Source organism: Acomys russatus, chromosome 11 (assembly GCF_903995435.1).
Source record: "Acomys russatus chromosome 11, mAcoRus1.1, whole genome shotgun sequence".
NCBI classification, from domain to species: domain Eukaryota; kingdom Metazoa; phylum Chordata; class Mammalia; order Rodentia; family Muridae; genus Acomys; species Acomys russatus.
In genome coordinates, this window is record NC_067147.1 from 11138495 (window position 1) to 11347303 (window position 208809).

Below are 208809 nucleotides of genomic sequence, written 5' to 3' on the forward strand. Positions count from 1 at the left end.
AATGCTGGAATGGTTATCCATCTGTCCCATACATTTTAAATCATGTTTCTTTTGTTTGGAGACAGGACCTCATGTGTTTCAGGCTGCACCCCCTGGCGATGTAGCCAAAGCTGACCCTGAGCTTCTCTTCTGACTGCCTCCTGAATGCCTCCCTCCAGGTTTGTACTAGCCTGGAGACGGAACACCAGGGATTTGTGCAAGCTTAGGGAGGTGCTCTAACATTAAACTGCATCCCTAGTTGTTGGTTAAGTTTTGATCCCATTAATTCACGAAATGATTTGAGCTTCCCAACAGGCAAGCCTCACAGAGATGAACGAGGATCGCTCTGTCTGTTCAGAGAAGAAAAGCCATTAATTCTAGTTTTCTAAGGACAAATACAAAGTCACTGGGCACCGGGGCTGCTGTGAGTCCCGAAGAATCTATTAGAGCGAGGGGCTGCAATAATAAAATTTAAAGGCCAGGGGTCTAGTGAGGGTTTCTAACCTTATGAATAAAGTCATAAAGAGGGTTGATGAGTTGGCATGGCGGATAAAGGAGTTCGCCTGTAAGCCACCAACCCGAGTTTGATGCCTAGGACCACCAACATGGTGGAAGGAGGCAGCTGATTCCAGTGGTCTCTCCACGCAAAAGAAATAATTTTTTTCTTTTACATCTTAGAGGAAAAAAGCATGAGGCCAGGTGTGGAGGCGCATGCCAGAGGCCAGCTGGTCCATGCAGTGAGATCCAGGATAGCCAGGGCTTCACAGAGAAACCCTATCTCGAAGAACAAAAGACAGGAAGAAAAAAAACCAAAATGATGAAAGATCGTCTGCTCCATGTTATCCAGGGTTAGAGAGCCCAAATCTGGTCCACCCAAGTTGTAAGCCCAGGGTTCCACTCGGAAGCGCCAGCCTCTCACAAAGCCTCCCTTTAGAGATCCTTATAGGTCGCTGAAGCCACCATCCACTCTCTGATTGGCCGACGTGGGAAAAAAAAAATAAGAAAATATTTTCCCTCATTGGCTAGAAACCAAATGCCGAGCAATCCCATTGGCGGCGGCGCCCGCGGGCCTTGGTCCGTTCGGAAAGCCGCTAGAGGCGAGGGGGCGGGCCGGGGCGGCCGTTGTCGTGGTTACTCGGAGGCACGTGCGCAGTCCCGGAAGCGGCCGGGGGAAGCTGCTCCGCGCGCGCTGCCGGAGGAAGCGCCACCGGGTCCGCTGCGCTCCGGGTCCGGCTGGGCCATGGAGTCGATGTCTGAGCTCGCGCCCCGCTGCCTCCTGCTTCCCTTGCTGCTGCTGCCGCTGCTGCTCCTACCTGTCCCGAAGCTGGGCCCGAGCCGCGCCCGGGCGGAGGAGACCGACTGGGTGCGATTGCCCAGCAAATGCGAAGGTGAGGGGGCGGGGCCGCGGGGCGTAGCCAGCCCGAGGGGCGGGATGGGGCGGGGCCTGTGGGGAAGGGTCTTGGGTTGGCAGGTCCTGGGGTCTGGGGTCTCAGCGATCCTGCTGTGTGCTTGGCACTGCCAGGTGCTGAGACTCTCGGATAAGCTGGGGATCCGAGCCTTTGGGCCGGCTGAAGCGTAGCTGCTTCTCTAGTCCGGAGGTGGGGGTGAAGGGAAGGCTTCATATAGGAAGCCTGCTGCAAAATTAAGAGTTGGCCTGGAAAAGGAGAGTGCAGGGGAGCCTCCTCCACAGAAACCACAGAAACAGAAGCAAGTGAAGAGGCTCTGCAGGCCAAGAAGCGAAAGGGCGAGTTTGAGGAACCGAAAAGGTCCATATGATTCAAAAGGAACCAGAAACATTCCCCATTGTGTCTTCACTGCAGCCTAATTTGTGGTTTGTGTGTGTGTGTGTGTGTGTGTGTGGTCTTCTTCACTTGGTTCAAATATTTATTAGCAGACAAATTTTTTAAAACTTTTGTAACACCTACAGTTATATGGTGATGCTGTGACTGTGTATGGAGAGAGGAGGTCGCTTTGCAGAAGCATAGAGCCCAGAGGAGATTTAGGTGAAGGAGGGAGTTCCGTTTTTTTTTTTTTTTTTTTTTTTTTTTTTTTCCCCCCCGGCCTCGAACTCAAAGCGATCCGCCTGCCTCTGCCTCCCGAGTGCTGGGATTAAAGGCGTGCGCCACCACGCCCGGCTAGGAGGGAGGTTTTATAAATTGAGAGGACAAGTAACCCTTGAGACACAGAAGTAGAGGCAGAAACCTAGAGACCTGTTGGAAGATCTGAGACACCCCCCCCCCACACACACACGCCTTTTGTCCTGCCCTTCATTTTTTAGTTTTCTTCTTAGACCTTTCCAGTCATCCCCTCCTCCTCCTTCCTAGCTTGAAGCACCCCCAAAGTATTCTGGAAATCCACTTTATGTTAATTCAAAGCTAGATCTGCACAGGCCAGATGTTCCCTAAGCCTGGGAAGGGGGGCGGGTGGCTTGGGACACATAATCCTTCCATTAGAGCAGTTAAAAGTGAGACTGGGGGAGGGGTCATGGCTCAGTGGGTAAAAATGATTGCAGTACAGCCCGACGACCTGAGTTCAGAACCCCAAGACATATGTAAAAAGCCAGGTGCTGCGATGCAATCCCAGCGCTGGGAGGCATGCATGGCACACTTGCTGGCCATCCGTCCAGTCTTGCCAAATTGTCACACTCCAGGTTCAAGTAAGAAACTGTGTCTGGAAAAAAAAAAAAAAGATGAAGAACCATATTAGAAAGCATCTCTAGTCTATATGTGCTTACCCACACAGGCATGCATGAGTGTGCACACATGGGAACACACACCACACTATAAATACACAAGATCTTTTTTTTTGTCTTAGGTGAGGCTGTCATATGTGAGCTAACAAGAAGGGTGCTTGGTAAAGGGGCTCACCAGTGCCAGGGTGCCTCCCTCCATCTTTTGTTTTCTACTTTCCATTTGTTTGTTTATTATTTTTTTGGTTTTTTGGTTGTTTTGTTGTTGTTTTGGGGTTTTTTTGTTTTGTTTTGTTTTGGTTTTTGGTTTTTTGAGACAGGGTTTCTCTGTGTCCTGAACTTGCTTTATAGACAGGCCTCGAATGCACAGCAATCCACCTGCCTCTGCCTCCTGAGTGCTGGGATTAAAGGCATGTGCCACCATGCCTGGCTTATTTATTATTTTTTGAGACAGGGTTTCCCTGTCCTAGACTCTTGTCTGTAGACCAGGCTGGCTTTGAACTCACAGAGATCCGCCTCCCTCTGCCCCCAGAGTGCTGGGATTAAAGGTGTGTGCTACTATGCTGGGCTTCCCTCCGTTTCTTTTTTTTTTTTTTTTTGGTAAACCAGGCTGGCCTTAAACTCACAGTGATCTGCCTGCCTCTGCCTCCCAAGTGCTGGGATTAAAGGCATGCAGCACCACCACCCGGCCCCAGCTCCATTTCTTTTTTTTTTTTTTTTTTTGGTTTTTCAAGACAGGGTTTCTCTGTGTAGCCTTGGCCATCCTGAACTCACTTTGTAGACCAGGCTGGCCTCGAACTCACAGCGATCCGCCTGCCTCTGCCTCCCGAGTGCTGGGATTAAAGGCATGTGCCACCACGCCCAGCTCATTTCTTTTTTTTTTTTTTTTTAAGTATTTATTTATTTATTATGTATACAGTGTTCTGTCTGCATGTAACAACTGCACGCCAGAAGAAGATACCAGATTTCATTATAGATGGTTGTGAGCATATGGTTGCTGGGATTTGAACTCATGACCTTTGGAAGAGCAGCCAGTGCTCTTCACCTCTGAGCCATCTCTCCAGCCCTCCGGCTCTATTTCTTATTCACAGCCCAAGAAGCTCATTTCTTTTCCTTAGGAGCGACCTTATAGACTCAGAATCATAGAGTTGGCGAGCATCTTAGGGATCATCCGAGCCAAAACTCATTTCGCAATCTGTGAAGATTAGTTTACGGAGGATTTTTCAGCCATGAAGTGGTTTGACAAACTTGACCCTTATGTTCTCTTAATACTGTATTTATTTGTGTTCATTAGTATTGCATATTTGTTATTAATTGCTGCCTGTTATCTGGCACACAGAGCCTGCCTTCTGGCTTAGTAGTCTGAGTGGAACAGGCCTCAGCACAAAGGAAGGAGAACCTGCCCAGAAAAATTGGGTGGCTGTCAATGAGGGTCTGGGGTCTGTGCCATGAGTCTCCCCCAGGTCTGGTTCTGAGATGGACTCCCTGGGAGGCAGTGTCTTGAGGAAGTGACGTTTAGAAGAGTAGAAAAGGTTTTAGTTGATGGGTATAAAAGGATATTCGAAAGCACTATTTTCCCCTCGGGAGTACCACGTGCTGAGGCTGGGGCAGAAATGGGCAGCGGAGCCAGAACCGTGATGGCTTTACAAGGAGTGCAGAGCTGGAGTGGGAGGGAGCCCAGCGGTCCAGGATGGAGAGGCATAGAGGTGAGAACCTTGGTGTTTGGGACTCACATCACCAGCTGATAGTTGGGACCTCTGTGTTGCAAGTTCTCCTAGCATCAGTTAATGCACCAGTTACAGAGAATTCCACCAAACCAGCCTCCAGGGGTTGTCTCTCCTCCTCCTCTTCCTCCTCCCCTCTCCCTCTTCTTTCCTCTCTTCCTTTCTCTTCCTCATGGACTCAACAGCAGTCCAGCATGTCCAGGACACCAGACTAGGGCAACACAGAAGACCTCCAAGGACAATGCATAGTCTAAGGACCCCAGTGTGTCTGGGTCTGCCTGGGTGTGCCTGGGATCGTGGCTCTAGTTCAACACTGTCTTGGGGGAGGAAATTTAATATTGTGCCAGGAGGCTGGGTCAGAGAAGCCTCTAGAGGGCATTAAGCACTTTCCCCAGGGCCACGGGCGCATCATGCCCTGAGGGTGGCAGGCTTCGGTGTTAATCATAATACCCATTGCTCTTTCCCACTGAGCTTCTGGACGGGTGGGAGGGGTCTTGGTTTCCGTCTCCCTGTCCCCTGTGCTCAGCACACAGGAGTTGCTTAACTGCTTGCAGAGGGCAGAAAGAGATAAGAAAATACACACAAATGAACACAGGCCTCTCTGGAGCAAATTAACCCGGCAGCCAGAGAGAAGTGCTGGGGAACACATGGGCAGCCATGACAGAGATCTCAGGGACACGTGGAGAGGTTTAGTATGAACTATTAGATGATTCCCATTCATTTCCTGACTACCATAATTGTTTTATGGTTGCACAGCAGTTCGTGTTCACAAGAAGCACGTTATGATGTATAATTGTTTATAATGTGTAATTGTGGACATAGAGTATTAAGTATTAGATACTGCAAGGGAAATCATTAACAGTTGTTGAATAAAACTTTCATTCTATTCTGCCAGTTTAATGTGCATGAATATCTTATTATTTTATTTTAAATTTTTGTTTACATTTATTTGTTGGGTGGCTGGAGAAATGGACTGGCGCAGGTGCTGCAGTGTGCCCATGGACGTCAGATTACAACTTACAGGAGACTCCTCCACTGTGCGTGTCCTGGGGACAGAACTCTGGTCGCTAGGTTTGGCAGTGAGCCCCTGTACCTGCTGAGCCACCTCTCCAGACCATTTATCTTTATTATTTGAAAGATTTCTCCTTTAAATATGTATGTATTTATCTGCAGGACTGTATGGAGATATGTATTATGTGTACACCTCATTCATGCCGTGTTGGCAGAGGCCGGCCAGAAAAGGGCATTGGTTCCCCTGGAGCTAAGACTTTACAGATGGTTGTGAGCTGCTATGTGAGTGCTGGGAACAGAATCCAGGTCCTCTGCAAGAGCAGCAAGTGCTGTTGGCCTCTGAGTCACCTCTCCAGCCACACTAATTGCTTATAACTAATATTTATTTATTTGAAACATCGTCTCATGATTTAGCTCTGGCTGGTATGGAATTTAAGTACGGAAGGCTGGTCTTCCACCCCCGCCACACCCCCCGCCACCCCACCCCCCAGACAAGGTATCCCTGTGTAACCTTGGCTGCCCTGGACTCACTTTGTATACCAGGCTGGCCTCTGCTTCCCACATGCTGCGATTAAAGGTGTGCACTACCACCGCCCGGCAGAAGGCTGGTCTTGAACTCACAGATACATCTGCCTCTGTTTCCTGAGTACTGGGGTTAAAGGAGCACGCCACCATGCTTGGTTATGTTTTGAAATTTCTCTCTGTTGCCTGTGCTACCCAGACTGGCCTTGAATTTACAGGCTCCTGCTTCAGCTTACTAAACAGTTCTGGTAGAATGTCGTGTGTGTGTGTGTGTGTGTGTGTTGGGTACTTGAGGCTGGAAATGGACACGAGATTGTGAGCTCTACTTGTGGCCTGGAACTAACTTCCAAACAGAATACTGTTTTGACCCAGGTGTGGACGGGACACCTGGGTTGGTTTGGCCGAGTGCTGGCCTCCCAGAAGACGCTCTGCACCCAGTGCTGTCCTGCATCTTCCTTCCCCAGTGTGCAAGTATGTTGCAGTGGAGCTGAAGTCAGCTTTTGAGGAAACTGGGAAGACCAAGGAAGTGATCGGCACAGGCTACGGCATTCTGGACCGGAAGGCCTCTGGAGTCAAGTACACCAAGTCGTAAGTGAGCAGGGGCTAGTGGCCGGGCCTGCTTTGGCTTTGTTTTTGGGGGAGGGATTGGGGTGCAAGGGTTGTGGTTCTTACTTTCCCCCATCCAGGCAAACTACAACAAAGATAAGGATTCAGTTTGCCCACTGAGCGTAAAGCCTTTCTCTGTGTCTCATTCCTCCCCCAGAAAAGTGAGGCTGGTGACAGGCAGGAGACCAGACTGAATCCCAACCGCTAGGATCTCTGGGAGTAGTGTAATTTATGTAAAAAATGCTAACATGGGATTACCAGAATTTTGTTTATTAATTAATTAATTAAATGAGACAGGGTCTCTCTTTTTAGTCCTTTCTGTCCTACAACTTCTTCTGTAGACCAGGCTGGCCTTGAACTCAGAGATCCTCCGCCTGCCTCTGCTGGGATTAAAGGTGTGTGTCAGCTGGACTGCCAGATTTTTTTTTTTGCCAGATACAAACACAGAAACAAACCCAGCTCCTGTCATCCCTTCAGTGACATGAGGTGGGCTGGAGGGATGGCTTAGCAGTTAAAAGCACTGATTGTTTTTTTGGGGGGGTCTTAGGATCAATCCCCAGCACCACATAGCCATCTGTCACTCCAGCCCCAGGGGTTCAACGGCCCTTCTCTGCCTTGTTCAGGCACTGCATGCACACACACGTGCACAGGAAAGCATGCAGGTAGAGCACCCTACACATACAAATAAAAGTTAAAAAAGAAATTAAAAAGACATAAGAACCAGTGAAATCATTCAGGTAAAGATGCTTTCCAACAAACCTTGCGCTCACATACAAACACACACACAAATAAAGCATAGCTTTTAAAAAGCAACATGAAGGTGCTGGAGAGATAGCTCAGCCCTTAAGATAGTGGTTGTTAGCTAGGTAGTAGTGGCATACGTCTTTAATCCTAGCACTCAGGAGACAGAGGCAAGAGGATATCTGTGAGTTCAAGGCCAGCCTGCTCTAGTTCTAGGACAGCCAAGGCTACACAAAGAATCCCTGTCTTGAAAAACAGACAAACAAACAAACAAACAACAACAACAACAAAAAGACTTTGGTTTTCAAAGTTCCTAATCCTGTGACCCTTTAATACAGTTCATTGTGTCATGGTGATCATCAACCATAAAATTATTATTTTTTTATTACTTTTTTTTCTTTTTTAGTTTTTCGACACAGGGTTTCTCTGTGTAGCCTTGGCTATCCTGGGCTCACTCTATAGATCAGGCTGGCCTTGAACTCACAGAGACCTGCCTGACTCTGCCCCTCTGAGTGCTGGGATTACAGGCATGCACCATTGTGCCAGGCTCATAAATTATTTTTCTTGCCACTTCGTAACTGTGATTTTGCTACTGTTGTGAATCATAATATAAATACCTGATATGCTGGATATCCGATATGTGATCCCTTAAAAAGGTAGTTCAACCCCCCACAAAGGAGTCCCGACCCACAGAGTGAGAGCCACTGTGTTAGGAACACTTGCTGCTCTTCCAACAGACCCAAATTCAGTTCCCAGCACCCATGTCAGGCTCACAACCACCTATTACTCTAGCTCCACCTAGGCACGCCCGTACACGTGACAAACACACAGACACACACACAAAACACCTAAATTAAAAACAATTTTATTTTAAAATTGACAGCTGGGGGGCTGGAGAGATGGCTCAGAGGTTAAGAGCACTGACTGCTTCCCCAGAGGTCCTGAGTTCAATTCCCAGCAACCACACGGTGGCTCACAACCATCTATAATGTGATTTGATCTGATGCCCTCTTCTGGCCTGCAGGTGTATGTGTAGGCAGAGCATTGTATACATAATACTAAATAAATCTTAAAAAAAAAGAAAAAAAAAAAAAACCCAAAAAACAGCTGGACATGCCAGGCAGTGGTGGCCCATGCCTTTAATTCCAGCACTTGGGTGGCAGAGGCAGGCGGATTGCTGTGAGTTCCAGGCCAGCCTGGTCTACAAAGTGGGTCCAAGACCGCCAACGCTACACAGTGAAACCCTGTCTTGGAAAAACTAAAAAAAAGAAGTTTTGCCGTCAGAATGACAGCAGAATGTCCAGGCATGGTGCGTTCCCATATCCCTTCACTTGGAAAAAGGCAAAGGCAGGGAAATTATTCCAGGCCTGCGGCCTTCTTGGTCTACCAGTGACTTTCACAGTGACAGAACAGAAACCCAAGCAAACAAGATAGATAGGTGCTGAGCATGGCATCTCAAACCTGTCGTCCCAGCAGCTGGGAGGCCAAGGCTGTGCTGTGGTGAGTTTAGAGTCATGTCCTCTGTGGGCGTGGTGCTCAGTGGCAGTACCAACCTGACAGAATCTGAAATCCCCCACGGGAAGGGAAGAGTGAATCTGTGAGAGATTATCTAGATTCAGGCTGGCCTGACCACCAGAGGAGGCTCATTCAGGATTACAGCCATTAATTAGGCGGCAAGACTTCCAAGTAAAAGAGCAAACAGCAAGGTGGGGAGATGACATCAAATCAGGCGCTCACCAACATCCAGCAGAAGCCAGGGCCGATGAGGATGTCAGCTGGAGTTCCCAGGAGAGCGCTCTGCATGGCTAGCCTGCCCATGGCTGGATTTCCGTGAGCTCAGGCCATAGAATGCAGGGACACCTGGAGCGGAGTCTCTGGGCATGCCTAGTGTTTCCCCTCCCCAAATAAGATGAAGTCATGACCCAAGAGGTGCAGACCAATGACTTGAAAAGTGGTTTGCTAGGTGCAGTGGCACTATTTAACTGCACCGTCAAGGAGGCAGAGGTTGGTGGATCTCTGAGTTGAACACCAGGCTGGTCTGCATGGCACGCTCCAGGCCAGCCAGGGCTACATAGTGACACCCTGTCTCTAGAACACAGAAAGAAAGCAGTGGTTACTAGCTGCGAGGTGGCTGTTGGCAAAATACTTGCTATGCAAGCGTGAGGGCTTGATTTTGGTCGCTGGCACCTACATAAAGCCAGGCAGAGTGGTTCTCACCTCTGATCTCACAAGGAGGGCTCGGTGGGAGGGAGCACTGTGGCTTCCTCCTACCTAGTTCCAGTCCAGAAGGTAAGTTGCAGATTCAGAGAGACCCTGGTTCAAAAAAGAGAAAGCGATCAAGGAAGACACCCGATGTTGACCTCGGTCTCCACATGTTATGTATGTATGCACATGTACCTGCACATTTATGCACACACATGAGTTTTTACACACATTTGCCACACATGTATAAAAAAACAGGTGGTTAATACACGGCATGGTGACACATGCTTTTAATCTCAGCACTTGGGAGGCAGAGGCAAGAGGATCTCTGAGTTCGAGGCCAGCCTGGTCTACACAGTGAGGTCCAGGATAACCAGGGCTACACAGAGAAACTCTGTCTCAAAAAACCAATAAGTGGGAAAGATCTGTTCATGATGTCTTTACTAATAGTGATAAGTTAAAAGTCTTACAAAAAGATGGATGTGGCTGTGCGTGGTGGCACACACCTTTAATCCCAGCACTCGGGAGGCAGAGGCAAACGGATCGCTGTGAGTTTGAGGCCAGCCTGGTCTACAAAGTGAGTCCAGGACAGCCAAGGCTAACACAGAGAGACCCTGTCTTGGGAAAAAAAAAAAGGATGCATTTTGCTTCATAGGAAAGAAGTGGGAATAGCAGAGCATGTGTCACCATGCACAATAGCCTGGATTTGAGTCCTAGGACCATAGACTTTTTTTTTTAAAAAGTAGTGGCTGAGGGCTGGAGAGGTGACTCAGAGGTTAAGAACACTATCTGCTCTTCCAGAGGTCCTGAGTTCAATTCCTAGCAACCATATGGTGGCTCACAACCAGTTTATACTGGGATCTGATGCCCTCTTCTGGCCTGCATGTGCAGGCGGAGCACTCATACATAAAATACTCCCCCCGCCCCACTAAAGTAGGAGCTGGAAGGATGGCTCAGAGTTATAAATACTTGCTGCTCTTCTAGAGGACCCGGGGTTCAGTTCCCAACACCCATGTCAAGCAGCTTACAAGCACCTGTAACTCCAACACCAGGAGATCCAGTGTCTTCTACTGGCCTCCTCCAGCACCTGCACATGTATAACGTGTGACATACACACAAAAATAGTTTTGTTTTTTTTTTAAATAGGTATTTTTAAGTAAAAGTAAAGATTGGTTTAGTGTGAGACTCAGTGTAGAGGTCTTGCCTGGCCTGTGCAAGATACCAGGTTTCGTTCCATACACGTGTGCGGACACACAGACCCTCCCCTTAGATCTGTTAAAATGTGTCTCTCTGGTCTGTGTTCCAGCTTTTCAGAGCCCCCAGACCAGATGAGCTGTCCTCTTTCCAGCTCTGCCTTCCCGTTGGTGTGACGTACAGGTGTTGGGCAGCAGGGCTGGACAGACTCCATTGCAGGGGAAGAGAACTTAGTTCCTCTCTGCTGCTGTCTCGCAGGGACTTACGGTTAATTGAAGTCACTGAGACCATCTGCAAGAGGCTGCTGGACTACAGCCTGCACAAGGAGAGGACTGGCAGCAACCGGTTTGCCAAGGTTGGCTTCGTGCTTGTGCCTCATTTCCTCTGAGCCATGCCCTCATGGATCTTAAGTGTGTATGCTGGGGTGTGTGTGTGTGTGTGTGTGTGTGTCTGCTGGGGTGTGTGTGTGTGTGTGTGTGTGTGTGTGTGTGTGTGTGTGTGTGTGTGTGTGGTCGTGCCTGGGGGCCCTCGTCTTCCCTCCCACGAGTTCTTGGATAGCCATTTGTATTTCTTGCTGAGCACTGGCTCTACAGTAACATAAGGTGTATTTATGGTGGCCTGGGCTTGCCCCAGCTTCTAGCTCCACGTCAGACACAGGCAGAAATGCCCCATGCTGGCAGCTTACATGGGATATCAAAACCACTAGGACTGAGCAAGAGTCTCCCAGCAGTGTGTCAGGGGAGATGCCAGCAGACAGACACGATAGCATTAAAATCTCAGTACTTGCCTTTCAGATGGAGGCAGGAAGATCAGGAGGCAGGAGTTCAAGGCTAGCTTCAATTACATAGCCAGTTCGAGGCTGGCCTGGGCTACATGAAAGCCTGTCAGTGCTTCCTGTGAGCCACCCAGAGTCTCTTCTTAGCGCCTGTGTACACAGGTACTTTTCTGGGAGAAGGAGCTGGTTGCAGTAGGCAACCAGCTCTCTGTGTCTTCTGTGCCTGTCACCCACATTTTCCTCCTAAGTTCCCTTCTGTCCGAGGATGTCAGCCATAGCCCCTGGGACCCCTAAGCATTTCAAGCATAAATTTTAGATTTGTCTTTAAAGAAAGCATAGTGGATTTGGTTAGCCAATCCATGATGGCTTTCATAAAAAAAGATCTCAAATTAGTTTCTCCTGCCCAGGTGCAGCGTGACTCACCTGTCCATCCCAGAATTTAGGAGGTAGCATGGCCTGAACTTTGAGGCCAGCCTGGGCTACACAGGAGACAAAGAGCAAAAACAAAAATGCTAGCAAACTATTAGAAACAGTCAAATAGCCAGTAGGGCCCAGGTGGAAAGATGCAGATCTGCCCACTCGGGTGCAAAGGCCGTGTCCCTTGGAGACAGGTATGTGTCTCTCTAGGTGACAACACTAGGCACTAGGCCCAATCCCCTCCACCTTACGGGCCAGGAGCCTCCTAAGGTAGTCAGAGCCTTCCGATCCCTGAACTATACTGCACACCCTCCTCAAAACTGAAACCGGGCATGGTGGCGCACGCCTTTAATCCCAGCACTCGGGAGGCAGAGGCAGGCGAATTGCTGTGAGTTCGAGGCCAGCCTGGTCTACAAAGTGAGTCCAGGATGGCCAAGGCTACACCGAGAAACCCTGTCAAAAAAAAAAAAAAAAAAAAAAAAAGACAGGCAGGTGGAGCTCCCGAGTTTTGGTTTTTGGGGATTTGTTTGTTTGTTTGATTTTTCGAGACAGAGTTTCTCTGTGTAGCCTTGGCTGTTCTGGGCTCACTCTGTAGACCAGGCTGGCCTTGAACTCACAGAGATCCACCTGCCTCTGCCTCCTGAGTGCTGAGATTAAAGGCGTGGGTCACCACTACCCTGGGAGCTCTGAGTTTTTTAATCCAGCCTGATCTACACAGCAAGCTCTAGGCCCAGTGGGGTCACATAGTGATTGTGTCTCCAAAGCAAGGTGCAAAACCTGTGTGTGTGTGTGTGTGTGTGTGTGTGTGAGAGAGAGAGAGAGAGAGAGAGAAAGAGAGAGAGAGAGAGAGAATTATCTCTAGGAAAGGGCCTACGTGGGTAGTGCATTATCTCTGGGGACAGTAGCTACCTAGGAAGCCAGTCCAGTTTTTTCCCAGCATAAAGAGTCCTTTGGGCCTCAGTTGTACTCTGTTCTTAGCAAGGAAGAACCTGAGGCAAGGAGGGGCTTGGGCACAGAGGGTTCCTTAGAGTCATAAACCTGGTTTGAAGTGGAGAGATGGCTCAGCAGTTAAGAGCACTCACTGCTGACCATGTCCCCTGGAGGGGGAGACCTGGTGGCACTCAGAGGAAGGACAGCAGGTTACCAAGAAGAGACTTGATACCCTATGAGCATATACAGGGGGAGGTAATCCCCCCCCAGGAACAGTCATAGGGGAGGGGAATAATGGGAAAATGGGAGGGAGGGAAGAATGGGAGGATACAAGGGATGGGATAACCATTGAGATGTAACAAGAATAAATAAATTAAAAAAAAAAAAAAGAGCGCTCACTGCTCTGTAGAGGAGCCAGGTTTGGTTCCCAGCACCCATGGGAAGTTCACAGACATGGGGCATACCTATGGTGCAAGCGAAACACACACAAAATAAAATAACAAAAACACTCATAACCTTCTTTTACCCAACAAATTTTGAGGCCACCCTGGGCATATAGATAAATCAGTAAGTACAGACACAGGCAGGCCTGAGGCTAGGGAGATGGCGCAGAAGGGAACTGTAAGCTCGGGGTTCGCCTCTCCAGTACCCCATAAAGCAAGATGCAACAGGATGTGCCTGGCCAGATGTGGGCATACACCTTTAGGCCCAGCACTCAGCCAGCCAGGACTTCACAGAGATCCATTTGCCTTTGCCTCTGTCTCTGGAATCCTGGGATTAAAGACATAAGCTGCCATTCCCAGCCTCAAACTGCAATTTGAAAAACAAAACCCTCAAGCATTTTAACATACTACAATCAAAAAATATTTATTGATATTTACAGGATAAAGATAGGGAAGTATTTGAAGTCTCATTTTCCATAATTAAACCATTCTATTTACATATGAGTGTCCAGCCACCAGAGAAGGAGCCAAGGCCATCTTATTTTCTGGGAAAGAAATCTAAGTTCACAAGGCCAGAGACCATACAGGGGTGAGGGCCAGGTCAGGGTGTGTGTGTGTGATCAGAAGTGGGGAAAGGCCAGCCTGGAAGGGCAAGAGGTCAGGGCCAAAGGTGAGAAGCCTTAGCCTCATGGTGTCTCTGACCCAGGTCCTCAAGCACGGGAGGAGGGCGGGAGAAAGGAGAGGTGATGCTGCTGAGGACTGCTTGCCTCTTCCAGGGCATGTCGGAGACCTTCGAGACCCTGCACAACCTGGTCCACAAAGGGGTCAAGGTGGTCATGGACATCCCATATGAACTGTGGAATGAGACCTCTGCTGAGGTGGCCGACCTCAAGAAGCAGGTAAGGGCTCTTCAGCCAGCTGCTTTCAGTGGGGTGGGTAGGACCGGCTTTACACAGAGGAAGGCCACCAAGAGCCAGTCCTTTATTTGTTTATTGGAGATAGGGTCTCACGATGTAGCCCTGGCTTACCTGGAACTCTACTATGTAAACCAGGCCGGGCTCAAACTCACAGAAATACGCCTGCCGTTACTTCAGGAGTGTTGGGGTCAAAAGCATGCCCCACCGCTCCTGGCATCTTTTTACTTTTGTCTCAGTTTCCTCAGGCACGTCATGCCTGCCTGCCTGTTTGCAGGTTATAGCGTTGGAGCCAGGCTCCCTGGGAGAGAGGTGGGTGCCTGGCTCCCCAGTCTCTGGTGCTGTCTTCACAGTGTGACGTGCTGGTGGAAGAGTTTGAAGAGGTGATTGAGGACTGGTACAGGAACCACCAGGAGGAGGACCTGACACAATTCCTCTGCGCCAACCACGTGCTGAAGGGCAAGGACACCAGTGAGTGGGGCAGGAGGAGGAGAGCCAGTGTCTGCACCCCCCCCCTTCCCTCCGGGGAGGTGGGTAGTACAGGACGGGAGAGGAAAGGGCATTTTATCCACAGGGAGCCTCATAAGGTGAGGTCATGGCCCCAGGCACAGGGACAGACCAGAGCCTGGCAGTCACCCTGGGATAACTGAGACATGGAGATGGGTGGATGGCACCCATTGTAATTGTAATTGCTCCTCCCAGTAGCTCCCTCTCAGTGCTGCTTCCCAGCAAGCCAGCCCTGAGGCCTCCCTGCACCTTCCCTCAGGTTGCCTGGCAGAGCGGTGGTCTGGCAAGAAAGGGGACATAGCCTCCCTGGGAGGGAAGAAATCTAAGAAGAAGCGCAGAAGCGGCAAGGGCTCCAGCGGCAGCAGCAAGCAGAGGAAAGAGCTAGGGGGCCTGGAGGGGGGTGCCGACTCTGAAGAGGAAGAAGGTGTGCAGAAGGCATCTCCCCTCCCACACAGCCCCCCTGATGAGCTGTGAGCCCAACTTATGGTCCCTGAATCAAGACCCCTGACCTGAGAGCTAAGCATGGGGCACGGCTCCAGCAAGGGTGCCCTTGTCCCAGCTTCGGGACTCGTACCTTGGCTGTGCCCTCTTCCTTCCCTTGAGTAACAGCAAGGATCTGGGGTTGTGGGAGACCCCACCCTCCAAAGGAAGAAGAGGAGGATGTGCTGTCTTTTTACATAGCCCCCCCCCCCCCACGAGTTCTGGGTCCAACCCAGCATCCCTAAACTGTGACCCCTGACTTGGAAGCAGAAGAGTACGAGGCACATGAGATGATGACTCCTAGCGCCAGACCTCTGGCTTGCCAGTACCCTTTTCACCCAGGATGGACACAGCCCCAAGGAAGGACTTGATGCGGCCGCGTCGGCCGGCCCTGCCTCTTCTCTCCACCGGGCATCCTCTTCGGCTGCGTCCTTGGTCAGGTCGAGAGTCGCAGAACTTCCAGGATGAACTCAGGAAGTGTGGCAGAAGGGGCTAGAGCCACCCCTGCGTCTGTTGAGAGGGCGGCCCCAGCAGCTCCCTGGCTCCATCCACTCCTGAGGACGCCGCCTCGTGCTCTGCCCAGCCCTCCTCCCAGGGCTACCAGAGTAAACACCTTTCGGCCTTTGGGCCTGGGCCCTCTTCAGCCTCCAGAGTGCCCCTCGTTGATCTTTCAGCCTGGGGTTGCGGAGCTAGTATGCTGCCACCCTCATTGGAGGCTCAACCTGCTAGTTACTATGAGGAGCAGGTGCTGGCAGTGCCCAGGGTTGGTTGGGGTTAAGACAGTGGCTCTCAGCCTTCCTAATGCTGTGACCTCTTAACATGGTTCCTCATGTTGTGGTGACCCCCACCATAAAATTATTTTTGTTGCTACTTCATAACTGTACTTTTGCCACTGTTAAGAATTGTAATGTAAATATTTTTGGAGATAGAGGTCTGTCAAAGGGGTCTTGACCCACAGGTTGAGAACTACTGGGTTAAAGGTAGGTGGCACGGGGTGAGGGCGAGCACGGTGACTGACCCTGTCCCTCAGCTGACCCTCCTACAGCAGCTGACCCTGTTTCCCAAGGTCCTTCCACTCCACTCCCTGCTCCGCTCCCTCTGCGCACTGAGTCCTGGGCATCTGGCTGCCCTCCTTCCCGCCTCTCTCTACCCCAGACCTTGCTGCCCATTGTGTAAGTGTTTACAGGACATCACCAGCGTCGGCCCCTGCTGCCGTATTCTGGCCTTGCCTGGTCTTGAACCTTGTCCTGAATTGATCACATTTGGTCCCTTTGCTCTTCCCAGTGGTTGTGCCTGGACATCGAGTCTCCTAACAAGCCCTGGGTAAGCCATATTCTCCCAGGCAAGGAAGAACAGGTGGCCTATTGTTTTTAAATTATCTGTATTACCTGTAGGTCCGGCTAGCAATCAGTCAAGACACAGATACTTGTTATATGTTAGTTAACCTGGGGCAGGGCTGATATCAATCCTCTAAACTACTTTTTATAGTCTCAATCCCATGCCATCTCTTCTAATAACTTTTATCAAGCTACCTCCCATCCATAATCCCATATACTTGTTTGTTTGTTATTTGGGCTGGATTCTCCACCCTGGCGGCCTTCCTCTCCTCACTTCGGGTCTCTTTTCTCCTTGTGGCTCTTTTTCTTCTCAGAATTCTTTTTTTTTTAGCCCCACCTGTCTCCTGCCCTGCCCAGGTGGGATGGCTTTTTATTAAGCAAAAGTTGGGTCACAGAGACAGCAAGCTGTAATTAGCATCAAAATACATCAGACCATCCCCCAATAGTGGTTTCCCCCCTCCCTCTGCCCCTGGGGGGGGGGGGACAGGAGTGCACACACCCCTATCTCTGTCCTGAGCTGGGATGGAGTGTGGGTCAGAGCAAGCTTGGTAGCTGCAGAGTTGACAGCTGTAGAGCATCACTCTGAGCATTAGGACACCTCCAGTGAGTTCTGAGAGAAGACAGTCTTGGCTGATGACCTCCTGGTAGCAAGTAGCGCAGCTGGGGCTCAGACTCCGAGTCCATGGTCCTTCCTCGGTCCTCAGCTGCCAAGGCCCGTTCTTCCATATCTGGCACTCGTAAGTTCATATTGAACTGATGTGGTTTCTTGGCCTTTACCAACCGCCCTTAATTAACTCTTGAAAACACCCAAACGGTTGATCCCAGTGACTTCGGGGGCAGAGGCAGGAAGGTTGCAATTTCAGGCCCTACCTGGGCTTCAGAGCTAGGCCATGGCAGCCTGGGTAACTTAGACCCTGCACCATAGAAAGGGCCGGGGAGATGGGTTGTTGGTAAAGCATGAGAGAACCCTGTGCTGAGTGGGGGTGGGTCAGTGGCAGAGCGCAGGAGGCTCTGGGCCCCAGGGTAAAGGAAGCCAAGAAGCGTTCACCAGGACACCTGCCGCCTTTCTTGAGTTGATTGTGAAGAGGACCTTGGGGTCTCGTGCACAGTGCTCTAGTGTTCAGGCTGCTGGGATGAGACCCCATCCACTGGTTTGGAACCAAGTGTGGAGAGTGAAACAAAGTGCCTCCTTTGGTTGTTGGGGCCTAGAGCAGGCCTTTGGGGCTGTACTGGTTTGGTCTAGTCTCTACATCTCCAAGGCCAATGATCCCTGCCCTGAGGGCCAGGTGGTCCAGGAGATTCCACGGTGGAAGCAGGTCTTGGCCTGGACTTCCTTCTGAGGCAAAGGGCTGGATAGGGAGGGGGCTGGGCTTTGGAGGCAGGAGCTCAGCCTCTGGTCCATTTAGCTTGATGGCAATCTCTGGTTGTCCCTGTCATTAACCCACGGCACTAAAGAGCACATCTTAATCTGTCCCCAGAGCATCATTGATCCTAACAGTAGGATGAAGCAAAGCCCTATCCGTGCCAGGGGTGTTGGCCCCATGACCCAATCCTAGCCTGCTCCAGGCCCCAGGGCAGTGCACTTTGACCTTGTAAGGACTGCTCCCTACCTCCTGAGGACTTGATACTGCACCCTCGCAGCCCCTGCCACCAGCCCACCCCAGCAGGCAGACCTGGCCCAATGTAGATAGGCAGAGGCGGGATTTGGCTGGCCAGGCTGGTCTCCCCACCATTTATAGAAACTTTGAATTTGGGTGTTGCCTCTCCTTTCATAACTTCCTACCCCAGAAGCCTTAGCTGGAGCTGGCATTAAGCTGAGTTCCTCTTACCAGAAACCTTTGCTAAGGAGGAGAGTGGCCTGAAGTGATTACTTAGTGGGTCCCATAAAGACCAACTGGACTGGGACCTAGCAAGCTCCATGCTTTACTGTGTGTGTGTGTGTGTGTGTGTGTGTGTGTGTGTGTGTGTGTGTGTACACGTACACGTGTGCGCAATTTCTGGTTGACAGGTCTCTGGCACAGGCTGCCCTAGAACTTACTAGCCAAGGCTGGCCCTGAACTTGTGAACCAGTTGTGTTACAGGCATGTGCCATGTCCTGCTCTGTGGACCTTAGGTGGAGCCCACACCACTGTGTGCAGTAAAGGAGCAGGACGCTGCTGAAGGCACTGTGTCTGGGGCTCGTCCACAGAACTGACTTGCTAACACTCATGCATCAATGTGGGCCCATCAACTTAACTGTGGAGCTGGGGGGGCAACCCCAAGGTGTCACCATGCCAGCCAGGTGAGTGGTCTCAGCCCTACCGATCTGCCTGTCTTTTTCTTCTTTCTGTTTTGTTTTGTTTTTTTGAGACAAGGTTTCTCTGTATAGCCTTGGCTGTCCTGGACTCTCTTTGTAGACCAGGCTACCCTTGAATTTACAGCGATCCACCTGCTTCTGCTTCCTAAGCAGTGGGATTAAAGGTGTGCACCACCATGCCCAGTGTCCAGGGTACCTTCAAAATATGTGAAATTTCTGTTGCCCCAGCCTTTCAACATGCCCACCATGTCCAGGCTGATTCCTTCTTTTCTTTCTTGATTTTTGAGTTATTTTCACTTTGTTGCACAGGCTGGCCTTGAACTCCTGAGTTCACATGATTTCCTGCCTCAGCTTCTTCATTAGCTAAGAGTATAGGTGTATGCCAGGGGCCCATCATGAGTATGGTGACTCATGCCTTACAGCCCTAGCGTCCATGAAGCTGAGCCAGGACATTTTCTTTCAAAACTAGAAAATACAGTTTTATACACACGTGTGTGTATATACCTATCTCTGCCTCTCTCTCTCTCTCTCTCTCTCTCTCTCTCTCTCTCTCTCTCTCTCTCTCTCTCTCTCTCTCTCTCTCTCTCTCTCTGTGTCTCTCTGTCTCTCTGAGAGAGAGACCAGGACAGCCCAGAGCTACATAATAAGACTGTCTAAAACAGTGGTTCTCAACCTGTGGGTCACAACCCTTTTAGGGTCACATATCAAAATATTGCACATCAGATATTTACAGTATGATTCATAACAGCAAAATTACAGCTATGAAGTAGCAATGGCATGATTTTATGGTTGAGGGTCACCACATAAGGAGCAACTGTATTAAAGTGTCACAGCATTAGGAAAGTTGGGAACCACTGGTCGAAAACAACAGGCCAGCAAGATGACATCAGGTAAAGAACAGCACTTGCTGTCAAGGCGAGGACCTGAGTTCTCACGCGCGCGCGCACACACACACACACACACACACACAATTTTTTGTTGTAAGGTCTCTATATAGCCTTGGTTGTCCAGGAACTTACTCCATAGACCAAACTAACCTTGAACTCCTGGACATCTGCCTGCCTACGCCTCCCTGAGCACTGGGGTTAAAGATGTGTGTTTAGATGGTCAGTGGTGGTGCACGCCTTTAATACCAGCAGTCGGGAGGCAGAGGTAAGTGGATCTTGAGTTCAAGGCCAGCCAGGAGTACACAGAGAAACCCTGTCTTGAAAAGCCAAAAAGGGGGCTGGAGAGATGGCTCACAGGTAAGAGTACTAGCTGCTCTTCCAGAGGTCCTAAGTTCAATTCCCAGCAACTACATGGTGGCTCACAACCATCTATAATGTGATCTGATGCCCTCTTCTGGTGGACAGGCAGACATATAAATCATAAAAAAGAAAAACCAAAAAGGAAGAAAGAAAGAACACTACCACACTTGGCTCTCCCAATGTTAAAACTTAAGTAAATTAAAAGATCACTTAAAGCCGGCGTGGTGGGACACGCCTTTAATCCCAGCACTCGGGAGGCAGAGGCAGGCGGATCGCTGTGAGTTCGAGGCCAGCCTGGTCTACAAAGTGAGTCCAGGATGGCCAAGGCTACACAGAGAAACCCTGTCTCGAAAAACAACAACAACAACAACAAAAATCACTTAAAATGAGAAAGATGAGATTTGAAAAAAGTCTGGAGTTGGTAGATTTAACCCAAGAATATTTTGATAAATGGCATTGAGTTTACTTGAAATTCTCAAATACAATTTCTCCTCTCCTTCCCTCCACAGGGACTGGTGCAGCTCAGGTGGCCTTGAACTGTATGTAGACTAGAATAATCTTGAACTCCTGCTCTTACCCTCTTCAGCGTCCTAGGCATTGGGATTACAGGTGTGCACCATCACACATCAGAGTGTTTTTGAGCCTAGTGTCAGAGACCTGTAGGGTCACTGAGCCCTGAGGCTATGTCACTTGACCCTGGACAGAACCCTTTGAGATTGGCTTTGCTGGAGAGATAGCTCAGCTGGCCGCAGCTAGTGTTGTACATGCCCTTAGTCCAAGCGTTCGGAGGCAGAGGCAGGTGGATCTCTGAATTCAAGGCTAGCCTAGTCAACTGTGTGAGTTCCGAGACTGGGTTATGTGGGGAAACTGGCTCCAAAAACCAAAACCAAAAATACCCCCCACCCCTGACCTCACACTGGCTGCCCCTCTACAGGGTTCAGTATCCCCAGCTCACAACGCTCTGTGATGTCAGTTCCATGGTGCTCTCTGCCCTCTGCTGGTACCAGGCACACATGGAGTGCTGTGACATATATGCTGTTAAAATACCGTCACACAACTGTGGGTGGTGTTCCAGCTCCAGGGCTCTCCCTACATTGGAAAGGGTGAGAGAAAGGAGGGACACCCTTTATTTTCACACTGTAACTAATCTTTGTGAAGGTGGAAGTGTATGGGCAGGTGGGAAGGCGTTTCTCCCCATGGCTCTTTCCTTGCACACATCTTCACCAGCACCTACTTTAGTTCTGCTGAGATCTCGTCCAATCGTACTTGGTAGGGGAGAAGGGTAAGCAGGTGAACCACAGCGACCTTTGAGTTAGGAAGTGATGCCAGCCAGAGCTGGGGCACTGCGCGCCTCCACGCCTGACCCTGACCTTCTCTCCCGCTAGGCACGTCCATGGAAAGCACATGGGAGGCGCCGTATGTTTCCCAGGCTGCCTCCCGACTCTGGAGCACAAACAATCCCCCTGCCTTACTGCACCCAGTTCTTTTTTTTTTTGGTTTTTCGAGACAGGGTTTCTCTGTGTCGCCTTGGCCTTCCTGGACTCACTTTGTAGACCAGGCTGGCCTCGAACTCACAGCGATCCGCCTGCCTCTGCCTCCCGAGTGCTGGGATTAAAGGCGTGTGCCACCATGCCCGGTTTACTGTACCCAGTTTTGAGGAGGGTGTGCAGTATAGTTCACGGATCCGAAGGCTCTGACTACCTTAGGAGGCTCCTGGCCCGTAAGGTGGAGGGGATTGGGCCTAGTGCCTAGTATTGTCACCTAGAGAGACACATACCTGTCTCCAAGGGACACGGCTTTTGCACCCCAGTGGGCAGATCTGCATCTTTCCAAAGACTTCATTGTTGCGACCCAGTGGCCCTCTTCAGTGGGTGTTCTTCGGTGGGTATGTGGACGCTTTACTGTGCTGGGTGTATTTCAAAGGCCTCTTCCCTTCCCCACTTTTAGTGGGCACTCGTTGCTCTACTTTCTGTCAGCTCCTCCCGGCCACCCTGCTGCGTTCTATCTGTCCTATTTTACTATGGGAAAGCCAGGTCCAGGATTACCTGGCTGAGCCATCCCCACTGCGGGGGCAGCCTGGCTCCCAGCCCAGGGCCCAGGGCCCAGCAGGGGCGTGTTCCTGCACTCACCTGCCATTGGCCAGGTGGGGCCGCCCTGCCAGAGGGCTATAAGTGCGGAACTCCAGGCCCGAGAGCCAGGCGCCCGTCAGGATGGTGGACAGCGTGTACCGTACCCGCTCCCTGGGGGTGGCGGCCGAAGGGCTCCCGGACCAGTATGCGGATGGGGAGGCCGCACGTGTGTGGCAGCTGTACATCGGGGACACCCGCAGCCGCACCGCGGAGTACAAGGCGTGGCTGCTTGGGCTGCTCCGGCAGCACGGTTGCCACAGGGTGCTGGACGTGGCCTGTGGCACAGGGTGAGTCCAAACAAGAGCCCAAAGAGGCAGAGGCTCAGACGCAGAGGCTCAGTCGGGACCGCTGCACCACAGGAAGGCCCGTCGGGGCAGCCTTAGAGGGCTGGAGCCTGGCAGGCAGCACTGCAGGTCAGGACTCCCTGCCCATCGGGTACAATGGGCATAGTGAGAGCACCTGCCATACAGTGTGGAGAGGGGATCAAGAAGATTCAGGGCCAGGGGCAAGGGTGTGAGCAGAGAAGGGCTCATTGGACAGAGCAAAAACTGAGTTTTGGGCCAAGCTGGAACCTTGGCTCCAGCGTTGCTCCTGTGATGGCCTCGGGCAGTGTGAACAGCATTTGTGGCACATTTGCACAGCCAAGTGCTGTGCCAGGAGTTCAGGTACATTTTTTTTTTTTTTTGGTTTTGTTTTGGTTGGTTGGTTTTTTTTGGGGGGGGGTTGGGTTTTTTTGAGGGGCGGGTTTCAAAACATAGTCTCTGTGTTAGCCTTGCCTGCCCTGGACTCACTTTGTAGATCAGGCTGGCCTCGAACTCATAGCAATCCGCCTGCCTCTGCCTCCCGAGTGCTGGGATTAAAGGTGTGTGCCACCACGCCATGTGTTTTAAACCATAACAAAACCCCATGAGGTAAGTTATGGTTTTCTCCAACCAGTAATAAGGAAACTCATTCTCAAGAAGTAGAGGGCCCATTTGGTGGGGACGATACAGCAGTCTTCCAACACCCCCACTCAGCACACAGCCCACCCCTCTGAGTGAGCATTCAATGTCCAGGAGCGGTGGCATGCCTCGTTCTCAAATGCACATTTGCGGAGTGCCTGGTTTGTTTTTGTTTGTTTTTAATATTGAGCTGGAGAAATGGTTCAGCCGCTAAGAGCCCACAGCTCTTGCAGAAGACAGATGTTCAGTTCTAGCGCCTGCATCAGGTGGTTCACAGTAGCCTGTAACTCCATTCCAAGGGAAGTCAGCACCCTCTTCTGGCCTTGGAGGGCACTGCACTCACATACACTCACACAGACATAATTTAAAAATTAAAATTAACATTTAAAAAAGTGTTGCTGCCAAGCATGGTAGCACATACCATTAATCCCAGCCCTTGGGGAGGGCTGCATAGATGGATCTCTGTGAGTTCCACTGCTACACTATGAGACCCTCTCTCTTATAAGAAGGGGCTGGAGAGATGGGTGGTGCTCTTACAGAGGAGCCAGGTGTGGTGCTCAACACCCTCCCCTGGCTTCTGTAGACCCAGGCATGCGAATGATGCACAAAATCAGGCAAGACACACAAGACTAATTTTTTGTTTTGTTTTTGTTTCTAGACAGGGTTTCTCTGTGTAGCCCTGACTTCCCTGGACTCCCTTTGTAGACCAGGCTGGCCTTTAACTTTCAGAGATCTGCCTACCTCTGCCTCCCAAATGCTGGGATTAAAGGCAGGTGCCATCAAGCTCTGCTAAAACTTAATTTTTTATTTTTATTTTTTGAGACAGGGTCTCTCTTTGTAGCCCTGGCTGTCCTGGAATTCACTAAGAAAACTAGGCTAAAAACCTTTTTTGCTGTTTGGTGATAAGGAGTATCACCTGAGGTCAGCAGAGACGGCCTGAGACAGGAACTGGAGGAAAGGATTCTGAAAGGCTATGCTTAGGCATGGCGCCTCCCAGGCTCTTTTTGTGTTTTTTTGAGACAGGGTTTCTCTGTGTAGCCTTGGCTGCCCTGGAACTCACAGTGATCAGCCTGCCTCTGCCTCCCGAGTGCTGGGATTAAAGGCGTGTGCCACCATGCCCGGCTCCTCCCAGGCTCTTCTGACTGGTCCTCTCAGGCCCTCATCTCTGACCTCAAACAGAGTGGACTCTATCATGCTGGTGGAAGAGGGCTTCACTGTGACAAGTGTGGATGCCAGTGACAAGATGCTGAAGTACGCTCTCAAGGAGCGCTGGAACCGGAGGAAGGAGCCTGCCTTCGACAAGTGGGGTACGTAGGTCCAGCCAGGCGTCCCTGGGCACACACCACCACGGTCACTCTTCTCTCTGCCCTGAGCTCTCTTATGCAGCATGTGCAGACTCCACTGTCAAGAGACAATACAGTTCCTGCCATCTTCCTAAAGAGGAAGGCTTTGGCACTAGAGGAAGGTTCCAGGTGTCAAGAGTGAGTTTGTTGTGTTCTTGGTGCTTGGGCATGCTAAGTGACACCTGACCACTGAGATATACTGCCAGCATTTTAATGTTTTTCCTACATTGCCTGCTCTGGCTAGGCTAGGTTCAAGTGATTCTCCTGCCTCAGCTTCCTGTTCAGCAGGGGCGAGGGGTGTGCTGCAATCCACCAGGCCCTGCAGAGCTGCTGTCTCTTCTCCCTACAAAGCCCCTAAGTGGAAAGCTGGCTTTCCCAGCTCTCTGCTATTGCACTCTCGGTGTCCCTAATGAGTCCTCACACGTCCCTGGGTGGAGGTGGCTGCTGTTGTGATGGGGCTGATCCCAACCCCTCCCCTGTCCAGTCATTGAAGAAGCCAACTGGTTGACTCTGGACAAGGATGTGCCAGCAGGAGATGGCTTTGATGCTGTCATCTGCCTCGGGAACAGTTTTGCTCACTTGCCAGACTGCAAAGGTAAGCTTGGAGCCTTGGCTCTGGCCTGGAGCTCTGCCACTTCCGCAGATGGCTGGGCGGCTGCTCTGATGAGGCAGACCTGCTTCCTGCCCCTCTTAGTGCTGGCACTTGGGAGGGAGAGTGGTGCTGGAGGCCCAAGCAGATGGTGTCTGTGGCCCTGCCTGGCACTCAGGTGATCAGAGTGAGCACCGGCTGGCGCTACGGAACATTGCAAGCATGGTGCGGCCTGGGGGCCTGCTGGTCATCGACCACCGCAACTACGACCACATCCTCAGCACGGGCTGTGCGCCCCCAGGGAAGAACATTTACTACAAGGTTGGGCTTGCTCCAAGTGGGAGGTGTGAGCTGGGGGAGGGGGGCGGGAGCCCCATGGTGGCTTAGAGAAGCTGATGTCACTGCCTACAGAGTGACCTGACCAAGGACATCACGACATCAGTGCTGGCAGTAAACAACAAAGCCCACATGGTAACCCTGGACTACACCGTGCAGGTGCCAGGCGCTGGCAGAGATGGCTCTCCTGGCTTCAGGTATGGTAATGGTTTGGCAGGAGTGAGGTCACGGTGGTGGGGAGAACTGCGACCAGCTGCCCTCATACTCGTGGGGTCCTGTTGCAGTAAGTTCCGGCTCTCTTACTACCCACACTGTTTGGCGTCCTTCACGGAGTTGCTCCAAGCAGCCTTTGGGGGCAAGTGCCAGCACAGCGTCCTGGGTGACTTCAAGCCTTACAAGCCTGGCCAGGCCTACATTCCCTGCTATTTCATCCACGTGCTCAAGAAGACAGGCTGAAAGTGGCTTTGGCCTCCACAAGCTCCCTGCCCAGGCAGTGGCAGCCTCCGGGGTAGGAGTAATCCACGTACCTACTGTACGACCATCCCCTCCCTATCCCAGATACTGCAGCTGGGTGCAGGGTTGTGGGGTCAGGCAGACAGGGAGTCAACAATACAGTCTGTGCCCTTTTCAACCCCCTGTGCCTTGTGTTTCCTTCAGAAGTAACAGGACCTTATGATGTCTGTCTTTTCCCCTCCCTTAGACCTTACTCCTCCCATAGCCGTGCCCTTTGCACTGCAACCTCTCAACACCAGCAGGGGGGAGCATGTACTTTATTTTCTGTCTCAGAACTGATGCCTCACTCTGACCTTAGGCTGCCAAGCCTACAAGCTACCCGACCTGGCTTTCCTCCTGAGCAGGAGAGCCTCCCACTAGGGCTCAGGAGGGATCTTCTGGAGGGCAGCAGCCATCAGGTGACAGGCAGCAGGTACCTTCAGCCACATGGGCAGCAGACGCAGATGGCAGGCAGCTCCTAGCAGGCTGCAAACTTGCGCTGGATGCGCTTGTATCGGAGCAGCTCCTGCTCACTGACTGAGGGCTGCAGCCGAGCTGCGGCCTGCAACAGGTCCTCCATGGTGAGCAGCAGTGCTGAGCTCCCCAGCTCTAGCCCTGAGGGATGGCAAGGAAGAGTAAGGCCTGAGGCCCGCCCTAGTGGACAGAGGCTTTGCTGTGTCTAGGTAGGACAGAGGCTTTGCTGTGTCTAGGTAGGACAGAGCCCCGGGAGACCTCCTCTGAGAACCAAGGCCGGGGCTACCAAGTGGGCCTACCTTCCTCTAAGGCTTGAACCCTACGTTTGAGGGCAGCTGTCATGGCGTCAGAGCAGAGAGAATAGAGGTCTGCACCAGTCAGCTGGGCCGGGCAGCAATCCAGCACGTTCACCAGGCTCACAGAGGCCTCCAGCTTGAACCTGTGACAGCCGAAGCAATGTGAAAGCCGGCTCCACCCCTTCCCTCAAAAGCCACGCTGACTGGCATGCATGCCTTGACCATCCTAAGGCCCCCAGCCCTTTGACAAAGCATACTTTCGTGTGATGGCACTGAGAACACGCAGCTGGGAGGCCCGGTCCTCGCTTGCCCCAACAAACACCAGCTTGTCGAATCTTTAGAGGTACAAACAGTGAGAAGAGTGTCAGGGCTGCCAGGGATAAAAGGCCAGGGACGTACAGAATAGAGGTCAAGGAACAAGGGGCCTGCTGGGGGACAGAGGTCCAGGACACTCACCTGCCAGGCCGAAGAAGGGCAGGATCCAGGAGGTCTGGTCTGTTGGTGGCTCCAATCACAAACACATCCTGAGTGCTGTGAAGACCGTCCAGCTCAGCCAAGAGCTGAGACACCACTCTGTAGGGGAAGAGGCAAAGGCCAGAGAGTCCTCAGTGTGTCCCCAGGCCACCAGTGCGCTTCTCTCTCTGAAGGCTGCTGCCACAGGGGCCCCACATCCCTCTGCACACCGGCAGCTCTCCTCAAAGTTCCACACCCAAGTCCCTTCTATTTTCCCTTCGATCAGCTCTGAACCAGAAGGTAGGAACGTCTGTCATAGAGCCCTGACCTGTCCATCACACCTCCAGAGTCTCCACTCCGGCCCCGGCTCGGAGCTAAGGAGTCCAGTTCATCAAAGAAGATGATGCAGGGAGCAGCGGCCCTGGCCCTGCCAAACACTGAGAAAGAGGCTTGCAGGGAGCGTTGTCAAGGCAGGGAGAAGGGTAGGGAACAGGCCTGACAGTTCAGCCCAGGCACCAGGCAATCACCCCACTGGGCTGACCATGGGCAACAGCTAGGAAATAAGGTGGCACAAGGCCACTGGAGCTGGGGAAGGCCCGAGATTCCGCCCATCTCTGCTCACTCACCTTCCCGCACGTTCTCCTCACTTTGGCCCACGTACATGTTGATGAGCTCTGGTCCCTTTACACTGAGCGACAGAATAGGTGAGTGAGGCCTGTCAGACAGCTGTAGCCCTGCCCTCCCTTCCCTGTCCTCCCCCACCAGCCTGCTGCAGCTGCCCACCTCCCACATGCCCTCCTAAGCCATGCCAACCTGAGGAAGGTGAGACTGCACTCAGTGGCTACTGCCTTGGCCAGGAGGGTCTTGCCGGTGCCTGGAGGCCCATGGAGCAGAAGGCCGGATCGTCTCAGGCCCAGGCTTAGCAGCTCAGGGTGCTCCAGAGGGAGCTGGATGGTCTCCAGGATCTCCTTCTTTACATCCTGCAGCCCGCCTACATCATGCCAGGACACTGCAGGGATCTGGGAGGCAGAGGAGTGGTCAGGGAGGTGCAAGGGCAGGGTGCTCTTGCCCCCCTTCACAGGACCTGGAGTCTCACCCTGGGTGCTCCCACAGCTTGGGAGTGCGCTGTCTGCAGTTGGTCTAGCGCCTGCCCGAAGTCCTCGGCCAGCAGGGGGAAGCCAGCCGCACACAGCTCCCCCTCATCCTCCTCACTCAAGCTACCGGCCAAACTACAAAGAGAAACATGGCCAGGCTTACAACTGTAATCCCAGCACTTGGGAAGTGGAGGCTAGGGGATTTTTAAAGAGTTCTAGGCCACGCCTTTGCTCCCAGGACTCATGCAGCAGAGGCAGTGCGTATCTATGAGCTCAACACCAGCTTGGTCTACACAGTGCATCCAGGGCAGCCAGCATAGTGAGACTCTGCCTTAAAAAAAAGGCCAGGCCAACCAGGTTATGGGTTAAGATTATCACAAGACAGCATGCAGTAGGAGAAGAGCACCCCACTGCCAGGGTTCCGTTGCCTTCTCCCTGCCTCACCAGCCCCGTCCCCTGTGGTGGCTTCCTCTTACCCTGAGGCTTTGATCCTGGCGCAGGCCGCCCGGCTGGTGTGAGTCAGAAGGGCATAGAGGTCCCCTACCACAAAGCCCTAGAGAATTACACAAAAGGACACATGGGCAGGGCAGGCAGAGCCCATAGCTCTAACTCTACTGGAACAGGGGCTTTGATGCTTTCCAGGCTCACGGGGCAGCAGAAACAAAGTCCTATGTCCCACAAGGAGCCCATGAGCTCCCAGAGTGAAGGAGCCTGTGTAGATGCTCACTGCTCACCGCGCATCGCCGCGCCAGCTCTGACAGGTTCACCTCCTGGCCCAAGGGAAGGTGGGAGGTGAGGGCCTGCAGGACACTGAGCCGCTGCCCCTCGGTCAGCACTGGCACCTCGAGCTCATGAGGAAATGCTGTCTGCACATCAGCAGGCAGGTCCTGGGCACGGCTTGTAGTGGCCACCACCATCAACGGAGGGCAACTGCAGACAGAGTGGAAGAGCATGCCTGGCAGGCAGCTCCTGAGTGTGGTGCGCAGGTATGGGGAGGGTTGGGGTCAGGACTGGGTAGAGATGAGGCCCAGCCAATGGTGGGGCTACCCTAAGAGGGAATCTGTGCTTCACAGGGGAAGCTCACTGAGGACAAAGTGTTTCCTCCAAAATGCTAGACTGCACCCTCCCACCTCTGAATTCAGCCCAGGCAGAGGCAGGTGAGATTTCTGAGAAGCTAGCAGGATGTCAGGAAATGAGGAGTGAGGGGCTGAAAAGGCTCAGAAGGGGGCTTCCCCTTCATAACCCGCCTGCTTTATAAATACCTGCTGAGAGGGTCCTCATCAAGGAGGAGGTGACGCAGAGTGGCCACCACACGGGCATCCTCACCCAGCCCATCGCGATCGTGGCCCAGAAGGTCCACAGCTGTAAGCAACAGGACTGCAGGCCTGCAGCGGCGGGCCCGGGAGAAGGCAGCCTGCAGCTTTGTCTCCACAGCGCCAGTAGTGTCTGCACAGAGGCTGGAGCAGGGCACCTGGGGAAAAGACCAGATGGGTCTGTGAGAACAGGGGTACCGCCAAGGCAGAGAGTGGGAGGAGTTAAAACACGGCTGGAATGTGCCTTGGAATGTGCAACCTTGAAACCCCTCCATCCTCAAAGGACCTCGGAGTAGCTAAGCATCATGGGACTATGTATTAGCCTGGACCACTGCACTGAAGTGTTGGTGCTGCTAGATGGTAGTGAGGGAACAGAGAAAGGCAGACTCTGGGCCGAGGGGAAGGGGTCAGAGTTCTCCCCAGAAGCCCTCACCTTCAGTAAATGGAGCCCAAGACGATTGCATGCGGCAGAGACTGTTGTGGTCTTCCCGCTGCCTGGGGGCCCCCGGAGAAGCACACAGCTGACTCCCGTGAGCAAGGTTCCTCTGTAATTAGAGAATAGATGCTGTACCCCACCCCACTTTCTGTCCAAATGTCATCACAGGGCCCCTTGGATCTCAAAAGCATCCCATCTCTCCTTGTGCCTCCCTAATCCCCATTCAGACAGCGTCCACGCTCTGAGGCCTTGTCAGGCACAAGCTGACCGACCACTGTGCCTTCAGTGCAGCCTAGCTTGATAGGATCACAGGGAGGGATCTGGGTTTGTACTTGGCCACTGTGTCCTCCTGGGATGATCGTGGACTCAGCTGCCTGGGAGTCGGCTTGTATAAGCCAGTGGCTAGGCACCCAGACTAGGTGTCCCGCCTTGGGGTCACTAACTCTGAGTAGACCATTGGAAGTTATTGCCCCTGCTTGGGGCTCTGCAGGGATGCCCTGAGCAAGCCCTTCTCACAGCCTGGATTTGCACCTCGTGGTGTGGTCTTGCTCACCCAGGCTGCAGGTGAGGCTTCAAGACAGCACAGAGCTCATTTACCAAGGCCTCCAGGCCTGGAGGAGACAAGCTGTCCCAAGGAGTGGACCTTCCTGAAGGCAGCAGTGGAACACAACTCAGGGCAGAACCTGCCTGAGAAAGGGAGGAACCAGTCCAGGGTTCTCCAGTGCTCCTCCCCCAGGGCAGGTCTTCTCCCATGCAAGGCCTTACCATGTATAAAGAGGTGTGGGTGCTATCTGCCAGGAAGGCACTGGCTGGCCCTTCTGGGGCTTCCCCGACTGTTTTCTTCACTTTAAAAAACACCTCCCGCCACCTGTAAGAAAGACGACTAATGGACCAAGTCCACACCTGCCCCTCTCCGAGAGCAGGCTCACAGAGGACAAACTTAAGAGCAGCACCCACCCTGAGACTGATGAAGCGGGGTGGGGGACTGGGTAGGGAGGAAATGGGGGGTGCAGTGGGTCCCCATTACAACCTTTAGACAGTCCCAAGAGGGCATTTCTCCAGGCATGTGGCCTAGGCCCCCACCTCAAAAGGTGCACTACAAAGTGAGATGAACAATGCTCTATCCTGGAATTATCTGTGAAGCTTTAAAAAAATAAGTATTTGCCTCACAAATAATGTCTGTCAGATGTACTGGGCCAGAAGGCTGGAGATGATGCTCCAACGTTATAGAGTGTTTTGGCTGACTGTTGAGAAAGCCAACTGTCTCTGTCACTATTTTCACTTTGGAAGCTGCTAACCTGCACTTCCTGTTTATTCAGGTAATTACTTTTATTCCTTCTCAAGTCTCTGATGGGGTTGAGGACCAGATAGTTTAGTTTTACAATCAAGCTTAGTTGTTTAGGGGTTAAGATGTTTTTAGGTCTGGATAGATGTTTTAGGTTGATAGAAATGAGATATGATAGATATTGATTTACATTCAGAATTTTAGACTCACCAAGATAGGAAATATGTTTTCTTCAAGGTTTCTAAATACAAATAGCCAAAATACTATGAATGTAACATTAATATAATTCCTGATTGTTTGTTTCATGGTTCTTCTTGCTGTACGTAGCTTATTTTATGTATGTGTAATAATATGAATGTATATGAAAAAATACAAGTAAATTAAAACATGAAAAATAAATAAATATTTGCTGGACACGTTGGTGCATGCCTATAGTTCCAGCACTGGGGAGGCAGAGGCAGGTGGAGCTCTGTGAGTTCAAGGCCAGCCTGATCCATCTGCCTCTCCCACCCCAAGAGCTGGGTTACAGTTGTGCATAGTTTTTAACCACAGCCACTGCCCAGGCATCTTTGGTTTGTGAAGCAGAGCACAGAGGAGGCTGAAGAGGGTCCATTATTATGTTAGGGATCTACGGAGCTCCCTGGGTTTCCTTTACCAAGGCCAGGCGGCCTCAGCACTTACATCTGCCCTTGGACTCACTTGCCTGCGGTCCCAACCCTGCTCTCCTGAGGAGTTGCTCCTCAAGAGCTGTGCTCCTAGGGCCGGGTCAGCAGCAGTGCAGGAAACGGCCTCCTGCTGTGCCTCGACATAGCCAACTACCTGCTCTCCTCTGAAAGGACCAAGTGTGGGTGGTCTGTAGTTTTTCTTTTCTTTCTTTCTTTTCTTCTCTTTTTCTTTTTTTTGGTTTTTTGAGACAAGGTCAGCAGTTTTTCTACAGCATACTAAATCAAGCCGGGCATGGTGGCGCATGCCTTTAATCCCAGCACTTGGGAGGCAGAGGCAGGCGGATCACTTTGAGTTTGAGGCCAGCCTGGTCTACAAAGCGAGTCCAGGACAGGCAAGGTTAACACAGAGAAACCCTGTCTCAAAAAACCAAAACACAAAACAAAAACAAACAAACAAAAACTACTAAATCAGGGATTGTTGAGTTTTGTTGGTAGAATATTTGTTCAGCATGAAGGACCTGGGGGATCCAAAGCACCACATAGAACTGTGCACACTATAAATCTCAGGACTCAGAAGTTCAGGGCCATCATTCTCATACAGATTTTGAGGTTAGCCTGGGCTACATGAAACATTTTCTCAAAAAACAAGCAAAAAGCAGGGCCAGTGGCCCATACCTTTAATCCCAGCACTCGGGAGGCACAACCAGGCAGATCTTCGAGTTTAAGGCCAGCCTGGTCTACAGAGTGAGTTCCAGGACAGCTAGGGCTACACAGAGAAACCCTGTCTTAGCCACCCCCACATCCCCCCAAAAAAACAAGGAAAAAATAAGCCAAGTCATTCTGGGCACAGTGGTACATGCCTTTGATCTCAGAATTTGAAAGTCAGAGGCAGTTGGGTATCTATAATTTTCAGGACAGCCAGGGCCAGTGAGATACTGTCTCAAAATAAAACAACAACTGGGCTGGAGAGATGGCTCAGAGGTTAAGCACACTGACTGCTCCTCCAGAGGTCCTGAGTTCAATCCCCAGCAACCATATCGTGGCTCACAACCATCTATAATGTGATCTGATGCCCTCTTCTGGCCTGCAGGAGTACATGCAGGCAGAGCACTGTATGCATAATAATAAAAAAAAAATCTTAAAACAACTAAGTAATCTGAGCACTCAGGAGGCTGGGCCAGGAGAACTGCTGCAAGTTCAAGGTCATTTTAGGTTATACAGTGAGTATGAGACCACTCTCAACTACAGAGTAAGAACCCAACTAAAAAATACAACTGGGAGAGATGGCTCAGAGGTTTAAAGTACTGTTTGCCCTTCCAAAGGTCCCGAGTTCAATTCCCAGGAACCACATAGTGGCTCACAACCATCATCTAATGAAATCTGGTGCCCTCTTCTGGTGTACATAATAAATAAATAAATAAGTAAATAAGTAATTAAAGAAAGCACTGCCTGTTCTTCCAAAGGTCCCGAGTTCAATTCCCTGCAACCACATGATGGCTCCCAACCATCCAAGAGGAAATCTGGTGTTCTCTTCTGGCGGGCAGGCACACATACAAGCAGAACATTGTATGCATAATAAATAAGTCTTAAAAAAAAAAAAAAACAACAACAAAAACAGAATACCCCCCACCCACCCACCCACCCCACCAGCTCGTAGGCATTTGTAAAAGAAGAGACAAACGGGCAAGCCAGTCCTGGTTAACACATGCCTTTAATCCCAGCACTCAGGAGGCAGAGGCAGGTGGATCTCTGTGAGTTTGAAGCCAGCCTGGTCTACAAAGGGAGTCCAGGACAGCCAAGGAACAGAGAAGTCGTGTCTCAAAACAAAAAAACCAACCAACCACGAGAGAGAGAGAGAGAGAGAGAGAGAGAGAGAGAGAGAGAGAGAGACAGACAGACAGACAGACAGACAGACAGACAGACAGACACACACACACACACACACAGACACACAGACAGACAGACGGATGGACGCTGGTGAGTACCAGTCTAGGTGTCAGGCCCCTGCGTATGGACTCCGGTTACTATCATCACCTTCACCAGAGCCGTTCTGTCTTAAGATAGGCACCAAGTACCAAGAAGAACCAAGGTCTGGATGTTGATAGAGATGAGGCAGGCATTCCTGGCATGTGTTTCTCTTGGAACAGGACACAGATTGAAGCAGAAAACCTGCAAATGATAGCTGCTCTAATTGTCAATTGTCCTCCCTTAGAGTCCTTGACATTCTTGATGGGTCTCTTTTCTTTAATACATCTTTTTTTTTTTTTTTTTTTTTTTTTTTGAGACAGGTTTCTCTGTGTAGCCCCGGGTGTCCAGGAACTTGCTCTGTAGATAAGGTTGGCCTCGAACTCACAAAGATCTACCACCTGCCTCTGCTTCCTGAGTGGTGGGATTAAAGGAGTACTTCACCACCACTTGGCCCCTTAATAAATGTTTGTTTGTTTTTTGAAGACAGTTTCTGTGTTTAGCCTTGGCTGTCCTGAACTTGCTTTGTAGACCAGACCAGGCTGGCCTCGAACTCACACCGATCTGCCTGCCTCTGCCTCTTGAGTGCTGGAATTAAAGGTGTGTGCCACCAATCTTTCAACTAAACCTAAAAACAACAAAAGTGGGGAACAGCAGCAAGATAGTTTAGCAGGTAAAGGCACTTGCTGCCAAGCCCAATAACCTAAAAAAAATGTTTAAAGATTTATTTTATGTATGAGTACATGTACTCCTGCAGGCCAGAAGAGGGCATCAGATCTCATTATAGATGGCTGTGAGCCACCATGTGGTTGCTGGGAATTGAACTCAGGACCTCTGGAAGAGCAGACAGTGCTCTGAACCTCTGAGCCATCTCTCCAGCCCCAATAACCTAAATTCTATTCCTAGGCCTTGTAAGGTAGAAAGCGAGATCCTCCTCCTCCTCTTTTTCTTTCTTTCTTTCTTTTTTTTATTTTGGTTTTTGGAGACAGGGTTTCTCTGTGCAGCCTTGGCTGTCCTGAACTCTATGTAGACCAGGCTGGCCTCGAACTCACAGAGATCTGCCTGCCTCTGCTGGGATTAAAGTCAAACACCACCAGGCCTGGCAAGATCCTTGAGCGTAATCTTGACCTCCACTAATGAATGTATGAAACCACGCACATGAATCTCACACACATACGCACAAAACAGGAAAGAAGGGAAAAAGTGGTATAGGAAATGAGAAAGCAGTTTAGAGAAGGCAGGAGTACAGTTACATTCTCCTCCCTCACAGAGGCCAAAGTAGTCTCCATGGGCCCCCACCCTCCCCATGTAGTTTCATGAAGCCCAGACTGGCCTTGAATTCACTATGTAGCCAAAGCTGTTCTTGAACTAATGATTTTCCTACCTACACCTCCCTAGTCTTAAAAGTACAGATGTATACCACCTTGCCAGATTATATGTGCTAGGGATTGAACCCAGGGCCTCCAGTCAAGCTAGGCAAGTGCTCTACACTTAGCTGTATCTCCAGCTTTATTAAAGTGTTGTTTGTTCACTTGGAGTGTCCACGTGTGATAGGAATCAAATACAGGGCCCCTTCACAGGCTTCCCCACTTACACCTCAGCCAGGCAGTGATTTGTAACCTGTCTTTGGTTATGTCCATTTGGGCACCAGAACGTGCACCTCTCTCTCTCTAGCAATAACATCCTCTGGTACACAATTATTACACACAAATGCTGGGGAGAAGATGGTGGAACTGCACTCAGGTTATGACTCTAGGCTATAGGTGAGGAGGCAGCGCATACCTGGGCAGTTTCTCCAGGCTTCCTTCGAGGATCTCAACTTGCCCAGTCGTTGGTATGCACAGAACATCCCCTTCCTGGACCACCCTGCAACATATCAGTGTCCTCAGTCAGCTCACAGTGGGAGTCAGGAACATGTGCCTGACACAGCTGGGCCTATTTCCAATAAGACAACCGACAGCTTCCCAAGCAACTTTCTAGGGGACAGCTGAGACTTAGATGGAGCTGGGGAAATGGTGGTGAGAGTAGAAGAGACCAGAGACCAGAGACAGAAGGGCTCCTGGCTCTTTTCACGATTTCTTTGATCCATCCTTCTTTTTTTTTTTTTTTTTTTCTTAGAATGTTCAAATTTACCTCCTGGTCACCCAAGGTTCCCTGGCACAATACTGCCTAAGTCCGCAGCCCTGGGGGACCTGGACCTGAGGTGTGGGCTAAGAGGAAGGGGCAGAGTGAGGCAGCTAACCTGGGTGTACGGAAGTGTTGGTGAAGAATATGGTCATAATTTCCATTAACACTGTAGTGAGGTGAGGACACGATTTCAATGTGTAGTTCTTGAGCAAATGGAGGCCCAGGCAGCGCTGAACAGCTTCCTTTGTCCTCAGGGGCAACGGAGCCTTCCAAATACCTCTAATGGAGAAACAATGGCCACCTTACAGCTCCCACGAGTTGTAAGGCTGCTTGCTCTCTTAGCAGCCAGTACTCACATCTGCCTTTTGTCTTTCCCATGTCAAGGCTAGTGACCTGAGGTAGCCAAACTGCAGGCCTCAACTGTCCTTAAAAAAAAAAAGCTGTCCTAATGTGAACCAAGAAGCCATGCCAATTCTTGACTCTTGATTTCAAAAAGCCACCTGTAGGAGCCGGGCGTGGTGGCGCACACCTTTAATCCCAGCACTCGGGAGGCAGAGGCAGGAGGATCTCTGTGAGTTCGAGGCCAGCCTGGTCTACAAAGTGAATCCAAGACAGTCAAGGCTGTCCAAGGTAGCCAGGAGCTCAAAAACCAAAACCAAACAAACGGAAAAGAAATGGCACTAGGTGGTCATGGGTGAAGACACCGAATCCTGTCTGTGGGATAGAATACAGCTTTGTGGTCCCATTCCATAGCTCAGGCTGACCTGCCACTCAGTGACTTTCCCGCCTCAGCTTCTCAAGTTCTAGGCCTGCAGACGTGAACCACAGCCTGCTTCCCATACGGCTAAACAAAGCTAAAAGGCTGGCTCAGCCTTAGGCACTACCCTGTACCAGCTTTCCTCAGTAGCAAGGAAACCCACACCTGCTGCTCATCACACATGGGCGGCTCATTGGGCTTGTTAGGTCGGTCTGGTTTGGGTGCTGGGCAAGTGCTCTTTCACTGAGCCACACCTAGGTCCATCCCAGTGATGGGCATGCTTTATTTCTAAGTGTGGACACTGGGCACCTAAGCGGGGTTAAATCCACCCCAGAGCTGGTGGTGTTGTAGCCACTTAATTTTAACTAGCTACTGGCTTCCTTTCAAGCCAGCACCAACCTAAACCATACACTTAACATGCTTTAAAACTAAACTGTAGCCGGAGAATAGTGGCGCACACCTTTAATCCCAGCGCTCTGGAGGCAGGTGGATCACTATGAGTCCGAGGCCAGCCTGATCTACAAAGTGAGTCCAGGACAGTCAAGGCTACACAGAGAAACCTCTCTCGAAAAACCAACCAAACAAAACAACAGTGTAGTGTCCCTCCCCAAACACAACTGTACTATTAAAAGGCAGAAACTAAACCACTTCAAGAGCTTCTCTTAACTTTAATAAGATGTATTAATGACCAGTACCAAAGATAACAAAAAGCCCTTTCAAGGAATTTACAATATACGATTGAAGACTAGAGAGAGTATGTAGTCATAAAAATAAGGTAAATTATCCCAACAACGATTCAAAAGGCTAGGGGGGTTAGAAACGATGTCAAAGTCGTGGCTCTAAGGTCATGAAAGGGTTTAGGAAGGAGGTGTGTCCCTTTTAGGTAGACACTGAAGGATGGTAGAACTTTATCAAATAAAGCTGGAACAGGAAGAGAAGGCATGAGCCAAAGGTACCAAGATACCATTCTGGTGTTAGCAACCCAGTTGCTGACTATCGTTAAGCAGGAGTATGCACATCTGATACTTGACAGCGAACCTCACCTTTCACCTGAACACATGAAAGCCGTTCCCATGCACCACTGCGCCATGGAGACACAGTTTAATAATAGGGAACGGGTAAACAAGGCTCAGTGAGACCTTAAGTGCAAAGTCCAAGGTTGTAAGGCACAAGGGGACCTGAATCCCACAGCCCTAGCCTTCCAAATCAGCTGTGAGAGGTGAGAGGGCAGAAGGAAAAGGAAGCATTCCTGACCTGGATTCTGAGCTCTCCCACTTCCAGGGGGTCACAGCCGAGATTAAAAGCCAGAGTGGCAGGCACAAACACCAGTCTGTCAGCGAGTGGCTCTCCCAGCTGCCCAGAGCTGGGTCCCAGTTTTTCGGACAGGTCCCAGAGAGGTTCTAGGACCTGTACTTGAGCCAAATGCGGTTGGGAGGTGTTTGGGAACTCTCCGACCCGGGACACCCACACCCATTCGCCTTGGAAGAGCCCGAGACTTCGGAGACAGCTCCGGCTCACACCCAGTGCATCTCCATTCCCTCCCAGAACTCCTTGGAGTTGCCGGACCGAGTGGGACACAGCAAAGGAAGAGACTAAGGGCGGAGGTGGGGGATGGCTGTGGTCCCTACTCTCCGGGCCCAGTTTGGATAGACCGCGGAGCTCAGTTACTGCCAGCCGCGTCCCTGGGCCCAGCAGCCCTTGCAACGCTGGCCGCGTCTCCAGCACTCGCGAACCGGGCGCGGGCAGGGTCTCCCCGCGGCGCACCAGCAGAGGCCCGACTCGAGGCCCAAGCCCAGGCCCGGGAGACGAACCAAGCAGTGCCCAGCTTAGTGCCGGAGGCCGCCGCACAGGCCGCGCTCGCACTCGCGCCCCGGGGCCCAGCGCCAGGAGCCGCAGCAGCGCGCGGCTCACCAGCAGCTGCGGAGGCCCCGGCCCTCGCTGCTCGCTCTGGGCGCCCGGCCCTTCCAGGCCCGCCACGAGCAGCGCGGGCCCCGCAGGGCTTTCGTTCGCCGGCCGCAGCGCCAGCACCAGCCCCAGCCCCGTCGCAGGCCACGGGCCCCCGGGAGGCAGCAGCACCGCCAACGGCGGTGTCTCTGCCGGGAAGGGTTCTAGGACGCGCAAAACAGCCAGCGCCATGGCGAGATAGAACTGAGATCCTCCACTCCGGAACTACCGACGGGAAAGCTGCAGGGCGCGAGAGGCGTTTCCGCTTCCGGCAGGAAAGTGGGCGGGGTGTTAGTGGCGGAGTCCGCCCATGAGACCGTGAACTGCGCGCGGGCTGGTTTGACCGCATCCTCGTTAAGCGCCGACGCTTGCGCCCTTTGAATCTGCGTGTAGGAGAATTTACCTTTGCGTCTTGGTAGGGGAAATAACGTTCTCAGTCATCATGTTCCGAAACACATACTTAATATTTGAGTATGCCGGGCGGTGGTGGCCCATGCGTTTAATCCCAGCACTCAGGAGGCAGAGGGAGGCAGATCGCTGTGAATTCGAAGCTAGCCTGGTCTACAAAGGGAATCCAGGAGAGCTAAGGCTACACAGAGAAACCCTGTCACGAACCGCCCCCCCCCCCAAAAAAAAAGTGATTGTGAAAAGTGGAAGGAGTCCATTTTTCTGAAGAAATCTTAATTTGTAACGCTCAGCAGTAGGAAGCACTGTAAGAGGGAGTGGTAGGATTATAAAACTGCCGCAGCCATGCTTATGCATATGTAGTTAGGTAGTGACTGAATTACTGCACGTGATTCATGTAGCCCCGTAGTTTGCCACACCTGTCCCAACACACCTGTCACAAAGCCCATGCTCCAGAGCCTTGGGTGCCTTCATGTTCACTGTCTGGCCTTCTGCTCCCGCCAAACTCTAAGACTGAGCAGTTTACCTCTTCCCTCCAACCCGCCGATCTGTCCTTACAATGTTTGGAGACCCATTCTCTATTTCTATGTTAGAGAAAGGAAGGCGACAGAGAAGGACAGAGTTGACGCCTCTGTGGTGGGAACTTAGCCAACAGCTTTGTTGTTACTTAGATTTCATCTTGTCTTCATTACATTCAGTGGTAGGTCACATTTCTTTCTTTCTTTTCTAAAAAAATATTTATTTACTTTTATTTTATGTGCGTTGGTATTTTGCCTGTGTGGATGTGTGTGAGAAGATGCCAGACTCCCTGGAACTGCATGCACGTGAGTCCTCTGGAAAAGCAGTCAGTACTCTTGACTGCTGGGCCCTCTCTCCAGCCAGAATGGGGCTAGCTTGATCCTCTTTCTTCCTTTCTTTCCTTTTTTTTTTTTTTTTTTTTTTTTTTTTTTTTTGTTGTTGTTGTTGTTGTTGTTTTCGAGGCAGGGTTTATCTGCGCAACAGCTCTGGCTGTCCTGGACCCTTGCTCTGTAGACCAGGCTGGCCTCGAACTCACAGAAATCCGACCGCCTCTGTCTCCGGAGTGCTGGCATTAAGGGCGTGAACCACCACCACTCAGCACCTGATTCTTTCTTTCTTTCTTTCTTTCTTTCTTTCTTTCTTTCTTTCTTTCTTAAATTTTATGTGTATTGTTGTTATCCCCATATGTATGTCTGCATAAGGGTGTCAGATCCCCATAGAACAGGAGTTATAGACAATTGTAAGCTGCCATGTGATTGCTGGGAATTGAACCCCAGGACCTCTGGAAGAGCAGCCAGTGCTCTTAGCCACTGAGCCGTCCCTCTAGCCCCCACAAGTCACATTTCTAATGAACAGTTACTGAGTTCTTGTTTAGTTAGATTTAATCAGTGTGCTGCGTGTGGCTGTCACTGTCCTGCTTTCTTCCACCCTTCACAGTTGAACCTTTTGAGATAGCCTTCTATTTTGTATAGTTTACGTTCTTGACAAATCTGAATGTCAGATATCCAAAAGTTGAGTTTTAGGATTGCATGTATTAAGGTATCTTTAGCCCCAGAAAGATGAGAAAATATTTAGATTTCTGATTATAGTGCCTGGAAATACCTTATGTCATAAACCTGCAGTTGGACTGGAGATGTAAGTCAGCTGGTAGAGTGCGTGTCTGGCATGAGTGAGGCCCTGGGTTTGATCTCTAGCACATTATAAAGCCAGGTATGGCCGGGCGTGGTGGTGCACACCTGCAATCCCAACACTCGGGAGGCAGAGGCAGGCGGTTCTTTGTGAGTTTGAGGCCAGCCTGGTCTACAAAGTGAGTCTAGGACAGCAAGGCTACACAAAGAAATGCTGTCTCAGAAAAAGAAGAAGAAGAAGAAGAAAAAGAAGAAGAAGAGACAAGGAGAGGAAAGAAAAGAAAGAAAAAGAAAGAAAAAAAAAAATAAAGCCAGGTGTGGTGGTGCATACACACCTGTCCTCCTAGCACTTGGCAGGTAGAGGCAACAGCTACCTAGGAGACACTGTCTCAATGGAATTGTCCGTTCTCTCTTATTTTATTCTTTTGTTTGTTCATGCATATGTACATTTACAGTCATTTTCATGCACACATGTGGACATTCATGTGGAGGCTATATGTCAAGCTCAGGTTGCATTGTGATAAAACTTTCCCTGGGGAGGCTCAACACACGTTCCCTCACCCCAGATAGGGATCCTACGAGAGAGCAAAGCCCAAGGACCAACTGAATCCAACCCCATGTGCTTCGTCGGGTTCCTAGCTGGAATACAGGTGAGAGGTTACCCATAGGAGCAGAAGTGACCCAAAGACAACCGCATCACCAAAGGCCACCCCAGCATGGGTTCCTGTTCACAGAGCTGGCAACTTGGAACACACTGCACAGCCCGCAGGCAGCTCAACAGGCGGTGTGTCCTTTCCAGGTGCCTCAGTTGGTCTAGAAACCTCTTCTAGGCACCCTGACTGGGTTCTGCTTCTTCCGGGCAGCTGGTCTGGTCTGAAAGTCTCCTTTGCTTCATTTCTCTGAGAGCGACTTGTCAGCTTTTGTTGCTTACTCTTAACAGGAAGAGGCCTAGTGAATCTGATAAGTTTCTGGGACTTCCTGAAGATATTTTAGTTGTTTTACCATTGTGCTTAAGGAGCTTTCTGCCCGATGAAATGTTTTAAATTAGAGGGAAACTTACAAAGCACAGAGGTCTTCTGAAATTGCCCTCCATGTTATTTATTTATTTATTTATTTGAGATAGGGGTTCTCACTGTACCTAGAGCTAACTGATTCAGCTAGACTGGCTGGCCAGCAAACTGGAGGGATCCTTTTGTCTCTACCCTCATCAGTGCAGAGATGACAGATGAGTGACACCACACGCAGCTTTTCAGGAGGATGCTAGGCATGGCCTTGAGTGTTGAGCTCAGGTTCTCACTGCTGTTACAGCAGCACTGATGATGACGATGACTGCACTATTTTACAGCCCTTCCTTTCTGCCATCTTCTCAGTTTCTTGAGGGCTGGTCTTAAACTCACTGTGTAGCCAAGACTGGCTTTAGACTCCTTCTGCTTCTAGCTTGCAAATACTGGAATTATAATTTCTCTACCATGCCTATTTTTTCTTGATTTTTTTTTTAGGACAGGGCTTAGCTATATATCTCTGGATGGCCATGAACTCATGACAGTCCTGTCCCAGGCTCTTGAGTTTGAGAATTATAGACATGGACCATCATGTCTGACTAAATTGGTGCTTACAGACACATATTTCCTGGGGATTGAACCCAGGGCCCCACACATGCTTGGCAAGCACTCTCCCACTGAGCTGCAATCCTAACCCTTCATTTCACATTGCAGAACAGAGTGTAACAGGACCACCCATGGTGGTACTCATCTGTAATCCCAGCACTCTAGAGGGCGAGGAAAGACAATTTCAAGTTCCAGGACAGCCTGAGGTACACAGTAAGACCCTATAGCAAAAACAACAACAACAATAAAAAGGTGCTGGAGACTTGGATTCACGCCGATAAAAAAATCCCAGTTGCAGCATAACTGCGTATCTCTCTGTACCCTGCTTCCCGGAGGAACCAAGGACAGTAGGTCTAGTGAGGATACACGGTCACAGGCAAGCTTATGCCCCAGGACGGGAGTGCCTCTTGAGGCTTTGGGGGTGTGGGCAGGGACATCTGTGGCTCTGCTTCAGTTATACCCATATAGAACAAATATCCATCAACAAATACACTGCTCCCTCTCAGCAGTTCTCCCTGCAAATAACAGCAGAAATGCAGTCCACCGTGTGTTGCCCTCAACTTGTTGCCAGCCATAACGCTAAGTACTATTTCTGTCTGAGAGTCAGCATCCAGCGTTTGCTGTCCTTACCTCATGCTCACTGTTCCGCCCATCATATGCCTCTGCTCCTCCGGCTTCCCTGGCAGAGATCACCAGACACCTCCGAATTGCAAAATCAAGGTGTTACTATTCGGTGTTTATCATAATCTATCTGCCTCTGGCCAGTCATTACTACTTTTGCCTTTAATGATACCTGTTTCCTCTAACCATCTTTCATCATGTATGAAAGTCATCCTGAAAGTCATCCTCAATGCATCCTTTCCCTTATGCCATCTCCCCCGAATCTGGTGACTCACTTAATCCTGTTGGCTGTACATGTCTCCTGAGCCTATCATCTCTTTTTCATTCGTTTTTTTTTAAGTTGTTTATGTGTGTGTCTGTGTGAGTGTATGACATCTGTATGCAGGTGCCCATAGAAGCCAGAAGAGGGTGCCAGACACCCCCTGGATCTGGAGTTACAGGCAGTTGTGAGCAAACTGATGCCGGTGATGAGGACCCAACGAGTCCTCTGGAAGAGCAGGGTACTTTCTTAACCACTGAGCCATGTCTCCTATCTTTCCCATTCTATTTGTAAAAATTCTAAATTATGTGTAAGTGCAGGTTCCTGCAGAGTCTAGAAGACGGTACTGGATCCCCTAGGGCTGGAGTTACAGGCAACAGCGAACCAGCTAATATGGGTGCTTGGGAACTGAATTCAGGTCTTTTAGAAGAGCACCACTGCTTTTAACCGCTCAGCCATCTTTCTAACTCTCATCTTTCCCACTCTTATGGCTACTGCTCTTTGTGTATGAATCATTGGTTATTTAGTTGATTTGTTGTTTGTGCTGTTGGTGGAATCCAATGCCTCTTACATGTGGGGCGAGCAGCTACTGGCTAATTTTTAACTTATTTATTTATCTTTTAATTTATTTATATTTATTTATTTATTATTTTGAGACAAGGTCTCTCTGTGTAGCCTTGGCTGTCCTGGACTTGCTTTGTAGACCAGGCTGTCCTTGAGCTCAAAGCGATTCGCCTGCCTCAGCCTCCCGAGTGCTGGGTTCTGAAGGCATGCACCACCACGCCCGGCTCTAATTTTTAACTTTCAGGTGTGAGAGTTGTTTTTTTGTTGTTGTTATATTTTTGTTTTTGTTTTTTGAGAGAGAGGTTCTTACTATAGTCTAAAGTGGTCTCGAACTGGCTATAGCCAAGGCTGGCCTGGAAACTCCTCTCCTGTCTCCACCTTCCAAGTGCTGGGACTACAAGGGTAGGCCACCACACCCAGCTCCCGCAGGCTTATTTTTGATGGAGCTCCTCCAGTTTCTTAGTGTAGTCTATTGGCTACTAAGGTAACTCTGAGGTTTATGTAATTTATGATATTGTATTTTAATCATCTCTTATACAAGTCTGTGAACCTCATCAGAATGGAAACTACCTGAGGGCAAGAACCCAGTCTTATCCATTAGAACACCAGCTCGGGTGCGGCAGAGGCACAGGTATGGGATAGGTTTTCTGGGACACTGAACGATGAGGCTGCTTTTCCACTTCACTCTCAGGGGCTCAAACGCGCCTGGCTTACCGATCCCAGCACCCTTGCAGGAGGTACAGGGACCCACGTCTTGAAGCTGCAGCAAACCAGGGATTCTCTTTTTATTTCAGTCGGGTTCCCCCTCCGCTCCTCGGCAACTGTGATGATCTAGGACAGACTTGACGACTGCCCAGGAGGACCTTTGGGAGTAGTCTTCTCTACCAATTTCACGTGTGCTATTTGAGCTACTTAAACTCCTGTGAAGAAAGGTGCCCTTTCGTGTTAGTGCCTCTTTCCTCCAGTCCGAACGAGGCAGGGCAGGGGGCAGAGTAGGGGAAAACGTGAGGTCCACTTCTGGAGGGAAGGAGCACAACGCCAAGGACTGAAGAATAGCAGGGGACGACGCACAGGCGACGCCGGAGAACAGCTCTGCCAGCCAAGCTCGGGTTTCCCCATGGCCCCGCCTCCTTCACGAAGCCCGACCCTCTCTAGGGCGGGACCTTCCACTGCGGCCAATTCTGGGAGCCGAACCCTGGCGGTTTGTACTCTTTCTTTCCAATGAGAAAAAAGGGAAGCTGCTCGGCTCCAATGACCAATCCGAGGAGGCGGCGCCTGGTTGTCAGGCAGGTTTGTAAGAGTTCGGGCCAATCGGAGGCACAGCCACGGCTCGGCCCGGGCGCAGCGCGCAGGCGGTGGCGAAGAGACGCCGAGCGGGCCGAGTGCGGCCGAGCAGAGCCGGAGCCGGAGCGGGGCCGCAGGAACCGGGCCGGGTGTGGACCGGCCGCGATGCCCTATAAACTGAAGAAGGATAAGGTGAGCGTGGCCTCTCCCCGGGCGCCTCCGCCGCGAGGCCTGCGCGGAGCTCTGGGAGGGGCCCAAGGCAGGCCCGGGACAGCCTCAGACTGACCCTCTGGTCCGGCCCCCCGCAGCACTCCCGCGGCCAGCTCCTGGGCCGCGCGGCTGGCAGCACCCCCAGCCCGTGCAGCAGCTGGAACAGCTCTCCTTTGCCCGGACGGATTCCCCCCACCTATCCCTCTTCCCTTCCTCTTCCCTCCTACCCCCGGGCCCCTCCAGATCTGCTCCACTCCCAGCTCACTCTCTTGCCTTTTCTCCCCGCCTTCCTCTGTCCCTGATCCCCCACGGGTTTGGGACAGTCCTCATCTAAGACTGCATCTCCCTCCAGTACTCCCCCACCCCGCCCTGCACAGCTCCTTCCCTCCTCTCCTCACCAGCCTAAGGGCGGCCCATCCACAGTTCTGTAGAGTCCCTTCTCCGTCCACGACAAGCCCCTGACCTAGAACCGCTGTGCCTTTCCTCTCCTCCGCCCAAATCTGGCCTAGGCCCCTCCCTCGAGTCTTCCTTTACACACAAACTTGTAAGCCTGGACTGAGCCCTTCCTTCTGTTGATGGAACCCCAGAACGTCGTGCTGGAAGGGAGCTTTGAGCACATGCAATATGGTACCCTGGTGGTACAGATGAGGAGACTGAGGCTGCGTCAGGGGAAGGGACTTGTCCAAGGTCACACATCCTGCTGGAGGCCCGGCTGCAATCTCAGGTCTCCAGATTTGGAGGGCTCTTCTGTGCAAGTGCCTAACTGGCATCTGCTGCTTTCCACGCTCACCCTAGACAGGACACTGTTTCTAGTCTGAACAGGCTCCTCCCCTTATTCCTTAGGATAACCTTTGCATTTCCTTTTTTTCTTTTTTGGCACCAGTGCTAAATTTCTCCCTCTCTTGAGCTATATTAAAGCAGAGATCTGTCCTGTTCAGTTTGGTTTAGTTTTTGCTTTTTTGTTTTTTTGTTTCTCTCTCTTTCCTTTTTTCTTACCCTGCAGTCCTGTTATGCCTGGACATGCACACTTAGTTGTAGTGTCCTTACACAGTCTGTTTCTTTATTACTTGCAATGATAGAGATCAAACAGAGGTTTTTGCATATGCTGAGCAGTGCAGTACCACTGAGCCACACTCCCAGGCCCACAGGCCACTTCCTGATGTTGCCTTCTTTCCCCATCTTCTTTCCTCCATACCACCCTCATCTGTTCCTCATCCCTGCCTTTTCCTACCCTTTGTTTCCTGCCGTTGTTGCTGAGATCTGATTCAGGTGTGGTTCCTCTGAGGCACAGACTTATCCAGGGCTGCTGGGATACCAGTTCTAGCCTGCCCCGGCTTTTCTTCTCTGGCCTGGGATTGTGGTCCACCCTTCTGAAGACCCCAGAGGTGAACTGCATTCATTTTCCCCCCGACTGAGTTGCTTTGCTACCATCTCTGACCTTATCAATCAAACTCTTTATCCTGGGGCTGTTGTGTGTTTGCCATGTGGCTCTGATTACAGGCTGTCACTGTAACTTCTCAGAGTCTGGGCTTGTGATGGTCTCCTAGGTGGTGAGCTGGGCAGAGTGCACTCACCACCCAGGTCCTGTCCATGGGGGGTGGGCTTGCCAGTGTGGTTCAGCCATTCGACTGTGGAGAAGGCACACTCAAGACAGCTAAGCTGGGACCTGAGGGGTGTGGAGTTCAGAGGAAGTGAGATCTCTGACCATCCATGGACCTGGTCCTGTCCCATCCGTAGAGGCCCTTTGCCTACCAGACGCTTGAGAATCAGGGGAGACATTCTTAGGCCTCCTTAGGCCGTGAGCGACTTGGTGGATTGGGGTGCGTGGAAGCACTTGTGAAGCCCTTTTGTGAGCTTTAATCGCCTGCACTGGAATCCTGGCTACGTTTGGCCTCCTTCAGGTTCTGAGGGGGAGAGAGATGACAGTGTGACTGAGGTGTACCAGGATGGAGGCACAAAGACAGGTGGGTGGAGGCTCCTCATTGCTCATCCGTCACCTGTCCCCTTTCTCCTTTATCTCTGCTGATTCCAATCCCCTGTGGAATCTTCCCTGAGCCTTCACTTGGGCCCACTTAGAGACTGTGTGTGGTCAGCCTTGGGTGGGAATGAATTGTGCTCAAGTCTCGGCTTCCTCCTGGAGGTTTGGTATCTCCCTTATACACAGTGTGTGCTTAGTAGGTTGGTGCTGAGTCCGTCTTTGGGAGGATCATCACCCTTCTCTTCTGAGATTGGACCTAGGTCTTTTATTTTCCTGCACGAAGTAGCCCTGCTCCATCCCACTTTCTTGTTCATAGTAATCGTACCATCAACAGTAGGATTTTGTGTGCCTGCACTAAGGGTCCTGTCATTGTTTTTGTTTAGTAGGTGAGGAAAATCAGTCTCAGAGAGACTAGTTGCCCCTTCACCCTCACATAACTAATAAGAGTCCAGCTCAAAACCCAGTTCTGGCTCTAAACCCCAGTGCCTCTCATCGTGTGACAGCTGGGCCGGGCCACAGTGTGTGTGTGTGTGTGTGTGTGTGTGTGTGTGTGTGCGTGCGCGGGCATGCTTCACCTGTTCTTCAGAAGACAGGGAGCAAGGCTCATGGGCCCTGTTCCCCTACACCCACTCACACCCACACACCAAGGCAGCTGAGTCTCTCAGGCACACTCCCTGTCGTGCTGAGTGCCATGAGGTGGGTGGAATGGTACAAGAAAACTGAGCAGCCTATGATCACGTCTAGCGACCAGACTTGAATGAAGACGGGTCAGCTTTGTGGGAGGGCCCATGTCTGTTGTGTGCTGTCAGTCACTTTGCTGTTGTGTCCTGGCTGGCTTTTTTGCACCCCCCCACCCCCTCCCCCACCCCGCCGCCTCTCCACCACTTGCTGTGAGCCAGCCTGGTCAGTACTCAGTGGGAGAGTGCTCAGCCCCAAGAAGCCCTCCTTGTACAGAGGTTTAAGCTGCTTCCCATCCAGAAATGGGGAATGGTTTCCCCTCTCCACCCTCAGAAAGCCTCAACCTCCCCCCCCCCCCCCGCCCCTGCCCCCGTTCCAGCCCACACAGAACTCTCTTTTCCCTGAGATCCGTTTGCCCCCATAGTCACAATCGTTTGATTTAACACTTGTCACTGAAGGGGCTTGGCTGCTGTTGAATTGCAGACTCTCAGAGCTGGAAGTGATTTCCAAGGTCCTCCGATCCAGCTTGCATCTAAGGCTTGAGTCCTTTTGCAGTGCGCCTTAGAGGAGGTCACCCAGCCTTTGCTCAAACTCTGAGGACCAGGAGCTTTCGGCTTCACTGGGCAGCCTGTATCCGTGCAACTACCCCGTGAGAAAATCCACCCTTGTTACAGGCCTCAGTCTGTCCTTTGTGACACCAGCCCATTTCTCTGGGTCCATGGAGATGAGTTGTTTCTTTAGTGCACATGGCAGCCCTTCCTCTGCTGGGTAAGCTTCATCTTGCTCCCCTCCCCTCCTCCTTCTACTCCCTTCTATTGTTAATAGCCCAGTTCCTGCAGCTGTTGCATTTCAGGCTGAGCTTTTGAATACATGGCTAGAATGGGCTGCATTTCCCTTTAAGAAAAGCTAGGGTCTCTTACTGCCCCTTCTACAGGCTCATGCTCATAGCTAAACCAGACCCTCTAGCCTGGCTCCATCAGGGCCAAGCGCTCCACATAGGTCTGTTAACCCGGTGGAAGGTCCCAAGACCTGTAGCTGATGCCACAGCATTGGTTTGTGATGAGCCTGCAGTCTGAGCTGCATCCCCAAGTCTCTTTCACATTCTCCCCATCCTGTCCCTGTGTGGTTGCTTTTGTTTTGGCCCACAGCATGGGAAGAGATGTGGACCAGCCAGGGCTCTGAGCCAGTTGCCAGGTTCCCAAGGGAACCTTTAGATTGGTGCTCACAGTTAGTTAACAATTCAGGGTTTCACCTCCGTCTCTATCCCAGTGTTGTTGCTGGAGGCACTCTTAACATTTTGGGTGGGGCGCCTCCAATATCGTTAGCATCCTCTTAAATGCCAATAGCACCCTCTTGTTTGGGTGCTGCATATGACAACTACACAAATGCCTGAGGCTTTCTGAGTGACCCTGAGGGGTGAGAGGTGATTTTTTTGCTCTGCTCTGGTGTGGAAGCCTTTGGCACCTCTGACCAAGTTGCCCAGAAGCCAGTCTGACCAGCTTGTCCCCTGACACTGTTCCTTCAAGCCATTCATTTCACCTTAGTTCTCTCCTGACTGAGGGCGTCCTTAAGCTGTTCACTAGCCTGGTGAGGAGACACATGAAAGGATATTGTCATGTTTAGAGTTTCTCTGTGTAGCCCCTGCTGTTCAGGAACTCGCTCTTCAGACCAGGCTGGCCTGGAATTGTCCGCTTCTGCCTCTGAAAGGAGTGTGCCACCATGCCCAGCTGATATAGTAGGTTTTCATTGATTCAGTTGGACAGTGCATAGTTAAAATAAAGACCTAGGAGGGGATTGGAGATGCAGCTCAGAGGTAGAGTGCTTGCCTGGCATTGGCAAGGCCCTTGGTTTGAGCCCCAGTTTAAAAAAAAAAATTAAGAGATTCAGGTAAGACCTATCCTTTTTCTTAGCCTCTACTAACCCTAACTCCATCTTCTCCCAGCAGGAACCCCCTAAGCTTGCCAAAGGCACAGCCAAGCCCAGCAGCTCAAGCAAGGATGGCGGAGGGGAGAGTACAGATGAGGTAAGGGATGTCACATGGCCGTGGTTTCAGTATTAGCTGCAGCTCCTTAATGGCTGTGGGGGACAGTCACAAAGCAGAAGGGAGGGATGTTCCTACCGCCGAGAAGGGACAGCAAATCTCAACTGCTCTTGGGCAGGATCTGGCTGCTGTAGAGCAAATAAGTGCTCTAATTCTTTCAAATCCCTTAGACTCCCTGGAAGTTGTTTTCTGCCCGCCACTTTTCAGTGCTAGTGACTCCTTTCTCAGTGGCTAGGGTACAGCCAGCATTGCAGCTCAGGCTTAGCATGCTTAAGGCCTTGGGTTTAATTTTCAGTGTGCATGTATGGACACACACACACGATCACACACACGAATCACATGCATGCACACACACACATACACACATGCGCACATACATATACGCATACACAGAGAGAGAAGGAAGAGAAGATAAGACTTGGTGGGGGGCAGGGGAGGGGAATGTCTTTTTCTTAGGACAAGAAACAACAAACCAGAAAGATGGTGTAGTCTGTTTCTGCATGCCTATGAACTCATCATTTGGGAAGCTGAGTATCACAAATTTGGGCCAGCTTGTGTTATATAGCAAGACCCTGACTCAAATCTCTGTGTGTGTGTGTATGTGTGTGTGTGTGTGTGTAGGGGGATGCTGGAATTTTTGTGGCCATGGCAAAAAGGGGAAAACTCTGCAGGTGCCTCATGGGATGACAAGTCACTTTGGTATGGGTCTGGGCAGGGCAGGGGCTTGGGTGTGGCTGGTGTCCCTGAGTTGGGCAGGGCTGAGTCCACTGCTTTTGGTCTCCCTGTGACCAAAGGACAGTTGTGAACAGAGGTCAGCACGGCTCAGCAATCTAGAGCTGTAAAGCAATAAACAGGCAAACGAGACAGCCAGAGAGTAGAGGGGCTGATGTTCAGGGATGTCCTCCAGCGTCTGGGGCATCTTCAATGGGATGTTCTGTTTGCTGGACAGCCTTGTGAGTGTGTGGGACCCTGTCAGGCTCTCGCTGTCAGGCTCTCTGCTCCCTCCTTCCTGCTCTAAACTGTTCAGGAAGTAGAAATCTTAGTTTCTGACTGGTCTTATGTCTTCTCTGAGAAATGAGATTGACTGACAAGTGTTTGGAGTTAACTGTGGATTTAGATTTCCCAGGCTACTTGTTGCTCCTGTCCCCTTTGAGAAGGTCAACTAACATTTACATTGGTGGCCATTGTTTTAGGACTTGCAAAGAAACCAGAAGAAGTAGGCTAGGTTTCCTGCCCGATTTGTGGGCTCCAGCAGTTAAAACCAACAATGTAAAGATTACTACGGCTGTGGGGAAGGGGCTGCTCCCATAGTACTCTGCACTATCTCTGGACTGGTCCTTATCACTGCATGTTGTAACCGTTTGCTCCTGTCACGGTCTTCCTACCTGACGCGATCTGAGGGGTGGAGCTGCACGGTGTTGTATGGCTTCTGTCTCACACCTATGCACTCACTGTGCACCATAGCAAATGTGGCTGGAACACACCCCTGGGGCTCAGTGTCCATTTCAGAGGTGAGGATGGGACCTACTGGGAAAACAGTTGAGAGTTAGTGACCAATATTAAAAATAACAAGCAGGGTGGAGCACGTCTTTAATCCTAGCACTTGGGAGGCAGAGGCAGGGGGAATCTCTCTGAGGCCAGCCTGGGGAGTTTCAGGACAGCCAGGACTGTTATACAGAGAAACCCTGTCTTGAAAAACAAAACTAGCTGGGGATGGTAGCGCACACCTTTAATCCCAGCACTTGGGAGGCAGAGGCAGGTGGATCGCTGTGAGTTCGAGGCCAGCCTGGTCTTACAAAGTACATCTAGGACAGCCAAGGCTACACAGAGAAACCCTTTCTCGAAAAACCAAAAAACAGAAAAACAAAAGAAAACCACCACCAACAACAAAAAAACCAAAACTAACAAGAACAAAAAGCAAAAAGCAGCAAGAGAGACTCAGAGAGGAAGAAACTCAACAGGTCTTGGTCCCTCTGCCCAACACTCTCCAGTTACCAGGCACGCTGTTATTATCTGCTGAGGGTAGCCTGCCCTCACCACTTACTGTCATCCCCAGTGGTCAGGACGCCTGTGAGTTGCAGTTCTGTCCCCCAGTCCCTTGGTTGCACTTCACAACTGCAGTTAAATAGTTCCTGGTGAAGTCGCCGCTTACCAGTGAGAGAGCTGCAGGAGGACCACACTTGCCTGGCACAGTGTGGGCACCACACATGAATGTGGTGAGTGAAGGGGTGAATGAGAGAGCTCTCAGTCAGTGGGACCATGAAGGCTTGGCGAGGCTGAGGGAGTGCTGAGCCTGACGGCTGGGCTTTCTGCAGGGCGTTCACATAAATGGTCTTTGTCTCGTCCCTCTAGAAAAGGAGGGTGGCAGGTTCCCCCTGGGTTCCGTTTTTATGGGAAGCCTCCCAGGGCTTGTCTGTATGAGGCAGCTGCAGGGATTTTACTTCATGCTTTTCCAGAAGGTACTCATGGAGGGATGACAAGAGATGCTGAGGACATTGGGGGCTGGGTTATGAGGCCATAGGATTGTTCTTGTTATTATTTTAATTTTTATGTGTATGGATGTTTTGCCTACATGTATGTCTGTGTCCTGTGGGCATGCCTGACATCTGTGGCGGTCAGAAGAGAAGGACCCAGATCCGTCAACATGTTACAGGTGGTTATGAGCAGCCACCTGGGTGCTGGGTCTACTGGAACAGCAGCCAGTGCTCCTGACTGCCAGGCTGTCTCTCCAGCCCCAAGGCCAAGGTTTTAAAACATATTCACCAAAGCTCTCCCGTGCCCCTTTTTTCTAGTGTAGACTTTCAAGCTCCTCTGGCCAAACTCACTATGTCAAGCATTTGCCAGAAGTGTTTTTTCAATTAATCCTAACAATTTACTTTGACCAGTTACATTGTATTACTTTTACAAGATAGCCAAAGTAAACTATCATATACCAGGTGGTCCAAGACAGCAGAAATTAATTATATTACAGTTATGGAGGCTAGAAGTCTGAAGTTAGAGTAACATAATAGGCATGGCCTGAGATGTTTTAAATTATTATTAGTATTATTATTATTTTAAAGGTGTGCGCCTCAGCCACCACCACCACCCTATTATTTTTTTTTAAAGGTTTATTTTTTGTAACTATGTATACAGTGCTCTGCCTGCAGGTACACCTGCAAGCCAGAAGAGGGCATCAGATCATGTTTACAGATGGTTGTGAGCCACCATGTGGGTGCTGGGGATTGAACTCAGGACCTCTGGAGGAGCAGTCAGTGCCCTTAACCTCTGAGCCATCTCTCCAGTCCCTTAAATTATTATTTTATTTTAACTCGAGTGTGTGTGTGTGTGCTTGTGCATATCTGTGTGCAGGTACCTGCAGAGGCCAGAGGTATTGTATGCCCAGTAGTAGCCCCTGAGGCTGGAGTTACAAGCTGCTGTGAGATGCTTGACATGGTTTCTGGGAACTGAACTCTGCAAGAGCTTCTGAGACACCTTCCCATTTGGCAAGCTGTGCGGCTGTGCTCACTTTAATCTGGCACTTGGGAAGCAGAGGCAGGCACCATCTCGCTGAGTTCAAGGCCACCTTGGTCTTTATTTTTAAGACTACATCTCCATTTTTTTTTTACTCATTACATTTATTTATTTGTTTACTGTGGGTGAGTGTGTGTGCGCGCGCGCGTGTCGCTGGTGGAGGTCAGGGCACAGCTTGTGGAAGTGGGTTCTCTCCATCCACCATGAAGGACTCAGGGATTGAACTCAGGTCGATAGGCTCAGTGGCAAATGCCCTTTACAAACAATGAACCATCTCATTGGCCTCTTTTATTTAAATGCTGTAAATTTAATGTTTGTGTATGTTTGAGTATATGGCGTGTGAATGTATGCATATATGTGTTTTCACGTGTGGAAGTGCATGAGTGTGTGTGCACATGCATGTAGAAGCCTGAGGCTGACATCAAATGTCCTATTCAGTTGCTATCTTATTTTTGATGGCTTCTTCAATCTGGATACCTTATATACTGAGACCTGTTCTTTCTGAACCTAGAGCTGGCCATTTTGAAACCAGGCTGACCAGGCAGTGTGCTCTAGGGCAGTGGTTCTCAACCTGTGGGTCACCCGCCAATCCTTTCAAGGGGTCATGTCATTTGTATTTATATTACAACTCATAACAGTAGCAACATTAGTTATGAAGTAGCAATGAAGTAATTTTGTTGTTGGGGTCATGGGGGCAACATGAGGAGCTGTGTTAAAGGGTCACAGCATCAGGAGGAGCCACTGTTCTAGGGGCTTTGTCTTTGCTTCCGGTTCCTGGTTACAGGTGTGCTGCCATGCTGCCTGGCTCAGGTCCCTGGTTACAGGTGTGCTGCCATGCCCGCCTGGCTCAGGTGGGCCCTGGCAATCGCCCAGTCCTGTCCTAAGGTTTGAGGCTTGTTCTATTCCTTCCCACCAGCTCGGCAGTCTTTGTCACTCCTCATCTTCTACGTGCGTGTCAGCTCCTCCCTCACACAGCAGTCTCCCTGTGTATCTTTGTCTTTATCTCAATTTCTCTCTTAAAAGGACACCGGTCACTAGGGACATCCTATGTAGTCCAGTGGAAGTTCATTTTCACTTGATTATGTATATCTGTAAAGACCCTATTCCAAGTAAAGCCTCATTCAAAGATTCAGGGTCCACACAAATTTGAGTGGGACATGGTTCAATTAGCTGTCTTAGCCAGGGTTTCCACTGCTGAGATGAAACACCATGACCAAAAGCAAGCTGGGGAGGAAGGGGTTCATTTGGCTTATACTCCAGATCATTGGAGGAAGTCAGGACAGGAACTCAAGCAGGGCAGGAACCTGGAGGCAGGAGCTGATGCAGAGGTCATGGAGGGGTGCTGCTCACTGGCTTGCTCCTCATGGCTTGCTCAGCCTGCTTGCTTATGGAACCTAGGACCAGCAGCCCAGGGATGGAGCCACCCATCATGGGCTGGGCCCTCCACCACTGACCACTAACTGAGAAAATTCCTTACAGCTGGATCTCATGCAGGCGTTTCCTCACCTGAGGCTCCTTCCTCTCTGATGACTCGGACTTGTGTCAGGTTGACACACAAGCAAGCATGTGTTGTACTGGGCACTGACACTTCAGTGCCACTGCATCCCTCCAGGCTCTTTCTCACGCCCATTTTACAGATGAACTGGAGGCTCAGAGTGGCTAGCATTTACTCTGTGGATAAGTGGGCTCAATGACAACTGTCCCTGAGATTCTTCTTTTGTTTTTGTTTTTGTTTTTTGAGACAGAGTTTCTCTGTGTAGCCCTGACTGTCCTGGAACTCACTCTGTAGACTAAGTTGACCTCAAACTCACAGAGATCCACCGGCCTCTGCCTCGCCAGTGCTGGCATTAATTAAAAGCATGTGCCACCATGCCAGGTTCTGTCTCTAAGATTCTAAAAGAGGATCCTAGGGTGGAAGGTGGCTTTGAGGGTCAGGTGAGGCTCACTGTGTCCTGCCTCTGCTGTGTGTCTTCTCTGCTCTGACTGGCAACAATAGACTCTTTAGCACACTGTTGTCCTGCGTTCTCTGCGCAGGGATGGAGGGAGGGAGGGAGGATGAGACAGTCCATTCTCCCCACCTCAGCTCCAAGACCAAAGTTACTATCCTCAAACCTTTGTGGTTTTTATGGTCTCCTTTTTTCGTTCCAGTACTGGGGATTGAACTCAAGGGTGTCACTCAACAAAGCCCGTGCTCTACCAGTGAGCTATATACCCTCAGCCAACTTCTCTACTTCAAGAGTAATTTGAGCTGGGCATGGTGGCCCACAATAATCCCGGCACTCTGTGAGTTAACGGCTAGCATGGTCTATATTGTTAGTTCCAGACCAGCTAGGGCTACAGAGACCCTGTCCCAAACCCAGCCAAACCCACCAAAGTCTATTGTGAGCTAGGAGTGGTTGGTTTAATCGAGGTGAGCTTGTTTATGCCTGGAGTCCCAGTACCTGGAAGGCCAAGGCAGGGTGGCTGCTGTGAGTTCAAGGCCAACCTCTGTACACATCATGTTCCAGGCCAGCTTAGGCTATAGTGTGTGACACTGGTTTTTGTTGTTGTTTATTTTGTTTTGTTTTATTTTGTTTTTTGAGACAGGGTTTCTCTGTGTAACAGCCGTGTCTGTCCTGGACTCGCTTTGTAGACCAGGCTGTCCTCAAACTCACAGAGATCCGCTTGCTTCTGACTTGCAAGTGCTAGCTGTGTGTGACACTGTTTAAAAACAAAATGAAATTAATTTTGGCATCTCCCAAAGTTAAAATCCAAAGTCCACAGCCTTTCTCAGTTGGCTCCATTTTGTTCTTCTAGCGTCTACCCCAGTTATTGTCTCATCGGAAGTCTAGGCTCCTGGAACAGCAAGCTCCTCGCAACAGGCCTCCTCCATGCAGCTCCCTGCTCTGGACTTGCTTCACTTCGTCTGTCTGTCTGTCTGTCTGTCTCTGTCTCTGTCACTTAACTGAGCATTATCATTTAAGAGCTAAATCAAAACTCACCCCTTTAGGGACTGAAGAGATGCATCAGTGGTTAAGAGCCGTGCTGATTGTGCAGAGGACCTGAGTTAGATAGAACCCTAGCACCTATGTTAGGCAGTTCGCAACCACCTGTAGCGCACGCATGCACGTGCACACACATGCAAACACGCCATAATTATTTTTTCACAAGATTTATTTAGTTATTACGTATACACTGTCTATATGTGTGCCCGCACACCAGAAGAGGGCACCAGGTCTCATATGGTTGCTGGGAATTGAATTCAGGACCTCTGGAAGAGTAGACAGTGCTCTTACCCACTGAGCCATCTCCAGCCCCACACCCCATAATTTAAAAATAAATCTTTTTTTTTTAAGCATCCCTTCTTCCAGGGAATTTTTAGCCCACTCCTCTGTTTCCAGAGCCTTTGTGGTCTCCGCTCTGGTATTTCCACTGTACCGTTAGCTGTTCTGTGGCTGCCCCCACCCACCAGCCTCTGAGCTCTTTGAAGGCAAGGGCCATGCCCTAGTCACCTTTTCCTCTTTAATGCTTAGCGGATGTTTAGAGAAGAAAGGAAGGATGGAAAAAATTAAACACGACTAGATGGAGCTTGGATGTGACAATGGGCAAGGACGCCTCTGGTTCTCAGGGTTTAAACTAAAATGGTTTTCATTTATTGCTCAGTTAATTTAGGCTGCAATAGATACAGCATGTAATCTCTGCTTTTGGGTTTCTTTATAAATTACATTTATGTATTTGTTGTGCGTTTGCACAGAGGTCACAGGACAACTTGGCGGGAGTTGATTCCGTCTTTCCACCATTTGGGTGCTGGGGATAGAACTCAGGCTGTCAGTCAGTCCTGGGGTAAGTGCCTGTACCGACCGAGCTGCCCTCCTAGCCCTGGGGGCAAGTGCCTGTACCAACCAAGCTGCCCTCCTAACCCTTTTCATTGTGCTTTGTACAGGGTCTTGCTGTGTAGCCCAGGTTGGCTTGAACTTGCAGTGACACTTCAGTTTTGCCTCCTGAGTGGGGGAGTTATAGGTATAAACCACCATCTGGTTCTCTCTGTGCATTTTGAAATTTTGAGATATGGTCTGGCTGTGTAGCCCAGGCTGGCTTCAAACTCTTGCATAATTAGGAGTAGAGGCATGTACCATTTGCCCAACTTCCTATATATGTAAGAGCCTTGGCTGTCCTGGAACTCTCTTTGTAGACCAGGCTGGCCTCAAACTCACAGAGATCTGCCTGCCTCTGCTGGGATTAAAGGCGTATGCCACCACACCTTGCTCCTACTAATTTTGTGTTCTTTCTGTTAGAATACTACTTTTTAAAAAATTTTATTTACTTTTATTGTATGTGCATTGCTGTTTTGCCTGCATGCAATCTGTGTGAGGGTGTCAGATCTTGGAGTTACAGACAGTTGTGAGCTGCCATGTGGGTGCTGGGAATTGAACCTGGGTCCTCTGGAAGAGCAGTCAGTGCTCTTAACCACTGAGCCATCTCTCCAGTCCCCTAGAATATTTCTTCTTCTTCTTCTTCTTCTTCTTCTTTTTTTTTTTTTTTTTTTTTTTGGTTTTTCGAGACAGGGTTTCTCTATGTAGCCTTGGCTGTCCTGGACTCACTTTGTAGACCAGGCTGGCCTCGAACTCACAGCGATCCGCCTACCTCTGCCTCCCGAGTGCTGGGATTAAAGGCGTGTGCCACCATGCCCGGCTCTAGAATACTTCTTATAGTGGGGCCTGGGGATGGAGCTCAGCTGGCAGAATGCTTTCCTACCATACACAAAGCCCTGGGTTCTATGCCCAGTACCTTATAAACTGGTGTGGTGGTACCCATGCTCCGGAGGTAAATGCAGGGGGTCTGGGTACCTGAAGGCTTCCTAGGTGGGCATAGATTTTGCAGTGGAAGGCACTTGAGTCCTTTGCAGTCTTAAGATTCGACACCACAACGTCCAGTTGGAAGGCAGAATGGCTGAGTTGTCTTCGGTCAGCTCCCTTGTGGTGGCTGCAGTTCTTAGGGGGCTCCTGCATCTCCGACCCACCCTAGGACAGTGGGGACGTTAGAAGAAACTGGAGGATTTGGAATAAATGCTTGAGTGTTTGACACAGCCACACTTTTTTTTTTTTTCCGTGACAGGGTTTCTCTGTGTAGCCTTGGCTGTCCTGGACTCAATTTGTAGACCAGGCTGGCCTCGAACTCACAGAGATCCTACTGCCTCTGCTTCCCTAGTGCTGGGATTACAGGTGTGCACCACCATGCTAGGCTTATACATTGCTTTCTGACAAGCATGTGAAGGAGACACTGGGAGGAGATGCTTCATTGGGTCTTGGTAGTCAAGGACTTTGCTGGAAGGCTGGCTATCGCTCAGATGTGTCCTGTACTCGGGGGTCTGTGGTGGTCCTTGTCCAAGAAGAGCTGGGCTCGGTGCATAAGGACCAGCACACAAGCCTGAGTGCCAGAGCTCCATCCTCGGGTACACACCCTATGCTAGTGAGCCAACAAATGGGAGCAGAGGCAGGATGATGCTTGGAAGCCCACAGGCCATCCAGCCTGGCATGTGCAGCAGTGAACAGGAGACCCTGCCTCAAACAAAATGGATGCTAAGAAGCAACATCCTTGTTCTTATCATGTACACCCATATGTACTGTGACACTCACACATACGGACATGTATCTACACATCCCTCTCCCTCTCCCTACCTCCGGCCCTCCCCCCACCCCCCCACACACAGCAAAAACAAATCAAAACCCTGGAATGACCCAGTGAGATGAAGGAGACGGCCCACTTGTCTACTCTCCAGCCACACCAGCATCCAAGCACTATAGACCTAGTGTGGGAGGGACCCTGAGGCATCAACACTTTGTATTTGTGTATTTGTTTAGGGTTTTTTTTTGGGTTTTTTTGTTTTGTTTTGTTTTGTTGGAGAAAGGGTTCCTTTGTTTATCCCTGGGTGTCCTGGAACTAGCTCTGTAGACCAGGCTGGCCTCAAACACCTCCTGAGTGTTGGGATTGGACATTTTGTTTTCAGTCCATGTAACCTTGTGTTCTCTTGAAACCTTACTTGGACAGTGGTTGAAAAATTATGATCTATCTTTATTTTTGAGACACGGTCTCTCTGTGTAGCTCTGGCTGTCCTGGAACTTGCTATGTACACCACACTGGTCTCAAACGCACAGAGATCCTGACCCTGCCTCTCAGTGCTGGAATTCAAGGTGTACACCACTATAACTGGCTGATCTAGCTAACCTCCCTCTTGTTGACAGAAAATTGAGGTCCTGCTTTCCCTCTTTGGGAGGAGCACCCTCTCTCTCAGTGTGGTCCCGGGTGTGAGGTTTGTCAAGGTGCCGAGTGCCCTGTGTCTTCTGTGTTCCTTACCCTTCTGCTGTGCTGTGGCTGCTGCTATACAGAGCGCGCTCCACAGCAGTGGTCATCACCCTCCTAACACTGTGACTGACACCTGAGTACAGCTTCTCACATGTCACCCCAGCCAGATAATAATAATAATATTATTATTATTATTATTATTATTTTGTTTTTTCAAACAGGGTTTTTCTGTGTAGCCTTGGCTGTCCTGGACTCGCTTTGTAGACCAGGCTGGCTTCGAACTCACAGTGATCTGTCTGCCTCTGCCTCCTGAGTGCTAGGATTAAAGGTGTGCGCCACCACACATATTTTGTTACTACTTCATAACTGTCATTTTGTTACTGTTGTAAAAACCTGGTATGTGACCCCTATGAAAGGGTCATTTGATCCCCAAAGGGGTTGAGACCCCCAGGTCAAGAACCATGCTTTAAGGACTTCCATGGAGACAAGTCAAGAAGGGCCTGTTGGGAGGAGCCTTGGTTCAACCAAACATCCAGGAATGCTTGTTAGATGCCACCACTAGGGGTACCCAGAGGGTTACAAACTAGAGCTCTAGCTTTCCAGAAACGCAACATCTAGTTCAGTGGTTCTCAGCCTGTGGGTTGTGACCCCTTTGGGGTCAAACAGCCCTTTCCCGGGGGTCGCTGAAGAGCATCGGAAAACAGCATTATTTACAGTATGATTCATATCTACCAAATTCACAGCCCTGAGGTAGCAGTGGAATAACTGTATGGCTGGGGTCAGCACAGGAGGAGCTGTGTTAAAGGGCCGCAGCGTCAGGAAGGCTGAGGCCTCTGCCCTAGTTGAAAGGAGTGACAAACACAGACCAAGCATGCCTGCAGCACCACCACTCTGGACGCTGAGGCAAGAGGATCAATTTAAAAGCCCAGAGGGCTTGGTGCAGTGGTGTACACCTTTAATCCAGCAGTGGAGGGCAGAGGCAGGCGGGTCTGAGTTGAAGACCTATGTGGTCTACAGAGCAGTTCCAGGACAGCTAGGGCTACATAAAGAAACCCCATCTGTGGGGGACAGGGGCTAAAAAAAATAGACGAAGCAAGAGGTGTTACTGGGAGTGAGTGGCTACAGAGACAGTGGGACAGACAGGAGGTTGAGGTGAGCAGCCTAGGGCCACAGTGATCAAGTTGCTTTTTGGAAGAGGTGAGATTCCTGAAAGATCTGAGTGGGCTGGCTGCGGGAGGCATTTCTAGGGTGCAGTCCTAGGACCCAGGTGCAGAAAGAACAACGATCGCAGGCGCAGTAGCGGCAAGAGCAGCGGCTCTTTACAAAGCAGTTGCTGTGCGTCAGGTACTGCTTGCTTCATCCTTACTGTGCCCTCTAAGATAGGCGCTGTTGGCAACCTCAGTTCACAGAGGAGGACGCTGAAGCCACGGAAGCTGTGTACTAGCTAGTAAGTGCTAGAACTGGGGACTGAATGCAGACGTGTGTGTGTGTGTGTGTGTGTGTGTGTGTGTGTGTGTGTTTGTCTGTCTGTCTGTCTGTCTGTGTGTTGAAAATACATGTTCAGGTTTTCCAGCAGGCCAGAAGGAGGGCTTCCGCTCCCTTGGATCTACAGGCATTTGTGAGCTGCCTGATGTGGGTGCTAAGATCTGAACGCCAATGCTCTGTATCAGAGGTTAAGAGTAGTAAGTGCTGCTCTGGGGCACAGGAGAGAGGGCTCAGTGGTTAAAAGCATTGGCTCCTCTTCCAGAGGACCCCAGTTTAATTCCCAGAACGCACATGGCAGTTTACCCCTATCTGCAACTCCTGTTCCAGGGATCCGACACCCTCACACAGACATACATGCAGCATAAATGCACAGTTTAAAAAAAAAAAAAAAAAAAAAAAGCAATAAGTACTCCTAACCACTGAGCCATCTCTCTGTGTAGTTTGGTTGGTTTCTTCTTGTTGTTTTAAAACAGAGTCTCACTGTTAGCCAGGTTGACTTGGAACTCATGGCCATCCTTCTGCCTCTCTGCCTCCTAAATACTGGGATTACAGGGACAAGCAAACCTGCTAGGCTTAGTGTATTCTTTGTTTTCGTTTTTCTTTTTCAAGAGAAGGTTTCTCTGTGTAGCCTTGGCTGTCCTGAACTTGCTTTGTAGACCAGGCTTACGTAGAACTCCCAGAGATCCGCCTGCCTCTGCCTCCCGAGTGCTGGGATTAAAGGCGTGCGCCACTACCGCCTGGCTGTATTCTTTGTTTTCAAGAGAGAGTTTCTCTGTGTAACTCTGGCTGTCCTGTCCTGGAACTCACTTTGTAGACAAGGCTGGTCTTAAACTCAGAGATCCACCTGCCTCTGCCTCTGGAGTGCTAGAGTAAAGGCGTGCGCCATCACTGCCCAGCTGTGAGTTTGTTCTTGAACTTTAGGCACTACAGATGAGAGTTTGCTTGTCCTAAGGCGGGGAAGGGTCCACCTGTTCACCAACCACTAACCCCTAGCCTCCTCTCCCCATTCTTCCCTCAAGGCGTAACCCACTCTATCTGTAGGAAGGTACCCGAGGTCCAGGGCACCCTGTATTGTGGCTGGTCACAGTGGGAGTGTATGGTGCCTCCTCTGTCCTCCCTCCTATGTCACCTCAGCCAGACCACCCCTCTAGGGTTGTTTGAAGCAGAGAGCACCAGATGACCAAAGTGGTACTGAACCTCACAGGACCCGCAGGCCTGAGCCAACGCTGTTCCCTTTCCCTCTCATATACCCAGATTGAACACAGGCTTCATGTAATTTATTTCTTATTTGTTTTAATTAATTAATCTTTGCCATACTAGGGATTGAACCTAGGGCTAGGTAGACACTCTACTGTAGAGCTATGTCCCCACCACCTTTGAGTCAGGGTCTCACTCAGTTGCTCAGGGCACCTCCTCTTAGCGGTTTTTTTGTTTTTGTTTTTTGATTTTTGAGACAGGGTTTCTCTGTGTTAGCCTTGGCAGTCCTGGACTCCTTTTGTAGACCAGGCTGGCCTCGAACTCACAGCAATCCACCTGCCTCTGCCTTCTGAGAGCTGGAATGAAAGGTGTGTGCCACCACTGCTGCGCACTCTTAGCCTTCTTACTAGCTGGATTACAGGTGAATGCCACCATGCTCACTCAGTTTAGTGGGGTTTGTTGTTTTAAGTCAGGGTCTTGCTGTGCAGTCCAGGCTGGCTTGGGAACTGTTGATCTTTGTGCTTCTACCTCCCAAATTCTGGAATTAACATAGGGGCATAATACCTAGCTTTCTGTTTTTAAAGATTTATTATTCAGCCAGGATATCAAGCATCATACAGAGAAACACTGTCTCAAAAAACAAAATAAACAAGAAAGATTGATTTTATGTATGTGAGTGTTTTGTCTGCATGAAATTATGTATGTGCACCACAGGTATTCTTGGTGTCTATGGAGGCCGGAAGAGAGCATGAAAGAGTTGCAGGTAGTCGTGAGCCGTCCAGTGTGGGCACAGGGAACCAACCCAGGTCTTCTGTGCGAGAGCAATGCATGCTCAGATCCACTGAGCCATGAGGTCCCAGAGTTTTTGTTCTTGTTTATTTTATTTTTGGTTTTTCGAGACAGGGTTTCTCTGTGTAGCCTTGGCTATCCTGGACTCGCTTTGTAGACCAGGCTGGCCTCAAACTCCCAGAGGTCCACCTGCCTCTGCCTCCTGAGTGCTGGGATTAAAGGTGTGTGCCTCCACGCCTGGCCTTGTTTTTGTTTTTAAATAGGAAACGTACTAAGACTCAAGAATGAATTTCTTTTACTAATTTTTTTTAATTGAAGGGTATAAAACATTCGATAATCCGAGGTGTATTTGATGAATTGTTAGGTGTGTGGCATTCTGGGCTTCCTCCCAGATGTCCTCATGACACAGTGCATTTGCATTGTGGAGAAGGTACCTCCTACACCCTCACGGGCAATTCTTGCACCTAGGCCTGAATTATTTTTCCTATCTTGAGGATTGAATTTGTTCTTGCACATGGTAGACAAGCCCTGATAACGACGTCACTTTTGCCTGCTCATGATGCTTGCATGCAACCCTGCTGCCACTGCATAGGACTACTTGGCATTGCCTTCTGGAGCTTTAACTGGTTATCTCTGTCCCTGGCCTAGCTCCTGGGCGGGGACAGCTCACTACCTCTCTCCAGGCATGGATAGGCTAGGGATGGTAGATGTCAGGGCCAGGGGAGAGGGCATCTCCTGGAGAGCTGGCTCCAACAAATTACTTTTATGCTCAGGCCCAGCCCCAGCCCCAGCCCCAGCCCCAGCCACCGTCATCCAACAAGCGTCCCAGCAACAGCACACCACCCCCCACACAACTCAGCAAGATCAAGTACTCAGGGGGTCCCCAGATTGTCAAGAAAGAACGCCGCCAAAGCTCCTCCCGCTTCAACCTCAGCAAGAATCGGGAGCTCCAAAAGCTTCCTGCCTTGAAAGGTACTCACAGAGGGCCAGGGACGGGTGAGCCGGGCTGGGACTCAGGGGTGTACTATCCGTGTAAGAGGTACAACCGTGACTGGAGTGCCAGGGAGCAGATGGTGTCAGGCCAGAAGGGGAAGCCCAAAGGGGATATGCATGGAGAACAGTGGGGCGTACCTCACTGCTGAGAACCTCCACAGATTCGCCAACCCAGGAACGTGAGGAGCTGTTTATCCAGAAGCTACGGCAGTGCTGTGTCCTCTTTGACTTCGTGTCAGACCCACTCAGTGACCTCAAGTTCAAAGAGGTGAAGCGGGCAGGACTCAATGAGATGGTGGAGTATATCACCCACAGCCGTGATGTCGTCACTGAGGCCATCTACCCCGAGGCTGTCACCATGGTGGGCACGAGGACAGGACGCGGGGGGGGGGGGGGGGTGACCCCTGGAGAAGCCTAGACAGTGCTCTAAGTTGGGCTCGCCCCTCAGTTTTCAGTGAATCTCTTCCGGACGCTGCCTCCTTCATCGAATCCCACAGGAGCTGAGTTTGATCCTGAGGAAGATGAGCCTACCTTGGAAGCTGCCTGGCCACATCTCCAGGTACCAGGGCAAAGGGACAGGATGGGCCTGGCTACAGGAAACAGTGTCACTCAGGCCTGCAGCAATGGGCACCTCCCAGTCCGTGTGTCACGTCTCAAGGATGCTTCTCTTCCTCCACAGCTCGTGTACGAGTTTTTCTTACGTTTCTTGGAGTCTCCAGATTTCCAGCCAAACATAGCCAAGAAGTACATTGACCAGAAGTTTGTACTTTCTGTGAGTGTGCGGCTCCTGCCCTCCCCATGAACTGTAGCCCCACATGCTTTCAAGCTGCTGCCCTTATCCTGATTACACTGGGAGTTCAGCAGAGTCTGCTGTGAGGCTTCCAAAGAAACCTCTCGGGCTAGACCCTGGTGACCCCAGCCAGCGCCGCCTCTGGCTGCTGCCTCATCCCCTGCTCTCTCTAATCTGATTCTAGCTCCTGGACCTATTCGATAGCGAAGACCCTCGAGAGCGGGATTTTCTCAAGACCATTTTGCATCGTATTTATGGCAAGTTTTTGGGGCTCCGGGCTTATATTCGTAGGCAGATCAACCACATCTTCTACAGGTGAGGCAAAGAGCCGTGCTCTGCTGAGGTGGGATGGGGTCAGGAATGTGGGCAGGACTGCAGAACGCGGGAGGGAGTGTGTGTCAAGAGGGGCTTCTTCCCTTAGGTTCATTTACGAGACTGAACATCACAATGGGATTGCTGAGCTCCTGGAGATCCTTGGCAGGTGAGAGTGGGGAGTGCAGATGCCACGGAAGATTGGGGCATGGGCACACTGAGCTTGGATATAAGCCTTTGGTCCTAAAAATGCCCCTTGGCTTCTAGCATCATCAATGGCTTTGCCTTGCCCCTGAAGGAAGAGCACAAGATGTTCCTCATCCGCGTCCTGCTCCCACTTCACAAAGTCAAGTCCCTGAGTGTGTACCACCCTCAGGTGAGCTGCGATCCTTGGAGGAGCCCTTACCTGGGAGACACAGGGGACGGAGGGGTTCCTGCTGCCACAGAGGAGTGGCTGTGGTAAATCCTCTACCCTTCCCCTTCTCTCCTGGGATTGGGTTTGTCTCTGAGAGCTCATGTCCTTCCCGCCCTCACCCTTCTGCAGTTGGCGTACTGTGTGGTCCAGTTCCTGGAGAAGGAGAGCAGCCTCACTGAGCCGGTAATTTCCTTTCTGGGGCCCCAGTCAGCAGTAGTGTTGGCTCATCTGTACCTGTTGGGTTTGTTTCTGTTGTTTGTGGCCTTATACACCTCAGGCAAGAGCTTTAGTCCTCAGCAACACCCCTGGCTCCAGGCTAACTTACTGGGTATAAATCCTCAGCCTAATACAAGTGATAAAGTGGATGCTCAGGAGGCCTGTGTCCTCAAGAGACAGGTCCAAGCCGGAGAAGCCATGTGCCTGGCTGAGGCAGGCAAGGGAAGGTACCAGAAGGGCTTCGCAGAGAGCTAGCAGGGTTAGAGTCTCACCCTCACGTCGTCCTCCCCGCAGGTGATTGTGGGGCTGCTCAAGTTCTGGCCTAAGACCCACAGTCCGAAGGAGGTGATGTTCCTGAACGAGCTGGAGGAGATTCTGGACGTCATTGAGCCCTCCGAGTTCAGCAAAGTGATGGAGCCTCTCTTCCGCCAGCTCGCCAAGTGCGTCTCCAGCCCCCACTTCCAGGTAAGACAGACCCGCTGTCTCCCGGACATGGCGGAGCAGGGAGCGCCCGCTGAACCCCACTTCTCGCCAGGTGGCAGAGCGCGCCCTCTACTACTGGAACAACGAGTACATCATGAGCCTGATCAGTGACAATGCTGCCCGAGTCCTCCCCATCATGTTTCCCGCGCTCTACAGGAACTCCAAAAGCCACTGGAACAAGTAGGGCCCCGGGGCTGCGCTGACGGTGGGACCTGGGCATTCAGGACCTCACGTGGACACTCAGCGAGCAGAGCTGGTGCCCACCAAATATTACTAAGTAGGACCGTGAGGGTTGACTGGCAAGAAAAGGTGCCGAGACACCCTTGCAGTACCTGTAGCAGACCACAGCCTAGGCTGGCGGGAACTGTGTGGTTTGCCTTAAAGGCGAATTAGCATTCAAGCTGTAAAGGCTTTCCTGCCGAAAGCCGACTGTGTGGTGCTGACAGTCCGCCATGTTCCTGGGTAGCCATGGAGCATGAGCCAAGGAAGGTTCTGGCATGTGGGGCCAGTATCTGTAAGGACCACTGAATGCCTCAGGGCATGTCATCTAGTCAGTTAGCTGCTTCTGCAGTGGAGAGGTTTGTGAAAGGGAGCAGTAAATGGGAAAGCTTTTGGCTGGGACACTCAGAACCACACACCTTGGGGTTGGCTGGCACTGACAACAGGCCCTGGCCTCCTGAGCGCCATCTTTCTCTGGTGGCAGGACAATCCATGGACTGATCTACAATGCCCTGAAGCTGTTCATGGAGATGAACCAGAAGTTGTTCGACGACTGCACACAACAGTACAAGGCGGAGAAGCAGAAGTGAGTCATCCCCCTCCCGAGAGGATTGGTCCCTCCTATCTCCAGCTCACCATCCCCAACCCCCATCCAATGTTCCTCCCTCAGGGGCCGGTTCCGAATGAAGGAAAGAGAGGAGATGTGGCAGAAGATTGAGGAGCTGGCCCGGCTCAATCCCCAGGTGAGGCTTTTAGCCACTGCCCTGAATGCAGGCAGTCCCTCTAAAAGCTGTGGAGAGCAAGAATAAGGCCAACAGGCCCACAAAGGGCTCAGACGTGCTGCTCACCGTTTGTCCATACCTTGCCCCCTCAGTACCCTATGTTCCGAGCCCCTCCACCGCTGCCCCCTGTGTACTCCATGGAGACAGAGACCCCCACAGCAGAGGACATCCAACTTCTGAAGAGAACAGTGGAAACAGAGGCTGTGCAGGTGAGAGGGCACTGGAGGCAAAGGTCAGGTGGGGACAGCAGTGACAGGGCTGGAAGTGAGAGGCGACAGCCAGCAGAACCAGAGGAGGAAACTGAATGTCTTGGGAACTGGGCACCATTCCAGGCCTTGCCTCTGTCTGTCCCCAGATGCTGAAGGACATCAAGAAGGAGAAAGTGCTGCTCCGGAGGAAGTCAGAGCTGCCACAGGACGTGTACACCATCAAGGCACTAGAGGCACACAAACGGGCAGAAGACTTCCTAACTGCCAGCCAGGAGGCTCTCTGACCACTCACCTTCTCGCAGGGTCACAGCCCACCCAGCCCTGGGGCAGCCCGGCCCTCCATCCTCTGCTCCTTATGGCTGACCCGGGGCAAAACAGCACCTCTCTGGCTACTCTAAAGGACGCAGGCACCAGAAGCAGGGATGCCCAGCGTGCTCCCTCTTCTCCCCTAGACGTGTTCATGCCTCCCTGTGGCTAGTACAGACAGGCTGAGCACTGAGTGCTCAGTGCTTAGACAACCTGGGGGTGCCTGTCCCCCTGCTCCTAACCCCACAGCTACCTGAAACTGTTCTGAGAAACACACAGGAACCCGTTGCTCCTCTCGTCTCCCTGCAGGGTCAAGCAGGAAACTGTCCCTAAAGTTATGTCAAACTCCACTGGCCCCTGGAGTGAAGAGCTGGAGGACAGTGACCCCAGCAGCACAAATAGGCCCCTAGACCTAGCATCATGCAGGCAGGGGGTGGTGGTGTGTGAATTCCTTTTATCCTCCGCCTAACCAAGACAGCACAGAGGTAAAGAGGGAAGTATGTTATGGACGCTAGGTGAATATAGGGCCCAGTGGACTGAGGTGGGGAGAATAAACCATCTACCCTGCCCCACTTTGGCAAGCAGCAGTCCTGGGATCACACATTTGGAAGGGACCACCCTGCGGCTGACTGCTTTCCTTTGTGCTGTGGGTTCCCAAAGCTATAAAGAAGGAAGCAGGAGCAGTGCCCCAAGCATGGCTCCCTGCAACGCCTATTTATTTCCTTGTTCATGCTGATGCTGGGCAGGCCCTCACCTGTACCCTTTGGGCACTCAGAAAAGCAAAGGACTGGGGAGGCTGGACCAGGTTTCAGGGGCACAGGCAATGCGGCTTTTGGCTGTGTACATAGGGTGCTTTATTCTCCACAGAGTGATCCATGCTAAGGTGGGTTGGGCTTGGGCCAATGTCCCCATATGTACAGAACTGAATAAAGTGGGTCTCTGAGAGGTCTGGTCTGCCTTGATGTGAGGGGACACGGGAAGACGATGTTAGAACCAGAGTTGTGTTAGTCCTGTGCTGGTCCTGGCTTGGAATGTAGGGAGATAAGGCAGCTCTCTGTGTGGTCACTTCCAGGCAGGGGATGCCTGCCGAGCTTGGAGGGCTTTCTGGACCACATCTTCCCACTGAGCATCCGATATCTCCCGAGCCCAGGCAGGAACCCCTGGTGCAGGCAAGCTGACTCCAGCCATTGTCCTTTTCACCAGCTCTACGTGTTCTGAAAGCACAGCCGAAGGCTGGTTAGGAAATAGAGACGAGGGCACCAGTTCCTCTCTATTCCTGAAATCAACCCAGGCCTTCCTGTTCCCAGATCTAGCAAAACACCCAGATTCTGAGGTCTACAAAAACCTGTTAACTGACTTCATTTTAGGGATAAAGTAGTCCTCTGTAACTTTTTGTTTTGTTTTCTCGAGACAGGGTTTCTCTATATAACAGCTCTCAATGTTCTGGAGCTTGCTTTGTAGACCAGGCTGGCCTCTATAACTCAGGAGATTTCCTCCATAACTATTCCTAAATGAAAGGAGGAGCCGTTTTCACCTGGGTCCATGGGGATAGAGCTGTGGCTGCTCAGTGCTGCGGCTCCCTCCTCATCTTCATCCTCACTCTCCAACGGTGGGTCTGGCAAATGAAGCCCCAGGGCCTGCAGAACCAGACAAGATATTTGTGTCCGGCTCCACCTGTTGTGAAACCGTGCAATCTGTTACCTGCCTGCTCAGTAACAACTCCCTCCACCATACCTGGATCCGATCTTGGATATCAGCGGCTCCGTCTTCCCCCTCGCCCACTGGGGCCAGTTCCACCTCTTCTTGCTCAGGGTCTTGGTTAAGGGGCTGGTACGAGTAGCCTGCTGGGCCTGCTCCTGTCTCCTCCTGCTCTTCCTCGGGTTCTTCACCGCTCCAATCCCCGGTTCCTTCTGTAGGACCCTGATGTGGCCCTAAGTCCTCAGTCTGATTGGGGAAGATACGCTCAGGGCCCATGCTGTCTCCCCCTAGAACTACTGTTGCCATCCGGGCAGGGGCTGCAAAGACAGAAAGGCATGATTAGGGCTTGGTTGAAACCAGGTCTCCTTTCACGTTCATGAAGCCCACTTCCCTCTCTCACGGGTCTTACATCTTCCTCCCCTCCCCTGTCTCTCGTGCCTCTCCGTCTTAAGTTTAGGTTCTCGTATTGAACTGGAGCCCACTAGTCTTTAATCCCGAGTCCTAAATAAACAGAAAACCGGAGGGCTTGATCACTTCCCAAGAGACCCTTTCCAGAACCTCGGCCCCTCTCGTCACGCCCCGCCCGGGCTTGGTAACTGCTGGTAGCCAAACAGAATGCCCACGATAATGCGTCCCCGCCCCTCGTCCCTTCTACTCCGAGGCACCGCAGTACCGCCTGACAAAAGCCCTTCTGGCCCAGGGGCTCCCCTTCAATGGTCCCAGCTGCAGCGTCCCCTACCCGCCCCCACTGATTCTCGGCGTTGGTATTTCCTCGCGCCTCTCACCCTCTCAGAGCCCACAGCCGGACCCGCACCTTCACTTCCGGCGGGGCAGGACGTGCTGAGACTCTTAGTCCTCCAGCCCCGCCCCGTGCCCAAGACTGACGCAAGCGAGGACAAGAAGTCCGCCTCTTGCCCCGCCTCCGCCATCCCCCGACCCCTGCCTGGACAACAAAGAACTACATTACCCAGGGACCCTCAAGCGCTCGATTTATTCTGCGCGTGCGCACAACTACGCCCCCCGCCCCCCGCCCCCCGCCTCAGCTCCCGACCGTGAAGTGATTTGTGGACTACAAGTCCCTGAAGGCGTCAGCCCAGGGCTCTAACTGCACGTGCGCGTCCCGCCGCCCGCCGGAAAGACGAAGTCTGGCAGTGTTTATCTCGTTGGGGACGGAGGAATCGGTTGGCGCGCAACGGGTTCTAGGCTGCTGGCAGCGCGAGGACCCGCAGCCCCACCCCGGCCCGGCCTGGCAGGTAGCCTGGGACGGATTGAGGGATGAGAAAGATTGGAAGTGCTGGCGACGCCCGTGCCTTCCGCTGGAGTCGCCGGGGAGGGGCCGAGGAGGATGAGATGGGGGGTGGGGAGGGACCTAGGGGGATGCTGGGAAAGAGGAGTGTTAATGGACAGAGAGAAAGGTTTGGGGGAAATGGTCGGGAGCCTGGTGGGAGAGACCTGGTGACTGGAGGAGACGCTGAAAGGAACTGGACGAGTGGGTTCTGAAGAGAATCAGGAAGCTGAGCATAATGGCAGGGGGAGGGGGCAGCGTCTGGCATTGTGGGGGAGGGGCGGCTGAGAAAGGTGGAGTAAAACAGGAGTCGAGTCATATTCAGAAAGGAGCATCTATGCTTGGAAGGAGACAACGAATGCTTTCTTTCCCTCGTGGAGGTAGACGAATTAGAGGGCTTTAGTGTGGACTTTGAAGTGGCGAGAGAAGGAAAACAAGGGAACTGCAAAGCTCTCGAGAGATCAAGAATGGAAGGGTCACAAGTGGAGACCTAAAGCTGTCGCCGGGAGGCGGGGGGGGGGGGGCATGCATCAAAGGAACAAGGGAATGGAAGGTTGAAAATGCCGTAGTGGAGAATGCTGGAGACCCAGAGATACTGTTTTAACTCTGGCGTCTGAGTTATCCATGGAGACGCTGGGGTTCTTTATCCATCTGTCACTGGGATTGATACGCTCATCTTAGTTCATTTTCATTTTATCTGGATTTACCTTCAAGGGAAGTAAAGGCCATGAGGGAAGATGATAGCCCCCCCCCTTTTTTCTTTTTTTCTCTCCTTTTTATTTATTTTTTATTTTTTTTAATTTTTAGACAGTGTCTTGTAGCTCTGGCTGTTTTGGAACTTACTATGTCGGCCTACCTGGCTGGCCTTAATGACAGACATTCCCCTGCCTCCTGAGTCCTGAGATGAAAAGGGATGCCTCACCACACCTGCCTTGCACTTTGGCTCTTAAAATTTTTCAGTCTCCTCTCTCCAATAAGCACAGACTTCAGCAGGAGTAATGAAGTGAGAGTGATTTTTGGCTGCTGCTATTTCAGGTTGAGAGAGGTGGCTATTTAAAGCCTACAGTGTAGGGTTAGGGGAGGCTGGGTGGGCAGTAGGGGGTTAGCCAGCTGAAAACCTCCTCTGTCTTCTTCAAGTAGACCTCCTTTGCTTGAGATCCCCCACCCCCACCCCACCCCCCAGGTTCTGTCTCTTTTTTTCTCTCTGCCAAGGCTTTTTGATCAAGGAGCAGATGATCACTCAATCCCAGCAGATGTCTCCTGGCAAAGGCATTGCCAGTTGGAAAAGAATTTACCTGAAAGAGCCCTCAAATGCACCCGTCATCACCAGGCTGCCAGGCAGTCTTTCAAAGGCCGTGATGCCTCTCCTGCTTGGGGCTTTCTCTTGTCCTACCCAAAGGCAATTTTTTTTTTTTTTTTTTATTTTGCTTTCCGACCTCTTTCCAATCTACACCTGTGACCCCCCTCTACTCCTGGGTATCATGGGCCTCTATCAGTCTACGAGGGCAAATGGAACAGGTGACGACAGATGGGGAGCTCACAAGCCAGTATGAAGACGGCACTCGGATCAGCTTCAGGGATGCAGATCAATTTTATTGGGGGTGAAGGAAGGTTATATAGAACTTGGGGTAGAGATAGGAATATTCAGGGTGGACGAGGGTCACTGGCTGGGGGTGGGGTGGGGGCTAAGGTACTGAGATGCCTAATTAGCACGGGGCGGCATTCCAGGAATGCTTGCAGAACGGGTTCTTACTGGGATAAAGGGAGTTGGACGACCTGTAGTTTCCCTTAGGACTTTACATTCCTCAGGTAGAGGGTGTGGGGATTTGGGCTCCCCAGGTCAGGCAGAGAAGAGGGAGCCCCACTGACAAAGGGTCCCCTCTATTTCGCAGAGCCGAGCTCAGCTTAGGGCTCTCCGGTGGTGAAGGACTGCAGCCTTAGTAGCAGGGTCCAGCATACACCCACACACACCCATTCTCTGGAAACCCACGCTCGGGGAGGAACTGCTGGGAGTGGCTTGTTTAACGATAGTAGGGCTGGGGAAGAGGGAAAGGAGAAAACTCCTCTTCCCAGCCCCCAGCATACACATACCTTTCTGGTTTAAGTTTCTAGTCCTGGCAGCCTACGAGCCACAGCTGTCAAAGGAACTCCTCGTGCCTGTAGGCACCCTGGGTGACCCTGGGGACAGCGGATCTGCTTGACAAGAACTCTCTGTGAGGGGCTAATGAACCATGGTTACATGGAGTTCCCTGTCCTAGGTAGGGACATTGTTCCACTCTAAAAGCCTAAAAGCCTTTGTTACTTTAAAGCAGCCATGCCAGCTTTCAGTGGACTGGCTGGGGCTGCCTGGGCTATTAATAGCTGTGAGTATTTTGAGATCCCTACCTTTAAGAGATGGAGGGAAATTCTTAGAGAGGTGGCAGTAAGCAGAGCCAGAAATAAGAACATGCCAGTATGGGGAAAGGGCTTGGAGTCTGGGGCCTTGGAGCTTGTCCCAAGGCAGGGATAGGGTGGCCTTGACATGGGTAGGGGGCCAGTCAGGATCACCAGATTCTGAGCTAGCAGGTGGCCCCACCCTTCACTGTGGGAGAACACAGGGCTGGGGCTAGCTCCTTGACCTCTGCTGCTCCCCTGGGGCAGGGCCAGCCACCTGAGCTGTGACTAGTGTCCCTGTAGAGGGTTGGTGTGGGAGGGCCACTGGGGTGGCACTTGGAGGCCAAGACTGGTCCTGGGCAGCCACACTGACCTGAGCAGAAGCGTCATCTGAAGAACCTTTGGCCCTGACTTGTGTACAGGTAGAAGAGGCAGCAGGCCGTGCCGGGGGGGCATGTTCCTGTAACCTGTAGCCCAGGGGATGTTACGGTGGACAGTGCATCTGGAGGGCGGGCCACGCAGGGTGAACCATGCTGCAGTGGCCGTCGGGCACCGAGTATACTCCTTTGGGGGTTACTGCTCTGGTGAAGACTACGAGACACTTCGTCAGATAGATGTACATATCTTCAATGCTGGTAAGCCAGTTCCCGTACCTTTCCTGGGCCTCTACAACAGGGGAGGTAGTGGGCATCTAAATGAAATTCAGGCGGGAGTGGGTAAGAATGTTTGGTTTGGGACAAGATGGCAGCCTGGAGGTTCCCAGGGCTGAGCAGAGCTGTGTCCACAGTGTCCTTGCGTTGGACAAAGCTGCCCCCAGTGAGGCCTGCCGTCCGAGGCCAGGCTCCTGTTGTACCCTATATGCGGTATGGACACTCAACCGTCCTCATCGATGACACGGTCTTCCTTTGGGGTGGGCGCAATGACACTGAAGGGGCCTGCAACGTACTCTATGCCTTTGATGTCAGTGAGTATGGGTCTCAAATGACGCCTTGGGCCTGGAAAGAGGTGGTTTGGGGGAAGACTGGAGAAGGGAAGGCCAGAATTGAGGCGGGTGTGTCAGCTGACCTGTGTCATTCTCTACCTCTTCCAAAAGATACTCACAAGTGGTCTACACCCCGAGTGTCAGGAACAGTGCCTGGGGCCCGGGATGGACATTCAGCTTGTGTCCTGGGCAAGATCATGTACATTTTTGGGGGATATGAGCAGCTGGTAAGTCTGGAAAAAACTAGTTTTATATCAAAAGGAAGAGAGGAAAGTTTAGCAGTGTGGAACAGGAGGCTTTTGAGTGGAAGGACAGCGGGTCACAGTGCCCATTGACACCCTGTTTTCTACCATTCTCTCATCACGCAGGCAGACTGCTTTTCCAATGACATTCACAAGCTGGACACCAGCACCATGACATGGACCCTTGTTTGCACAAAGGTCTGTCCTTTGTTTGCTCAGATCCCCACCCGTCGTTCAAATCCTAGGAAGCTCAGCCTCTTCTGCCTGAGCCCATGCTGATCGGGTCCCCCCCCCCCCCCCCTGCTCTTGGCTAGGGCAATCCTGCACGCTGGCGGGACTTCCACTCAGCCACGATGCTAGGCAACCACATGTATGTCTTTGGGGGCCGTGCTGACCGCTTTGGACCATTTCATTCCAACAATGAGATTTACTGCAACCGCATTCGAGTCTTCGACACCCGAACTGAGGCCTGGCTCGACTGCCCGCACACTCCAGTGCTGCCTGAGGGGCGCAGGAGCCATTCAGCCTGTGAGTGTCAAATTACTGTCCTGTGGGCTCCCCGGTGCAACCCCACTCCCCCCTCACATGTCTCTGCCCTTCCAGTTGGCTACAATGGAGAGCTGTACATCTTTGGTGGCTATAATGCAAGGCTGAACCGGCATTTCCATGATCTATGGAAATTTAATCCTGGTAAAGAGCGCTACCTTTAGGGGAGGGACAAGGACCCATTGAGGTGGGAGGAAAAAAACAACCGTGAGTCAGTGAGGGGTTGGGGTGTTGTGTGTGTGGAAACGTTGGCCAGGTGTTGAGGCTCTGTGAACTTCTCTTTAGGGTCCTTTACCTGGAAAAAGATTGAACCAAAGGGGAAAGGACCATGTCCCCGCCGGCGCCAGTGTTGCTGTATTGTTGGTGATAAGATTGTCCTCTTTGGGGGTACCAGGTCAGGAGAGAGTGGAGGGCTCTGGAGAGGGCTATGTCTGCAACAGAAGAGTAGGGGGTTATTTGGTAAGAGGGTCTTGTGGGTTAATGCTATCACCTACTTCCTTTCTTTCCATCCTCACAGCCCCTCTCCGGAGGAAGGCCTGGGAGATGAATTTGACCTCATAGATCATTCTGACTTACACATCTTGGACTTTAGTAAGTACTTACTACTGAAGGCATTCTCCCGTCAGCCTCTCTGTCTCTGGGTAGTGGTGAGGATGGGACCATTCCTCTGCTCTGACTGTCCTCCAACCCTTCCATTAAAGGCCCTAGTCTGAAGACCCTGTGCAAACTGGCTGTGATTCAGTATAGCCTGGACCAGACCTGTCTGCCTCATGACATCAGGTAAAGCAAGTGCTTGCAGAGGACAGACTGGTTGAGAGGGTGAGTGGCCAGGCACAGGTGTGACCTGGTTACCTCGGTCTCAAGATGCAGGAGACAGACAGTTTTATCTGCTGGAAATGAAATTTTTGTGAGAAACGAGGTAAAGGGGCAGCCATCATGTGACAACTGTCAGCTCTATGGAAAAAAATTTGGGGGGGGGGGTTGAGGTGTGCTTCCTGGTGCAGTCCTGTTTTGTCTTGGTGTGTGTTTTCAGAGTGACTGAGTAAATGTCAGGGCTGATTGCCAAGTGGAGATGTGAGGTTTCCGGGCCTCCTGGGCTCTGGAATGGAGAGAGGCCCTGATTTCTGGCCTATTCAAGTTTGAGTTCAAATCAAGCACCAAATGTCACCCCATGTGCCATTTACTCGGCTTGGTCAGAGACAGCCCCTTCTCCTTAGCGATCACTTTAATTCTTACTTAATAAAGTGTGTGTCACACCTTTGATGACACACAGCATACGGGCTGAACACATGAATCCCACGCTGGTCCTAAATTGACACAGGTGCAAGTACCTTACTACTGAGTACATACCTGGCTTAGTGTCTTGGTATAAGGAAACCTCCCTGAGTCTTTGTAGCATGAAAGTATTGTTGAGAGTATAATTTCATTTAGTGGGGTGGGTGGGTGGGAATAGCGTTAGGCCCTAAAGTTTAGGGAGAACAGGAGGTCTGAATCAGGACTTTAAAATAATGGACGCTCTGGTGGGGATGAGGTAGCAGAGCTGCCTGGCTGCATCTGTGCAGAGCACAAGGGGTATGTGGGTATACATAAGCCAGGTGCTTAGGTTCAGCAAGCGGCATAAACATAAACAGGAAACCACTAGAGTTTGGAGGTGGGTGAGTAGGTGGTGCGGTAATTGGTGGTGGGCGGGGTCTGGTGGTTAAACCCAGAAGGGCTGGAAGGAAGAAGTAGTAATGGGAAATTGAGCCACCTCCTGTCTTTGCCCATTGTCGTCCTTCCAGGTGGGAGCTCAACGCCATGACCACCAACAGCAATATCAGCCGCCCCATTGTCTCTTCCCATGGATAGGAAGAAGTGTCTGCGCCTCCCCTCCTGAGCCTGCTCTAATCTTCACTGCCCCTGCCCCTGCCCATCTCACCTGCCTGCCCCTTTGGCCCCTGGACTCAGTATACCTCCATGTGGAGTTGATGGACTAGAGGTGTTTTCTGTGCTGTGAATTCAGTGGGGAGTTGTCGGGGGAGGGCCGTTCCCCTCCTCCCTTGGGCCGAGGGCCCCTTCCCTTGGTGCTCTGTTCCCATCCACCTCCCTCCACTGCTCCTGGGCCTTTGCTCTGCCCCAGGCCAGCTAGGTAGCCAGGTAGTGCTGGAAAGGGACAGGCGTCGGGAGAAGCAGCCGGCAGTGTGGGAGCCTCAGGAGCGTCACTCTCCCCGTGACCACCCCTCTCCCTGCTTGAGCATCGCCTGGGAGCTGAGAGGCCTCAGCTGTTGGCATGAAACCCCCTCCCCGACCCGCGGGGCTGGGGACCAACAGACAGCTTCACCCTTCCTCGAGCTGTTGCTGTACCCCTGCAGCTCAGCCAGCTCTGACTTTATAAAACATAAAACCTCTGAACGTGTCGTTTCTGGAACTACGATAGAGGGGAGGAGGCAGAGGGCCCACCTGTGAGGTTCTTGCTCTGCAGCCAAGCGTTTGAAGAAACCCAATGCCACTGGTCTCTCAGTAGCTCTAGTGCCAAACCCCTCCCAGAGCGACTGCGGAGTAGCAGGGCCTTCACCACATTGGCTAAGGCTTCCGGAATGGGTGGGGCTTGGGGAGCAGTGAGCGGAAGTAGCGCTTTATTATCCGGACTGCGTAAAACATGCCGAAAACTGGTTCTAGTGCTAAGGCCCGGGCCGAAGGTCCCCGCCGAGCCATGAAGGGTGGAGACCTGGTTGGCGACCGGCCGAAGGGTGAGGGCCTGGGGTTGGCGGGAGCGGGAGCCGTCTGGCTGTGGGAACGGAAGGGCACCCTGAGCGCCGCATTTCAATGGTGGGTGAGAGGGAGTGCTTCCGCCATTCACACTTGGGGGAAGTTTCTTGTTTTTGTTTCTTCAGAACGTGATGAGGGGTGTGGGGCGTGATCTGCGGGAGTCGGGGATGGAGGGGTGTGTGTGGCTCAGGCCAATTCCGAGCTCTTGGCGGTACCGCTCCAACCTCCCTAGTGCTGGATTATAGGCATAAGCCTCCAGGCCAGGCCTGGGCAGATGCGAGTTCTAGTTAGAGCGGGATGTAACAAATTGAACCGTATGCAGGCATTTGGAAACAATAAACAGCAAAGTAAAAAAAATTCGTTTTACCCCCTTAAAAAAGGTATTTACCGGTGGTGGCTACCCCAAGTGCTGGGATTACAGACACTGGGCTCATGGAGAGCTTTGAGTTCAGGATAGCATGATAATTAGTTCGATGAGAATTATATTTCTTTTAGTGTGTGAAAAGGGGGGGGGGGGGCGACGTCCTGCAGGCCTTTAATTCCAGCACTCAGGAAGCAGAGGCAGGCAAATATCGCAGATGGAGGCCAGCAGGGTATACAGAGTAAGCTACAGGACAGCCAGGGCTACACAGAGGAAACACTGTCTCAGAAAACCAAAAAAAGAAAGAAAAGAAATGGACTATGGATTGATTGACCTGGCTCTATAACAAGATGAGAAGTCAAGTAGCCAGAATGTTAGCACTCCGTTGGTGTACCGTGACAGGGCAGCACCACTGCAGCAGTCGTAATGATTGCTGTGATGGAGCGTTAGAAAGAATGGGGGTAGGATGAGTCGGCTGTGTCTGGTGTGTGTGTGTGTGTGTGTGTGTGTGTGTGTGTGTGTGTGTGTGTGTGTGTACACGTACGTACACATACTACAATGAGGATGGTTAAGGCCATTCCTAACCATGGTGACTCCAGACTCTTAACTCGGGTGCTCAGGTTTGGCGGCGTGTTCTCTCGCCTGCTGAACCCTCTCTAGCCTGATGAAGTCTTCCCTGCAGTGGTTGGTACTGACCTTTCCCTCCAGCAGACACATCCGACATGTCATTTGAGGAGCTGTTAAAGCTGCAGAGCCAGATGGGCCCCGCAGCACACAGACAGGGGGTAGCCGGACGCAGCACCAAGAAGCAAAGCCCCCGACAGCCCGTGTGTGTTGCAGATAAACACCGGTGAGGACCAAAGCACACCTCGGAGTTAAAGGATGGCATGACTCCAGTCTTTGACCAAGACTGGAGTGCACTTGCCCTGACCTTTCATTTCTCCTCAGGCCTCTGGAAATGTCAGCCAAAGTCCGGGTGCCGTTCTTACGTCAGGTTGTTCCCGTCAGTAAAAAGGTGAGGAGAGGGCAGGGAGCAAGAACATCCCTTAGAGAAATGCGACTAAACAAGCTGGCTGTATTCTTTCTGTGCTTTCTGAAGGTGGCCCGAGACCCCCGCTTTGATGACCTGTCAGGGGACTATAACCCTGAAGTGTTTGACAAAACTTACCAATTCTTGAACGATATCCGGGCCAAGGAGAAAGAGGTGTGTAGCATGCAGAGGTGGGGAGCACGGGTGGGCGCGGCTTTGGCTCTTGGTTGGTTCATCAGGTTTGCTAGTGAGTGGTCAAGTTGTTTAGCTCCCTTTGCCTCAGTTGCTCTTAAAATGAATATATTTTTTTTTAAGTTGATACATTGTCCTTACTAATATTTGTGGGGTAGGATGGCATTTCTTTTTTTGTTTGGGTTTTTGTTTTGTTGTTTTGAGAGAGGGCTTTTTTCTTTAACAAAGCCCTGTCCCGGAACTTGCTCTGTAGACCAGGCTGGCCTTGAACTCACAAAGATCCGCCTGCTTCTGCCTCCCGGGTGCTGGGATTAAAGGTGTGCACAACCACGCCCAGCAGGATGGCAGTTCAACGTGTGTATTCACTGTATAATCAAGGCAATTGCCATAGCTCTCACCTCTCCCATAGAATCATTTCCTTGTGTTGAGAAGTTACAATCCTCTCGTTGGCTATTTTGAAATACTCAAGCTACGCTTAGTGGTACATAATTTATAATCCAGCTACTTTGGGAAAGGAGGGAGGGAGGGAGGAAGTTGGAGAATTTGAGGCCACCCTGGCCACAAGACCTTCCTACCCCCCGTAACAACAACTACAAAGTGAGCCAGAGGCCGCCGGCACGCCTGTGATCCCAGCACCCGGGAAAGCAGAGGCAGGTGGATCCCTGTGAGTTCAAGACCAGCCTGGTCTACAAAGTGAGTTCATGACAGCCAAGGCTACACAGAGAAACCCTGTCTTGGAAAAACAAAAAACAAAAAAGGGAAGAAAGTAATAGATTCAACCCTAGTTGTCTGAGTACTATCAACCTTGGAAACAGGTCTTCCTGTCAGGGTACTTCCCTCTGCCTGCTAGCTAATTCTCTGCCTGCCCTCTTCAGCCTTTCATAGCCACCGGTCTGTACTTCAAAATCGACTAGGACGTCTACATATAAAACTATTTGGTGGCGCACGCCTTTAATCCCAGCACTCGGGAGGCAGAGGCAGGCAGATGACTGTGAGTTCGAGGCCAGCCTGGTCTACAAAGCGAGTCTAGGACAGCCAGGGCTACACAGAGAAGCCCTGTCTCGAAAAACCAAAAACCAATATATATATCTATATATAGATATATAATAATTGTCTTTCTGTTCCTAACCGATTACACTTCACATACTGTTGCTTCAGTGTTTATTTGTTCAGTGTCAGAGGTTAGAGGATAATTTGACAGGTTGTCAGCTCTCTCCTTCAGTTTGTGGGTTCCAGGGATCCAGTTCAGGCCAGCAGGCTTGTGTAGCAAGTGCTTTTGGCCACTGAACCTTTTTACCAGCTTTGCTTTACTTTGTTTGATTGTTTTTAATTTTTGAGACAGGGTTTCTCTGTCTAGCCCTGGCTGTCCTGAACTCTCTTTGTAGACCAGGCTGGCCTCGAACCCCCATCAATCTGCCTGCCTCTGCCTCCTGAGTGCTGGCATTAAACGTGTGCGCCACCACGCCTTTTCTCACACTTGCTGCTGTCTGAATGTTAACTCTGTTACTCATTTTCCGACGCGGAGCTGGTGAAGAAGCAGCTGAAGAAGCACCGCTCGGGGGAGGAGCACGAGAAACTGCAGCAGCTGCTCCAGCGAATGGTGAGTGGGTGTGAGAGAGAGCCGCTGCAGGCAGGTGTGAGTCCTGGTGCTCCTGCTCACACATGTCTTCCATCCTCAGGAACAGCAAGAAATGGCCCAGCAGGAGCGAAAGCAGCAGCAGGAGCTGCGCTTGGCCTTGCAGCAGGAGCAGCGGGCTCTGGCGCAGCAGGGCCAAAGGCCATACTTCCTGAAGAAATGTGAGCGAGGCGGGCTTGGGGCTGGGTGTTGCCCCGGGATCCAGGAACTCCTCTGAGGAGTGTGGGAACTCGGGAGGGTGGAGCTAGCAGGGAGGTGCTTCTTGTGACCATGCTTGCATCTCTAATTAGATATGTCTGTGGGGGAGGTTGGGGTGTAGCTTAGTTGGTAGGGCATTTCCCTAGCAATCATGAAGCCCTGGGTTCGATCCCTAGCACCACATAAAACAAGACTAGAGGCATGTGCTTGCAGTCTCAGCACTTGGGAAGTGACGGTAGGAAGATGGGAAGGGAAAGCTTGTCCTCAGATATGTAAAAGTTTGAGACTGGTCTGGACTAGATTTCCTATGCCAAAAAAAGAGAAAGGATCAGTGATTGTCGAGTTTATTTCCAATGTCATTGAATCTCCATTTACATGCTCATCTAGGCACATAGGAGCTCACAGTTGGTGCAGCTGAGTAAGACTTGAATCATAAAACATTAGCTTACAGGCCAGGCAGGAGAGGGTGTGGGTTTATCTATTTATTGTATTTATTTAATTTAGATTTTTTTCAAGACAGAGTTTCTCTGTGTAGCCGTCGCTGTCCTGTACTCGCTTTGTAGACCAGGCTGGCCTGGAACTCAAATCAATCCACCTGCCTCTGCCTCCCAAGTGCTGGGATTAAAGATGTGTGCTACCACACCCGGCTAGGGTTTGTTTTTAATCCCAGCACCTGGAGATAGGTGCAGTCATATCTCTTTGAGTTCATGGCCAGCTTGGTCTACATATTGAGTTCCAGATCAGACCAGGCTACACAGTAAGACCCTGTCTCAAAAAAAAAAAAAAAAAAAAAAAAAAAAAAAAAAAAGTTAGGTGTGGTAGTATATACTTGTTATCCCAGTACTCAGGGAGGCAGAGGCAGGCGGATCTCGGGAACTTCAAAGCACAGGCTGGTCTAGAAAGTGAGTCTAAGACAGCCAAGGCTACTCAGGGGAACCCTGTCTAGCAAAAAATAAGTTATTTAGGCAGGGTTATTAGATAGCTCAGTGGTAATATCCTTGCCTAGGATGAACAAAGTCCTGGATTCAATTTCTAGCACTAGGTAAAAAGAAAGAGGCTGGCTTACTGGACTGTTTTGTTGCCACCAGCAGCACACACAGCACAGCTACCACGTCTCTCCTTCATATACCAGTGAGCCCCTAACAACGTGCATGGCTCAGTGTAAGGGGTTCCTGATGTCAGGTCAAGAAATAAGGTCTCAGCTGGGCGTGGTGGCACACGCCTTTAATCCTAGCACTTGGGAGGCAGAGGCAGGTAGATGGCTGTGAGGTGGAGGCCAGCATGGTCTACAGAGAAGAGTCCAGGACAGCCAAGGCTATACAGAGAAACCCTGTCTTGAAAAAAACAACAAAAAAAAATAAGGTCTCCACCCGTGGCTCAGCAGCTTGCGCTCTTCTTCCCTAGCTGAGCAGCGCCAGCTGGCTCTCGCTGAGAAGTTCCAGGAGCTGAAACGCAGCAAGAAGCTGGAGAGTTTCTTGAGTCGCAAGAGGCGCCGAAATGCTGGCAAGGACAGGAGGCATCTCCCTTTGAGCAAGGAGTAAGGAGCTGTCCTGAGAGACCTGGCTGTGTGGGACAGATCTGGGCTGGCCAGTTCTGGTTCTCTCCTGTGCAATGGCAAGCATGGCTGCCTCTGAAGCCCCATGTGCTGCTGGAAGACTGGGTCACAGCGCCCCCTCTTGGATCTGGGCCGTAAACAGCTGCTGCGCCATGTTCTCCTTCCATCTGTGCCTTAAGCCAGTGATTCAGATGACACAGGGACACGGGTTCTCTTTGTGATTCTCTTTGTGTTTATGCAAGAGCCACTTTGTAACTTTGTAAACCCATCCTCCGGATGCTTTGTATAAAAGAAGTCACTATGGTTGTATGTGTGTGTGTGTTGGTTAGGCTTTGACTGCCCCGTTAAAGCACCACAGCCAAAAGCAGTTTGGGGAGGAAAGGGTTGTTCATCTTACAGCTTGTAGTCCACCCTGAAAGAAGTCAGAAGACCTCAGGGCAGAGGCCTGGAGGAACCAAGCTCACTGGCCTGCTCAGTCTGCATGCTCTTTCTTCCCTCGCTCTCGCTCTCTTTGTTTTGAGACAGGGTTTCTCTCTATAGCCCTGGCTGTCCTGGAACTTACTTTAGACCAGGCTGGCCTTGATCAGACTCACAGAGATTGCTTCCTCTGCCTCTGAGATGCTGGGATTGAAGTCCTGTGTCACCACGCCTGGCCTTCAGCCAGCTTTCTTAGACTACCCAGGTCACCTGCCCAGGCATGGCACCACCCACAGTGAGTGGGACCCTCCTATCTCAGTCATCAGTCATGACAGTGCCCCACAGAGTTACCTAAGGTCAATTCTGTGGAAGCTTTTTCTCAATTAAGGCTTCTTCATCCCCCATGATCCTCCCTGTGCCAAATCCACATAAAAACTAGCCAGTACAATGCACATGCTTCTTAAGGCCCAGAGTAAATAGCTGTTTTTCTTCAATTGAGATATCTTTTTTAGATAAGAATGGTTATCTAGGATACAAAATTTTTATTTTGTATAATGGATGGAATTTATAATTTTGTTCTCCTAGTTGCAAGCGAGCTAAGGATTTTATTATTTTTAAATTTTAAAAATTATTTTATGGGTGTGGATATTTTGCCCACATTTATGTATGTGAGCCTGGGAGCTCACCGAGGCTAGAAGAGAGGGCATCAGATCCTGTAGAGCTGGAGTAATAGGGATTCTGAGCTGCTGTATGGGTCTTGGGAATCAAATCTGGATCTTCTGGAAGAGCAGATAGTGTTCCTATTAAGCCATTTTTCCAGTTCCTCTGGTGTGTGTGTGTGTGTGTGGTGGGTGGGGGTGGTCCTGAGGACCTTACAAGTCAAGGTCCTCAACCAGGTGTGGGTCCTAATGACTTATAGCTCTTAAGAATGGCCATCGGTGGTGGCGTACACCTTTAATCCCAGCAGTCGGAAGGCAGAGGCAGGTGGATCAGAGAAACCCTGTCTCAAAAAGAATGACCTCATCAGGGGGCCGGGGGTCAAACTTCTTGCCCTGAGTTACCATCAGAAGTGAAGCCACCTGTCTGCCCTCCAGAGGGATGATCCAGAGGGAGAGGCTAATGTCTGGTACCGGTCAGGAGGGTGGACTGTCCTTGTAGTCCTGATGCTCTGGATACAGGCTGTGTGATTAGGAGGGTCAGCGATTCAGGAGTCAACATCCTGGAAGGATTTTAAGAGCAAAGCAGGTAGGTAGGGGTGTGTGTCTTCCTACATGGAGTAACCAGAGACACAGCCAAGAAGGAGAGTGCTTCCTAGCAGGAGTTTTATACCAATCGCTAGATGGAGACTGCATGTAGCCGGGTAGTGCTACGGCCCTAGGGCTGGGTACTTGGTTTGCAAGCTCCTCGGACTGTGGCAGTGCTGGAGGTGAGGCATGGCCTCTCCTGAGGGCAGTGTGTGCAGACTTGAGTACTGGAGCCCAGACAAAGCTCTGTCACCTTACCACTGGCTAAAGTGTGTGACATACTCTTGTAATCCCAGCACTTGAAAACCTAAAATGAGGTTTGGTTTTGTTTGATTTTCAAGACTGGTTTCTCTGTGTGTAGTTTGTAAACCGGGGTGGCTTTGAACTCACAAACATCTGCCTATCTGCCAATAAAAAGCCATGGTGTCCGCTGTGAAGGAAGAAGGCTCCCCCCAGATGATAAATGACAGCAGCCTGTGTGTGTACCTGAGCCCACTAAGGTTCTGGCCTAAAGGAACCATGGGATTGGCAATGCAGCTGTACAGTGTAGACCTCCACCCTGCCCCTTTTCTTGTAGCTTCGTTCTACCCTCACTCTCCCAATTCCTGGCCTCCTGTCCTTCCTCTATTCCAGATATATTCTGAGTGGCATCCAGTTACTTCTCTTTGGCCTTTGTGCCCTTTCTTACCACCTGCCGCTTCCGTGGCCTCCCCCATTCTGATGCTTTTTCCCTGTCACTGCTAAGCGTTAAGGACCAGGACCACTTCCTCCCATGGCCCTGCTAAAACGATGCCCCACCCCCCACACTGGGTTTTCCAGAATGTTCTACCAGGGTTCCCTGTGGGTGGGGCCCGGGCAGCCTCAGCCAAGCAGCAGGCTCGCCTGGTGGCTAGCTGGATGCAGGAACCCCAGGATGGCTTGTGCAGCTGTACTTGGCTGGAGGAAGGAGGATAGGGCGTGAGGACAGCACTGTGGACAGCTTGCACTAGGAAAGAGGCAGCCACAGTTCCTTCTAGGACTGTTCAACCCACGTCCTAAGCTGTCAGTCAAGGTGTTCAAGTTTCTGGGTGCTTTTACCTTTACATAGGGAAGGCACCAGTGACCATGGTTAGCACTGGGAGTGGACTACATACGTGGACTAGTTGTTAGGGCCTGCCCTGTGTTAAAATGCTTTCACCTCTTGTCAAGTCCCTTAGTTGCTCCTGCCCAGTTCTACAAACGAGGAAAGTGAAGCCCTGTTTGATAACCTGCCCAACTTAGAAAGAACGTGGTCAAGTGGGCTTGAGCGTGCAGACTGTCAGAGTTGTACCCACACCCTCTGAGGTGGGGCTGAGATCTCTTGGTTGACTCCCCCAGCCTGGACACACCTGATCCTTCCTCAACCTTGAGAAGACTCTTGATGTGTCAGGGACAGCCTCAATGCCAGAGGACTGTCCCCATCAACCAGAAAAGCCCGTTTCCTGTTCACCTGTCTCTAGCAGTTACACACAGGTTGTGTCATTAAATCCCCATGTTTTATTTTCTGTAGAAAGCCCCAGCCTCACCTACCCTGGACCTCATACCCAGGGCTACCGGAAAGTGGAAAAAGTCTGGGTGCCAGTGCAAGAAGCATAAGGCACACCCCGAGAGCGGATCTGCAGGGTGTGGAAGGTGAGGGGGGGATTGGGGCCAGATGTGCCAGGGTTCAGGGACTCTGTGTGGGGCTCCATCACGGTTATAGGGACGGCGTAGTATAGCATCTGAGGCCGGTCATCATGGCGCCTCAGTGTGCCCTTGCCCAGGAGGTGCAGGATGGAGGACAGGACGTCAGTGCTGCGGCACGCAGCTCCCCTGCCAAGGCTGCTGACTAGACCCCGAGGAGGACATGGGCCCTTCTGCCAAGCTTCCAGCACCTGCCGCCAAGATCAGAGAGGGAATGACAGGTCAAAACCACGGAGTGTACCACTGTCTGCCCCCCAGGCCAGTCACGTACTCAGGGACCCCTCATCCATCACACATTGAGAGGCCACACGGTGACTTAGACGCTTCAGATATGGGCCACCGTTGCCTACCAGACAGACAGGCTGGTCAGTGTACAAGCCCTCCCTCCCACGGCCGTGCCCACCGTTGCCTACCAGACAGACAGGCTGGTCAGTGTACAAGCCCTCCCTCCCACGGCCGTGCCCACCGTTGCCTACCAGACAGACAGGCTGGTCAGTGTGCAAGCCCTCCCTCCCATGGCCGTGCCCACCGTTGCCTACCAGACAGACAGGCTGGTCAGTGTGCAAGCCCGCCCTCCCATGGCCGTGCCCACCGTTGCCTACCAGACAGGCTGGTCAGTGTGCAAGCCCGCCCTCCCATGGCTGTGCCCACCGTTGCCTACCAGACAGACAAGCTGGTTGATGTGCAAGCCCTCATCCCCGTAAGCCTTGAGGATTCGGACAACCAGGCAGTTTAGAAGGTTCCTTCTCTTCTCCAAGTTCCGGCCCTCTTCGTCCTCAGCCTTCAGGTACGTCTGAGGTGGGATGAGCCACACATTGCCTCTCCTTGGCCTGGGTTCCTCACTGTCATCCCGAATCTTCAGCACTCCTGAAATAAACATTGGTCAGTCACGTGGCCTGGGAGGGTGCTGAGAAGCCAGCCCCTGCCTCAGAGCCGTCCTCTCTGGCCCCAAATACATACCTCCTGGTATATTTTTCTGCTCCTGAAGGTCCAAGGGGCCTCGTGATGAGGTGAGAGGCCCAATTGCCTGCTTGAGCACATCTGGAGGGAGCTCTGAGAGTGCCTGCAGGCTCTCAACAGACACCACCTTAGAAGAGGTGTGAGGCATTCAGGTCCTCCCCACTGGGGAGGATGGAGGCTAGGGAATGCGGGGGTGGGTGGGGGGACACAAAGTGAATACGAAGGGATAGGCAGAGGGACGGGCCACCTTTAGATCATTGAAGTACAGCAGCAGCCACATCTGGACTGTGGACACATGCAGAAGCTGGTCGCCAAACTGCACTTCCGCCCGGCCCTGCCACGTCCACTGCAGTCGTCTCTGTGGACCTTTCTCTAAGGTGAGGTGGCTCCGACCTGGAGAAGTGCCAGGAGAGGGGATGGGAGAGAACGGGCACTGTCAGTCACACTTCGCCAGCGTGCAGCCCCGGGCAGGACTTGTGGGCATGGTGGCTCCTGACCTCAGCTTCCCTAAGAAGCCCTGGGCATCATGGAGACACCGTGTGCCAAGCAGGCTGCAGTCATGCCTTTGAGTTAGAGACAAAAGGCTTGCCTTCCTGCTTGGGGACTCCGGAGGGGGGCTCCTCTCCTCACCTGCTGCTGTTGCCCAGTGTGGAGTCTGAGGTCCAGTGAATACTTTGACTAAATGTGACCATTCGTGAAGGGGTCACACACCGGCTCTTATTCTGTTTGTTTTGTTTTGTTTTGTTTTGTTTTGTTTAGACAGAGTCTCTATAAGTAGCTTGGGAAGACCTAGAATTCACTATGCAGACCAGGCTGGACTCAATTTCTCAATCTCTGTCTCTCTGTCTCTCTTGAAAGATCTCAGTAGAGGTGGTTGTAAGCCACCATGTAGTTGGTGGGAATTGAACTCAGGACCTTTGGAAGAGCAAATATAGGGTTCGTAACCACTGAGGCATCTCTCTAGCCCATGGACACAAACTCTTTTTTATTTTTGGTTTTTTGAGACAGGGTTTCTCTGTGTAGCCTTGGCTTTCCTGGACTTGCTTTGTAGACCAGGCTGGCCTCGAGCTCATAACGATGCATTGCCTCTTCCTCCTGAGTGCTGGGATTAAAGGCGTGTGCCACCGTGCCCGGCTTGACTCAAATTCTTTGTTTTTGTTTGAGACAGGGTTTTTCTGTGTATCTCTGGCTGTCATAGACTCGCTTTATAGACTAGGCTGGCCTCGAACTCACAGAGATCCACCTGTCTCTGCCTCCCAACTGCTGGGATTAAAGGCGTGCGCCACCACCGCCCGGCTGTGGCCTCTCTTAGAAGACATCTGCCTCTATCCCCCAATTCCCACAGAGATTCCTGGGGTCTGGACTCCAGCAGCAACCCCACTTCCAACTAAAGGTCCTCCACTTCTCCTCAGAGCCACCCTGTCCCCTAAGGGAACCTTATCTGCTGTATCTGTACCCCCTGCACAAGGGCATGCTGGGATGCCATGTTTGTAGCCATCCAGGCTTCCAACTTCAGTGCCTACCCCAACTCCGGTTCCTCTTCAGTAGCCCACCGTGTCCCCAAGCCCAAGGCCTCTTCCCAGATGCTCACTCTTATTGTAGAAGTTGGAGTAGTGGTTTAAAGTCCCCCTCAGGTACGAGGGCAGGCATATCGCAGGGTTGAGCATGTGGCAGATGGAGGCAACAGGCCAGCAACGTGGAGACACGACAAGCATACACACTTCTGGCATCGTCCCTTCATAATAGCGCTGCTCCTCCTCCTCCTCTTCCTCCTCCCCCTCCTCCTCATCTCCTGCCATGGCCACAGCTGCTGCCTCTCCAGCAGCATCTTCCTTCTTGCTCTTGTTCTCCTTGCCACTGTCTTCATGGGCCACCTGAAAGGAAACAAAGTTCACAGATGCTGCGGGCTGCCTCCTCCCTGCTCCCGGCTCATCCCTTCTCTCTGGAACCCACCTGTATCTTCTTTTCTGTGTCTTCCAGCTTCAGGAGCTCCTGATCGAGCTGCTGGAGCTGGCATACATGGAACTGACGTTGCAGCTCCTCCGAGATGCTCAGGCTGTGCAGCATCTGCTGGGGGAGGCGGCTGGGGAAGCAGAGGCCAATCTGCTCCAGCACAGCCCCCTCCAGCCAGCTGGAGCCTACGCTCAGGAGACGGTTAGCCATGTAGTGCCTGCAGCGAACAGCGGGGCCAGGTCTCAGGGTGGGTACCAGCATGGCGCAGCTTCTCACTCTGGCCTGCTTGTGCATCCGACTCAGGCCCTGTCCTGAAACACCTGGCCTGCCTTCCCAGCAGATGTAAACTCACTGGTAGTAATGCTCAAAGGTGCTGGCTATCTCCAGGTTGGAGAAAATCAGGACAGACTCCAGGCATCGCTGCAGCTGTGCCAGCATCTCCATTCCCCGGGCTCCACCCATCCTACTGCCTTGGATCCGATGGTCAATGTGTCGAGCAAACTGCTCACACACCTGAGTGGAAAGCATAGGAAAAGCCCAAGTGAGTGGGTGGATGAGCCAGTGACTAGAGCAGTGAGAAGGGCTGAGAAAGCTGGAATGGATGACCACCACCCTCTTTAGGAGACACTGGGGGCGGAGCCAGGACTAGAAAGCAACCGCAGTCCCTCAGAGCTCCAGCCTCTGTGGCCTGATAGACACCTGCATTAGCAGTGCAGGTTAGCAACGTAGAAGTCAGTTTCCTCCCACACTGTGTCTACAAATCAAATAACTTTTTAAAAACGGGGAAAATCAACTAGCCATGGTGGTGTACATCTATTATCCTAGCACTTGAGCGATGGATGCAGAAGGATTAGGAACTAAAGAGGGGGTGGGGAGGGCAACTTGCAGTCAGTAGAGTACTAGCCTAGCAAGCACAAGGCCCTGAGAGCAATCCCTACCACCACATAAACAGGTGCTTAGCTGAAATTCCAGCTCTCAGGAAATAGAGGTGGGTCAATCAGAAGGCCAAAGGCATTCTTGGCCTACATAGTGAGTTTAAGATCAGCCTGGGACATGTAAGACCCTGCCTTTGAAAAAGCTGGGCATGGTAGCTCACACTTTTAATTCCAGCACTTGGGAAGCATAGGCAGGTGGACCTCCGAGTTCAAGGCTAAGAGCATGGTTTCTCTCTCTCTCTCTCCTGCTCTCCCCCTCCCCTAACATGGTATATGTAATGATTTTTCCCCCTAGTTTTCAACATATGGTCATATACAAAGGGCCCGCTCATCACAGAAGAGAGACTGAGGTGGTCCGCTCTGGAGAGGCAGAAGAGAGTTTGTATGGAGAGGAGCAGGTGAGAGATGTGCTGCAGCTTACATGGGCAACTCTGAGGAAAGGGAGCCTCAGCAAGGCATCGGCACAGCCACTCTGCATCGCTTTCAAGAAGGCAGCTCGTGGCCCAAACAGCTCAGAGCTTGACTTCTGCAGGGTATAAAAGCGCTCGCAGTAGAGTGGCACGAAGTCATCATCCTTCCAGGATGACGTCAGAAAGTTGTTCACCTGAAAGGAAGCGGCAAGGGCATGACGAGGCAGCCCTGTGGTGCTGTCACAGCGCCCACCTCCACCCCCACCCCTGCTCACCTGCTCCTCTACCACAGACCTCCAGCAGCGTGTCAGGTTTCTCATGATACTGCTTGGGAGGCCCCGGGTGGCCAAGGAGCTCCAGTCATGGCTTCTATTTCTGCCCTCTGTGGAGAGAGAAAAGTGGCAGAGGCAAGGATGGACAGCCCTCCGACTCCCCGAGGACAAGTCCTGCCAGCCTTTCCCAACATGCTGTGCCTCAGAGTGCTGTTTCTGGCCGGGGAGTATGTAACGGAAGGTGGACAGACCAAGCATGTAGGCAAGGGGGTGGGGGGCGGGAGTTGGCAGAGAGAGCCCTTTCTGGAATCCCCAGTGCTCACTGGGTTGGGGGATGGCCACGACTGGAGGTGCTGCCTCGGTGGGCTCCACATGGACCAGCAGGTGGGTGAGGCGGCGAAGCCGTGAGGAGAAAGCTGCGGCGCGGCTCTGGGGGTTATGGGCAGCATCCCTGCACTCCAGGTACTGATTGAGCAGCCAGCCCAGGGAGCTGGTGCTGTCTTCATCTGCAGGTTCAGAAAAACAAACCAAAGGATGTCTTGTCTCCTGGAGAGGCGCGGTGGACCAGAGAGGCTGAGCCAAACAAGGGACAGAGAAAGAACAACCAGATAGAGTGACACAGGGGAGGAGTGGTCTTGCCTGGAAGGAGAGGGACCGAATAAAGGTGACAAACACAAGTACTAAAGAAGCAGAACTCAGGTGTTGCTAGTTAAGGGATGAGCTGAAGAGCAGGGCCGGGTGTGGGCAGTTACCCGCAGAGGTGATGTTCTGCACCAGGGGGCTGACCAGCGCCTCCCAGCAGGTCTTGCCCAGTGCTTGGGCGGCCTCGTCATCAGGGAGGAAGCGATCAGCAAAATTCTGTTCCTGGCGCAGAGCCCCATTTAGTCTGAGATGGAGGAGGAGGAGGTTCAGGCCTCAAGGCATTCGTCACTCAGCATGCATCTTAGCACCCAGCCCAGCACCCACGGCAATATACCAACAGGGTACTCTCCTCCCAGCACTCAGAGAAATCTATCCTCTTTTCTTCCCATCATCCTCACACCTCAGAACGCTTTGACCTTCCCCAAACCCAATAACAGACTGCTCTCCTGGCCTCCTAAGTACCCCACCCACAACTCATTTACCGAACCTGACCTTCCACACAGACGCACATGCAAGCTGGCACATACCTAGAACTCAGGTGCAGGAGGCTCCGGCGATCCTCTGCAATGTCCTGGCTCCAAGCTTGTGCCCGAACCATGTAGAAGAGGCGTGTGTGCCGGCACAGCTGCTCTCGGAACACTGGCCAGAAGGTAGGCTTGGGGCCCAGGACTTCCAGTCCCCGGATGCGTGTGTCAATGCCGCCCTGTTACACGTGAGACCTGTTTCTTTGCAGGCCCCGCAGGCCCTTTGGCATAGGCTGGGATTGGTTACACTTCAAGCTTCCCCCCCTTAAACTACCCCCGACCCAGGCTCCAGCGAGATCAACAAAGGGACCAGGCTCAGCCGTGGGGCTGGGGTCCGGCAGTTTAGAGAGAGACCTCTGAGCTTTACCCTCATGTTGGGGCTCAGAGACCTGTGCCAGGGGCCATTCCCCACACCCCACCTGCTGGCAGCGCTTTATGCAGATCTGGATGATGGGCCAGAAGCGGCTCAGGTTCTCCAGCAGGATCACTCGGCTGGAGTATGGCATCACGTTCACCTGGTGAGGGGCAGAGCAGCTGCTAACCAGAGCCACGTCAGCTCCAATCTTCTTACAGATCCTCCCTTCTCCGCCCCAGGGACCCACGGACCTCCTGATGCCTTTAGTGCCACTGCCTAGTGCCATCACATAGGCCGGAGGACAACAGACTAGTTAGTGTGGGGCTCGTGACAGGCACTACTCAGGAGATTGGCAGGAAGAGAGAGCCTACAAAAGGGTGGGCTGATGGCATGGGGGTCCCTACCGCATTGAGCTCTGTATTAACGGAGTTGATGCTGTCGCCCCCGGATACCACCACCAAGGCTGGCATGTAGCTTGAGTCCTCTCTAGCCACCAGTAGAGTTAGCTGCCTGGGAGTCGGGAAGAAGAACCGAAGGGAACTAGAACCTGTCATGGCCACACTCCTGAGCCCAGGGGACTCCGGCAGGACAGATGCAGGGCCATATGTGACTGTGGGAGCTCACTACCTGATGATGACTCCCTGGCGCATGTGCAAGGTGATGGCGTGGGAGCCAGCATCGCCACTGGACTCCCAGTAGGTCTTGGGGTTGCGGTCCGTGAGCTTGCTGGCCCCGTGTGGGTTGGAGGACACCTCCACCTTCTCCCAGTACTTGTCCTTCTTCACTTCCTCACTGGAGCCTGGGGACAAGAGGGACGGGGTGAAGGGCACAGCCAGGTAGGTGGGGGGTGGGGGGGAAATGGGTGATGCTAAAATTAAAATAGTTTAGGGATAGACACTAACCCTGGCACAGGTATCTGAGGAACACATCAAAGAAAGGGATTTGAATGGGCCGGTGGGTCCGTCTGTGGTCTTCAATCTGACCCAGCACCATCTGCAGTCATAACATCAGAGCAAGGTGGGTGCACGAAGGGACATACGGCCCATACAAACAGAGAGAGGAAAGGTGATACAGTAAGGGAGCGAACGTCACACAAGCCAGCTTGTTAGTCCAGATCTCAGGAATGCACCCCCTCTCCCCTGCCACTGCTCGGGATCCATGCATGTCCTTACGCAGCCCAGAACCCCAACTTCACCCTGCCCTCCCTCCTGACCTGGATGCAGCCGCCCAGGATGTTGGTGATGAGTTTCCGGTACAGGTGGGCATGCTTCTCACATTTGGCCACCATATCCCGCAGCTCCTGAGCCAACTCCAGTTGCCCTAGGTGCTTTTCAAGGGCCTTGGAGATGGCTTCTCGGGCCCCCAGCTGGTTCAGTATCACCGCATAGTCCCGGCTTGTGGAGGTCAGGCGGTGTAGGAAAATGATTAGCTCCTGGAGCACCTGGGAGGGGATGTCCGGGGCCAGTGAAGAAAGGGGCCAGTGAAGAAAAGGATAGCTGCAGGGATGCATGCCCACTCGGTGCTGGGAGCTAAGCAAGACAGTGTGTGGAAGAAAGTGACAGGACAGGAGAGACGTGAAAGCCAGGTGGAGTTAAGAGAACCAAGTACAAACACGTGAGAAGAGCCTTCTTGACCCTCTGGGGTTCTTGGCCCCTGAGTTTGTGGGGAACAAGTACAGAGAACCCTGGGCTCTTTGATTCAGGTATAGCTCCCAAGAGCTGCGGGATTGACTTTGAGATGTCTAGGCCCAAGTGTCTAAGCCCAGACACTTCAGAGGGCTCGAGAAGACCTGAATTTGCTTGTGGACCCTCAGTGATTCTCGCTTGGAAACTGAAGGTATCAGCTTGGAGTACTCTCTAACACCATGACCTTTGACCCTTCTGAGGACTTCTGTACCCAGAACCCCTCTAGAAAATTCTGTTTCCTCACTCCCCTTCCTCTCCTAACATTTTTAAAAATTTATTTATTTTATGTGTATGAGTTTTGCCTGCATGTTTGTATTATACCAAGTGCATGTGGTGCCTGAGGAGGCTGGAAGGAAGTGTCTGACCCCCCAGGAACTGCAGTTACAGATGGTCGTGTACTGCCTTGTAAACGCTGAACCTGGGTCCTCTGCAAGAGCCATGAGACAGGCCTGAGCCATCTCTCCAGCCCCTTCCCCTTCCTCTTAAAGGCCTGGCTAAGAAGAGTTCTGCTGGAGCTCTTGCTGCTATTTGCAGATGGATGCATAATGAATGCAGGTGGGTTACCAGTGAGGAGTGTGGCAGGGGACACCGAGACAATAGAAATCAAGTAGGAAGCAGGGTTCCCAATGAGTACCTTGTGTCATTTTGATTTGAGAGCTTTGTGAATGTATTACCTATTTAAAAAAATAAAATTTCATTTTAAAAGCAAGAACACAAAAGCTCTTATTGGGGGGCCCTTCAAGCCTTGCCCAGGGGAGCCTGCCTTACTGGTGTCCTTCCCTTTCCAGCATCTCCCCCAGAGTGGGGCAGGGTTACCTCCCGGTCAGTTTTGGGGGACCGAAGGCAGGTCATGCAGGCATCCATGGCCTCGTGCCAGGGCAAGAGTAGCGCATCCGGGAAGTTCACCAGCTGCATCAGGATCCTAGAGGGGGGGACAGCCAGGAGCAGGAAGGCAGAGAGTTATCAAGTTGGCCTGAGGCCTCCCTGTGGCCAAGCCTACCTCCAGCACCACCCGCTCACCTCAGCACTGTCAGGTGCAGGGCCTTGTTGGTGGCTGGAGTGCTCAGGCTTTGCATCAGTGTGAGGAAGGGCTGCGGCCGCCGCTGCAACTGCAGCAAGCATGGTTTGACCTCACTTTCCTTGGGAGCCTCGGAGCTGAGGGCTTGCTCCAGGTCTACGAGGAGCTTCCCAGATGGGCCCAATCCCTCTACCAGGTGCTGCAGAGCAGGGCTGGCACTCGGAGATGGGCACTCTTTTGCTACAGGAACAAGGGTGTGGTCAAGAGTGGGCAGTACCTGTGGCAAGCAGCTCACGGCCACCTGTAACTCCAGATCCAAGTATCTGACACCCTCGCTCGGCCTCCTACGATACCTGCACACACACGCACAAACCCGCACCCGCACATATAATCAGAAATAAAATCTTACAGGAACAAAAGCTGGGCATGGTGGTTCATGCTTGCAATCCCAGGACTGAATAGGTAGAGACAATAGCCTAGTTGGCAAGGACAGCAAGAGACCTTGCCTTGTTTAAAAAAAAACAAGGTGGGTGGGTGGGTGGAGAGGAGTGGTGCTGGACAGATGGGTCTGTGGTTAAGAACACTGGCTCCTCTCCAGGTTCAATTCCCAGCACCCACTTAGCAGCTCTCTCTCACCTGTAACTTGTAACTTCAACACCTAGGAAGTCCAATGCTCTCTTCTGGCTTCTGTGGACACTGCATGCACACACACAGGCAAAACACCCACATACATAAATTTATTTATTTATTTATTTTGGCTTGGTAGTTTTTGAGATAGGGTTTCTGTGTAGCCCTTGCTATCCTGGAATTCACTTTGTAGACAAGCTGGCGTCAAACTCAGAGATCTGCATGAGCCACCACACTTGAATAAAATAAAATTAATTTAAATAAACAAGAAAAATAATTGGTAGCTGAAGAATTGTATCTATAATTGTCCTCTGGTCTCTATACACACACACACACACACACACCTACCTCTCATAGTTTCTGGGATTCTGGGTTAAGATATCTCTTTCAGACAAGATGGCACAACAGTTAGTGGAGCCAGCCCTTTGAGGACACTTTCCCAAAGGCAGGCATCTTGCCCGCTATCTGCCAGGCCCTCACCTCCTGCACTAGTCACCATACCTTCAGATCCCTGAGGTGGGGCTTCGGCTTTGAACAGGAACACAGCTCGCTGGGCATGGAGCAGATATGGGTAGCCTAGCTGCCTCGCCAGCGCTTCGGGCCCATACTTCCTGTACACATAGCAGTTGAGCAGGTCCCTCATAGCACTGTCATCAAGTTGCCGAGGCAGAGCCAGCAGCAGGTCCTGGGCCAGCTCAATGGGTACGGTCAGTTCATGCAGGATGTCTTCATGCAGAATGTGCTAATGGAAGAAAAGGCAGCCCGAGGGCAGCTGAGTGCGCAGATGCTAGGGTGCTCTGCAGGACCAGGAATCTCTCTCTCTCTCTCTCTCTCTCTCACACACACACACACCAACATTCCAGACTCCTCCCGCCCCCCCCGCCCCCCCTCGCTGTCTGACCTCCACTTCCCCTCCCAAGCATTCCAGCTGGGTGGGGGACCCCTCTGAGAGGTGCCCACCTCTCCATCCAGGTTCTGCTGAAGGAGCTGCACAACCTGTTGGCGGTCTGCTGCGTTCAACTTCTTGATGAAAAACAGGAGCTCCCACCACTCGGCCTGGGTCATGTGCTCACTCTCCTCGGTGTCTTCCTCCTCAGGAACCACGTAAGGCTGGGCCAAGAGTTCAGTAATGGGTTTCCAGCGCTGGGAGGGCGGGCCTGGGGATATGGGGTGTGGAAACAGCTATGTCACTCCCAGGTATACCTCGGCTGCTCCTCCCAGAGCTGACCCTTCCCAGCGCTTACCTACACCAATGGCTCCACTGAGCATTAACCCCTGGTTCTCAGCAGCTTGAAACGCTTGCTCAATGTCTTCCTCAAAGCCCAAGATCTCAAGCATGTGCCAGTGGACCCAGTAGGTGCGGCCTGTTGACTCCCACAACACCTGGGGGGGGCAGTAAGGGCAGAAGACCTGCTATAGACCGGCTGAGGCCCAGTGGTGGAGGCTCAAAGTCCATAATGTGGTCACCTCCGAAAGCCAAACCCTGGTACACAGAATATGCACATAGACAGCCTCGCCTTCCTCTTTTGCAATGGACTCTACCTCAGCTCTTCTTTTATTCTAATTGTGTTTATATTTTCTTTCAGATGGGGTGAGGGGCGGTCTCATGTAGCCCAGACTGGCTTCAACATTGCTATGGCGCAAGGCTGGCCTTGAACTCCTGGTCTTCCTGCCAATCTCACCCTCTCAAGAACTGGGACTACAAGCATGTGCTACAGTGCCCGGTTCCTCTCTCTCTTTGATACCAAGACTATGCTTCCCAATTCTGACCTATCAATTTCTTCTTGGGTCTGAGCCTCCTATTCACACATACCTGAAGGCCTCCAAGTAGCCTTTGTGGCGGTTAATTATCAGTATGGCCGAATAACACTTATTATTAGGCCTATAATTATTATTACCGCAGTATTTTCTAACCTGCTAGCAATCAAGCAAGACACAGACACCTGTTATACTTTAAAATAGCCTTAGTTAACCTGGGGCAGGGCAGATAAAAATCCCCTAAATTACTTCCCATAGTGGGTCAGGTATGGAATACCTGTCCCAGTACCATGCCATCTGCTACTAATAATTTCTATCAAGCTACCTTCCACCCATAATCCCAAATACTTGCTAATTATCATCATCTGGGCCAAGTCTCCATCCATGCCAGCCATGTGCTTCTCCTCCACCTAACCCATGGAGTAGCCTCCTCCTTCCTCTCCTCTCCTCTGGTCTCTCTCCTCCCAAGATTCTCGCCTCAAGCCCTGGAACCTTAGCCATGCCTATTCCATTTGCCCTGCCCAGGTCTGATGACCTTTTATTGGTTAAATAGGTTAGGCACTTAGGCAAGGTACAGGTGGGGCACAGAAACAGCCAGCAGTAATAAGCATCAAAATACATCAGACCAACCTCCAGCAGCCTTTTCAACTGTTGACACCTTTGCCCTTTTGATATTAATGGATGTGTGTACACACACACACACACACACACACACACACACACACACACACACACACACACTTTGTACAGAAGGCCCAGGTATGAGCCGGGAATGCTGGTGCACACCTATAATCCCAGCACTCAGGAGGCAGAGGCAGGCAGATCTTTGTGAGTTCAAGGCCAGCCTGGTCTACAAAGTCAGTCCAGGACAACCAAGGCTACACAGAGAAACCCTGTCTCGAAAAAAACCGAAAACCAAACAGGTACGTAGCCCTACCCAGAATAAATCTTTCGCAGTGCCCCACCACTGTGCAACCCTCACCTGCACAGGGGGGACGCCATTATTGCTCTGTCGGAACACGCCCTCGTCCCCAGCAGCGATCTCTTCATAATTATCCAGCATTCGCACCCGCATCCCAGGCTGGAGCATGTCTCGCACATACAAGGCATAGATATTGACACTCGCAAACTCAGTGCGGGGGCGAAATCGCCTTGACCGCCTGATATGCTGCTGGTCGTGGGGGCGGGAGGACTCTGAGCTGGCAGCTGCTGGCTGAGGCTGGAAAATGGAAGAAGACCGTGCCAACTTTCCCGGGGTGCTTGAGTCCCAGTCCCAACGCATGGCCTGCACCAGCTCAGAGATCAGAGTGCCCATGGCCATGCTGAATTCCAGTTCCAGCCGGCCCCTGCCGGCTTTCAACTCCTCAGGAACAAACTTCTTCTGGCCTCCTGGCTTCCGGGTACTGCCGTTCAGCTGGTCCAGGAGGAAGGTGACATGCAGGTAGCGTTTCACCAGGGAGAAGAGCAGACGTCCTGGGACCTGTGGGATACACCTTTGATCCTCAACCATCTTGGCTCATCTTTTGTCCCTCTTTCCACAGCATCCTGTGTGACAAGTCCACAGCTCCCACTACCCCACACCCTCACAAGATACCTGTGGCAGCTGAACACCCTCAAAAGACATGGGGTGTTCCGCGAGAGTAGCCTGTGCAAAGAGCGCTAGCAGAGCACAGCGGCTGTCAAAATCCAGGTGTTTTTCAATGGCCTCTTGTTGGCTCAGTGACAGGAGGATCTGGGTCCGGGTCCCTGGAACCCACACCTCCAGTCAGAAACAGCTTCCTCAGCTCTCTCTTTCAGGCATCGCTCCTAGCTTTCTACTTAACAACAATCCTTTGCCAGCACTCATCAGGAACGACATATTTTGTTGATTTGCTTCAAGAGCCAAAGTTTACTATCACACACGCACACACACGCACACACACACACGCACACACGCACGCACGCACACACTGCAACAGTCTAAGTCCTTTTGCATAAAAAGTTAAAGCTAATGGAGTAATAAGTCCTTGCTTATCAGTCTTTTCCTCCCCCCTCCCTGCCCCCTCCCGCACCCCAAACATTCCCACCCCCACTTTTTTTCCTTCCAACTTAAAAGTGAATGACAACAGAACCATTACGTACTGAGGAGGTCGGAAGTTCCTGAAACAGTGTCCTGCGAATCCCTGAGCCGACCCAGCCCCTCTCCTGTTCTCCCTGCTTCCCCAGACTGCCCCTCACCAGCATCATGGGAGGACAGAGCTTGTATCATCCGGCCTGCACTCCAGCGGATCTGATAATCAGGACTACTCAACATGTGCATGAGCAAGTCCAGGACTCTGGGGTCTGTGAAGACGCCAGTGAGGGGCTCGATGCTGGCATAGGCACTCAGTACATGGACAGTGTGAAGGAGAGCTGCGGGAGGGACGGCGCCCACGCTCTCCTTTAGCTGCCGAAGTGCCCTCTCGATCAAGGACTTCACGTCTGTTTCCATCTCCCCCAGCACGGATTTGTCGAGGGACCCGGCCTCTGCAGGCTCCTGGGAAGGTCCGATGACTTGGCCATCCTCCCCCAGCATCTTGTGGCAGTTGGCATAGATCTCATCGTCAGACATCCATAGCAGGATATGCTCGGCCTTGCAGTCCCCTGCCCCATCTTCTCCACGCCTGAGGATGAGCCAGCGGATCTGATACTCAGGGTGCCCGTTATGGCCTACCCGCTGGCGGATCAATTCATCTGGATATGCGTGCAAGCCAGGGCCCAGGGGCACCCTGAATTCCCTGTAGCGGAGCTCCCCCACCATCCTGGCACCTGAGACACACAAGGAAGAGAGAAAAGGCAAGCTAGAGTGAGAGGGGAGGTCAGGGGTGGAAGAGCAAATGCAGCAACAGCTGCTGTTAGGCTGGGTGGGTAAAGCTGGGCCTGCTTTGGGTTGAGTGAGACCAGGACTGGAGAGAACAAAGTGGAGTTTGTTCTGCAAGAACCAAATGAATCTCGGAGCTGAAAGGTCTCCAGGGGGCTTGTAGCCAGGAGTGGGGTTGGTTCGGAACGACAGACAGGAGAGGCGATGGCTTTAGGCCCAAGATCCTGAGACAGATAGAGGTAACTTAGGGAAAGGGGTGTGTGAAGGCACAGGATCATATCGGAGAGGGATGCAATCTCTAAACTGAGGCTTTGGGTTGTGGGGCCCAAAGGTAAGAGCACTGACGGTGAGATGGCCATCAGCAAAGCATGATGGGCTGGGAGAAGAGGAAGGAAGGGAGACGTCCATAGCCAGAGCAACTGCACAGGAGGGGCTGGGGAAAGCCGCGAGGCCAGCGGAAGGCTGCGCCAGGGGTCCGATGGAGAAGGGGCGCGCGGCTTGGTGGGTGGGAACCAAGACCTGAGAAGGTGGGAAGCGGTCGCTGTGGGATAGGAGTTGGGTGGGGTTAGGCCCATTAAAGGAGAGTCCCGAAGCACGGTGTGGAAGAGGACGCGAAGCTCCGCGGGAGATCGGAAGCCCAGAATAGGGGCAGGGGCCGCGGCGGGGCTCTAGCCACCTCTGAAGTCTGCCGGGATCCTGGCGCGAGGCCTGTCCTTTGCAGAGCTAGGGACGCGCGGCACACGATGGCGGCTGCAGAGCTGGCGAATGTTTGGGCCCCGCCTGGGCCCCCTGAGGGGGTCTAGTCGCAGAGGAGGGGGCGTGCCTCCGCAGGAGACAGGCGGGCAGAGGGCGTGGCCTGCGGGGAGTACACGGCGTGCGCAGGCGCACTGCCCGCTGCAGGGCGGAGCCTGGTCTGGACTGGGCGCGGGAGGCTCGGAGGCTCAAGGTGCTTGCAACCCAGCACCGCTGGTTTCCGCTACACATAGCGGAAAGCCCGGGGCCAGGGGCGGGCGGCGGGCGGGGTCGTGGCTGCCACCTCGACGACCCGGCCCTACAGCATTGTCCCGCCCTTTCCTCTTTTAGTCCTCCTTCCTGCTGCCTTAAGTGCCTTCCTGTTTCCCAAAGCTAGAACTGGAAAAGACCTTGGAGTCATTTCTACCCCGCCCCCTTCCTGTCTTTTCCTCCTTTCCTTTTTTTTTTTCTTTTTCGAGACAGGGCTTCTCTGTGTAGCCTTGGCTGTCCTGGACTCGCTTTGTAGACCAGGCTGGCCTCAAACTCTCGTCGATCCGATCCGATCCGCCTGCCTGCGCCACCACGCCCGGCCCCTCTATCCTTGTTTTAGTCTCGTCCAGTCTGTATCCGCTCCCCAAGAGTGAAAAGTAGAAACAGATAAAAACAAGGGGCATTTTATTAGAGTCCAGAGCTATCAGCTTTGGGCAGCAGCCGAGGGCAACTTCACGTAACTCTTCATAGGGGGCAGTGGCCGAATTTTCCGGCCGGCCCAGCCCCCCTTGCGTTGCCAGAGCCCACTGTTAGGCCTCTTGCCCAGCCAGCGGTTCCGTCCTGCCTTGCCGATGACCCTCTGGTTATGATTAACGTTGGAAACTCGGCCTACAGTGGCAGTGCACGTCTCCAGCACCTGACAAGAGAAGCAGACGACATTGTACTGTGGTCGGGGAGAGGTTGAGAGCACTACTATGGATAGCTGCTTCCACTAAGCGAGGGAAGGGAGAAGACAGAAAACAGGAAATAGTGTAATTGAGTAGTTGAGGAAAAAGACTCCCCACATCTATCTTTTTGTTTGTTTCTGTGGTTTTCTTTTGGCGTTAGGGTGTCGACATGTAGTCCTGGCTATTTTGGCACTTGCTATGTAGAACAGGCTGGCCTGGAACGCACCAAGATTCCCCTGCCTCTGCCGTGATAGGATTAAGACATTTTCAACCCGACTGTTCAACCCGCACCTATCTTTTCCTGGTTTTGTGACAAGGTCTCAAGTAGCCTAGCTGGCTTGATTGTTTTGCCATGGAGTCTGGAGTGCTGGGATTACAGGCGCGTACCACCATGCCTGGCTGGGAAAAGGCATTAGATTTACTCCATTAAGGTGCCAGTCTGATGAGGCATGCTTAGTCAGGTGGCAAAGAACAGAACAGACACAGACGGAGGCAGTTCCTGGCGTCATTAGCCCTTGAGAGCTGCTAAGGTACATTCCAAAATCGCCTTCTTTGCTGATCCCTCCCGCTCGCGCCCACATGTACCTGCATTTGCCTCTTAGAGGGTAGCTGGATAATGGCTGTTCCGTTCACCTTCCGAAGCAGCACGCCACACGTCCCTGGGAAAGGAGACGCAGCTTTGCTACCCTCCACAGATGGGATGGAGGTTTCCCCGGGATCTTAGGCCACATGCTACCCTTACTTTGCCCTTCATGGGCACAGGAAACACAGAAGACCACACACTATGATTCAGGTTAAGACAAAGCACGTATTCATCCTCTTGTCTGTGCAGCAGATGTGGGCCCAGGGGCTCACAGAATGAGGGTATCAGGTAGCCCATGGTCTTCCACACTGTGGGATGTAGATGGCGTCTTTGCCCATACCTGCAGCACGGATATACTGGGCTCCTCGGCCAGGCTCACTTTCCACATTGTTGATGAGGGTCCCCACAGGTAATGCTCCGAGAGGATGCGCATCCCCTTCCCGAGCAGCCACTGCCATCCTGCCTATATGGTTGGAATTGAGGATCGTATCTCCTGCCTTCATGTTTTCTGTGGCAATGATCCAACGTTTCCGGCTGCCCCCAGCAACCAGTGCTATGTCTGCAGACCTACACGGATCGTAGCGGACAATGACAACCTTCTCCTCAAAGGGTCCTGGCTTGGTTTCCTTCTCTGGCCGGAACCGTAGGAAGTCAATCATTCGATAATTCTGTTTGTGGCCCCCACCAATACCATGGACTCGGATGCGGCCTAGAGTCAAGACAGTTGACAGATGTGATTCAAGTTTGGATAGCTCTCAGCATAGCACTAACAGGCCTTGCCTAGACTGGACAGTAGTACTCCCTCAATATTATATCCCAGACAGAAAAATAACAAAGGGCTGGGGCTGAGCTCAGTGGCAGAGACTCGTAGGCACTGAGGTCCCAGGTTTGAGCCACAGCATGTGGGTGTATGGAGAGTATGGTAACCTTGCGTAAGCAGTGAGGTAACACATGACTCGATAAAAATATAGTTACTAGAACTGTATGAGACAGATAAGGTTTCCAAATTACTGACTCCAGTAAGTTTATTGGGAGGGATATAAACTGGGCTCTTATTTTCAACTGTGACGAATTTTGGGAAGATCTAAAAGACCATGGCACCTCTAGTGGTGAGCCACTTATCTATTTCTGTGTGGTCGGGTCTTCAGCTTTAATAATGATCCATATAAGCCGGGCGGTGGTGGCGTACGCCTTTAACCCCAGCACTCGGGAGGCAAGCAGATTGGACAGCTGTGAGTTCGAGGCCAGCCTAGTCTACAAGCTGTGAGTTCGAGGCCAGCCTAGTCTACAAAGCAAGTCCAGGACAGCGAAGGATACACAGAGAAACCCTGTCTCAAAAAAAACCAAAACAACAAAAAACCCCAAAAAAACAGAAACATCAAAATAATAATGATCCATATATCAAAAAGCACCTCAATGAATACTTTCTAATTGTATGCCTGACGTCTATGGTCCTAATGCATTTTCCTCCTTAATGCTTCAGGCCTTTTCTCCCACCTGTATGGTCTCGACCCCCAGACTTCCTCATCTTCACTGGTTTAACTGTGTACTTGGTGCGGCTCTTCCAGGAAACAATCTTGGCACTACGGTCCACAGACAGATGCACTGCTCGGTTGGCAGGCGACAGTTGAAAGAGGCCATTGTTCAGTATCTAGGGATAAAGAATATTCTTACAGACCAAGTTTAGCTTTTAGATCACTTCCTCCCAGGAGCATTTCAGATCACTGGCCTCAAACCTCCCACCTTCCCAAACACTACTGTAGCGTGTCCATCCGGGCATCTGCGTGTTGCCTGGTAGTCACTCGGTGCTCTCACTTCTGAAATATTTCTCCAATGCGACCGTCTCCCTTTCATCATCTTCCAGTTCGTGTCAAGTTCTTGTCAGGAAACCTTTCCTTCCCTAAATAATTCACTTCTCCAGAGCTGGTAAATTCCACACACCCCCATACACTGCCATCGACACCAGTGCCTTTTGCCCTCTGTCATGGTTCCAAAAATTTTCACATGTGAGTGGAAACAATTGCTTTTCCACCTGCTGCAGTCCCGGTGCTTCAGACTACTTTAGAATATCAAAAAAAGCAGACACTTACTGAATTCTGTCGTATTCAGCCTCAGAACTCCAGAGAAGGTCGGTAATTTCTCTTTTCTGTGATTCACCACTGCCCACTATGTACCTACTGTTATTCCTAATTCTGCATCCCTAATATCAGCAACAACCCGTTCCTAAGCTAAAATGGATAAGAACATTGGTTCTGGGTTGGAGAGTGTAGTTCAGCTCAGCATGAGCGAGGCCCTAGGTTTAATTTTCAGCATCAGAACAAAAACAAAAGGAAGTTCCGAAGCGTATAGCCTTAGACTGATGACCAGTTTCCTCCTCTGTAAAATGTGCACAATGACTTTCACGACTTGGCGTTTCCGTCGTCTATCCTGCCAGGTTTACGGTTGGCACATTAAGCGTTACCATTGCAACCTGTTTAGCAGAGATCTGCAAAAGCACTTCCAAAGCCAGTTATCGCCTCTGACAAACCCAGCCCTCTGGGAGAGCAGCACTTACTACAAAGAGCAAAGGATGAAGGCGACCCAAGGTCACGTGATCGTGACTAGCCTCGCCTGATCCCTGACAGCCCAGGCGGAAACAGTTTATTTCCTAGGTATGCAGATTACCTGGGCAGCAGGGAGTAGAGCCGGAACCCGGGCGGTAATGGCCGGGGATGCCAGGCTCAGAGAGCGCAGAGCGCTAGTCAGCGAACACAGGGCCATGGAAGATCCGACTCTTCTGCACTCTGCTCGCTTTTATCCTTATCCAGAGCCTGGTGCGCTTGGATGACGTTTAACTCCGGTGCTGTCGCCTTCCGATGACGCAAAGAGGCGGACACAGAACTGGAGGCGCTCCTGGATACACACTTTCTTTCCTTCTTAAAGAACAAGTTCTTAGCCAATCATTAGCGGGAACTCAGGTCGCGTGACTGGGAGGTCAGGCCCCGCCCCTTAGAGCCGTCAAAACAATTTCCTCGAGCGGCAGCCATGATGAACTTAAAGGGGCAGTACCCATCAAGGCGGCAGCCGGACCAACAGACTGCAGGTGAGTCTTTGGGAGTACCCCTGGGGCTGAGGATTAAGATTGCACCAACTCTTATTCCCACACTCCGGGACAAATTAATAAATTACTTTCCGACCAACCTCACAAAACTCTAGACGGACTCAAAAACTCCGCCCCCCACGATTCTTCCCCGCCCCTCTTGCCTTCAGACAGACAGTAGGACAACCTGCCCCGCCCCCTGTGGGATCCCCTGACTCTGTGACCTAGAGTTTGTCCGCCGTCGGGTCTTGGTCAGCGACTCTACCCTCACTCACACCTTCCTCCCCCTCAAGCCCTGCCTATCTCACTCCGTCCTCACCCCGGGCCCTCAGGGCAGGTTAGCAACCTTAGACACTCCTGAATTGCAGCACCCCCCGCCCCCGGGCAGGGGTAGCTTGTGCCCAGCGCCCGCTCCGCAGATCTGCTATGCTTTCCTGAGGCATCAAGCACTTGAGAGGCCCCGTAAGGTGCCTGTTAGGTGATTATGTTAGACAAAGCCATGAAAGGAGGCTGTTGCTGTAATCCGGTTGGGAATGCTAACCAGGTCCCTTCTCAGCCTTTCACAGCCACAGCCCTTGCTGCAGGTCTCAGATTAAATCACTTCTTTCCTTCCCTTATTGGGAGAAAGTAACTCCTCAGACCTGGAATAGAGAGACTGGGTTTAAGGGAGAAGAGGGGTCATTAGGACGACTCTCTGAAGAACCTGCAGGCAGGAGGAAGGAGGGTGTTTGTCCTGGGTGGGGCTCTGTGCCAGGTCCTCTGGGTGGCTGTGCAGTGGTGACAGGGAAGAGGTGGGACTGCCGGACTTCTGGACTTTGGGCAGTGCAGAGCCTTCTAAATCCTTAGTTGCAGTTCAGAGTTTCTTCCGGGCTCTGGCCTGGGAGCCGCCTGAAGCCAGAGGCTCTGCCCTGTACGCAGGTACGGAGATTTCAGAGGTGAGTTTTGAGGAAGTAGGAAAACAGTGCTGGAGGTGGCTAGTGCGACTGAAGGCTAGTTAGAAAGGAGCTGAGCAGGTTGGGAGATGCTGGCCTTAGTTCCTTTGCTTTCAGCCGTCAGCAGCCTGAAGACCTTTAACCCTCCAGAGCCCTGTGAGGAGGGCTCTGTTTCCTTTTTCTCCTTCTCTTCCCTAACCTTGAGCCCCGCCCCTTCACTAGGACACTGCTTTCTGCACTGATTCTGTTTTCTGTTCTTTTTCTTTTTTTTTGCTTTTTGAGACAAGGTTTCTTTGTGTACCCTTGACTGTCCTGGACTCTCTTTGTAGACCAGGCTGGCCTTGAACTTGCAGCGATCCGCCTGCCTCTGCCTCTCGAGTGCTGGGATTAAAGGTGTGCGCCACCCCCCCCCCCCAGCAGATTCTGTTTTCTTCTGCCCTGCTCTTTTTGCAGCTCTCCCAAATGCCCTTCAGATCCCCGAGTCCTTGTTCTAACCCATGCCCTCCTCCAATCGTCAAGTCCTGCATCCCTCCAGCTCTAAGCACTCCTGTCTGTCCTACAAATCTTTATTCAAGTTAGTTCTTCTCCCTCACCTTAGTTTCCTGTTTAGTGCCATGGAGTTCCTCCTCTTCACCCACTCTCTCTCATCAGCTCAGGGTCTCTGGTACTCTTTCCCCTTCGCTTGGATCCCTGCCACACTCTGTGTCTTTCATCTTTACCAGCTGAACTCTGTGGTCTCTCTCTCTAGCCCAGGATGTCAGGCCTGGTGTTGGGGCAGCGGGATGAGCCTGCCGGGCACCGCCTCAGCCAGGAGGAGATCTTGGGCAGTACCAAGTTAGTGAGCCAAGGCCTGGAGGCCCTGCACAGTGAACATCAGGCGGTGCTGCAGAGCCTGTCCCACACCATTGAGTGTCTGCAGCAGGGAGGCCATGAGGAAGGGCTGGTGCACGAGAAGGCCCGGCAGCTGCGGCGGTCGATGGAGAACATTGAACTGGGACTTGGTGAAGCCCAGGTAAGAGTCAGGGGTGGTGGCTCACAACCATCTATAATGTGATCTGATGCCCTCTTCTGGCCTGCAAGATGTACATGCAGGCAGAACACTGTATACATAATAAGTAAATAGATAAATAAATCTTTAAAAAAAAAAAAAAAAGGAGAGAAATAGAAAGAGGATGCAGTTTCACTTAAAGTGGTCATAAAAGATGCACTCAAAAGGTGACATTTGAGCAACCATTTGAGGTCAAGGGACCAAGCCATAGGGTAACCAGGATCCCAAGCAGGCAGGGCAGGTGCAGAGGGCTTGCCTGGAGCCTGACTGAAGAATTGAGTGATTGTCAGGGGCTGCTGTTGCTTTCTGTGGAGTGAATGATGTGTGAGGACACAGAGTACTGGAATACTGAGGGGAGGGATGCCATCCGAGGTGGGGAGAGTGCGAGTGGTGCCCGCAGGCTGGTCTAGGGTCTTTGCTTTTCCATTGAGAGGGATGGGAGCTGTTGGGATGTCTGAGAAGTGGTAGGATTCAGCCTGAGATCATCTGCTCTCTGGATGAGAGGAGAGCCAGAGAACAAGGGAAGAAACTGGGGACCAGTGAGAGACTGCCCTTGTCTAGGTGGGAACTGGTGGGTTGGCATCTGGTAAAAACAATGGAGGTGATGACAACTGGGTTTAGAATATTTTTTGTTTTTTTAATTTAATGCATTTATTTTATGTATATAAGTATTTTGTCTGCGTCTATAACTGTATACTACCTGTATGCTTGGTACCCATAGAGGCCAGAAGAGGCCATCAGATCTCATGGGGCTGGATTTACAGGTGGTTGTGAGCCAACATTATTGGGGCTGGGAATTGAACCCAGATCCTCAGGAAGAGCAACCAGTGCTCTTAATTACTAGTCCAGTGTTTCTCAACCTGTGGGGTCACGACCCTTTGATGGGTCAAATGATCCTGCGAACGATATTTCCTTTATAATTCATAATAGTAGCAAGTTTGACGTTATGACTCAGCAATGAAATAACTGTATGGTTGGGGTCACTGCAACATGAGGAACTGTATTGAAGGGTCACAGCATCAGGAAGGCTGAGAACCAGCGCTCCAGCCCCTCAGAGTATCTTTTGGTGGTGGAGCTGTTGCCACTCACTCTTGCTTGTTGCTTCTTCGATGCCTCTCCCAGACTGGCCATCTTCCAGAAGGCCACCTGTCCCCTGGATGCTCTTATCCAAGAGACTGGAGCTCACGTGCTGTTCCGACCTAGGTGATGCTGGCCCTGGCCAGCCACCTGAGCACGGTGGAATCAGAGAAGCAGAAGCTGCGGGCTCAAGTCCGGCGCCTGTGCCAGGAGAACCAGTGGCTGCGCGATGAGCTGGCAGGCACTCAGCAGCGGCTGCAGCGCAGCGAACAGGCTGTGGCTCAGCTGGAGGAAGAGAAGAAGCACCTGCAGTTCTTGCAGCAGCTGCGCCAGTACGATGCGGATGAGCACAGCATGGTGAGCAGGAGAGCTAGGGTTCGCTGGCACCACAGGCAGGGCAACCGCTCCCCTCTCCCATGGGAAGCATCCATGCCTAATGGGTTCCCACTTGGAAGGATTTTATTTTCCGCCTTGATACCAACTCCAGATGACAGCCACGGGAAACAGTCTTGACTCGTTTGGTCAACTTAAAGGAAATGTGTACTCCCCCGGAGAGTGGGGTGAGAGCTCTTGTTCTCGAAGTCACCAGTATGTGAAACAGGACGTGCAGCCAGACACCTCAAAGCCAGAATTCCGCGGGGCTACAGTCAGGGAAAGCATAGCCTGCTTCAGCAGGAGACTCCCTTCCGGTGTTCTCTCCAGCTGTGTAACTCAGCCCCCACTGAGCAGATGTGTGTGTATCCCTGTGCCTTATGAGTGCAGACAGGAGGAGACTTATGAAAAAGTACCTGCATCTGTGCAGAGCTGCACAGCAAGCACACAGTGGGGATGTGGCTCAGTCAGTGCAGAGGGACTTCCATATAGACAGGTTCAGAGAGTATGTTGGTACAGAATTGGTTAGTGGTTATGGCAGTGCATTCATTGGAATGGGTTAGGGGTTGTGCTGGATTCTGAAGGATGATGTTGGGAAAGAGGAGCCTTCTGGCCTGGAGGGGCACCCCAGTTAAGACCCCAGGGCTAGAGTGCCAGTCTGTCCAGGAACAGTGACAAGATTATTTGCCTCACAAGCCTGACAGGGGCATTTGAAGTCTCTGTAAGATTGCCATCCCTGAGGAAGAAAAGTACATTTTCCAATGGAAATGTGTAGATAGTAAGGGCCAGGCCATCAGCCCACACTGAGCAAACGGTGATGGCGAGCCCAAGGCAGAGCGAGACACTTTGGGTACGTGTCAGTAAAGAGCAGACATACTCCTTCCCCTCAGGAGAGACAGGAGAGACATATAATCAGTGTAGAGGCATGGGGAGGCCATGGCTATAATTACGAGAGAGAGGAGTGTTAGAGAGGGAGGCTGGGGAGTAAGGCTGTTAGGGGGGAACTTTCTGGGTGAAAAATAAAGGTCATGAGATTCTGTCTAAGACAGCCCCGGCTTTTACATCGAAGAGGCCTGCGCATGGCTGAGCCAGCTGCTGCTCTTTTCCAGCGGCTGAGGCTTTGGGCCCCATTGGTCGGTGACTTTGTGGCTTAGGAGAGCCTCTGGAGAGGCCACTGGGGTCTGGCAGGCTGTCCCTTCTCTTCCAGGAGGAGAAGGAAGGAGATGCCACCAAGGATGCCCTGGATGACCTGTTCCCCAATGAGGAGGAGGAAGAGTCCAGCAATGGCTGTGAGTCTGCCTGTGGGGCTGCCTGTGAGTCTGCCTGTGAGTGAGTCGGCCTGAGTCTGCCTGTGAGTGAGTCTACCTGTGAGTGAGTCTGCCTGTGAGTGAGTCTGCCTGTGAGTCTGCCTGTGAGTGAGTCTGCCTGTGAGTGAGTCTGCCTGTGAGTGAGTCTGCCTGTGAGTGAGTCTGCCTGTGAGTGAGTCTGCCTGTGAGTCTGCCTGTGGGGCTGCAGGGCAATGAGGGCAGCAGGCAGCCGCCTCAAGCTGTGCTCCACACCGCACAGGATCCCCACAGCCACATCCAGAGACAAGTTCTCCACTTCCTTTGGGGACAGGGCAGGCTCCAGGCGAGGGCTTGAGTGTTTCCCCCACCCTATCTCCCCATCCCCCCACCCTCTGTGCCCATCAGCATTTACTAAGTGTGCTATGCTATAGGATGACCAAGTTGAAAGTGATTGTGGAACCACTAGGAAGGTTACATCCTAGCCGAGAATAACCCTGGGCTGGAGCTGCATGGATTCCTTAAGGCTTTCGTGCTTTTGCTTTGTTGGAGACCCCTAGTGTATGTTTATTGAGTACATGTTACTTGAGTGACTTACTGAGAGACTAAAAGGGATTGTGATGGGCACAGGTGCAAGGGTGTGCTTGAAAGAGTCAGGCAGGGAGCAGCATAGAGACAAAGGGTGGGCAGAGGGAGGGCAGGCAGTAAAGGAAAAGATGAGCCCTCTGAGGAGACGCTCTGTCTTTTTTTGGGGGGATGAGCTAGTGTCCCGTGGTCAGGGTGCTGCAGCAGCTCAGCAGGGTGGCTATGAGATCCCAGCAAGACTGCGGACCCTGCACAACCTGGTCATCCAGTATGCAGCTCAGGGCCGCTACGAGGTGGCCGTGCCACTCTGCAAGCAAGCGCTAGAGGACCTGGAGCGCACGTCTGGCCGAGGTCACCCGGATGTGGCTACTATGCTCAACATCCTGGCTTTGGTGTATCGGTGAGCACGCCCCCTCCGTAGTCTGGAGCAGCTCACACCCTCCCTCCCTTCCGGCCCTCTCTGCCGGGCTCCCAGGTACACCTTAAAAGGGCTTGTCCCCCCCACCCCCATGCAGGAAGCCTCACTTTCTCTAATCCCTAACCCTTGACCTCATCTCTGAGGCTTTCTGTTTCTCTGGCCTGTCTGGAGAGAAAGTGTGTGTGTCTCGTTCTGTGTCTGGCTCCTGCTTCTGAGGACCTGCGGCCTCCTCTTGGGATGGCAGTGTTCTGCAGCCTAATGTGTGTCATAAAGCTTTCTTCCTGCCACGACAGGCTTCCTGACTTTTGGCGCGTCCCCAGTCTCTAAGTGTACCTCAGTTCTTTTGAAGGGAGGGAGGGAAGTAGCTGCCGTGGGGACAGAGGTCATACTAACACGTGTCATGTCTGCTGCTTTCCAGGGACCAGAATAAGTACAAAGAGGCTGCGCATCTGCTGAACGACGCCCTCAGCATCCGGGAGAGCACCCTGGGGCGCGACCACCCAGCCGTTAGTATTCCCAGCCCACTCCCTCCCCACTCATCCCTGCTGTCCTCTGTGCACTGCCCTCAGTCCACTCACTAGATGCCTGGGAAGGAGGCTTGAGGACTTTCTGGCTCTGTCCAGTGGACTCAGTGGCTATCAGTTCTCTGTGGCCCAATGACCCCTTTTTTTGTTGCTTACTTTTTATATCAGTGTATAGTAATCACATTATACCTGAGATTTGTGACATTTTCTTTCAAAAAAACCTTTTCCTTTTATTTAAATTTTATATATATGGGAAGTTTGCCTGCATGTGTATCTGTGCACCATGTGTGCACAGTGCCTGCAGAGGGCGAAAGAGAGCAGCTTATCCTACCTGTGGGTGCTGGGAATTGAACGCAGGTCCTCTAAAAGAGCAGCCAGTGTTCGTAACCTCTGCTCATCTCTCCAGCTCCTAATTGGTACATTTTCATGCATGTACATAAAATATATGACCACATATATCCCTTCTTACTCCCCTCTTGTCCCTCGTTCCCTTGTGTTTTTCTTAGGAACTGGGCTGAACCAGGGCCTAGCCAATGCTAGGGAAGTAGATGCCCTGAACTTCGGCTCAGTGAGTCAGTACACCTGGACTCTGACTTCCTTTTTATGACAAATGTTTTCCTTGAAATTTAATTTATGCCAAGTGCAGTGGCCCATGCCTGTAATCCCAGCACTCAGGAGGCAGAGGCAGGTGGATCTCTGTGAATTAGAGGCCGGCCTGGTCTACAGAGTGAGTCGAGGATAGCCAAGTCTACACAGAGAAACCCTGTCTTGAAAAACAAAAACAAAAAACAAAACAAAACAAAACAAAAAAACAAAACACACACACACACACACACACACACACACACACGAAAAAGAATTTAATTTACAAGTATATGATCTCCCCAAAACTAACGAGACAACATTCTAATGAATATAAAAGAGACAGAAAGTAATTTGTAATTACATAATACACATAATATAGGCTGGGCAGTGGTGGCACACACTTTTAATCCTAGCACTTGGGAGGCAGAAGCAGGTGAATCTCTGTGAGTTTGAGGCCAGCCTAGTCTACAAAGTGAGTCCCGGACAGTCAAGGCTACACAGAGAAACCCTGTCTCGAAAAACCAAAACAAACCAACAAACAAAAAAATACACATAATACAATGTAAAATAAATAGCTAAATACTACTATATTATAACAAAATAATCTGATATTGGACAGAAAAACCATCTCAAAAAACCAAAAATCTGATGTTGGATTTATTATGGGCTGGAGAGATGGCTCAGAGGTTAAGAGCACTGGATTCTCTTCCAAACATCCTGAGTTCAATCCCCAGCAACACATGGTGGCTTACAACCATCTATATTAAGATCTGGTGCCCTCTTCTGGTGTGCAGGTGTATATGCAGGCAGAACATTGTATATATAATAAATAAATCTTTTTAAGAAATACAACTTTTGGGGGCTGGAGAGATGGCTCAGTGGTTAAGAGCACTGTCTGCTCTTCCAAAGGACCTGGGTTCAATTCCCAGCACCCACATGGCAGCTCACAACTGTCTGTAACTCCAGTTCCAAGGCATCTGGCACCTACATACCAATGCACATAAAATAAAACTAAATAAAAATAAAATAAAATAATGACTTTATTTTTTCCCCATGTAGTTCTGACTGTTCTAGAACTTCCTATGTAGACCAGGCTGGCCTTGAATTCAAGAAATCTGCCTGCCTCTGCCTTCTGAGTGCTAGGATTAAAGATGTGGGCCACCAGACCTGACCTAAAACACAACATTATTATAAGTATTCACAAAAACCATACAGCTTGACCATATTTATTTGTATAGAAGAGGAAGAGTTCTGTTCTAGAAATTTGGACTGGCAAGATGGCTCAGCCAGTAAAAGTACCTATTGCCAAACCTGACGGCCTAAGTTCAGCCCCAAACCTACATGGTGGAAGGAGAGAACTGACTCCTCTAAGTTGTCCTAGGAACACACACACACGCACACGCGCGCACACACACACACACACACACACACACACACACACAATTTTAAAAGCCTTTTTAAAGAAAAAGTTGGGAGCTGGAGAAATGGCTCAGCAGTTCAGAGAGTGCATGGCTCGTCAAAGGAACAGAATTTGGTTCCATCAGGTGGCTCGCACCAATTAGCATCTGGCACCTCTGGTCTCCATGCTAACTGCGCTCACGTGTACATTCACACACGTGCGCACGTGCACAGCATTAAGAACTTTTTCAAAAGATGAAGTTCTAGAAATTGCTTTGAGTAGGCACAGAATGCCAAGCATATGATGGGTTGTCAAAGTTGAGAAAATGAGTGATAGCATCTCTGGAAGTGAGGTGACCTTGTGAGAACAGTTCCCTATGACATCACATTGGCTAGGCAGGTATGCTGTATCTCAGCGGTGCTGGGATCTCGCCCTCCTCCCCAGGGATGCGAGAGCTTTCGCCCAAAGATGCCAGAGCCTGTGACCCATGCACAGACAGTACTCATGGCTTTCCTGCTTTCCACTGCTAAAAACACCAGCCAGCAGCCAGAAACCACTGTCAGAAGTTTCTAGAAGGCCCTGTAGAGGGCGATAGCCTCACCCCCATAGAGTTTCAGCCACTCTGTAGTTTCTCCCTTTCCAGCTTCAGGCTCTGGTGGTAGAATGTTTCTGTCTGTGCCCTTTTAAAGTAATTACAGGAGGGGCGGGGGGTAGAGATAGCTATCCAGAGGTCAGAGGACAACCAAGTTGGTGGAGTTGGTTTTCCCCATCCCCTATGAACTTAGGTCCGCAGGCCTGGCAGCAAGTGTTCTCCCTGCGGAGCCATCTCACCAACGTCGATTCTGTCTCATGATGTTGCCTTCGGCTCTGCTGTGCATGGATAAATTAAAGATTCTCTCAGCCTTTGTAGAATTGGTACGTGATGGGGGTTGGCCTTCCTTTGCAGGTGGCTGCCACACTCAACAATCTGGCTGTGCTGTATGGCAAAAGGGGTAAATACAAGGAGGCAGAGCCACTGTGCCAGCGGGCACTGGAGATCCGAGAAAAGGTACTTACACCCTTCCTCGTCCTCCCCAGCCCTCCCACCCTCTCCTCTGCTGACTTCTCTCCCCCCGCCCCCTTTTCCTTCTGCTCCTCGGGTGTAGTCACACAGCCCTCTGTCTGCCCCTTTGCTCTTTTGCAGGTCTTGGGCACCGACCACCCAGATGTGGCAAAGCAATTGAACAACTTGGCCCTCCTGTGTCAAAACCAGGGCAAGTACGAGGCGGTGGAGCGCTACTATCAGCGGGCACTTGCCATCTATGAGAGCCAGCTAGGGCCGGACAACCCTAACGTAGCTCGGACCAAGAATAACCTGGTAAGGAAGGAAGGGATGGGTGGGTGGAAGGAGGGGAAGGGAAAGGCCTCCCGGGTGGGCAGGGCCTAGACTGAGGAAGCATCAGGAGGGAGGACATCCCTTTGCCATCATGGTGCCTGTCTCTAGGGCTGCCTCTGAGAATGAAGGGTCTGCTGTATACTGCTGCCAGAGGTCCCCAGTCCTACTGGGGGTTGGGTGGGAATAACGTTAACCCCACAGTTAGAACGGGGTCTCCCTGAGTCTGCCTGCCCCTCTGCCCCCTTCCATCTCCTGCTCTGTCTCCCAGGCTTCCTGTTACCTGAAGCAGGGCAAGTATTCTGAGGCCGAGACCCTCTACAAAGAGATCCTGACCCGCGCCCACGTGCAGGAGTTTGGATCTGTGGATGGTGAGTGGTAAGGTCTAGGAAGGGAACGGAGCTAGACAGGGGTCTGCACATGGACCCATAGGGAGAGCCACATTCTTTTCAGTTCAGCTCCTCTGGCCTGTGGGTTCTGGCTCCCACATAGTGCCCAGATCTGTTCTCTTACCTCTTCTCTACTCACTATACCGTCCTCAGATGACCACAAGCCTATCTGGATGCATGCTGAGGAGCGGGAGGAAATGAGCAAAGTAAGTAGGGGCTCGGCACAGGGAGCTGCGGCCTCGCAGGGCCTCTGGCTCGATCCTTGTATTCGCTTAGCTACTCACTTCTTTGCCCCAGCCCTCAATGCACAGAGCCTTTCCCAGCCCGTAGCCCTGTGCCACCTGCCTCCTGCATCTTTGTCCTCTCATCTCCAGAACCGGCACCGTGAGAGTGGCACGCCCTACGCAGAATATGGAGGCTGGTACAAGGCCTGCAAAGTGAGCAGGTGAGCTGCCAGGGGTCAGAGGTTCAGTCTCAGGCTCTTCTGGCCAGGTTCCTGATCCAAGAGCCTTCACCCCTCTGCCTTTCTCTCACCCGTTTCTCTGCCCCCTCTCCTGTTCGTTCCCTTTTGTAGTGCTCAGATGTGCTCAGGGCTGTGTATGCTTGGTGAGAGCTCTACTATCGGGCTATGTTCTCACACCATTTCTGAATCATTCTCCCTGCAGCCCCACAGTGAACACTACTCTCAGAAACCTAGGAGCTCTGTACAGGCGCCAGGGAAAGCTGGAGGCCGCTGAGACCTTGGAGGAATGTGCCTTGCGTTCCCGGAAACAGGTCAGAAGCCCACAGCGCCGGACAGTAGTGCATCTCTGTAATCTGGTGCTTGGGGGCCTGAGGTGCCAGGGAGTTCCAGGCTAGCCGTGGTTTTTAGTAAGATCCTGTATCAGGGATGGCTAGCTCAGTAATTAAGAGCATGCTGCTATTGCCCAGGACCCAGGTTCAATTCCCAGCAACCACATCAAGCAGCTTTCAACTGCCTGTAACTCAAGTTCCAAAGGAGCCAAGGCTGTCTCATGGCCTCCATGGGCACCAGCATGCATGTTATGCATACATGTCGCTCGGGCACACACACCACGCGTATACATGAGATGAGATGAATACAGTCTTTTCCCTCGAGACAAGGTTTCTCTGTGTATCCCTGGCTATCCTGGAACTCATTGTATAGACCAGCCTTGAACTCAGAGATCCACTTGTCTGCCTGTTTTCTAGGTGCTAAGATTAAAGGCATGTGCCATCACTGCCTAGCCAATAAATATACCTAAAAAAAAAAAAAAACAAACCAAAAAAACCAAAAAAACCTGTCTCAAACAAAAATAGAAGTCCAGAGTGGGAGGGCCAAGAAGGAAGGGCCTGGGGACAAGGCAGCCAAGAGACTGCGTGTGCTGAGGAGTGAGGCAGTCCCATGGTTGTGCTGGTTTTAAAGAATGTTCTCACTCCAAACTTGCCTGTTGTATCAGGAGGGTACAGATTCAAGATTCTTTTCACAGTTGGTATGGTGGCTTGTGTTTGTAATTCTAGTATTCTGGGGGCTGAGGCAGAATAATTACTATGAATTTGAGGCTAGCCTGAGTTATATAATGAGTCCCAGGCTAGCTTAAGCTACAGAGTAAGGCCTTGTCTCAAAACAAAACGGGCTGGTGGGATGGCTCGGTGGGTGAAGGTACTCTGCACAAGCCTGGTGACCTGAGTTCCGTCCCTGGAGCCCGCATGAAAGTGGGAGGACAAAGGGTGTGCCACAAAGTTGTCCTCTGATCTTCACACTCATGCTGTGGTAATGTGTGTGTCTCTTTCTCAACACACACACACACACACACACACACACACACACACACACACGTAAGCACGCACGCACACAATGAAATTGAGTAGGGAGATGACAGTGAGGACCTAAGTTGGGGAGGCAGAGACAAGAGGAGCCCTGGGGTATGCTAGCTAGCCAATCTAGCCAAGTTGGCAAGTTCTAAGTATAGTGAGACTTTGTCTGAAGGAAAATAACGTGGCTGGGTGTGATGGCTCACACCTTTAATCCCAGCACTCGGGAGGCAGAGGCAGGCTGTGAGTTCGAGGCCAGCCTGGTCTACAAAGCGAGTCCAGGACAGCTAAGGCTATACAGAGAAACCCTGTGTCAAACAAACAAACAAACAAACAAACAATAAATAACATGAAGAGCAGCCAAACTGGACCTTGATGTCAGCTACTACCTCCCTACAACAGTGCGTTCAATACTCGGCAGTAATACAAACCAAAACAATACAAAATGGATTCCGTCCACTGGATGCAGCCTTGGGAGGACAGCTCTTCCCTTTTGCAGGGGTGGTGTAGATGAAGCAGGGCTGAGGAGAGGCCCCATCAGAATTTCTCCAATTACGGGTCTCAGGTAGCTTAGTAAATTGTGCATTCACTCTGGGCTGTAGCTCCGGGTAAGTCTGTGTAAGGATGTACTATGATCACACAAAGCAAATGCTGCCCCGGAGCTGAGCGAGGGCGCGGTAAGGAGGGAAATGCTGTGCTTGCGGTGGCTGATGCTGGAAAACACCCAGAGCAGCATCCTGACAGTTAAGGGATGTGAAGTCCCAGCTCCTTCCTTTGTTTTTTTCCCCCCTTAATTTATTCTTCTTTCATATATGGTATCCCCACTTCCACCCCCACCTCCATTCTCCCCTAGACCCACTCCAACTCCATTTCCCTTCAGAAAAGAGCAGGACTCTTAGGGATGTCAACCAAACACAGCATAACAAGTCACAGTAAGACAAGGCACAAATCCTCATGTCAAAGATGGATAAGGCAGCTCAGTATGAGGAAAAGTGTCCCAAGAGCAGATACAAGTCAGAGACAACCCCCACTCCCACTCTTAGGAGTCCCACAAGAACATCAAGCTACACAGCTGTAACATGGTTGCAGGGGACCTAGCTCAGACCCATACAGGCGCCACTGTCCCTTTAGTCTCTGTGAGCCCTGGTTAGTTGATTCTGTGGGGTGTTTTTGTGGTGTCCTTCCTTTCCCTCTTCCAAAGGACTCCCTGAGCTCCACCTAGTGTGTCTGGCTGTGGGTCTCTGCATCTGCCTCCGTCAGTGCGGGATGAGGCCTCTCCATGTTGATTATGCTTAAGGCGTGGGTCTCAGGTTGGACCAGTCATTGTCTGGCCACTCCCACAAGTTCTGTGCCACCTTGACCCCAGCACATGTTGTAGGCAGGAAAAATTGAAGGTAGATGGTTTTGTGGCTAGGTTGGCGTTCCAATCCCTCTCCTGGGAGCCATGCTTGGTTACAGAAGATGGCGACTGGTTCAGGCTCTGTATCTCCCTAGGAGTCTTCCCTAGGGTCACCCTCGTAGATTCCAGCACTCCTATTGCACTCGGTTTCTGCTTTGCCTCTGAAATGCCCCTCAGTAAAAATTTTATTTTATGTGTGTGGATAGTTTGCCCGCGAGTGTGGCTGTGTGCCATGTGCCATGTGCATGCAGTGCTCACAGAGGCCAGAAGAGGGCACTGGGTCCCTGGCTCTGGTGTTCCAGGGTGATGGGAATGGAATCTGTGTCCTCTGGAAGAGCAGCCATCTTCCCAGCATCTCTTCCTCTTTCTTCAGGGTACTGACCCCATCAGTCAGACCAAGGTGGCAGAGCTGCTTGGGGAAGGAGATGGTAGAAGGACTACCCAGGAGAGCCCTGGGGACAGTGTGAAATTCGAGGGAGGTGAAGATGCTTCGGTGGCTGTGGAGTGGTCAGGGGTAAGTCTGCTCATTGCTACTGACCTGTCCTGCCTTGCTGGGCACTGAGAAGCTCCGAGGCTGTCTTTCCACAGGTTTGTACAGGGTGTTAGTTGTGTGTTCCCCAAATAGCCCATCCTTCCAGGCCGATCCCTGGGAAGCTGCTTCTGACTCTTGTTCAGTCACTGGGCTTCAGGGACGGGAGGATGTGCAGACTAGATGGCAGGCGCAGACTTAGAAACTGGGCTACATGGAACCCTTTAGCTCCCACTGCCTGTCTCTTCCTGACAGGATGGCAGTGGCACTCTGCAGAGGAGTGGCTCTCTGGGCAAGATCCGGGACGTGCTTCGTAGAAGCAGTGAGCTCCTGGTGAGGAAGCTCCAAGGGACAGAGCCTCGGCCTTCCAGGTACATGACAAGGTTGAGATGTGACCAAGCAGGCCAGCAAGCCTTTGCCTGCAGCTCCTCTTGGTGCTGGAGAATGGCCTAGAAGGAGGAGGGACAGTGGGCTGGCCTCAGTTCTCTCATTCTCCCTTGTAGCAGCAACATGAAGCGGGCAGCCTCGCTGAACTACCTGAATCAACCGAATGCAGCCCCACTCCAGGTGAGTGCTGAGGGGCGCACTGGTCTTGAGAGAGGAAGGACCTCAAGAAAGCAGCCCCAGGGGCATCTGGGAAGGTGAAAGGCTCATCCATAATGAAGGTAGCCTGGGAGCCCTTCTCAAGTCAGGCTGACAGCATGGTGTTGGGGGTGCTGGGCTTCAAGAGACAGTTTCAGATGCTAGGCAGTGGCGAGCGGTACATGCTTTCAATCCCTGCACTCGAGAGGCAGAGACAGGCGGATCTCTGTGAGTTCGAGACTAGCCTGCTCTACAGAGTTCCAGCACAGCCAGGGCAACACACACACACACACACACACACACACACACACACACACACACAGAGAGAGAGAGAGAGAGAGAGAGAGAGAGAGAGACGCACACACAGAGACAGACAGACAGACAGAGTGTTTTAGCCCAGATAGTTCAGTTGTGGTTAATTAGTAGAGTACAGCCACCAATGCTCTCTAAACTGGTACTTTGGGAACAGAAATTATTCCAGAATGACTCAGACTTGCTGGTGGTTCTGTTGTGTATAACTGTCACACTCCTTACCTCGAAGTCTCAGTGAGGAAATAAAAAGGGACAACAACAACAACAAAAAGTATTAAATCTCCCTTTGAGAAAGCTGCAGTGCTAGCTACTTCAATGCAGCGACCTCTTGCATCAGCCTGTTCACAGCACAAGCCTGCATTCTTGGGCTTCTTCCTGACCGCTCCTCCAGCAGACTGTGGCTAAGCAAAGTCCTAGAGCTCGGGTTGAGGTTAGAGGTTCCATCTTTGCTCCAGAGAGAGATGATGTGCGGCTGACGGTCTCTTTCAGGTTTCCCGGGGCCTCAGTGCCAGCACGGTGGATCTTTCTTCAAGCAGCTGACATTCAACCCCTCCCATCCGCTGGGTCCCCACAGCCCTCACAGCACTCCCCATTGCTCTTGTCTCTTCTCCAACCCAATTGGGTGGTGAAGAGGGAGCAGTTGAAATGAAAGATTGCTGCCTCCAGGGTCTAGGCTCCTTCCTCAGGAAGCCCCCTCTGGAAGGGCCCTCACCATATGCTCCCCACTTGGAGTCCTCTAGAGTAGCTGGCTGAGGCTCCTAAGGTGGGTAAAAAGCAGGTATGCACCTCAGGGATGTGCCTGCTGCTGGCGTTTCTGTCAGAGAGCTGGGGCTGGCCAGCTAAGCTGCCTTGCCCGGCCTCCTTCACCCCCTGCCCTCTGTGGCCTCACTTCAGGTCCACGTATTTCACAATGTTTCTTTAATAAAAGAACCAGGTAACCTCTTTGCTGTTTGAGTCTTGATGGAAGCATGGTGTGTTTAGGCCCTCACAGAAGGGTGAGGGCAGGACTGTTGCATTCTTGGCTTCTTGTTTGCCTCCATGTGTTTGTACCCTGCTAAACAGGGCCTGGAGGAAGGCATTTGGGGGTGGGGTGGGGAAGCAGGCCCACAAGAAGGTGCTGTGGATGGGGTTGTCAGGGACATGTGGTGGCCATGTGGCAGGACCCTGGAGTCCTGGCGCCACTTCTCCTGCCTGTGAGGCCCTCTGTGGCTTCCTTCCCTCCTCCCAGCTGCTTTGGGGGAAGGGAGGTCTAAGCAGGCCTGGGGGGCCCTCCAGAGCCAGAAGGGGGACAAGGCACTATCCGTCCTCTCTTGCATATCCTGGAGGCCTGTCAGCAGCTGGGGCCCATCTTCTAAAGCTTGACTTCTCCTGACCCGCCTCCCACACCCCTTGCTGCTTTCACAACAAAGGAAGAATGTGGGGGTGGTGGCGCTGGGGGTGGGGGGTGCCTGGAACAGGGGCTGTTGGGCCTCCCCATAGCTGGAGATTTGGCCATGCCCTCACACAGCCCAGACTGCCCGAGAGATGGACTTGGGGTGAATGCCTGTTTAATAGCTTTCCGAACCCACTGTGTTTCTACCTTGGGGTCCAGTGCCAAAGCTGACTCCGGTCACGCCCCTCCCCCCTCCCCGGCTACATCTGTTCCGCGGGGCACCACGGTTATGTCCTCCTTGTCTTCTTTGTGGACACACGCGACGCCCTACTGGTCTGTTTCTCCCAGCACTTTGGGTTGCTTAGCTCCACCAACTTGACTACTGGGCAAACTATTGGTTCAAACCTCCAGGTTGGTCCAGAGAGACCATCCATCCTAAGGGGCCACGGAATCTTGAGAGTCGCTTTGATTCTCTTGCACCTGAGGCACAAACTAGGCGGTGGGCACAACACCCAGATCTTTGGCATTCCCGTGAGACTTCCCCTTTCCCCCATCCCTCTCCATATCCTTCCCTCAACTGCCAGCTCCTCCCCACGACGGCAGGGAGGGGGCGTCAGGGGGCGGGGCGCCGTGCCGGTGGAGGGGAGGGGGCGTCGGGGGCGTGGTTTGGCAGCGGCGGCGGCGCGCGAGGGCTTGGAGGTACGGGGCGCGCGCGGCTCCAGCTCCGGACGCCTCGGGCTCGGGCTGCAGCTGCTGCAGCGGCCCCCGCGCTCCGGTCCGCGCGCCCGCTCTCCGTGCGCCGTGTACCTCGCTGCTCCCCTGCAGCCCACCAGGATGGGAACCCATCCGCTGCCTCTGCTCAGCGCCCTGCTACTGCTGCTGCTGGCCGGTGAGTCGCCCGAGAACCAGGGGGATCCGAGCTGGGCTTTGAGAAACGCGGGAGTCCCGGGGGGCTAGAAGGGCCCTGGAGAGGTGGGCTGGGCGATTGGGGAGGTGGAGAGGCTCTCTGGGGGCTCTGGGACCAGAGGGTTAGTGACGCCCCCAACGCGGTGGCGACGCGGTGCAACTGGGGCGCGGGGACGCGTTTGCTGCGAGTTCTCCCCGCCCGACCTGAGAGTTTGCTCGAGCGTTGCCCGGAGTCGCCGGCTCCCGATCCCTTCTGGGAGCTCCTTTTTGGGGAGCAACAACCTCCCATCCCGTGAGAGAGTGCTGACACCCCGGAGTGCACTGGGCCTTGGAGTCCAGGTGAGGGAGACCGGCCTGGGTCCAGATCCCGACCAACCTGACCTGGGGCGCGCCTGGCGCGGAGCTTTGTTACCTATGCCGGCCGACCAGCCTGGGTACTTCTCTGCAAGTTCCAGGGCAAAGCTGGAACCCAAGATGGCCCTGCGGGTAAGGGCAGGTTAGATTCATCTCCTCCTCCAACTAGGCCGGAGCCTTGAGCCCACTCGGTGCTAGGGTCGCATCCCGGGAGTGGAGGGTCCCAGGCTCTAGTGGTGACTAATGTGTGAAGGCCGCTGCCAAAATCGGGCATGGCCGGCTTGCCAAGGTGCGGACGGGCTTTGCTCTGCTGTTTCCTGGATTTCCATCCTGTCCGTGCTCTCGGAGGAAAGAAACACCTCTCTTTCTAAGGGCAGAAAGGCAAAAAAGAGCTCAGCTCTGGCTTTTCGTGGAGGGCCTCTGTACTTTGGTGAGGGTGTGGCCCACATCTCTAGGGCAAACAAGGGGTACCCAGGTCCTGCAGATTTGTATTTCCTGACTGATTACACCTGAGAGTCAGTCGCCACCAAGATGTTGAAAGTGACTTAACCGGAAATCGCCGAGCACCCAAATACCTAGTTTGCTGGTCCCAAGAAGCAAGGACCAAAGGACTCCTTCCTCGTAACCTTTCAAGACAAAACCACCAGTGGTGGTCTGTGAAACAGCCCTCTTTGGGGAGATACTCTGCTCAGGGGACTGTCTTAGCTGATCACTTAAACACCCCTTTAAAGAGTTCCAGCCGCGAGGACAGGGGCAGGGAATTGTCTACTGTCATCTTCCTAACCAGCTGTTGAGGGTTTAGGGGCCAGAGAATGAAAGTCTCTCCCACCCCCTGTTATTATTTAAAGAAAGAAAGAAAGAAAAAAAAAGAGGTAAGCATAGCTCAGAAGAACCCGTCCTGGGAATTCCTAACTGGTGTTTCTGGAGTTGCCCCGTGTTCCTAGTGTGTGCGTGCGTGGTAGTCATTGCTCCTGGCAAAGTCCCACATCTGCTCTCAGAGGAAGTATGGAATTTTTTTTTTTTTTAAACACAGGATGAGGGCCCAGCCATATGGGCAAGCAGCCCTAGCTCACAGGCCTCCTGGGCTGGCTGCTGGGTTTTGGTGTGTGGCTCTGCTGGGATGTGGCTGTCTTCACTGCAGAGGTTTAGCTTTCTGAAGTCAAAGGGAAATTGTGCTGGAGATGGCCCTTGCTCAACAATACTAAATGGCTGGAGTTTATTTTATTTTTTCCTGTGAGGACTCTCGTGTTTGAGAGGTGAACTTCAGTGGTGGGTGTCCTGGGGAGGCTGTGTGTAAGGGGGAAGTTGGACAGGAGGGGGCTGGGGTATCTTGTACACATTTTTTTTTTTTTTTTTTTTTTTGGTTTTTCGAGACAGGGTTTCTCTGTGTAGCCTTGGCCGTCCTGGACTCACTTTGTAGACCAGGCTGGCCTCGAACTCACAGTGATCCGCCTGCCTCTGCCTCCCGAGTGCTGGGACTAAAGGCGTGCGCCACCACGCCCGGCTCTCTTGTACACATTTTAATGAGGGCGGGCCAAATGTGCCTCGGTGTGGAACCTCTCCTTGGGCTGTGAACAATTTCAGCTGAGGTGCCTCCTGCCCATCTCGTGAAGTCCGGGCACTCTACCCACCCCAGATGCATGACTTCAGGGCCCGAGGAGTTTTTAATAGATCCCAGGACATTTTTCCATCCTGTTGTTTAACTGTGCCATTAACTGAAGTCGTAGAGAGACCTCACGGCGAACAAGGCCGGGGCTGGGGACCTAGCCTGGCCAGATTTGTGGATGAAACCGTTTTTTGAAGTTTGGGCAATTACGCTGTAAATACCCGAGTTCCTCTCCAAACCTTGAGATCCCTGGTGTGATAAATACAGTGAAGGAGGAAGAGAAGGCGTAAAGTTGGGAACCTGGAACAACCTCCACCCCCCTTTTGAGACAGGGTCTTTTTATATGCTCCCAGGCTACCCATAGACAGCCCTTCCTGGCCTAGAACGCACAGTTCTCCTGCCTCAGCCTCCAGAGTGCTGGGATAAGAGGCTGGTAGGACCACACCTGGCCAAAACACAGCATCCCTTTTGTTGTTAAATTATGTATTACGTGTGTGTGTGTGTGTGTGTGTGTGTGTGTGTGTGTGTGTTTTCAAGCTTGCGTGCACATGTGCATGCGTACATATGCCATTGTGTACTTGGGAAGGTCAGGAGACTACTGACTAGAATCTGTTCTCTCTTTTCCCTGTGCCGGTCCCAGGGATGTTACTCAGGACGTCATGCTTGGTGGCAGGTACCCTTACCTGCTGAGCCATCTTAAAACAGGCCTTTTGGCCAGTTGTGATGTCTGCCTGCCTGTTTTCCATCCTGGTCCTTGGTTGGCCCTCCAGGCTTTCACGTCTCTGTGCAAACGGAATCCTCACTTTCTGGGATGTGCTGTCTTGAGGGTTAGATTCCCCAGCAGTCCCGCAGCCAGCCGGTGATTCAGACTGGTATTTCCTTTCATCAGTGGTGGCTTTCTCAGTAGGAGGGCTAGGTTGATCTTCACACCAGTGGCAGAGGGCGTGGTCAGAGCAGCGGGGGACTGGTTCACACCTCAGGCTGTGGTCCTGTGATCCAGGCAAATTCCTTCGCTTCTTTTATTTATTTATTTATTTATTTATTTATTTATTTGGTTATTTTGAGAGAGGATTTCTCTGTGTTGCCCTGGATGTCCTGGAACTCATTTTGTAGACCAGGCTGGCCTCAAACTCAGAGGTCCGCTTGCCTCTGCCTCCTGAGTGCTGGGATTAAAAATGCACTCTGCCGGGCATGGTTGCACGCGCCTTTAATCCTAGCATTCGGGAGGCAGAGGCAGGTGGATCGCTGTTGAGTTCCAGGCCAGCCTGGTTTACAAAGAGTCCAGAACAGCCAAGGCTACACAGAAAAATCCTGTCTTGAAAAACAAACAAACAAAACAAAAAACCAAAAAACAAGTGTGCACCACCACCGCCCGGCCCAATACATCTTTATAGCTTTATAATAATCTTTGACAATAGATTGGTCCCACCTGATGAAAATCTCCATCTTAGCCAGCTGGTCGGTTTGCTGTGTCCTAAAACATACTTGTGTTTCTCCACTCTGGACCATTCAGTTCCCTGGTGTGTGACTTGCCTCTGCTCATCTTTCTTCTGCCTGGCCCAACTCTACATCTTCCCAGAACAACCAGCCTGTAGAATCAGCCTCTATCCATCCATCCGTCTATCTGTCATCTACCTATCCATCCATCTACCAATCTGTTTATATCTATTTGTTTGTATGTATGTATGTTTGTATGTATGTATGTTTGTTCTCATGTAGCCTACATTGGCCTTGACCCTGCCATGTAGCCAGGGATAGCCTTCTGATCCTCCTGCCTGTATTTCCCTAGTGCCACAATTACAGACATGCCACCATGCCCAGTCTTATGTAGTGCTGCGGTTCAAATCTGGGCCTCCCAGCATACTAGGCCAACAGTCTACTCCCTGAGCTACCATGGACTCTCTCATTCTTGGTATACTTTCTGTATTTTTCTCCTGGTTTGATTTCTTCTGTAGGATTCCTTTAGCACAGAACCTTATGAATAACAGCAAGTTCTTACCTGGGTCAATAAGAAAAAGGAATTTGGGTAATAAAGCTATGCCTCCTCTTTTCGTCCTCGGCATTGTACGTTGCTTTGGGGTATATGTGTGTGTTGGGGGGGTGTCTGTGTGCCCACTACAGCCTCTCTAAGGTGTTTCTCTGGCGACCTGCACCCTCATGGTGCAGCCAAGGGGACATCCCCTCTTTTCCTATTCCCTGGCTGACTTTTCTGGTTTTTTGATGTGGTGGGGTATCTGGCCTCCTAGTGTTCTGGCCATGGACAGCTACCTCTGCGTGCGGAGTTGGCCTGCCCCAAGAGGCTGTGGGTGAAGAAATTAATGCAGTGAACGTGTGTGGACCTAGACATCCTGTAACTTTGCTACTCAGAGTCCTAAACTGGGTGACATCAGCATCCTTGAGTAAATAGGTCAGAATCACAAACGTGGTTTGTTTGTTTAGCTTTGGGTTTTTTTTTTTTTTTTTTTTTTTTTTTGTAGCCCAGATGGACTTCAAACTCGTGGCCCTACTTTCTGAACCTGTCAAGTGCTGGGGGTCTGAGCCTGGGAGACCATGTTTAGCTGTGACCTGCATTTTCATGCGCTCCCAGCTCTCCTTCTGGGACAGCATGCATTCAGAAGCAGGGCTTTCCTGTTGTGACTGTGTGAGTGGGCTCAGACTTTGTGTAGGATGGCAAGACTTTAAGATGTGCATCAAATACCCTTGCTTCTGTGACTACTTCTCATCACGGCTCACACATGTATTACTTTACTATTTCTTTATTGTATTTGTGGATGAATTTGTGGAGGTCAGAGGGCAAGTTTTGCGGGTTGGTTCTCTCCTTCCATCTTCTGGCTCCAGGGTCACAGGCCTCTGAATTGATGGAAAGTGTCTTTATCCACTGAGCCATCTTGCCCGCCCCGATGTGTAAACTTTGTGTGTTTTTTTTTAAAATAATTTATTTAATTTTATATACATTGGTGTGAGAGTGTTACAGACAGTTGTGAGCTGCCATGTGGGTGCTGGGAATTGAACCTGGGTCCTTTGGAAGAGCAGTCACTGCTCTTAACCACTGAGCCATCTCTCCTGCCCTGTAAATTTTGGGTTTAATTTGTATTTGATTTTGTTAAGAGACTTGGCCTGCTGGGGTATGCAAACCCTGGGATATGTGTAACTTTAAATGATGTGCGTTTTAGCTTCGTTTAGAATCACTGCTTTTCCTGGAGGAGTTGTGAGGTGTTCTGTTTTGTGTGTGTGTGTGTGTGTGTGTGTGTGTGTGTGTGTGTGTTTAAATCTAGGAAAGCTGTAAAGGGCAGCATTTTAGGACCCATTTGGTTCATAGAGGGAGGCTTTGCTCCGGCAGCTTAAACAGCTGTTGTGTCATTAGGGATCACATATTGGGAGTGAGGGGGATTGCGAGAGTTTGTATTTAAGCCAGCACAGTTTCCCTGAGCCTCATCTGGGACAGAGGCTGCCTGGTTAGAGCAGTTTAGTGCCAGGGACTCTGGCTTTGGTGTTTTCCTGATGGAAGAAAGGGGTTAAGCAGGGTTGGGTATCCTTGGCCTGCGTCCCTGAACTCCCTCTGCCTCTCTGCTGCTGGGCCCAGGCACTGTGCCTCTGGCTGGAGCCATGTGGCTTGCCTTATAGGCTGGGCTGCGGTTTGCTGGTTCAGGCCCTTCCTTGCCCTGGAGGTGCTGCCCACCCGGCTCCTCCGTTCTTCCTGGCACCCATCTGCTTAGCAGGGAAGCCCTTCCTTCCATAATGGCCTGTTGGGTTAGCCTTCCATCCCGGGGTTCTCTGAGTTCACTGCCAAGTGCACAGTGGCCCCTGCCGAGCCCCCTGGCGCTTCAGTGGAGCTGGCGCTGCTGCCGCCGCCGCCACAGCTAATCAGTGGTTTGAGGAAGCCCTCTGTACGTGTCACTTTTTCCATCCTCTTTTCTTCTCTGTGCTCAGGCCATTTCCCTCCCAGGAATGCTGCTCAGACAGCGCTGGGGGCAGGAAGGGCCCTCTGTAGGGCAGCACACTGGCCTCTTCCCTTTGCCCTGCCACATGCCTGTCTCTCTTGCCTGCCTTAACTGAGGCATGCCCTGAGCAGAAAGCACAGGGGAGGCATCCTCCAGGACGCTTAGGCTGGGAATTAGCAGGGTACTTGTGACCTTGCTTAAGTGTGCATGGAACTTCTAAAAACAAGGTCCCACATTGTGGGGTAGGATCCTGAGGAGGCCAGGGGTGGGGTGGCTCTCAACACTGTATGGTGGTGAGTAAAGCAAATGTGGGGGGAGGCAGGTAACTCAAGGTTGTTCAATAAGATTTGAGTTTCGTGGGTCTTAGTTCAGAATTGTCAATCAGGATCATTGGGGGAGGGACAGGAAAGGCTCCCACCCACCCCCCATTAGATTTTATTTTAGTTTTTTGAATAGCTAATCTATATTTCAAAAGGAAATTGCATTATAAAGAGCTTGTTCAAGAACTCTTACATCGGGTAGCGGGAAGGGTTCTTTTGTTTGTTTTACTTTTATTCCGAGACAGGGTATTGCTAATAGGTCATGCAAGCCTCAAGCTTGCTATGTAGTCCGGGCTGGCCGCAAACTCGGTTTTTCTGCCAAAGTCTCCTGAGTGTTGGGATTATAGGCATGTACTCTCATGCCTGGCTGGGAAGGAAGATTTGTCAGTCTGAAATGGAGGTGCAGTGGCAAGAGAGGGTGCCCCAGGATTGAGGGGCCCATTCACCACGCCTTAGTGTCGTCTGAGTGTGGAAGTACCTTGGGACAGGAGCTGTGACGGAGACAAGACGGAGAGATGAACATCACGTGAAGTATAATGAAAGACATCGTTTTGGTTAAGCGCTAAGCAGAGGAGAAGAGCATTCCAGAATGTGTAGGACAATAAGTCCAAGATGTCGCAGGAGCAAATGGAGTGGGAGGGCCTTGGAGAGGAGAGAGGAGGAGTGCCAGGCAGCTGTTGCCTACTTAGACTAACTTTCAAGGCCTTAGATGGGCTCTGAAAACTTGGGTGGGTCTTTTCCACTATTCCACGGTATCCATTCACGGCAAAGGAAGGGAGGCATTACCTGCTGACTGTGGAACCGGTTCTCCGTATTCTAGCCCTCCCGGACAGTTGCATAGCCACAGTGGCCATGGGAGCTGGTAGCCAGCCTGCTGGAGCCACAGTTCCTTACCTGTTCAGTGTGAGTGCCCCCATCCCTGTGAGCCCACCCATCCCTGGGGTGTGTGTGGAGAGGGCTGAGGTCTGCAGCAGCTTGCTGGCCAGTCCTGAAGGCTCTTCCCAGAGACCATTGGGTGCTAGCCTCTCCTGACCATTAGGGATTTCCTAGTCTCTGCGTTCAGCAGCACAGTCTTTTCTGTTTTATTTTTGTGGTGCTGGGGATGGAACCCAGTGAGGGCAAAGCAAATAAATGCTCACTCCCTCAGGAGGGGCCACCACTGTCCTGGACCTCAGCCCCAAAGCATGGAGTTTCCAAATAGGTCTCAACATTGCAACTGCAGTTTAGAAATGTAAGGCCCCCTCTAGCCCAGAAGCAGATTGTCCTGGGGGTGGGTGGGGGTTGGTTGGTTGCGGGGGGGGGGGGGAGGAACATTATTAGTTCAGGGCCACTCTCTTTCTCAGCATGCTGAGGTTCACACAGGGAATTGGTATTCTAGCCTCTTGCAGCCCAGGCAGATGCTTGAGTACCAGGAGGAAGGGCTTCTGTCACCATGCGCGCTGTGTGGGTTTCCCCAGTCAGTGGCTCTGTGTAACAAGTGGGAACTCCTCACCACCACCACAAGGAGGTGGGAGGTGCTTTGTGGCCAGGGATGGAGGCCTCAGGTAGGAGTGTGAGACTGGTATGCGTGGCCTCTCTTTCAGGGGACATACTGGCTCTTTTGTGTCCCCTTCTGGGGACTAGGGGTGGAGGTGAACCAGGGAGGATGGTTGTCTGCTTTGGAGACTACTGAGGTGCGCCAGCAGCCAGCTTCAATGGTCTCTCTGTGTACATTAGGAATGGGTATCTGTGGCTGGGGCGGTAGCTCAGTAGAAGGGCACTCGCCCTGGGTTCAAATCCCAGCACTGCAAAGGAAAAGAAAAAAAGAAAAAAAAAAAAAAATAGCCGGGTGGCGGTGGAGCATGCTTTCAGTCTCAGCACTCAAGAGGCAGAGGCAGGCGGATCTCTGTGAGTTTGAGGCCAGCCTGGTCTATAAAGCGAGTCCAGGACAGTCAGGATTACACAGAGAAATGCTGTCGTGAAACACACCCCTCCCCCAAAAACAGAAAGAAAGTAAAAGGAAAAGAAAAGAAATTGGAGGCTGGAGAGAGGGCTCATTGGTTAAGAGTATTGTATACTCTTCCAGAGGTCCTGAGTTCAAATCTCAGCACCCACACGGCAGCTCACAACTGTATGTAACTCCAGTTCCAGGGGATCTGACACCCTTGCAGGCATACATGCAGGCAAACCGCCAATGCACATAAAATAATAAGTCATTTTTTTAAAAAAAGAAAGAAATTAAGATCCTTCCTCCCAGGTGATGGTGAGGCTATAGGGGAGCTGTGGGCTTTGACTAGTTTCCAGGGTTTGGTGTCTGCACTCTGGCATCTTGGCTGGGGCACAGTCCAGAGTTATCCACGGTAGTTCAGTGAGTGAGTGAAGGTTTTGGAATCAGCAGCCCGCTGTCTTTCATCTGATGACATACTGTGAGTTTAGTGACCTGTAATGCAGATGTTTCAGAGGTGTCTTCTTCAGGACAGTTGGCCTGATGTATATAGTGGTGAGCTGGGCACTACTGCCCGCCCCATGCTGCCTCAGCTGGCTGGAGGTGCTGAGGTCTTGGCTTATTGGCTCCTCCCCCACCAGAAGGTTCTGCTGCCTGGCAGATGCAGGTTTCTAGCTTCCTGTGATAATGGCACTGAAGGAAGGTTGGCTGGGTCGGGAGAAGAAGCTGTCGGGACATTATCTCACGTTCCGTTCTACAGCTTCAGGCTTGCCCACTCTCTCCCTGGGGACAGGCCCTGCGCTCTTGAAGCCTGTGAGAAGGGGTGTGCCTCACTCTTAAAGGTAGGCCTTAAGCTTTGAGGGTCCAGCTCAGGGGATCTTGGGGACATCCAAGTCCTCTGAGCCTTGGAGACATAGATTTGAGGAGATTTTTGACAGGAGAGAGGTATATTTTTGTTGTTGTTGTTTTGTTTGTTTGTTTTAGTTTTTCGAGACAGGGGTTCTCTGTGTTGCTTTGGCTGTCCTGGACTCACTTTGTAGACCAGACTGGCCTCGAACTCACAGTGATCTGCCTGACTGTGCCTGGCATTAAAAGTGTGCTCCACCACGCCCGGCTAAGGAGAGAGTTTTTTTTGTTTGTTTGGTTTGGTTTAGTTTTTCAGACAGGGCTTCTCTGTGTGATGTAACATAGCCCTGGAGGTCCTGGACTCTGGACTCTGTAGACCAGGCTGGCCTCTGCCTCTGCCTCTGCCTCTGGAGTGCTAGGATTAAAGGCCTGTGCCAGCACACCCAGCTGTTTTGTTTTGTTTTTAAATTCATGATTTGTTTAATGTATCTGTACCCACGAGCACATGCCTGTGTATGAGCGACAAAGGACAGCTTGCAGGGTCCAGTTCTCTCCTTCCATGTTGGTCCCAGGGGTGGAATCCAGGTGGTCAGGCTTGGCAGCACCCATCTTTCCCCACTGAGCCATCGCACTAGAGGCCCCCCACCCCCGCTACTGACATGAGGGGTCTCAAGTAGTCCACTCTCCTTGTCTTCAGTTCACTATGTAGCTGAGGTTGACCTTGAACTCTTGATCTCCCTGCTTCTACCTCCCGAGCACTAGGGTTCCTTGTATATGTTACCATGCCGGGGAAGAGTTCTTTAAGTGAGGAGAAAATTGAGAGTCTTTCTTTGAATATGGAAAGATCCAGATTTATACCTGGCTAGTGTGTGTGTGTGTGTGTGTGTGTGTGTGTGTATGTGTGTGTGTGTGTCTGTCTGTCTGTCTCCAAAGTGGGTCTTGAAGCCAGGAAAGGACCTCACCTGTAATAGCCCCAAACCACCACCCCACTTCCCTCATGCTTGGACAGGGCCCTGTTAACCAGGCTCAGTGGCAGGTCAGACACAGGTGCTTTTTGGAGGGGTCGGTGAGTATGCACGTGAGAGGTAAACTGAGACCGGCAAGAATGAGCTACGCAGCACTGACTGAAAAGCTGGCGACAGAGCTGAGACCAGAGCTTCAGTCACTGTCACGAGAAGCTGTGAAATGGAGCAGGTCTGGAGAGAGGATTTTGGCAACAAAAAAAAAAAAAAAAAAAAAAAGGGGGGGGGGGTTGTTCTTTCTGGACAAACACAGTATAAAAAGATCTCTCCATGGAACAGTGAGGTTAAAGTTTTCAGTGACCCATCCGGAGGTCTGTGTAGATCTTAGGCGGTTTAAGAGCTGCAGTCACACTCACTGTGTGGTGTACAGGGCTAGATACCTACCCATGGTTTTGCTTTGCTTTTGGAAGGTCAAGGTTGCAGGTCCCGGTTCGTCGGATGCAGCTGTGGCTACTTGCTAGGAGTGGTCCTTGGTATCGGGGTCCCTCATGCAGGGCCCCATGACCTCAAAGTTAAGCCCTTCGACCTTCATGGGAGATACAGGCTGCGTGCCAACGAGGTCCCTCCTCAGCTGAGCCGTTGTCTTCTTGAGCACTCTGCTGAGGTTGGCTTCTGGCATCTTCTGCCTGGAAGCATATATTCTGTGTTATAAAGTAGCGACTCTGGGGGGTCTGAACTCTGGGGGTAGTTCCTCTCATAGAAGAACAAAGCCGAGCTGTTTAGCAGCCCAGGGAAGCCAGGGAAGGTTCCTTCAGACCAAGGGTCCTTGGGAGAGATGATAGGCTAGGGTGACATTTGAGAGTCAAAGTCTATTCCCTGCCACCTGAAAACAAAGCCCATTAGAAACAAAAGACACCTTGTCCTGCGGTTTGGGGAGAAGGGGAGGGGTGACAAGAAAGGAAGTGCTGGGGGCTTTATTCCAGTCATAAAGAGCCCCTCATTTTCCCAGTTCGGTTAATTTAAGAGATTAAACCAATCGTTAAATACATAGATTTAAAGAAAATGCTTGGTTTAGCAAACAGCTTGGGGACACTGGTGAAGTCAGCGTCCCCTCCACCCTGGCGACTGGGGAGCAGCAGAGGGCCTGCTCAACCTTCTCTCCCCACCTTTTCCAAACAAGAGGCTTGTATTTAGTAAACATCCAGTCCGTTTTTGACAGTGACCTGATCTGCTTGGTGTTTTTTTGTTGTTTTGTTTTTTTGTTTCTGGTTGTTGTTGGGGCACGACACACCCTTCTGTTGCTGTGGGGGAGGCTGAGGTGCTGTGGCGGTGTTTCCTTAAGCCTCCCAAGCCTGCGTTCTCTAACCTTCTTTGTCTCCCAGGGCCCTTTGAAGATTGGCTGCTCTGTCTTCAGGCAGCAATTTTAGGCGAGTCTCTACTTGGGCCTTCCCACGAGATTTTCCTTTACCAGGCTCTCCAGTGCTGCTGTGGGTGACCCAAGGGGCAGAGGAGCGTGGGCCCAGTCTAGCCCAGGCGAGGGTGGCACCCCTTTCTGCCCGTTCCCACTCTGCCGGGATCAAAGGAGCCTCCTCAGGGTGTAGGGAAGTACCTCACCCAATAGCCCCACCAGTGAGTAAACAGCCAGGGCCTCCTGAAGCTTTTGAAGCGGCAGTGCTTCAGGCCTGGAGGAATGCAGAACCTTGCATTTTACGGGTGGACTTGGGTTCCAGTGCTTTGGATATTTGCAACTTTGAAACAAACCCTCATTTAGCAGCAGGCCGGCTGGGCAGTAAACGGGGCTGTTTCAGGGCGTTTATGGCGGTCACAGGTATTTGTGGAGAGAGGGACCCCAGCAGGTCTGGGGGAAGATAGAAGGTTTATGGTTAGGTGGGTTGGCCAAAGATCCTGGCCAGGTCTCTGGTGGAGTGGCGTCCTTAGGTGGGCTTGCCATAAAACGTTTTGCAGTCTCCTGCCCCTCCAGGAAGTAATCTGTCTGGCAGACAAAGGGGTTTGGGAGGGTGTTTATCCCCAGGGGCTGATGTTAAGGGCCCAGTCCCTCTCCCTTAGCTGCCAAAGGATCAGGTTTCCAATGAGCCCTTCCTTCTCTCACTTGCAGGACTTGAAAGGATCGTTAAATGTGCTTTATATATAGTAAGTTGGCTGAGAAGTTCCCCCCTCGCTTCCAGCCAGCTCTGCCGGGAGGCGCTAGCAAAACCTGGTTCCCTTTTGTTGCTTGCTAGATGCAAGGCCTGGGAAGGTGCAGCCGAGAAAAACCTGGTTTTTAACGGGCCAGTTAGTGTTGCTGGCCTTTGATGGGCAGCTCAACCAGGAGGGTCTGTGAGAGTGCTTGCCCTCCCTCCCTCCCTCCCTCCCTCCCTTCTTCCCTCCCTTCGGCACCAAGGAACTTTCAGAAATTTGTTCAGGAACTGAGCTCTGGCTCCATGATTTCTTGTAATATTATTTTTCTTTGTATATATTTATGGGGAGGGAGAAGTGGGGAGGGGAGCTTGTGTTTGCTCCGACATGTGTGTAGGTCAGACAGTAAGTTTTCTCCTTGTGCCAAGAATTCTGGGGATTGAACTCACGGCTTACACAGCATCTTTACACATTAAGCCCTTTGCTCCATGATGTATGTATGTATGTGTGTATGTACTATGTATTCATTTCTCTTCTTTCTTCCTTCCTTCCTTCCTTTCTTTCTTGACAGGGTTTCTCTGTGTAGCCCTGGCTGTCCTGGACTCACTTTGTAGACCAGACTGGCTTCAAACTTAGAGAGATCCACCTGCCTCTGCCTGCTGAGTGCTGGGATTAAAGGTGTGCGCCACTGTGCCCGGCTCTATGATTTCTTTACTAAGAGACGTTATAACTTACTGTTTCCTCTCTTGTGTGATAGAGACAGCAGCCCCAGTCCCAGGAGAACTGAGAGAGATAGTACAGGCTATGTCTTTAATGTGCACGTCTCACATTACCATGTCCTTAAAGGGAGGATATAACTTGGTCAAATTAGGTAGCATTTGGTCCACGTTTTCCCTTAGTCCGTTAAATAACGGCCCATGTGAAAAATCAATGGCATTTTTGAAATTTGTTGCTGGACTTAGCAGCGTGTGATCTAGTGAGGGCAGTAAAAGGGTGTCGCCGATGAGGGTGATGAATTTATAGGCCTGTTTTTGTTCCCACCCTCTAGTGACTTTGAATAGAAACTGTTTCCTCTAATCTGAGGTAAGCAGCAAGCAAGGCTGGAAGCATGAAGCTTCTTCGTTCTGAGCTCTGTGTGAGCGTGAAGGGACAGATGTAAAGCCTCAGAAAGCAAGAGCTATTCACGTGGGAGAGGGCTGTTTCCAAAGCCTGCTAAACTCTTTTTAAAGAGGATGGCTGAGGTGGCAGAGTCTTTGCTTTAAAAGCTGAGCTGTTCCTGCTGTGGAGGGGAGTCTCACCCTGGGTGTGGATGCCCTGTAGGTGAATTAGTACAGAGGTCCAGGACAAATGGCAGGAAGTTCATGGCCTGGAGACCCCCAGGGGGCAAGCAGAGGACAGACAGGACACCACAGCCTCATTTTCCTTCAGCAACACTCTTATGGGTTGATCCTGATGGGCCCCTGGCATCGGCCATTCTGTTTTGTGCTACCTACATCTCATGGATGATGTCTTTCCCACTCAGGGGACCCAAGTAGCCCAAAAGCCCAGGAAGTGTGTATACTAGGGGGGCAGTGGGCTGGACAAGCCAGGATATTGTGCCTCTGAGGCAAAGGCTTAACCACCGTCCCCTACCCTGAGCCCTCACAGGGTGGGCTTGCTGCCAATTTTTGGGGGTTTTTGTTGTTGTTGCTTTGTTTTTAGTTTTTACATTTGCTTTATTTATTTATTTATTTATTTATTTATTTATATTTTGTTTTTGTTTTATTTTCTTGGTGATACTGGAAGGTGAACCTGGAGCCTTCTTCACACTTGGTTAGCATTTTACCACTGAGCTATGGCCCAGTCTGCCTTTTTTTTTTTAGCTTATTATTTTGAGACACATGCCTAAAAGTTACCTAGCTTGACCTTGAACTCACTTTTTGTTCAGGCATCCGGACAAGCCTTGTAATTCTTCTGCCTCAGCCTCCTGAGTATCTGGAATATTCATTTATTCATTCATATTCTCTGTCCGTCTGCCTGTCTCTCTCTCTCTCTCAAAGATTTACTTATTTATTTAAGCACTCTATCTGCATGTGCGCCTGCAGGTCAGAAAAGAGTTTTGAATCCCAGTATAGATGGTTGTGAGCCACCATGTGGTTGCTGGAAATTGAACTCAGGACCTCTGGAAGAGCAGTCGGTGCCCTTAACCCCTGAGCCATCTCTCCAGCCCCCCTCCCCCCTCCCACATTGAAATTGATGTGTTGGAGCCAGAAAGAGAGAGATCGTTCCTTTTGTCTTGAGTGTCAAGCCCAGAGCCTGCAGAGTCAGTTCAGGAAGGCGTGGGCACTCCCAGGTACGGTTTCAGGATGGATTCTTTCTGTTAGTCACAGAATTCTAACTCCGGGAAGGCGTGGCCTGGCAGGACAAGGGTGGCTCGTAGTGCAGCATGTTGCCCCAGGGCCCAGGAGACTCGGAGTGCACACGTATGTTCCTGTGAGACACGCCTCTCCCTGAACCTGGCTTTTGCCCTCCCCCTCCCTTTTTTTTTCTTAAATTGAGGCAGGCTGGTCATCAAGTCTTAGTTAATTTTCCTGTCTCTCATCTAGAGCTAGCATTACAGGTATTCAGCTATGCTCAGCTTTTAAAAACTCTTACTGGCTGGGCATGGTAGTGCATGCCTTTAATCTTGGCAGAGGCGGGCGGATGACTTTCTGTGAGTTTGAGGCCAGCCTGGTCTACAAAGCAAGTTCCAGGGTAGCCAGCGTTGTCAAACAGAGAAACAGTGTCCTTAAAATCTAAAACAAGCAGGCAAACAAATAAATAAAAATTAAAATTAAAAAACCCCAAAGCCCGGGGGGGGGGAATCACGGGGGAGGAATGGGCATGGTGGCGCACACTTTTAATCCCAGCACTCAGGAGGCAGAGGCAGGTGGATCTCTGTGAGTTTGAGGCCAGCCTGGTCTACAAAAAGAAGCCTGCCAAGGCTACACAGAGAAATCCTGTCTCAAAAAACCAAAAACCAAAACTAAAAAGCCTGATAGGTGCTGGGGATCAGAACCCAAGTCTCGTGTTTGTACAGTAAAGTGCTCTTAGCCACTAAGCCATTTCTAGCCATTCAGGAGTGTTTTGAAGACTCACATGTTGTAGATGGTTCCCTTCAGTGCTGAGGAAGAACGGAGAGGTGTGAAGGTCTCACTGTGATGTACTCAGATGGCAGACAGCTTATTTTTATTGCTTTATTTTTATGTGCATTGGTGGTTTGTGAGGATGTCGGATCCCTAGACCTGCTGTTACAGGCAGATAGGAGCTGCCGTGTGGGTACTGGGAATTGAATCTGGGTCCCTTGGAAGAGCAACCAGTGCACTCTCTTGGAGTGCTTCTAAAGTGTGGGAAGTCAGAAAGGGGCCCGATCAGCAAGATGACCCTGGTGGCACTCGTTTGTAATCCCAGCTGCTCTGTAGGCTGAGGCAGGAGGACCACAGATTCAAGGCTTGTCTGGACTACAGAATAAGTTCAAACCTGGCTTGAGTGTAAGATTGGCTCAATATCAAAAGAATACTAAGAATATAGCTCAGTGGTGGTGGTGGGGGTGGTGGGGTAGGACTCTGGCCCTGCACATATGAGGGGTGGGGTTCAGTTTCCCATAAACAAAATAAAAGCCCAGACAAGGTCAGCAGTGTTCAGTGGGCCCGCAGCCTCCATGGGCATTGGTGCTCAGTCCCTCTGTGCATGCTCGGGTCTGTTATGGTAATTAACATGGAGGGCTGTGGGGTATAGTTCATTAGCTTTCCAGTGCATGTAAACAGGCCCTGCAGAACCAAACCAACCAGCCGGATGAGAGCAAAAGAAAAGTCAAAATAAATGTCATAATTTTTACATAGGACCTGTGTCGTCTACTGTGGATTTAAAGCCTTGCCTAGATTACTTCTACTGTGCAGTCACTATTCTGTATTTATTCAGACAGTGTTATCATGGGTATCTTTTTTTTTTTTTTTTAAACATGGTCTCTATGTAGCCCTGCTTGTCCTGTAGTTCTTCATATAGACCGAGCTGCCTATATAGACCTCAAAGATAGCTGCTACCTCTGCTTGTCCAGTCCTGGGATTAAAAGCATGTGTCACTGCTATGCATGGCTTTCTCTATGTCTGTCTGTGTTAATGTCCAGTAAAGCGTTTTTAAAGATGTTCCTGTGGCTGGAGAGGTGACTCAGGCGTTAAAAGCACTCTTTGCTCTTGCAGAGGACCTGGATTCTATTCCTAGCACCCACGTGGCAGCTCTCGACCATCAGCAACTCCAGTCTCAGGGGCTCTGCCACCTCCTTTTGACTTGAGTGGATGCCAGGCATGCAAATATTACTCGTATCCACGGAGGCAAAAATACTCATAAGTACAAAATAATAAAATAAATAAATCTAAAAAACCCAATCCCTGTGAGGTGGGTTGGATCTGCCGGTGCTGAGAACTAACACTGAAGGGCCCATACTCCTTTATTCGAAGATTTGTTTTATTTTTATTTAATGTGTGTGAACCGTTAGCTTGGATGTGTGTGTATGTGCACTCATGCATGCCTGGTGCCTGAGGAGGCTGGAAGAGGGTGTGAGCTGTCATGTAGGTGCTGGAGACCGAACTTGGGGTGCTCTACAATAGCACAAGTGCTTTTCACTATTGACCAGGCTGGCCTCAAACCCACAGAGATCCTCCTGCCTCTGTCTCCCGAGTCTTGGGATTAAAGGCATGTGCCACCACTACCCTGTGAAACAAGAGCTGTTCACCACTGAGCAATCTTTCCAGCTACCACCTATTTTTTAAAAAAAATATTTTTTTTCTTTAAAGACAAGGTCACAGATGACTTAGGCTGGCCTGGCTGGGGTTCACAGTGTGGCCATGAACCTTGATCTTTCTGCTTTTATCCCTCCTAATTCTGGGATTACAGGGGTTTATGCAGTGCTGGGGGATGCACTCAGAGCTTCATGCATGCTAGGCCAGCACACTACCCACCGAGCTACATCTCCAGGCCTGAGGCTCTTTTTATGACTGACTACATCCTGAACTTAACTAGTTGCCTATTTGGGGGTCTCATGGCCCTGATGGCCCTGATGCCTCATTTACCCTTGGACTAGGAAAGGCCCCGATAGCTGGGGTGGACCTCTGGATTGAAGACAGGGCTAGCTCAACTCACAGTAGCTCTTCTGGGCCAGCCAACACCTCAGCCCCAGAGAGAGGTGTTGATCAGCCTGACAGGACCCCAAAAAAAAAAAAAAAAAAAAAAAGAAAGAAAGAAAGAAAAAAAGAAAAATCCTCTGAGCCCGGGTGGGAAGTAAATTATTTCAGAGTTGCTTTCAGCTTCTGCCGGCAAAAGAGAACTGAAAACAAGGTGTAAATTGGGGTATTTACACTGTGTGGTACTGCTGTTTTCATGAAGGATCCCCGTTGCTGAGTTCTTGAGGTCCCTGGCATCATCTGGACTCCAGTGGGGGTGCACATGCCTCCCAGAGAAGTGCCCTTGAATGCAGGATATGTGGTGACCATACAGGTCTTTGAGGTGCCCAGGGCCAGCCCCTTTCTCAGATCAAAGAAATACCTTTTGTCATGTCCCCCACACCCCTTTTACACTTTCCTCTGCCCTGGAGCAGAGTCATATAAAGGGGTGGAGATGTGAGGGTCTGCACCTGGTCCCAGGGAGGGCAGGAAGGCAGGAGGGGCTTTCCTCATCTTGTGCACTTCCTGCTTTCTGATCCCACTGTCCTGCCTGTACAAGGCCTGCCTGGGCTAGCCTGGGCACAGGGCGTTCTGCAGGACCATCTGCCTGAGCGGTAAGCTGGTGAAGGCAGCGACACACAGCTGGGTTTCACTCCAGGCTAAGGGTTTTGCTGCTGAATCATTTGCATTCATTAAAAGCACTGAAGGGTGAGTGGTGTTTAAGGCCACAGGACAGGTTTGCTGGAGCCACGGTCGGTCGTTGAAGTTTCTGTAGTGGAGCCTCATTAAGAATTCTTGGGGGCTGAAGAGAGAGGGTGGGAGCAGCTCATTCAAGCTTACTTAACTTCTGACTGCCTTGGGCATAGGCCAACTACTAAAATATGAAAAATGTTTGCCCAGCAGCCTCCAGAGCTTGGCCAGACTGCCCTGGCCAAAGAAAACATATCCTTACAATTCATTATTTAGCCTCCTCCTGTGTGATTGCTCGAGGTCCTTCCTCCTTGGGGACCTTCCTGAGTTGGGGGGCCAGCGTGCTGCACAGCATGGAAGAAGACAGGAAGGTTCCTACACACTTTAAGAAAATATATTTATTTTTATTTTCCGTACAGAACAGAAGTTACCGATAGTTGTGAGCTGCCGAGTGGGTGATGGGAATTGAACCCTGGGCCCTCTGGAAGAGCAGTCAGTGCTTTTAACTGCTGAGTCATCTCTCTATTCTCACCCCCCCCCCCGCACCCACCCCCCCACACTTTTAAGGGGAAGTCTAGATGGAGCATGGCCTGCACCCCTCCCACCTGACTCCCTTCCCTAGTTTATTTCATGGGCTCCCTGCTTTTGGACTCTAGGCTGTTTTGAGGGTTTCCTAGGGTTTTGTTTCTTAATGTTCATGGATGTTTTGCCTGCATGCATGTCTGTGCCATATGCCTGGTGCCTGAGAAGGCCAGAAGAGGGCGTCAGATGCCCTGGAACTGGAGTTAGAGGTGTGAGCCACATTGTGGATGTTGGGAACTGAACCCCAGTCCCTGGGAGAGCAGCCAGTGTGCTTAGCTGCCGAGCTCTCTCCAGCCCTGGGTCTCCTGTTTTAAACGCTGCCACTACCAACCCTCGTGTGCCTGCCTTTGCCCTTGGATGATTACTCCCTGACTCGGGAGTTTCTGTGAGAGGCTGTGAATTTACCACCATTGTGCACAGGACTTTTGTGTGTAAAGTATATGTGTGCATGTGTGAGTACATCTGTAGGTGTGTGAGGCTCTCCTGGGGTTTTCACCAGCTCCTGAATCACTACAGTCCCAAAAGGCTGGTCCAGATCGCACAGGCTCTGTGTATGGAAACCAGAGAGTTCAAGTGTGGGTCATTGCCAGGGAGCCCAGATGATTTATCACTCAGACATCCCCACCTCCGTTACTAATAATCAAGACAGGACGGCTTGTTTGAGCCCAGGCTGTTGCAGGTAACTGGTTGTGTGATGGCCCAGTGCCCGACCCGGATCTCACTCCACCTCTGAGGTCATGTTTTCTCTCACTTTGGCATCTTTGTGCCAGACAATCGCCTACCCTTTGCATTTTCCATTCTGTCAGATGTGTGTGTTCTTTTTTGTTGCCCCCAAGTTGATAAGCTCAGTGTTTCGGATCAGTCTTGTCTTTGTTTCCCTACATACCCAACCCTGCCCCGGGGGGCCCCATGGCTGCTCACGATGTTGGATTCCAAAGATCAGAATTCCAGCCCTAAAAAGGTTTGTCTCACGCCTTTAATCCTAGCACTCTAGTCCCAGCACCCGGGAGGCAGAGGCAGGTGGATTGATGTGAGTTCAAGGCCAGGCTGGTCTACAAAACAAGTCTGGGACAGCCAAGGCTACACAGAGAAGCCCTGTCTTGGAACAAAACAAAAAAACCACACACACACACACACACACACACACACAAAAGGTTTGACTTTGTAGAAATTCCATTTCTTCTTGTGTCAGATGAGCCCTGGGTTCATGCTCAGGCCTAGCAAGGTGGTTTTCAGCGAGGCTTTTCAGGCGTGAGCTGCCACGGACCCAGTCCTGGCAGTGCCCCCTCTGCTCGGCGGGTCTTAGCCGCCCTCTAGTCATGGCGGGGGCCACTCACTACTGTCCTCTTGATTGCCTTCACATGTGTGCCCTCCTCATCAGTCCCGTTTTCCTGGAAGTGCCTTGGCTCCTGTCACCACTTCTTTGGAATTCTGCTGGAAAAAAGGAAGTGAGTATTTCCAAAGCAGGGCTGGTGAGCTGCCTCAGTGGATAAAGGAGCTTGCTGCCAAGCCTGGTGACTGAGCTGTGGATCCCCAGGACCTCTCCATAGTGGAGGGCAAGAGCCAACTCTCACAAGTTGTCTTCTGATCTCTGCACATGTGCCATGACACTCCCACACACACTTTTTTTTTTTTTTTTGGTTTTCGAGACAGGGTTTCTCTTTGTAGCTGTGGCTGTCCTGGACTCACTCTGTAGACCAGGCTGGCCTCAAATTCACAGCGATCTGCCTGCCTCTGCGGGATTAAAGGCGTGCGCTACCATGCCCGGCCCCACACACAATCTTTATAAAACTTAGAGTAAAGGGCTGAAAAGATGGCTCAGCAGTGTGTGTATTACTGCTCTTCTAGGAGACCCAAGTTTAGTTCCAAGCATTCACGTCAGGTGGCTTGTGGCCATTTGTGGCCACCAAGCCAGCTCACACACTTAATAGAAAAAGAAAATTCAGCTAAGTGTGGTGTCACACGTGTTTAATCCAAGCATGTGGGAGGCAGAGGCAGGCGGATCTTTTTGAGTTCAAGGCCAGCCTGGTCTGCATAATGAGTTCCGGGCTAGCCAGTGTTGCACGATGAGACCCTGTCTCAAAAAGCACACTTGTTCCCTCCGGCCAACAGCCATGAAGAAATATAGAGGGGACCGGAGCAGAGTGGATGGGTACATGGAGATAAGAAAAGGTAATTGTTGACTGGAAAAGGTGCCTACTTTGGATGCATAGGGGCGGCGGTGCTTGGGGGTGGCGGTGTGGGGGGTGGCAGTGTGGGGGGACAGTGTGCACATCCCCAGTAGTGCAGCTGTCACCCTAGACCTCCCAAGGCAAGGTGGGAGGTGAACATGGGAGAGGCTTGGAAGACACACACACACACACACACACACACACACACACACACACACACACACACACACACAATTTTAAAAAGAAGTCTCGCAGGCTGGGAGTACTGGTGCATGCCTTTAATCCCAGCACTCGGGAGGCAGAGGCAGGTGGATCTTTGTGAGTTCGAGGCCAGCCTGGTCTACAAAGTGAGTCCAGGATAGCCAAGGCTATCCAGAGAGACCCTGTTTCAAACAAAACAAAACAAAAAGAGGCCTGGCAAGATGGCTCAGTGGGTTAAGCCCCTCTGGCCAAGCCTGACAACCCGAGTTCAAGCCTCCCCACATGCACATGTAGTACAAAGAATTTTTAGAGAACCGTATTTAAGAGCTGTTAGAAAGGGTGAATGTCAGTTCTCGACCTTTTGGCTAAGATCAAGTGTAGTGGCTGAATAGATTTAAAAGACAGGTTATAAGGGAGTTTTTTAAAAAAAATCACCCTCAAACCTGTAGTATCGAATCGTTTTGAAGGAAAACTTATGCACAAATGCTGAGCCCCTTATGCCTTCTAGGCAGGCATAGAGCCAGGAGCAGATGGATGGCATCCTGTGTGCATCCCAGAGTTGACAGAATCTTGTCCCCAAGTGCTGGCTGACAGCACAGAAAAGAAAGCATCACACTTACAGTTATTTCAATAAAATCTAATGTAAGAGACTGGCAAATTAAATCTAATTCTTCATTAAAGACCAAGGTGCCATAAAAAAGGATGCAGTCCAAAGTAATGCATGGGTGCAAGAATTATACTAAATACAATTGGAACCCGCTCAGGGTTTTGTTCCCGGGGGAGTGGAATGTGGTTTGTGGAGCATTTTCCAGTCCAGTCCAGCCAAGGCTACATAGTAAGACCCGTCTCAGAATAATTCAACAACAACAACAATAATAATAATGTTCTTCTCAGATGTTATTTTTTTAATGTGGCAAACTCAATTAACAGCTTAAAAAAAAAAAACAACACTCCATGAGCCAGGCGGTGGTGGTGCACGCCTTTAATCCCAGCACTCGGGAGGCAGAGGCAAGTGGCTCGCTGTGAGTTCAAGGCCGGCCTGGTCTACAAGGCTGTTCAAAAAAAAAAAAAAAGGATTAATTTGCCTTTTGTTATATATGTTCAAATGAAAATGAAGCCACTGAAGTGGCCAGCTAATCCTGCACTTCTGGTGTACCATCAGGAAGATGGGCTGGAGAGATGGCTCCGTGGCTAAGAGCACTGGCTTCTCTCACAGAGGACCCGGCTCTGACACTCTTCTCACCTTTATGGGCATCAACACACAGGTTAAACGCCCAAAACACATAAAGTAAAAGTCAATAAGAAAATAACTTCTTGGGCTGGAGAGATGGCTCAGAGGTTAAGAGCACTGACTGCTCTTCCAGAGATCCTGAGTTCAATTCCCAGCAACCACATGGTGGCTCACAACCATCTATAATGAGATCTAATGCCCTCTTCAGCACTGTACACATAATAATAAACAAATCTTTTTTTAAAAAAAGACTTAAAAAACAAAACAAAACAAAAAACTCAGGAGGCAGAGGCAAGCAGATCCCTGTTAATTCGAGGCCAGCCTGGTCTACAAAGCGAGTCCAGGACAGCCAAGGCTACACAGAGAAACCCTGTCTCGAAAAACAAAAACAAAAACAAAAAAAAAAAAACAAATAAACAAAGAATTCTCTGCTGGGGGGGGAACCAAAACAAACAAACAAACAAAAAGAATCCTCTGTCCCCACCCACCTTGATGAGTGACAGAGCAGGCAAGGCTAGGGATCACAGTAGGCCTCCCCTGGAACCAGGTGACCCAAGAACTGACTCCTGCGACCTGTCTCGGAGCAGCTTTGTAAGCTTCCGCTGGTAGCTTTACCTGTGTGCCTCAGTTAGCTCATCAGCACGGTGGGGATTGTGGCCCTCGCCCTGCTGGGTGGGCACGAGCCTTAACAAGATAGTATGGTTACAATGCTGGGTTACAATGCTGGGACCGGCGCCTGGTACATAGCAAGGGTCAGTGAGTGTTAGCTATTACCGTAATTATATGTTTGCTTGTCTGCCTCCTCCAGCGAGCTGAGACTCTTAAAGACAGTAATTGTGTGTTTTTCTCTTTGCATCTCCAGTGACTTACAGAGCCCTTGGCACATGGTAGGCTCTAAATAAATGTTTGTTGAATTAATGATGGTAATTAATGTAATTGCCTACCCGGAACCCATATTAGGTTCCGACCCTCTGCTGGTGCCACATGGCGTAGGGAGAACGTGGACAGGTTATCTGGCGCAGTTAAACCGCCACAAATCAGCTGATGCTTCCGGTGTGCCCACCTCCCGTGGAGCCACCTGGGAGGGAGTTAGCTAAGTATGACGTCAGCTCTTAACTTTCTGTGTGCTCTGAGGGGCAGGCACGGCAGTCTGTGACGCGCTGGGCAGGTGTTAGGTTTGAGCCGCCGCCGTGAAGGATCAGAGTGTGTGGATGTCAGAAGATGGTGAATTCGCAGGGTAGGCGTGGGGACCTAGTGTTCACTTACTGTCCCAGCTGGTGTCCCATTGCTGTCCAACTTTGACTTAAAAAAAAAGAAAGAGTGTGGCAGCTCACACCTTTAATTCCAGTACTCGGAGGCAGACGCAAGTGGATCTCTGTGAGTTCAAAGATAGCCAGGGCTACACAGTGAAACCCTGTCTCAAAAAGCTAAACTACCACAACAAAAAACAAAAAAAAAAAAGAGGTTAGTGGGAAGTTGGTTGTGAGCTTCCACTGCGTGGGTCCTGGGGAATCAAACTTAGGTTATCAGCCTGGGGGCAGGTGCTTACCCACGGAGCCATCTTTTTTCCCCCCCTTTTCTTTTCCAAAATAGAAAGATTCCTGGGCTAGTTAGTAATGGACACTGGGTCTCCAGCCTTTATTGGGTCTGGATTTGATGATCTTTTCTTTCATGTGCATCTCCCTCTGGAGACACATACCATCTGCTTGGCCTTCTGAGATGAGCAGCCGTCAGCGGTCGTTGCTAGAGCCGTGATTTCATTAGCGGACTGTAAAATGATGATACTCTATTTATTAGCTGGAAATTCCTGTGAAGACAAACCTCCCATTTGCTTCATTACTCTGAGATATAGCTTGCTTCCTTTCTTCTTTCTTTTGAGACAGGGTTTCTCTGTGTGGCCCTGGCTGTCCTGGAACTCTTTTTGTAGACCAGACTGACCTCAAACTCACAGAGATCCACCTGCCTCTGCCTCCCAAGTGCTGGGGTTAATGCACTACCATGCCTGGCTAGATTTTCTTTGAAAATGGAAATAGTTGGGTATGATGGTGCATGCATCCCAGCACCCTGGGGCCAGAGGCATGTAGATTTCCATGAGCTTGAGGCCAGCGTTGTCTACATTGTGAGACCAGGCTACATTGTCTCAAAAGTATAAAAAAAGAAAGATAAATGCTTTATTTATTTATTACCAGTTGTCACAATAATGAAGTTGGTTTTGTTTTGTTTTGTTTTTCCTAACATCCTTCAGAGGAGATCAGTGAGACAGACACGGTTGGGCATTTAAAACAAAGAAACCAACCGCTATCATGAACTCATGAATTTTGTTTGTTGGTTTGTCTTGGTTTTTTGAGACAGAGCCTCACCACGGCACTCAGGCTGAACTCCTGATCCTTCTGTCTCAGCCTTCAAGGGCTGTGGCCGTCGGTGTCATTTTCATACACAACCTTTTTTCCGTGACAAAAGCAACTTAAGGGAGAAGGGTTTTGTTGTGGCTCACAGTCTGATGGGGTACAGTCCATCGTGGTGGGAAAGTGTGGGTGGTAGAAAACCGAGGCAGCTGTCACATCATCACACTGGTGCTCAGCACCCTTTCTCCTTTTTATTCAGTACAGAGCTCCAGCGTATGGGATCGTGCCGCCTATGTTCCGGGTGGATTTAAAAAAAAAAAAAAATCAGTTAAACCTCTCTGCAAACACTCTCATAGACGTGTCCACAGTTTTGTTTTCTGTGGGGAAAAAAGAAGTGTTGTGGGCCAACAAGGTGGCACAGCAAATAATGGCCCATGTCAGGAAGCCTGATGCCCTGAGTTTGATCTTTGGGACCTATATACTGGAAGGAGAGAATTGACTTCTACAAGCTGTCCTCTGACACCTGCCCCGGTGCGTGCGCCCCCCCCCCCCATACACTTGCCATGGCATACATGCTCACATGCATGTGTGTGAGTTCAAATCCAGCCTGGTCTACAAAGCAAGTTCCAGGACAGTAAACAGGTGGGCCAAGGTTATCTTGTTGGTGAGGGCGCAGGACTTGAACGTAGGCTTTCTTCCAGTCCCCAGGTTTGTTTGTTTGTTTTTAATTTTTTGAAACAGGGTTTCTCTGTGTAGTCTTGACTGTCCTGGACTCACTCTGTAGATCAGGCTGGCCTCGAACTCACAGCGATCCACCTGCCTCTGCCTCCCGAGTGCTGGGATTAAAGGCGTGCGCCACCATACCTGGCTCAGTCTCCAGGTTCTTTGTTGTTGTTTATTTAGGGCTGGGGGAGGTTCGTGTACGCTGTGGTGTACTAATGAAGATCAGAGAACAACTTGTGAGAGTCACTTGTCTCCTTCCACCATGTGGGTCCTGGGGATCGGGCCATCAGCTTGGCAGGCTTGGCAGCAAGCACCTTTACCCACTGAGCCATTCTGCCAGCTCACTGGTCTCTAAACTCTGACCACAATGTTCATCCTTCTCATAGCCCCCCTGGGCTAGGGCCTTGAAGTTGTGTAGGTTTTTGAGTTTCCCATAGGCCCTTTGTCCTAGTAGTGGACTTGCAGAGTAGAGAGCATGTGACATCAGCGTGTTGACACATGAGAGAGACTAGAGGCCTGAAGAAGGACTCTGCAGAGGGTTTGGTAGAGGACACTTGCTTGGTCTGTAAAATCTTTTGGGAACTGTGTTGACCCCGAGATTCAGGTGAGGTAGTTTCCTTTAGTGAGGGAGAAACTTCTAGGTCATTCAGATGACAGTTGTGTGCTCCTGGGGCCTGGGCCTGGGCTGCCCTCGGGATCTCACAGTTGAGCTTTGACTCCAACTTTTCGGAAAGCTGAGCTTGTACCATCCTTTACCCCCCTTGCAAGGGATTTGAACCCAGAACCTTGGATATGCTAGGTCAATGGCTCAATCCCTGAGCTACACTTCCAGGCCATTTACTTATTTATTTCCCTTAAAATTTTTTTTAAAAATGTGTATGGCTGTTTTGCTTGCATGTTTGTTCTGCGCATATCTGGTGCCTGAGGAAGCTCTGGTCTTCTGGAACTGGAGTTATTGAGAGCTGTGAGTTGCCATGTGGGTGCTGGGAATCGAACCCAGGTCCTCTGGAAGAGGATCCAATGTTCTTACTCCTAAATTGCCTCTCCACCCCCAATTCCCAGGCCTTCAAAATTCTTAGTGTGAGACAGAGTCTTGCTAAGTTGCCTACGCTGATCTTAAACTTGTTACACAGCCCAAGCTGGCCTTGAATGTGATCCTCCTGCCTCAGCTTCCCAAGTAACTGGGATTCCAGGCCTACACCACCCTACCCAGCTGCTGTAGCTTTCAGGAACAGTTCATAAGGTCCCAAGGCTGCAGGACTGCTGGGTCAGGGGCGCTGGGGAAGTTGGGTAGAAATTGCCCTGCCCTCATCTTGTTCCTGGCCTAATGGCTCGGACCATTTTTAGATATCAGGAAGTGTAACAACATGGCACATTTTTGATGGTGAATAATGGATGAGGCCCGGGAAGGCACTGTACTCTTCCTGATGAATTATTTACCAGGAGCCTCTAAATTGAGGGCTCTCCATTATGAATGTCCTGAGTTTTGCACAGGTGTGTGGCCCCCCTCCCCTCTCCTCACTCCTGTTTCCCCTGGACACCTTCCTTACCTGCCTTTGCTCTGGGCAGACACTGAGGCCTCATGTCCCCTTGGTCGCTGTGCAGAGTCCCCTTCCTGGACACCCAGGGCAGATGTGCCAGGGACAGCTAGGGTTAGTTAGGGGTCTGGCGCCAGTGCTGCAGACACAGGGAGTCCTGTGTGTACTCCCATCTGCTGTCTTGTCTCTGTCCCTGGCTTTCTCCAGCTCCCTTAACCGTCTTCGCCTTTGTCTCTCAGGTCACCGCTGTCTGTGCCTGTTGGTCCCTGTTCCCCCGTCAGCCTGGCCCCACTTTTCTCTCCCTCTTTTTCCCTTGTCTGCCCACTTCTCCAAGCTTCTCCGAACCCCCTCACCTTGCCTCTTGTCTCTTCCTCTGCCCCTTGTTGCTGGCTTTGCAAGTCTGTAAGAGGCGTCCTCTAAGAATCCAGGGACCTCAGAGCCTTCCGGACCCCAGCTTACAGACTGGCAGAGGAAGCACAAAATAAACCTTAGGTCCTTGTCATTTTTTGCTGTTCAGCCACTCTGAAGAGCTCTTTTCTCCCCCCCTCCCCCCTCTGTGTGAGTGTGTTTGTGTGTGTGTGTGTGTGTGTGTGTGTCTGTGTTTGTGTATTGATATGAGTGTGTGTGAGTGTGTGTGAGTGTGTGTGTGTGTGTGTGTGTGTGTGTTTGTGTATTGGTATGAGTGTGTGTGAGTGTGTGTGTGTGTGTGTCTGTGTTTGTGTATTGGTATGAGTGTGTGTGAGTGTGTTTGTGTGTGTGTGTGTGTGTGTGTGTCTGTGTTTGTGTATTGGTATGAGTGTGTGTGAGTGTGTGTGTGTGTGTGTGTGTGTGTCTGTGTTTGTGTATTGGTATGAGTGTGTGTGTGTGTGTGTGTGTGTGTGTGTGTGTGTGTGTGTGTGTGTGTGTGTGTCTGTGTTTGTGTATTGGTATGAGTGTGTGTGAGTGTGTTTGTGTGTGTGTGTTCTGTTTTATGATGTTTGCCCCCAGGGTAGGCCGTCCCCAGGCTGAAAGCATCTGGTGGTGAGCTGCAAGTTTTTGGCGCTTTTAAACATAACTTTAAGGAGTAGTTTCTGTTCTTTCTTCATCAGTTGACTGCCCCCCCCCACCCCCACCCCGGCCATCTGTTGTTATTGATTGAGAAATTGAAATCCTTACCTCGCCATCTTTAGCCACAATACATTTTCTTTCTCTTATTTTGGTTTTTTGAGACAGGGTTTCTCTGAGTAACCTGGGTTGTCCTGAACTCACTTTGTAGACCAGGCTGGCCTGGAACTCATTGCCTCTGCCACGGCCAAGTGCTGGGATTGCACGTATGCACCCCTGTGCCCTGCCAGAATACATTGTGGGGCACGGCAGGCAGACAGATTCTGGGGATCCAGAAACTTTTTTTTTTTTTAAAGTAATGAGGGGCCAGAGAGAAGGTCCAGAGGTTAAGAGCACTCACTGGCTCTTCTAGAGGAACTGAGTTCTGTTCCCAGCACCCATATCAGTGAGTGGCTCACAGCCACCAGTAACTCCAGCTCGAGGGGTTCTGACGCCCTCTTGTGGCCTTTGTGGGCAACTGTGCAAAAACATTGCATACTTGTAACACATACACCTAAAGACAAATTTATAAATAAGAGGGCACTGGATCCCCTGGAACTGGAGTTAAGGATGGTCGTGAGCCTCCATGTAGGTGCTGAGAAAGGAGCCCGGGTCCACTGTAAGAGCAGCCAGAGCTCTTCACCAGTGAGCCGTTGCGCCAGCCCAGTGATAAAGTGTGTGCCTGGCATGCACAAGATGCTAGACCCCAGCACTGCAAAGAGAGGAAAAAAATCCTAAGTCATCAGTAATGTGGTTAAGAGTTTGTCATGTCAGCAGTGTGAGGGTGTTTATGAGGAGCTGGGAAGCATCTGAAGATCTGATGGTCTTGACTCTAATCAAGCAGCTGGCCTACCAAGGCCACAGATGTCCCCCGACTTCAGCCCAAGAGGGACAAGGGCTGCATTTAGTGGCATTACAAGGCTTTGCTCATCTCTCCTGTACATCCGAGTCAACGTTTTCCAGCCACTACGGCAGCAGAAATGGCAGAGAAGACAGAGTTGGATGGCACAGGGCAGGGGCTCCATGAGCAGTCCTGCCCCCCAGCATCCTCACCCAAACCCAGGTGTATAACTTTACCTCAACCCGTCAGCACTTCCAAGCATCCTTGTTGTTTTTCTGTTAGTCTGGGTTCTTCCCTGGGTGTCCCAGGTTGTCCTGACTCCTGACCTTTTAGATCTGTGGAGCAGGACACCCCCCTCCCCCACAGACCACTGCCTGGAGAGAAGGGCGGGTCCAGAGCAGCTGTTGGTAGAGACAGGTGGATGACTGGGAAGGAAGGCAGGGGGAAGGGGACTGTGTGGCTCTGACTCCTGGGTCCTACCTCTAAAGGCCAACCCAGTTGCTAAGGGGCGCCTTGCCCTCCTGCACATGTGCTCGGCGGCATCTCCGCGCGTCCCTGGCCATGTGGCAGATGCATTGCCACAGGCCTTCCACGTCGTGACATAGCAAAGCGATTTCCTCACATTCCGCTGCCTTGGCAGCTAGGACGTGGTCTGCGGAACATTTCTAAATATAAAAGAGTCATGATGCTCTTGTCCTCTGGAAACCAGCTGAGGTCCAGTTGTCTAACTTTCAGAGCGAGGAGCATGGAGAACAGGAGAGGAAAGGCTGGTGTGTGTGTGTGTGTGTGTGTGTGTGTGTGTCTTTCTCTCTCTCTCTCTCTCTCTCTCTCTCTCTCTCTCTCTCTCTCTCTCTCTCCAGGGGATACCCAGACGCTTGGGGGAAATGCGTTCTTCTGTATGTAAGGAGGGAGGTATTTGGTAAAGATTGGATTTCAGGCTGTGGACAGCTGTGCTCAACCCCCTAATTCTTTAAATTTTGTTGTTTTGTGTTTTGAGATAGCTCTGGCTGTCCTGGAACTCACTCTGTAGACCAGGCTGGCCTCGAACTCAGAGATCTGCCTTTGCCTCCTGGGTGCTGGGATTTAAGGTGTGTGCCACTGACTCAAAAATACTTTTAGTTGAGGTAGTCTGACTGTGTAGCCCTGGCTGTCTGGGAGCTTGCTGTGAAAACAGGCTGACTTTGAACTCACAGAGATCCTCCTGTCTCTGCTTCTTGAATATTGGGATTAAAGGCGTGCACTACTACATTCTTCTAGTTATTATTATTAGTTTAAGCTTTCTTTCTTATTTATGTCAGTGTTTGAGATGTGTGAATGGCGGTGTTTGTGTGTGATGTGTGTGCAGGTGCCCCGGAGGCAGAAGAGAGGCTATCAGATTCCCTGGGGCAGCCTCAGAAATGGGAACTAAGCTAGCTTGCTTGCTTCCTTCCTTCCTTCCTTTTTTGTTTTTTGAGACAGAGTTTCTCTTTGTAACAGAGCCCTGGCTGTTCCGGACTCTCTTTGTGGACCAGGCAGGCCTCGAACTCAGAGATCCAAGCGAGTGCTGGGATTAAAGGCGTATGCCACCATGCCTGCCTCAGAGCCGTTTCTTCATTCTTCTGAAAGAGCCCCTTTCTGCTTCTCCTGCCCAAGTCCAACAGTGAAGGCTACAGGGAAGGAGCCTCAAAACAGTGTTAAATGGGAGTAAACGCTGAAAGTAGAGAAGACACAGTGCAAGGCCGTTTACATAAGTTAAAAATGCCTGTTCATGTGTGGAGAGTTGGCTCAGCTTTTAAGAGCAGAGACCTGTGTTGAGTGTCTAGCATAATGCTGGGTGGCTCAGTCCCCTTCAACTCCAACTTTTTGGCTATCTGGTGCCCTCTTCTGGCCTCCATGAGTACCTGCACTCACATGTACAAACCCATACCACAGCCACAGCCAAAAATAAAATAAAATCTTAAAAAAAAAAAAAAAGTGAGCCGGGCATGGTGGCACAAGCCTGTAATCCCACCACTCAGGAGACAAAGGCAAGTGGATTGCTGTGAGTTTGAGGCCAGCCTGCTCTACAAAGTGAGTCGAGGACAGCCAAGGCTACATGGAGAAACCTGGTCTCGAAAAATCAAAACAAAACAAGCACATGTAAGAAAACTATCATATTTTACAAGAATACATCAAAACGGAGGGTTTACATTAAATCCAACAGCATGGTTGTGGGGAGGGGTGCTGAAAGGGAGTTAGTGAACAAAAGGAAAGCCACTGTAGTCAGCCCGGTGATGCTGGCGCACGGCTTTAATCCCAGTACTCAGGAGGGTCTCTGAGTTCGAGGCCAGTCTGATCTACAGAGTGAGTTCCAGGATAGCCAGGGCTACGCAGAGAAACCCTGTCTCAGAAAAACCAAAACCAAAAACACACAAACAAACCAAACAAACAAACAAAAAAAAAAAGAAAGCCATTGCTTTCCTTGGTGGCACCATGGAAAGACTGTAGACTCGAGAGGCAGGCATGCCTGGGGTACATACTCCCCCTGCCGTTCACGGCGATGCCCTAAGTTCAGGGTCCTTGTTTGTGAAAGTGCACTGAGGGGCCAGGGAGTCGGCTCAGCGGGCAGTACACCTGCTGTGTGCGCATGGCGACCAGAGTTCAGATCCTGTGAACCTACGTAATTGTGAGATGGGTGTGGCAGCCACTTAAAAACCCAGTGTACAGGAGTCAGGCTGGCTAGCTAGCCGAGCCGAATCAAGGGTTCTTTGTTCAAGTGAGAGAAAAGATGCAACCTCAATAAAAAAGTAGAGAGTGACTGAGAAAGACACCTGTGTCAGCCTCTATAGTATGCACACACACCACAAAACACCCCCACACTTCCGCACACACCACATATCTCACACACCACACACACAAAACACTCCATACATAAACACAGACACGCATCATATCACGCACATACTGATACAAAAATAAATACTGCTGACCAGTGTGGAGAGAGCTGCTTGGGTCAGAAATTACACATCGTCTTACAGAGCCTGGCAGGAGGTGGGCAGGCATTGTCGCTGAGTGGAACTCTCCCAGAGAGGAGCTGTTTTCTCTGTTCCGTTCAATAAGGTGACTGCCGGCTACGTGTGAGTCTGAGGAAGAAAATGTTCAACTTTATTTTATATTATTTTTATTACTTTAAAACGTGGTGTGAGCCGGGCTTGTTGGTGCACACCTGTAATCCCAGTGCTCGGGAGGCAGAGGCGGGCAGATCTCTCTGAGTTTGAGGCCAGCCTGGTCTACAGGGTGAGTTCTAGGACAGCCAAGGTTACACCGAGAAACCCTGTCTCGAAAAAACAAAACGAAGGGGCTGGAGAGATGGCTCAGAGGTTAAGAGCACTGGCTGCTCTTCCAAAGGTCCTGAGTTCAATCTCCGGAAACCACATGGTGTCTCACAACCACCTATGAGATCTTCTGGCCTGCAGGTGTACATGCAGGCAAAACACTCTATACATAGTAAATAAATAAATCATGTAAAAAACAAACCCAAACAAAACCTGAAAGACAAAAACAAACAAACAACCCAAACTTGCTGTGATGGTGCTGTGTGTGTGTGTGTGTGTGTGTGTGTGTGTGTGTGTGTGTGTGCGTGGCATATTTTTATGTATACCATATAGATGCCCAAAGGGTTCAGAGAGCTTCAGATCCCACAAAAGGTGCTTGTGAGCCGCCTGATGTGGGTGCTGGGAACTGAACCTGGTATCTTCTAGAAGAACATCTAGTACTTAACCTCTGCGCCATCTCTCCAACTCACGTGAGCTTCATTTCAAATTAAGCTCAATTTAAATAGCCTGGGGGTGGTGCAGAAATCTGTTCAAGGCTTCCAGCTTAAGAAACTCAGGCCCAGGCCGGGTGTGATGGTGCACGCCTTTGATCCCAGCACTTGGGAGGCAGAGGCAGGTGGATCGCTGTGAGTTCAAGGCCAGCCTGGTCTATAGAGCGAGTCCAGGATAGCCAAGTCTACACAGAGAGACCCTGTCTCGAAAAACAAACAAACCAAAAAAGAAACTCAGGCCCATAGAGGAAAATCAAGTCGACTAATAGGTAAAGATAGTTCTGGAAACTGTTTCAGGTAAGTGGACAGTCACATGACTGTTCTTAAACCGTAAATCATCGATTCTTACCCTGGAAGTTGAATGACCCTTTCACAGGGGTCACCTAAGACCATCGGAAGACAGGAAGCAACACTGGGAACCATTGCTGTACACCCTCCTGCGGTACTTTTCCTAGTGTCGTAGTCACCTGGAGGGGCACAGAAGTGTCGCTGTGCATACACATGTCAGCCCTTGTGTGGGGGTGGCACATGGCCTCCGTGGCCTGGGCAAGTGGTAGAGGAGCTTATAAGGACGCTGAGGGTCACAGCAGAGGCGACAGAGGGTCACAACTCATCCTTCCAAGGCCCGGCCCCACATTTGCCAAATGAGAGCCAACTATGGAGCAAGAGGGTGGGGCCTCTTGAGTCTCCAAAGCCTCCCGGCGTTCTTGGTACTAATTAACTCAGAGTTGTGTCTTGGAGTCTGGGCAGGGATGTTGGGCTAGGGTTGTTTCGCTGTGACTAGAACCAAGGTCTCCCTTCTTTGTGGCCACAGCACGTCATCCTGAGCTGTCACCCATTGCTGCTTCCTTGGGGGCCGGCATAGATGTTTGAGGGTCTCTAACGGTGAGGCACATGTGTCAAGTGTCACCCTCCCCATAGAAGATTGGGAGGGCCATGCCTGTGGCGCGGCCCGTGACTATGGAGCAGTTAAGCCCCAGCTTTCTGCTTGGATCCATGTGGTGCTAGACACGTGTGCCTATCCTCAGACTTATTGGTGCTGAAACTACGTGTAGAGTCCGTTGAGTAGGTGGAAACAATAGCTCAGCCCCCAGGCACAAATAACAAGCTGGGTGGGCTGGGAGATGACAGGTCTTACTGTTCACCCCTGTAATTTATTCCCACAGCGATGGAGATGTGCTCCTCAGAAGTTAATCGGCGGGGCCTGGAAAGATGGCTCAGCAGTTTAGAGCTCCGGTTGCTTTTCCAAAGGACCCGAGTTTGATCCCAGGTCCTTGAGAAACTGGTTGTGGAGGTCAATGCCTATGATCCTAACAAGCAGCAGAGTTGGAAGTTCAAGGCTGTCCTCAGGTGTTTAACAGGTTACCGTAGGCTGCAGGAAACCTAGTCTCAAGAAAGAATGAAAAAGGGGCCTGGAGCTGGGTATGGTGGCCCACACCTATAATCCTAGCACTCGGGGAGGCAGAGGCAGGAGGATCCCTCTGAGTTCAGGGCCAGCCTGGTCTATAAATTGATTCCAGGACATCCAGGGCTATTACACACAGAGAAACCATGTCTTCAAAAACCAAGAGAGAGAGAGACGTGGAAGTTTCCACACAGAGAAGCTTATGTTGGAGACGTCTTCTTATGGGACAGGAGCCTGGCTGCTCTCTTACCTGGAGCATTTGTGCTTCTTGAAGGTTGCTTGTCCTGGCCTGTGCCCTAGTATTGCTCTAGAAAGGGCATGGAAACTTGGCACACTGTGTCTCATTTCTATTGATAACTGCTCCAACAGGATCCACTTTGGTCTGGGTTCCAGGGGCCGCCTGAAGTTGAGGAGTTCCCTCATAGGGCCCTGGACCCTGGAGCCAGCAGCTTAGTCTTGAGCAAGAGTTAGTCAGGTATGTGTGCCTGGTGGGCCTTGGGTATAGGAGAGGCCACGCCGTCACTCTAATGAACACACGCTACCATGTAAAACGACCTTGGCTTTCTGGAGCCTGCTCCTGGAACGCTTGGGCTGGCAGGATGTGGCTCAGTAACTAGGGCTGTGATAGTTCTACCTGCTCTCGAGGCACCTGTCTAAAGAGTGTGGTTTTATTTTAAGAGGGAGAAGAAGGAATTAGACCTAGTGGGCGTCTGTGTGGTTGACTGTTAAAGAACCAGCAAATGTATGGCTTGGGAAATGCCCTTATGGTTATGTTGTGTAGGTTCTGAGGTCTGTACAGGTCCTGGAGGATTGGCCCCTGGGAGATGGACAGTTGAAGTGTGGATACTTGGAATGAATTGGCCAAAATTCCTTAGGACTGGAATGTTTCGTTAAAGATTCCTGTTGCTTGTCTTGCATGGAGGCACATCTGCGTGATCTCAGCACTTGGGAGGCAGAGACAGGAGGATCTCAAATTCAAAGTAGGCTTGGGCTACATTGTAAAATCCTGGCTCAAAAAAGCAAGGACTAGGGGCTGGAGAAATAGCTCAGCAGTTCTTCCAGAGGACCGAGGTTCAGTTCCCAGCAGCCACATGGCCTCTTATAACTGTTTGTAACTCCTGTTCCAGGGGACCTGACATCTCATACATGCAGGCAGAATACCAATGTACATAAAATACAATAAATATAAAATACAAATAAATAAATTATAATAATTCTTGGATTTTGTTTTCTGTTTGTTTTGGTTTTTTTTGAGACAGAATTTCTCTCTGTTAGCCTTGGCTGTCCTGGACTTGCTTTGTAGACCAAGCTGACCTCGAACTCAAAGCGATCCGCCTGCTTCTGCCTCCTGAGTGCTGGGATTGCAGGTGTGCACCACCACGCCCAGCTATATATATATTTTTTTAAAGCAAGGACTAAAACTAGATGTGCTATACTTACGTAATTCTGCACTCAGGAGGTTGAGGCAAGTGGAACTCTGTGAGCTTGAGGTCAGCCTGATCTACATAGCAAGCTCCAGGCCAGCCAAGACTTCATAGCAAGACCCTGTTTCAAAGTGCACGCACACACACCAAGGGTTACAAATGTGGTTCCATGATAGAACCCTTGCTTGGGCATGCTCAAGGCCTTGGGTTTGAATGAACCCCAGGACCACAAAAGAAAATTCCCAAACCAAACTTTCTGCTGCTTCGTCCTCCGTGTAAGGAGTGTGTCAGCACATGCATGAGCACACACTCATGCACACAGACGGGGAGGGTCTGGAGCCCACAAAACAATGGGGTGGGGGTGGGGTTGCCTATCAGACTAGGGTTGTGATCAGGTGTGGTTGGGCGCCAGGCAGAAAACAGGCATGGAAGCTGGCCTTAAGAGACTGGGACTACAGGTGCAGTCCTGGTGGGTGTCTGCGTGGGACTACAGGTGCAGTCCTGGTGGGTGTCTGCGTGGGACTACAGGTGCAGTCCTGGTGGGTGTCTGCGTGGGACTACAGGTGCAGTCCTGGTGGGTGTCTGTGTGGGACTATAGGTGCAGTCCTGGTGGGTGTCTGCATGGGACTATAGGTACAGTCCTGGTGGGTGTCTGCATGGTTGACTGTTAAAGAGCCAACAAACATATGGCTTAGAAAATGCCCTCATGACGTTTTCGAAGTCCTAGCTATGCTGGGGAGTCGGCCTGGTGGAGGGAGATGGCTCTGCCTGCCCGTGTTGCCAGGAGCTGGTAGGGCTGCTTGTGTCCACAGGCAGAGCTCCCACACGGACAGTCTTTCCTTGTGGATGGCCCATCGGGTCTGTGGACTTCACATATATAAATCCACTTAGCTCTTGAACAGCCTGGGTGGTAGCCTGGTGCCTTCATTGTACAGCACGGAGAAGCGTGCATGGGGCTACACTGAGCCCCCTCCCCCTCCCCTAACAGGACAGGCCCACAGGGTCTGGCAGGAGGCTATGCAGCGATGAAAGGCACTGTAGCTTTAGGAGACCCAGGGCCAGTGAGTCACCAGTGAAGGCCTTTCCGGGACCACAGAACTGAGGGTATCCCTCAGGTCAGAGGTCAGGGACAGGAAATGCTTCACCTTGAGATAGGTACCATTTTAGTCCCTGAAAGCCACTTATGTCATTGCTGTATTCTACGTACTGTCTGCACAAACAAAGCTTTCTAAGTGCTCCTGGGGTCTGACATTGATGCCAGGGACTCTCCCGTTCCCTGAAACACCAGTGGAGGGATGTCTACCACAAGCCAGGCAGGTTGTCAGCCTGGGCACATTCCCACCGCCTTCTGAACAAATGTGGGGGCTCGGAGAAGTCCGGAGGCTCCTTTCTGCTGCCTTTGGAAACATCTAAGTCTACCCCAGCCAAGCACTAACCAGGACCTGCTGTGAGCTGACGTCAGGACAGAGGCCCCTGGGGGGCCTGCTTTGATGTTTCCCAGGCCATGTCATAGGGTGCGGGATGCCGGGGGGGGGGGGGGTTCTGAGTGGCAGTCTGGGAATGCGGCATCTCTGGTCACAGCTCTAGAGCAGCTTAGCCCTGGCCCCAGGAGGGGGATGCTGAACTGGTGCCTCTCTGAGCTCCACAGGCTCTTCTCAGATTTCTGTGGCAGGTGGTCTGTGGTTCCTGCGCCCCCAGGGCCTGTTCCCTCGCCCCATTCACCATCTGGTTGTTCTCTGCTCTCGCCTGATGCTTTCTCTTCTGTCTGGGCTTTCGACACATCCCTGGGCCTTGGCATGAGGAGAGTTTCCTGATGTTACAAGAGTTTGCGTCCTTGGGCAGGAAGAGAGTCACGGGATTAGCAGTAGTTGCCTTTTACCAAAGGTGAACTCTGGCCAAGGCACTTCACACACATAGCTGTGCGATGGCTCACAGCATCCTCCTGTGTGATCGGAGTCTGATCTGTCTGAGTCTGAGCACATAGACACACATAATTAAAAATAAAATAAGCCTTTAGGGAAACACATATACACGCACATGCACGTGTATGCACGCGTGTGCGCACACACACACACACAATCTCATGGGTTTAAGCAGTAAGACAGTTAAACACGGGACACTTGCTGTCAAGCCTGATGAATGACCCAAGTTCAATTCCTGGAACCCGTATAGTGGACGGAGAGAGCCAGCTCTAATGAATTGTCCTCTGATCTCTATATACAAGCATTCCAAGCATTCTGTCCACACACACAAACAAACAAGTAAATAAAGAAGTTGAACCCTCTCATGGCTTTTGAGGCGGTGGCTCAGTTAGTGTAGTGCTTGCCACACAGCATGAAGACCCGAGTTCAATCCCTGCAGCCCACATAAAAATCCACGTGTGAGACAGGGCATGGTGGCGCACCCCTTTAATCCCAGCACTCGGGAGGCAGAGGCGGGTGGATCACTGTGAGTTCGAAGCCAGCCTGGTCTACGAAGTGAGTCTAGGACAGCCAAGGCTACACAGAGAAACCCTGTCTCAAAAAATAAAATAAAATAAAAATCCAGGTATGCTGGAACGAGCTGGGAATCCTAGCACCACCAAAGGCTCCCTTGGGACTCATTGGCGAGACAGTCTGGACTACTTGGTAAGTTAGAGACCCCACCTCAGAGCACAGTTGGAAGGTTGCTTCTGAGTGGCACCTGAGGTTGACCCCTGGCCTCTTCATCCATGTACACATGTGTATGCAGGCACAAGCATACACTTAACGTTCTTGTTTAAGATTCATGTTTTAAACAAGTTTACAACTTTGTGTTTTCACTGCATCCATACTGTTCTAAGCAGCACGTTGGATGCCGTGGCTGCCACCAGAGGCAGGCAGGTGGTCTTTCTGCTTTATGGTGACCATCCTGGAGTTACGGGTTGAGGGTCCCAAGATTTTGGTGAATTGTAGTGGAGCTGAATCTGCCTGTCACAGGGCGCAGTTGGCAAGTGTCCCTGATGCCAGGCTTGTCCTAGACACGATTTTTCTTCAGTATTGTCTGAATGTCTTTGTGAGACTGGTATCGCCTGTGGGAGGTATGTCTGCCTTCCTCTTGTAGGATCAGATATGTCTAGGGCAGGGCTGGGAAAAGCACGGGATGAGGAATTGGCTGGCTTCTTTAGGTCTGGGCATGGCTTTGTGACATGAGCTCTTTAGTGAATCCGTCATATTTCTGAGCCTGAGTTTACTGTGTATGTATGACAAAGGGATTGGACCATGATGCCTAGCGGGGGCGGGGCCACACCCCTGCGGAGTATTTAGAAATGTATAGGGGAGTGTCTGGGTTGGCAGGGTAACGGGGATGCCCGAAGGCGTATTTGTTAACTGGCGTAGTGGGTGGGATCACCCTGCCTGATAGAGAATTGTCTTGCCCAGCCAGAGAGCCAGCAGGGCCCCATTGAGAAGGAACAAGGGTGCTTTGGGACACTTCCAGCTCCCTAGGTGTTTTGTATTGGGAGTTGTGGGTCTTGGGAAAGGTTGGGAGATGGAACCAGCATAGCCCCTCAACTGGACCCAGCCCTGGCGGATCCTAGGACTTGTCTTGACCTGACTTCATGAGAAGGCAGATTCTCATGCCTGAAAGAAACAGACCTCATTTCCAGGGTCCCCAGAGAGTGTGGGCCAGGCCATAGTCCCCAGTGCCTTGGAAAGTGATGGGGAAAAACTCTTTTAGTGTCTTCCTTCCTCTCCCCCCCCCCCCTTACATGGCCCTGAGCCTGCTTCTTCCTGGTGCCTGGGAACATCTCTTCCAGTTCAAGCCCATTGGCTCCAGGACTCTGCAAGGCTCCCACAGCAGGCAAGAACAAAGCCCAGTGTGTTCCTTCTGACACTACTGTAACCATACCACCCACACGGCCAGCCCTGCCCTCCGCCTGCCTAGCCCATCTGCTCAGCACAGGTGTTTTGCTCTTCTCTTGTTCTTCCTGGCCGCAGCTCTGCTTCTGGTTGCTCCCCTAGTTGTGACTAAAGCTGAGTGACCGTGTGTAGGAAGGCGAGTGGCTTTACGTGAAAAATCCGTGGCTTTTGACTACAGCCGGACAGGTAGACAGAACAGAGGACATTAGGGTGACCTTCCCACATCTTTTGCGTCTCGAGAATTTTGGCTTGTCCAGCGAAAGCGTAGTGTCTGCCAAAGCACTCCCTGAGGATTTGGGGCTGCAGAGCGTCTTCGACCCGTGCAGAGCTTTGCTGACCCATGGCTGCCTCTGTAACTGGTCCTCTCGGCTTCTCAGGCTAAGTCGCCATCTTTCCACGATATTTTCAAGTCAAGATTGAACTTTGTTCAGTGACTTGATTCTGGGGTGGGCAGAACCAAGGGAGGCTTGGGTTACCTGTCATGTCCCCTGGTCCCCAGCTTAGCATCAAGACCTAGGATCTGGCCCTGTAGGTCTGGGGCTCTTCTCTTCAGAAGCATGATGCAATCGGACCCCACCCGGACCTCAGGGCTCCCTTCCTCTACAGGCACCAACTGCCCGCACCATCCTCTTGACGTTGACATGGCCACAGTCATACCTTGTGTATTTGTCCTGCATATCCTCAGAAGTCAAGGCCCTTTGATGGGGCGGAGGGGCAGGGCACATGTGTGTGGGGGATGGGGGGGCAGGGCACACTTTGGTTCCTGTGGAGCTTCCGACACGAGGAAAGCCTTGTTCTTCAGGCTTGTGTTTATTGACCAGATGTGTCCATGTAGACACCTTTCCCCTCCGTGTTAGGATGCCGGCATCAGCTCTTCCTGACCCTGCTTCTCCCATGTCTGCATCCGCAGGTGCCCGGGCAGCCATTGTCTTCATCAAGGAGCCGTCCTCCCAGGATGCACTGCAAGGGCGCCGGGCACTCCTCCGTTGTGAAGTTGAGTCCCCTGGCCCAGTGCAGGTGTACTGGCTGCTCAACGGAGTGCCTGTCCAGGACACCGAGCGGCGTTTTGCCCAGGGCAGCAGCCTGGGCTTTGCTGCAGTGGACCGGCTTCAGGATTCCGGTGCCTTCCAGTGTGTGGCTCGGGATAATATCACTGGAGAGGAAGCCCGCAGTGCCAATGCCTCCTTCAACATCAAATGTGAGAGCCTGTTTGGAGGGAGGGTACTGTACCCGGTGCATCCATCAGACTCAGCAACTGAGTCCTGGCAGCCTTCTACCTCAGTTTCCCCTACTGCCAGTTGGATGGGCCAGATAGAGTGCAGTTGTGGCACTACTTACACGGATAAGAGACAGTCAGAAGGCTCCTTCTCCTCCCCCCCCCCTTTTCTTTCATCTTTCCATCTTCTTCCCCACCCTGTCCCTTCCCCTCCTCTCCCTCCCTCTAACCCCTCCCTCCCCCTTTTTGGCTTTGGATTGAACCCAGGGTCCCACACATTGCTGAGCACACTATTACCACAGACAAAGTATCATTCATTTTTCCCCAACCCCCCCCCCCCCCCCCCCACACTTCAAGTCTCTGTCCCATCTATCTGCCAGAGACTTTCGCCGAAGTCCTTGGTACCCATAGCTGCAGCTGCAGCTTCCCAGTGCTGGCCTGTATGTGTAAGGCCAGAGCCTGAGGGCTCTGTGCTTCTTCCTTTCCCTCCACTTTCCCACCTTTTCTCTGCTCTGCTCCAGGGATCGAGGCAGGTCCTGTGGTCCTGAAGCATCCAGCCTCAGAAGCTGAGATCCAGCCGCAGACCCAGGTCACACTTCGTTGCCACATTGACGGGCACCCTCGGTAAGGAAAGCCACGGAGGGTGGGGTGGAGACGCGTAGAGATGTCAACACCACGCCCTCCAACCCCGTTCCCACTCCCTGCAGCCCCCCCCCCCACTGCACCTCGCCCCTTCCCAAATGCTCCCACCAGCCTCTAGTGGCTGGAGAAGGGTGAACCTGGAGAGATCTGCATGGAATCTGTCTGCTTTTATCCCTTATGCGAACTGCTTCCCTTCCGCAGGCCTCCATTCCTCCACTTGTGGACTGGAGTGTCCACTTGGACGGCTGGTTCTGTATCATTTGATTTTTCTCTGCTCATGACCCCCACCCCATGCTTCGCAGGCCTACCTACCAGTGGTTCCGTGATGGGACCCCCATCTCTGATGATCAGAGCACCCACACAGTCAGCAGCAAGGAGAGGAACCTGACTCTACGGCCAGCCAGTCCGGAACATAGCGGCCTCTACTCCTGCTGTGCCCACAATGCCTTTGGGCAGGCCTGCAGCAGCCAGAACTTTACCTTGAGCATTGCGGGTGAGCCCGCGGCGAGGGCAGACGCGGGGTGGGAGCCACAGCTTTGCAGTGTTAACGTGTGTGTGTGTGTGTGTGTGTGTGTGTGTGTGTGTGTGTGTGTGTGTGTTTTCAGAGCCTGAGGGCTCTCTGCCCCGCCTGCTCATCTCCTCCGTGTCTCCCCTCCCCACAGATGAAAGCTTTGCCAGGGTGGTGCTGGCTCCGCAGGACATTGTCGTCGCAAGGAACGAGGAGGCCATGTTCCACTGCCAGTTCTCAGCCCAGCCACCCCCGAGCCTGCAGTGGGTCTTTGAAGACGAAACTCCCATCACTAACCGTAGCCGGTAAGGCATCTATGGCTGCTTCAGAAATGGGTGTGAGCCGGGCGTGGTGGCGCACCCCTGTAGTCCCAGGACTTGGAAGGCAGAGGCAGGCGGATCGCTCTGAGTTCGAGGCCAGCCTGGTCTACAAAGTGAGTCCAGGAGAGCCTAGGGTACACAGAGAAACCCTGCCTCAAAAAAACCACACACACACAAACAAACAGAAATGGGTGTGAACTGGGGGCAGTGGTGCATTGCCTATGATCGCAGCAGAAGCAGGCGGATCTCTTGAGTTCGAGGCCAGCCTGGTCTACAAAGCGAGTCCAGGACAGGTGTTCTGAGCTTTCTTAGCAATTTATAGAACTCTGTTCCTAACTTTATTCCCCCCCCCCCCAAAACAGCCTGCTAAATAATCACATGGTTTACAGGGCTACACAGAGAAACCCTGTCTCAGGAAAACAGACCAGAAATGGGTGTCACGTGCTTGTATTTCTTCAGATTTTCAGCAGATGGCAGCAGAATGTTCTAGTGTGGCTAAAAGAGTCCCAACAAAGGGAAATATTCAGGCTGTGCCTTAGGATGTGTCACACACACACGCCATGATTGTACTTCTTGTGCACGTGGGCCAATTGGGACTGCCAAAGAGGCTGAGTCAGACAGTGTGCTGTGTAGACACCGAGCCTGTGCTCTATCTCTGACCTCCTGAGTGGCCAAGCACTTTGGCCTCCCTATCTCTCATCCCCTGCTTGGCACTGTGTGGTGTCTAATGTTTTGGAGAATATTGACATGCTATAAGACATGAGTTTGTTCAGCAGCCTGTTGTAGGGAGGAAAAGGAAATAACTTTAAGCACAGCATTGTGTAAATAGCTAAGGAAGCTTGGAACACTGGAGAGGAGCTTGCGGGGCGGTGGGGGGCTTGTGTGTTAACAGCCTGCATTGAAAGATCCAAAGCGTACTTGTACCTACCAAACACATTTTAGCAGGAAGCAAATGTCTCTGAAAGGTTTGCAGAGGATTTGTCCTTCTATCGGAATATGTGCATGGACTCTGGAAGAGGAAAGAACACCTTTGTGGTACCAGGCATCGCCGTGGTCACCGGGGACATGGCTCCCTAGGTTAGGGCCTTTAGTCCTATAGACAGTATCATGTCATTGAATTTGGCTGAAAGGCTCTTGTCCTCGACACTGGGGTGCACACATAAAGGGGTGGTCCGGCTACCCTGACAGTTGCATGTCTTGCTTTCTGTCACTTACATTGCACTTGGCCCCACTCTCCTTCCCTAGGATTCAGGTTTTTTGCAGTTAGAAAACACTCCTGCAGACTGAGCAGGGTGACTCGTGCCTATAATCCCAGCATGCAAGGGGACGAGGTCAGGGGCTGAGGAGGCAGCTTAGTGGGTCAAATGACTGCTAAGCAACTATGAAGATCTGTGTTCAGATCCCCAGGGCCTGTGTCAGGATGCTAGGTGTGGCTGCGTGCATCTGTAACCCCTGTGCTGAGGAACAGGGACACAGGGATCTAGGGGCCTGCTGGCCAGCCAGTCTAGCTTCAGTGGTAAGCTCCAGATGGGGGAAAAGGCCTTTGTCATAAAGTAGGCTGAAGTGATAGAGCGCCTGGCACCCACCGCTAGCCTGCACATGTGCACACATGGGTGAATGCGCACACATGCACACGCACACACACAAGTTGAGGCCATTCTAGGTGAGGTCAAGGCCAGCCTGGGTGGTAGGGTAAATCTGAAGCTATCTTGGAGGGATAGCCCACTGGTTAGGAGCACTGGCTGCTCTTCCAGAGGAACCAGGTTTGGTTTTCAGCCACTTGTGACTCCAGTTTCAGGGGACCTGATGCCCTTTTCTGGCCTCTGCAAGCATCAGGCATGCATGTGGCGCACAGACATACGTTTAGGCAAGAAACATAAAAAGAATTGCCGGGTGTGGTGGCACACATCTTTAATCCATCCCAGCACTCAGGAGGCAGAGGCAGGAGGATCAATGTGAGTTCGAGGCCAGACTGGTCTACAAAATGAGTCTAGGACAGCCAGGGCTACACAAAGAAACCCTGTCTCGAAAAACAAAAAAAAAAAAAAAAAAAAGAGCTGGGTACACACTTTCAATCCAAGCACTTTGCGGGGCAGAGGCAGGTGGATCTCTGTGAGTTCAAGGCTAGCCTGGTCTACAGAGTTCCAAGACACCCAGGGATATACGGAGAAACCCTGTCTTAAACCTTAAAATAATGATGATGATGAAGGAGGAGGAGGAGGAGGAGGAGGAGGAGGAGGAGGAGGAGGAGGAAAAGGGCTACTGAATGTGAAAGTGCACAGCTTAATCCCTAAATTCAGGAGGCAGAGGCAGGGGGACTTTAAGGCCAGCCTGGACTACAAAGCCAGTCCAGGACAGCCAAGGCTACACAGAGAAACTCACATATTTTGAAAAAAAAAAACCAAAACAACCAAAAGCCAAATGAATAAATAAATCAATTTTAAAATAAGAAAAGAAAATCTGCATACCTGCGCGAGCACACGCACACACACACACGTGGACAGGTGCACATAACACACCCTCCTCATAACACCTTCCAACACAAAATCCAGCTGCACCCTGTTTCCGAAGGAGGCCTTAGGCCACTCCTTGCAGACAGGACTCTCTTCCCTCTGCAGTCCCCCTCACCTCCGCAGAGCTGTGGTGTTTGCCAACGGCTCCCTGCTGCTGACCCAGGTCCGGCCACGGAACGCAGGAGTCTACCGTTGCATTGGCCAGGGACAGAGGGGCCCGCCGGTTGTCCTGGAAGCCACGCTTCACCTGGCAGGTGGGTCTCTATTGCTGAGGTGGGCATAGTATCCGATGTCGGTGGGCCCTGGGGATGGAAGGGGAGGTGCAGAGAGGAGGGGTTGTGGCCAGAGGGAGCCCAGGCTTCTGGTAGAACTCACATACCCAGGTGGCCACGGCAGCCAAGTGAGTTAGCCTGTACTCATATTCCTGCAGAGATTGAAGACATGCCACCGCTCGAGCCGCGGGTGTTGCTAGCGGGCGGTGAGGAGCGTGTTGCCTGCCCAGCCCCCCAGGGTCTGCCTGTACCCAGTGTGTGGTGGGAACATGCCGGAGTCCGTCTTCCGGCCCACGGTAGGGTCTACCAGAAGGGTCTTGAGCTCGTGTTCACCACTATTTCTGAGAGTGATGCTGGCGTCTACACCTGCCATGCAGCCAACCCAGCTGGTCAGCGGCGACAGGATGTCAACATCACCGTGGCCAGTGAGTACTTGTCCATGAAGGGTGAGCCTAGGAGGTCTTGGGATTTGGGTGGAATGGATTAGAGGCTCCCTGGTATCCACCTGAGGCTCTCTCTAGGTTCTGGGCTCTGTAGCCTGGGGTATATTGGTCATCTGACAGAGGTGAGCCAGTCACAGGTAGAGGTGGTATGCCAGAGGCAGTAAACACAGCCCTCCCACGAAAGCCGTCCTCTCACAACAGAAAGAACACTGTCTGGGTGTCTGCTGACCTGGCTCTCAGTCTGGCCACAGTGTTCAATGTAATCCTGAGCTGCAATGGCTCTGTCTCCTCCTCCATAAGAAACGGTAAAACAAGATAGTTGGAAAGATCAGATGTTAGAGCTGAAAAAAGGCTCTCTCTGTCTCTCTCCCTGTCTGTTTCTGTCTCTTCCCCCGCGCGCGTGTTGTTCACTTGTGCTTATAGAAGCCAGAGGTCAGTGTTGGGTCACTGTCCACTGTTAGACATGGTCTCTCCCTGAGCCCAGAGCTTGCTGTTTCCATCAAATGGCTGCCCACCCAGATCCAGGGATCCTTCTGACTCTGCTGCTCAGAGCTAGGGATACACTTGTGTGCCATTGCACCTGGACCTCACGTGGGTCCTGGAACTCCAGGCCACGTCCCCACACTTACGCAGCATCCAGGCCAGGTCCCCACACTTACTTACGCAGCATCCAGGCCAGGTCCCCACACTTACGCAGCATCCAGGCCAGGTCCCCACACTTACGCAGCATCCAGGCCAGGTCCCCACACTTACGCAGCATCCAGGCCAGGTCCCCACACTTACGCAGCATCCAGGCCAGGTCCCACACTTACGCAGCATCCAGGCCAGGTCCCCACACTTACGCAGCATCCAGGCCAGGTCCCCACACTTACGCAGCATCCAGGCCAGGTCCCCACACTTACGCAGCATCCAGGCCAGGTCCCCACACTTACGCAGCATCCAGGCCAGGTCCCCACACTTACGCAGCATCCAGGCCAGGTCCCCACACTTACCAGCATCAGGCCAGGTCCCACACTTACGCAGCATCCAGGCCAGGTCCCCACACTTACGCAGCATCCAGGCCAGGTCCCCACACTTACGCAGCATCCAGGCCAGGTCCCCACACTTACGCAGCATCCAGGCCAGGTCCCCACACTTACGCAGCATCCTGACCAGGTTCCCACGCTAAGCAGCATGCACTTTGCCCACTAAGCCATCTTTCTAGCCTTTTTCTTTTTCTCTTTGAGACCTAACAGCAGCCAAATAATAGTTTCTTTTTTTTTCTTAGTTCGTTGTATTTTGCCAGCTTTTAAAAGAGACATTAATAAGTTGGGCACGGTGGTGGTGCACGCCTGTAATCCCAGCACTCGGAGGCAGAGGCAGGCGGATCTCTGAGTTGAAACCAGCATGGTCTACAGAACTAGTCCAGGACAGCCAGGGCTACGCAGAGAAGCTCTGTGCTGAAAAACCAAACCAAGTCAAACCAAAACATTACTGTGGCTGGAGGGATTGCTCAGTGGTTAGGGCACTGGCTGCTGTGGCAGAGGGGCTGGCTTCAGTTCCCAGCATTCAGGCAGCAGCTCACCACTATCTGTAACTCTTACTTCTAGAGACTCCAATCCCTTCCTTTGACCTCCACAGGCACCAGGCATGTGATCCACATACACTCCCGAAGGCAAAACACTCCTATATGTAAAATACATCTTAAAATGTTTTAAAAATAAGACATTTTGGTGACATTTTTCCCATAGAGATAATGAACAGGCTAGGCATGGAACTTAGCTCGTAGTGCACTTGTCTGCCATGCGCAAAGCCCTGGGGATGCTTCCTGGGCACCACACACGCTGAGAGTGGTGGTGCACGCTAATAGTCCGAACACGCGGGAGGATTGGCTATTCAGGGACGTGCTCAGCTTAGGAAACCCTGTGTTCACCGCCTTTGTGAAGCGGTATATAATTGTATAATTTCGTGTGTAACTGAATACTTGGCTTTCTTTTTCTGTTTTTTGTTTGTTTTTCAAGATAGCTTCCTCTGCATAGCCTTGACTGTCCTAGACTCACTTTGTAGACCAGCCTAGCCTTGAACTCACAGCAATCCGCCTGCCTCTGCCACCACGCCCGGCCTCAATACTTATTTTAGTATACGAGTGTTTTGCCTGAATGTCTGTCTTTTCGCGACGTGCCAGCCTGCTGTCCATAGAGGCCAGGGGGGGGAGCACTGGGTCCCCTCCCTTAGGAGTTACCGCTGGGTTATGAGCTGCTGTGCGGGGGGGGGGGGGGCTGGAAACTGAGCCTAGATCCCCCACAAGAGCAACAAATGCTCTTAGTCACTGAGCCATTCCCTCCAGCCCCCTAAATACCTAATTGTAGGTTGCAGTTCAACTACATAGAAAAGAAACAGGGCAAACTATGAGGTAAGGAAGGGTCAAGGGAGGTTAGGGAAGACCTCTGTGGATGGTGGCATCTCAGCTGGTCCTTACGAGTCATGACGACAAGCAGGTGTGTGCATTGGGAGACAGCAGGAGGCTGTGGTGCTTCTGTTGGATAGAGTGTTGGTGAGAGAGGCTGAGGTTGTCTGAGAGGAGAGCAGTGGGGACCTTGGCTCGTGTCCAAGTGCGTCACTTACCCACTGCCTCATAGCAAGCGCTTCTTAGCCCCGGCGGCTCGGCATGGCCATGGATATGCTTAGGTTTTTGTGGGTGGGGTCCATCTTTGAGGCTCATGAGCTCCATAGCACTGTTGGAGGGCCAGTCAGCTAACTCACTCCTGTGGCCACCTGGTCTCTGATAGTCTCCTTCACATGTCTGGCAAGGCCAAGTTTCCTCACACAGAAACTGAAATCCAAGAGGGCAAACGTGTATTCTAGAAGGCAAGGCCAGTCTCAGGCCACCCAGTGTCCAGGAAATAGAAGGTGTGACTGTCACATTAAAGAGATGAAAGGACCGGGAGGGCTGCCTAGCGCTGTGAACACTGTCTCACCAGGGCGGATAGGAAGTCCATGTGGGGCTTGTAAAGTCTGGTTGTGCTGAGAAGCCCAGAGAGTTTAAACGTGGCTGGTCAGATGTTTGGGTGGATGCTTGCCACCAAGTTTGACAACCCGAGTTCAGTCCCCAGGACCCACCTGGTGAAAGGAGAGATTGACTCTAGCAAGTTGTCCTTGGCCTCCACACAGGCGCTGTGTAGACCTGGCTCTTCTGGAACTTACTATATAGGTCAGATTTGTCTTCAGAGACTGATTCTCTTTCCCTAGTGCTGGGAATAAAAAAATGATTGGTTTTTGTTGTTGTTGTTTGTTTTTTAAGAATATAAATAGGAGCTGGGCACTGCGGTGCATGTCTTTAAACCTGGCACTGGGAGGCAGAGGCAGCAGGTGATTCTCTGTGAATTCAAGGCGAGCCTGAGTTCCGGGATAGCCAGGGCTGTGTAGAAAGCCGCCCCCCGCCCCAACGCGCGCGCCCCATCTCCAAACAAGGCTATAAATGGGGAGAACAGTTAGGAGATGCCTAGGGAATGCTGAATGAGCCTGAACAGAGGTGATGCTGTGGACGTGAGCGTTGGTTAGGGTCAGGTTCAGTTTCAGCGCTTAAATAAGTAAGATTGGTGCCCGAATAAAAGTGGTGGCCTCTGGGATAGTAAGTCAAGGCTAGACGCGTGGTTTCTACAGTTGGCTGGAAAACAGTGTTCCTTGCTGTGGTAGAGAGCGCTCGGCTGCAGGTTCTGGAGGGAAACAAGTGTAGTCAGTCTTCTGTGCGCGGGATGCCTCTAGCTAGCCCTTTGGAAATTCTGGCAGACAGTTGGCTTGCCGTGGGGAGGCGCTGAGAGTCAGGGTAAATAGCGGAGACTATTTAGGGAGCTAATGCAGCTGAAACAAAGCATTCTGAGGCCCCAGTACATCTGTCATGCCGTGACGAGTATCTGAGTGATGTAAAAAGAAGAGGATTTATATTCAGCTCCCGATGTCAAAGGTTTTGCTCCATGGTCCATTGGATCCATTGCTTTGGGTCTAGGGAGGGGCAGAATGCTAGGGTGACAGGAGCCTCGGACAGAGGTCACTCATCACATAGTGCCCAGGAAGCAGAGAGGTGCTCAAGGAGGAAGGGTTTGGGGACAAGACATGTCCTTCAAAGACATGTGTGATTTTGAATGAGACCTTTAGTGACCATGACTTTCCAGCTAGGCCTCAGCTTCTACTGAAGTTTCTACTGTCTTCCAAAATAGCGCCCCCAACTGTGGACCAAGCTTCCAACATGTGAGCCTATGGGGGAACATCTCCCCCAACCCCCAGACGGGGTTTCCCTGTGTAGCCCTGGCTGTCTTGGAACTCACAGTGCAGGTCAGGATGGCCTCGAATTCATAGGCCTCTGCCTCCTGAGTGCAGGGGTTATAGGCATGTGCCACTACTGCCAGCTCTACGGGGGACATTTCATATCCAAACTATAGCACTAACTGTGGCCCAGTATGATGTAATGTGAAAAAGAACCAGGGTGGTGAGATATTTTTTTGTTTTCTTTTGTTTTTCAAGATAGGGTTTCTCTGTGTAACAGAGCCCTGTCCTGGACTCTCTTTGTAGACCAGGCTGGCCTCGAACTCACAGAGATCCGCCTGCCTCTGTCTCCCAAATGCTGGGATTAAAGGCATGCGCTGCCACACCCGGCTTTTTGTTTTTAATTTATTTTATGTATAAGTGGTTTTTTTCTGTATGTATGTTTGTTTGTACATCGTATGCATAGGCTCTATGAAGGCCAGAAGAGGGTGTTGATCCCCTAGAACTGCAGTTACAAGTGGTTGTGAGCCCCCGTATATATGAGTCGAAACCAGGTCCTTTGGAAGAGCAGCCAGTGCTTTGAACTACAGCTGCAGTAGTTGCCACGACTTCTTGAACTTCCTAGCCAGACCGAGGCTAGAGGAATGTACACCTTGGGTGTTTTATTTATGGATGAAATGAAGATGTTGGAAAGAGCTGGTACCCAGGCCTTTGAGCATCACCTAAGCAGCCTGGGGGTGTGTCTGAACTCAAGAGTGCCAGCATCTTCGCTCTCTGTGGCTGACAGGTTTGTTCAGCTTCATTGTTTTCTCTTTGTCCCTCTAGCTGTACCCACTTGGCTAAAGAAGCCCCAAGACAGCCAGCTGGAAGAGGGCAAGCCCGGCTATTTACACTGTCTGACACAGGCCACACCCAAGCCCACCGTCATCTGGTACAGGAACCAAATGCTTATCTCGGAGGTGAGAGAGGGGGGGATGGAAGAGTTGCCACAGCCTGTCTCAGTGCATACCCCCAGAGCTGGCTTACCCCCGAGGCTGCCCTCAGGGAGATGGCACTAGCTTTTTCCACTCAAGCTTGTGTCCCACAGGACTCACGGTTCGAAGTCTCTAAGAATGGGACCTTGCGCATCAATAGCGTGGAGGTGTATGACGGCACGTTGTACCGTTGTGTGAGTAGCACCCCAGCTGGCAGCATCGAGGCCCAGGCCCGCGTCCAGGTGTTGGGTGAGTTTGCATACGTGATACCTTTGGGAGAATGTCTGGCTTATCTGGGCAAGGGAGTTACAGGGAGAGGAGTAGCAGGGGTGGCCTGGCCTCTCTCCCTGTCTCAGTTGTTTCTCCTCTCCCTCCCCACTGAACCAGAAAAACTCAAGTTCACGCCACCGCCGCAGCCACAGCAGTGCATGGAGTTTGATAAGGAAGCCACGGTGCCCTGCTCGGCCACTGGCCGAGAGAAGCCCACAGTTAAGTGGGTACGGGCAGGTAAGTACTGTGCGGTGGCACAGGCTGGGGCAGGCGAGGGTGTCAGCTTGTCATAGGTGTATGTCTGAGGGATGGGGTCAGGGTGGGGTGCCCAGCCTGTACCCGGAACTGTGCAGGGGCGTTGTGATACAGTCTGTAGAGAAGGGCAGGTTGTGACCCCACAGGGGTCGGCACAGATGGTGACTCCAGGAAGCAGGTGGGTGGGCTGGCGAGGCAGCGCTGGCGAGACCCCCCTTTCACCAGCATTCAGGTAGTGTGGATGCCTTGACAAGCACCGTCTGGGAGCTTGTACGTCAAGTCTGCCATCCTTACTCTGTCTCCTTCTTCTGTGAAATTTTTACTCTTGCATAATAACTTTATTCTATATACAGCTTTTATTTGTTACACTTCCTGAGTGAAGACTTGCTTGTTTTGTTTATTTGTTTATTGTCTGTTTCAGTTAGTAGAATAGTGGGGCTTGAACCTATGACCGTATGTATGCTAAGCAAGCTGCCGCCATTGAGCTACGTCTCTGGCCTTGTTTGTTTGTTCTTTTTCTTTTTTTTTTTTCCTTAAGATTTTATTTATTTTTTATACAAGTGTTCTATCTACATATGCAGCTGCATGCCAGAAGAGGGCATTAGATGCCAGTATAAATGGTTGTGAGCCACCATGTGGTTGCTGGGAATTGAACTCAGGACCTCTGGAAGAACAGACAATGCTTTTATCCACTGAGCCATCTCTCCAGCCCCTTGTTTTTTCAAGACAGGGATTCTCTGTATAGCCTTGGCTGTCCTGGACTCACTTTGTAGACCAGGCTGGCCTCGAACTCACAGAGAAATCCACCCGCCTCTGCCTCCCAAGTGCTGGGATTAAAGGCGTGCGCCACCACCACCCGGCTCTCTGGCCATTTTAAAAAACTTATTTAGTTAGTTAGTTTAGTTTGCTTATTTGTTACAGATAAGGGCTTGCTGTGTAGTCTCAGCTGGCTTGGAATTCACTGTGCAGCCCAGGCTGGCCTTGAGCTCAGAACCATACCGCCTATTTCCCCAAGTTCTGTGCTTATAGGCATGCAACAATACACCTGACCTTTGTGCTGATTTTGGGTTTGAGTTAGGGTCTCACTGTGTAGACCAGGCTGCCCTCAAACTTCCAGGGATCCACCTGCCTCTGCTTCCTGAGTGCTGGGATTAAAGACACGTGCCACCATGCCCAGAGCTTGTATGGTTTTTATTGCTTTTTTTTCCCCCTTATTCACATGTGTGGTGTTTTGCCTGCATGTTTGTGCACTGTGTGAGCGCAGTGCCTTCAGAGCCCAGTAGAAGGCATCAGATTCATTGGGACTGGAGTTACAAGAGCTACTGAAAGTTGTGAGCCAGCATATGGATTCTGTGGGTGCCAAAACTGAATCCTGAGGCCTATGGAAGAACAACCTGTGCTCTTACCTACTATGCCGTCTCTCCAGCTCCCCCCCCCCCCCCCCCGCCACTTCTTCTTCTTCTTTTTTTTTTTTTTTTTTGTCCACCTGCAGGCCAGAAGGGGACACTAGATCACATTATAGATGATGGTTGTGAGCCGCCATGTGGTTGCTGGGAATTGAACTCAGGACCTTTGGAAGAATAGAAGGCGCTCTTAACCTCTGAGCCATCTCTCCAGCCTTTTTCTTTTTCTTTTTTAAAGCAAGGTCTTACAGAGTAGCCCTGGCTGATGTGGAACTTGCTGTCCTTGTAGACCAGGCTGTCCTCAAACATAGATCCTCCTGCCTCTGCCTCCTGGGTTCTGGGATTAAAGTGTGCCACCATGTCCAGCAATTACATGGCTTTTAGTATAACATGGTTAAGCGTTTCTCCTCTTACTGTGCACTGTATGGACAATCAATCTCCATTGTTTAACACAATCTCGTAATTGGCTGCGTTATTATTTATTTGAATAGCCTCTAAATGTAAGGCTTGGGTTGTTTCTCCCACCTCCTTTTTATTGCTCTAATAAATCTCTAATCCCAGTGTCAGTGGGGCTTGTTTTTCTGGACTTAGGCTTGTTTCTTTTGGGAAAGAATTCCAGAAGTGGGATTTTGTGTGTGTGTGTGTGTGTGTGTGTGTGTGTGTGTGTGTGTGTGTGAGAGAGAGAGAGAGAGAGAGAGAGAGAGATATGAACATTTTGTAACCATCTATGTGAGCCACCAAGTTGTTCTTACAAGGCTGGACCAACTTCACATCTGTGCCAGCTGTGGGAGTGAGGGTGGGGTTGCGACTTCTGCAGAGGGACTCCCTCTTTCAGGAAGAAGTGGGGTCCAGGTGAATGTAGGATGGGTCATCCAGAATAAATTGGTTCTAGGAATGAAGAATAAGCCTGGCGTGGTGGTGCACGCCTTCAGTCCTAGCACTCGAGAGGCAGAGGCAGGCGGATCACTGTGAGTTCGAGGCCAGCCTGGTCTACAAAGAGAGTCCAGGACAGCCAAGGCTACACAGAGAAACCCTGTCTCGGAGGAAATAAAAAATAAAAATAAAAAAGATAAGGAGAAGGGTAGTCCTTAGCCTCATCAGAAGACTAGTTTGGCACAAATGAAATGTTCATCTGTGAAAAGGTGAGACTGGAAAAACTGGGAGGTGGGGAGAGGAAACAGTAGAGTGCTTTGAGTGTGGACTTTCCCATGAGTAGGAAGTGTTACTCACAGTTACAAGTGTTAACAAGTAAGGTGGCTTGTTTCGGGTAGAGATGCGTAACCGAGGGCCTTGTCAGCCATCCCTGTAATGTCAGCCATCTCCTAATTTCTCCCGATTATCTCTGCAGATGGAAGCAGCCTCCCCGAATGGGTGACAGACAATGCTGGGACCCTACACTTTGCCCGAGTGACCCGAAACGATGCTGGCAACTACACCTGCATCGCGTCCAATGAGCCACAGGGCCAGATCCGTGCCCACGTCCAGCTCACAGTGGCAGGTGTGACAGTGGCAGACATGGGAGCCCAGGCTTGGCAGGGCCGGGGAGGGACAACCTGCATTCTGACAGCTTTATTTATCACTCACTGCTTCCCGGTCCTCTCTTGTCTCCTCCTATCCAGTTTTTATCACCTTCAAGGTGGAACCAGAGCGCACAACTGTGTACCAGGGCCACACAGCATTGCTGCGGTGTGAGGCCCAGGGGGACCCCAAACCTCTTATTCAGTGGAAAGGCAAAGACCGTATTCTGGACCCCACGAAGCTGGGCCCCAGGTAGGTCGGCCTCTGTTCTACACTGGCTTTACCTTTCCTGGGATAGTGGCCCCCTGGGGGCTGGCCAGGTGAGCATCGCTGTGGCTTCTCTCATGACAGGATGCAGATCTTCCAGAACGGCTCCTTGGTGATCCATGATGTGGCCCCTGAGGACTCAGGCCCCTACACCTGCATCGCCGGCAACAGTTGTAACATCAGGCACACAGAGGCCCCGCTCTTGGTCGTGGGTATGGGCCTGGAAAGGGTGCCCCCTACGGGAAGTGGTGGCATTCGATCTCATCTTGCATGCACTCTGACCCCCTGTATAGAGAAGACATTTAAACTAGGGACACTTAGGGGTGCCCAGGACTCCTGGCTGGGATGTCACTTGGCGTCCCATAGCTGAGGTGTGTGCAATTGGGTGGCCTGGAGGATGCTCAGCTCTCACATAAGATGTCTGTTTCTCTCATACACTTACAAAGACAGTAGACTTGTTTTGCCTCACAGTCTCAGGACGCTTCAGCCTAATGCTGCTTTGAGTCTGTGGCAACACAGCACGTGGTGGCAAAGAGCGTGTGGCGGAAGATGTCTTCCTGTTTGTCATGTGTTGAGTGGGAGGCAAAAGGTAAAGGAATGGCCTAGGCCTCAATTTCCCCTTCCAGGGCACCGCCCCCCACCTGTGACCTGGCTTTCTTCGACTAGGTCCTACCTTCTGAACGTCCCACCATTTCCCGGTAGCGTCATAGGCTGGGAATCGGCCTTCAACACATGGACCTTTGGGAGGGAAAAACACAAGACCCAAGCTTAGGGATGGAGGCATGGCTTAGAGGTTAAGAACGATGACTGTTCTATCAGAGGACCCAAATTCTGTTTATAGCATCCTCGTAGCTGCCTGTACCTCTAGTTCCAGGTGGACCCAAGGCCTCTGGCCTCTGAAGGCACCTGCATTCACAGGCACCTAGACACACATAGACACATACTTACACATAAATAAAAGTAATTAAAAAAGAAAAAAAAAAAAAGGAGCTGGGAATGGTAGCACATGCCTTTAATCCCAGCACTTGAGAGACAGAGGTAGGCAGATCACTGTGAGTTCAAGGCCAGCCTGGTCTACAAAGCAAGTTCAGGACAGCCAGGGCTACACAGAGAAACCCTGTCTCGAAAAAACAAAACAAAACAAAACAAAACAAAAGGGCTCAAACTTATGAACCAGGCATATGGCTGTTCATTATTGTAACCCTGGATCTTAGGCTGAGACAAGAGGATTGTCACAAGTTCAAGGCTAGTTGGGTTTAGATAGTGAATTCCAAAATAGCCTGGGCTACAGAGCGAGACAATGTCTCAAACCAAAAGAAAAGCAACAAAAGCTCCAAGCTATTGCAAGCAGAATAGGTGAAGAGGGAACCAGGTCAGCAGGCAAGAGGGCCAGAGATGGTGATGAAGACAGCCCCAGGCCAGATCCGCCCTAGAGATCTCCGGCCAGTTGAGAAGTTGTCTCTGTGGCTCCAGACGAGGGGGAGAAAGGTCACAGACTTCTCCATCCGGCAGAACTGTTTGCCTAGGAATGTATCTTAGAGAAAATGGAGAGTGGGGGTCTTTTGGTCGCAGCCCTTGAGGTTCACCTGGTGACTCATGGGACCTCTCTCTTCTGGGCCATTGAAAGCTGGTAGACTAGCTGGTAGACCCCCTCTGAGCTGAGTGATCACTGGAACACTGAGCCAGAAGCTTCCCAGCATTCCTCTCTCAGGGTCAGCCATAGTACCGAGCCAGGCAGTGATGGAAGGGGTGCTCCTCGCTCTCTACATCATGTGGAGGCTTTCACGTCTCGAGAAGTTGGCACATGGGTTGGGAGATTGGTAGAGAAGCGGGTTCTGGTTTGCTGGCGTAGCCCCTGTCCTGACCTCTGTGTGTGTGTCTCAGACAAGCCAGCGATGGAAGACTCAGAGGGCCTAGGCAGCCCTCCCCCATACAAGATGATCCAGACCATCGGGCTGTCGGTGGGCGCAGCTGTAGCCTATATCATTGCTGTACTGGGCCTTATGTTCTACTGCAAGAAGCGCTGTAAAGCCAAGAGGCTGCAGAAACAGCCTGAAGGCGAGGAGCCTGAGATGGAGTGTCTCAATGGTGAGGTCCCCTTCTTAAGGGGAGGGGGGCCAGCATGGGTAGAGAGCGCCCTCCTGTGGCAGCTGTGGAGGAAGAGAGTAGTCAAGTATTACTGGAGGTGGGGGCTGGAGCTGGGGCTGCCTCTCCTCTGGCCACAAGCCTGGTCTTGACTCATTCTCAGGGCCTTGGCTTCTGAACTGCTTGGCTCAGGGCTACCTTGGTGGAGCCTCTTGCGCCAGCCGTCTCCCCCCAGCACTAAAGCACAGGTACAATTGGTATGCATATATGTGTGCCTATTACCCATCTGCTCAGTAGTCAACCCCCAGGGGCAATCTATCTGTCCATTTTTTCCTAACCCCTCCCATCACTGGAAGCTCCACTCAGTTTGGGAGGTCAAGAACAGCGCTTGGCTCACCCTAGTGGATTTCCCCTTTGTATACAAAGGGTCCAGTGAAAGCCAACTTGTGTGGATATGGCGTTCAGGCTCAGTGAATGAGAGTAGAGTCCATAGAAAGCTTGTTTCATAACCTACTCAACCTGCATCAATAAATGGCCATACCCTAAGGTCTGATCCAGCCAGCCCCGCAGGCTGACCTGTGGGAATGGCCCTTTTATGTGTGATTGGACTCAAGTTGGCAGGAGGCAAGGTGGGGGCACCGATGAAGACAGGACACCACAAAACCCAGGGCATGGGGACTGAGCTCTTTGTGTAACCAGAGTATCCAGCCTCAGGCTCTTCCTCTGACCCCTTGTTCCCAGGTGGGCCTTTGCAGAATGGACAGCCATCGGCAGAGATCCAGGAAGAAGTGGCTTTGACCAGCCTGGGCTCCGGCCCCACGGCCACCAACAAGCGCCACAGCACGGGTGATAAAATGCATTTCCCTCGGGCCAGCCTGCAGCCCATCACCACGCTGGGTACGTGGCCTTGCCTACAGCCGTCCCTGCTTTGCTGCAGGACGTTGGTCTCGAGGTGGTTCTGATGTCCCTAAAGTCTTAACGTATTAGATAAGGTGGCAGGCTTTTTTTTCTTTGTTTTTTTTTTTTTTTATTCATTTATATATACGAGTCCTATGTCTACATGTTTGTCCCATACACATTTATATTATAGATGGTTGTAAGTCACCGTGTGGTTTCTGGGAATTGAACTCAAGACTTCTGGAAGAGCAGCCAGTGCTCTTAAACACTGAGCCATCGCCAGCCCCTAGTGTTATTTCCTGATGTTTCATGAAAGTGGCTCTTTTTTTAATTAATTAATTTATTTATTTGAAAGTGGTTCTTTTAAAAAAAAGAACTAAAGTTAGCCTTTTTCCCCCTTAGAGAAAATGTTTGAGAAATTATAGATTTGTACTGAACTTTTCTTTTCCTAAAAGGTATATCAAAACTTTTGGGTTGGAGAAATGGCTCACCTGCCTAATGGGTCAGATGCGGCAAAGCCTTGTGCTGTATAAGAGAGGCCGTGATTGTGTCTCTCCCACTCAGTGTGGACCTGTGCCCGCAGGGAAAAGTGAGTTTGGGGAGGTGTTCCTCGCAAAGGCCCAGGGCTTAGAGGAAGGTGTGGCGGAGACGCTGGTGCTTGTGAAAAGCCTGCAGAGCAAGGACGAGCAGCAACAGCTGGACTTCCGGCGGGAGTTCGAGATGTTCGGGAAGCTGAACCATGCCAACGTGGTGCGGCTTTTGGGGCTGTGCCGGGAGGCCGAGCCCCACTACATGGTACTGGAATATGTGGACCTGGTACGTTGTGGAATAGGGACACTTACTGGACGGTGTGCCGATGGAGAAGGGGCTTGGGGGCTAAGACACTACAGAGGCCTTGGCTTCCTGCTGCCTGAGCATCCTGCCCTCCCAGCTCTCCAGCACCTGCCTGGCTTTTACCTGCATGTTGTTCATGTCTTCCTGTCTTTCTGGAGATCAGGCCTAGGTTCCAGGAGTCTCCCTCTGTACCCTGCCCGGATGCCCTTCAGGTCCTCTTGCCAACTGATTTTCTTTGCTTTGTTATTTTTTTCCTGTCCCGGGGCTTGCCACCACTTGAGAGCACGCTTGTCAGAACCTGGCTGGCCGTCTCTCCTCCCTTCCTGTCTCCCTCCCTTTCTCTTTCCTCCCCCCCCCCCCCATCTTCCTCTCTCCCGCCTCCCTTTCTTGTCTCTCCTTTTGCTTCCCTTCTCCTCCTCTCACCCAGTTCCTCTCCTGGCTCAGGTGACAGCCTGACCACAGCCTGGTCATCAGGTTATAATTGCTGCAGTCACCCCTGCCTCTGCCTTCCTCGTCTTTGCTGGGTCCTGGTGTCCTTGGCCCTTACAGAGCTGCTGTGGAACATCGGGGGGGGGGGGTGGTGAGAGAGAGAGAGAGAGTGTGTGTGTGTGTGTGTGTGTGTGTGTGTGTGTGTGTGTGTGCGCGCGCGCGCACGCGTGTAATCCATGAGGGTAGGGTAAGGGGTTGTTTTCCTCCTGGCTCTGGGAGGTAGAGACCCTTAGAGCAGGAAGGGCAGTTGAGAGGGTGTCTTCCATATGGTCTTTCATTCTTGTATCCCACCGAACTGTGCCCACCTGGGTGAGAACTGGGTGCTCATTCAGGCCAGAGCTTGTCACTGTCACCCAGCAGGGACTCTGAGAGCAGTGGCGCCTTGGTCTACTGCCTAGGGCCTACAGCTGGGCTATTCACTAACAGGGGTGTTCGGCCCTTCCCTTAGGGGGATCTCAAACAGTTCTTGAGGATTTCTAAGAACAAGGATGAGAAATTGAAGTCCCAGCCCCTCAGCACCAAGCAGAAGGTAAGATCCAGGTGGGGGAATGCCCTGGGCCCCAGGCAAGCAAGATCACTCTTGAGCTCCCACGTCTCGTCTCTGCTTTAGGGCCAGGCCTTGTGTAAGTGCCCAGCAGGACCCAGAAGTGTGGTCCTGCCCCCATTTTATTGACCGAGAAACTGAGGCTTAGAGAGATTAAGTGACTTTTTCCAGCTCTGCAGCGTGACAAATAGCTTGATATCATGATGGTGGCTTCACAGTGAAGGCAGCAGCTCCTCCAGCCCTTGGCTTTTCTGTGGGAACGTCTGTGAGAGCAAACACCTACAGGCTGTGAGCAAAAGCTGCTGCAAACACCTCCAAGCCCAGGGGCTATTGGGCTGGGCGTGGCTTTGAGCAGCCTTCTTTAACTGGTGTGTGGAGACTGACATTTACAGTCTGAAGGACTCGAGGCGTGACACACGCTGGAAGCGAGTGGGAGGCGTCAGTAAGAGTGTGGAAGACCTCCAGGTGCTTAGGTAGACAGACAGCTGTGCTTAACAAAGACGGTTTCCTGGTGGAGAAGCGGTCTGAATTCAGTTCTCAAGGGCCGGAAGTCAGTGAAGGCAGGAAGGGGATGGCTTCAGGAGGGAGGATCAAGCAAGGCAAGGGGCTGGGACAGGGGCAGAGGCAGGCGGGCTGGGTGTGGCGGTTTGTGTCCATGATCCAGTGGGGACATGGATGACCTTGAGGCCAAATTCAGTCCAGGGTACATAGTGAGTGTGAGGCCGACCCGTGTTAAATACTGAGCCCCTGACTCCAAAAAAACAAATGAGAGAACAAGACAGACTGAAGAGAAGTTGGTTACCTCAGTCATGTCCCCAAGGTGTTCTGACAAGCCATCACCACTTTGCCACACAGTTTTTTTCTCTCCTAGTTTTGTGCATCTAACCTTTAGTTCAATGAGGAGGTTTTCCAACACTGGCTTCTCCGCCCTCCATGGATGACACTCAGGTCAGACAGAACAGCTTCCAAAGATTTACACTTAGGGCTGAGAGGCATGGCTCAGAGCTTAAGAGAGCCGGCTGCTCTTTCTGAGGACCCAGGTTCAGTTCCCAGAACCCTAGTCTGGTGACTCACAGTCTCCTGTAACTCCAGCGCCAGAGATCTGACCTTTGACCTCCATAGGATCCAGCACTCCAATGCCCAGATCCAGGCACAGACACACAGACAGACACACACACTAAGAGACCGACACACAGACACACACACAAGGACACTCATGCACAGATAGACACACAGACACAAACCCATACAAAGACGACACACACACACACACACACACACACACACGCAAGGACACTCATGTACAGATAGACACACAGACACAAACCCATACAAAGACCACAGACACACAAGGACACTCATGCACAGATAGACACACAGACACAAACCCATACAAAGACGACAGACAGACACACACACACACACACACACACACACACACACACACACACACACACAGAGTCATAAGGGGGAACCTGACATAAGGGCCCTGAAGCATCCTCTTAACGACAGGACAAGGCTGTGGGGTGTGGCTCCGCAGTAGAGTGCCTGCCTCCTGTCCATCTCTGCTGTGGCTTCTAGCATTCACTTCCACCATTTAGACGAGACAGTAGATGCGTTTTCCTTTTCTTTATTTAAACTTTATTTTATTTGTATGGGTGTTTTGTCTGTGTGTTATTTATGTTTGCCACATACATGCCTGGTCCCTGTGGAGGCCAGAAGAGGGTGCTGGGTCCCCTGGAACTGGAGCTACAGACAGTTGTGAGACACCATAGGGGTGCTGGACATTGAGCGCAGGACCTCTGCAAGAGCAGCTAGTGCCTATAACCACTGAGCCATTTCTCCAGCCCCACGTCTTCTGTGTAAAAACATTTATTAATTGGCATTTCTTGTCTTGTATGTGTCGATGTCTGTGCGCGTGCACACATCACATGCACACAGAGGGCAGTTTGAGGAAGTTGGTTCTCTTATTCCACCATGTGTGTTCCAGACATCAAACTCGGGTCATCTGGCTTGGTGGCAAGTGCCTTTACCTGCTGAGCCATCTCAGCAGCCTGGAATCACGAATCTTTACGAGTACTTTCATAGTGCTGTGACTTTAATCTCCAGCATGGACCACCTCTGTGGTGGTGACCCCTTCTCCAAGAAGAGTTTTTAGCTCTTTTGGAGTCTGCTTTTTTTTTTTTTTTTTTAAGATTTTATTTACTTTGTATATATGCACACCAGAAGAGGGAATCAGATTCCATTACAGATGGTTGTGAACTGCCATATGGTTGCTGGGATTTGAACTCTGGACCTTTGAAAGAGCAGCCTGTGCACTTAACCACTGAGCACAATCTCTCCAGCCCTTGTCTTTTTTTTTTTTTTTTTAAGACTCATTTATTATTATGTATACAGTGCTCTGCCTGCATGTTACCTGCCCGCCAGAAGAGGGCATCAGATCACAATATAGATGGTTATGAGCCACCATGTGGTTGCTGGGAATTGAACTCAGGACCTCTGGAAGAGCAGTCAGTGCTCTTAAACCTCTGAGCCATCTCTCCAGCCCCCTCCCTTTTTTTCTCTTTCTTTTTTTCTTTTCTTTCTTTCTTTTTTTTCCCCCCCTCTATAAGACAAGGTTTCTCTGTTTACCCTTGGCTGTCCTGCTGGAACTTGCTCTGTAGACCAGGCCAGCCTCAACTGGAACTTGCTCTATAGACCAGGCCAGCCTCAAACTCTTGAGGCAGGCCTAGAGATCCGCCTGCCTCTGCCTCCAGAGTGCTGAGATTAAAGGTGTGCGCGACCACCACTTGGCTCGACATGTGCCTTCTTGCCAGCAATCCTGGCTTGGCCAGTCTTGGTATATTCCGTGCTAACATGTCGCGCAGGCCTGGCCTCTGTTCAGTTTGTTGAGCATGTACTTCTGAAGTGTCAGTAGGACTGCAGGGAAGGCTCAGCAGCATTGCTGGTCTTCTAAGGGACTGAGTTTGGCTCTCGGCGCTGCTGGCATGGAGTGCTTCATAACCAACCGCCTAGAACTCCAGTTCAAGGGAGAGACTTGATGCGTGGTTCTGCTTGTGTCTCCTGAGCCCTGGGGTTAAAGGCCTGGTCCATCCACCCTGAACTCATCTGACTGGCTAGCCTCTACATGAATTCTAGAGATCCAAACTCAGTCCAAACACTTTACCCAACAAGCCATCCCCACAGCCCCTTAATCTCACTTAATTAAACCTTTGAACAGGTCCTATTTCCCATTTCCCGGAGAAGGCAGCTGAGGCTGTTGTGTTTGGGGTTTCCTACGCAGCACTCCAGGGGCACCTGGAGCAATACAGACATGGGTTGTATTATGGATGGTCCCCTAAAATCTCCAGCCTTGGGCTGTTCTCACAGGCTTCTCTCTCTCTCTCTCTCTCTCTCTCTCTCTCTCTCTCTCTCTCTCCCTCACTCCTCCCCCCCCCCCCTCTCTCTCTCTTTCTCTCTCTCTCTCTCTCTCTCTCTCTCTCTCCAGGTGGCCCTGTGTACCCAGGTGGCCCTGGGCATGGAGCACTTGTCCAACAACCGTTTTGTGCACAAGGACTTAGCTGCTCGAAACTGCCTGGTCAGTGCCCAGAGGCAGGTGAAGGTGTCAGCACTGGGCCTCAGCAAGGATGTATACAACAGGTAGAAGGGCTTAGGGGGAGTGTGGTCTTCCCTTCCTTCCGGGGAAGGGGAGGAGGAGGGGGCAGATGCTGGTTTGTAAAGGGCTTCATGGCTGCTTAGCTGAAAGGGGGCGTGGGAGAGTTGGGAGAGGAGCTTTACCATCCCCTTTCTAAAGGACAACAGGTTCCCATAGGTGTCTCCAAGTTGCGCTTGGATCTCCTGTAGTGATTAAAAAACAATATTGTAAGCCAGGTGGTGGGCACACCTTTAGCAAGTGGATCTCTGAGTTCAAGGTCCGCCTGGTCTATAGAGTGAGTTCCAGGACAGCCAGGGCTACACGGAAAAAAAACCCTGTTTTCTAAAACAAAAAGAAAAACAAAACCAACCCAATATTATAACCCTGGAGCTGGCTTGGGTTTAGAGGTCCGAGAGAGAGAATTTATTTTATTTTATTTTATTTTGGTTTTTCAAGTTTCTCTGTGTAACCTTTGCTTTCCTGGATTCACTTTGTAGACCAGGCTGCCCTCAGATTCACAGTGATTCACCTGCCTCTGCCTCCGGAGTGCTGGGATTAAAGGCGTGCGCCACCACCGCCCAGCTATATCTAGTTTATATGCCATCAACTGTGCCTGACCCAATTTCCCTGACTACTTTTTTGGTCATACTTTACTACTAATAAAACCTTTATGGGTTGGAGAGATGGCTCAGAGATTAAGAGCACTGGCTGCTCATCCAGAGGTCCTGGGTTCAATTCCCAGCAACCATATGGTGGCTCATACCAGCTATAATGTAACCTGATGCCCTCTTCTCGCCTGCAGATGTACACGCAGACCACTGTACAAATAATAAATAAATAAATAAATCTTAAAAAAAAATACAGCTGTTAGGCATGGTGGCATGTGCCTTTAATCAGGAGGCAGAGGCAGGAGGATCGCTGTGGGTTCAAGGCCAGCCTGGTCTACAAAGTGAGTCCAGGACAGCCAAGGCTACACAGAGAAACCCTGTCTCAAAAAACCAAAAATAAATAAATAAATAAATAAAATAATAAACTAGATATAAAAATATGGCTGCCAGAGGAGCTGGAGAAATGGTTCAGAGATTAAGAGCACTGCCTGCTCTTCCAGAGGTCCTGAGTTCAATTCCCAGCAACCACATGGTGACTCACAGCCATCTGTAGTGAGATCTGATGCCCTCTTCTGGCGTACAGGCGTACATGCAGGCAGAACACTGTATACATAATAAATCTAAAAAAAAAACAAAAACAAAAAAACCAACCTTTTCTACTTTTAAATTTCTATCTATATTTTTATTACTTATTTATTTACTTAGTTTTGCAGTGTTGGTTGGGATCAAGCAAAGGCACCACATATAGCACCATCAATTTTTTTAAAAAATTGAAACAGGATTTTGCCAAGATTATCCGGCTGGCATTAACTTCACTCTGTAGCTTAAGTAAGTCTTGAACTCGTGATCCCCCTGCGTCAGCCTTCCAAATGGCTGGGGTTAAAAGCTTGCATCACTAGGCCCGGATTTTTTTTTCCCCTACTTTTTATTTAATTTAATTTTTATTTTTTAAAGTATAAGTGCTCTGTCTGCATGTACACATGCACGCCAGAAGAGGGCGTCAGATCCCTTTGTAGATGGTTGTAAACTACCATGTAGTTGCTGGGAATTGAACTCAGAGCTTCTGGAAGAGCAGCCAGTGCTCTTAACCTCTGAGCCAGCTCACCAGCACCCCCTACACACACACACACACACTCACCAGCACCCCCTACACACACACACACACACACACACACACACACACACTGTGCATTCCTAGAGCTTGAGGCAATTAAAAGAGTTTATCAGATCCCCTGAACTTAAAGGGGGTTGTGAGACACCATCTGAGCGCTGGGAATTGAACTCCGGACCTCTAGAAGTGTAGCCAGTGCTCTTAACTTCTGAGCCATCTCTCCAACTCCTCCTAATGGGATATTTATCTATGTATTTCGTGTTTTGTTGTTTTATTTATTATTTTACGTGGATGGGTATTTTGTCTGCATGTAAGTCTGTATACCAGTGTGGTACCTACTGTCCACGTAGGCCAGAAGAGAGAGTCAGACCCCCTGGAAATGGAGTTTAAAAGGTTGCAAGCTACAATGTGGTGCTAGAAATTGAACCTGAGACCTTTGGAAGAGGTCTTAACTGGTGATGAGTCACCCCTCCAGCTCCTCTTAACTGAATTGTTTTGTTTCAAGACAGGGTTTCTCTGTGTAGCCTTGGCTTTCCTGGACTCACTTTGTAGACCAGGCTGTCCTCGAACTCACAGCGATCTGCCTGCCTCTGCCTCTCGCGTACTGAGACTAAAGGTGTGCCAGTACACCCAGCTATACCCAGCTTTCTTAATTGAATGTTTAAGCCATCATTCAAATGGATGCACATCCTGAGCTGACCCATCATATCCCTGCGCTCAGCATAACATTATGGAGTCCTTGGAGGTCTTCTTTGGAAGGCAGGGCCCAGGCAGGGGAGTCCTAGTTTGAGCTAAGGCTGGCCTCCTAGGCCTTGGCCCTCTGTGACCTTGCCTGTGTTGCTTCTCCATTGCAGTGAATACTACCACTTCCGCCAGGCCTGGGTACCTTTGCGTTGGATGTCCCCAGAGGCTGTCCTGGAGGGTGACTTCTCCACCAAGTCTGATGTCTGGGCTTTCGGTGTGCTGATGTGGGAGGTGTTCACTCATGGAGAGATGCCCCATGGTGGACAGGCCGATGACGAAGTGCTGGCAGGTAAGTAGCTGTGTTTCTCGAGGATGTGTCTCCATGTCACCCCCACCTTTCCCATCACGCCTCTGCTTGCTCAGGCCCAGAGTTATCGAGCCCACCTCCTCAGTTAGGGCTGGTACTTAGTAATTATGAAGATAGGACCTCCTCGGCTGTTAAAAATATGTGAGTACAGGTGTCTCAGCAGGTAGAGAAGTACTTGCCATCAAGCCTGAGGACCTAAGTTCAATCCCCGGGACCCACATAGTGGAAGGAGAGAACCAGTTCTCACAGATTGTAGGATGTGTGTGTGTGCCTGTACACACACACACACACACACACACACACACACACACACACCCTTGGCTAGTATATGAGAAGTCCTGGGTCAACCCCTGGTTTTGCAAAACGCAGAATCAATTTATCGGGAGACTCTCACAGTGGGTAATGTTGCCTAGCCCCAGTGCATCTTCCAGCTGGCTATCAATTGCCTCAGCTCCAACAGGGACCCTGCCTACCAGCCAGAGAGAACTGGGGGGCCAGAGTTACCTCTTACCCATCACTGACCAGTACTCCCCAGAGCAGAGCGATCCTTGAATGAATGCTGTGGGCACCGCATGCCCCAGCAGGTATTGACAAGACAGTAAGCAATCGGCCTGATGCTACCCACTGTCTGCCCCACAGACTTGCAGGCTGGAAAGGCTCGACTGCCACAGCCCGAAGGCTGCCCCTCTAAGCTCTACCGGCTGATGCAGCGTTGTTGGGCCCTGAACCCTAAGGACCGGCCCTCCTTCAGTGAGATTGCCAACACCCTGGGAGACAGCCCTGCAGACAGCAAGCAGTGAGGGAGCCTCATAGGCTGTGCCTCAGGATGCCGTGCCAGGGAGGAACACCTGTGAGGGGAGCCTGCCAGCCAGATGGGCAAGATAACCCTGTCCTCCTTGGCCCTGGGGCTCCTGCCCAAGCACAGCAGGCATTGCTGAGGGCTGGCGATGCCTAGGTGTTTCTCTTTGCCTCAGCCATTGGGGAGGCTGATTCAAACCCAGACTGGGTGACTTAAAACCTTGGGCTGGGCATCTTGCTTTGCCACTCCTTCCCTTACCAGGGACAGTATGGGGACCTCAGGTAACCCCGATTTCTGGCCTGAGACTTCTTTTGGCCAGGTCTAGCTCTGCCACTCGTCTGCCAGTGTTGCCTGGGGAGGGCTGGGCTGGAGCCGCGCTAGGTTTGGGGGACTTCTTTAATACACAGATATACTCAAGTTCCAGGATAAATCTGGGCACACAGGACCAACAGGACTCTTGACCCATGGGTCCCACCTGGAGGGGGCGGGCTAGCATGCTGTAGGAGACACAGCGGTTAAGTCCTCCTCACTGCGGGCTTGTGCACACTAACCCAGACCCGTGCCCCCAGTCTCCTTTCCTCACCCTAAGTGCCTGGCAGATGAAGTGTTCAGGAGCTTTTGACACTTATATAACCCGCCCTTTTTGTATGCACCGTGGGCGGCTTTTGTATGTAATTTCTGCGTGGGGTGGGTGGGCCTGGGGAGGTCTGGGTGGACCCTAGAGGAAATGGGGAGGGCGGGCCACCCCTGCCTCATACTTTTATTGTTGTTGTTATTGTTGGTTTTGTTTGTTTTATGGTTTTGTTTTGTTTATTTTTACACTCGCTGCTCTCAATAAAGAAGCCTTTTTTTTTTTTTTTAACAGCCTGTTTGTAAGAATCTTCACTGCTTTTGTTCTTGAATGGTGGTCTTTGTTTCCTCCTCTTTGCTGATCAGAAGGGACAGTGTGACTTCATGACATCTAATAGGCTTGGCTAGGGCTCCTGCTCCCCAGCTCGCAGATGTTTCAGACTTCAGTCTCCACCTGAGTAACAGCCGCTCGCTCTTTCCTGGCACTCAACACTCCGCTTGGGCCTGGGAGTACAACAGGAATGGAGGACCAGAAAAGGGGTCAACGACATATTCAAGCGCTGAGTCCCTTTCAGATTAGGATGGCCAGGCCAGGCGGCTGTGGCACACACCTTTAATCCCAGCACTGCAGAGGCAGAGGCAGGCGGATCACTGTGAGTTCGAGGCCAGCCTGGTCTACAAAGTGAGTCCAGGACAGCCAGGACTACACAGAAAAACCCTGTCTTGAAAAACAATTAGGATGGCCAGGAGCTGGAGCAATGGCTTAGTAGCTGAGAGTCCTGGCTGCTCTTGCACAGGACCTGGCTTTCAGTTTCCAGGACCCACATCAGCAGAGGCTTACAACTGGCTCTAACTCTAGTTCCAGGGGATCTAATGGCCTCTTGTTGGCCAAAGTGGGCACCAGGCACACTCTTATATACATGCAGGCAAAACACTATATACTTTAAAAAAATTAAAAATCATTTTTGAAAATCTTTTAAAAAATGAGCTGGGAGCTCGGTGGTGGTGGTATATGGTTTTAATCCCAGCACTTAGGAGGCAGAGGCAGGCGGATCGCTGTGAGTTTGAAGCTAGCCTCGTCTACAAAGCGAGTCTAGGACAGCCAGGGCTACACAGAAAAACTCTGCCTCTAAATCTAAATTGTTGCTCTTACACAGGTCCCAGGTTCAGTTCCCAGCACCCACATGGCAACTCACAGCCATCCCTAACTCCACTTCCAGGGTCTTAGACCCCCTCTTCCGTCCTTAGCCACCAGGCACACACATGGCATGTATACATACACATTCATGCAAAGCACAAATGGACAAAGCTGTATAATATAAACATGTGTACATATACATGTGCGCATGCACGTGTGTGTGTGTACGTATGAGCATATGCACTACAAAAGTGCCTCAGGAGGCAGAGGCTAGAGCATTTTGAGCTCCGGGCCAGCCTGAGCTACATAGCCAGTCTCTGTCTCAATGAATGAATGAATGAATGAATGAATGAATGAATGAATAAAACAGGATAGAATGCTTACCTGGCATACACGAAGCTCTAAATTTGGTCCCCAGCCATTAACCAGGCATGGAGGTGTATTCCTGTAATCTCAGCATCTGGGAGGCGGAGGCAGCAGGATCAAGACCAAGGGCTGGACAGATGGCTCAGCCATTAAGAGCACACACTGGGGCTGGGGAGATGCCTCAGTGGTTAAGAGCACTGGCTGCTCTTCCAGAGGACCTGGGTTCAATTCCCAACATGGCATTTCCCACATGACAGCTCACACCTCTCTGTAACTCCAGTATCAGGGTATCTAACACCCTCTCACACATACATGCAGGCAAAACACCAATGCATATATATATAAAAAAAAATTTTTTTTTCAAAAAGCACACACTGGCCAGGCATGGTGGCGCACGCCTTTAATCCCAGCACTCGGGACGCAGAGGCAGGCAGATCGCTGTGAGTTCGAGGCCAGCCTGGTCTACAAAGTGAGTCTAGGACAGCCAAAGCTACACAGACCCTGTCTTGAAAACAACAACAAAAACATACTGGCTACTCTTCCAGAGCACCCAGGGTCAATTCCCAGTGGAACACAGACATACAAGCATGAAAACAAAATAATAAGAACTAGCCTTTTCAATTAAAAAAAAGAACAAGAAAGTCTGAGGCCATCTTCAGGTACATAAAAAAGGTGGTCCACTGCATCTTCTTAGCCGACCACAAGCTTCATCCATGTTCTCCTTTGTACCCATTTTCTTCCTTCTCTCTGCCTGTCAGGACCGAATTGCAGGTTACCTCTCTTCTCTAACGTTCCTAGGGTGCCAGTGTTAGGTGAGTCAGCTTTAGTCAAAACTAAAAACATAGTAGCATTAGTTTGTGTTTGACAAGACCCTAAGTATGGTTTGAGGATGGTCTTGAACTCACCACGTAGCTGAGGTTAGTCTTGAACTTCTGATCATCCTGCCTCTACCTCCCAAGTATTGGGATGACAAGCATGTGCCACCATGCCCAATTCAAAACCTTAACTCACTCTGGTTTTCTTTTTCTTTTCTTTTTTTTCGAGACAGGGTCTCTGTGTTGGCCTTGGCAGTCCTGGACCCAGCTGGCCTCAAATTCACAGAGATCTGCCTGCCTCTGCGCCCCCGCCCCCCGCCACACACATATACTTTATAGTATGGAGGAGTTGGTACCATGTGATGGCTCACCAGTTCCAAGAACAATCTAATGGTCTCTTCTGGCTTCCTCAGGCACCAAGCACACACATGGTACACAGACAGATACACATACAGAGAAAACACCTATACACAATATAAAATTTAAAACTTTTAATTTTTTATTTTCATTTTATGTGCCTGTCTGTGTGATACAGTATGCCTGTGTGCAGGTGTCAGAACCCATGAAACTGGAGCTAATGACAGTTGTGAGCCACCATGTGGGTGCTGGGAATGGGACCCAGGTCTTCTGGAAGGACAGCCAGTGTTCTAAATTGCTGAGCCATCTCTTCAGCCCCAAATTTAAAAAAAAATTTAAATGCCAATCACGTACTGGAAAGGGCTCAGTGGTTAAAAGTGCTCACTGTCCTTCCATTGCATCGGATTTGGGTTTCTGGCACCCATGTTGGGTGGCTCATGACTAACTCAAAAGAATTTAGCATCCTCTTCAGGACTCTGTGGGTACTTGCATTCACAGGTGCACGCGCACATACGTGCGTGCGCTTTTACACACACACACTTAAAAATGATAAAAGTAAATCTTACCTTTCGTTTTTATTTTATAATATTTCATGTGCCTGCATTTTGCCTGCATGTGTGCTATGTAAGGGTGTCGGAGCCTCTGGAACTAAAGTTACAGGCAGTTGTGAGGAGCCCTGTGGGACTGGGAATTGAACCAGGGTCCTCTGGAAGAGCTGCCAGTGCTCCTACCTGCTGAGCCATCTCTCCAGCCCAACAAAAGTAAATCTTTAAAAGTTATTGTCATGAGGCTGGAGAGCCGGCTCAGAAGTTAAGAACACTGGCTGCTCTTTGAGAGGCCCCAGGTTCAATTCCCAGCACCCACATGGTAGCTCACAGCCACCTGTAACTGAGTTCCAGGAGAATCCAATGCCATCTTCTGACCTCTGAGAGCACTGAATGCCTTTGGTGCACAGACATACAAGCAGGCCAAAAATCCATATACAAAAATAATGTGCCTTTAATCCTAGCACTTGGCAAATGTGGGGTGGGGGGTGGGGATGGACTTGGGCAAGAGGCAAGTAAATTTGTGTGAGTTTGAGGCCAGCCTGATCTATATAGCCTGTTCCAGGACAGCTAAAACTACATGACAGAGACTCTTTTAAAAAAATAAATAAGGGCTGGAGAGGTGGCTCAGGGGTTAAGAGCACTGACTGTTCTTCCAGAGGTACTGCTCTTCCAAAGGTCATGAGTTCAATTCCCAGCAACCATATGGTGGCTCACAACCATCTCTTCTGGCCTACAGGCAGAATGCTGTATACATAATAAATAAATCTTTAAAATAAATAAATAAATAAATAAAGGTTGTCACAATAGTCTTCATGCTGAGGTAGAGGGTCTTAGGTGTGATGGCAGTTTAGAGGGAGCTGAAAGGAAATCATGAGCCATATGTCCAGGAAAATTCTGCAAAGCGATGCTGAAAACACTAGGTTTGGGACAAAAATGAAACACCTTATACTTTACGTAGGTCCCTGCCATTGGACTTTGTCCACAAACAGAATTACATGTTTGTATTTGTTTGTTTGTTTGTTTATTTCTCTTACATTCAAGCAAAGCTCAACAAACAGGGCAGAGGTGAGTTAAATGGATTTTGATGCTGGCTGCATAGAAAGCCAGGGTGAGGCTGGGTGTTGGTGGCGCGCACGGAGACGCGCGCGCACACACAAAATAAATGTAATAAGCAATGTAATTTTTAAAACACAAATGTTGGGCTGGAGAGATGGCTCAGTGGTTAAGGGCACTGACTGTTCTTCCAGAGGTACTGAGTTCGAGTTCCAGAAACCACATGGTGGCTCACAACCATCTATAATGTGATCTGATGCCTTCTTCTGACATGCAGGTGTACATAATAATAATAATAAATCTCAAAAAGAACCCACACACACAAATGTTATATGATTCAAATAAAACATACCTATGAATTTTTGTTGTTAGTTCAAGGCCTCATATACTCCAGGCTAGCCTCATACTATGTAGCCAAGGATAACCCTGAACTTCTTTCTAATACACTCCCTTCCACCCCCAGGGCCCTGAGATTACAGATATATACCAATATGCCTGGTTTATGTGGCACTGGTTAGGCAAGTATGCTACGAACATGCTACATCTCCCACCCCTATGAATCCTTTATTTTTTTATTTTTATTTTTTTAGTATGTGCATGGCTTGACATGTGTGTCTGTGCACCACATGTGTGCCTGATGCCTACAGAGCCTAGAAGAGTGCACATCCCATAAATGGAATGACAGATAGCTATGAACTGGCATGTGGGTGCTGGGAACCACACCCAGGGCCTCTCCAAAAGCAGCCAGGGCTCTTGACCACTGAGCCATCTCTCCAGCCCATGATTCCAATTTTGATTCTACCATCTTTCAGTGGCTTTGGTTCCTGAACCTGTACTTGCCTGGCACGGTCGGCCCAGGCCTGAGTCTCTCTCTCCCTGCCTTCCTGTGGTGACAAGGGGTAGTGTGAGTAAAGTCACCCTCCGTGGGATTTGACACAACACAGTAAATCAGGAGAAAAAAAAGTTCCTTGGAAGGGAAGCTGAGGACAAGTTGACGTCTTTCCTAGATCCCTCCTTCGGTGGGGGTGATGGAGACCGACCTTGAGGTACAGGGCTCAGAATTCTCTGGAAGCTGGGTGGAGATGACACTGCAGGACTGTGGATTTCAGATTGGGCTACTCGGACAGCCCCACCCCACCCTTGCTCTATCTGTGGCCCTCGAACCCTTCCAGAACTTACTTGTGTCTCTGACCCATTCTGCCTCTTAAGCTAATGCATTCCATATGTTTAAGACCCTGTGGTGCCAATTAGAAGGGGAGGAAAACTCTATTGGGAAACAGGAAGAGGGGTGGCCTTAGTTCCTATTTTCGGAGATTTAGTGACCAAACTTATTACATGTGTTGGTACATGTATGTACATACTATATTACAAATCTCTTGCTATTTTAAAAGTATTTTGACTGTTTTGGACTGTGATTCATAGTAAGCAATGCAGTGAACACTGTCAGCCAGTGCAAGCATAAAACAGATGACATCAGTTATCCACCTTCTTGACCTTTTAAAATGGTACTTTGTAGGGCTCAACCTACAGATAATGCACATAAGTGGTTGCTGCTTTTTATTTTTGCTTGAGTTTGTGTTTGTGTGTTGAGAGAGGGTCTCATGATGTAGCCCTGGCTGGCCTAGAACTCAGAGACTGGTGTGCCTACGCCTCTTGAGTGCTGAGATTATAGGCACACTCCACCACAACTAACCCAAACAGAAGGTTTTTTGTTGTTGTTATTGTTTTTTTTTAAATATTTATTTATTTATTATATATATAGTATGTTATGCCTGCACGTATGCCAGAAGAGGGTATCAGATCTCACAGATTGTTGAGAACTACCATGTGGTTGCTGGGAATTGAACTCAAGACCTTTGTAAGAGCAGCTGGTGCTCTTAACCTCTGAGCCACCACTCCAGCCCCCACCCCCACCCCCACCCACCCCCCAACCCCCCAACCCCCATCCAGGTAAACAGAAGTTTTATGCAGCAATACGTAAACTAGGTGTGGTGGCTCCAGCCTCTTTACTCCAGGAGGAGGAGTAAATGTTCAAAGTCATTCTCAGCTACGTAGCAAGTAAAATACCAGCCGGTGAAAATTGAAACTTTGATACTTTCTTTCTTTATTTATTGGTTTTTTGAGACAGAGTTTCTCTGTGTAGCCTTGGCTGTCCTGGACTTACTTTGTAGACTAGGCTGCCCTTGAACTCAGAGCGATCCACCTGCCTCTGCCTCCCCATTGTTGGGATTAAAGGCGTGCGCCACCATGTCCAGCTTAATTTTGGCTTTTGGTTTTGTATATATGGGTGAGAGTAGAGGCCATAGGATAGCCTTGACTGTCATTCCCCAGAGTCGGTACACCATGTTTTTGTTTGTTTGATTTTTCAAGACAGGGTCTCTCTGTGTAGCCCTGGCTGTCCAGGAACTCACACTGTAGGCTAGGCTGGCCTTGAACTAAGAGATCCTCTGCCTCCCAACTGCGGGATCAAAAGGCATGCGCCATCACTGCCTGGCCCATGTGTTTTTATTTAAAATTTTAAGTTATATTTTACATGCGTATGTGTGCACAAATGCGTAACAACGTGTACGTGAGGACAACTTTCCAGAGTGGGTTCTTTCCTTCCATCATTTTGGTCCCAGGGGTTGAACTTAGGTCATCAGGCTTGGTAGTAGTGCCTTTACCCACGGAGCCACGTCACCAGCCCAGACTTTGTTAAGACATGGTCTCTCACTCACATGGAGACCGCCAAGTAGCAGTAGTCAGTGACCAGGGGCCCCAGGTGTCTGCCTGTCTCCTCCTCACACTGAAATAGATACTAGCATGTGCCACCGTAGCTAGCTTTTTTTTTTTTAAATGAGTCCTGGGGCTTAAGAGATGCCTGAGAGGTTAAGAGCACTGGCTGCTTGCTCTTCAGAAGACCTGGGTTCAATTCCTAGCACCCACATGGCAGCTGTAACTCCAGCACCCTCAGACAGACAAACATGCAGGCAAAACACTAATGTACATAAAATAAAAATTAATGAATAAATAAAAAAAATCTTGCGTCCCTACCAGTACAAACAAACCAGTCACTTTATCTTCACAGAATGTAAAGGAAACCCATTTCATTAAACACACCAGGATGCTCATCCATGGATTTGGGGTGATTTAACATGTTGCTCCTATTAACCAGCCATGGACCACTACTGGCTTTTCCTCTTCACTCCCTTTAAATCTGCATTCAGAACCTGAGGGGCAGGTGTTGTCTTAAGGTTTTTATTGCTGTGATGGAACACCATGACCAAAAAAAGCAAGTTGGAGAGGGGAGGATTTATTCAGTTTACACTTCCACAGTGCTATTCACCACCAAAGGAAGTCAGGACAGGAACTCAAACAAGACAGGAACCAGGAGGCAGGAGCTGATGCAGAGGCCATGGAGGAGTGCTGCTTACAGGACTGCTCTCCTGGCTTGCTCAGCCTGATTTCTTACAGAACCCAGAACCGCCAGCCCAGCGATGGCACCACCCACAATGGGCTGGGCCCTCCCCCATTGAGAAAACGCCTCACAGCTGGGTCTCATGGAGGCATTTCCTTTCTGATGACTCTAGCTTGTGTCAAGTTGACAGCAAACCAGCCAGTACAGATACCAACACCAGAGAATGGACCTGGTCACTTGTCTCTGGGCACAGGCCTAACAAAAGGTAGACAGACTTCTTATTTTATATATATGTGTGTGTGTGTATAATATATTATATATATATATATTGGAGGGGTACACAACTGGTTTTGCTATGTAGTCCAGGCTGGCTTGGCACTTACTACGTAGGTAAGGTTGGTCTTGAACTCAGGGCAATCCTCCTGCCTCCGTCTCCGGAATAGTTGGAATTAAATGTGTGCACCACATCATCCGGTCAGATTTAAGTAATTTCAGTAACAGGACTCCAAGCTATTTTCTCTGTCTTGAAGCAAAGACTCCAACTCTCTTCACCTGAGTTTTGTAACATCCAAATTTTAACCTTTACGGTTTTTTTTAAAAATCCTCCTATGGACCTGTACTCTGGATCACGCCCTTGCTCAATCTTTCTGTCCCACTGTACCTTCAGGCCTTTACACGAGCTGCGGAGTGGGCTTTACCCTCCAGACCACCCGCTCTCTTTCAGCACAGGCGGCAGCTGGAAGTCTTCACTGACCTCTTGGCTCTCAGCCCTGCCCCCATCAAGGATGGGAGGACTTCACTGCGCCCCCACCTCTTCCAGATGTGTGTCTGCCAACGACACCTCCCTCCCCGTCCCGCGCCGCCGCCCCCAGTGTGGAGGATGATGAATGATGTGACCTTGCAGCCAGACTTGTGGGAAAGTGTTGATCCTTTGAAAAGAGAGAGAAAGGCAAGTGTGTGTGTGTGTGTGTGTGTAGTGGAGCCGCTGGGCTACAAGAGTGTAAACACCCAGGTTCCCTCGGCTCCAACCACTTTACCTTCCCAGGAAGTGGTGGGAGAAGTGCTCCAATGATCCCTGCACTCCTTCGCTGGAATCGGGAAGCGTTTTTCCTCATTGACTTCAAGCCCCCACTCCTCTCAGGGGTTTCCCGTCGGCAAGACGGTCCTCAGGTCTTCCCTTAGGCTTCCTCTATTGCCAGTGCCAGTGCTTCTCAGGACTCCACTACACTCCAACACTGGGGGGGCGGAGCTGGCTCGACTCCACTGTTCCTTTAAGGGGTTGGCTCCTCCCACCCCGCGGAATAGCGCTCCGACGCCGGATGACTGCAGCGAGTTCGAGATGTCTATGCAAATAAGTGCCCTCTCCCGGCCAATGGGGAGCGGAGGTGCCGGAAGCGCGGACCAATGGGGCGGGGGCGCTGGGGCTCACCATATAAGGAGCGGCCTCGCCATAAAAGGAAACATTGTATCTCTTTATATGGGGGGGGAAGGGTTGGGGGGATACCTCCGCCGCCAGCGCGTGGTCCCGGCCCCCTCCACCCGCGGTCTCGGCCGCGGCCAGCAGCCCCTGCCCCGCGGGGGACGCTGACGGCCGCAGGGCGCGCCTCCTCAGCACACGGACAGGGGGCGCTGCGCGCGGCCTGGGGCAACCCCGGCCGTAGGGGCAGGAAAGTGAGGGCCCAGGTCGGCCCGGGCGTGCAGGGGCTCCGGGTTCGCGGCGGCGGCGGCGGCGGCGAGAGCGGCTCTGGCAGCTGCGGGAGTGCCGGGTGGAACCGGGAAGCCGATGGCGGCGGCGGCCCCGATCCCTCGCTGACTTGCCCGTCCGCCCTCCTGCTCTGAGCGCCATGTTACCGAGCCAAGCTGGGACCGCGGCGGCTCTGGGCCGGGGCTCGGCCCTGGGGGGCAGCCTGAACCGGACCCCGACGGGGCGGCCAAGCGGCGGAGGCGGCGGTGGGACTCGCGGGGCGAACGGGGGCCGGGTCCCCGGGAACGGCGCGGGGCTCGGCCCGGGCCGTCTGGAACGGGAGGCTGCAGCGGCAGCGGCGCCCACCGCCGGGGCCCTCTACAGCGGCAGCGAGGGCGACTCTGAGTCCGGCGAGGAGGAGGAGCTGGGCGCCGAACGGCGCGGCCTCAAGCGGAGTCTGAGCGAGATGGAGCTCGGCGTGGTGGTCGGTGGGCCCGAGGCGGCGGCGGCGGCCGCCGGGGGCTACGGGCCGGTGAGCGGCGCGGTGAGCGGGGCCAAGCCGGGGAAGAAGACCCGGGGCCGCGTGAAGATCAAGATGGAGTTCATCGACAACAAGCTGCGGCGCTACACGACCTTCAGCAAGAGGAAGACGGGCATCATGAAGAAGGTACCGGAGCCGGAGGTTGGCGCGCCCCAGGGAGACACGGAGGGTGGGTGCGCTCTAGGGTAGCCCGGGAGCGAGACGCAGCCGAGGCGGAGGTGAGAGGCGGCGAGTCCGCAGGAGGTGTGTGGGAGGGGATGGTTGTACCCCGGCTGGACGAAAGGGGAGGGGCCGCCGGCGAAATAGGGGGAGAGGGGAGATGCTGCGGTGGTCCGCAATCAGGGCAAAGGCGCCGAGGTGGGAGTGACCGGCACGCGGGAGACGGAGGGTCCTGGAGGAGTGCAGCGGTGAACAGGGGCCGGCAGGAAGGTAGATAACCAGATCGCGAGGGTCAGCAGCAGATCTACTGTGTCCTGGTGTTCGGAAAGGGCGGTGGAGAAGGGAGGTTTGGAGAGGAGGCGGCAGGAGTTGGATGACAGCCGTGAGTGGGAGGAAAGGTGGGCATCGCTAGAGTTGTGCGGGCTTGAAGGACAGGCAGGAACCAGGTGAGGAAGCTAGGCGGGAGAACTGCTGCTTGCCTTGAGGAACAGCAAGCTGGGACCAAGTCCCGCCCTGGCCATGTGTCTAAGGTTGCTTTCTCTGGAGATCATGTTGCCCGAAGGGCTGCCTGCAGAGTCGCCGGCCTTTGGGACAAGTAGGATTTCCAGCGCTAGGGGCAAATCAGTGCGTGGAATGTTGGGGGAAGTCAGGAAGATTTGCAGAGGTATCGTTTGCCAGCCGATATCCTATAAAAAGTGATGAAAGGTGGCATCTCGGACTCTAGGAGATACAGGAAGGGCTGGAAGCGGAGAAACTGGGAAATAGCCCACAACCTGAGAACCAGAGTTGTTACGTGTTCCTTGTAAAAGCTGGACCTGCTTCCAAGGTGGGTTGTGCGACCTTAATTTAGCTGAGGATACCCCACTCCTGCGCTCATGGCAGAATATCTGTTGCAAACTTAGCTCTCGTAGTTTTGGGGGCTCTCTCTTATCAGTAATCCTTGATCATCCTGGAGAAGGCGTTGGGACAAGGTAGAAAGTACCTTTCCATCCTTCCTTATCCTCCCATCCGCCAAAGGCAAAGGGCATATAGTATTACGGGGCAAAAGAAGTTTGACTGTGCCAACAGGTTAGAGCCTGTGCAGTTTTCTGGCAGGGAACATGGGCAGTTTGGCACGGAGGTAGCTGTTAGCACAAATGTGATGTGTATATTCTAGTGTGGTAGGGGCCTTGCTGTCCCGATGGACGACAGTGAGGAGGAAGCAGGCACCAAGAAGTGTTAGGGGATTGCTAGCTGGGCCCTTCAGTGTCCTCTCTGACGTTACACGTTGAATCCCTGCTGGGAGCTCTTCCTGTTTGCTTGGTGTATCTGCAATCAGTGGGACTGCCTCCTCAAGGACACAGGTAGATTTTTGTACTTCCAGCTCACCTTCATATGTCTATATAGTAGGACCCTGGTACTGTCACTGGAGATGTAGGTCATCCTAGGAGTCAGCGCTGGAGATTACTGTATAATTTTCCCCAGGGAAGTAAAGAGGAAAAGTTTTGCTGACCTGCCCATCTCCCTCCCAACTCCATAGGCCTATGAGCTGTCCACGCTGACAGGGACACAGGTGCTGTTGCTGGTGGCCAGTGAGACAGGCCATGTGTATACCTTTGCCACCCGCAAACTGCAGCCCATGATCACCAGTGAGACCGGCAAGGCGCTGATTCAGACCTGCCTCAACTCGCCAGACTCTCCACCCCGCTCAGACCCCACCACAGACCAGAGAATGAGTGCCACTGGCTTTGAAGAGCCAGATCTCACCTACCAGGTGTCAGAATCGGACAGCAGTGGGGAAACCAAGGTGTGTTGTTTGAGTCACCTGTGTAAAGGGGTGGGGGTCCGGGGAAGAGGGTCTCTTTCCCTTCTTGGCCTACTTCAAGTAAATAGATGCTCTTAGTGATGTGGAGTAGGACCAGGTTAGTGGTCCTTATCCTAGGAGACAGGTGTCCATCCTCCATTCCTGACAGGAGGCCGGCCCCCTAGATAAGCGGGCGGCCTCCGTGCCCATATAAGGCCGGTTCGGGCTCCACGCCGGCCTCCCGCCCGCAACCCGCCTGCCTGGCAAGGCCTTTGCATTCCTCCCGCCAGCTGTCTCCCCGCTGGGGGCGGGGGTGTAGCTTAGCCCTGCCCTCCTGGCAGGCTAGGAATTGGAAGGGAGCTCTCGGTGTCCAGGGTCCTGGGAACCCACTACTGTTACTAAGCAGGCTGTCAAAGTGGACAAGGGACCACCTTACTAGTGAGCCTCGTGCCGAGTGTTGGTGATACCGTGGCCTGGGCTTTTAGGGAGAGCATTGGCTAGCTACTAAGGATGCCAGCTCCAGTTACGCCTCCCCCTTCTTATTCCCGGTAAGGAGAGAGGGGCGGGTTTTTCCTGCTTGCTGTCTGTGGAGCTCCACCTTCCGGGTGCTTAACAATTGACCAATGGAAGGAAGCGACACTGTTTGCCTTAGCAACGCCTCCACCAATCAAAGGCCTTGGGGACAGTTGCTTAGCAAACATCCCGGGGCTTTTCGAATCCACTGTTTGCCTCAAGTTGGGATCTAGGCCTGGTGGCTTGCTTCTCAAGCCCTGGCGTCTTCCTCGCTAACCTAATACCACAGGCCCTCTAAGGAGAGTCAGTACTCCAGGGTCCCCGTTGTGTTGGGGTACCTGTGGCCTGCAGTCATCTCCAGGTGTGGGTACGCCTCATTTCTGTGTTTGTGGGTCAGTCCCTTGGTAGTTGATCTTTGGCAAAAGTGCTTCATGGTCAAACCTTCATGAACTCTCTCAAACTGTTAAGTTCTTTGAAAATCTCAGCCCGGAGCCCGGCAGCCCAGAGCTGTAAGAATCCTTTTGAAGAGAACACAGGCTCAAGCCTCTCATATTTGTAGAAGAGGAAATTAAGGCTCATAAAAGGGAAGTGATTATCTCAGCATCACCCACACAGTCACTGCCAGAGGCAGAAACAGACTGGCTGAGATTGTACAGTTCACTGGGACAGAGAATGCAGTTTTCATTGTAAGAGCCACATGTTTATTTGATGCTGCTGTAGCCAGGTGCTTTTCTCTAAGTGGCTTTAGGAATGCTAGCCTGTTTAATCTTCTTAACAACTTCTGAGTTAAGGAGTTGTATTTTTTTTTTTTCTTCTCTGTTTGTTTGTAATATTTATATTTTGAGACAAGGTCTCTCTGGAACTCTCTGTATAGACCAGGCTCACTGAGCTCCTCCTGCCTCTGCCTCCTGAGTGCTGGGATTATAGGTGTGTGTTACCATGCCTGGCTTTATTTTTATAATTTTTAAAGTTGGGGACAGTATAGACAGGAGAGTCTCACAGTGTAGAATTGGCTAACCTTAAGCTCATGGCAATTCTTGTGCCTAAGCCTCCCAAGTGCTAAGATTCCTGGCTTTGCCACCGTAACCAGCACCAGCTTCATGTCTTGCATGGTGTGGGCATAACTAGGTTTTTAACTGAAACGCCACTTTGGGCCTGAATTCTAATTCACACAAAGCTATTGCAGGGATGAGGTCTGTTAGAACTTACTGTTTCATCTCTACTCTGGGAATAGGACACACTGAAGCCAGCATTTACAGTCACCAACCTGCCGGGTACCACCTCCACCATCCAAACAGCGCCCAGCACCTCTACCACCATGCAAGTCAGCAGCGGCCCCTCCTTCCCCATCACCAACTACCTGGCACCAGTGTCTGCAAGTGTCAGCCCCAGCGCTGTCAGCAGTGCCAACGGGACTGTCCTCAAGAGTACAGGCAGTGGCCCTGTCTCCTCTGGGGGGCTTATGCAGCTGCCTACCAGCTTCGCCCTCATGCCTGGTGAGTCACAGGGGCCGGAAGACGGTTGTTCTCTCTGGGACAAATTGAGGGTGAGTTAAGAGTGATTTTAGGGCTAGCGCCAGGAGGATCTCTTTCTTTGATGAGAAAGAGGGTAAACATGGGTTAGAGTCAAAGAGAACCATCTTATCTCTCCTTGGAAGACAAGCGTTGCCCCATGAGATCCCTGCTGCTGGTGCAGTAAGTTTCAACTCTACATTCTGGCCTTGTACCTCCATGGCTCTGGAGATAGTTGTGACTGGAGGGCAGATCATGTCCTTGGGGTTAAGGCTAGCTCAGGGTCAGCTGAAGAAGATGAAGCACAGCGTGGGGCAGGAGGAAAAGGGAAGTCACTTCATGGGAGAGGAATCGGGAGCCAGTGTACATGCCTGGTGAGGGTGACAATGGCATAGGATGGAGCCCAAGTACAACCCTGTGTATTCTAGGTGGGGCAGTGGCCCAGCAGGTCCCTGTGCAGGCCATTCATGTGCACCAGGCCCCACAGCAAGCGTCTCCTTCTCGTGACAGCAGCACAGACCTCACGCAGACCTCCTCCAGTGGGACAGGTATCGACTCCTCGTCATCCCCTATGCCCTGCCTTCCCACAGGAAGCCTAGCAATAGGCACTTAGCAGTATGTCTCTCCTGAACCGAGGACCCCAGGGAATTAAGTTTACTAAAATAGAAACGGGGCTTTGGGTCTCCTCCTTATAGGACAGCTAGGTGAATATGACTAAGCTTTGAACCCTGCTCTGCAGTGGGGATGTGGAAGCAAGCAAGGAGTAAAGAACCATTGGGAAAGCATTTGCTCAGGAACCAGCAAGGAGCATGCACTTGCCACCATATGGGCAGACACTATAGGTCTTACGTAGCTCTAATTCCTTCTAGTGGTCTTTGGTCATTTCAGAAATTATAGTGAACTCTGACATGTAAGTTACTGTCATTCCAACCTTATTTATTACACATTACCTGAGTCCCTTCTGGTCTAGGGACTGGAATACCCCAGAACTTGGGGGGAACAGAGTCTCACATGTCACTTCAAAGCCAGTGAGTCTGCATGTTACCAAGCTCCCTACTTTAACATTTGGGAAGTGCTTGCCTCAGGCATGAGGAGGAAGAAGAGGGAGGAGGAAGGGACGAGGGAAAATGAAAAGTGAGTGATGGGGTTTCCTATGAGAGAGAGGGCCCATCACTGTGATCCCAGGGCCTGGGAACAGAGAGTTGGATGGATAGACAATCCCACAGGCGAACACTGAGCTGCCGAGCTCACAAGAAAAAGTTAGGCTTTTTCCCCCCAGTTGATAACATGGTACAAAGATCCTGAAGGTTGGATTCCTGGGGCAGGATGAGGTACCAGTAGGGATCAGCTCCCTGATGTGTGTCTGTGTTTTCCAGTGACGTTGCCCGCCACCATCATGACGTCGTCTGTACCCACAACTGTGGGTGGCCACATGATGTACCCTAGTCCCCATGCAGTGATGTATGCCCCCACCTCGGGCCTGGCTGATGGCAGCCTCACCGTGCTCAATGCCTTCTCCCAGGCACCATCTACCATGCAGGTGTCCCACAGCCAGGTCCAGGAGCAAGGTGAGGGAAGGGTCAGGGCTGAAGAAAGGAGGACACCTCCCTCTTACGGCACTCATGTGTGCCCCAGCTCCAACATGGAGTTGTATTCTCACCCCTCACTTTCCTCTCCCAGGGCCCACACGTATTCCTACACAAATACACAGGCTTGGGTACCATCACACTCACTGGACAGTTACACTTGTTCATTTGGACACTCATGCTCACTTAAGCCCTCACACCACAGACACCCTCATGCATTGCCACACACACCCTTGGGCACGTGTCTGAGGCTTCCCAGTCACTTGTTTATGTCACACTCCTCTAGTATCTAGAGATCCTCCTGAGCAAGTGAATGAGCATTTCTCGTGCTTTCCAATGCAGGTGGTGTCCCTCAGGTATTCCTGACAGCACCATCTGGGACCGTGCAGATCCCCGTTTCTGCGGTTCAGCTACACCAGGTAAGTGGGGTGGTGGGTAGGTGGACCTCCCGCTTGCCCCACTCAGCCAGGCATCCCTAGCCCAGGGACCCTTCTGTTTCTGCTTAGACCTGTGTTGGACCGGCAGGCCAGCAGGGGGCGCCTGAGCCTGCTTGTCCAGCCTCCTACCTCCCATCCTCACACCCCTCCTTCCCCACAGATGGCTGTGATAGGGCAGCAAGCTGGGAGCAGTAGCAACCTCACTGAGCTACAGGTGGTGAACTTGGACGCCACCCACAGCACCAAGAGTGAATGATCCGCCCGCCACCCTGGACAGACGGCCCAAGGGACGGCACCACTTATTTATTGTTGCCTTTTCACGTTTTCTTTACACACATGTTGACTGGCCGAAGGAGGGAGGCGGGGAGAAGGAGTGGGCAGCCACAGGACTATGCCCTCTCACTCCAGCCAAAGAAATGGGCCTGCCTGCCCTCCACCTGCCCTCCCTCACCCTCCCCTCCTTCCTGCTCTACCTACCCTGCTGTCGATGGTGGAGCTGCCCTCCCTCAGACCCCCTCGCCAGCTTGGCTCAGTGTTTGCTCTGAGTGTTAACTTACCCGATGATGGGACAATGCCCACTCTCCCACTCACAGGCCTTTTGTGGGACTGGGCACGGTGTCCCCCTCTGAGGAAGATGTGGGGGCCCTCTTTTCAGCCTCTTGGTGACCTCTGGTTAGCTCTGTGTCTGTCACAGTCTGGGTCAAAAGAGCCCTGCCCCTGCCCCTCAGGGAGCCAGCTGGGAGAGATGGGGGCTTCCCTCACGGCGCCACCCTCTGCCCTGTCAGCTCCTGGATAGCGGGGCCTGTACACTGGGCAGGTTATTGGGGCCACCTGCTCTGCCTTGCCACTCTGTTCCCATGGACCTCCAGGGGCTCTTGGGTTGGAGGAACCTTTAGTGTTCTCTTCTTCCCTTTGTCTTCCTCCCTTCTCCCAGCTGCTTTACTTAAAAGTTGATTTTGAACTTTTTATTTGAGGAGATGAAGTGAAAACAAATCTATAAATATATATTTTTAAAATATTTAACTTTTTTTTAATGGCGTTTTTCTCATCCCCCCTCCCTGCCCAAACTCCCCTTCCCTGGGGAGCCCTTGCACTCCCTAGAACTGGCTGGGCCCCTGGGGACAGCCACCCCATGAGCTCGGGTCCACCAGTGTGTGTAGGGGAGATTCTGGGATTGTCCCACATCCTGGGTTCTTTCCAGGAGAAAGCTGGGGGAGGGGCCCTCAGGCCATGCCCCAGAAGGGGAGGGGAGGGTGACCACAGCTCTAGGCCTCTTTTGCCCTCTAGGTTTGTTGCTGGGAAGAGGGAGACCAAATGTGGGGGTGGGGTGGGAGGGGGAGAGGTAGAAGAGACTGATTTTATTTGTGCCACAGCATGGTCATTGCAGCCTTGTGCCACCCCCAGGCTTGCAGCTGCCTGGGGCCCAAGTTGCAGTGAGCAGGGTGGGGTCTGGGAGGAGGGGAGACACAGGAAAGGGGTCAGCAGTAGGAGTGGCTCTGGGGCTGACTGCAGCAGTGGGGAGCCAGAAACAGGCAGCTCTCCCCAGAAGTGAGCAGCTACTGTAACTTTTTTAAATTAAGACAAAAAGCCTTGAAGAAAATGACTTTATTTTTCTAAGTGTAACCTCAGTATTTATGTAATTTGTACAGGGCCATGCCCCACCCCCTTAAGATCCCCTCAGGGACCTTGAGGGTGGGCAAGCGTAGGGGAGGGTATTTTACCCTGTGTCAGAGCCAGCCTACACCACCTGTATCCAGTAAAGGAGCATTTTCAGAAGGACAGTTGGGGTGGAGTGTCCTTAACCCCCTGCTCGTGCCTTCAGTAGGACCGAGCCTGCTCTGTGCTTAGGTGCCGGGTAGGAGAAGGTTTTATGCACAGCATAGGTAACCGGGGGCTACCCCCGACCTCTAATCTCCATTGCTGTCTTCCCCAGCTGGGACGCCACCTTCCTGGGCTTTCTCCTGGAAATAGCTGGGGTGGCTATAGTTTTGGGTGGCTTTCAAGACTGGGGCATGGTAAACCAGGGGCGAGAGTGGGGGAGCTTGGGACTCAGGTCTGTAACTGCCCAGCCCCTTTCTCTGCTCTAGTTTCCGTCACTACCACTCACTCACTCGCCTCTCTCCCAACACGTGGGAGGAGATGTTGGTCCTCCTCACAAAAGACAGACACAGTGAGTGAATCAGGCAAAGTGCTTATGTGCTGTATGATTGTGGCCTTGGGAGAGCCTGCTTGTCAGGACGGAGGTGGCATTTCCATGTGCAGCAACCCTTGGTGTTTCCCTTCCTAAGTGGCTCTAGGGTGTGTGTGTGCCTGTGTCAGAGTGAGTGTCTGTGTGAATGTGGGGTGTGTGGGTATATCAGTGGTTTCTACTTCTCCTGGGATGTTGGCCCAGGAATAGTGGACATGGTCACATCCTATGTACAGAGCTTTCTTTTGTATTAAAAAAATACTCTTTCAATAAATGTATCATTTTTGTGCACAGACTGGGGTCTTTGGCCTTGTCTTTGGGATCTTTTCAGCATAGGGAGGGAGGAGTGAACACAAAATCCCTTAAATTCTGCCCACAAAATCAGGGTGCAGCCGGGCGTGATGGTGCACGCCTTTAATCCCAGCACTCGGGAGGCAGGGGCAGGCGGATCGCTGTGTGTTCAAGGCCAGCCTGGTCTACAAAGTGAGTCCAGGATGGCTAAGGCTACACAGAGAAACCCTGTCTCGAAAAACCAAAAAAAAAAAAAAAAAATCAGGGTGCAGTCTTACATGACTGAGGAAATTTAGCCTGGGACTCTTGCTATGAATGGTTTGGCTAGCAGCCCTCGCACAGATGTACATGCAGTCAAAACATTAATGTACATAAAATAAAAATAAAAATTAAAAAAATAGAAGCCAGATGTTGCATTCCTAGAATAAAGCAGCCTTTAAAAAAAAAAAAGTCAAAGTGGCAGAATAACCTAAAATTGCAGTGTTTGGGGAGTGCTGGGAAACAACACACACACACACTGAAAAGTCGTAGGGTAGTGGGAGTGTGGGTGAAGTAATCCAGACACACACACACACACACACACTCAGTGGTGGGACTGTGGGTGAAGTAATCCAGGAATGGGTACTTTACACCGGCTGCGGACTCTCGCGGCTAGTACGCATGCTCTCCTCACGCGCCGGCTTGCCGAGTTCGCTTGCTGTGGGCCACGGTAGGACCCGTAGTCGCCTGGCCGCCGTGCGTGCGCCCGGCGTGTGACCCGGAAAGGAGCTGTGGAGGAGGCGGGCCGAGCTGCGGGAACCGCTGCTGGGTGACAGCGAGGGTGGAGCGGGGCGGTGAGAGGTGAGAAGACAGTTCTGCTCCGACCGTCCCCTTCCTCAGCCCCTTCCACGTCCCTCATCCCTTCCTCTCGGACTAGAGAGGGAAGTCGGGTCCGCTTGCCCACTCAGCTCGCGACAGCGCCTCGCCATCCTCACCCCGCCCACCAAGCCATTCCCAGCGTGGTGTTGGACCTGCTCCGCAGTCTCTCTCTGGAGTCTACTGTGGATGCGATCGTGATGCTTTCTGTTCTCAGTCCCCGCAGGCAGGCATCACCTTCACGCCTCCATTTACAGCTTCTGGTCTAGACCCTCCCTATGGCGCTGCCGCCCCCGTCCGCTCTCTCCCTAACCCCCACCCCCCCCCCCTTCCATCCCCAGGCCTAGGGGATGGTTTGACTTGGCCCGGTGTTAATCAACAGCCATTACGGCATCAATGGTTATCTCCAAGCCTTCCTTCCATGCTAAGCGGGCCCCAGCCCCATGGAGGTTCACAGTATTTGACTCTTCCTCCCGCTTGTCTTCTATCCTGACATAACGCCTGCCCTGATCGGTCTCTTTGTCTAGGAGATGCCTATTTTTACTTTCTCCATTGCATTGCTGCAAACCACACAACCCTTTCTCTCATCACTTTATAATATTCTGCCTT

At 51.4% G+C, this 208809-nt stretch overlaps 11 protein-coding genes across 21 annotated transcripts; 7 read left to right on the forward strand and 4 right to left on the reverse strand.

Annotated features, from left to right (window-relative positions):
• Positions 1 to 1170: 1170 nt before the first annotated feature.
• Cnpy3 (canopy FGF signaling regulator 3) lies at positions 1171 to 15128 on the forward strand. 2 transcript variants are annotated; one of them, XM_051152859.1, is made up of 7 exons: positions 1171 to 1367; positions 6390 to 6513; positions 10781 to 10840; positions 10888 to 11023; positions 14010 to 14132; positions 14501 to 14618; positions 14914 to 15128. In XM_051152859.1, the coding sequence occupies exons 1-7, from the start codon at positions 1220 to 1222 to the stop codon at positions 15126 to 15128; spliced, it is 924 nt and encodes a 307-aa protein (XP_051008816.1). In that variant the 5' UTR covers positions 1171 to 1219. The 2 variants fall into 2 exon arrangements, with proteins under 2 accessions (XP_051008816.1, XP_051008817.1); XM_051152860.1 differs by lacking the exon at positions 10781 to 10840 and having other exon boundaries at positions 10927 to 11023.
• Positions 15129 to 22185: 7057 nt separating this feature from the next.
• Gnmt (glycine N-methyltransferase) lies at positions 22186 to 25918 on the forward strand. Its single transcript, XM_051152858.1, has 6 exons — positions 22186 to 22430; positions 24264 to 24391; positions 24912 to 25022; positions 25195 to 25337; positions 25428 to 25549; positions 25637 to 25918. Exons 1-6 carry the CDS (start codon positions 22225 to 22227, stop codon positions 25806 to 25808), a joined length of 882 nt encoding a protein of 293 aa, XP_051008815.1. The 5' UTR covers positions 22186 to 22224; the 3' UTR covers positions 25809 to 25918.
• A 50-nt stretch (positions 25919 to 25968) lies between these two features.
• Pex6 (peroxisomal biogenesis factor 6) lies at positions 25969 to 38904 on the reverse strand. 2 transcript variants are annotated; one of them, XM_051152861.1, is made up of 17 exons: positions 37964 to 38904; positions 36068 to 36231; positions 35608 to 35691; positions 30676 to 30778; positions 30464 to 30597; positions 29908 to 30019; positions 29424 to 29632; positions 28896 to 29091; positions 28638 to 28714; positions 28164 to 28296; positions 27881 to 28086; positions 27694 to 27755; positions 27396 to 27504; positions 27071 to 27187; positions 26872 to 26949; positions 26618 to 26757; positions 25969 to 26459 (listed from the first exon to the last, which is right to left on the reverse strand). In XM_051152861.1, exons 1-17 carry the CDS (start codon positions 38843 to 38845, stop codon positions 26323 to 26325), a joined length of 2943 nt encoding a protein of 980 aa, XP_051008818.1. In that variant the 5' UTR covers positions 38846 to 38904; the 3' UTR covers positions 25969 to 26322. The 2 variants fall into 2 exon arrangements, 1 of the variants encoding a protein (XP_051008818.1); XR_007831385.1 differs by lacking the exons at positions 25969 to 26459; positions 27396 to 27504 and having other exon boundaries at positions 26687 to 26757.
• Positions 38905 to 45067: 6163 nt separating this feature from the next.
• On the forward strand, positions 45068 to 68882 carry Ppp2r5d (protein phosphatase 2 regulatory subunit B'delta). Of its 2 annotated transcripts, none has more exons than XM_051152863.1 (16): positions 45068 to 45231; positions 49851 to 49928; positions 63986 to 64184; positions 64367 to 64566; positions 64654 to 64764; positions 64885 to 64977; positions 65180 to 65310; positions 65417 to 65476; positions 65575 to 65683; positions 65852 to 65905; positions 66233 to 66403; positions 66474 to 66601; positions 67125 to 67226; positions 67311 to 67383; positions 67515 to 67631; positions 67778 to 68882. In XM_051152863.1, exons 1-16 carry the CDS (start codon positions 45205 to 45207, stop codon positions 67913 to 67915), a joined length of 1791 nt encoding a protein of 596 aa, XP_051008820.1. In that variant the 5' UTR covers positions 45068 to 45204; the 3' UTR covers positions 67916 to 68882. The 2 variants fall into 2 exon arrangements, with proteins under 2 accessions (XP_051008820.1, XP_051008819.1); XM_051152862.1 differs by having other exon boundaries at positions 45071 to 45231; positions 49848 to 49928.
• Mea1 (male-enhanced antigen 1) lies at positions 68703 to 70564 on the reverse strand. 3 transcript variants are annotated; one of them, XM_051152864.1, is made up of 4 exons: positions 70450 to 70564; positions 69672 to 69952; positions 69472 to 69574; positions 68703 to 69151 (listed from the first exon to the last, which is right to left on the reverse strand). In XM_051152864.1, the coding sequence occupies exons 1-4, from the start codon at positions 70562 to 70564 to the stop codon at positions 69000 to 69002; spliced, it is 651 nt and encodes a 216-aa protein (XP_051008821.1). In that variant the 3' UTR covers positions 68703 to 68999. The 3 variants fall into 3 exon arrangements, with proteins under 3 accessions (XP_051008821.1, XP_051008822.1, XP_051008823.1); XM_051152865.1 differs by having other exon boundaries at positions 68725 to 69151; positions 70375 to 70480; XM_051152866.1 differs by lacking the exon at positions 70450 to 70564 and adding an exon at positions 70045 to 70068 and having other exon boundaries at positions 68725 to 69151.
• A 157-nt stretch (positions 70565 to 70721) lies between these two features.
• On the forward strand, positions 70722 to 82844 carry LOC127195454 (kelch domain-containing protein 3). Of its 3 annotated transcripts, XM_051152869.1 has the most exons (15): positions 70722 to 70888; positions 73716 to 73928; positions 74081 to 74257; positions 74387 to 74502; positions 74644 to 74715; positions 74832 to 75045; positions 75121 to 75207; positions 75349 to 75457; positions 75581 to 75654; positions 78884 to 79022; positions 79121 to 79187; positions 79272 to 79376; positions 80920 to 80994; positions 81074 to 81191; positions 82633 to 82844. In XM_051152869.1, the coding sequence occupies exons 2-15, from the start codon at positions 73775 to 73777 to the stop codon at positions 82767 to 82769; spliced, it is 1644 nt and encodes a 547-aa protein (XP_051008826.1). In that variant the 5' UTR covers positions 70722 to 70888; positions 73716 to 73774; the 3' UTR covers positions 82770 to 82844. The 3 variants fall into 3 exon arrangements, with proteins under 3 accessions (XP_051008826.1, XP_051008825.1, XP_051008827.1); XM_051152868.1 differs by lacking the exons at positions 78884 to 79022; positions 79121 to 79187; positions 79272 to 79376; ... (1 more) ...; positions 81074 to 81191; positions 82633 to 82844 and adding an exon at positions 75765 to 75909; XM_051152870.1 differs by lacking the exons at positions 70722 to 70888; positions 73716 to 73928; positions 74081 to 74257; ... (4 more) ...; positions 75349 to 75457; positions 75581 to 75654 and adding an exon at positions 77639 to 77792 and having other exon boundaries at positions 78881 to 79022.
• Positions 82845 to 85952: 3108 nt separating this feature from the next.
• On the reverse strand, positions 85953 to 101001 carry Cul7 (cullin 7). Its single transcript, XM_051152871.1, has 26 exons — positions 100800 to 101001; positions 99502 to 100071; positions 98879 to 99030; positions 98267 to 98764; positions 96771 to 96909; positions 96487 to 96683; positions 96028 to 96268; positions 94902 to 95139; positions 94698 to 94803; positions 93410 to 93637; positions 93099 to 93189; positions 92824 to 92995; positions 92601 to 92706; positions 92261 to 92356; positions 91845 to 92020; positions 91428 to 91561; positions 90999 to 91181; positions 90679 to 90785; positions 90415 to 90597; positions 89411 to 89571; positions 89059 to 89275; positions 88697 to 88979; positions 87353 to 87498; positions 87106 to 87232; positions 86807 to 87012; positions 85953 to 86336 (listed from the first exon to the last, which is right to left on the reverse strand). Exons 2-26 carry the CDS (start codon positions 100061 to 100063, stop codon positions 86013 to 86015), a joined length of 5073 nt encoding a protein of 1690 aa, XP_051008828.1. The 5' UTR covers positions 100064 to 100071; positions 100800 to 101001; the 3' UTR covers positions 85953 to 86012.
• Positions 101002 to 101509: 508 nt separating this feature from the next.
• Positions 101510 to 105215, reverse strand: Mrpl2 (mitochondrial ribosomal protein L2). The gene is made up of 5 exons (XM_051152874.1): positions 105041 to 105215; positions 103874 to 104027; positions 102717 to 103085; positions 102379 to 102452; positions 101510 to 101762 (listed from the first exon to the last, which is right to left on the reverse strand). The coding sequence occupies exons 1-5, from the start codon at positions 105134 to 105136 to the stop codon at positions 101550 to 101552; spliced, it is 906 nt and encodes a 301-aa protein (XP_051008831.1). The 5' UTR covers positions 105137 to 105215; the 3' UTR covers positions 101510 to 101549.
• Positions 105216 to 105397: 182 nt separating this feature from the next.
• On the forward strand, positions 105398 to 121032 carry Klc4 (kinesin light chain 4). 2 transcript variants are annotated; one of them, XM_051152873.1, is made up of 16 exons: positions 105398 to 105458; positions 107136 to 107399; positions 108639 to 108869; positions 110092 to 110173; positions 110933 to 111152; positions 111589 to 111676; positions 114625 to 114726; positions 114862 to 115035; positions 115322 to 115421; positions 115593 to 115645; positions 115814 to 115884; positions 116105 to 116213; positions 119024 to 119164; positions 119435 to 119550; positions 119683 to 119746; positions 120563 to 121032. In XM_051152873.1, the coding sequence occupies exons 2-16, from the start codon at positions 107142 to 107144 to the stop codon at positions 120611 to 120613; spliced, it is 1860 nt and encodes a 619-aa protein (XP_051008830.1). In that variant the 5' UTR covers positions 105398 to 105458; positions 107136 to 107141; the 3' UTR covers positions 120614 to 121032. The 2 variants fall into 2 exon arrangements, with proteins under 2 accessions (XP_051008830.1, XP_051008829.1); XM_051152872.1 differs by lacking the exon at positions 105398 to 105458 and adding an exon at positions 105882 to 106373.
• Positions 121033 to 122825: 1793 nt separating this feature from the next.
• On the forward strand, positions 122826 to 189100 carry Ptk7 (protein tyrosine kinase 7 (inactive)). The gene is made up of 20 exons (XM_051152669.1): positions 122826 to 122847; positions 162424 to 162711; positions 163251 to 163353; positions 163674 to 163864; positions 164034 to 164184; positions 166818 to 166966; positions 167143 to 167409; positions 172495 to 172628; positions 172757 to 172892; positions 173031 to 173150; positions 175920 to 176069; positions 176191 to 176341; positions 176441 to 176568; positions 178241 to 178444; positions 179183 to 179338; positions 179922 to 180154; positions 181110 to 181190; positions 184693 to 184844; positions 187413 to 187591; positions 188249 to 189100. The coding sequence occupies exons 1-20, from the start codon at positions 122826 to 122828 to the stop codon at positions 188407 to 188409; spliced, it is 3156 nt and encodes a 1051-aa protein (XP_051008626.1). The 3' UTR covers positions 188410 to 189100.
• Positions 189101 to 198443: 9343 nt separating this feature from the next.
• Srf (serum response factor) lies at positions 198444 to 206079 on the forward strand. 3 transcript variants are annotated; one of them, XM_051152875.1, is made up of 7 exons: positions 198444 to 199018; positions 200556 to 200822; positions 202567 to 202828; positions 203272 to 203391; positions 204220 to 204411; positions 204772 to 204848; positions 205027 to 206079. In XM_051152875.1, the coding sequence occupies exons 1-7, from the start codon at positions 198497 to 198499 to the stop codon at positions 205120 to 205122; spliced, it is 1536 nt and encodes a 511-aa protein (XP_051008832.1). In that variant the 5' UTR covers positions 198444 to 198496; the 3' UTR covers positions 205123 to 206079. The 3 variants fall into 3 exon arrangements, with proteins under 3 accessions (XP_051008832.1, XP_051008833.1, XP_051008834.1); XM_051152876.1 differs by having other exon boundaries at positions 198444 to 199003; XM_051152877.1 differs by lacking the exon at positions 204220 to 204411.
• The last annotated feature ends 2730 nt before the right edge of the window (positions 206080 to 208809 follow it).

Excerpts from the sequence above, each read along its gene's own strand:
- Cnpy3 (XM_051152859.1), top strand. The coding sequence starts at position 1,220 with ATGGAGTCGATGTCTGAGCTCGCGCCCCGCTGCCTCCTGCTTCCCTTG. Across the intron at positions 1,368-6,389 it reads ATTGCCCAGCAAATGCGAAG|TGTGCAAGTATGTTGCAGTG; the intron begins GTGAGGGGGCGG and ends TTCCTTCCCCAG. Across the intron at positions 6,514-10,780 it reads GGAGTCAAGTACACCAAGTC|CTTTTCAGAGCCCCCAGACC; the intron begins GTAAGTGAGCAG and ends TCTGTGTTCCAG.
- Gnmt (XM_051152858.1), top strand. The coding sequence starts at position 22,225 with ATGGTGGACAGCGTGTACCGTACCCGCTCCCTGGGGGTGGCGGCCGAA. Across the intron at positions 22,431-24,263 it reads GACGTGGCCTGTGGCACAGG|AGTGGACTCTATCATGCTGG; the intron begins GTGAGTCCAAAC and ends GACCTCAAACAG. Across the intron at positions 25,023-25,194 it reads TCACTTGCCAGACTGCAAAG|GTGATCAGAGTGAGCACCGG; the intron begins GTAAGCTTGGAG and ends CCTGGCACTCAG.
- Pex6 (XM_051152861.1), bottom strand. The coding sequence starts at position 38,845 with ATGGCGCTGGCTGTTTTGCGCGTCCTAGAACCCTTCCCGGCAGAGACA. Across the intron at positions 26,758-26,871 it reads CTCAGTGCCATCACACGAAA|GTTCAAGCTGGAGGCCTCTG; the intron begins GTATGCTTTGTC and ends CGGCTGTCACAG. Across the intron at positions 26,460-26,617 it reads GGTTCAAGCCTTAGAGGAAG|GGCTAGAGCTGGGGAGCTCA; the intron begins GTAGGCCCACTT and ends GCCATCCCTCAG.
- Ppp2r5d (XM_051152862.1), top strand. The coding sequence starts at position 45,205 with ATGCCCTATAAACTGAAGAAGGATAAG. Across the intron at positions 49,929-63,985 it reads GAGGGGAGAGTACAGATGAG|GCCCAGCCCCAGCCCCAGCC; the intron begins GTAAGGGATGTC and ends TTTTATGCTCAG. Across the intron at positions 64,978-65,179 it reads ACCAGAAGTTTGTACTTTCT|CTCCTGGACCTATTCGATAG; the intron begins GTGAGTGTGCGG and ends ATCTGATTCTAG.
- Mea1 (XM_051152864.1), bottom strand. The coding sequence starts at position 70,564 with ATGGCGGAGGCGGGGCAAGAGGCGGACTTCTTGTCCTCGCTTGCGTCA. Across the intron at positions 69,953-70,449 it reads CTGCCCCGCCGGAAGTGAAG|CCCCTGCCCGGATGGCAACA; the intron begins GTGCGGGTCCGG and ends CTGTCTTTGCAG. Across the intron at positions 69,575-69,671 it reads ATATCCAAGATCGGATCCAG|GCCCTGGGGCTTCATTTGCC; the intron begins GTATGGTGGAGG and ends CTGGTTCTGCAG.
- LOC127195454 (XM_051152869.1), top strand. The coding sequence starts at position 73,775 with ATGTTACGGTGGACAGTGCATCTGGAGGGCGGGCCACGCAGGGTGAAC. Across the intron at positions 74,716-74,831 it reads GGACCCTTGTTTGCACAAAG|GGCAATCCTGCACGCTGGCG; the intron begins GTCTGTCCTTTG and ends GCTCTTGGCTAG. Across the intron at positions 80,995-81,073 it reads AGCAGCTGCTCCAGCGAATG|GAACAGCAAGAAATGGCCCA; the intron begins GTGAGTGGGTGT and ends TTCCATCCTCAG.
- Cul7 (XM_051152871.1), bottom strand. The coding sequence starts at position 100,063 with ATGGTGGGGGAGCTCCGCTACAGGGAATTCAGGGTGCCCCTGGGCCCT. Across the intron at positions 94,804-94,901 it reads CTGCACCTGACAGTGCTGAG|GATCCTGATGCAGCTGGTGA; the intron begins GTGAGCGGGTGG and ends CCCCCCCTCTAG. Across the intron at positions 88,980-89,058 it reads ACACAGAAAAGAAGATACAG|GTGGCCCATGAAGACAGTGG; the intron begins GTGGGTTCCAGA and ends GTTTCCTTTCAG.
- Mrpl2 (XM_051152874.1), bottom strand. The coding sequence starts at position 105,136 with ATGGCCCTGTGTTCGCTGACTAGCGCTCTGCGCTCTCTGAGCCTGGCA. Across the intron at positions 103,086-103,873 it reads TGGGGGTCGAGACCATACAG|GCCGCATCCGAGTCCATGGT; the intron begins GTGGGAGAAAAG and ends TCTTGACTCTAG. Across the intron at positions 102,453-102,716 it reads CCAGTATATCCGTGCTGCAG|GGACGTGTGGCGTGCTGCTT; the intron begins GTATGGGCAAAG and ends CTCCTTTCCCAG.
- Klc4 (XM_051152873.1), top strand. The coding sequence starts at position 107,142 with ATGTCAGGCCTGGTGTTGGGGCAGCGGGATGAGCCTGCCGGGCACCGC. Across the intron at positions 110,174-110,932 it reads GGAAGAGTCCAGCAATGGCT|TGTCCCGTGGTCAGGGTGCT; the intron begins GTGAGTCTGCCT and ends GGGATGAGCTAG. Across the intron at positions 119,165-119,434 it reads TGGCTGTGGAGTGGTCAGGG|GATGGCAGTGGCACTCTGCA; the intron begins GTAAGTCTGCTC and ends TCTTCCTGACAG.
- Ptk7 (XM_051152669.1), top strand. The coding sequence starts at position 122,826 with ATGGCCCTGCGGGTAAGGGCAG. Across the intron at positions 166,967-167,142 it reads AGCCACGCTTCACCTGGCAG|AGATTGAAGACATGCCACCG; the intron begins GTGGGTCTCTAT and ends ATATTCCTGCAG. Across the intron at positions 179,339-179,921 it reads GCAGCCCATCACCACGCTGG|GGAAAAGTGAGTTTGGGGAG; the intron begins GTACGTGGCCTT and ends CTGTGCCCGCAG.
- Srf (XM_051152875.1), top strand. The coding sequence starts at position 198,497 with ATGTTACCGAGCCAAGCTGGGACCGCGGCGGCTCTGGGCCGGGGCTCG. Across the intron at positions 199,019-200,555 it reads AGAAGGTACCGGAGCCGGAG|GCCTATGAGCTGTCCACGCT; the intron begins GTTGGCGCGCCC and ends CCAACTCCATAG. Across the intron at positions 203,392-204,219 it reads GACCTCCTCCAGTGGGACAG|TGACGTTGCCCGCCACCATC; the intron begins GTATCGACTCCT and ends TGTGTTTTCCAG.